Consider the following 288,358-nt stretch of genomic DNA (forward strand, 5'->3'; position numbering starts at 1 on the left):
ATAATCTAATCGCCGAAGAAATTGTATAGATCGGATGACTATGACATGTAGCTGCCATATTAACTGAACGATCGGAGTAAAGTGCTTGCATGGAAAATTTTTTTATTTGACGAGTTATCTTCACGAAATTAGACATGAGTTCTTGCTTAAGGCAACAAATTATTCTCCACAGAAATTGGTCTGATCAGATCACTATGTCATATAGCTGCCATACAAATTGAACATTCGGAATCAAGTTCATGTAAGGGGCCTTTGTATTTGTGAAGGGTATTATAGCTTGGTGCAACCGAAGTTAACGTTTTTTCATGTTATCATTGTATTCAGTAATGTTGACAATTTCATCATGGAAAGATATACGCAAGAATAACGTTTACAAATTATTCAAATTTATTTTCAAAATAACTTGAAAACGATAACGATTTCTTTAAGAAAATCATCTCCTCTGATTAGGCTCATTTTCATCTGAGTGGTGCCCTTGTGAAGGGTATTATAGCTTAGTGCAACCGAAGTTAACGTTTTTTCATGTTATCATTGTATTCAGTAATGTTGACAATTTCATCATGGAAAGATATACGCAAGAATAACGTTTACAAATTATTCAAATTTATTTTCAAAATAACTTGAAAACGATAACGATTTCTTTAAGAAAATCATCTCCTCTGATGAAGCTCATTTTCATCTGAGTGGTGCCTTAAATAAACAAAACTGTCAATTCCACAAATTATTCATGAACAACGATGACATTCACCTAAATTGACAATTTGGTGTGGTTTTTGATCTGGTGGAATCATTGGTCCGTACTTCTATCGAAATGAAGCTGGAATGAACCGTTATTGCCGATGGAGGGCGATATAGATCGATGATAACCAACTTTCCATGGCCACAATTGGAAGAAAATGATCTTGATAACATCTGGTTACAACAAGACGGAGCCACGTGCCACACAGCAAATGCAACAACCGAATTATTGCGAGAAATATTTGAAGATTCGATAATTTCAAGAAATTTTGACATTGAATGTCCTCCAAGAAGCTGAAATTTAACACCATAAGACTATTTCTTGTCGAGTTATGTGAAGTCATTGCTTTTTAGCAATAAACCAGACTCTGTTCAAGCTTTAGAAGTCAATATTGAACGTGTTATTCATGAGGTACGACCTGATTTAGTGGAAAAAGTACTAGATTGGGTTCATCGAATTCATTCCTACAAAAGAAGCCGTGGGTCCCTTTTAAATGATGTTATATTCAGAACTGAATTGTACCGACTGCTCTTTACATTAAATAAAAAACATTTGCATTTCCTTAACAAATAGTTTTTTTATACCCTGAACAGGGTATATTAAGTTTGCCAGGAAGTTTGTAACACCTAGAAGGAAACGTCGGAGACCTTATAAAATATATATATAAATGATCAGCATGATGCGCTGAGTTGATTTAGCCATGTCCGTCTGCCCGTCCGTCCGTCCGTCCGTCTGTATATATGCAAACTAGGTCCTCAGTTTTCAAGCTATCAATCTGAAATTTTGTACCTGTCCTTTTCTCACTAAGAAGCTGCTCATTTGTCGGAACGGCCGATATCGGACCACTATAGTATATAGCTGCCATACAAACTGAACAATCGGAAGCAAGTGCTTGTGTGAGAAACTTTTTTATTTGACGTAATATCTTCAAGAAATTTGGCATGAGTTATTTTCTAAAGTAACAATGTAATTCCCGAAGAAATTGTTTTGATCGGATGACTATAGCCTATAGCTGCCATACAAACTCAACGATCGGAATCAAGTGCTTGTATGGAAAACAACAACGTAATCTTCGAAAACCTTGAACAGGTCGGATGAATATAACATATAGCTGCCATATTAACTGAACAACCGAGTAAAATCCTTGTAATGAAAAATCTTTCATTTGAAAAGGTATCTTACCGAAATTTTGCATGGATTATTATTTAAAGCAACAATGAAATGTTCGAAGAAATTGTATAGATCGGATGACTATAGCATACAGCTGCCATACAAACTAAACGATCGAAATCAAGTCTTTGTATGGAAAACTCTTTCATTTGACGAGGTATCTTGACGAAATTTGGCATGAATTATTTTCTAAGGCAAGAATATAATCTACGAAAAAATTATTTAGATCGGATCGCTATGTCAAACTGCTATCATATAAACTGCACGATCAGAGTAAAATGCCTGCATGGAAAAAATTTTATTTTTTGTTGCCGATTCACGAAATTAGATCTGAATTAAGTTATTGTAAGGAACTTTTGCATCTGTAAAGGGTATTATAGTTTCGGTGCAACCGAAGTTAACGTTTTTTCTTGTTTTTTTTGTTTTTTGAAAAAAATCATACTCTTATTGGGGGAAAACTTTAGTTTAGCATCCCACGATTTCAGGGTTAAGAGGGGTATGGTTGGATAGAGGAGATTCTCCAAATCACGAATATATATAATTATTGCTGCCTATTGAAACTTATAGTTTTCGAGATATTTGCATTTTAAGTTGAAAATTTCACAAATTTCATTTTACAATTTCTCGTTTTATGGTTATCTTTTCTTTTATATTATGCACTTATTACACACTAACACTTCACTACAATGTTTCTACATATTTATTTTATATTAAATATTTATACTCTCGCAACCTGTTGCTACAGAGTATGATAGTTTTGTTCACCTAACGGTTGTTTGTATCACCTAAAATTAATCGAGTTAGATATAGGGTTATATATATATAAATGATCAGGATGAAGAGACGAGTTGAAATCCGGGTAACTGTCTGTCCGTCCGTCCGTCTGTCCGTCCGTCCGTGCAAGCTCTAACTTGAGTAAAAATTGAGATATCTTTATGAAACTTGGTAGACATGTTTCATGGTACCATGAGACGGTTGGTATTGCAGAAGGGCGTAATCGGACCACTGCCACGCCCACAAAACGCCATTAATCAAAAACAAATAACTTGCCATAACTAAGCTCCGCAATAAGATACAAGACTGTTATTTGGTACACAGGATCACATTAGGGAGGGGCATCTGCAGTTAAAATTTTTTTTTAAAAAGTGGGCGTGGTCCCGCCTCTAATAGGTTTAATGTGCATATCTCCTAAGCCGCTAATGCTATAATAACAAAATTCACTGGAAGCAAATGTTTTTAGCACTTCTATTGACGGTGTGAAAATAGTTGAAATCGGGTGGCAACTCCGCCCACTCCCCATATAACGGTACTGTTAAAAACTACTAAAAGCGCGATAAATCAAGCACTAAACACGCCAGAGACATTAAATTTTATCTCTGAGATGGTATAAGATGACTTTATAGGAACCGCGTTCAAAATTAGACAGTGGGCGTGGCACAACCCACTTTTAGGTGAAAACCCATATCTTGAGATCTGCTTAACCGATTTCAACCAAATTCGGTGCGTAACGTTCTTTTCATGTTTCTATGTCATAGTGCGAAAATGGGCGTAATCGGACTACAATCACGCTTACTTCCCATGTAAAACCATTTTCAATTCCATCTGATTCTTTCACTTTCCACTATGCAAATCAGGTAACAATGATTATATCGGGGTAAAACTTTGCGTGAATAATGCAATTAAAGTATGCCACCTTGCGGCCGAAAATTGTCTAAATCGAATTAAAACTGTTCAAACCCCTAAGTACTAAATATGTGGACCACAGTGCCTATAATTGACCTTCTACCGAAAATATCAGTCAATCCACAAAGAAATCTCAAACGAGTATACCATTTGACTTTGCGAGAGTATAAAATGTTCGGTTACACCCGAACTTAGCCCTTCCTTACTTGTTTTGTTAAGATTTCTTATTTGCACTGGCGGCCTTCGGCCGCGCTTCAAAAAATTAACCCTGGTCGGTCCAACACCGGGGTGTTCATAATTTAATCGCGTCAAACTTCTTTCCGCACTGGCGGCCTTCGGACGCGCTTTAAAAAAATAACCCTGGCCAATCCAATACCATAATTTATCAATAGAAGGGAATGAACAAAATTATAGTTCATGTATTTGGGGTATAATCCTCTTTTATTGTTCATTTTAATTCGCTTTCAAAATATAATATATATATTTATATATATATATATATAATAGATATGGCAACACTTGTTAGTTGTCAACATGGAACCCATTTGTTATTGTTCATATAACGAAAATTGTGTAAAAATTAAATGCTTATTTTCAGCAAATACTTAAATATTTAATATAAAATAAATATGTAGAAACATTGAAGTGAAGTGTTAGTGTGTAATAAGTGCATAATATAAAAGAAAAGATAACCATAAAACGAGAAATTGTAAAATGAAATTTGTGAAATTTTCAACTTAAAATGCAAATATCTCGAAAACTATAAGTTTCCGGCGGCATATATTCGTGATCTGGAGAATCTCCTCTATCCAACCATACCCCTCTTAACCCTGAAATCGTGGGATGCTAAACTAAAGCCCACCCCTTATTGGAAAATCCTGTACTTGTTTCAGTTCAATGTCTCTCTAAGCAAATCATCATGTTGACAACAATACGACTAAACCAAAAGTTCAGTAATTTGCTTGGGTTTTTATGTGCAGAAGAAGGTTAACAGTTTAGTATTAAAGCGATGGAACATCAATTATTTACATTCTTTCTTCATACTACTATTTTTTTATACCCTCAACAGTGTATATTAAGTTTGCCACGGAGTTTGTAACACCCTGAATATACGTAAACCAATCCCTCTTTTTTTAAAATATAACTCCCAAATTTTTCACACGTCCTTTTCTCCCTAGAAGCCTTATTTGTCGGCCGATATCGGACTACCATATAACTACAATAGCTGCATATAGCTATCATACAAACTGAACTATCAAAATCAAGTTCTTGTATGGAAAACTTTTTATTTGGCAAAATATCTTCACGAAAATTGGTGTGAATTATTATCCAAGGCAATGCTACAATATCCGAACCATTTGTTCAGATCGAAACACCTCTTTTTTTGTGAAGAGTATTATAACTTCGGTGCAACCTTGATTCATGTTTAAACTGTAAATCAGCTATAAAATAGCTCTCAACCAATGCGATTATGGTCTTTAAGTCGTATTAGAATAATAACTTTACAATTGTCTATTAAACTTTATTGAATGAATCCTATTTACTCTACGTTCCGCTGGCTGATCGGCTTCGTGTGATTTGTATCTTCTATGCTTTGTGCTCACTCCCATCCGGCTACCGAGGTGAAAATGCTACGGTGTTGGCAATGGATATGTACTCGTATTCGCGCTAGACAGCGTGCTGAGTTACTTGCCACAGCGTTTGCACCAAAAACTTTTGATGGGAAAAGTTTGCGCGCATTCCGCGTCCGGGAACAACAAAGACTACTTCCTTACTGATTTCCCATCCTCTAATAATACGAAGTCGGAGCTAAAAGAAATTTGATGCGTGCATGTTGCTGCCAACATAGCGGCTGGCAAACGCCGGTACTCATTGGCCGGCTTTGGTGTCGTCCGTCAACCTGAGACCAGGGGTGAGGCCACTGCACGCGTATGCATGTAAAAGTGCTTTTAAAGATTTATGAGACGGAAACTATAAGATTAAAGTGAAATATTGAGAAGCTGCTAGAGCAAAAGTAATTTTTTCACTGCAAAAAGTGCGCGACTAGACAACAACAAAAATTGCCACTATGAGGATTGAAAGCTGTTGTTTTTTTTTTATAGAGTTAAGTTTAGTTATGAAGACGTGAAGCTAGAAATTATGTTTGTAAGTGAAAGATTTTTCGCATAGATATAAACCATAATTTATGGATGAAGTTTGTTTAATTAGTGGAGTCTTCACTTTCACTTTGACTCGCAACAGTTTCTTCTAACTATGCCACGTGCTAAAATATTTATTACTAATTCGTTCGCACTTTATCAACCCATTACTACTAGCGGCAGTATTATTTACAGTTGCTAAATCGCGCTGCCAAATGTGTTAATGAAAAGTTCACGACACAGTCGGTGTCCTAGTTTAAGGGTTAAGCTTAATGAAATCATTTTGACAACAGCATTTAGACCATAAATTTGGTTTGAATCAGTTGCAAAAGGCTTAGGAGCACATGGACCGCGCAATATTGACACACCCAAAACATGGGATGATGTCAACAATTTGTTATTGTGAATATACTAATTTTTAATTAGACCTTAAAGACCAAATTTATGAACGTAGTATATTTATCAATATCTCCTTACTTAATGCTCAATCACAAGTTCCCCAGTCGTCTTTTTTCTAAGCGATATTTGTCAAACTATCATATCTTTGTCAAGATATTATTATGACCGAGGTAAACGTTCACTATGTGTTTAGAAGTTTTACAAATAAACTAAAATAAAAACAAGTAAGGAAGTTCTAAGTTCGGGTGTAACCGAACATTTTATATTCTCGCAACTTGCAAGGGAAACTACTTCAGGTGTTGGCAATATTTTTTACTAAAGGAAGTATTGATCGGATTCAACCCATTTTTGACACAAAAACAAACTATCATCGAGAGTTTCGTTTATTTATTTTATTATATGAAATTCAAATATATATATATCACACATTGACCGATATTTTCGGCAAAAAGTCAACTATAGGCACTGGGGTCCACATATTCAGTACCTAGGGGCTTGAAAAGTTTTGTTCGATTTAGACAATTTTTGATCTCAAGGTGGTATACTTTAAACGCGAATTCGGCCCTATTATGGGGCGGGTCCACGCCCACTTTAAAAAAATTTAACTGAAGATGCAACCAATATGTGATCCTGTATACCAAATAATAGTCTTATATATTATATTATTGTGGAGCTTAGTTAGGGCAATTTACTTTCTTTGATTAATGGCATTTTGTGAGCGTGGAAGTGCCCGATTACGCTCATCTGCAATACCAACTGTCTTCTGGTACCAAGAAGCATGTGTACCAAGTTTCATAAAGATATCTCAATTTTTACTCAAGTTACAGTTCACAGATGGACGGACGGACGGACAGACAGTCACCCGGATTTCAACTCGTCTCTTTATCCTGATCATTTATATATACATATATGATAATTTATATACATTCAATATATTATATAACCTTATATCTAACTCAATTAGTTTTAGGAGATACAAACAACTGTTAAGTGAACAAAACTGTTATACTCTGTGGCAACATGTTGCGAGAGTATAATAAATGGCGCAAGAGGTCTTTAAGAGACATGGCCTGCTGTACATGTGACTTCCAATCCTCACCGTCACTTGCGATTTTTCCTTAATTTTTAAATGAAGCTTTTTTATATTTTCCTCACATTCATCGCTCCGTCTTAATTTTGGCCCCTCCTTTGTTTTAGTGTTGAACGCTTTGGTCTCTAATAACAGATTTGCAGTTTCACTTTGTACTTTTTAAGCAGCGTCTTTGATTCCGCAGCATAAAACTGGTCGAAGGATAGTTTTTACATAGCAAGTTATTTGTGTTCTCTCATCGATAGTAAGGCTTGATGAATTTGAAACTTTAGTATAAAGGTCTTTATAGTTTCAAATAAATACTGATTATTTTTATACTCTGGCAACATGTTGCTACAGAGTATAATAGTTCCGTTCGCCTAACGGTTGTTTGTAATACCTAAAAATAATCGAGATAGATATAGAGTTATATATATATAAAAGATCAGGATGAAGAGACGAGTTGAATTCCGAGTGACTGTCTGTCTGTCCGTCCGTCAGTCTGTGCAAGCGATAACCTCAGTAAAAATGTATATATCAGATGAAACTTGATACACGTGTTCCTCGGCAAAAAAGGAGGACGAGTTCGTAGATGGGCGTAATCGGCCATTAGATAAAAACATTAAATTGCCGTAACTAAGTAGCAAATTAAGATATAGAACTGTAATTTGGCGCAGGGGATCGCAGTAGCAAGGGGCATTTATGGGCTAAAAATAAAAATAAAAGGCGTGGTCCCACCCTCTAAAAGGTTTCATGTACATAAGTATCTCCCAAAGCGTTCAAGCTAAAGTATCGAATTCGCTCAAGACAAATTCTTTAAGCACCCCAACTGACAGTGCGAAAATGGATGAAATCTAATGATAGCCCCGTCACTTCCCATATAACTGTACTGCTAAAAACTACTTAAAGCGCGAAAAATCAACAACTAAATTCACCATAGACATTAAAGCCTCAGTCTAAATTGAACGATGGCCGTGGCTCCGCCCACTTTTAAGTGAAATCACATATCCCAAATTTGGTGTGTGAGGTTATCCAATTATTAGTATTGTACACTATGGTAATGGGTAAAATCGGTTGACAACCGCGCCTGCTTCCTATATGACAGACTTTCATATTTATTATGTTTCTTTCATTTACAGACATTAATAAAGTTATTAGAGTAAGACTTTGCCCAAAAAGTGTCCTTAAGGTATTTAATCTTATGCTCAAAAACTATCGAAATCGGACAATAACTTTTCAAGGACACAGACACCAAATATGTAGACACCAGTGAATATGACTGATTTTTTGCTAAACATATCGGTCAGTCTGTAAGTTCTAGTATTGAAATTCGGGGATAATATTTTTGTGACAACAGCATGCCCGTTGATTTTACACCACTCCGGTTGGCTTTACACCGCATCTATCGGTCAATATGCAAGAAAACTTATTGAAATTCTGAAATAATCTCTTTCTAAAAATCGGGTATCTACTTACCTGTGATTGTAAATAATATATTCTACACTGTCTACTTTTAATTAAAAATACACGAAATTTAAGTATATCAGTTTACCTTGTGATAATATAAAATGTTCGGTTACACCAGAACATAGCTCATCCTTACTTGTTATACATAATTTACGTTTTCGATGTAACGGGGAGAGTTATTTTTGAACTTGTTAATAATTTTATTTTACAATAAAAATTTAAGCGATTTTTTCGCCAAAAATCCTGTTTTTCCTTCTAAATGTTCCAAAAATGTTAAAAATGTATATTTCTGTCTGTATATACCCAAACTAGTCCCACAGTCTTTCAGTTATTGTACTGAAATATTGTCTACGTCCTTTTCTCCTTAAGAAGGTGTTTATTTGTTGGATCCGCCTACATCGGTCTACTCTATCATATAGCTTCCATACCAACTGAACAATCAAAATTAAGTTCTTATATTAAAAACTTTTTTATATGAAAAACTTTATATTTGTTGGTTAATAACAGATGTCCATAACAAATTGAATGAGAAAGCCATTCTTCCATCAATCAAGTTGACAAATCCTTACAATTTAATTTTTAATGTTAAACAATGATTTTTTTCATTCGCCTAATAGATAGATAGATAAATGAAATCGCCTTGAAATTTATGCATTTCTGTATCTTAATTTACATAGATAGGTAGGTCAACGAAGATTGTAGCCATTTAATTGGCTGTTAATATGCAGGTCTGTCCGGCAAGTTCGTTATTGAATTTGAAAAGCAAATCTTAAATTACCTCGTTTGCATAAAATGCCAAATTGCTCGAACTGAAATGTCAAAAATGGCAGAAATAGCACGCTCAACCAAAATGCACAAAATTATTGCGCTCCGGGCCAAAATTTGTTGTGCTTAATTTCAATAAAATATTTTAAACTTTTGTATACATGTGTTCGCAACATGTATTTGCAACATGTTTACATAAGCACAGCTAAGACAAACACAAAATTAAAGCGATTAAAAAGCCAACCATGTGATGATGGCCAAGTGATAAAATGACAAAATCCTTCTTCGCCTCTTCGTGCGTGACCTCGGCTGTGAGTGTGCAACTGTAAATATTTGCCATCATTCTGGATATTTCACAGTTACATGTTCTGCTATTTACAATACACCATTGTAGGTGTGTGTGCGCGTTCTAATTCTATTTAATAAATAAATTTAAAGCTGCATCTGCACAAATAAAGACTATGCACTCACCTGCCACAAAACAAAATAAAACCAAATACGAAAACCAAAAATAAAGTTAAGTGAATGAAGACAACGAAACGAAACAAAAGTCAACGAAGCGTACGTAAAGACTTTCTTATTTATGCATTTGTGAACACGTGATATGTATGAACGCTTGTAAATACGATTACTCGGTAGGAGAGCTCGATCGCAGAACGGACCTGGCTTCGACCGGACAAGGACCGACAACTCAGCAGCATACCTCAAATATTAAGAACTCTTTCTCTAGGAATAGAAAGACACACATTGTTAAGAATTCGAGGACTACGGCGACTACGTGAAACCGTGCACAAACGAAGTCAAACATCTGAGTTTTAGTCGTAAAACAGTACTCAGAAATTACATCAGTAATTTGGAAGCGGATAGAAAACTTTATATAGCTTGCATTCCTAGATATTCAGGATCACGCTTAAGAAAACGCTCCAAATTAAAAAAGCGACAAGGAATCATCCTAAGATAACAAATATTTTATTAATTTTACTAAGTAAACGTATGTAGATCCTTCATTACGAAGTAGAAATATCTCAACTCCAAGCAACGCTAAATCCCATGAGCCAAACACATTATTTTCCTGCAGGGAACGTTTTCTGAAAATTTAGTGAACATAACATTCACTACTTACATTTGCCATGCATATGTCTTATGCAGATGTTAAGCTCCTATCAACAACGAAGCATACAAGTATATATAAACAATTTCAACATAATGTCGTTCAAAGGATATGCAGACTTATATATAGGGTGCTTTTTAAGAGTATTAGAAATTTTTATTTCAAATAAAACACGAATAAATCAGTATAAAACTTGTGGATATATGTTCACCGAGGCTGTATTTAATGAAAGCATATATGTTGATATCCAACAGATCGATAGTTGCTGGCTTATCGTCATAGATTAACTTAATATACATATCTGCAAAGTAAGCGATGTCAAATAACATGAGCTGAATATAATTTAGTCCAAAAGTTCGTCCTAATAAAATTATTGCTTAAGGTTCTGTTTGGTTAATAACATCGTCCTTCTGGAATCCGTTGACCGTAAAACTGACACCATCTCTTGTTTTGGGAAAGTATACAGCAAACAGCGGCTTTTTCTAGGTGAAAAAGACCCTGGAGAGTCCTTTCAGAATTGTTCGCAATCCAAAGAGAGCAGTGCTGATCACCGCTGAACACAATTTGACGGTAAGTTACAAATATAGCATGTAAGGCAGGGCCAAGTGCGGGTGTAACTGAACATTTTATACTTTTGCAACTTGCCAGGATAAAAGGCGGGAAAATACCTTCAAATGTTGGCGACACTTTATTTTAAAAATGTTACGAAAGAAATATACATTCATTGTTCGATCGTGAATAAATTACAATGACAATTGTATCTTATTAACTTATAGAAGTGTAATGGGTCATATTCTAAATTAGTTTTATAACTATGTTTTACTTCCCGTCAGCGAAAGTTATATTAAAATAATCCTGAAATGTGACATATCTGGCATAAGCTCAATTGAAGAGGCTAAATTTAATATATTGAGATCAAGGCCTAAACAAATTTTAATCATACTTAGCGCTAAATCACATAACTTTTAATAAAGCTTTTCCACTTAATTTCAATAAAATATCACATATTTGACCCACCTGCAAAGTCGAAAATCACTTTATTGAGTATATTAAGAGGAGAAAAGGTCTGGGCCGACAACACAACCTTTTTGCATTAGTCAGGTATACTCGAGAACAGTTTTCGAGTTTTATAAATACAGGGTGGTTCACAAATCGTGATACAAAAACAAACCGTAATAACTTTTGTTTTAATCAATGCATTACATTTTTTTTATTGTATAGCAATTTTTATTTTTTTTTATATACTTGTAGTTATTTATTATGAAAACTTATAGACCGTAAATGACCTCCATGCTCAACCACGCAATTGCGACAGCTAATTAGAAAATTATTGATTACGGCCTGAAGGGTTGATGTCGGGATGCTCTCAATTATCATTTTAATGGACTGCTTCAATTCAGTCAGATTTCTGGGTTTTGTTTTGAACACCTTTTGCTTGACGCAACCCCATAAAAAAGTCTGTTGCAGTCAGGTCAGGTGACCTTGGGAGCCAACGGAAAGTGGAGTTTCTTGATATTTAAAGGTTTTCAACTTTTCTTTGGAGCTCCGAAATAACCGGTCTGGCTATGAGTGCAGTTGCTCCATTTTGCTAGTCAAGTACTCACACGGAAAAAAGTGATTACGGTTTGTTTTTGTAGCACGATTCGTCCGCCACCCAGCATAGGGTTTGTTGTCGGTCGTGGAGCGATTTCCACATTTAAAGTGAAATTCCAATTTCACCAATAAACTATAGTATATCCAATATTATACGTTCAGTATAATATATATGTATATAATAACTCCCACATTGGCCGATATATGTGGTATAAAGTGAACTGGAAGTTTAAAAATACACAAAGGTATATTATTATCAAAGAAATATGTTTTCAATAATATTTCTCACAGTTTGGCCATTATTTTCGGGAAACAGTCAGCATTACCCACTGGGGTGAACATATTCGGTATCTGCGTGCTTAAAAAGTTGTAGTTCGATTTTGATAGTTTTTTTTTTTGGACATCGTCACTATTCGTACAAAGTTTTGTTCCGATACATTCACTGGTGGTTGACTTGTATACTGGAAAGTGAAAGAATCAGATGGAATTTAAATTTGTATTATATGAGAAGTAGGCATAGATTTGGTCCGATTTCGCACTGTAATATAGGAATATCAGAAGAATGTTACGTTATGAAATCGTATTAAAGCCTTCTCGTACCATTTCGGGTGTAAAATTATATGTCTCTGGCGCATTTGTTTATAGATTTATCGCAATTTTTAATAGTTTGTAACGAAACCGTTATATGAAAGTGGGCGGGGTTATAATTCAAATTCACCCATTAACACAGGACAGGTAGGGATGCCAAAAAAATTTGCCCTGAGCGAATTTGGTTATTATAGCTTGACTGGTTTAGGAGATATGTACATTCAACTTACTAGAAGGCGGAGCCACGCCCATTTTTTAAATTGTTTTCAGAGAGCCCTTGCTTATGCAATTCGTTGTACAGCTTTGTATCCTATTGTGGAGTTTAGTTATGGCACTTCATAGTTTTTCGATTAATGGCGTTTTGTGGGCGTGGAAATTGTCTGTTTTCATCCATCTGCAAAACCAGCCCTCCTTGGGTGCCAAGGAACATATGTACCAAGTTTCATCAAGATATCTAAATTTTTACTTAAGTCATCGTTTGCACGGCGGATAGACGGACGGTCACTCGGAACTCAACTCGTCTCGTCATCCTGATCATTTATATACATACATATATTTCCATATACATCTCAATTTGTTTTAGGTGATACAAACAACCATTAGGTGAACCAAACTGGTTAACTTCGTATCAATATTTTACAAGAGTATACCATATTAAATTCTTCTCAGAACCTTGTTTTAAAAAGTAATTTGCTGCTATTTAAAATATCATTTTTCAAATATGAATTAAATGAAAAAAAACTCAAAAATATATTCATATTTTGACAGATGATCCTTCTAAGAAGCTAACATCCAAAAAGACCCTTTACATACACATATTGTAGAAGAAGACGACGATATGGGGTTCGGTCTCTTCGACTTAACAGCTCAGCATTCGAGTATGTAGAAATATGTGACACTTTTTGTTAGAGATGTAAATGTTGGTACCGTATCATTTCTCCGCTTTGCAGACAAAAATAATATGTAAAATATTTTCTATTATTGTTTCATATAAACGTTAATCAACAGGTCCGAAACACATGTAGAAGTAATAACAAAACACAGGTGTACATTCGATAACATGGATTCGATAACTCTATAAGAAGTCTTATGTATCTGCATTGCTTGACATATTTTTAACCTTTTGATTTAACCTCGTATTAGATTCATTTTCTATACTTAGATGGAAACTTTCTCATATATATATAAATCAAGTCCTTCTATATCCACACTGTCGATCAACAAGCGATACTCGTACAGGTTGGTTGAAAAGTTTCTGCACTCGAAATGTAAAAATACTGTTCTTGGTACGAAATATATTTCTTTTATTCAATATAACCTCCCTTAACTTCAACACACTTATTCCAATGATCCTCCAATAATTTTATGCCATTTCAAGTCAAGTCATTAGGCGGAAGTTCTGCAAAATATCCGGCTACGGATGTAATAGCATCTTCATTCGACGAAAAACGGTTTCTACGAAGGAATTGTTTCAGGTTTCTGTACTCCCAGCATCTGTTTCAGGTAGTAGATGCTGGGAGCCAAGTCTAGTGAATACGGTGGCCGCTCCAGCAATTCGTACTTTAATTCGTTAAATTGTGAGGGGTGAAACCGAAGTTAACGTTTTTTCTTGTTTAAATGAAATTTGCTTTCACAAAACGTAGACCGATTTTATCGAATTTACTGAAAGATCTCACTTAGGTTTTAGAGACATTTCATCATAGATATTATATTGTATATTTTATATATTTGAATATAATTAAACATAAAAATTAATAAAGTTTTGATTGATAGTTGTCCAGATAAATCCTTAAATAATGATGGTTACATGACTACCATCCCTAGCGCACTTGCGATAACACATATACCTACAATACATATGTCTATGCTAAGTAGCTCAATGAAAAATATTGTGCGGAATTCTCTTAACAAACCTTATATATGTATGTGCCGCCGCAAAGCATCACACATCAACTCTCTTCTTCCGGCAATCACCCTTGCAACAAAACTTATCTTTTTCGACTGTTTACCGGCTTAAACTTTTCACTGGATATATGTGTGTGTTACATTATTATATTACTGAGATTGAAATACCCGCATTTACGTTAACGCACTTCAACGCCGACATTCTACATCAGCTATTTGCAACAACCTCGCTCTTCCGAAACTAGCAAATGTACAGTGTGACTATTGCCTCTGGTTCTGGAAGTGATTCCATAGCTCCTTTCTTACTTCAGTTTCTTTAGGGCAAAACTGACAACGGTGCAAAAATTTTCCGGCGAGCACCTTCAAGTGTCAGAAGAAAGAAAAACACAAAACAAGCGTAGAAAAATTGGGACAAGAAATATTGCTCTGAAAAAAACGAAAAACGTAAGCAGCATCCATGAATCATACATGTTTAGGCATACATACATATATGTATGCGTACAGTCTATTGCAGAAAAATGGTTTTAGTTGTGAATAAATTTTTATAACACGTTTTTGTGACCTATTTTCGGAGATTGTGGCCGAAAATAAAGTTTCAAAACAAGAATCTACTTATAAATTTTCAAATGTGAGTATAGTGAGTATAGTCGTGATGGTAGGGATGTATGGCTTTATACATCGTTCCCCGTTCTTGGAATTAATATCTAACTAAAAACTTATTAATATTGTGATCGCAGGGTGATTTTTGTCATTCAGGGATTATAACAAGAGGGCTTGGATAATGATATTGAATTCTTTTTCTTCTTAATTGATTATGTCTATGTCGACTATGTCTTTACATTGCAGGGAGGGTCTTTAACATTATATGCATCAGAATTGACTATTTTCAAAGCTGAAGAGTCTGAATTCATTCCATATCAAAGCCGTCTTCTTCAAGTTTTCAAAGTATTTCTCACATGACAAAGGATCGCCCTATCTGTAACTTTGATTTCAAACTCGTCTGAGCGCTCTTTTTCTATTCTACCTTAGCTAGTGGTATAGTACAATATTCTTCTAATCCGTATAATTATTTTATTAATTCCTCCGCACCATTTTGAGTAGCTCAGCCATTAATTCATCGGCTCCAGAGGCTGTGTTGTTTAATAGTCGTGCTAGTGTTAAGTTTCTAAAAAAAGAAGCGTCAATTCCGCCGTCTTCAATTGGAAGCCCAAAATTTTTTGAAACGTTTCACTGCTCTCTTTTTTCATTTTCAGACTTTTTAAAAGTACAATATTTTTTGGGATTTTGGCAAACGCGATAGATATATATGTATGTATAGACAAAACTGTTTCAGTAAAATGCAATGAAAGTCTTTTTAAAGAACTATAAACCTCAGGAATCTTTAGCAACAGTTACTTTGATTTCATATTAAAAATGGTGAAGGATTTTTAATGGCATTAAAAAATTAAATTACAAGTGCAAACTATACATAGGTATTGCTTAAGACCCATTTTCTCAAAGTTTAGCTGCATAACATATATATTTAGTGTATGATAAGTTTTAGTAACATATTAGTCAAAATTCTTAAGGACTGGCATCACTTGAGTTTTAAAAGAGCAATCGGTCAAATTTTCTTCGACTTTCCGCTGTGAATGCGTATATATTATATGTATAAAAGTGTACGTTGAGATATCGGTCCTTCTTCGCTTTTAAAAACTAAAGTAATAAATTGTGTTGAAGTACATTATAACATAAAACAGTACCACCTTTTCAACGCCAACTGTAGCGACCAGAAATGCTCACCTTTGTAAAAATGAAGAGACAAGTCAAACATCAAGAGAACAGATACAGTTTCTTGCTGTCCCCCCAATCCAAATTCAAACTTCTTCTTCCACTTTTCAAATTATTGCACTACATGATGCCATAGCAAGCAGAATTGAATTGAAAGGAATGAACACCACACGAAGGTGTATCGAAGTGTGTGCATTCATTCTTCGGTTGCAGAGCATTGGCATAAATTTAAATATATAATTTAGTGTGCTTAAAGTTAGCCCACAAAAGTTGGATTGAACCACTTTAAGTGCCCGACAAACGATACTCGTATATGTGTATTGTATATGTATGCATCTGATGCATACTTTCTCATATTTCCTCTTTCACACGATAGCTTTGCTCAGTTGCCTTGTCGACTTAATGGCCGCTTAAGTTGTTGCAGATATATCATTAAATTTGCATAAACACAGATAATTTAGTGTCACCCTTATATGTTTAGGTTAGAATAGAGCGGTCTGTGAATACTTAAACGAATTCTGAATTTTAGTTTTAAATTTTAAACTTTTTTTTCTAAGCGGACTTTAAAGGCCTTACTTTAGATGTAGTCAAATTAAATTGAGTGCTACAAACTTTTTTGATGAATATGCGCTTTTTATGATGAAACTTTTGGCATAAAGCTCAAAAAAATAATTTTCTTTAACTAATAGCAGCTGCTTAAACATAAATAACGATTTACAGCACATTGTTGGAGATAGTACACGTACTCGTATAGTTGATCTTAGAAATTTTTGAAACAGCATTAATTAATCGAAATGAGAATAGATAATGTACAATAATATCCAAAAGGAACTGGAAAATGAATTGGTATATTAATTGTGTTCATATTCTTTGAGATTCAGCTTTAACAATGAATAGATACCTTCAATTCATCAAACCTTTTAAAGTGGCGAATGGAACAAACAACTGGTATAAATAATATATACTAGTATAAACAAATGCAGATAAAATAAAAAGCGCTGGTGGGCTATTCACTTATATAATATATAGAGAAGAGCTGATATTGACTAAATGCAAATTGAAAACAGTTGCGATAAATATGCAGCTGAGAGATAGAAATCTATTGTAATACAGAACCTAACTCGCTTAAATGGTTAAGCGAGTTTTGAGCCTTACTTTGAGAATCAATTCAACGAGTAAGAAAAAAGGAATCGAAATTCTCTCTCTCAGACTTTATTTTACGTGTATTTATTTATTTGGGTGCACAAAAACAAATTATAATGATAGAAATGGCGCCTACTCGGACGTTAAAGGCTACGGTGATTCAAGGTGATTAAATGACCACTCAATCCCCCCTTACCGTAAGACACTGCCACACTACACCAATTCACATCCACATCACCACATCTACTTACCATACATTCCATATCACTACACCATGCATCAACACGCACACAAATACAACTTAACACCGATCACACCACCATGAAGACATCAGCAGATATATAAGGGACTAAAAGAAGGATCCCGCCCGCTTTTTAGCATTTCGATTCGGTTACAACCACATCGCTTTATTTCGAGCACCTGCCTCTGCACTTCGCTTTATTTGTACGAACGGTGAGTGACATCAAAATTAATTTACTACTTATATAAATACTACGAATACGTGCTTTCTTACAAAATAAAAACTGGATCTTAACTTGCTAGTAAAATACATATACGCGCAAAAAAAGTGATGATAATCCACAAGCCATTGTTGAGCCGCCGTTACATCGTCTAAAAGTCACTGTTTGGTGCGCTCTATGGGCAGAGAGAATTATTGGTTCATATTTCTTCAAACATTAAGCCGGCGATAATATTACAGTCAATGAGGAACGTTGTAGGGCCATGATTAATGACTTTCTGTGCCTCTATTGAAGGATGTTGATATGGGCGATCTTTGGTTTCAACAAGACGACATGCCATACAGCCAACGAAACAATCAATTTATTGAAGGAAACTTTTGGTGAGCGTATTACCTCGCGTCGAGAGCCTGTGGCGTAGCTTCCAAAATCCTGTGATGTAACATCGCTGGACTATTTTGTGTGGTTTTCTTGAAAAACACATGTATAAAAAAATACATTTGCATCGAAGAGGCATCTGAGTAGACCTTACTTGTGTAAAAATATATATTGATTATCTTTATGTCTGCCACTTAAGCATGTTTTGAGCCGATTATAAATTATAAGCAATGTACAGTTATATAGTCATATTGTATATAATGCATATGTTAAAATATTTTGTCACTTTGTAAAGCCACTAACTGTCTCAATCATTGCCAATGTTGCTCTTGGGTAATTACAAAAACACGCTAATCATCAGTGTGCCGCTTCGTGGAATAGCGCAGCGTAAATATTTTCATATGTAAATTAACTGCGATATGCCGGCACAGCCCGACATTTCTAAATACCACTACAAATCAGCAGTCAAAGCAGGGGTGAAATATGCGAGGGTCTAAGATTTACAACCAAAAATGAGGGTATAGTATATACATACATATATAGTATAATTTAGTGCCGGTCAGGTTCACAATGTTTTTGCATGAGTGCGAGATGTTTTCATGCTAAAACTGCATAGCCGCTCCTGAATTAATTCAAATTACACATAAATTAGTGGGAGTCAGCAAGCTTAGTGTGCCTCCACAATGATCATGGCATTTTCCGCTATGTCCCGTATGTAAATGCAGTCAACGTTGGTTAATTGAAGCGAACAGTGAGCGGGTTCCTCTAAGTTGGTAGTCGGCAAAAGGCTAATGTCCTCAAAATGTGAAATTTACAACTTAAATGCCTGAGCTTGAATTTTAAACATTAAATGGGTCACAAGTTGAACATCATTTCATTGCTGCCACCACGCTTTTTTATTCCACGCAAAAATGTCGGCAGATAAGAAGTGTGTCGGCGTGTCGGCGTGGTACCACAACTCAATTTCGGCGCAATTATTTCCTCTATAAAATTTAGGTTGAATTTGAATCGAAATTGTTTGCTTTAATTGAGCAGCTACTTCCGTTGCTTGGCTCACCATATACGCATAAAATAAATGCCGAGTTGCCACACGCGCTCGGTGCTACGCAATATGTATGTATGTCGCGGCTTTTGGTGCTTTTCTGTTTTGGTAACGCGCTCGCTGAGTATTTCATTTTTGCTGCGACAATTTCAACTACGGCAACGACTGTTGCTTTAAATAAATTAAACTTAAAACTTTTGCAGCAAAAATTATTATTATTATTAGTAACGAGCTCAAATATACGTGTGTGCCGCAATAATAATCCACATTAGACGTGCCAAGCTCTCTTTCGCACGCCACCACAGACAGGTCGTGCCACATACGCGCAGTCACATCTCCGCACACTTATCGCACGCAGTCAAAACACGCGGCAACCCGTACGCCCACACTTTGGAAACTCACCTTTACGCTTAGTCGCTTTTAATTTACAGTACGTCTGAGCCTTTTCTAACAATCAGGCCGTCGTTTGCATTCACCGCATCGCAACGTCCGTGTTTGTGCTCCAAAAAAAGCCTTTGTGTCGGCAGCCTCAAAAACTTGTGAAATAAGCACAGTTGGCAACACTCTTTTGCCCTCAAGCATTTGCGATTAAAATTTTAATGATTTCAGTTACGCTTGCCACGTACTTGCCAACTTGCAAACTCGCACAGCAACAACAATATTAGCAAGCAGTAGAAACAATTGTACGTATCTGCGCAGAGACAACGCAGTAGACGACTTAGATAATCTCCAGTATAATGATTATTGTTTGTTACTGATGGTTATGATGCCGTTGATGATGCTGCTGTATCAATGGTGGCCCCTTAGACTCCCTATGTTGCTGTCATTGCTGCTGTTGGTGGTTTTGTTGTTGTCGCTTTCGGCATTGCAAATGAATTAAATATGTACTTGCTCGATAAGTTTGCACCTTGGAAAAGTTTTAAGCGCAAAGTTAACGCAAGTGAGTTACATAAAAGAAGCATTTCTAGTTATCATAATAGTTTGTCTAAACTGAATGAGTAGACGATGCAAGGGGTGAGTACATTTTTGGAATTGGCAGTATTGAAATTTGGAAATTTCGCAGAACTATGTATAGGTGCCATTAGTGTTTTGTTGTTGACAAGGATTGAGTTTGAAATTTAACTTTATCTTCACATTACCATTTTCCAGTAAGCAGCGTTTCTTCGTTATTATTGGAGCTTCTTTATAATAAATATATCTCAAATTTTTGAAGTCAAGAGTTTAACCTTTTTTCATCCGTACTTACTGTCCGTATTAATCAAAATTTGTCAAAAGTTATTCGCGTAGCGGCAAGGTGGAAACCAATTGTTCTCTTTTGTTTTCATTTCACCAATGTTTCCATTGCTCAATTTGTATACATAATTTTGCATAGATTTAGGTTTTTAGTTATAATTTTTCATATTGTAAGAGCTCAAAACTAGAATTCAACCCCAAAAAAATAGTCTACCTATTAAAAATAAATGTATTCGACTGTGATTTTGAGTACAAAATATTGAGACTGACAACCCTACGTTGCAAGAGATCAGCTGACTCGTTTCTACAGGAGAAATCCAATTTTAGGACAGTAAAAGCGGTGGCGGGTGTTTATTTACATTGCACTCTCATAAGTTAGGTCGTATCAGCTGATTCGGTCTACGGTTTTACGTCGGTGACTGTTTCCAGCATTAAGGAGATTAAAACACCGTTTGCTCTTAAGTCATCAGTGTAACTACGATCTCTATCTATATATCTCTCCTTCTAGCTCTTTTTTATATCTCTCTCTATATATATCGCTCACTTTATATATCTATTTATTTTTTCAAGATTATTTGTAACTCAGAGTCTATATCTTAGACCCTCTTAGAATAAGTTGCTCAATAGTTACATTTCCTTAATACTTATTATTACCCCTTAGTAAATTTCACGATATAAAACCAAAACCTTCTACTGTGAGAAACTAGAAAACTATATCAAATGCATTTGGAGCAGTACCTCTTATTACCATTTGTTAGAAATGATTTATATTATAGGTATACCAAAACCATGTTTAACGCGTGATAAGTGAGGATGCAAACAAAATAAAACGTTAGCTTCGGTTGCACCGAAGCTATAATACCCTTCACAAATACAGAAGATTCCTAACAAGAACTTTGATTGGTCAGTTTGTATGGCAGCTATATACCATAACATAGTGCCGCGATCTGGAGATATTTCGTCAAATGAAAAACTTTCCATACAACCACTTTTTTCTGATCGTTAAGTTTGTATGATTTAGTGGTCCGATAAAGGTCATTTAAACAAAAGAGCGGCTACGTGGTGAGAAACGGATGGGTGCAAAATTTCAGATCAATATCTTCAAAACTGAGGGACTAACATAGTTCGTATATATTCGAACGAACAGACAGACGGACATGGCTAAAACGACTCAGCTCGTCACGCTTATCATTTATATACATATGTATATGGTATAAAATAATAGGGTCTCTTTTGGATGTTATAAACATCGTCGCAAACTTAATATTCCCTGCTCAGCCTACCCTGCTAAAACCTTTAACCCTTTCTGGCTTTCTGAACACTCCAATTACCACTTCAACTGTAAATTTCGATCTACATTGGATATCAAAGTACCGTTCTGTAGTTATGTTACAAGTGTGTTTTCTTAATACAGAATTTTATTGAATATATTGCTTTAATTCTACCAGGCACTTTAATTATTTGTCTCGTCACAAAACTTTTCTACCATTGTTCGTTTTGTACATTGTATTAGAGTCCGAGCTGTTAATGGATTTTACGAAATTCCCTCCAGAGCGGTAAACACTATTCGAAAAAACTTCTTCGGTTGGTCAAAGAATAGGATCTCAATCATATTTTGGTGAACTTAGAGGAACCTAAACGCTTTAAGCTGACTCTGAACAGCCGATTGAATTCAAAAGAAACTTTTCGACGCAAAAATGTGCAGCGGGGTTGAAAATTTCTATTCAAAGATTTTTATAATAGTTATAAATATGATAGGATCCAGCCAATGCATAGTGCATACATCTAATCATTTTACATTTGAACAGAATTGAGTTAATATTCGAGCATTTTCCAACCTCTTGTAACATATACCCTTACACCCTCTAACTCAAACAATGCATATACATAACTCAGGATATACATTACACAAGAATAATTTATACTTTGACGTATCTCGATATTTTGTTAGCTTTTTATCACATCTTTGATTCCACCCATTTACGCATTATGAATCTAATTTGCATAGCCTCTATTAGCATTTTTATATGCGTTGTTTATTTCTTTAAATGACAGCATGCTCGCTGGGTTGTTCTTCAGCTGCAGAGTTTAGCACACCTTCTGGTTCGCTTTTAGCCCTAGACTGGCTACTTAAGAGCGAGAGAATCGATTTACATAAATTTACACTTTTCCCAGCTTAAACGAGAAATCACTAAAACTCATTTAAAAATTCAATTTTAACACAAGCAAAACTTAAAGTACACAACAACAACAACAAAAACCAAAACAAAAGCAAAAACAAGGACTGTCATAACAGTAACCAGTGGCAAAATAAGGACAAGCAACAAATGTTGACTGTCGTCTTACCTTGCAGACCCTTCCTATCCTTCCATGACCTGTGCCAAATTTATTAAGCCAGCAAAATGGCCACAACCGGCAAGCAGTGAGTTAACCAAATAGCAGCTAGCAAAGTAGGAAAGGCAAGTAATTTAACAGAGTACAAGAGAAATTTAACTTTACTAAAGTGCACTCAATGGACGTGAGAGTGATAAACTTGAAGTATAAAAGGAAATTGAATGAAAAATGAAGGGCATTCTACCGGAGGAGAGCAGCCGGTGAATGAAGTTAGAAGTGTGAAAATATACGGTGCTCAGTTGTCCACCGCTTGGACTTCTAATTTAATTTAAGACATCTACAAATCTTTACAACCAACTGTTAAATTTATTCATGGTGTCACACTGGATGCATTCGTCAATAAGTATATTGGAAATGTATTTGTTGAAAATTAAACTGATTCAGAGTTTTGATTAAGTACGACAATTTTGTTTAGTATGAGAAAACACATAATTACCTGACTGGCCGTTTCTAGCAACTCAACCTCATAAAGATACAAACTCACTGAGGAATTTTTTATTTCATTACTTTGATAACAGAGTGTGATTAGGCCTGGTCATAGGTAAAAATTTATATGACAGAACCACCATACTCACTTTACACCAAACATATATACCCAGAGTCCTGTCCACAAAGATCTTCCGCCAAAAAGAAACCTGAAAGATGATCCCTAGTTTTTATATTGAGTTTAATTACAATATATTGAACATAAATTGAGAAAGACAAATACAGAACATTACAGTTTTTTTCTATTTATCTGTTTTATTATTTCAAATGATAAGTTCCAAGAATATATGCGAGGCACTGCTTACCTTGAGTTATCTGAAGGTATTAATTGATTGCCAAAATCGGTCCCTTAATCAAAATAATCGGATGTGTCAGCCACTCAATTGCCCTTATATACATTAGTATTGTATTAAATTTTTCATGCCTGAGATATAGAATATGGGTAAGTCCTTCAATTTTTCCACAGGTAGACGTTATAGGTATTTTATGTTAAATGCTTCGCTTAAGCACACCTAATCTTATTTAGATATTTTCAATTTGCAGTCAACCGAAGGAATGGGATAAATTTATCAAGTATGGGGACAATGTGGTCAAATTTTATGCAGTTTCGGAAATGAATTTGACATAAATTTCACATAACTTTGGTTTCAATATTTTTATCGATGATTGAGATTTGTCAGTTAATAAAAGGCCCAATATTTTCAATTTTGGTGAGACGGCTCTAGTCGCTTATAATATACTAAATTTGTTAGGGGCACGACTACAACTTTTTATACCCTCGCAAACTGTTACTACAGAGTATAATATTTGGTTCACCTAACGGTTGTTTGTTTTATCATAAACTTATCGACATAATTAAGGAGTTATAGTATATAACATATGCATATAAATGATCAGCATGAAGAGACGAGTTGAAATCCGACCATCTACCAGTCTGTCCACGCAAGCGATAACTTAAATAAAAATTGAAATATATTAATGAAACTGTATGTCCCTTGGCACCCATGGAAGGATGGTAGTGCACATGGGCGGAAATAGAACACTGCCACGTCCACATACACGAAAACCTATAAAGTGTCATAACTAAGCACTAAATTAAAATACAAAACTATAATTTGGTACGGGGAATTGCCGTGGCGAGGGGCACCTGTCTAATAAACATTGTTTAAAATGGGCGTGGCCCCGCCCCTAAATGAGAACAAATTTATTTTAGCACTTGTTCACACTTTGAAAATGAGTTAAATTCGGATAATATACACACCCACTCCCCATATAACGGTTGTGTTGAAAACTAGTAAAAGTGCGATAACGTAGTACTTTATAGGGGTAGGTGTAAAAATTGGTGGAGAATGGGCGTGGCACCGCCCATATTTAAGTGAATTCCTATACCTTAGAAAGAAATTGCACAATTTCAACTAAATTTGGTGTGTGAAGTTACCCAAACATTGCTAGCATACACTGTGAAAATGGGCCAAAAGACACCTACTTCTCATATAACAAACTTTTAAATTTCATTTGATTTTTTAACTATACAAATTAAACATCAATGAAGTTATTAAAATATTTAATCTTACGCCCAAAAATTGTCGAAATCGGAATATAACTTTTCAAGTACCTAGACACCAAAATGTGGAATACGGTGCATATGGCTAATTTTCTGCTGAACATATCGGTCAGTCTGTGAGTTCTAGTATTGAAATTCGGGAATAATATTTTTGTGACAACAGCTTGCCCCATTGCCAAAAATTGATAAAATCGGTTAAATACTTCCCTTAGCCTCCATACAATAATGACGCATGACCTTATCGGCCGAAATTTAAGAAATCTCAGTGAAATTCTGAAATAATCTGTTTCTAATAACTGTGTATTTACTTGCCTAAAATGGATGAAATCAGGGCAATACTTTCACTAGTCACCGTATACCAAATATAATATATGGATTTGAGCTTATACCTTATACATATATTGGTCAATCTGTAGAGTTTCTTAGTGAAATTCAGAAAGCCTCTATTTCTGGTAATGATATACAAATAGTGGATAAAACTGGGTCAAAATATTTCCCAGTTACATATACATAATATGAGATTTTCAAACTTCCGGTTATCTTTCTACCGTATATATTGGTCAATGTGTAAGATATCTTAGCAAAATTAACTGAACGTGTGATGTACATAAATTAATAAGACACCAAAGTTGATTGTAATCCATTCTGTTTATTCAAATATTGCATGTTGAATTATTTCGCAACATTTAATATAAAGTTTTCTCAACCCCTGAAAATACTTAGCCGGCTTTAATCCTTGCAAGTTGCAAGAGTTTAAAATGTTCGATTACACTCGATCTTAGCCCTTCCTTACTAGTTTAATTTAAAAAAAATATCTGAATGAATCGTACTTTATTAAAATGGAAGCGAACTATAAGGTTTAGTTTTGGAGATTTTATCAAAATGGGTTAAATCCCTGAAACTGAAGAGATGAAACATTATAATATAAGAGATCGTTGGAGAAGTATTTGAGCTGAAAGTTAGCAAAGTCCCCATCTATTTATAGACATAAGGATATTATGCACACATAGAGAGCAGTAAAACGGTTATAATATACGCCCCAATATTCTTGTTTTTGTTTGAAAAATGCATTAATGCTTAAGTTATAATAAATTCCATAAAGAACAGCATAACATAGTTTGAAAATATATAATATAACCTTTGCATACTCTGGGTCTTGGTTCCTACTAATGTGTCCTGATGCACGAAGGGTGGGAACGCACGACAAGTAATTTCACCACAAAGTAAACCAAGCGAAATTAATTAATGCAATTGAACATTACTGCATAAGTACTGTAACGGCCGCATTGGTATGTGCAAGGGGAGCGGTGTGTCGTACTCTCTTGAGTTGGTGCGAATTGTGCCATCAGGTAAATTACCTGCAAAGTGAATTCAAATAGATAGAGTCGTGAGCGCTGAGCAAAAACGTGCAGTGGGAGTGATAAAAACAAACAATAACATTTTTGAGATCTTCCGCTAGTTGCCAAGTAACAAAACAAACACTGAACCGCAGCAACAACACAAACAATAGCGCTGCCTTGGCAAATAAACTCCATTGCATTGAGCGCCACAATTGCAACAGGGCATACCATTTGCAGGTAAGAACACCAACAACAAAAACAAAAATTAGTTAACAAATGAAAAGTCAAAAGAAGATGGGATTGGAAGGAAAAAAGTTGAGAATTAATTAAGTGCAACCGTTGGAAACTTCAACTTGCCAATGAAGTGCATTAAGAGCGCATAAAGACACAGGCAAAAACAAAACGAGCGCACAGACAGACAAACCCAACTTATATATATATACATTGCAGATGCACTAAGCCACAAACACAACTGTAAATCCACTAATAACAAAGTGCACACACACACAAACTAACGAGGATTAAGTGGAACAGCTGGCAACCGCAGACGCAACTGCATCACAATTAACCGACGCCGCGTACGGACTCTTCGCTCCAGCGCAGCCCGTGTGTGCTTATAAGTTAACGGTTAGTCGAAGAAACCCGGAAGAAGGGTAGGCGCCGCTTGACACGCCGTGAGGGCTGAAGCAGCCATGCAGCACTGATTGCGGTTCGGATTCCTTATTAGGAGGAATTAGCTGCGGATATGGCTGCAGACACCGTTATGTGTGCGGGGCAACGCTTTATTATGCTGCATACACGCACAGCATACAGACAGCACTTGAGGAGCGGCAAATATCAAAGATAGGAGCCGGCACGCACTGACCAAGTAATTGTATGCTGCTTATGGAGATCTCGATAAACGAATCCAAATACGTGTACAGTCGGAAGGTGCGAAAATTGAGACTTCAACTAGGTAATTTGCATATTGGGCGATTTAAAGCTGTGAACTTGAGATTTTGAAAAATTTTGTAAGAAATTGCATCATAGCTCATTGCATACATTTCAATAAAAGAAACAAAAGCAGTAGCATATTCAGGTAAATAATACACTTCACAAATGCTTTTCGTATAGCATAAAAAGGTATTAAAAGATCTTTATCTTTCGATCGGTTAGTTTGTATAGCAGATATGCTATAGTGATCCGATATGAACAATATATTCGGAGATTCGGAACGCTACGTTGCTTTGGACAATAATCTGTTTCAAATTTCGTGGTGTTTTTCTTACAAATAAAACAGTTTTCCTTACAAGAATGTCAGCTATAATCTATAGTGGTCCGATATCGGTCTCCAACGATTCCTTCTGGGTGTTACAAACTTCGTAGCAAACTTAATATACCCTGTTCAGGGTAAAATTGACAGACAGTCAAGTGCGCAGTTTGAAACCTTTTAACGAAAATTTTATTTTATTTTGACAAAGCTCGATTTTGTTACTTCTCAATACTCAACGTCCAGTCAGTAGCCCCATTTCTCAAACCCCCTGAAGGTATTGGTTTCTTACCGAAAATAGTCTAAACTTATGCAATTCATTATAGCCCTCTACGCTTTAACGAAAGGCTCTCCAATACGAATTTTTGGCCTTCCTTCTCAGACTTATATATATATATATATGCCTATATAGTCTCGCCTTAAACAATGTCTAATCAGCGCTTGAAAAGTCTTCTCTTGAGGTTTTAGAGACAGGACCTTTCAATGGGGGACACTCATGCTGAACTGAAGACGGCAGATAGCTCATAGCTCCGCCCAGGCGCTATCGGGAAAGCTAGTTCAAGCTTACTAAAATAAAATTCCCGTCCCTTGTTTCTATGGGACTTATTAACCGGACCCGCTCTGTCCTACCTATGATCAGAAAATGAATGTTCATTGAAAACCCTATTTTCAGAGATCAGAGGTGCAATTTCCCTTGCCCCCTGTCCGCAGTTACGAAAGTAAGAGAGTTTCTCCAGTTCCATATAAATTGGTCTTCGCTACCAATAAAATCAAAAAGCGACTCATCTCTAGCATTTAAGTCCGAGCTTTCCCAGACCATATGCGCCAAATTCATTATTATATGATTAGTACGACCGTTTAGAACCGAAATTGATACAAAACATTATCTTGATGCTTACTTAATAAGGCCTTAAGTGAAAAGATCTGACCATTAATCACGCCTGCCCGTTCATCCTCCATTATTTCCACTTTACTTTAGCCAAATTTTAGCACATACAAATAAAGTGTAATGCTTTCAACATGTGGCAACTACATTTCGAAAATATCTTCTCTAAATGGAATGTAATTCGTATAGTTTGACATACTTACGCCTAAACCCCATATACTACGAGTAAAAATATGAATTTCCTCCCATCCCCTTAATGTTAAAGCTTAGATAAAGGTCTGTATAAGAGATGCCGCAGTAAAATTTTCAGGTGCAAATTTCAAATGCCGTGTCGTATACGCAACAAATATTCGTTGAGGTGGTGCTGCCAACTAATGTGCAAGCGGAAAAGCTTGGAAAGCTTTACGAACAAGCATAGACAGCCACCACTCAATAACAGCAAAACACTAAGCTTACGAGGAACCACTGCGAGTATACGTGGAAGATGAAACTTTGAAGAAAAATATTGCTTTTAGTATGAATATTAAGTATATAGCACGAATAATGCTCGTAGAAATAATGGGTGGTGACAATAGACAATAGACCAGAAATTACTTTGTTTATATTTACGAGGACACAATTTCTTTGCATGTCATTCACTAATATAATATATAATAAATGTAGGGTAGTATATAGTAGTTTTAAAAAATCTGCCAGGCAAAGCCAAGAAAAGAAACAACATTGCTCACTTCGGAGATAGATTGATTTGTAGGCACCCGAAGTGGCAGCAACCCCTACGTACGACAACAAACACAGTGCGATAGCAATAATAACAATTGTAGCCAACACAGACAGCCGCTCTTTTATGCCATTATTACTACGAATAAAGACGGCTACAAAAAAGCAGCAACAACAATAACAGCAACATTGCAGACATTTTGCAGAGCGCTTACTATCTTATCGTTTTGTGGAGGGGAGGGTCAGTCAGCCAGCTAAATTCGTGCAGGAACCGAACTGCGTTGAGTTGATAGCTTCAATTCGTTGTAAATTTTCCGGCACAACAGACGCAACTTTCCGCACAACGCGTACGAAATTATTGGAATCGCTTGCAAACAAGCGCTGCAAAAGCAAATAAAACGCTCCTTATTAGCGGTGCGTATGTGTTTTGTTGTTAATATTTTCCTCTCTTGCGGCTTTAAATTAATTGTGCAGTGTTTGCGTAATGTGGCACCAATATTAGTGGCAAGTGGTGCTGCGTAGCACCGAAAAATCACACACACGTTACAAGTGTATCGATCGGGCAATGAAAATTGTTTGTTTTTAAAAATAAATTTGTGCTAGTTAGTGTAACATGCCGTTAAATTGAAGCGAACCATAATCGCTTCCAACTGAAAATGCGTTACTTAATTGCGGAAAATTTGATATTCGATACACATACATACATATATATTTTTTACGCTTCGAATAGCACAAACAGATACATTTTCCAACGCTTCTTGCGCTACTTATATTCAGTAGTGCTCGTGCATTTACAGTTACTCACATATGACGCAGAGATACGCTCGTCGTGGCGCTGCATTTGATTGTGGTGGCATTAGCTCGCAGTAAACACTGGCCACTGCTGGCCACCTGTGCGCCCAGCTGCCCACTTCAATCGCACCGGATACACATTTCAGCTGCCATTCACTCGGCCAGTGCTTCCACCCACCGCAACCGCACATCAACGCGCATACACACGTGCATATGTATTTATGAATGTGCCTCGAAAAATCGTAGTAAAATTACTTGAGATATGCTGTTCAAAAAAGTCTCGAACGAACGCAGCCGAAGCAAATGTGTATTTATGTAAACACGAATTTGTTCAAGTAATTTAATGTACCGGCTTTTTTACGAGCTCGAGCCAATGGCAATGTTGGTATTGTAGTGAAAATGTTAGAAAGCACATTAATTAATTACTATGATTTAATATTGCTTACGAGATATTAATATATGAACTTATACAATTAAATTCAACTTTTAATTTATATATTATATATATGTACAATACATACATATGTATATTTGGCCAATTTGAGGCTTATATAAACTTTAATTGCTCGAGCTGCCATATGATCGCTCGTTATATAATGGGTCATAGTTGCCGGTTTTATCATACTTATATATTATATTGATTGACGACCAGTAAATCAGCATTAGGATCGTAATCTCTGTCAAAGCGATAATAATGTTATTTGCCAGCGAGCGCCTTGGTGTAATTATTAGAGCTGTGTTATTCAAATGAGACTTGGTTTTCATATTACGAATATATAGCACCGTTTTCATAGAGTACTTGTTCTTTCGTATAAAATGTAACATTTACTTAATTTTCCCTAAATTAAAATTTAAAAAAATACTTTTGCATTATTTATAAGCTGAAAACATGCTTTTGTGCACTGTGCTATCGAAGCAGGTATAAAAGCTTCGTTGAATCCTTGGAATCACGTGAGCTTGGCAACCTCTGGTCGCCGTCTAACACTTGCGCACTCGCATGGTCATTCTCATCCGAGGTAAATCGGGTATTTCCTTAATTGTAGGAATTTTAACTGAGCGTTGTTCGATCGTAATTTTAAAAATCGGATTCTACCGATCGAAGTTTTTGGAAAGAACCCGAAGAAAAATCATTCGCACAATCAAGTAGTCAGCATTTAAAGCTTAAAAGTAAACTACGGATATTTCTTACAAGAACTTGATTTTGATTGCTCAGTTTTTATGGCAGCTATATGCTAAAGTGTATCAATCTGAAAATTTTTTCGGAGTTTGCACCATTGCCTTAGACAAAAACCCTTGCCAAATTATTGAAGATATCTCGTCAAATCAAAAAAAAACTTTCCACTAAGTATTTCAGGGTATAAAATTTATTAGTTAAAAATATACATATGTACATATACGTAAATATACTAAAGACAGGTTGTTGTATTGTTTTCCAAAAATAAACATTATTAAAATTTGGCGCCGAATTTTGTTCGATATTAGTAGACATTCGATTTTTAATATTTAGCTAAACGCGTCTTCATACTATTACACACTTTCTACACAAAATCAGGTGATATTAAGTACTACTTTGCTTAACATTGCTCCTAAAAATCCAATTCTCGTCTTAAGCGACTGCCCAATTGGATTAAGCTACACACTTATAATTTGGATCTCGACTAGACGGAACATGTTCAGACTATTTTACGACCTTAGCTCTGATTCATAATACCCTATATTTTAACCGCAGAAATTCTAAATGGTATGGTATATAAAGGTTGTCAAATATCTCCCTTCCGCTTTTTTGTCTTTTGAATTTCGCGGCTATGTACAAAGCCCTACAGAGCTCGTATCTGGCAACACTATACATAATTTGAAAGGTCTTGACATAACTACCATAACCTACAAAACAACGCTATGCATGATTAGTTTGGATATTGCGTTCAAAAGTTATAGACGTGTAAACACTAACGCCGAAATTCGCGCTATTTTAAAGTTTTCCTTCGTTAAAGGCAAATCCGCTAGAGAAACGTTCCGTGAGATTAATGGTGTTTTGGGGGATGGTACTCTATCACTTCGAACCGCGGAGGAATGGTTTCGACGATTCAGAGCCAGTGGAAACGACACCATGGATAAGCCAGCCGGCGGAAGACCTGTGACGACAAATACCGATCAAATCATGGAATACATCGAGTTAGACCGGCATATGGCATCTCGTGACATCGCCCAGGAGATGGGAGTTAGTCACCAAACCATTTTGAACCATCTGCAGAAGGCTGGATACAAAAAAAAGTTTGGTGTTTGGGTGCCGCATAATTTGACGCAAAAAAACCTTCTGGACCGAATCAACGCCTGCGATATGCTGCTGAAACGGAACGAACTCGTCCCATTCTTGAAGCGGATGGTGACTGGCGACGAAAAATGGATCACATACGAAAATATCAAGCGAAAACGGTCGTGGTCGAAGGCCGGTGAATCGTCCCAAACAGTGGCCAAGCCGGGATTGACGGCCAGGAAGGTTTTGCTGTGTGTTTGGTGGGATTGGAAGGGAATCATCCACTATGAGCTGCTCCCATATGGCCAGACGCTTAATTCTACCATCTACTGCGAACAACTGGACCGCTTGAAGCAGGCGATCGACCAGAAGCGTCCAGAATTGGCCAACAGGAAGGGTGTAGTGTTCCACCAGGAGAACGCCAGACCACACACTTCGTTGATGACTCGTCAGAAGCTACGGGAGCTCGGATGGGAGGTTTTATCGCATCCACCATATAGCCCGGACGTAGCGCCAAGTGATTACCACCTGTTCCTGTCCATGGCGAATGCCCTTGGTGGTGTGAAGTTGAACTCAAAAGAGGCTTGTGAAAAGTGGCTGTCCGAATTCTTCGCAAATAAGGAGGGGGGCTTCTACGAGGAAGGTATTATGAAGTTGCCGTCTAGATGGAAAGAGATCATCGAACAAAACGGCGCATATTTTAACTAAATCCGATCACTATAACACTTTTTATAAAGCATTGAATGAAGAGCAAAAAAGCGGAAGGGAGATATTTAGGTCCAAAAGTAGTCAAAATCGGACCTTAAATTAACAAGTCACCATATACCAAATATATGAACCTCAGTGTCTATCGCTATCAGTCAATCTGTGAGGTATCTTAATGAAATTCATACAGCATATTTTTCTAGAAATAATATATCGTGATGCGAAAAATGGATAACATCGATTCATTACTTCCCTGATCCCCCGAATACCTAATAGAAATATTTTCGAACTTGCTGTTGACTTTATACCGCATATACCGGTCAATATGTGAGATATCTTCAAGAAATTAAGGGAGACTGTCGGTTCTTGTGTCTGAAATGAATAAAATCAGGTCAATACTTCTTTGGCCCTCATATACTTAATATACCAGTTTACAACTTCCGGTTGAATTTATGGCGTACATATCGGTCAGTAGGTAGATAGGTAAAGTGGCTGTCTTTCGACCCACCTAGGCCTTTAGGAGGCCCATTGTGATACCACCGGGACTGTGGTCCCTTTACTCTATTGGCTCCTCTCTAAACCACCCCATACTTCTAATGAACTTCATCAGTGAGACAAGTTTTATAAAAGTCAGTATGTAAAAAGTCTTAGCAAAATTAAGTGAGTTAACACGTTCCGCAGATGCATATGCATTTTAAACTATTTAATAGTCTCTATCAACAGCTAAGTCCTTTATTAATATGCAATATTTCCTCTATTTATCCACGAAGTAATGTATGTATTTATGCACACATAAATATTTTTAAAGTTTCATAAGCTCATAAATAGATTTATTATGCCTTATTTGAAAATGAGATCATTGGACTATAAAAGTTTGTTTATTACCGCCATATTCATCATCATTATGATTCACTAAGCGTCTATTCCTCACACAATACTTTTAATATGCAACGAACTTTCCGCACATTTCGACGCAGCCACGATGGATGAGCGGGCGATTAGGCGATGGACACGGTGTATTTGTGGGTTACTCAAGATGATGGACGCGACAAGGCAAGGGGCGATTGTCTAGAATAAAACAGTGGCTTAAAGTGTGGTCCAACATAGTGAGCGCTCAACCGTACTCAGGCGCACAACTTCACTAAAAATAGACGTTGAAAAGTGTACGAACGTCAACTGCATTTTAAATAGCAACGACGATCTGGACTCACTAAACTCTTGTCACAATAAGAACGGGAATGCAGACGCACTTTATTATTATACAACGCATTGATAAACGGTGGAGTGATAACAATCTCTCCTTCAGTCACTGTTCGCAGTTGATGTTGCAACGGAGTTGCGGTATTTTTATCCGCAAGGCGATGATGCTGATTGCTACAAGCGAACGCCAAAAAACCTGATATGCCATAATTGAAGAATGCCAACAATACTTGTAAATCAGTAGAGGGGGACGGCAGACCGTAGAGCAGTGATTCCTCTAGTCGCAGTGCCCACAGGCCAGCAAGCGTAACAATCATTGTCGCACAAAGCCATCGTGAGTTGCGCTGTTATTTTGCGTTGATAAATGATAAAAATTTCCCTGTAAAACACCAATAAGTACTCCTATTCGACGACTATAAAATTTCAGGTGAATCGTACTCGTAGTTTAGTTTTGGCCGCATGTGAAAGATGAAATATCAATCGGCTGTTTCTTGCTTTGAAAGAGAATTGGCGTAGTGAAATCAAAGAGTCATTGGGTGCTGTATACGGCGAGCCCTCTTCTTCGATAGCTATTGCCAAAATTATTTCCTTAGCTTCGGTTTTTGAATAGCCACGACAATCACGGCGGGTAACGTGAGAAAAGTCTACGATCTCATATTAGCACAATGCCGATTAAAGGTAGGTGAGTTATCTGAGGTAGTAGTAGGTTTGAGAACAATCGCACCTCCCCAGACCAAGGAGCAGTTGAAATAGTGGTCTTCATCCAGCGAACCTGCTTCGAAGAAGGAGATGACTGTCCTATCGGCCGGAAACGACCAACTATCATCAATTCACAAAGTGTGATCTATATCAGCTACCTAAAGAAAAATAAAATAAATACAGGGCTCACTTGGTCTATAAAAAACATTATTTTTCAACATCATAACGCATCGACTCACACCTACGCCGTCAGCATTTAGATTTAGTCACCATAGTCGAATCAGGCTACGAACTGCTATCCCATCCACCGTAGTCTCTAGATTTAGAATGAGCAGATTCGTTTGTTTTTGTAAGCTAAGTACTTGTGGGATCGGCCGCGTAGACAAACAGACAGAGAGATCGACAGACAGACAAGCAGACGTGTTGACAGTCACTGGCGAACTTGCATAGAACTGCCACTTTTTTCGGTTACACAATTTCGCAAAGGCATAATCATGAATAATGAGCGCTTGGCCAGCGCTGCCACAACTTCAACGCCGCCGCCACCGCCAGAGTCCCATAGGCAAACTTGTAGCCACAAGTATCTACATACATATGTATGTATGTGTATAATTTTAAACGCACGGTAGCCGCCAGCCGTGAGCCGCAGCAATGGCAGCAAAACTGACGCGCCGCCAGTATAAATTGAGAATTTGTTGAGCGCGGACGACGAAAAAATCTGACGGCGGACACAAAACACAAACGAAAGCAGTGTTATTAAGTGAATTGAAGTGGAAGTGCAAGAAGAAGCAGAACTGAGGCGCAAGAAAAAGAAGCAGTGCAAATAGAATTCAATTGAACATTTAAATTGGATGTTGAATTGTGAAAGGCGAATTGAAATTAAAATTAAAATTGGGTGTAATTGGTGTAAAAAGGCGCACCACCTTCTGTCCGTTCGACAGTTGAATGGTTACTCCTCGTAGGTATGCCCAACGACGGGAGCGGGTGTGTGCAACTGTTGGTAGTTGGTTGGAAGAAGAAGTGAATTGCAGCGGCAAGCAGACTTTCGATTTGATTACTGAAACTGTAGGCAACGGACTGACCGTGATTTCAGTGGCAATTTACCGTTGCACATGCATCTTGCGGAAGTTAACGCGGTTCCCGAAAGCTTTAATTGTGCATGAAGTGAACTAAAGTGGAGTAAAATAAAACGGACGAATATTTCAAAAAACCTGTTGAAATCGAAAATTAACATCTATCTCGAAAAGTTCTCCGCGCTGCTAATTGCGGTTTTATCAAAATATTTACGCAGTCAATTTTATTGTGGCATCATCTTCAATTTAAATCCATTTAATTTATCGCTGTTCCGCTATAATCACAAGCACGAACAACTAGAGAACAAATATACATAAACATATTTATACAACTAAATAATACAGTACTTTGGTGCAGACTTTACTCACATAACAGCTCAAACACCCACACATATAAGTATATGCACATGACGCTCATACTAATCTACGCTCGAAAACTAACAGTATGTATGTGTGCCTCAAAAACATCCAGCACACACCTAACAAATAGACGACATGACCTGCGCTGCGGCGCTGGCCCAACTGTCCCCGAACAGCCTTGTATGCGATCAAATTTAAGTGGCCACTCAACCATTCTGCTCAACGTGACATCTGCCCGTGCAGCATCCATCTCCGACCCCACTTTTTGTACTTTGTCGTCCAGCATTGTGATTATTTGTTTATCTTGTAAAGTGTTTTGCTCTTCTTCTATTTACTATTCTCTTTCATTAATCTCGTTTGCATACTATTTTAGTTCTAGTTTTATGTGATCAAGCTCGTTGTATGTACTTTTATAGCTTTCATTGTTTGACGACTTAAGTTTCTTGCTGACGCATTCCCTAGCCAAAACGTAGACACTTGGTCAACATTTCCAAAAACGAGCGCTTACTGCAAGTATAGTTTTGTTAGGTGTTTGGCCGAGTTTTTGCTGAGTTCTACTGATCTACACTTTCAAGTAACGATGCAGCCAATTTCAACTAGCATTTAATGGAACTCTTAGTAGGAACGAATTATCCCTTCAAGGATTGCTTGGCACAATGGATGCTAGAGGAGCTCCTGTGTTTTTGGAACATTATCATCACAAGGTGGATCTCGACACTATTTTGAGGTGATGTGACAAATCAAAAGAGTTCTACTTAAGTAAAGAGGCATTTAAGTAACATGGTAAAAGCTCCATGAGATCTCAGCTGCAAAACCAGAAACAGAAGGCCGAGCATGAGATGAGGATAATGGAAAATTTACAATTCCCAATTGAGAGAGGATATATTCCATCGTGGGTTAAGGAATGTCATCAAATCCACCTAATTTTGGAGTGGTCCTAAATTGAACATGGCCCCAAAATTTACATTGTTACATTTGCAAAAGTAGCATAATTTCGCTCTCGAAATTGAAGAGATGTTAAAATTTATCACTCTTGAAACCTTACTTTCAACCAAAAACGACTGAATGAAAAACATGCTGAGAAGGAAAAAATATATTTATACCCAGAACAGTGTATATTAAGTTTGCCACGAAGTTTGAAACACCCAGAATAAAATACGTATGACGTATATCGATTTAGCCATGTTCGTCTGTTCGTCTGTATGTACGCGAACTAGTCCCTCAGTTTTTGAGATATCGATTTGAAATTCTGCGCCCGCCCTTTTCCCTTCAGAATCGCATGCTGAACAATCAAAATGAAATCCGTGTATTAAAAACTTTTTTACTTGACAAGATATTTTCACGAAACAATGGTAAAATCTTCTAACAGTTTCTTTAGATCGAATCACTATAACACATAGCTGTCATACAAAATGAACGATAAGAGTCAAGTGCTTGTATGGAAAACGTTTTGATTTTACAAGATATCTTCACTAAATTTTGCATGCGTTATTGTCTACGGCGATGATGCACTCTCCGAAGAAATTTCTTAGATCGGATCGCTATAACATATAGTTGCCATACAAACTGAACGATCGGAATCAAGTGCTTATATGGAAAACTTTTTCATTTAACGAGATATTTTCCCAAAATTTGGCACGGATTTTTCCCCATAGCGACGGTACATTCCGAAGAAATTTTTCAGATCGGACCACTATAGCATTTAGCTGCCATACAAACTGACTGATAAAAATCAATTTCTTGTAGGGAATCTTTTGAATTTGTGAAGGGTATTATATGGTAGTTTGGGTGCAAAAGAAGTTAATATATTTTCTCGTTTTTGATAAATCCGAACAACTGGAATCTGACCAAGAGAGGGGTCGTACAATCAGTAACATTACTGATATGGAAAAATATTCTTTAAGAGGCGGTTTGAAATTCATATCGATTTGGGACAAAATATGAAGATAAGCAAGTTAAGACGCTTCAAACCTCTTACATTCTGTATGCAATTTAGGATTATTATTATTGTATTGTAAACTTGTTGTCTCTTATTGCGTAACAGTTCTCTTACTACTTTGGGGCAAAATATTTTATATATGTTTAATATTACTAATCGCAAGAGATCATTCATGATATTTGATCCGTAACTTCTTACTACCTGTACATTTGAGTAGCTCGCTATTTACGCGCTCAAATATTGCATTTTTGCCTATTTATTGTAATTAACATTTATATATGTACGTGACTGACATAACAAATCGATTCGAATACTATTCGCGTGCGTCGGCGACAAGTCTTACACAACACATGAATGCTGCACAGAAAGACTTATGAACAAAATAGTACGTAGTAATTCAATAGCACTCTCTAGAGATAAACGTTATTGGTAATGAGTGAGTTGTACTTCTATTGCAAGTGCTCGCCGATCGACAGACAAAATGCCACAAAAGCCGAAACGACAACTTCGTTAATACTGGTAACGGCAACTTGGTCTAAAGTGGAAAAGCATACTGTGTGCCGAGTGCGCAATTTGGGAAAAGTTGACTAGACAAAAGCGAAAGACTACTAACTAAACCGGTTGCCGGCTGGCAAAAACTCCGGAAAATTTCCAGTAATTATTTTGTGCTGATTTTGTTGTTGTTTCGTGTTGTTGCGTCGTGTTGTTGCGTCGTGTGCCACTATACGAAATATTTTCTTGATGTGATCACAATAGTCTGCGATTTGAAAGTCGCTCGGTACAAAATATTTTCGGCTTCCCAACCGCGTGCCAGCACACCTGCGCCTGCGCGGCATACTAATACCCAATAACAACAGATGGTTTGATTTAAGTATTCTAGCGGGAACCGATGAATATATGCAGGTTTATTGCCTCATGAGCTAAAACGTTTGTCATTTTTTGTCTTCGTAGTGAATATAGCGATGTAAGGCGACAGAAGCGCGCGCCCATTCTTCAACTCAGCATTTGCAACGCCTGCGCAATAATGAGCAAAATAGTAGTGCCATAACAAGAGAATAACTGCAAAAACCAACAGCAACAACAAGTGTTTCCATTAACAATTTCGTTTGTCAAAACAATATATTAATATTATATAATAAAACAAGACATATAAATTCTAAATACGCACATATCGGTTGAGAAAATAATTCCAACGCGAGTGAATTATAGAAAATGAGGAATAATATTAAAGGCCGCCCGTTGGCGACGTATGTCGCTGTTGTGGCGCTGACCTGTGCAGCAGCGATTGGCGGCGTGTCTGCCGATGGTGCCGACGTCGGCCCTGCAGCACAATTGGATCCAGCATTGAAGAATATCAAATATATCGAGAACAAAGTTATACCAGATGTCAAGTCATTGGCCAATGAGCGTGCAAAAGTCGAGGGCATCGATGCGGAAAAATGGCAACAGGTACAGCGTTTCATGGAGGACGGTATGCCCGTACTGGAACTCTATGGTTACAAACCGAAAAGAGGTGAGCATGAAGTGAATATTTTTCTGATATTACCTACAGTTAGAATAATAAATAAAACTGTACTATATCGCACAGAAGAAAAAAAGAAAATTAGTTACAAAAAGATTAAAAAATATTACATTAATTGATCACTCAGATCTTCAAAGGCTAACACTTGAATAAAACTAATGTCCAAATAAATTCTAAAAGACCAGGTTAAGTAAAAGTATCTCATACCCAGATGTTTCAATATTTACATGAAAATATTTGGTTCAAAAACATTTTTAATACATTTTCGAAAATAGACCACACTTTGATTTTCACAAATTCCAGACTCTTTAAACTGTTTAAATGCTCTTGACTGTTGCAGGGTTCAAGATACATCTCCTCTACTATTTTCATATTTTTGTCTGGAGTTTCCTGTTATAGACATGAAATCTTCTATAGAGTTCTATTGGCATGTTCTTACTACAACTAGAATGATTAGACAGTTTCAGTCTATTTCTATTTGACAGGCCGTGTAATCAAATTAAGATTACTTTTAAAGTTCGACAGTTTATTTATTTTGCCTATTAAACTTTTGATCAATAATACAAGTATTATACTTTCGACACACAGACAAGACCAAAACCATTTCTATGATAAATCTGTACACCTCTAAGCGAAAAAAGGGTGTTCGCCTTTGTGTCAAAGAGGTCGGATCATGAAAACTATTGTAAATTTACTTTACGTGACGAACTCTTTCTAAGTTATTCCAAGTGCGGTAGCCATTTATGTGAAACAAGGCTTACAACGCCAATAACAATAACTGATGTATGGCAGCTTGTTCTAGAGACTCGGTTCGTCGAAACTTATTATTAAGTTCAATGCCGACTAGTATCAAAAAAAAATATTTCAAAACTAGTTAGGTTAGGTTAGGTTCAATGGCTGATTCAGAAATCGCACTTGGACTACTATAAGCAGTCCATTAAGAAGCCATAAAAATAGGACTCCTGTATGCGATCTTATAAATCAGTAAAGCACCTTTTATAAAACTAGTTACCACTCGTTTCGAGATCGCCACTCATCGCATTTAATAATTTTGGCAAATTTGATTTCTGATAATTTTATTCTACATCAAAGAAAACTTTAACCGGCGAAATTTTATACATGCATAAATGTGCTATTGGTTGATATCATTAACAATAATAGAGTAATTTTATAGTAAAAGTCAAGCGGTGATCGGCAAGGAGTAGTATTTAGCGGTGAGGATATATGCTTAGTAATATTTGGCGCAGCTTCCAGTTTGTAATAAAAGGTGTTACTATACCAAAGATGATCAAAAAGATGAATATTTAAACCCAAATTTTAATATATGCATTTTTCTATTAAATTAGTTTATTATTAAAAAAACCATAGTAATTTTTTGGTACACAAACGCTGCGGTCCTGATTCTAAATTTGTTCTCTTAATAACCCTCATACGAACTCATCTGCTCAACAGACACTCAGTTTACGATGATTATACCCAAAATCGATGTACGTACCATCGAAAAGCCGCGACTTAAAGAATTCATGATGGAGCATTTAGTGCCTGGAAAATTGTATGATAACTTTGCTGATGAAGATGTCTACGGCAATGGCAACGGTCATAAAATCCATTTGTATAAAGTGGAAAAGTCCCAAAATAGTTTGTGGTTACTAAATGGATATCCTGTTTTGTACAAAATCCGCTTGAATGATAACTTAATGGCTATTGCAATTGATGGCTACCTTGGTGACCGGAAATCGCCCTATTCCAAACGCAACATACAAGAATCGAATAGGTAAGAGCAAACTTTAATACGACTGCTTGAAAACGAAATACGAATTTTACTCAAATAAATTAAAAGTTCGCAAAACTTTTCTTACATACACACTTCACTTACAATCCGCAGTCGTTACAATGAACCGCAACGTTTGGAGATGCGCAACACCACCACAACGCATGCCAAAATCGAGCCTATACTAAAGGAGTCCAAATCCAGCCCACTGATGTCCTTCCTCAACAGCATGAAAAGTGGTACCAAAGTTTTTCAACATTTCCTATCCAAAAGCAATCTCACACAGATAATGGACGACGGTTCCTACACGATACTCATACCGTCCGACAACGCTTTTCAACGTTGGCATCCCATCGACTGGGGCTTCTACCCGTTCAGCGTGCATGAGTTCACCGAGAGTGTGTTGCGTAACCACTTCCTGCCCACACAACATCCGTTGCGCATGGCCGAAGTGAAGAACACCGACCAGATGTTGGTGCGAACTATGGGCGGTGAGAATGTGGTCTTCCGCGGACATCGTAAGTGCAACTATCCTGTTTGTATTCTTTCTTTTTTGGTTGTCAACAGTTTGCTGAAATGTAATATCTCTCGCTTCTCTTTCAGCTAGTCCAAGTGTGAACAATGTGTCTATTATGTCAGACTATGCACTGGTAAATGGCAATCAAGTGTTCCTAATCTCCGAGGTTTTATTTGTGTCAGAAGCTGTGGTTTCCAAATTACATCAGGTAAAGTAAAACCGCAAATTCGTCAAAATCGTGTGAGCGTGTACTAATTTACATATATATTCATGCAGATGCACAAGGACAAAGAAACACCACCACTTCTGGCCTTCCCATGGTTTGGCGCACAGTTTTTATCGCACTCTTTTTTGGCATTAGAGCGCGACCCCAGATTTACTCAAATCACAAGGTAATCCCGCAGTCGTTCTTTAATGATGAGCGTAGACGCAAATATTTAATTTGGACGTATATATGTATGTACATATGTTTAGCTACGATAGCTTGCGCCCCATAGTCCAAGATTATGAATGAACATCTAACTACTTTCTCAATGCGAACTGTTGAGAATTATCAATAATATAGTCAATGGTATGAAGAGTTTTTTAAATGTTCGAAAAGGAATCAGGCAATTTGAAATGTAATACGAAGATGGTATATGGGAACCACCAACCCACTGCACGCTTTTTTGTATCATAAACATAACCCTCTCACCAAGGTGCACAGCAGCTGTTTGAGTGTCAGAGGCACAGTGAGTGCAAATAAACAAGACTTCGCTTAATATAAAAAGTGGTGTCAGTCAACCGGAAGGAGAGATTCGGAAGATTCTCAATCGCATTTTTATCAACTCAACCCACCAACTTTGATTTGATTAGTAACACACACGAAGTTAAGCAAATCATTTTCTTAATCTCTGGCTATTAAAATAAGCGTACTGATAAGCTTTTTTATTAATTGTCGAGCGTAGGTTTTTTGCAAGAGCTTCCGATGCACCTTGTCCCGTCCGAACAATAAATAGTTGTTTCGTGCCAGAAGCGAAACTTTTTTTAGCTGAGGAACTTTTTAGAAAACTATCTTGATGGAATTTATCGATGGGCGAACGGCGTCTATGACCAATTTAATTGTATCCATCGAAAATTGTGAAGTGGAAGAATTTACTAAATAAATACTATACCTTTACCCTTAGAAACAACAGTTAAGGGAATGAAAGTATTCTGCTTATATTTCGTCTGCGTTTGTAGAAACCGTTGACTAATTACATCTTTTTTTACAGATACTTGAACAACGCCGAAATAGCACCACATGTCTCTGGCGCCAATTACACCTTCTTTGTGCCCGAGGACAGAGCTTTTGAACGACTTGGTTTCGACAGACTTTCTGATGATGTGATGGTAGGAATGAGTCAATTATCTTCTGTAACTATTGCCCCAATACTTTCTCCATAAATCCTAATAGGCCTCTTCACGTGGCATCAAGATGTTACTTAATCACTTTGTACGTGGACGTCTGTACGATCGTGATTTACGTGATAACGAGGTATTCGAAACTATTGGTGGTGGTCACATTAAGATCACACGCAATCCAGGAAGCAATGCAACTAGTGTTAATAATGCCAAGATTACCGAAAGCGAAGTATTCGTCTATAATTTAGGAACAATGTTCTATATCGACGACATACTTTACGCACATTTGTTACGTGAATATGTCTCGAAGCCAACGAAAACGAGATCTGACCCCAACGGTAGTGGCGGCGGTGGTGGACGTAAGTCTACAGTGTTAAAGAAGAAAGACCTTTATGAGATTAGTCTTCTTTCAATTTTCTTTTTTCCTGCAGAACGAAATGGTGACTACATTATTGGTGATCAGGATGATGAGTTCGATGACGAGATTATAACGCCGAAGGCACTACCCGTCCAGATTTTTGAACTTCCACAATAGATGCTAATATGAATGAAATTCAAATTATTTACCTTGGTTCAAACATATACAACATAAGGAATATCCCTATAATACGTAGTATTTGAGGTTATGTTTTCGAGAAGCAAATATGCATACATACATATTACTTGTGTAAATGTGGCTCCAAGCAGGATGAGAAGGAGCAGGCCACATCAACGCCACTGTGTATAGATTGATTTGTATTTTGTTAATTTTATGTTATCGCTCGAACCTTTCTTAATATAAGTTTGTAAATTTTCAATCGAAATCTTGTGAAGTGAAGGGAGTATTTAATTAAAACATGCTGGATAGAGAGAGATGCAAAGGAAAATTAACGAAGAATGAAATTTAAAAGTATACCACAACAGACTATATCAAAAGATATAATTCACGGTCCATAAATACATATATGAGGAAAAATAATAAGAATTTGATAGCATGAACTTGAAATTTTTAAACTCATAAGCAAACTAATCGTGTAAATCTAATAAGAAATAATCAATTAAAATCAATTAAAAATGAAGAAATCAGCTAAAAATTCATTCAGTAGTGTGGAAATTTTCCTTGTGCTTCACATTAGTGATTTAATGGATTTCTCTAATAGTACATACATATGTCCTAGCATAAACAACACGTGTTACATAACTATACTAGTAGTACCAGAGAGGTCATGAAGGCGAATCGATAGAAAACATTCAGATAAAAACTTTAGGCAACAACATTAACATATCGTCATATACATAAAATGAATGCAAAATTAGAACAAAAATTTTGAAAGTAAAAAATGGAAAATAAATAAAAAATACTCCAAAACTCAATTACGTTATATCTCGAACAAAAAATGTGCTGGCAATGTCAAATGGAAAACTGAAAATGTGCGACAGAGAGCATCTCTAATTGTGACATGAATTTATAACTGTAGCAATATTAAGTAAACAATTTTATATTAACACGAAATTCGATAGTTTGTTAACAATAAAACAAAACATAACATAAACAAAAAAACAATAAAGAAGATGAAACCAACGCTGATACTTGTTTTATAGAATGAAACTAGAAAGGACTTAATTAATATAATAATATACATATATAATAACCAAGATTCAATTACATATGTATATAAGGTCGCATTATTTGAAAGCATGCTGCTTCTTTCAAAAATATATTTTAATCTATAATTTCAAATTTCTTATGAAACTCTTGTTTACATTTTGATGATTTTGGGCGTTTTACAAAATGTTCCTATTCAGTTATGTCTCAAAACACACATTTTTATTGGTAAGAATGTTTGAAAACTAATTTTTAAAACACAAAACAAGAAAAAAAGATTAACGGGGTTGTAACAAAGCTATAATACCCTTAATAGTTGTATTTTTTATAGCATAAAAGGATATAACAATATCTTTATCTTAATTTTGATTGACCAGTTTGAATCACAGCCATATGCAATAGTAGTCCGATCTGAACAAATTAACACATATTGTACCGTTACTTTGAAGAACAAACTGCCAGGACTTGGGTTTGATCGATTAGTTTATATGGCAGCTATGTTATCTATAGGTCTGATATTGGCTGTTTCGGCAGATGAGCAGCTTCTTGAGAAGAAAAAGAAGTATACCAATTTTCAGAACGATATCTCAAAAATTGAGGGACTAATTCGCGTATATAGAGATAGACAAACAGACGAACATGGCTAAATCGACTCAGCTCGTCATACTGATAATTTATATATATTTTTTATAAGGTCTCCGACGTTTTCTTCTGGTTGTTACAAACTTAAATAAAAGCGACAGCGGCAAATTACTGTCAAAAATTCCTTATGCCCATAGATTTTGTATGGCGCAAACCTAAATAGCGGCGGCAACGCTGAGCGGTTGATAATTCGATTTGGACAGTGCGTTAAGAAGTAAAGTTGGTTGCTTCAGAAAACAATAAAATTGTAATTTTTTTCTTGACGTATGATGTTTAGTGCTAGTACAAATTGATGTAATTATTATTAATAAATTAATTCGTTTTGCATTTCATTTCTGTACTAATTTTAAAATTTAAGTGAGAATGTGAAGTAAAGTTGCCGCTTTATTAAGGAATGCCGGGTGGGCGTTAGGGCCCATTAACATACAACTTTGTGACACAACTAGATTTGTGTATGCATTACTTATTTTGCAATGTCATACGCATATATGTACATAAGTTTGTATGGATGTACATACATAAATTATTAATTTTGTAACAATTGAAATTAGAAAATTTTATATAAAAGTAAAATATATTTTTTTGCATCATCTTTTGTATTTTATCATGCCATATTTGTGCAAAAAAAATCATATTTTTTAATTTTTTATCATAAAAATCGTTTACAAAAAATAATCACGCATATGTGAAGTGGCATTTGTATTTTTTGTTCAAAGTATTTAATTTTTCTCTTTATTTTGGTAGATACATATTTCTGCCAGATAACCTTGTTATAAATTCTCATTTCTGTTAAATAGCAGCGAATGCCACAGAAAATTGTGAACTCCCTGCTCGGAATTTTTCAGCTCTGTTATCCGTTCAATCAAGCATCATACAAAATTCAATTAGCACCTTTAAGTTCATTTACATTCTCTGGTTAAGCCACAAGTGGTGTATTCAAAAAGCGTAAAAAAAAATAAAGTTGGCCAACATTTTGCTTGGCTTCGTGTCGAAAACTTATTTATGTGAACGTACTCGTTCAAAAGTGAACTTTTCTGTCAAAACAAATGTCTGACGCAAAGCGAAACAAAAGTTCTATGTGAACTGGCCATTAACGCTGCGCTATAAAAAAACGAGCCGCACAATGCTTTGATTTAGGTATGCCAGTTTGTATGCCCAGTTATTGATTAGGGTGTTCCCGGAGTTTAAGTTTGTATTTCATTCTGCTGTCCTCAACGTCTTTCTTTACCATAGGAATACCAAGATCTAAGGGATTTTGGCTGAAACCTCTGTATTATGGCAAAGTTAGTTGAACTGGTCGAACCCAACAGTTGAATAATAGACATCCGAATGGACTTCATTACTGCGTTCTATAACCAAACTTTGCTGTCAAGTCTATGTTAAGAATTTTTATGTAACAACTTGTTTAAATTTGCTGCTTTTATTGTAATGCTAGTTATTTTTCTGGATATGTGTATGTTTTCCCCTGAATTGGTGCGTTGGAATTATGTTATTTTCATAAAGGAAAGGAGACATCTTTGATAGGAACACTTTTTCAAATATTTTGAAAAGGCAGGGTAAGTATGTAAAGTCTTTCCCGGTTTTATCCATCATGATGAACAGATTTAACAAATTGTTGCTTTTGAGCTATCATCATCTTATATATTTGAATTATACTAATAAACAAATAGTTTCATATTGTAAAGGCTTTTTTTAAACATAAGAAATCTTGTAAAAGAATATAGAAAATCTTTTATGTTGCAAATTTCTTTAAACAGTTGTTACTAAACCGAACCACATATCAACATTTGATCTACAGTTTTCAGTATATTGAACTGATATAAAATGCATACATATTTGGTACATGATTTTTCTTTAATGAAAAAACCGGTTAAAAATACCCGTATGCAACTCATCAATAAGAATAATTAAATCAGCTGTGATTACTCTATCGTGAATGAACATTGTATTCAAGAGACACTGTTTATTTGTAAAATAAAGTGATAAATAATTTTTAAAAATATTTAAACTCTGTAATAAAACAAAATGCCGCACGGCCACTCGCACAACCACGGACAGGAATGTGGCCATGAAGCAACTGATGTCGATCATGCCTTAGAAATGGGTATCGAATATTCACTGTTCAAAAAAATTGATATGGACAATTTGGAGTGTCTGAACGAGGAACTCGAAGGCAGCGGAAAGAAAGTGTTCAAAGCTTATGAAAATCGATTGAATCATGCAGATGTAAGTATTTAAACCATTTACATAGATGGAATTAAAAGATCAAATCTATTATAATAAATCCAGTTCGTGCAAAGTGATGCTGATGAAGAATTGCTCTTCAACATACCATTTACCGGCAACATAAAGCTGAAAGGCATTATAATTGTCGGTGCTAATGACAATACACATCCGAACAAAGTGAGACTGTAAGTAAATAAAAATTATAATGTTCTATTGGCAAATAAGTACAACAAAATATGATATTAGGTTTAAAAATCGACCTAAAATGACATTTGATGATGCGCGTGCCAAGGCTGACCAAGAATTTGAACTAACAAGAGATCCCCGAGGAGAAATTGAATATTCACCAAAGTAAGTAGAGAGTACATATACATATATATATTATAGCTTCGGTGCAACGTTTTTTCTTGTTTTTTAATTGGGCTTACTTTTGACATAAATATATATAATAACCTTCACAAATACAAAAAATTCCTTACAAAAACTTGATTTTGATCGTACGGTAGTGGTGAAGTGAGGATATATCGACAAAAAAAAAATTTCCTACAAGGAGATGCTTTTAATGGTTTGATTTGTATGTCAAATAAGCAGCTTCTTACGGAGAAAATGACGGCAAAATTTCAGATCGATACCTCAAAAACTGAGGGACTAGTCGCGTATATACAAACAGACGGACATGGACTCAACTCATCTTGCTGATCATTTATATACGAGTATATACTTTATAGGGTCTTCGACGTTTCTTTTTGAGGGTAAGAAACTTCGTGATTAGGGTATAATTACGTAACTATATTTGGCATTAAAACATTGAAGGTGTACGATTTCGAATTATATTTATAAATACGTATAAAATTAAAAGCTCGTATGGAGATACCAAGTTTTCGCTTATTAAAGGGCGTTCATGAATTACGTGAGTTGTTTTTTTTTTTTAATTTTCTGTATTTCGTATTACGATTAAATCTTAAGTATATACAATCTGTATTACGGACCAAAATAGTATATTTTTTTTTGTTTCAATCAGAAAAAAATTGTGTGATATTTGCCGAGACCGCCCTCTCTCCAACTTAAGATTAGATGAGATTTGACTCGACCCCCTCCCCCATTAAACATCTTACGTAATTTATATTGTATTAATAGATGAGTGGTGTAGTTAAAAATATTACAATACTATTTCTTTTGATTTATTTTTTTCTATTACTCAGGGTGGTCACATTCTCGTCGGTGCATCATTTATCATTGCATTTTCCTTCCAATTTCGGCGAAGATGTGACACGAATTTACTATATTGGTCAGCACGTGAAAATAGATTGTAATTATAAAGACAAATTTTTTATGTTTCATATTTCTTTAATAAAGGTCTACGCGGTGAGTTCAATGAGTCACATTACCATGGTGTAACAATTTGTACCTATGAAGCACGACCAAATGTAAGCGACCACAAAAATGAGGCCTACGATGCGGTTAATCGCACAATACAGTGATAAAGTGCTTAAATTGATATTGCAAAAATATAAAACTAAATTATGTAACGTTATTTTGATACAGATGAAATTTATAATAAACTGTTATACATTGACATAGTGTTCCGTTTCTCTATTGACTTATTTAAAAGATGATTTACAAAATTATTAAATATAGTATTAAATTTGTAATATTTTTGTTTTTGTTAAAGTGGAATGGCCAATTCCATTCTGGTGGATATAATAAATACGATGCTTTTCCGATTGCAAATAATGCGAGAATTAATTTTGTATAGAGAACTTGCCGGCAAACTTACACATTGAAACGATTTATATGTTATCGATTTTTAATTCAGATTTTTGGAGTAAAAATTAAGTTTTCAATATTTACTACTAAAGAATAAAATTTGCAATTTTTAATCACCTAATATCAATCTCAACATCTTGGATTCAAAATTTTATTTTTAATTAGACATCGGAATTTTAAAACTTTAATTTTTCATCCAAAATGTTTAATTAAAAAATTCCCTGTGTAAAGCGCTGTCATGGAAACGGATTTTTATAGGTTTTTAGGAAAATGGAAAAGAAAATTAATAGTTGATTTCTATTAATTTAATAAGAAAGGTAAAGAATGAATGAAACATTTTCCCCCGACACAAAGCTACAAATGAAAGTCAAATCACCATTTTGTGAAATTCTTCGTTAATATTTTTAATAATTTTATTTTTAAGATAATCTATTCACTATTTTACTTCATTATCATTATTATCTTATTTTCTTCTTCGCTTATACATTGTGTTTTTTCGTTTCTCGTTTTTTTATTTTATTATTATTTTCTTGACTGTATGCCGTTTTATACGTTTTAGTGTATACATACTTCAATTTTAGATCTTTAAGATTTTACGTTTTGATCCAAAATTGGTTACTATTACATACTTAGCATGTTACTGACAAAGTGTTGTATGTATGCAATGGTTTTGTTAATTTCATTTCCGTTTAAATAGTTTTTTTGTTTTTACTAAATATTTACTGATGGTATGCGAACATTTGCCACGCGCACACTTCTTTTTCGTATGTGTGTAAGTACAAATAGCATAACCATATGAATGTACCAGTATGTATTATATTATTAACAAATGTGTGTGTAGGCATATGGATTCGTAGGATTCGGCAAAATCGAAATTTTCTTTATTAATGCTTGTATGTATGTATGTATTATTTTTATTTAAAATTCAATAATTTTTATTATTAATTCACTATGTTAATTATTTATTTTGTATTTATGTGATTATTCAAGCTTTTGTTTGCATACATACATATACGAGTATGTATGTATATATAGTACAAATGTTTTTTATATAAATGTGCTACACGCAAACGCATACCATCTGTATGCATGTTTGTAAGTATATTCGTGGACTTGGCGGTGTGCATAAGCGTGTTTCTGCAAAATGTTACTGTACATAAATTATTATTAGTTTTATTTACATTGTTACTATATATGTATGTTGTTATATACGTATATATATATATATATATATATACATATTTCTATTTAAATAATGCTTCTTAGATCCCCTTAACTTTTGGATGCACTTTGACTTTATTTTCTTTATATTTATAATTCCCATCGATTTGGATGTGTTTGAAAGCGGTGTATGTATGTATGTGTGTTGTTTGCATATGTGTGATGTGAGCTTCATATTTTTACATACGAGATTTGTATGTTAAAGTTTTGCTATTTAAAAAAAAATATTTATACACTTAACTTTGCCACGAAATATTCAAAAAAATCTTAATTTTATATAACTATAATTAACACATTTTTCTGTTATGGCGCCTTCTTTGAAATCACAATTTAATATAAGCCATTTGGCCGAACCAAATTTGAAGAAAGTTATATTAAATACTTGTATGTATGTAGGTATGTAAGTGACTTTTGCACTGAGCTGTCTTTTAAAATATTTGCCTAGATTATTTAAAATGTATCTTAATATGTTATATTTAGTATCTTTAGGTCGTTTTATTTTATATATAAGCATCTAAAACTGGGTAGTAATGATGTAATGTTAAATGATTGACGACTTTGTAAAATTTGTATTGATTTATATATTGTATTTAATAAATTTGTGCTTCCCTTTTACAATTAGGATTATTAATCACCCACACAGGCTCAAGCAAAAATGTTTAATCAAAAAATTATATTATAGGAATAGAAAAATGGTATTTTAGGTATATAATAGTGTTTATAAAATTGTAAATAATAACAAGACAAACGTTAACTTCGGTTGCACCGAAGCTAGAGTACCTTTCACAAATAAAGAAGTTTTTATACAGGAACTTGATTCTGATCTGCCAGTTTGTATGGCAGCTACATATATGCTATAGTAGTCCAATCTGAAATTTTTTTTTGCTGCCTTGGAAAATAATCCATGCCAAATTTCGTAAAAATATCTTGTCAAATAAAAAAGTTTTCCATAAAAGAACTTAATTTTGCTTGTTCAGTTTGTATGGCAGCTATATGCTATAGTGGTCCGATATCGGCAGTTCCGACGAATGAGCAGTTTCTTGAGGAGAAAATAACGTTTGCAGAATTCTGATCACTTACAAACTTCGTGACAAACTTCATATGCCCTGTTCAAAGTATAATAATGGTAAATATACAAATAAATTAAAATCATTATAATAAAGTACAATAAATAGTTTAAATTAATAATTTCTCAGTCGTTTTGTAAAGAACCTCTCGACATTATTACATTTTTATTTTACTTATTTTGTATTTTATTTATTATTATATGTATATATATATTTTTGCAATCACAAAGAATTTTCCTTGTTGAATAAATTCTGTTCATTGGCGCTGAAACCAGTGCTTACTTATTTTCACCGAATGTAAGTGGGCTTGTGATCGGTAATCGGAAATGTATTAATCATTGTAATATAGCAGATTCTTCAATAATCGGCTTGCAGCAAGTGTGGGTGTATATATATTATACATCTGTATATGTATTTTTCTTTTTTTATTTTTACGGTATGTTTTTTTTTTGTTATTCAAGTTTATTTTATTGTTTTTTCTTTGCGCTTTTAAATAATTTTTTTCAAATTTACAAATTTTTCGAAATAGCTCAAATATATGTAAATTGTATCAATTGGCAAAAATTATTTAAAATTCTGAAACTCAAAACTTCATTTTCGAAAAATACATACTGTATTGCCATTGTATATCAATTTAAAAAAATATATTTTTTAGTTGTCATTTCAATTATTTTATGTTGTTTTTTTTTTAACTAAGAAAAATTACATTACACAATTTTTTTTAATTGTTTAAGAGTTGATTTTTAAACGTCAAGTCATATTCTTGATTATTTAACGATTGCTATTTTTGAAATATTGAAAAGTTCGTTTTAGAAAATAATTTTTTAATCCCTTTTTTATGGATTAGAATGATTTATAAGTCTTCTGCCTTGTGTTGGTTTTCGGTTTTGGTCTCAATTTGTTTCATTTAATTTTAATAAGTATTCTTAAATGTATGTATGCAAGTGATATTGTATATATGTATGTATGTATACTCGTATAAGGTTTATCAAACATGCAAAAAGTCTTTACTGGTATGGTGATTAGCTTTGCTCCGTAATTAGTTGTATGTGTATATGTATGTAATAATTGTGTTTAACTTTTGGTGATTTGGATTTCATATATCCTTTTATAATGGCATATTTAGTACAGCGTAATCGCATTGCTACGGAATTTCGGTTTTCTTTCAAAATCGTGTCCAAGTAATGCTTTTTGATATATATATAATTATAATTTGTCTTTTATATTAATGTATCATTTAGCAAAAAGCGGGTTTTTTCTTCAAGCAGGTCAATTGTTTCTTGGCAGGATTACATTTTTAATTTAAGTTTTATTTCTTTAGTATTATTATGTTTTATTTAATTGTTACATTAAATATAGTACTTTGATTTTTATTAGCGTTAAAAACTTAGTTTATTTTAAAAAGATTGAAAATGCAAAAGAGTTTGGTAAGAAAATGCGCTTTTATTTATCAGCGGCGGTCGCTCCCTGTGCGTAAGTTTAAGTAGTTGCATTGGGGTATGAATGTGTGTGTGTGTGTTCGAATGGGTGGTTGCGCATGTGTATGAGCTTGTATACTTATATGTACATTATTTGTATGTGTGTGTGTGTGCATGTGTTAAGGCGTTGTACACAGTGGTATAAATGGGTGCTGCAGATATGAGAGCGCTATTGTTGTCGATGCAAACACTGCCACCAAGTTTTCATGAACAACATTTGCATCATGTTTTGTCATGAAATTTTCTTTAATTGCTTTATTCGTACTCAATCAAGATGATTAGTACGACAGCTAGTTTGGTTTGGTCATTATTTTATATATTTATTATGATTTAATATAGTAAAATACACAGTTAGGCGACATTTACTTAAGTGCTAAAATTTGTTATGCTGTTATTATTAGATATTACATTGATTTATTTAATGTATGTATGTATATATTTAAGTATAATGCGTATTTTTATTTTTTTTTTTTTACAAATTTCAACCATTGAAATTCTTTTAATTTACAAATTAACTATTTAACACTACACTACTGACAATGACATCGAATTAATGGTTAATTAAATTAATTAAAGCTTTTTTTTACTTTTTACACTTAATTTTTTAGTTGGTAGTGAATGTACAATTTTCTATTATGGAAATAAAAAAAACATTAGAAGTAGTAATATTCATAATAATCGAAAGGTAATTAAATTCATTAACAAACCCTCACAAATTTTATATTATATAATATATATTTTCAAGTTGACTTTTTTTTGCAAACGCCCCCTGAAGTTTCATTTTTACCTAAAAAAATTATCCAACGGAAAAATTGAAATTTAAATTTTTATTTTAGTAAATATAAAATGTCTAAATCATGTAACCTTTCCCATATACTTTATATGGGATTTTTTGCTATTTTGCAATAAATATTTTATCTTCACAGCAAATATACACTTACAACCTTGAAAATATATGATAATATTCGAATACAAAATTTTTCTATTCTAAAAATATTTCTTTCACAAAAACATTACATTAAAACTTATACGCTGCTAAAGTTAAGCATCGAATGTACTGTATTCATATAGTACACCATGTCGTATGAGCAACACGGAATGTATAAATCACTTGTACTTGTATGAATGCTCAGGTTATTAACTGCTTATAGCTTTTTAAGCTTTAATGAAAAAAGTCTTTAAGACCTCTTTTGTAGAGCGAAAAATTTTGTAATAAAATATTATTTTCACAAAGGTATAGATTTACATGCTTAAGGCAAAATATTAAAGAATCTCATGATATGTACATGGGAAAAAAATATGATTCAGGCACGGTTTAAATTGAAAATAGAGAGCTTGTTTACGTTGGATCCTTATTTTTAAGACAAAAACTGAAACTTTAGGGGGCGTTTGCAAAATCATAATCAAATTAGGAAATAACGGACACACTAATATACATATATAAAGAGTTAAATAGAATCCTTACACGAAGTATATAAGTAATCGATAATTCAATTATTTAACGTAATCATTACTTTTTATAGAACACAATAATACCTAATGCAGCAAAAATATATATGTACATATGTGTATTATTGTATAATTACATAGTATAATAACAGTTAACCTAAAAAGCAACGCTCTCTGCTTTAGAGCGATGGTTAAGGCCCTAACAAAAATATAACACCGCTTATTATTAATAAACATATGTAATATATTTACTAACTATATAAACTTATTAAACATATATAAAACTATAGACTGGAAAAAAATATGTCTTGCTTAAGTAAAAGTAAATTGCGTTTTTCACCAACAAAAACAATTGCTTGTATAAAATTTTGATATTATTTTTTTCTATGATTAAAAAAGTATTTACTAAAATAAGAAATTAAACTGCAACTTCACGCCCGATTTTTCAGACTTTTTGACTTTCAGCGTTTGAGGAAACTGATTCAGACTGCGATTTCAAAAATTTAGTTTTAAAAACTTATTCAGCTAATTAAATGCTTAAAAAGATTAAAGCGCCTAAAAAGCCTCTACTACTAAAAACGGCAGCTTCATAAATTTTGCATTTTTACAGTCAACTGCAGATAAAATGAGTCAAAAATTCCTAAAGGTCTGGCTTTTAAGATGGTTAGCGATCCAGCGCTTTTTAGCTTAAGAGAAAGGCAACTGAATTAGGTGCTGAAAGCCAAGCATCTCAGAAGCCCGGTAATCCATAAAGATTTTTCATGTGCAAAGCGCAGAGAGCTAAAGCGTCAGAAAAAGTTAGCACGGAGTTGCAATTTCAGTTTTCACACATATTCTATGCATCAAAGGTTATATAATATAATAATTTTTGTAAATCCATATAGTAACAAATAATCTGATATTTATAGGCTACTTATTTACTGTTTTATTGTTATGGTGGTAGTGTTTGTGTATACTTGTTTATAACTGTTGATGATGTACGTAAATATGTATGTATGTATGTAAAAGGCATTTGTTTGGTTTTAATTTAAATATATTTATTTTTTAATTAATTCACTACGTAGCATATAACGGCATTCAGCAACTTTCTTGCAACGTCATTTTACTGCTCTTAATAATACAATAAAATTTAGCTACTCGTTTTCATACAAGCATAATTTAAATTTCATATTCTTATGGTTTATTTTTTTAGCTTTTTTATTTTATTACAAATATAATATTAATATTCAACAAAGTGTATTTTTTATTATGATTTGGAAGAACTGTGTTGATGAATTGCTTAAAGTGATACGCATTGAAATCAAATTTTCAAGTGTATTCAATAAATTATAAAGTGTATGCATAAATGGACATGTACCGGGTATGCGTCCACTGTAAGAAGCTGCAATCGACGGATTAAAACGGAGATCCCTTACGTTTTTCCCCGCAATTACACTTGAAGTTGGGAAATTTTAAGCTGTGCTCGGCGTAAGTTTTTCCAATTTTCGAGAATTGTGAATTCTCCATATCTGCTGAATTGCACTTACCTCTATAAAATTAATCAAATTTAGCTGATATTCTGAAAATGTTAGTAATATATTAGTTCTACAGAAATAGAACAAAGTTGACGGTTAATTTTTAAAGGTAGCGTTATGTGCCGAGGATATGGCCTTATTCAGCGATTGTTCTCTCGAGCTGAATACACTTTCAAAGCTCCACGTTTGAAGTTGAACTTTTAAAAAATTATTTCGTTGCCGACGAGAAAAAAACAAAGAGCTTTGGCGAAAATACAAATATACGAAATAAATTTGTTCCGCAACTGTCGGAAATACATACGTAAATTTAACGGACGTGGATATAACCGGCCAAGCTCTGTGAGCTTGGTAGTCACTTGGGTCATGACTGTTGTAACTAACTAATGTTATTGTAAATGTATTTAAAAAATCAAGCAATAATATGAGTTCAAGAAATGGCCAAAAAGCTAAAAATAAACGAACTAAGTTAAAGTGACATTACGGGAAATATATGTACAATCACTTATTGAAACTTAACAGTAAAAAAGAAAATAATTGCATGAATTAAGAATATTTAAATTATTTGCTGGAAAACGTTGTCCCTCGATTAAGCTGTAATCAAATTAAACGTAATTAATTTGTCCAACTAGAGATCCATCGCAATAACTGTAGGTGTACTCAGCTGTCTGTGACCACCCATCCGCTTAATTAAAGTTAAATTACGAGGTTAAAAACGTAGTACGATGAGCAGCAAGCAGTTGCTCATGCTTGCTTAACCTTAAAAAATAGTTTAGTCCTTAAATACATGGAAAATTAGAAAACAGCGCTGTTGTTGATTATTTGTTTTTGTAATATTTTTTTATGTTTTATTGTGTATAATTTCTTCGCATTTTTCAATTGCCCATTTGTGAGTATATATATGTGTATGCGTGTTTTATTTGGTACTAGTGATAATATAAGAATAATTAATCCATAGAAGAGAATGCGTTATAATAATAAGAAAAAATTGTAAAAGTTCCCCAAATATCTCCACTTAAACGCCATAAGAAAAATGTTATTGTAGTACAATATAAGTATTTCATATATAATAATAATGTTCATAACAAAATTGACAAGTTTGCTTTTGATATATATTTATGTATATATATACTATATATTTGTATATATATATATGTTTTGCTTTGTGTTTGTATGTGTTAATGCTTGCATGTGTGTGTGTGTATGCGGCTTTGCGTATACAAATTGAATGTATGTATGTAAGTGTGTACAGCGTCGATAAGAATTGAAGTATAAGTTTTAGCAAACAAAAAAAAAAACATAGAATCAAGTGTAATTACAATGCTACTGTGCCAAGCTTAACAGTAATTTTTAATAGAACTTTGCTTCACTTCGAACTTTAGTGTTTTATTTTTAGTGATGCTTGGCGAAATTAAAACATTAAAGTAAGCAGAAGACGGCTTAACAATTTCTCGGAGTTAAAGTTTTTAAATATGATGTTTGTATGTATGTACGTATGTGCATAACCTGTTTTGCGCTCTGCGTGCGTACTTACATTCATTGCTTCATTGCTTCTTTGCTTTTTAAATGTACTATATGTAGGTATGTATGTATATAAAAATCAACGAACAAAATTAACAGCATCGTACGTAACATTTCAAGACTCGAATAATCAAAACCCAAACTTAACAACTGGTACTTGGATTAATTTATTATGCTATATGCAGAATTTAGACAAATTTTTTTTATATCCATTTTTTTAATTTTTTTTTTTTCAATTTATTTCAATGACTCCGTTAATGGTAACAGTTCCTGCACGCTTATTGCGCTGTCACATGACATGGTGTATTTTGTGTTTTTTTTTTGTTTTTTTCTTGCTTTGCTTTACTTCTTATTTGCTTGTATGTATAATTATATGAATTACCTATTAAGTTATTGCTAGAATGTTTTGAAAATTAAAAATTAGCGCTTAAAAATTTCACTTCTACGCTTTTTGTTTTTCTTTTTTTTTAATTTAAATTAATTTATTATTTCAATATATTTTTGTTTGCTGTCTTTTATTTTCCTTCTTCGATTTCACTCATTTACTATACAAGCTCTCTAATTAAATTATTTACTGGTATTTGATGCGCTTTTTATAGTTTATAGCATATATAGTTAATATCCATTGCATGTGGTATTGTGTTTTTTCTGTTTGGTTTTGGTTTATGTTCATATAGTTTCTATATTTTTAGCGTTTCAATGCATTAACAATATATTTTCTGCATTTTATTCACTTATTTTGCAAATGTTTATTTACCTTTTTGTTGTTGTATGCGTTTCTACTTTTATGTTTTACTTCTTTTGTGTTTTAGAAAAAGTTACTTATTTTTAGTATATGCATTCATTATAATTAATTATATTAAGACTAAACGCTCGCGTTACAGTTATTTTAATTTTGTAAAGTATTTTTCGTAAACATTCGTGAAATATGCTATGTGCTGCTGCTGCTTTATTTATTCTTTTGCAATTTTACCTACCGACGGCATTTGTTCTTTAAGGTTTTTTTTCATATATATTATATATTAAGCTATTATTATTTACGTTTTCATGCTTGCACTTCGTTATTTTATTAGGTTTAGGTTTACGCTTCTTCTATACAGCTTGGTGAAGCTCGCAAACAAAATTGTATGTGTATGCATGTATGTACGTATGTATGTTCCATGTGCGGTATTCGTTCAGTGTGCTGCAGTCACTTAAGTCGCTGTGTGAGTGTGTGTAGGCATTAAGATGACATTCGGTGTTCTTACAATAGGTGATTATTTAGATGCTCCTAATCAATTTAAAAACAAAAGCATTCGGAATTCACTACACTGCAATCGTTACACACTAATATCAAAAATAAGACAAAGCCAAGGTCGTAAAATTTGGTAATTGTAACTTTTAATTAAATTGAATCCAACTCAGTGAAATCCGGTAGTTTATAGGTGTAAAAAAAATCGACATCAAAAACATGACATACATGAAATTTTAAAATTACAAAACAAAAATTTCATAAAAAATACAAAAAGCAACATAAAAATATTTGAAAAAATACAACAAGAAAAATAAATAAGGAATAAATAAAATTTAAAAAAAAAAACCCAAAAAAATATAAAAGAAATTAATAAAAACAAGTAATAATAATTAAACCATGGTATGTATATGTTACTTGCAAATCGGTAATTTTCTTTTTTTTTAACTTGAATTTGTTTTTAAAAACTATAGCTACAATCTTTGGAATGCTTGAAAAGCAAATTTGTCTCTCGTGTTTCTTATTTTATGTGGATTGTTAAAGAACTTATTAGTCTAACATTAATTGATAACAAACAATTTAATTTAAAAGCACTTATTTTCAATGCAAATCTCTTGTTTAGTGCGGTGTATTTGTGGCTCTTTATTATCTTTGAGGTTAGCGTGTGTGGTTCCTAGTTTAACTGGTAACAGTTGACACTGGCACCGGACTGGTTTACTTCCTGCATGCATGCATACAACTAAAGGGCTTTTTAAAAAAGCTTTAACATTTAGAACACTTTTTAAGACTTCTATTTTATTCTTGACTACAATCGCCAATATTCAAAATCTCTTTCACTTTTTGCCACGCATTGACGCGCCTTCAATGCGCTGCAGAAAATAACTCTTTCTGCTTCTCCTCCTAGTTTATCATCTAAGTTTGCGCTTTTAAACAAATAATCTACTTGGAATATCTTCATGTATACAAAAGTATTTGCGTAAATATTCCAAGTATAATTTTGAAATAGAAATAATTGTTGATATCGCAAATAGACAGCGACGCTGATGGATTCTCAATTTGCATTGTTTTTTCTTTAAGTTCATGCTCACGCTCACGCCTACACACTCCAATGCGTACGCGAAATGTCAGACTGCATGCCCATTTTTGCCCGTATGTTGCTGTGCGACGTTGGCTTTACTAGCTCTGGCACTGGCGGTGGCGCCACCACGCTTGCTAACCGACGCTGTAGCTGCAGTGACACTTGACCGCTCACTTTGTCGACTCCCACGCTTTTGCGCTGCCGCCGCTGAATGTGCTGCGCTACGTTTTTCACGCCAACGATCTATGGGCGTGTAGCAGCACTTGAAGAATGGCGCACGCCGACGCTGCTCTTCGGAGCTAGCGGAACTACTGCTGCTTTTCGCCAGCGACGCCTCCGTTAGTGAGGTGGCGGTGAGTTCGGTTTGCACGCCGCTGCTAGTCAAACGCGCTTGCATACCGTAGCGTCTAGGCGTTGTCGGCACGTCGACGCCGCTTAAAGATGGTGTTGGTGTGGCAGGCGCTGGTGGCGGTGGTGCCTTACAGATGACGCTCGGCGGCTCGGTCTCGTGCAGCTCGAGGGATTGCTCCGATGAGACAGATGCTGCCGATGTGCCCGTTGTCGTCGTCGTCGATGGTCGGAACTCGTGTGAGCTGCTCTCAACCATGGCAGTGCGATAGTTGGCGGCAAAATAATTTGTCTCCAGATAGTGGCAGGACTGAAAAAGGTAGTCGTCGAATTGTTGCAGCAAATATTGCTGTTGATCGACGCTGTCGATCGCCTCATCGCTATCGAGCGGATATTGCGTGCACTGCTGTTGGTGCAGTGAGGCGTAGCGTCGTATGCCTTTGTGTGACAGTGACGATGGCGAGGTTATCACAAGCGATTGCGCTGTCGGTGAGTGTGCCTTGTCCACGCCGTGGCCCATATGCTGCTGTGTTAGCTGCTGTTGTTCGTCCAGCTGTCGCTGTCTTTGCTCCATATCAACAATTTCTATTTCTTCTATATCACTAAAACTATTTAATTGTTTCAACAAATAATGCACATCATTTCGTTTCATTTGATTATCGTCGTTTGATGGCGCTGTTGCAGCAGCTGCGGCCGTCAAAGTTGCCGCTTCCATTTCCGTCGCTATTTCCGCTCGCGTTGTACGCGAACGATCATGCGTTGCACCGGATTTTCCTTTCACTTTCGCTTTCGGTTTTGCTGTTTGTGCGGTTGTTGCTGCTGTCTTCGCTGTTGCCGCTGCTGCTGCTGTTGTGAAATTAATTTTTTTCGTTTGCGAATCGGTCGAGACAATGTCGGGATAGACGAGCGCTAAGCGCTGCTGTAGTGCGTCACTCAGCGTTGCTGGTGGTGCTGCACCGGCGCATATGGCATGTTGCATGCTTTCTTGCGCTTGCTTCTGTTGTTGCAAATGGTGCTGATAATAATTAGTTGCCGGCATTGTACTGTCGATGATTCGGTTAAATTTAGCTAATGCCGTTGATGATGAATTCAACAATGACGGTGATGATGATAGCGATGTCGCTACTCGTTTTGTTGCTGCTACTATTCCCACGTCTCCTCTAAATGTGGTTGTTGATGTTGTTGTTGTTGTAGTTGTAGACGACTGTCCCACTGCAATTGCTTCGATTTTGCTATATGCTTTTCTAAGTTTTTGTTGTTCTGCTTCTAGTATTTGTTGTTGATGTTGTTTTTGTTCGTGTGGTTGTAGTAGTAGTTGTTGTTGTTGTTGAGGCACTGTTGTGACGGTTTCTACATTAACACCATCCCATTTTAACTTAGATACGGCTACTGCTGCTGCTGCTGCTGCCGCTGCTTCCATCGAATCACTCGCATTACCATCATTATCAACATTCAATGTTTCCGTTACATTTAAATTTAAATGTAATTGGTTTTTCATGAACAATCTTCTACTATTACTTAATAACGCGTTCGTAGTTATATTAGTTAAATTAGTCGTATTTTTCGCACAAGTAGTAGTTGTAGTGCTCGCAGCTGCTGCGGCTGCTACAGCTGATGCCGCTGCCGCTGTTGTTGTTGTTGCCGTCGCACTGATTTTGGTATTAGCTAAATTTCTATTAAAAATTAATTTCCTCGACGAAATGATGTCATTATTGTCGCTCCCCCGCGATTACCGACTATCGCGGGTGGAGCGAGGCCTTCCCTAACTGGATGTCGAAGCGATTGGCGATACTGGCGACAGCGGACTGCGCGCTGTCTCACGCGGACACCCAGACAGTGTTATAACTAGCTTGCGTGAACCCGCTTGATCGCGATGCTCGCATAGCCAAACGCCCTGCCATGTACCAAGCGATAATTTACCATCAGTTATGGGGATTGTCAATGAGCTGCCGAGGAAGCAGGCTTTCACATGCGCCGGCTGCAAGCATGAAATCGAAATAAACACAATTATTAGAAGAATTAACGGTATAGCAATTAAGCAATTCAGCAATTTGTTTGTACCCACCATATCATCGGGTCCTTCGCACGAGTGCCTGTACGGTAGACCTTCGGGAACTATTTTATTTAACATCATTTCCATGTCGTCTCTATGTATCACATATATTAAGTTTAAATTAGCCAATTATAAAGAAATCGTTTTGCTGTAAACATAAGGAATGGAATAATTGCTTTTATATTACCTGACGTCTGGATCCCAACTCTCATTTAACGCCAAACTCGCGGATGTGTGAAGGACTGTAAGGAAAAAAAAAACTATTATTTTACAATACAGTCGCTTATTTCACTCTTTGTTTTTAGAAAACATTAGAAACCTATATATGTTCATATTATTGTTGTAATTGTTTTGTTCAACTAACCAATCTAGATAGATATAAAATTATGCATATCAATGTGATCAGGATGACGAAACAAATTGATATCAGACCATTTTCATGCCCACAAAATGTCGTCAACCGAAAAACTATAAAATGCCATAACAGAAATGAAGATACAAAACTCACGTTCCTTACAGGGGGGCCACAGTAGGGAAAGGGATCTTTGGTTAAAATATTTTTAAACAGGCATGTTCCCTGTTCATGCCCTCAGATTGGTTAAATGTTCAAAACTACTAGCATTAAATTTAAAAGTAAAGATAGCACGGAAGGGCTGCATGCGAATCTGTGTGAAGTTCCTACTTCCCATACATAATATGGAATTGAAAATTGTTTACTTTACCAGGTTAAGAACCCGGCATTTATTTTGTCGAGGCCCTCTTAAAAAAGCTGATTTCAAACATTGGCTCTATAGTCGTCAATTGTAACAAAATGTTAAAATAAATTAGGTTTAAAAACATTCGAATCCTCTATGTTGGGATCTGGAACTTAGATTTTTTTTTCGTTCGTAGACCGGAACAGAATGATTGTAATGTCGAAAATGTCGAGGTAATCGTCGTGACTGAGATCTATTTTACAGCAAATGACAAATCGTACTACGACATTTTTATCGTAAAGTTGAAAACCCTTTATAATAGGTGCATCGCCCTCATTGGCAAACTATGTTATGAGTAGAGTAGGGTTTTCGAAAAATTAAAAATATCTCTAGAGCGTTGTGTCTAAATTTCAAAACGATTGGATCAAAATTTACGAAATTATGGGTATTTTTAAACCTGTCTTATAAGCGATATACATCAGATTTCAAAACTTCAAAGTGTTTTCTTCACAGCTCAAGTTTTCAAAGCTGGTGCCCTTCATAACTTTAAAAATGCTGCACCGATTCGTCTGAAAATTTGAACGCGATTTACATAATTAACGAGGTAATGCCGGAGAGTTATTTTCAAACTTGTTAATCATTTTTATTTTACAATAACAAGTAAACCGGTTTTTCGTAAAAAATTGCGGTTTTCCTTCAAAGAGTACCAAAAAAAGTTGAAAATTGAACTTTCGAAAAACTTTATGAGAGTTATGAGGGGCTCGCAGCCCTCTTTTCTTCCGAGACACGTTCGAATTATTGCTGTCATTGCCGTATTTTTTAATATTTCTTCGAAAAATTTAGCATACTATAATGTACAAGTACCATTGGTTTTAATAATTTTAACTGTGTCGTCATAAAAAATTCACAAAAATTCATATGTTTTCGATTATGCTCACAATGTGAAAAAAGAAAATCAAGACAGGACAACACGGTTTTAGCCAGTAGTTTTAGGGATTCACATGGCATGGGCTTTCATGGACTTTCTCGAACAGAATAAAACAATATATACAAAATATTTCCGCACGTTATTAGATCTGTTGGATATCGAGGAAAAGTTAGACCAACACTTTTTAAACCACGTAGCACCTTGACCTTGTTAAATATTGTACTTGTACAATCGTATGAACAGCTGTTTTCAGATCTTCCGATTATTATTTGAAAAAAAAACCAGTCGATTCCTTTCAAAATAATTTGTCACTTTAAGCTTCTAATTCGAATCGAAACTTAAGCCGAATTCATACGTCTTTTCAACTTCTTGTTTTGCGTATTTTATTTTACGTATCAAGATTCTTTTAAAATCTCGCAATGCCAATTAATAACTAAATGGCATGTAACTACGATTTACACCGACGTAATGCTAGTAGAAGTGTTTATCATTTCAACCAAAATGAAGTTGCAACAACAACATGTATGTATGAATCTGATTTTTGAAAGAGTGAGTTGTACACCACACCTACCAGAAGGCAATACGATACATACAAACACATAAATATGTACCCCCATACATACGGCATATACTGAAATGCTTTTTAATTTATACAATTAATTGTTTAAACGGTGGAAACTTTAATTATAACGCACAGTTCATAAAGAATGTCAGACACACCGAGTGCGAGTCGCGTGGCTATGCGGCATGCCGCAGTAAGAAGCTACCGCAGTATGAATCTTCTCTAAATAGCCGAATGGGGGTATGTAAATGTTGGTGAAGCGCACAGAGCGATTGCGGCGTGTAAACGGAGAAGTAAAGGGGATACTGGCAAGCCGATGGGGTTGTGTGTAAAACATGAAAGAAGGAAATAAAATGACTTGTGTGAAAATATGCAAGAACTGAGACACAATGATGACGCCGGCGTTGTCGTCGACGACGAGCAACAGTAACAGCAGTACTAACAACAACACAAACATTAATAAGAGCTGCTATAATGGCAGAACAACAGCAATAGCGCTGCAAAAAGTGGAGAAAATATACTTGTAAATATGTAGAGACATAACCAGTCATGTGAAAAATAATATGGACATATTACAAATTCATATATTCTCATTTATTTTTAATTAAGTTTTATAATTGTATTTTGAAAATAGCTAATGTAGTTACTATCAAATAATAAAATATTTGGGTCGAATTATATTTACAAAGAAATAAAACTAATTCAATCGCCCATCTCATTTTACGCTTTAAAAAAATAGGGACATGCGCAAAAATTATTTAAGTTTTATTTAAAAAAAAGTTTAGGTATAAATTTTTAAAACATTATTTGATTGTTGAAGTATTTTGATTTCTATCTTAATATTTAGTTGTTAAGCCTTTATTATGTACAACGGCCCGACATCGACGACATATATGTACCATAGATTCAACCAATGTTTGGCATGTAGCTAGGGGAATAGCTTCACATGCTTCTTTTACCAGTGACCAAAGGGCATTTTTATTGGTTGCTTTCTTACCCCTCAAAGCTACTTTGAACTCTCGCCACAAGTTACCAATTGAATTTAAATCCGGCGATTGAGCAGGCCAGCTTACGGTGCTAATGTTGTTATGTGTTGTTATATGTGCTTCGGGTCATTGCCTTGCTGGAACACCCATCGAATCGGCATATTATCTTCAGCATAAGCTAAAATCTGGATACTGTAACGGTTTTTTGATTTTTGGAAATCGGAAATGGTAAGAAAATAAGTGTGTAATTTCTGACAATTGTTTTCTATTAAGACAGAGTAGGGTTTTGAAATATTTTAAGGGAGGTGTCCCTATTATTTTTCACATGACTGTATGTACATACATAAGTTACGTACTTACAGCAATGAATATGCATGAAAAACAAAAGCAAAAATAGCATAAGCAATAACAATCACGCCATAAGCAACTAAACAACCGTTAGATCCACTATTAACAGGTGTACCAACAACGCCAAAGGACATTAGCAAGGTAACTAAACCAAACCACGCTTACAACATACACACACACACACACACGACTTAGAAATACTCACATACACATGCACACATGCATAACAGTGCAAATGCAAGGGAGATATACCGCAACGAACATGGCAGCTTCCATTTTCTTTTTTTTTACTTTATAAATATGAAAGAAACAACGGAAACAACCTGCTAAATAAAAAGAACAAAAACATCAAACAAAAAAAGAATTCCCACATTTTTCACTATTGGTCAAACAAAGAAGTATAAAAAGAATATATGTATGTATGTATATAGATATGTATTGTGTGAGCAGAAACAGAAATAAATAACAACCTAACAATGGAATGTGATGACTTTAAAATGTGAAGTACATAATGGCGACTAAATTAAATTATGTGCTTTACAAATTAAAGATGGGCCAAGAAGCGAATTACGCGCACGAAGCACTCATCATAAAGCGAACTCAATGCATGCATACACATACACACACGCACACACACACACACACAAATACATATTGTATGTAAGTACAATAATATTCGTTTATGTTTGGCCTCGTGTGCGGCACGATATAGTTATATGGGGATGTAGAGGTTAACAAAGGTCCAATGTTGACAACAAAGGCGATGAAGTAACATTTTAAAGGAGACTGGCAACATATCGCTTCTTTGTTTCGCGAAATATTTATTTGGAAATGGAAGTTGGAATTAGAGTGGGGGTGAGAGCGGGCGTGCGACTCCAGTTGAAGCACTAATATTTGCTACAGGGGCAATGCATTAAATAATTAGGACGGAGTATTCATATACCACAACAAGAAAAAACGTTAACTTCGGCTGCACCTAAGCTATAAAATCCTCACATAACATATACAAAAAGTCCTTACAAGAACTTTGATCTGTCAGTTTGTATGGCAACTATATACTGTGGTGACTTGACCTGAACAATTTCTTCATAGATTGCACCGTTGCCTTAGACAATAACCCATGTCAGATTTGAAGAAGATATCTTGTCAAATGAAAAAGTTTTCTATACAACCACTTGATTCCGATCGTTAAGTTTGTATGCCAGCTATATGCTAACCTGATCCAATCTGAACAATTTCTTCGGAGATTGCTTTATGCTTTAGGCAATTACCAATGACAAATGTTATGAAGATATCTCGTCAAATGAAAAGAAGGGCGTGTACAAAATTTCAAATCGATATCTAAAAAACTGAAACTCGTATATACATATATACACAGACGGACGGACGGGCATGGCGTAATCGACTCAGCTCGTTACACTGATCATTTATACATGTATTTTATAGGGTCTCCGACTCTTTCTTTAGGGTGTTACAAACTCCGTGGCATAATATACCCTGTTCAGGGTATAAAAAGTGAATATGGTGAAATAATAGATGCTACTGCTCGATTAAAAATAATGTTTTAAATTTTAAACTACAATTCCGGGATTAAAAACTAAATTCTAATTCCGATTTTGGGATTAGAAATTGATAATTTAAAAAGGAAAAATTGAAAATTCTAAATCGTAAAAAAAAAATTTTATATTTTAATCATAAGCTTGGGACTAAAATTCAATCTGGGATCTGAGATTAAAAATTTATTTTTAATTTTTGGGATTACTTTTTATTCAATCCCGTATTTGGGATTAAAAATTTAACGATTATTTTTTATTAACATTTTAGGGATTACAAAAAAAAGCAAACAAAAAAATTGGTCAAATTGATAATTCAATTATTGATTTAATGTATTATTTGCAACCCTGTCTAAAAGTCCTTTATTGACATAATCAAAACTATATGGGATATAGATAAGCCAACATACAAGTGTTCTGTTCAACAAAAAGTGTTCATACGTAATTCGATTGCATCATAATTTTGACCGCCATATTGACGATAAATACGGTATTCAATCAAGCGGAGTAAATATGTTTATCCCGTCATAAAAAAACTGAAAGCATATAATTAACGACTCCAAAGGCAGAACTTTTACCTGCAGTTCGAAGCTAAATTCTTTTTCTTTCGAAGGGATATCCAATTTCTTATTATTAAGGACGAATATTAGTAGATAGAGTTATTTGAATAGGCACTAGATGCACATATAGGTCGACTTTACCTAATACCCCTATAGCCACCAACATGATGTATAGATATACATATGTACTCGTATATGGATATGTTATTCTCACGTGACACCATTTCCCCGTCGCATAATTGTGGTATTTATAATCATGCATGCATGTATTTATTACAGCGTTCTGTGTGCGATAGAAACGATTATGTAATTGTCAACGTCATACTTGTTACACTAACATTAAACGCATTAAAAATTAAAATAGAATACCCAAATGAAATTACTAATATATTCAAATTCGTACGACATTTGCAAATTGATTCAGTTGCACATAAACACAGTGCCTTCGCCTGCTGCCATATGCACGCACATAGACGCATACATACATACATGTGTAATGTGTGGGTTAGTTTGTACATAAACATGTCCTCCTAAATAGTTAAATATGTTATATGCTAAAGTGTTTGTAAATGCGACAGCAGACAAATGACACTGAGACTCAACAAAGGAAGTCCCATAAACCAAAGTATCGATTCCATAAACTGGTGGAAAGATTTACAGTAATATAATACCGAGGATAAATAGGGAATAAAGCTGATTTTTTATAACACACGTCACACGGTCAATTTTATAATCCTTTTTAATAATTTTTTTTTTTCATATAAAAAATTAAATATTTTATTCAAACTTTTTATTATTCTATACCTATTTTACAAAGATTTTCAAAGGAAAATATTTAAAACTTGGTCATTGGGACGTCATATCCGGCAGCCTCCAGCCAATTAGAAGGTCAACTATAGGCACTGGGGTCCACATATTTAGTACTTAGGGGCTTGAACAGTTTTGGTTCGATTTAGACAATTTTTGGTCACAAGGAGGCATACTTTAAACGTATTATTTACGCAAAGTTTTACGCCGATATAATCATTGTTGCTTGGTTTGCATACTGGAAAGTGAAAGAATCAAATGGAATTGAAAATGGTGTTATATGGGAAATAGGCGTGGTTGTAGTCTAATTCGCCCATTTTCGCATTATGTCATAGAAATATAAAAAGAACGTTATGCACCGAATTTGGTTGAAATCGGTTAAGCAGATCCCAAGATATGGGTTTCACCTAAAAGTGGGCGGTGCCACGCCCACTGTCTAATTTTGAACGCGGTTCCTATAAAGTCATCTCATACCATCCCAGAGATAATATTTAATCTCTCTGGCGTGTTTAGTGCTTCATTTATCGCGCTTTTAGTAGTTTTTAACAGTACGGTTATATGGGGAGTGGGCGGAGTTGCCACCCGATTTCAACTATTTTCACACTGTAGGTAGAGGTTCTAAAAACATTTGCTTCAAGTGAATTTTGTTATTATAGCATTAGCGGTTCAGGAGATATGTACATTAAATCTATTAGGGGCGGGACCACGCCTACTTTTAAAAAAAGTGCGGAGCTTAGTTATGGTAATTTATTTGTTTTTGATTAATGGCGTTTTGTGGGCGTGGCAGTAGGTTGGTTTTGGTAGATTTTTTGTTCTTTTGGGAGCATTTATTTAATGTTGCCATATAATGAAACCAAATTTTCATCGAGAAAAAAAAACACAATAAGATCAATAAATTAAGAAGTTATTAATAACAATTTTAAGTTAACTAGTTAAGAAAAGTAAATGCTGGATACTATGACGAAAGGCGCCTTTCTACATATAACAAGTTAGCTTGCGAGACCTTTTGAAATTTCACCAGACAACGTCCCCGTACGCAGTATTTAATTCAAACACTTGACGCATCTCCATCCACGGCTGAAATATCCAATTCAGTTTAAATGAGGAAGGTTATGTAATTTGTATCCAAAATAGCAGATATTACAATTTTTTTATTACAACACAGTACAAACAGTATTAGACGTAACGCCTTTGCGAATGTGGGTGTTAATCATCCAAATTAATGTAAAATTTTACGACTATGGCAAATGGTATCAGTCTTCATTAACTAGCTCAAATCTTTGTGTTTCAATCTGATCCATTTACATAAGTCTCTAGTTTTTTGATCGCTATACAAAACACAAGAGGATTTGCTTATTGTAGAAAGCGTTCACTAAATTCACATAACAAATTGACAAGGACTCTTGGAAAATATATCCCTAAGAAATTTGTTTTATAACATGACCTATTTCTGTTATGGCATAGAGATATGAAGTCTCTGTTGTCATTTTGACGTGAATATGAAAATAATGAATTGAATGTCAAATATGCAGACTCAAATAAACAATTCTTCACAAACGTTTTGGTAGCAACTGCCTACAGGGTTCAAAGTCTCGTACTCGTAAAACCCACTGCCATTTTAAACGTTTTATGTGACGAGCAGCAATGACGGACGTCACTGGCACGTCAAGTGAGCCAGGAATCGACAGCAACCGCATTAACTAGTTTTTCCGTAGATTTTTTTCTTGCATCATTAATGTTGACTCCATGAGTAGCAGAAATATTATACTTATAAACACCACCAATCATATATTGTACATATATAAAGATATACATATGTATATGCATAGATATGTGAGTGCGTTGCCCAATGTACGAATGAACTAGATACCAGTATATAGTGTGTAAGTGGTAGTTGCGTTTGTTGCATTTTGTTTCAACTGTAAGCATTGTCTATCGGTTATGGTTTAAATTTTATGTTGTTGCGCGGCCATTATTACTGCGGTTTATGATGTGTTGTCACTGGTGAAGTGAACAAGGCGGCGATACGGAAACGACTTTAAACGAGCATATGAATATGTTCTCATTAAAGGGTGTGTTTTTAGACGCAACAGGTGTATTTTTTATAACATAAAAAAATATATAAAAATATCACTAACTTGATTTTAATCGGTCAGTTAAAATAGCTGCTATATTCTTTAGTGGTCCAAACTAAACAATTTCTTCGGAGAATGGGGCAATGATCCATGAAAAATTTCGTGAAGATATTTCGGCTGGCAAACTTAATATACCCTGTTCAGGGTATAATGATTGCGGGCAAGTGACCGCCGCGGCTGGCTCGCTGAACATCGCTCGTTCAAGCACATTCACGGAACGTGCGACGGGCTTGATGGTCTTGAAGTCTGTTCATTATGAAATGGCAAACCCAATTGAGTATAAATCAAGTAACAGCTGTTAAAAAGACCAACTCCGAAAAAAGTACTGCCTTACTGAAAACCACAAATTTACTCTTGTCTCAACAGATAGATAGAGATAAACTCTTTCACGTTGTTAGTAGTATATCTGTAATTGCAATATAGTGACATCCGGTCCGGGGGCGGTTTTGCTTGTAGCAAGTTACCTCTTTATGCACTTAGGTGCGTTCGAAGTGTGCCGTTCTGACAGTTTAGTAGCTTGGTCAACTACTTTCTATTCATTTCGCAACCGAACTGGTATTGCATAGAATATACACAACCGATTAACATTGCCCATCTAATAAGGATCACTTTATATAAAAGGCTCTCGTAGTGATTTAGTCTGGTACAATTGCTTAGAGGCAATAATTTTTATAGATATAGAAAATGAAATAATTGTTGTACTATATACATATGTGATCTTCTAATATGATAATTAAAAATAAAACTGTACTTTGAACATATACACACATCGAAATTTATATGTATTACTTCCGTTAACATAATAACGTTACAGTAGAATTTCAGTAGTTGTTACATTATATTTTGCTTGATTTATTGGTTCACTTGAATAGAGGTGCTTAGTTTGTTTACACTCTTTGGAGTTCGGTCACAAATAACAAACTTGATAAGTGGAAACAATTTGTATTCATTGACGAAAAGAAATTGAATTCAGATGGATACAATTACAACTTTCATCATTTAAGAAAGGAAGAAATGTTCTTAAGTCGACATCAAAGCCGTGAAGGTTGTGTTATGGGTTATGTTTGGGCAATATCGTGTTATGGCTCAACCGAGTTGAAAATCGTAGATTCAAAAAAGACGGAAAACAGCTATAAAAAATGTTACAATCATCTTCTAAAATTTGTGAAATAATTGGACACTGCAAGAGGCAGTCTTCGATTAAGTCCCAAAAATATATTGAAATCTTAACATGACACTGTATTCTCCAGATCTTAATATAATGTAATTGAATATTTTTGGGACTCGTAAGGTTTATGAGAATGGAAAACAATTTGAAACTAAAGATAATTTAATTAGAAACATTAAAGCGGCCTGGTCAGAAATTAAATTAGGCTACCTTGAAAATTATAGAAATCCATTACTCAACAAATCTATGAAATAATTTATAACCAAGGTGGCAGCACAAAATATTAAATTTTTAAGAATAAATGATATATAAACTTTTTTCAGTATTTATTTATTTTTTCTTATTGGGCTATACAGTTACTGAAGTTTTATTATTACGAATAGCGTTAATTTGAATATTATTTCGATGTGTGTATATTTATACCCTGAACAGGATATATTAAGTTGGCCACGAAGTTTGTAACACCCAGAAGGAAACGTCGGAGACCCCATAAAATATATACATAAATGATCAGCATGATGAGCTGAGTTTATTTAGCCATGTCCGTCTGTCTGTCCGTCCGTCTGTATATACGCGAACCAGTCCCACAGTTTTCAAGCTATCGATCTGAAATTTTTCACTAAGAAGCTGCTCATTTGTCATTATTGGGTTGGCAACTAAGTTATCGGATTTCACTCATAGGTGGCTTCAGTTGAATTTTTAGGTTAGCTGGCGAAGTCCAAATGTAAAACACATTTTGTTGTTTGATAGTTGGCAATTCAGCTGTCAATTAGTTAAAAAAAGGTTTTTTGATCGGTTGCGTAGTTTTCGTTTGGCGTTCGTTGAAAAATGGAAATTCAAAAGGAACATTTTCGTCATATTTTGCTTTTTTATTTTCGCAAAGGGAAAAACGCATCGTAAGCTCACAAAAAGTTATGTGCTGTTTATGGCGACGAAGCCATAAAAGAACGGCAGTGTCAAAATTGGTTTGCCAAATTTTGTTCTGGTGATTTTTCTCTCAAAGATGAAAAACGCTCTGGTCGTCCAGTTGAAGTTGATGACGACCTAATCGAAGTAATAATCGATTCGGATCGTCACGGTACAACACGTGAGATTGCAGAGAAGCTTCAGGTATCACATACAGGCATTGAAAATCACTTAAAACAACTTGGCTATGTTCAAAAACTCGATATACGGGTTCCTCACGAACTGAGAGAAACGCATTTAATGCAACGCATTAACAGCTGCGATTTGCTAAAGAAATGTAATGAAAATTATCCATTTTTAAAACGAATGATAACTGCGATGAAAAATGGGTTGTTTACAACAATATCGAGCGGAAAAGATCGTGGAGCAGGCCAGGTGAACCAGCTCAAACAACATCAAAAGCTGCTATTCATTAAAAGAAGGTTTTGTTATCAGTTTGGTGGGATTATAAATGAATTGTCTACTTTGAACTTTTACGACCCAACCGAACGATCAATTCTGTTGTCTACATTGAACAACTAACGGAATTGAACAAAGTTGAAGAAAAGCGGCCCGAATTGATAAATCGAAAAGCTGTTGTATTCCATCATGACAATGCAAGGCCACACACATCTTTGGTCACTCGGCAAAACTTATTGGAGCTTGGTTGGGATGTTTTGCCACATCCACCATATAGTCCTGACCTTGCACCATCGGATTACTCTTTGTTTCGATCTTTACAAAACTCCTTGAATGGTAAAAATTTCAATAATGATGATGATGTCAAATCGTACCAGATTCAGTTTTTTGCTAATAAAACCCAGAAGTTTTATGACTGTGGGATTATGATGCTGCCTGAAATATGGCAAAAGGTCATTTATTAAAATGGGCAATACATTACAGAATAAGGTTATTTAGTTCTATGAAAAATTGTCTTTGGCCGCAATTACTTAGATGCCAACCCAATAAGTGCTTGTATGGGAAACTTTTTTAATTGACGAGGTATCTTCACGAAATTAGACATGGAATATTGCCTAAGTCAACAATGTAATCTCCGAAGAAATTGATCAGATCAGATTACTATATCGTATAGATGCCAAACAAACTGAACGATCGAATCAAGTGCTTGTATTGAAAACTCTTTAATTTGAAGAGGTATCTTCACGAAATTTGCCATGGATTATTATTTAAGTCAATAATGCAATCTCCGAAGAAATTGTATAGATCGGATGACTATAGCATATAGCTGCCATATTAACTGAACGATCGGAGCTTGCATGTAAAATTTTTTTATTTGACGAGGTGTCTTCACGAAATTAGATCGGAATCAAGTTATTGTATGGAACCTTTGTATCTGCGAAGGGTATTATAGCATCGGTGCAACCGAAGTTAACATTTTTTCTTGTTTTAAACAAAGTTTAGTTTTCTTTTGAATAATTATAAAATCATTTGTAACTAGATCACATATGTATTTATATGTAGATGTTGTAATCAGAATTATGTTTTATAAAATTCATTGCCTCTAATGAAGTGAACCCGACTGTATACTTATATATTATAAGCTTAAATATCCATCTATGGAAAACATCAATTTACATACAAATCTAAAATGAATCGCAGAGCTTGACATTTTAATTTAACCACCAATATTATATATGTTTAAACATGTCACCTAACAATATTACTCATTAACACATTTATAAATTAAATATGCACAAGAAGAATGCAAAGGTACTTATTACCACCTCACAATAAAACTTCCAGCTTATGCACTTTCAGAATGCCCAATGCTGCAGCGGCATTCCTTCATCCCCTTATATTCTTGGAGGGTGATGTGTAGTGTTTGTTGGCATTGTTTGCTTTGTGTGTAAATTTGTATAGACATGTGAGGCAATACATAATTCATTATTCTTTAAAATGACATTTTCCAGATTCATAAACACATTAGTGGTGACTTTACAAAGTAATTGTCTATTTACAGGCTGTCAGTCATGACATAAAATCTGAAGGGAGCATTACATCACACCAGTAAATGGAAATTTAAATAACAACATGTTGCGAAAGGTTTAATAGTTTCGTTCGTCTAACAGTTTTTGGTTACACCTAATGCTGAGCGAGAGAGATCTTGAGTTGAGCAAAGCGATCGGGATTATTTCCGGATGTCTATCCGTCCATAGTGCAACTGATAATTTGAATAAGAATTTAGTATATTGATACTTGTTAGATATCTACCTTGACATGGGTGGTATCGGATTAACCAATTCGACATAGGGAGTAACAGTGATTAGGAGCATGTGAGTTTTCAAAATTTTGGAAAAGTGGGCGTGATCTGCTTCCAAAAAATTTAAAGTGCATATCTCATAAACTACTTAAGCTATGCCAACCAAATACTCGTATGAGCATAGTATAGCATTGTCCTTTACAGTTTCATAATATAACACAAAGTGGCAGAATTCGGTTTATAACCTCATTCTCCCCCTATAGAATGGTTATCTTCGAAACTACAAAGAGTGCTTTAACTGTATATAAAACAACGACTGAAACTTTACAATATATTAAAGACAAGGTCGTCAATAAACCATAATATAATTAAAAATTTAATTAATTTTTTTATTTTAAAATCCCGAAAATCTTAATTGAAAATGATTTTAAAATTTTTAGTCCCACATACCTGATTGAAAAAAACTAAAATTAAAATATAGCGTGTTCTACCATTTTTAACTCGAGCTCATACAGAGCCAACATATTCAATACTGTTAGTGGTTAAAAATCAGAGTTATAAATATATATATAAATCAAACGTTTTAATGTGTAAGTTTGCATAGTTCCATAGAATTGGCTCTGTACGAAAATCGAAATGTTGGGTTAAAAATTGAAAATGCAATTTTTAATCCAAAATGGAATCTAACCCAACCCAGCGAGTGAATGGCGAAGTACCAGTCTTTGATAAGATATAACTAAATTCAATTGAAGTGCATCCGATCTAGGTGGCATGAGCGTCCCTAGCCCCCTAAAACCGAAAAATTTACTCTAAACTCCTTTTCCAGCTTCTTGCAAATTATTCTAAAAATGTAAATGCGGATATTTCTATGAAATAAGTACATGTAGATATATACAAGTAATGCAAGTCAAATGAAATGAAAAACATTTGATTCCACCAATATCCGTCATTAACAAAAGCCTAAACAACAAATAGAAAACTGCAACAATTATACTCACACTGTAAAAGAAAATCAAAAGTAAAGAAAGCATTGAAGGAACTGTTTCTGTCTTTACAACCGCATATATCCTAGCAAATTAGGTTATAGCGCACTGTGGACATGTGTTTTTGCATCGACAAACATAGTGTTGCGATGTTAATGTAGCAATATGACCCAAATTAAATCACCTTCGTTAGCATATTCGCAGTGAATTAAATAAATGTAATATAAAGAAGACGCAAGCACGCATCCGACACAGTAGAGAAAGGTAGCACGTCAGACAGAAGGGAAGCAAAGAGGTGAGTAGTCGGCGCATTATGAAATAGACAGGTGATAGGCTGAATGAGTCCATCGGTGGTTTTTGTCTCCTTACTATGCAATCATAACTGTAGTACAGAAAACAAACTACTTCCCTACTGGTTTGCTTGCAGTGCTCTTGGAGATCTTACTAGTTTGCAATTGATATCAGTATACTGTGTTTTTTAAAGAAATCTCAGGTGTACTCCAACTGTAGGAGTTCACAGAAGAAGTGAAATTCCAACAATACTAAGATTATTAAAACGCCGCTTAGAATATCGCACCCTGTATGCAAAGAGTTTCGTAGACTCAACCCTGAAAATGTGCCTTCAAACAGACTCATCTAATACACTTCTTCCTATAGTTCAACCCCTCGAAACAGCTTCTTTCCTGGACCATGCAACAGGGTTAGATCGCCGAAATAAAAACACTTATCTGTATAGAATCCGTGTCAACTCTGGTAACCTAGATTCATTCGCTCTTAGTAGAAAAAGAGCTCTAGTTTCCCTGTGAATCTATGAATTGTGTAGCAGGTTAAACTACCTATTCAGAATCGACCCAGACATACCTAATATATTTGCTGCATACAACGCGTCCTCGCATGGCTCTAACCAGCTCTTTGCAACTCATCTAACACTATTTTCTATGGTCTGTACGCAGTGAAAAAGCGCCTTTCGTGGACTTACCTACATATAATTTTGATGACAACTAACTTGCGCCCTGTTGCCGAATAAGGGTTTGGATAACCGGGAACAACAACAACACCATTAATAACTACTACAACATCATAGAGCACATAACCGTCTGAATTAATTTTGTAATATATTTAATTTCCACTTTTCACACGCTTTAATAGAGCCAACGAACTGGTCAATTGTTAACCGGTACGAATTCAGTGAATTAGTGAATTTCCTAGTCAAATAATTTCGCTGCGAGGGTTATAGAATTATATTATATATACATATATATTTACATACATATGTAGATGAGGAATGCATGAGGAATTGTCAAAACATAAAATACAGCATAAAGATGAACTATAAAAAACAAATTTTCAAACTATCTTCTACAGAAGTAAGTATATAGTATATTACATATGTACATACATACATAGGTATATGTATATACATACAAATATGTCTGCATATGAGCAGAAGTGCATAACACTTTGTTCACATCATTAAACACACATATCCATGCATGTTTATACACGTGTGTGCCTGATTTTACTATGCAAATGATGTTAACACGTTGATGCATTTTTATTGCTTGCAGTGCTTTGCATTTTTCAACCACAGTCAATTGAGGCCAAGACATATGAATATTGATTTCCATCCCCTCCGCAGTTTACCTTTCATTTCCTCTATTACCGGATTCAGCAATTGAGCTTTGAACAAGCCTCTCATTGGCACCTCTTTATTGAATATTAACTGCTGATCGTTTGACGGTGTAAAACCATTTCAAATTAGTGATTACATTTCAAACTACGCCAAACTGGGGAATTTTTGTTGGTAAATGCGGTTCTTTAACTGCTCACGATGTCATTTTTATATTATATTAATAACAATAATTATAATATTGTAGATATAGAGCTACACACGCACATATGTACATAGATAAAATGGTGGTTTCGTACGTACAGTTTGGGACTTCTTTACTTCAAAAAGTTAGATTAGTTGAAAAGAGTGCTAGAAAGATACCCTTAAGTGAACTCAATATACATATAGCAGGGGCCTAAATTTGCCAGTACGCACTTGGTTCGCTATATATTGAAGTAACATGCTTTGGTTGGATGAAATAAGATAATTCAGGATAATAATTTAACTCAAAATACACAAATACCAGAGTTAAGCACGGTAGTGGTTCAATTAGGATAGAAGGATGCTTTTCTTCATCTGGATAATAGACAGAAAGTCTGCAGTAAACTATTGAGACATTCTCAGAACGTTAGTCCCGAAATGTAGGACTTGCAAATGCATCATTTATTTCCTTTTTCAAATCTTTGAACGTTTTAAATGAATTTTTATGAGCGTAACGTACCAACATTTAGTTGAAAAGAGTTAAGGATTTGCTTTTCTCTCCTCTAGTTTTCATGTGTTGTAGGGCATTAAATGTCATATTCCTGGAGTAGTCTATGGTATTGAGTATTTTCCACCATAATTTTTTGTTCAAAAATGTTACAATGTACTTCGCGGCCCATATTTTAGTTTTTATCCTATCATTTTCAAATTACAAACCCAAGATTTTTATTCATTTATTTACCATTAATGTAAATTTTGTTATTATAGCATTAGCGGTTTAGGAGATATGCACATTAAACCTATTAGGGGCGGGACCACTTTAAAAAAAATTTAACTTCAGATGTCCCTCCCTAGTGTGATCCTGTGTAACAGTTGTATCTTATTGCGGAGCCTAGTTATGGCAATTTACTTGTTTTTGAATAATGGAGTTTTGTGGGCGTGGCAGTGGTCCGATTACGCCCATCTGCAATACCAACCGTCTTACGGTACCAAGAAACATGTCTACCAAGTTTCATAGAGATATCTCAGTTTTTACTCAAGTTAGAGCTTGCACGGACGGACAGACAGTCACCCGGATTTCAACTCGTCTCTTCATCCTGATCATTTATATATACATAACTTTATATCTAACTTTTTAGGTGATACAAACAACCGTTAGGTGAACAAAACTATTATACTCTGCAGCAAGAAGTTGCGAGAGTATAACAAGGAAGGGCTAAGTTCGGGTGTAACCGAACATTTTATACTCTTGCAACTGTCAAGGATCAAAGCCGGCTAGTAAGTTTAGGTAATTCGTGGACAAATTTCGCATATTTTTGGCATTAAATTATAGTATTTATAATATTATATGTCCAGTTAATTTTGCAAAGACATCTTACTTATGGACCAATATATAAGGTATAAAAACATGGGAGATAACGGTAGTGCGGGTTGATTTACTTTTGGCATTACTACATAGTATTTACAGAAAAAGACGTTCTGTGCTTCATTAAGGTACCTTACATACCATCACCAATATATATGGATTTTTGAAAATCCTGATATTGACCCGATTCAATACCGTTTTAACATACAGACATCATATTATCAGGAAAGAATTCCATCCGAATTCTAATTATATATTATATATATATATATATATATATATATATATATCATACATTGAACGATAATTTCGATAAAGCGACACTTGGGTCCACATCTTCAGTAAATGATTGCTTGAATAGTTATGACCTGATTGCACTCTGTTGCACAGTTTTATTTCAATATATTTATTAGTGCTTGATTTGTATACTGGAAAGTCAAAAAATCAATAAGAATTTAAATTTGTGTTATATGGGAAGTAGGTGTAGTTGTAATCCGATTTCGTCCATTTATGCACTGTAACATAGGGATGTCAGAATAATGCTACAAGTATGTACCAAAATCGCTTAAGTAAATCTCGAGATATGGGTTTTCAGTGCGGGGGGTTTTCACCTGATTTCACACAGTCGGTAAAAAGGTTAAAAACAAACAACCGAGTGAATTTAAAAATTGCTGTCTAAACGGTATATAATTCGGTTTATAAATTCTGTGAATAACATCCAAGACAATCAAAGTAAAATCGGTGCCAAACTTAACGCCTTATTTCAGGTTAACCGGGTGTACTCCCGTCACTCGAAATTTCGATGACATAACATTTGTACGAGTAACAAGTAAGGAAGGGCTAAGTTCGGATGTAACCGAACATTTTATAATCTCGCAAAGTCAAATGGTATACTCGTTTGAGATTTCTTTGTGGATTGACTGATATTTTCGGTAGAAAGTCAACTATAGGCACTGGGGTCCACATATTTAGTACTTAGGGGTTTGAACAGTTTTGGTTCGATTTAGACAATTTTTGGCCGCAAGGTGGCATACTTTAATTGCATTATTCACGCAAAGTTTTACCCCGATATAATCGTTGTTACCTGATTTGCATAGTGGAAAGTGAAAGAATCAGATGGAATTGAAAATGGTGTTACATGGGAAGTAAGCGTGGTTGTAGTCCAATTTCGCCCATTTTCGCACTATGACATAGAAACATGGAAAGAACATTATGCACCGAATTTGGTTGAAATCGGTTGAGCAGATCTCAAGATATGGGTTTTCACCTAAAAGTGGGCTATGCCACGCCCACTGACTAATTTTGAACGCGGTTCCTATAAAGTCAATTTATACCATCTCAGAGATAAAATTTAATGTCTCTGGCGTGTTTAGTGCTTGATTTATCGCGCTTTTAGTAGTTTTTAACAGTACCGTTATATGGGGAGTGGGCGGAGTTTCCACCCGATTTCAACTATTTTCACACCGTCAATAGAAATGCTAAAAACATTTGCTTCTAGTGAATTTTTTTATTATAGCATTAGCGGTTTAGGAGATATGCACATTAAACCTATTAGAGGCGGGACCACGCCCACTTTTTAAAAAAGGTTTTAACTGCAGATACCCCTTCCTAATGTGATCCTGTGTACCAAATAACAGTCTTGTATCTTATTGCGGAGCTTAGTTATGGCAAGTTATTTGTTTTTGATTAATGGCGTTTTGTGGGCGTGGCAGTGGTCCGATTACGTCCATCTGCAATACCAACCGTCTCATGGTACCAAGAAACATGTCTACCAAGTTTCATAAAGATATCTCAATTTTTACTCAAGTTAGAGCTTGCACGGACGGACGGACGGACAGACAGTCACCCGGATTTCAACTCGTCTCTTCATCCTGATCATTTATATATATATAACCCTATATCTAACTCGATTAGTTTTAGGTGATACAAACAACCGTTAGGTGAACAAAACTATTATACTCTGTAGCAACAGGTTGCGAGAGTATAAAAAGCAGACAACATTCAAAGATAAAAAAAAGATTTTGTGCCATATGCTGTATATTAGGTTGGAGCGAAAAAAAAATTTGTTTGCTTAGCCTGAGAGAAAAATCTGTAGATTTTAAAGTAAATTTTCGAGTTAAAATTTTTTTTTTGTTTTTGACTCAAATTTTATTTTAACGCTTAAGGAAAGCATGTTGTCGTTTAAGACTTTTTATTAAAACTTCAATATCGACCACAATAATTATTTTTAAGTTGATAACTTTTAATTGGCCCGAAAGAAATATTAACTCGAAAATTTACTTTAAAAGCGAGTGGGCTAGATGTTAAAAAAATTTTTTTTTGCCCAAAAATTTTCTTTTTTATAATCTAAAGATTTTACCTTCAGGCTTATCAAAAAAATTCTTTGGCATATTTCATTATCTGTTATGGGTATTTTCCTTCCTTACCATATCCCTAGAAGTAAAAATACTTTAAAATATAATACATAAATAGTTACTTATGTAAAAATCACGCTTATGTGTAATATAAATGTGGAAGCTTAGTTTTCCAGACAAATTAGTGCAATATTTTAAATGCGATATTTAGGGTATATAATTTAGGTGTAATATGTCAACTTTTTCAGATACAACTATGAGAATTAATGAGGTCATCCTAGTATGACTATGGAAGAAAGAAACGGCCATCACCCACTATCACTGATTGTTTACTGCTGCGAAAAACCGAGAGTATGGTATGATGAGTCACGGAAGTTAAATTGATAAAAAGTATAGTAAAGCCTATGAAATAAAAATGAATTATAACGTTGCTATATGAGTGTCATCCGTCTGCGAAGTAACCATTCGTAATAGGTTTTCCAAATTTCGATTCTTACACGATCACCGTACAATGAAGTAAATCGAGGTATGTGAACCTCTAAAGATTCAATATAACGTGTTAGGCATATCGTTTATAGATATTTTAATACGAATAACTATTGATTGTACATCGGAGTAAAATTATGGAGCCATTTTTCATGTATTGGTCGATATATATAAATATATATCCAGAGCGTGGAAGTGTGTAAGAGGTAGCATCCAAAGTTATATCGTTCCTTCATAAGAAAAGATCCTTATACAGCTTCAATAAAATGCAGACTAGAAAAAGTTTAACAGCAGGGAAGCAGATGAATTCGGTATCAAAAAATTAATTTCTTTAAAACCTGTCATGTTCGTTATTTTTACCATCTTGAGTATATGATTTATAATTTTGATATGTTTAATAAACTGAGAATTTTCCCGTTCTATTCCTAAGAATCACTTGCAGAACCAATTGAAATATTCATATACTACTCTCTTGTATTGATTCAACTGGATTACATTTAAATTTATGCTATTAAACTTTCGCTTTACTTTATACCGCATCTATCCGTCAATATGTAAGAAATCTTTGTGTATCCTCTTGTCTTAAATAGACGAAATCACGGCGATACTTTCCCTAGATTAATATAGTTTTGCCAACGCCTGAAGGTGTTTCCGCGGCTTTGAACCTTGAAAGTTGCGAGAGTATAAAATGTTCAGTTACAGCCGAACATAGTCCTTCTTTACATCTCTCTTAGTTACAAACTATCGTTATATTTCAAAATATTCTGATTTAACAGTTCATGGGGATAGTGTATATACATAGGTACTTCATATTCCATTATATAATATTTTAACAATTTATACGATTTTCGTAAATATTATAGTTTGAAAAATAATATTTGTTTTCATAGATAAGAGTATATTTATTTGAAATAAGTGAGAGTGTTACAACCACTCATTAGTTGAAAAAAGTAAAAGTAGCCTTGTGAGAAATGTGGAGTCTCAATTTAATAATACTTCAAACAACAATGCGAAAGAGATTGTAATAAAACAAAACAAAAAATCATATGAAAGGAAATCGAAAAGTTAATACATAAAAGCCATTTGAAAAGGCCTTGCCATATGCCTTTATCTCTTATACCAAGAGTTGTGCCACACTTCGCTCCACTGCAGCACAGCACACCACAATCCGTAACCAAGCTTGACCTCAATTTTTGTTTAGTCGGTAGAATTAAAGAGCAAATTAAAAAGGACTAAGCAACAGCAGCAATAACAATCCCATATATGCTGTAGATATTGACGAGGTGAGAGGGCAGAACTTGAAATAATATCGAAGCAACACGAAGGGCACAGGATGATAGACAACATATGAAAACCTCAATCTCATTCACTGCCGCGACCGAGTCGCACCGAATGGTTTTGGAATGGGTTGGGGGGGCAATTGTAATGAGCAAATAATATAAGTATGTACAAGTATAAACATATAAGCACTTACAATCATAGCAATACAAAAACATAACTAAATACAGTACTACGAGTATGTGAAGGCATGAATTTAGGGGTAAACGTCTGCACATAGGAACGAATATGTCAACACCGAAACAATCACAATCGATTAATAAAAACGGCGCTAAATTTCACATATATTTATGGACCTAGCGTGTTTTATGTACGGACAGATTGGTAAAAGCAATACGAAATCATATTTCGTACACAATTGAATATGATGACATGACGATGGGAAAACTTGCTGTCGGCTTTGTTCTGATGCCATGACTTGAATTTCCATACCCTTGGCGTCATGAGTGAGAGTAAATAGCTCGTAATATAAAAAAAAATCCGTTTATTTATTCTAAAGAACTTCGTTTTACCTACACAGAACCAAGAAAAAATCTATAAACTAGGAGCAATCAATGGATTGAAAAAACAATTGTATTTGACTGTCATTATAACGTGCTAATTTTGAACCACACTTCATATTATCCGACCAAGCATTACGCACCGCTCAAAAATTAATACCCATTTTCTTTTATATTACGATGACAAAAATGTTGGGGCCAAAACTCAAATCCATTCGAACTTCATAACAACAAGTAAGCCAAGGTCTTATTGACAATTAAATGGCTTTTAAATAATATTTATTGCAGATTCATAAGTTATTTATTTACAAAACCTGATTTTAAATATTATGAACACCATATTTGTGCGCTGTGGATAAAACACCAATGACTGAAAAGGAGCAAAAAAAACAAAAAAAGAATGGTAGATTGTATCTACTCTTTATGTTCAAAACACTTCCAGTGGTCCCTTATATTATTGTTTCCAAATTTTAGATTTTCTCGTCCAGTTTCGAGATTTTACTCTACAAGATCAACAAATTTTTTACCTTCTATTTATTTGTACATAATAACATAACTGATTAAAATATTTTAAAATTATATAATTAAATAGTTATTTCCACCCATTGTTTATTAATATTTTTCCTAAATAAATTCATTAATGTTTAACTACAACTGCTTGTTAGCAGTTGAAATTTTTTGATACTGTAGTCAACCTCACTGGCACAGAGTTGAAAACCGTAATACCAAAAAAAGTATTTGATAACAGTTCTTCCGAAATTTTTTTTGACGGTTTGATTTCAAAACTAAATTTCCAAACCTAAGCCCCAATGCATTTGGGTTGAAAACCATAATAGAGGCCTAAGTAAAAGAATGCACTCCGTAGAAAGTCACGAATTTTATGCAAGAGCATTTTCCGGCAGCAAAAATTATCCATCTCGAAAAGATGTGTTTCCAATGAGGAACGATAGTTTAGAAATTAAAGTAATTTTGTTTCATTTCTTTTTTGGATAGAAGACATTGGTTTGCTACATCATGAATAAAAAGGTGTGAGGCCTTTTTCTACAGTTTCAATGAATGTTTGACTGTTCGTTTCGTTTAAGACATTGCGTGTCACAACCTTGTCTCTATCATTTTTAGTTTCAATAGTAAATATAGAAAATATTATTAATTATTTTTTATTTTTAGCTCCATATGTTGAAAATTTGATTAATATTTAAACTTTGTTTTCCGTTGTTGCAATCCTCTATGCAGATTTGTGTTTCTCAGTACGATCGATTGTTGATGACTAATTTTCTTACCGGTTGAAAATATGGTACAATAGCAATATATTCAGCCCGCAAAAAAAGCCGTAAGCGCCAAAAATCAAAATTTACAAAAAAAACAGGTTTTTCTAGTATAGTTCATCGACGTTGATCGGCGGATTTCAATGAAACCCGCAATAAAGTATATATAACTCTCTCTTATTATTAAATTATATGTGCATATATGTATATATAATATTTTCTTGTAATTTTTTTCTCTAACTATTCACTGTACTACTATTATAGTAAATTGTTATTATACGGTACGTTTATTATTTACTGTTAGTCGACTCCTTCTTATTTTAATCGTAGTGGCGTTTTTGATTATTTCTTTCAAATATAGTATAGTAGTGCATATAATAAATACCTTTGAATCTAAAATTAATTAAATAATGTAAAGGAAAAATAAAAATCTGGTCAATATTTTGGGATTTGTAGTCAAATATGCGTGAAACAAACTAAACCCCTATAGAGATGCAATTAGTAATTTTCTCGAAAACCCTTCAAAGTATAGTACTAATCAGTGCAATGATAAAAATCCAAAATATACGCTCGATGACTTGTCAAATGATTTTCTCACAAATAAAGCGTAATTTTTGTTTAAATGTAACAAGAATGAGAATGTGTCAAATTATACATTCAAATCCTAGCAAAAAACACCTTTCTACGGTACCACAACTTTTTTTCTTATCTTTTTCCTAGACATACCATATATGTAAGTACTCGTTTAGCATTTGCAGATATGTACCAATTTTGTGACGAAGAGTGATGAAGCGTGATATTCTAGGATGAAAAAAGTTCGATTTCGACGGAGTACACAGTGGAGGTTGTATAATGGTGTGGGCTGCCTTTTGTTATGAAAGAAAATCTCTAACATGCTACATAACGACAAATATGAATGCACCAATGTATTTGGAGTTGCTAGATAGTGAATTAATAGAATTCGCAAGGCAACTTTACGAAGACAATTGGATTCTCCAGCAAGACAATGCCTCGATCCACAATGCAACTTTTACAAAAAAGGAGTGGCCAGAAAAAGGGCCGGATTTACACCCTATCGATGAGCTGTGGGGAATATTATCTGATTAAGCCAGTTTAATACGGCAAAATAATTAAAAATGGCAATACATTGAAAATGGGCTTTAATCGCGATGTCAAAGCTAAAACCTTTGGTTGAATCCATGCCATCTTGATTCAACCAAGTGCAAAATAATAAAGGAAAGCTATTTCTTATTGACAATCTTAATTCATCAATACATTTGAAGAAAATAACTGATTTCTTAACATGCACATATAAATATTTTCTTAGAGCATATGTTTATTTTTTAAATTTGTTGAATGAATTAAAGGAATCTGAGTTTATTTTTACCATGTGGTGTAATTATGAAAATAATAATAATTAAACAAAAACAAAAATTTGATAACGCCTTTTATACTAAAAATGTATTAGCTTGAGGTCGTGTGCACATATAATTTCTATAATAAGAAAAATGTACCTGATTTTATTTAGACTTGGCTGACTTTTGAGACATGGCTTTATGGCGGTTTAGCCTAGCGCAATTATCTCATTAAATATAAATTAGGCATTTTTGCTTTCGTCCAAAATAAACGCTTGACATCTTTTCAGACCATCTTTCCGTGAAATGCAATTGGACAATGAACTAACCATGTGTTCACCTACTATCTTCGTGCACCAGAATCATACCCATACGTTTTTCGATTTTTGATTCATATGTCTTATTTCTAGTTATTTTATTTTATGTTGCTTACGTTATTTTCCCAGGCTCGAAGAAGCTTGTTTGTCGCTCGCGTTATAATTGTTAAGTCGATAGCACAGTTATTATACTGACTTGGATTTTGAAAGTTTTTGCTTAGATATGATTGATAATTGTCAACATTGTATTAAAAAAAAACAAGAAAAAATGTTAACAGCGGTTCACAAATAAAAAAGATTCCACACCAGAACTTGATTTTGATATGTCAGTTTGAATGACAGCTATATGCTATAGTTGTCCAATCTGAACATACTTCTCCGGAGATTGTACAGTTGCTGTGGACAGTAATCAATGCCAAATTTCGTGAAGATATCTCGTCAAATAGAAAAAATGTCCATACAAGGACTTAATTCCGATCGTTCAGCTTTTTTGGCAGCCATATGTTAAAGTGTTTCGATATCGGCGGTTCTGATAAATGAGCAGCTTCTTTGGGAGTCAAGAACGTGTACAAAATTTCAATACGATGTCTCAAAAACTGAGGACTGGTTCACGTATAGACAGATAGACGGACGTGGGTAAATCGACCCATGATCATTTATATATATTTTTATAAGGTCTCCAAGGGTGTTACAAACTTCGTGGCAAACTTACCATAACCTTTTCCGGGTATAAAAACAAAAATTGACAAAATGTCGCTTACGTTATATTCTCGGAAAGGGCTTGATATAATATTATGTATGTTGGGCCTAGGAAAAACGATAATTTGTACTTGTGAAATATTTTTATACATTGAACAGTGTATATCAAGTTTGTCATGAAGTTTGTAACACCCAGAAGGAAACGCCGGAGACCCTATAAAATATATACTAAATTATCAGCATGATGAGCTGAGTTGATTAGCCATGTCCGTCTGTCTGTCCGTCTGTCCGTCCGTCTGTATATATGCAAACTTATCCCTCAGCTTTTAAGCTGTCGACCTGAAATTTTGCAACTTGTCCTTTCCTTACTAAGAAGCTGCTCATTTGTCGGAACGGCCGATATCCGACCACTATAGCATATAGCTGCCATACAAACTAAACGATCGGAATCAAGTACTTGTATGGGAAACTTTTTTATTTGACGTAATATCTTCACGAAATTTGACATGAGTTATTTTCTAAGTCAACAATGTAATCTCCGAAGAAATTTTTTGTATCGGATCACTATAGCATATGGCTGCCATACAAATTGAACGATCGGAATCAAGTTCTTGTAAGGAACCTTTGTATTTGGGAAGGGTATTATAGCTTCGGTGCAACCGAAATTAACGTTTTTTTTTCTTAATTAGAACAACGGTTATTTTATTTCTTTAATAAGCCCATAATCAACAATGATAAACATCGCAATGTACGAATTTTTCAAAATTATTGAACATTATATTTATTAATGATGTATTAATATTTCCATATTCTATATATTTCAATGGAACGTAAACAAAATTGTGTATCACAATTTATGTTAAATAAGCTGAAAAACTAGTTCTACTAGTTCCAGTTAACAGAGCATCACACTTCAAATGGTAATCCTTCCCAAACTTTTCTCTCCCTCTTTTCGCCACGAATCTCTCGAATTGGTTGGTTTTCATCCAGTAACACTTTTTTATATGGGTCCTGAGGTTTTTATGGGGTTGAAGTCAGTAGACTCAACAGACTGAGGCATAAACTCAACTTGCTGATATTAGGATCATAACCTTCATGATATACCCACCCATATAATACCAAATATGTAATTCAATTTGGGATTCATCTGACCGCAAAATTGTTTGCAATTTAGCCACGGGCCACAAGGCAAGCTTTTTCTTTTTGTTCATAAACAAACACCTACGAAAATTTTCAGTATTAAAGGGTTACATGGGTTTCGTCGAGCAAAAAACGCCCTATTTTCAAATTTTTATTCAATTTATTCAAATTTTTTATTATTCCGAAGATACATATTTGATAAAGATTTAGTGCTTCCGTGTTGACAGCAGAACTTCTCGACGTTTTTTTGTTTTAAATAATTGTAATTGAAAGAAGATAATTGTAATTGAATTCAAGACCATGTAAAGCTTTCTAGAGCAAGTTTTTAACTATGTTGATTTGGGAGTTAATATGGACCTTAAGCTTAATTTTAGTCTTCATATTGATACCATGGTCTTGAAAGCAAAAGCTGTCCTCAGTTTTGTTAAACGTTGGTCTAAAAAATTTAGAGATCCGTATATTACTAAAACACTTTATACAACTTTGGGTAGACCTATATTGGAATATGGCTCTGTTGTATGGAATCCGAGCTGCCAAATCCATTCTGACAAGTTAGAGTCGGTTCAAAAACAATTTTTACTTCTCGCCTTAGCGCATTTCCGGGATTCTAGGGTAAGTCTACCTCCATACACTAGTCGTTTAAAACTTATTAATCTACCTACACTTTCTAGTCGTAGGGAAATGCTTGGCATAATATTCTTAGTGAAAATTTTGAATGAAACAGTTTGCAGTTCTTTTCTCCTGTCTGAAATTAAATTAAATATCCCGGTTCGCCTTTCGAGCCAGTTTAGACCTTTACTGCTAAAATCCTGTAGATCAAGTTTTGAACTAAACGAGCCATTCCGCCGTATATGTCATGATTTTAATTCACATTCCAGCACATTTGACTTATCTGAATCACTTTTTAAAATTAAAAAGACTTTATTGTTTTCTCTTAATAAATGAAAATGTAACAATCTATTATATTGTAACTTTAGATCTTGGCTGTTGAAATTTTTGTTTCTGTAGCTGAGCAGTTTTAGATCTCAACACTTAAAAAACTCGCTTGCCTTTTCTGACTCGGCTAATTCCGCACGTATGCGGATTGCGCCCCTAGCGTCGGTTGGGCTGGAGGAGGGTAATCGTTGGGTTATTAATATTTAATATCTTGAAGACCTGTGTAAAATTTCATTAAGATCGGTTGAGTAGTTTGCGGGAAATCTTGACAACCGACTTTGAAAACACAGTTTCACGAAAAACGCGTTTAAAGTTTTAAGTGACTATATAAATGACCTCGAGCGCGCAACTTTTCAAAGTAGTACCTCCAAAAGCGTGAAATCCATGTAACCCCTTAACTGAAAAAATTTAGTCCATCACTGATGCTCCTGGCAGACGCAAAACCATTAATATTGGAGGAGTATCCTATATTGGGATCGTCTGGTTATTCATTTTTATCCTATAATTTAAGGCATTTGCTACCACTTGAGCAGAAAAATCCAATGATTAAATTCACAATAACTAATTCAAATTCCTGCTAGATTATAGAAATATACTTACTTTTCTAATTATGCGAATATTTTTTAGGTTAAAGATTATTTCAGAAAGGAAATGTCTAACAATTTTATTTTTTGTTGGAAAGCAATAACAAAGGTCTCCGAGAACTCGCAATGTTTAACGAAAATAACAATCATTTTGTAGACAACTGTATACCATATACATAATTACGAGGGTAAAATTTCACGATGCAAAATAAACGTAGGTATACTTGTCCTGGTATGGTTAAAGCAATAAGTTATTTTTTTTTTAAACAATACACATATGACGCTGCTTTTGCTTACATTGAAAAGCGCCTACACGTGTACACCTTGTAAGTGAGAACTAGTTTAGATTATTTGCTACTTGTTAAGTAAATACCTCAACGCAAGCAAATCAATAAAGTTGATTTTGGCTTTTAAAGAAACCTCATTACAATAAAGCATAAAATGCATTATTGCAAAGTTAAACTTACATATGTACGAGTATGTACATAAGTATATATTAAGCTGTGGGTCGAAGTGTGGTAGCTTATGAAAAAAAATCTTTTTAATATTCTTAACAATTTATACAATATTTTTTAATGAACAGCGTAAAACATTATAATATACATTTAACATTTCGCTACTTGCAAGAGTTTTTCTTTTAATAATCAAGAATTTACTTACTTTGCACGTGACACAATCCCACTGAAAACTGCCCTAATTCGGGCATCTGTCGGAGTATCTCTTCTGTGACTAAATGAACACCTCGATGCTGTGGTCGTAAATTGATTTTGCGTTGAAACCACGCCGAGCCAATTTGCAGGCCCGAACTACCGCCAACACCGCCACCACCTCCGCCACCACGGTGATTGGACGATGCCATTGTGCTATTGGACGAAGAACTGCGAATGTTGCTATTGCGGCTCGCACTAGTCTTAATATTGTGGCCGCTTCTGGTGTTGCTAATAGTGTGCTGCTGTTGCGGTATATTGCTGCTATGACTGCGTCGTCCACTGCGACTATGTACACCGCCGCCGCCGCCACCACCACTTGCACCACCTGTTCCTGTCGCCACACCAGCACCAGTGCCTGCACCACCACCTGATGACGATGGAATCGCCGTTGTTGTCGTCGTTGCCGTTGTTTTAGCAGCAGATGATGCTGCTGCCGCTGCCACTGTTACCACTTTGCTCGATCGGCGACCACTTGCTGTCGGGCCTGAAGCAGCAATAATTGCTGGTGATTTTTTGCTTGTATTTTTCGTCGACGTTTTGGCAGTAAAGTCGCTTGTAAATTATTACTAAATTTTTTTCACAACTCGTATACTTTTTTCTATCTTCCTATTAAAATCGCAACCAATCGAAAATTTCTTGAATTAATCGTTGCAATGCAACTTAGCTGGCACTACTCGTTGTCTGGCTTCAACTTTGGGGGAGTTTGCACATTCAATTCTAAGAACGGTTGTAAATTATTTCATCCAAATCTATAGCAGTGATGTATACTGCAGCACTCGTGTTTGGGTGCACGTGGTAGAAATCTCTTGTGGTTTCTCGATTTATATTTTTAAAGACACTAAGCCGCACACGTTTCCACTTGAAATTATTGCATTCTGGTTACTACGCTCAAATCTATTGGGAAAGCACCTGAAATTAAAGAAAAGCAAAAGAAATGACATTTAAACCTTTACATAAAGAATATATGTACATATGTATGTATAATATAATAAAGTTTGCGCAAATACATTCATGCAAAAGTAGCTATGACCAAAACTGAGTCCCCACTCTTTTATTTCTAATTACCTATTTATTCCTTTGAAAAAATCCAACAAAGGTTTACCAGAAATCTATGCAATTGAGCGCAAATGCAGAATTGTAACGGTTCTCCCCCATGACACATATTTCCTTATTTTATGTACAAACATGTATTTTATATAATAAATTTAATAAATATTTAAGAATAATCAACTAATAAATAGTCTTATTTATAAGCCTAAAGCATAAATCTATTGACGAGGAAGGCAAATCATAAGACCTTTAGAAATCAACTTATTTTATTGATTGACTAAATAAATAAATAACTGACTGCTATAATACATGCACATATATACAAGAATAAGAAAAAACGTTAACTTTGGTTGCACCGAAGTTGTAAAACCCTCACAACTAAAAGGTTTCCATAAGAGCCAGCTATTTGCTATAGTGGTCCGACCTGAACAGTTTTATTATTGTTGTTGTAAGGAGAATTCTGCCGAGTTGACAGTTCTTGGCCGGACAAAAATCCGGGTCCGTTCCGGTTACATAAACCCGACTGTCGTGGGAACAATTTTGTATTGTACCATTGCTTTAGACTATAATCCATTTCAAATTTCGTGAAAATATATTGGATCAAATAAAATAGTGTTCCGACAAACAGCCAGCTTTATGGGAAAAAAATTTCGTGTGCAAAATTGCATACCTATATCTCAAGAAGTGAGGTACTAGTGCATATATACACACGTACAGACAGACGCAAACTTAATATAGCCTGTTCAAAGTATAAAAATTGTGGAGTCTGATTTTCTTTACTCAATCTCTTTGTAAAGACGAAGAGTATGCTGCAACCTATATACATATGTCTTATACCATATATATATATGTACCATATAATGTTAAATTTGAACTCGTATTTTAAAATGTGAAATTTGTTTGTTTAAATAATATAGCGTTGAAGTATTTAATTGTATAATTAACCCCACCAACGCCGAGAAGCATGTCTCAAATTATAGCGTAAGAAAATGTTGAGTAAATTTGAGAAAACATTCCCCGAATTCGTGGTTAAAATGGGTACGTACGGATAGAGGAGGTTCTCCAGATTAAGAAAACATAGTAAGGTATGTGTACTTGAGATATTTGCATTTAAAGTTAATACTTTATAACTATACATATGTATATTAATATTTAATATATGTTCAATTCATTTTATAATGCTTTTATTACCTTCACCTGTATGTGAGTTTGTAACTGTTTGTCTGTGCAAGCGATAACTTTAATATAAATTAAGATATCTTGTTGAAATTTGCTACATATGTTTCTTGGCACCCAAGAGAGGTCGCTATTGCAGATGGGCGTAATCGGACCACTGCCACGCCCACAAAAAGCCATTAAAAAATGCATAAAGTGCTATAACTATGCACTAAATTAAGATACTACACAGGGGACACCTATTGGCTGAAATTTTTTATAGGTGGGCATAGCCTCGATGTAATATCATACATATCGAACTAATTTCAACCAAATTTGTTATAAGAGGTCCCCCAGCTATTTCTTCCAAATACTGTGAAAATGGGCGAAATCGTACAACGGCTATGGAACTATGTAGCTAAAAGCATTAACTATCCATCTTTGAAAAAAATGTTCCTAAAACTATGCATCTAAAAGCATAAACTATCTGTCATTTGAACAACAAATTTACTCAAACGCATCCTTAAATAAAGTGAACACACCACGTGTGACCAAATAATAAGTACGAGTTAAAATACAAAAAAATATGCTTTTAAAGTACATTTAACTAAAAAATTAAAAATAAATATAGTTTAAAACAGGAAAAAAACGTTAATATCGGTTGCACCGAAGCTATAATACCCTTCACATATATAAAGGTTCCTTACAAGAACTTAATTCCAATCTAATTTCGTGAAAATACCTCGTCAAATGAAATGGTTTTCCATGCAAGCACTTTACTCTGATCGTTTAGTTCATATGGCAGCTATATGCTAAAGTCATCCGATCTATACAATTTCTTCGGAGATTACATTGTTGCCTTAGAAAATAACTCATGCCAAATTTCGTGAAGATATTATGTCAAGTAAAAAAGTTTCCAATACAAGTACGATTGTTCAGTTTGTACGGCAGCTATATGCTATAGTGGTCCGATATCGGCCGTTCCGACAAATGAGCAGCTTCTTTGTGAGGAAAAAACTAAGGGACTAGTTCGTATATATACAAACAGAGGGACATGGCTAAATAAACTCAGCTCATCATGCTGATCATTTATGTACAGCTGTGTTCACAAAAATAGCAATAGCGAGAAATGCAATCAAGTAATGTTATTTTTTTTCAAGTTCCGTTACGATTATTCCAACGTCTACACATTGTTGTTGTAGAATGAAATGTGTATATGAAAGAAACGAAAAAATCCCGTTAGATTTGCAAGATTTAAGCAAATGAACAACTCTTTTTGCTAAAGCACCAGTCTTTGGCTGTTCATTAAAATAGCAGTGCGTATTAGGATAAGCCAAAAAAATTTTGTTAAGACGTTTAATTGATAAAAAGTAAGTGGTTTTGTGTTAGTGACTATTATTAACATTAGAAAACCCTAAAATAAATTTATATTTTTAACTTAGTGGACAGAGGCAAACATTGTCCTCCTGAAAAAAGAAATATTATAGTGCAACTAAGAAACCTGGGAAAAACATATAAAGACATCCAAGAAATATGTGGATGTTCTGCTAAAATGATTCATAATGCTTTAAACTTTAAAGAAATGCCCGAAAATCGTGGTATCCAACGTGAAACCACATCTCATGAGGACCGATCTATTGTGCGATATAGCAGGGCGCAGCCTTTTGCATCGTCCAGCAAGATAAAAAAAATGACTCAAAGCGTACCATCTACGAAAAGTTCCACTGTTAGCCACCAGACATGTCAAAGCACGTTTGGAGTTCGCCAAAATTCACCTTAATTGGCCCATTACAAAGTGGCGAAATATTTTATGGAGTGACGAAAGTAAAATTGTGTTATTCGGTGGAAAGGGCTCCAGACAATATGTCAGACGTCCACCTAACACAGAGTACGATCCTATGTACACTTTGAAGACAGTTAAACACGGCGGATTGAGTGTTATGGTTATATATATTTATGATTGATGGGATCATGGATCGATATGTATACCTATGTTAACATATTAGAAAATGTTATGTTTCCTTATGCCAATTGGGAAATGCCACTAAAATGGACGTTTCAACAAGATAACGACCCCAAACATACAAGCAAAGTAGTCAAAAGCTGGATGGCATCAAAGCGGATCGATCTTATGTCATGGCTTGCGCAGTCTCTGGATTTAAATCCAGTTGAAAACCTATGGGGAGATGTTAAACGATATGTTGCAAATGCAAATCCAACATCTCGATCACAGCTTTGGGAGGTTGTTCAAAAATCATGGGAGCGGATCCCTGTCAAGCGCTGCCAGGACTTGGTGGATTCTATGCCTCGCAGATGCCAGGCCGTAATAAAAAATAGTGGGTACACGACTATGTACTAACCCAAGCAAACAAATTAAAATAGTTTTTTGGAGTTCAACAATGTTTTTTTCATCTAATTCCACAGTTTTCATTACTCACTGCTATTTTTATGAACAGCTGTAAACAGCACTTTTTTGTTTAAATTAATAATGTAAAAAAAATTAACAACATTTTGAATAATAAATTGATTTTTTTTTTGCTTAAAATAATCACAAAGTTAAAACAAAATTAAATTTGTGAACATTCATTTACTTTTTGATATATAAAATTAAGTTTAAAGTTGCATCTCATGAGCACTGCTATTTTTATGAACACAGCTGTATATATTTTATAGGGTGTCCGACGCTTCCTTCTGAGTGTTACAAACTTCGTGGCAAACTTAATACGCTTATATAAAAGGGTTTCAGGATATAAAAACTAAAAAAACAAGCTTTTAAAGCACTTCAAACTAAAAATTTTAAATTTCGGCCAATATTTCTGTCAGTTTATTTAAGAAATTATTTTTCACTTGTTAGTTTTTTAAACTATATTTATTAATAACACAATAACAAAGGGGTTACATTCTAACAAATAATCAGTGTTACCTTATCTGCATATTTTGCAAACGAGCCAAAAGAAATTAAGAAAACAGATAATACATTAATGGCAGGAAATAAATAACACATTATTAGTATTTCATGTAGAATTACTTTCGGCATTGGCGGTCTTTGGCCGCACCTCATTAAAATAACCCTGGTCGATCCAACACCGGGATCTATCAAGAGAAAGGAAATTCTGAAAGATTTTGCGTAACTCATCACACGATTATAAATTTTGTAATGACGGTATATTCTTTCTTACACTCTTGCAACATGTTGGTACAAAGTATAGAAGTTTTGTTAACCAAACGGTGTTTGTATCACATACATATTACTAATCGACGTAGGTATGGAGTTATATATCTGTCTGTCCGTCCGTCCGTGCAAGCTGTAACTTGAGTTAAAATTCCGATATTGTAATGAAACTTGGTACACGTGTTCCTTGACAACAAAAACAGTAATTACGAGTTCGTAGATAGGCCTAATCGAACCACTGCTCCGTCCACAAAACGCCATTAAACAAAAACCTATAAAATGCCATTACTAGCACTAAATAAAAATATAAACTTGTTAATTGGTACAGTGCTTTGCAGTTGCAAGGTACACCTGAGGTCTAAAAATTTTGAAAAATTGGGCGGAACTACAATATCCAAATTCGCTTAGGACAAATCCGATAATAACCCTAGTCGGTATATAACATAATCCTGATGATCCTATGTTACATAATGAAAATGAGAGCAATCGGAACGATTGCCTACTTCCCATATAGAGCAATTTTGAATTCCAAATGATTTTTTTCACTTTCCAGACAACAAACCAAGCACCAATGAATATATTCAGATACATCATTTAAGTTAAAAATATAGGTGTAAAATTCATTATAAACACGTTCTTTAAATTGTTGAATTTTTTAAATATAAATGCAAATATCTCAAAACCCATAAGTCAACGGCAACTATACATACAATATATTTTCTTAATTTAAAGAACCTTTTCTATCCGCACGTACCCATTTTAACCCCGAATTTAAGGGATGCTATTCTAAAATATACCCATTTATTTTGTAAGTGTTATAGTCATAATCAACACAAAGGCATTTCCTTCCAGAGGAAAATAACACCAAAACAAAATTACACATTAATGAGAAATAATAGAAATTTTGTCAGCACAACATTGTACCCGATTTAAATACCTATACAGGAGTATTTTAAGTGAATGGGACCAAAGAATACAAACGGGATATGACACTCAGCCATTTAGAAAGGATCAGATATTTAATCATTTTTAAGTTTTTCTTCTAAAGTTAAGGTTCCTGAATTTGGAGAGAATCCCTTGATATGCATGTCCATATGTAATAACTATACCATTTATAAGAGTATTAAGAAAATATGCTAGGAAATTTTTAAACACATTATTTTCTAGTGTTTGTAATAAAGAGTCATTGCCCTTTGGCCCTTTCTTTATTTTAGAGCACAAAAACAACACAATCCGGGTACATATAAGAACACATGCGATAATGTATAACGAAGCCTCAGCAACTGTCTGTACTGAAGGAACTTAAATGCAAATTCGTGCTTTATCGTCCTAATTGCCACTTGGTGCTATATTATTTAAGTTATGTAGCGTTAGTTACTCAAGTACTAACAGACCGGCTCCTTGGAGGAGTTTCGATAAATATCTATACATATTCGTACATTTGGTTATGCACAAACATACATATACTTGCATGGAGTACGGCAATGACAGCAGACAAACACAACAGGCAAACTGTATAAAAAAAATCAATTTCTTCAAATGAATACTTTAAAATATGTTGTTCCTGGAATTTTCAATTTGAAATTTCGGAAAACAAGGAAAAACAAATACGTAAATATTCGAATTCTTTTATAAAAAAAATTTCTTCAAACCTTTCACTTTGAAATGGTACGAACAAGGCATCAAATGACAATTTTCAAGTATTCACCAAATATATGTAGCTCATTATAATAATACTATGCTCATAATTCTTTGATTTTTTTTAAATTATTGACATAACAGTACGCGGTCACCGCACGCCACGTACACACACCTGTACAAATCAACATACCGATATGCAGTCAACGATACTTGTTTGGCGTTTTAAGATTTTTTCGCTGTATTCAAAATAAATCGTTTGATGGAACCACTACCTCTCACTTGTACGTAATTCCCTCATATATAAAAGTGAATTTATTTTTCTTTTGCCAAATCGAGTGGAAAACTAGCACTTTAAGATTTTTTCTCGACCAAATGACATAGTATTTGACAGTTCTGAAAATTCGCAAGTTCTTTTTTACATGTTCTTCTTTGCTGTTATTTCTTGATACTCGTTGCGGAGTACGTCAACGATACTGTTCCAACGTGCACTTAACCAACGAGTAATTATGAAATTCGCTATAGTTGCTGATACAGTAATCTGCAATGAACGTGTACAATTCAAATTGGAAGTAATTTAGAATAAGTTTATTAACACGCACATTGATTTTACATGAACATGTGTACGAATCAATTAGATTTTTGAAATGATTCCCAATAACTAAGATATTTATCAATGACGATATTTTTTTTTTGTTAAATTCATTAAACATAACTAAAGGGTATTACCGACGTGGCACGCGTAACTGAATTCAGATTCAATTAAATTTGTATTAACAAAATATTTTAAAAATTTAGTCATTAAACATTGTGAATAAAAATTTTAAACTTAAAGCTTTTAATATACATATTCACAAATATATTATATATTAAATTATGTGTACATACTTATGTATCTACAAATCGAGATGTCTAGTGTCAAAATAGCTATTTAGTACCCAATTACATACATATGTATACATATATACATATATATCTGAATTAGGAAAGATTTTTGACGTGCACTATACAAATAGCATTTAAGTTTTAATGAATATGCAACTGTATGCAAGCAAACTATCACAGGTATTTAGACAAAAGTCAACAGGGTAATTACATGGTAGTAAATGAAGCAGCTAAATTTGTACCCATACTTTGTTGATGTGCTTCTACTTTATACTGGAAAACATTGAAACAAGTCAGTTTAATTCGTTAACTTCTCATTTTAGCTATTGGATCTTCTTTTTTGGTTTTACATTTTATGGTAAAGTAGAAAAAGATTTAAAATTCATATGTACATACATATTAGGTGGCCGTTATTTACCAAGTTGATTTTTTTTGCAAACGTCCCCTGAAGTTTCAGTTTTTGCCATAAAAATTTATCCAACGTTAACAAGCTATTTTTTCAATTTAAACAGTGCCTAAATCATTTTACTTTTCCCCTATACTATTAACGTGGAACATGACATGAAATCAAAACTTTAATGAGATGAGGAAAGTATATTTTAAGGTAGACAGTAAAGCCAATATGAAAATCCATTATAAGAATCAAAAAAAAATGTGTTTTCAATTACTTAAAAATTGCAGCTACTATGTGTCATGATATAATCTGCTTTTTTGTGTTTCCACAGTCTTCCGTGTCTTTATATTTGTGTTTGTGCAATCGCGCAGTGAAATATTTGTTTCAAGCACTAACCTCACACATCCGGGTGTGACATAACAAAATGTTGCGGTTTGCTCCACAACACTATCCATGCAAACATTAAAATCGAAATAAATGAAGACGAATTTAAGCCGACTACTACAAAGCCATATTAGGACACAAGGTTAGAGGCCACGAAATCACAATATGATAAAAAATATATAACAAAATATTGGGGATAGCACAGAATATTTGGTTACTACGAACATTGATTACTTTTTGTTCGAGGCTTTTTAAATTCTTGGACTTCAAGGCATTACTTTCCGCAGTTCTTTTACTAGCATAGGCATGCAAATCTTACTTTTTCCTCATTTTTTCAAACAGCGTAGTTTTAGATCACAAATTGCCTGAATTGGACGAAGTGAAAATGGGTGTAGGCGACGAGGACGAGTGGGTGGTGGTCGCTCCAGAGGGCTGTCGTATTGAGTGCTGTTGCTTGAGCTGCTCTGTTGAAATGATTGCCTGCATTTTGTAGCACACATTTGAATACTCCATCCTTGATATATGTACGTACGTTGTATTACATACGTTATTATTTGATGAAAAGCGAAACTCGAGCTTTAAACCACAATAAGACGAATTATTAATACCGAATAAATTGCATTTGTGCGAAAACTGTTCATGAGAAAATTAGCAGCATTTAACAATGCAGGATTGATTTGACTTTTGGTTAACGATTGGTTGATTAGTTGCTTGGTTTCACGTACAATATATTTATTCATATAAGTATGTAAGTATGTATGTAGTAGTAGCCGTGGCAGTGGCACATTAAAAAATTTTACTCGCTGACATGTAGTCCGTATTTTTGCACACACGCTTCTCAACTAAAACCACTACATTTGATTGTTGTTGTGAGTTCACAAAATGATTTGCAAAATTTTTTAACCGTTACAAATTTTGCTGTTTGCATTTTTTCTCGTCGTTTACATTTTGAAATTTTATTTTAATGCACTATTTATTGAAGAAGAAGAAAAAATAAATCACTTACTGGCCTCCTTTCGTTGTTTTCCACCTCCGCCGATTCTATCACGTTTCACTAGCCTTCTTTCTTCTCTTTTATGCTCTTACGACTTCGCTAATACTCTGACTCTGCACTCGTTCATGCTTTTTACATGCCACCGCGTTCACTTCACTGTCTTTCTTCTGTGGTACACTTTGCACTTTTCCGCTTTTGATGGCACACACACGACCCTACAATTCCACTCTGCCACCACGCTACAATGCCTAAAAGTGTGCTACTACACTAAACCAGAACGCTCCAATGGTACAAAGAACGCCACGGTACATTCGCACCCTGCACACCCCTCGCCTCGTATTGGCATGCGTGTTTGTAGCTACGTTTGTGTAGTTCGCGTCGTACTCGCGTTCGCTCATTCACGAACCTAAACCAAAGCAGCAGGCGCACTCATTGCCATGAAATTGAAAATTTTCATCACTAACTTTTTTGATGAATCCTTTACATATCTTAACATGCTTTCTTTAGGTAAACTTACTTAATCAGCATATTGATATTTTGTAAGCCCTTGTGCACATACTTTTATATGGTTTATCACTTATACACACACTTATTATTTATATATTATTTTTTCTATTAACCGATATATGGCGTTTATATACATACATAAACAGACTTTCAACTATATATTTGCACAGCATTATAATTGTTAGACCTGCGGTTGATTAAATTTATGTAAATTGGAAAATGCACAGTTTTTTTCTATATTTATTTAGTATTCCTGTGCCTTATTATGTGCTCGACAAAATTTTCTGCATTCTTTGGGACAGACAAACAGACACTCGCAAGCAGCAGTGAACCTTAACTTTTCGTGTTTCCACCTATTCGTTTCGTGGTGGAGTGCTGCATCGAGGGATATTTTGCGAAAAACTGGTTAAAAGTAGAAAGTACTCGCCATAAATGCAACTAAACTCAAATCGTCTCTCGTCATGCCCTAACTATTTGGCACGATGAATGAATGAAGGCGTGTTTGAATACACCACCTACCGCAAATCGTTGAGAATTCACCAAAATGAATCAAACTCACTTGCCGCTCAATGCCGCCACCATAAATAGTTTAAGGAAAATTATTTCAACAGCTTTATGAATGAATGCTCTTCTTGTTCTCAAATATTTATAAGGAAACCGATTCTTTGTTGTGGATGTAAATACTTCTCAGTGCGCAAAGGAACCGGAAACGGCTAAAGTTGAATTACGAATGCTATGAGGTGGCCAGGAAGGAAAGATTAAATTCAAGTTTCAAATGTTTACCCAAAACTTTCATTCGCAAAAATTGCTTGGGAGTTATGGTAAATTACTAAAAAAATATAATTACTTTGATATATGTATGTAAACATATTTATCAAAAATCATAAAAATAAGATTAATTATAAACAAAACTTTCTTTTGAAAGAACAAAAAGTAGCAGAACGAATCTTTGGTAATCTCAATTTTTATCATTCTTTATATATTTTTGTTCTTTTGAGGATATTGTCTAAGAGTTATATATTTACGCATTTTGCCCGAAATAGAAAGAATCCTATTAAATATAGAAACAACAGATAACAGTTGAGGGTCAAAAATACAAAAGGAATAATATTAAAGTGGACAAGTAAGGGAGTCTGGGATCAGGCGAATCAAGCGTTGAACTTTTCCAAATTCTAAAAATTTAAGTATAGAAAATATTTCATAACATTTAAAATATATATTATTAAAGCTAAAGTTAAATGAGTTACTCAGTATAATTCATTCAAATTTTCTTAAAGAACCTAAACCTAAACTTGTCTTACTAGATTTCTTCGTTAGAGAAATATTTTAATACTTGAACCAAAAGAGGTCAAAGTAAAACTCTGTCTACATCACGAAGCTTAGCCATCTCCGATTACGAAAAGTAATACATAGTTGGCCTAACAATTGATCCGGCTGAGCTGTTAAATGTTTGGTGTACACTGACCGAAGCGAATGACAAATATGGTATGAATTAACTGAATTTTCTAGTCAATTGGATGAACAGATATGCTTTGGACCGATTTTGAAATTACGTTATTACTAATTTTTTTTTAGGTGTGTACGGATACTACATACAGGGGATTACTTTAAAAGAACTGAAAATTATACTTAAATATCAACAAGGAAAGGCTAAGAACATGTTTAAATCGTTTTGTTTTATTTCCTGCTGTGAGAATGTAGCTACTTAATTTCATTAAAACATCATATTGATCTAAAATATAGTATAACGTCAACCGGAAAGTCGAAAATCACTATAGGAGTAGGAGCCTGGACTGATTGTATTTGTTTGGAATTCTACTGCAGTATGCTTGAAACCCCGTTTTCACTACCTGGAATAACAAAAATTATTATATAAATAGTATTATATGGGAAATGGTATAATTCATGGTTTGCTTTCATCTATTTTCAGCAGTATATCTTTTTGAAAAGAAGTACTGCACTAATTTCGATAACTGAAAGGGTCAAAAGATATAGATATCAGATGGAGTATAAAATTGTATTGTATGGATAATAGGCGTGAGTTTTGTCCGATTTCGCCCATTTTCTAATTTAAATATAAGAGTGTCCTAGAAATTCCAGTTGATATAGCTTTAGTAGGTTGCAAAACATATGTATATGTACATTATATCTATCATATATACCTTGATGATATATAAGTATAATATAGCATTTACGATTATATATATATTTTTATTTAATGGCATTTTGTGGTCGTGGCAATGCTCCGAATTTTCAAAAGCAACCTATTCAGAGTGCTCTAAGTTTTATTAATATATATACATTTTTACTTGCACGGAGAGACATACAGACAGACATCCGGAACTAAATTCGTCTCGACATTCCGATCACTTTGTGTCTATATACATATGTAATAACTCCATATCTATCTCCGTTGGTTTTTTAGATTGTTACATTTTAGATGTTACAAACAACCCTCAGGCGAACAAAATTAATAAACATGTTGCGAGACTATAAAAATCTGCTCAAGCGTTATATATCTCCTGTGTATTGAAAGATTTAAATAAATTATAACGGAATAATTAGTCATGGATTAGAGCAAAAACAAAAATGAGTTTGTGGTCAAATAAATGCAAAAATACTTGTTTACTTAAGCGTAAACCCACAAAAAGGCCATAGTTAGCAGTGGTCAAGCCAACGTGAATAGCAGACGCAACCGGTGAGCTGCACGCCAATAGATGAGCGACAACAACAATAACTATGTATACATGCTATAGTAAGTGTTCATCACGCAGTAAAGACGACGCTATGCGCTGGCCCTTTACCATAATCAACTTTTTTGCTTTGTTATCTTAAAGTTATGCCAACTATTTTCATAATTTTTACTTAACAAAATGTTTCTATACATGTGTTATATATTTTAGTACGTACTATGTGTATAGTTGCATATAAAAGTATCCACGTAATCGCACGTTTTTGATTCAGCATATCCGTCCGAGCAAAACAAAACAAATTAATACCATCAGCAGGGAGTGGCCCATTTTCAGCTGTGCTGCAAGTAATGACCTGCCACTGCACAGTGTATCACGTTACAACATATTCTGCACAAATATTTGTGTATGTATATGTGACTGGAGTAATTCAAATGAAGTAAAAAGTTGTTATTGTGCAAGTTCATTCAGATAAATTTAAAAATATGATAGGGAACAGGGAATTTTTTATTACATATGCAACAATAAAAAATGGCGGATTATTTATTAATAGAGTTCCCATTTAGCTCAATACACTTAACCCTGCAATGCTCCAACTTCTTTGACCCGTCTGTAAAATATGTATTCTGAAAGTGTGTCAAGTAAGCCTACTTGGCGGCGATAAACTACTCATTCCAATTGGGGTGAATACGATGGATGAGGCAACAGTTCCTAGATTACTTCGGCCAAATTAGCAGTGGCGAGCCGGTCCAACATAAAATCATAAAAAACTACGAATAACTTGAAATACGTTGACTCAACCAAAAAAAAGTTCAGGCCTTTTTTGTAGATCGGTAAATTTCCTATAAGAATATGTGTTATTTATATGGGAAATCGAAAATATCAATGAGGAAATATCTTAATATTAATATTAAGAGCTCAAACTTTACCAGAATTTTTTTTTCATCCTTTCGGATGAGATTTTTATGGTAACTAAGAAAAAAAAATTAAAAGTTTTTTTGGACCACCCTAATACCTGCCGATATTAAAGTCTTCGCCTTCTTCGTGTAGTCCACTGTTTAGACTGTTCCTTGGCCTCTGTTGTATACTAGTGGATTCATGTTTCATCAACGGTCACGAAAGGACGAAGAAGCTTTTACGGATTGTGAATAAATACAGCGATTAACATTACTGTGCAGTGCTTGGACAATTGCGTTTGTTAGGCGACACCATCAGACAGCTTTCTCATGTACAATATTCTTGCAGGACCCTTATGGGTCATCGGTCTTTTAAGTTGCCTATTGTTTCTCGCGCCTCTTCAATCGGCGGCCTGCCAATATAAATAAATATTTCTATTTCACTTTACAATTATTTTACTACTTTTTTGAATGCAACATCGCTCGAGGTTTTTTTTTTGCAGATATGGAATAGTTTTGATTTCTATTTCAAACCAGTTTCCGTCGTGCTCTTTTTCACGCATTCGCGGGCAGACATACTTGTAATAAAGTGACATCCATCGATATCAAGTTCTATCTACTATTTTGTTTAGCTTGAAAAATATGGGTCTAAAATTACTAAATTATATATATATACTATTTGTTCCCCAAATATGACAGAATGAAATAAATTTGACAGTATAACGATGAGTCAACACCACTAAGTAAAATTTTAATCAAATTTAAGTGTATTTCTTACCTGAAAAGTTGCAGGATAGAATCAGAATATAGTTATTTCATTGAAAACAGACTAGCCCAATGATTTTTTATGTTCTACAAATATATATTTCTGCTGAAGTAACAGTTCCTAATTATCTAAAGTTTAGTCCAAAGCTTCTAACCTTTGGTTCCTCGAAAGATCGTTTTCTATATTTCCCAGGCTTATATTTTTGATCCAATTTTGACAAACACTGGCGTTTCTCAATGCCGATAGTGAGATAAAGCTTAATATAGCGATATGAACTCATAAAAACAGGAAAAACAGAAAAGACAGTGTCTTTAGTCATAAGGAATCTTACATTTGAAAATTTATCTGTAGTATTAGACAACAATATGTGAAAATGTAATTGAATTCTCTTAGAACTATGTATTGTTAAAAAATATAGGAGTAGAGTATATGTATTAGGGGTAAACTGTATTCGCTATTATAAGTTACATTGATTTTGAGAATATTTTCATGAGTTAGCTTAAAACTTATTTAACAAGTAAATGATATTTTGGAAAAGATCTTTCGGCTGGTGTTATAATTTTAACTCGTCATTAGCTAATGTCCTTTTACTGTGTACCAACATTTATCGCGGCATTCACAGAGCGTTTATGTACAGAGAACAATAGAAGTGACGGGGAAGAGAGTGAATGGTCGCTGAGACACATATCAACAACGTACCGGCAGCCTCGCCTACATGCACACGTTTCAGGTCATCATCAGGCCGCCTACATAAGGTATGCAAAGTCAGCGCCACCGTGTCGTATTAAATAAAAAAATATTGAGAAAACAACAACAAGGGAAAGTGAAAGCTCAAGAATGGCGGTGAAAATAAATTCGCTTGCTGTGGCACTCCCAGTTCACAAATTCTAGTGTCACTTGCTGGCCTTTTTCTATTTTGCCACAACTTAGCATTCACCATCCTAACTTATGAGTGTACGAACACATAATAAACTGCTTCACATGCATACATATGTAGATCGACCGCTATATCATATCAATATCAACGCACTATGCTACCTGCTTTATGACCTGAAAGCGGTGGGTGTATACATGGTGATACGACATGTCACTTAGGTGAAAGTAGCTGTAGTAGTCTCCGATTCGAAGAGTGGCAAATCGAAAAAACTACTGCCCAGAGTCGAAAGGCAGGTATGATCAAATAGAAATAGAACATCAATAAGTTATATCACTTTAATGAGCATGAATACTCTGGTGTATAATTAAAGACGACGATATGACTTCCTTGTTGCTTTCACATGTAAATCTTTTAACAAGAGAGGAGAACTCAAACATAGCGAGCAAGATAAATGGAAAATCGAAGACAGTTAGCATTTTTTTAGAGTTACTCATACGTTCAATAATTAACGCAACTTAATATCACCACCCTGTATTTAATATACTGCACCCATACATGGAGCTCGGCAAAGTCTACCGTTAAGAATATTCGAAATTCAGTATTCCTTTAACTTTTGCACGTAGCGCTTCCTCCGAAGAATCTTAAAATTATTCTAAATCGTAAATATATACATGTAGATCGTAAAGTAGTATTTAAAACATTGAGTATCCAAATAAAATCGTGTACGTGTTTAAACCCTCGAAAATCAATACTTTGAGAAATATCACTAAAATCAGTCAAATCGACTCAATCTACTTGCATATATTGGAAATGAACGTGGAAGAAGATCCTGAACCTGTATGGCTGGAAACAGTTACTATTGGCGGCTTTCGTGTTTGGCACATAATTGCGATTTGTCTGGGAATATCATTAAGTATATGTAGGTGTTTAAGGCATCTCCATACATACATACATACTCGTATATCTACATAAATACAGTATGTATATTTTTATTTGTATGAGATGAGATGAGATGTAAACATAAAACGAATGGAAATTTAATAGTGGGTTTATTGAAATTTATAGGTACATAAGAAGGTATAATAGCTTTAAAACCGTGCTTTTAAATAATACAAAGAAATCAAGAATTCTCTAAAAATACAAACAGTTGGCAACGAATACTTAGGAATGCACTTACATTTTCTGACCCAAAAATAGATTACGAACTTCTTTACCCCTCTTGAAAATTAAATATTTTTGATACATTTACAGTAACAAATAAGATGTCTCAAAAAACCTTGTTTCCTATGATGAGTAAGCCACCGCAAGATATACAATAGTGGAAAACAGAAAATATTTCAGACTAACTTCACTCAGGGTGGACGTATTAAAACGCCGGCAGGTGCATGTCATAAAAGATAATGCTTGTAGAACCCAAGTTTCGTGTGAATAATCTAAAAAATTAATATAATCATCAAATTGAAACTTTTTTAGGGGATCGGAAGTAACGAAATTATGTAGCGCACCAGAGCCGGCTCGAGACAATTTAACGTCCTAGGCAAATATCAAATTTTGCGCCCCTTCTAAGCCTATTTTGCCTTAAAAACAAAATTTTTACTTTTGAAAACTATTCAGGTAATTTAAAAATAGAAAATACTCGTAAACCAAAGTTCTCAGATGATTTTTAAAGTATTAATATTAGTAGTAGTACAACAAATAAAGTCAATTATTTAAATATTTACGTGCCTTTAATTTGGGGAAAATCACACACAACTGTTTAATTGTTAAGAGTCTGTGCCATTTCATTTTCAATTGATAATGTTGCCAAACCTGCCAGTCTTTCTTGACACAATGTAGAGCGTTGATAGGTTTTGATAAAGTTCAATCAGAGAAACTGCGCTCTCCATTTGTATTGTCGAAAATAAATTTAGAGCGATATATATTAATTCGTTTGAACCAATATAATTTCAAATGTACATTGGTGAGCAATTTTTCTGCAAATGGCTTGTACTTCGTTGCATAATCTGTTGCCTGTGTGAAGATAATTTAGTATCAATAATGATAAAGTAGAAAATAATTTTAAAATTTTCTTAGCATCGCGAATTGGCTCATCTTCCTCCTCACAATTGAACTTTCTGTTTTTTCAAGCGAAGTGGTGCCGTTTCTGATTCGAATGTACATTAGGGTGAGTAAAAAAAAACGAATATGTTTCTTACTTGGTACTCTGAATAATAGGTTCTTAGACAAAATAGGTCCTGCTCCTTACAGCTTTCTATTTTTTCTTACTATCAGATAAAAAAATTCAAATTTCGCTTCCAACTACTTAAAAAATAGATCTGGTTTTATAGATTGTGTAGGAAATTGAATGCTCTGCAAAAAAAGTATCTACGTTAACCTAACCGTTAAACGAAAATTAACTGTTGAAATTTGGTTATTTCAAGGCAATTTTAAGGAGGACCTTCCAGTTACAATCAAGAGACTATTCCGTCACACTCGCAGTACACAGTGCGCCACCAAAAAGATGGCTTAATTGTTTTAAATATTTGAAATAATTGTTCAGTATAATACTCATATGATTTAAAATAACGATTTAATTTTGTTGCCACCTGTGTGATATTTACCGTAAATGAATGCAAGATAAAGGTCGTAAAGAAAGAAACCACAAAATGGAGAGGTCTAAGAAAATTTAGTGGCATTATAAAAGATTTGTAACATTAAATCAAATTTCCAAAATTTTAAAGACATCATGACCATCACGACCAACAACGTCGCATTACAATTCTACCAAAGAAATTTAGTTGAGTTTATGGTTTACGAGTAAATACTGAATATCAGCATTTAAAATAATTTTAGAAATTAAAGAACTAATATATCAATAACAGCCAAAAGTAATTTCTACTGACTCCCAGAACATACATAGTTGTAATGTGTAAACGTATCTTATATTTATGCCGGTTGGTTATGAGATGTAATAAAATAATTAATCATGCCAATATCTCTTCGAGCTCAAAAGTTTAATGGGAGTTTAATATAACACTATTTCCCAAATTTCTCAAAGACTAATCAATTTTGGTGATTTCTTTCGTTAACGATGTCTCGTTTTTAAATTTTTTGTTTTCGATATCTCGCAAGTAAATCAACCGATTTCGACCCGGTTTGCGGCAAACGATGTGTTTCTTCAAGGTTTAGAACTGATGGTTTTTGGTATCGATCGGTCAAGTCAAGAAATTTATTTTTACTTACACGAAATTCAAGTGTAATGAATGCCGTTTAGTTTGTTCAAATCGGTTGAGCGGTTTAAAAGTTATAAGAGGTTCACATACATCCACACACACACACACATACATCCACACATACCTACAGCCATACGGACATCATCGTAGAAATGTTCGGTGAAGCTTCCTCGAGCCTTAGAACGTCGAGATCTGTTGAGAACTCGATTTTTGCAAAATGGGGTGAAACCAATATCTTCCCGATTTTTAGAAAATTTTCAATTTTCTTAGCGGGATGTTAAAAAAAAATTGGAAGGGTTTTTAAACATGGAAATACATAAGGGAAGGAAGAGGGGCCATATAGAAGTAAATTTTCTAGAATTAGTTAGTTTATCGCTGTGCTCAAAATAATCCTCAACATAAAATTCATTTTGTTAAAATTTCTTACAAGAACTTTATTCCGATCGTTCAGTTTGTATGGCAGCTATATGCTATAGTGGTCCGATACCGGTGGTTCCTACAAATGAACAGCTTCTTTGGGAAGAAAGGATGTGTCCTAAATTTCAGATCGATATCTCAAAAACTGAGGGACTAGTTTGCGTATATACAGATAGGCGGATGGACAGATGGACATGGCTAAATCGATTAAGTTCGTCATGCTAACATTTCTACAAGGTGCAATTCAAAAGTTTCAGGACTTTTATTAAAAAACGAATATTATTTGTTGTTTTTTTGAAAAATGTATTGGTCGCCTTCAAAATAGTCTCCTTCCGCCTGAATACAACGTTTTGCACGTTCAAGAAGGTTATCGAATAACTTTTTTAGGTCATTTGTCGGTATAGCGTTGAGGATGGCGGTCGTCGCCTTTTGGATGGCATCAACGTCAGCATAGCGGTTTACTTTCATGGCCAAATGTAGTTTTCCGAAAGGGTAGAAGTCGCACGGTGCCATATCAGGTGAACACGGTTGATTGTTGAAATTTGATTTTTGGTCAAATAATCGGCCAACTTCCATCTTCGCGATATTCGGGCCGAATGCGACGAATACGTGCTACCAAACGCTTCAAAACTCCACGGTACCATACCGCATTAACATTTTGGACGGGTGGAACAAATTTTTTCTAGACAATACCCTTGGAATCATAAAAACAAATCAGCATTGTCTTCACTTTTGAATTCTCCAGGCGCGATTTTTTGGGTTTCGACTCATTTCTCATTTCATTTCGTTGGTTCAGAGAGGAGACGATAGAGAGAGGGAACATTAGTCCCGGTGGTATCACAGTGGGCCTCCTATAGGCCTAGGTGCGTCGTTGGACAGCCACTCTACCTACCTACCTAATGTTGGCTCTTTGTTCGATGCTCATTTTCCGACCGACACTACAAATGTAATGTCACATGTAGCGCAATACCTCAGCTGTTATATAAATTTTATATGAAAACACTGAAGAATACACAATTGAGGGATAACAATTTCAGACAGATGGCGCCACTAGAAGCCGCGTTGTTTAAAAAGTCCTGGAACTTTTGAATTGTACCTAGTATATATATATTATAAGCGCTCCGACGTTTCCTGTTTCTGTTGTTGTTCAGGGTATAATAATGCAGAAAATACTTTAATTAGTTTTATTTAATCATATCTAAAGTCATTAATCAAGGTTGTAGTATTTTGTACCTAAGTCATAGTATAGCTCAATAAATATAACATTTTTAATCATCGAAAGTACAATTTTAGAAATATGTAATTTATCTTGTTTTGTTGTACAAAAATTACATTTTACCTATATGAGAAATCGATTTTTATTTATATCTATACTAAGTCTAATTTATATCCATACAAATACTATTCAGAAATATTTTTTCAGATTATACCGAAATATATGAATATAGGGTTAGCAAGACTTGACAGTTAATAAGAAAAAAGAATCATCTCATTCAAACATTTATTTATCGATCTCATTCAAACATTTATTTATCGATCTAATTAATGAAATAATGATCATTTTGAGGCCTCTAGGCACAGTATAGCTTGTTCTGGAATCTTGCCCCGTGGCGAGCATGATTGATGAAAGTATTTGATCCTTGCTAAAGCACTAAACGAACGTTCACCACTTGAAACAAAAACGGGTAAAGTGCAAAACATTCTCAAAGCGATACAAATATTTGGGAAAAATCTTCCTAATTTTCGAGCATTGATGGCATTCAATAAGTTGTATGACAGACAGGTTCTAAAAATTTGCAACGTAAACATGTCTGAGGTCAATAGCTTCATTAGACAACATCGTCTCGACATTCTGGAAAATACGGGCCCTTTCGAGAACTCCACCGACTATTTGCTAGTCTTAAATAAAATCGCCGAATCTTAAACAAATAATATATTATTATTTTTTATTTGAAATGTTACTAAAATATAATGACGAGTATTCATTTATTACTTTTTTTAATATTTCACTTATATTGAACTCGAAAATATATAATAAATATATCTTTCATATCCATTTAGTAATTATGGTCTGCTGCTGTATTCGATTTCGAATACCACGCACCAAACAGGAAATAGAGGCGGACTATCAGCGTAAACAAATCACAAAGAAATTTCGTGAAAAACTTCAGCAAATCAAAAATTCTGACATGGACGAAATGGACCTGCAAAAAGGTAAATTTACACTTACATTTATTCAATGTTTTGTGCTTAGTAAAATATGTTATTTGATGTGAAAAACAGAAGCACCATAATATTTCAAATCAATAATTCGAATGTACTAAGAACCTCAGCAAAAAACATATTATTACTTACAACTGTTCCATTTATTAAATAAAAGAAAATTGCTATACGACTCTCTTTAGATTATGCCTGGTCCATAAACAATAATTTTAGGTAATCTCTGTACATATTATGCGACAGTGAGTTTCTTATTTTTTATTTAAACAAGAGTTGTAATAACTTTTAAAGTTTGGATATCTGTAAAATTTGAGTACCATAAACAAAGAAAAAATAACTATTACATTAAAAAACGATTACTATACCTTTTGTACTCGAAAAAATTAATTACTGAAATGATTGACGCACTCTGAAACGGGTTCATTTAAGACTTTTAACAAAATCAACAGACAGAACATATTTTGCAATAAACAATGGGATTTCGTATCAATATCAAACGCATGGAAAAGTCATTCTGTCAAAACCTAGATTACTGGAAGACCGAAAATAACTGGAACCAATTTCGATAATCCTCTATATATAATATATTTTGTCTAAACCATCAACATTAATGTAATATTATTAATTACTTACATTCAAACACTACGAATGTGGATCAATAATGACCATGCCATTAAAGTAAGAGAAATTTACTATACTCTAGTACATTTAGTACATTACTGTCAAAATTTCAGCAGAATCGAAGTCGTAGTTTTATTTTTGACCACTTATGGAAGAAATCCTGTCCGCGGAATTAAAAAATTTAAAAAGAGAATTATCGATCGGTGATTCCATTGTTTTTGTGGGAGGACATAAGCAATAAAATCAAAGAACGTTTGGATGCTGGGTTCGGTGATTATTTTCCTTCGATGCCGACTACCAACTAGTGTCAACGTAATCGCACGTCTGTTTTTGAAGAGCCACACAGAGGATAACGTGACAAGAGTCTAATATCTCATATAGCTAAGATAGTAGGTATCTCAAAAAAAATGCATTAGACATGATTCATGACAAAGCTGTAGATGTGATGAGCACCATATTTGTTCCTTCCGGACAACAAGAGCAGCCGTTAAATCATTTGACGCTGGTAAGTGTAATTCGAATGAGTTTTTGCTCCGTTTTGAGACTATCGAATCATGGAGTCACTGGTATATACCAAAGGCGAAGAAACATTCGAAATATTCGACTTCACCTGACGAAACCGCAGGTTTTGATGCCGTTCGGCTTCCCATTAATTCCGAAATTGTAAAATTCATCGCCGAAAACAGCCTCCAGAACTCATAATTTGTATAATCTCGCAACTTGTACAGAATATAATAGTTTTGTTGACCTAACGGTTTTTTGTATCACCTAAAACTAATCGAGTTAGATATAGGGTTATGAATATATAAATGATCAGGATGGAGAAACGAGTTGAAATCTGGGTGACTGTCTGTCCGTCCGTCCGTGCAAGCTGTAACTTGAGTAAAAATTGAGATATCTTTATGAAACTTGGTACACATGTCTCTTGGTACCGTAAGACGGTTGGTATACCAGATGGGCATAATCGGACCACTGCCCCGCCCACAAAACGTCATTAATCAAAAACAAATAAATTGCCATAACTAAGCTCCACAACAAAATACAAGACTCTTATTTGATATACAGGATCACATTGGAGAGGGGCATCTAAAGATAATTTTTTTTAAGTGGGCACGGTCCCGCCCCCTAATAAGTTGAATGTGCATATCTCCTATACCACTGAAGCTATAATAACCAAATTCAATGAGAACAAATTCTTTTAGCATCTATATCGACGGTGTGAAAATCGGGTGACAACCCCGGCCACTCCCCATATAACGGTACTGTTAAAAACTACTAAAAGCGTGATAAATCAATCACTAAACAAGCCAGAGACATTAAATTTTATCTCTGGGATGGTATGAGATGACTTTATAAGAACCGCGTTCAAAATTAGTCAGTGGGCGTGGCACCGCCCACTTTTAGGTAAAAACCCATATAAATATATTTCAACCGAATTCGGTGCATAACGTTCTTTTCAATGTGCGAAAATGTGCCAAATCGGACTACAACCACGCCTATTTTCCATATAACACCATTTTCAATTCCATTTGATTCTTTCACTTTCCACTATGCATATCAAGCAACAATGATTATATCGGCGTAAAACTTTGCGTGAATAATACGTTTAAAGTATGCCACCTTGTAACCAAAAATTATCTACATTGAACCAAAAATTGTCAAGCCCCTAAGTACTAAATATGTCGACCCCAGTGCCTATAGTTGACCTTCTAACGAAAATGTCAATCAATCAATCAAAACGAGTATACCATTTGACTTTGCGAGAGTATAAAATGTTCGGTTACATCCGAACTTAGCCCTTCCTTACTGGTTCCAATAGTGGTTAGTAGGTTTGAATATCGAATGTTATTAATAAGGTACACTTACAAGTATGTGGGTGCATATTAGAATTTTGGTAAATTAAGATTTCAATCCCATATTCACTATGGTGTCAATGAAAATTATTTTCAATTTTGCTATTTCGACACTTGGTGCAATAGAGAGCTGATAGTGCCTCGAAAAAACGTTCATAGGACACAATGGTATAAGAACCGTGACATTGGAACTCTTGCAACATGTTGCTACAAGTATAATAGTTTTGTTCACCTAACGGTTGTTTGTATCATATATATTTATATACATAATAATGATGTCGAGACGAATCTTATGTAACTTAAATAAAAATTCAGATATCGTAAAGAAACTTGGTACACAGGTTCCTTGACAAATAAAAGGACGAGTTATTAGACTGCTATGCTCCATAACGCCATTAAACGAAACCCTATAAAGAAAAATAACTAAACGGTATGAGAAGGCGTCATAGAAGCCAGTGTCAAATTTTTGATATGGGCGTGGCACCGCCCATATTTAGGTGAAAACCAACAGCGAAAGCGAAATCGAGCTATAACCACGCCTACTTCCTATATAACACAATATTAAATTCCATCTGATTCTCTCACTTTCCAGTTTGCAAATCACTCACCAATGAATGTATCGAGATAAGACTTTGCCCGAATAGTGCGCTTAAAATAGACCACCTTATCACTAAAACTTATCAAAATCAGACTACAACTGTTCAAGCCCCCAGATACCGAATATGTGGACCACAGTTGCTAAAGCGAACATTTTGCTGAAAATATCAGTCAATCTGGCCGTATGTCAAAATGGGTAGAACCGATCAATACTTCCTTTAGCTCCCCTTAGTGTTAATACAAAGTTTTGCCAACGCCTGAAAGTAAGTCCCCAACTTTTGTCCTTGTAAGTTGCAGGAGTATAAAATGTTCGGTTACACTCGAACTTATCTCTTCCTTACTTGAGTGATTAACCGATGTATATTTTGTATTCTCTGAACACTCAACCAGATTGAATTTTTTTCATACATATGGAATGTATTCCGTCAAATGCTCCGTCGAATTTGAGATCCAATAACTCGTCCTCAGTATTCGGTCCCATAAGAATTTCCAGGTGGAGTTTTTGTAATAGTATACCTAGATCAAACGAAGTAATGCATACTTGATAATAACTACCTAACTGAAGCTTATACACGTGTAAAAGGTAAGTGTGTCACCTGAAAATCCTTCAACATTGCCTTATGATATAGGGACGAGGACGATATTTGAATTCCTGTTGGTCAAGAAGACCTCTTTTTCTCCTTATGATTATTGATGTAAAACATAATTAACACTTACTACTTCATTGTACAATACATTAAGTGCAATACTTAAACACAACTATGTATGTGAACCTTACCCAATTTGAATTGGATATCTACTTCGAAATCATCCTCTTGTAAACAATTTGAGCAAAATCTTGAATCTGTGTCGTAAAAGTTAATCCACAGCTTTTTATAAATTTTAGTTTTTGGGAAATCTCAAAAAATTTATTGTATGAACTTATTTGAAGCAAAACAAAAAATTGAGTTTTCAGGTAGTTTAAATTTTTCATAAAAAATTGTTATATACAGGTAGGTTCTGTAATGCATTTTCGAATGAATTTCAAGCAAATCCTCTTTCAATCCGAAATTCAGTGTTCTATATTTCACTTTCACTATATAATTTACACACTTTTTTTTTAAATAATTCCGAGTGCAAATGAGTATTCTGAAAAGCGAATTCACAAGAAAATATTCGATTATTATTCAATTCAAATCAATTGTGTGAATTTGGTTCGCGCAAACATGAAAGTAAATGTAAGTGCTAAGTGGAAATTATTAAAGAGGAAAACATAAGAACGCAGAGTAGGATGCATTTATTATTTGATGGAAGCTTATAGAGACATGATCCGAATTTTGGTAAAGGGTGACATAAATAAAGTCGATGCGCTTCAGAAGTAATCGCTATATGTGAAGGGTGTTTTTTTAGACATGAGGTTTTCAAAAAGAAATAAAACGCTAATATAATTAATTGCCATTATATTTCAAAAATGATTTCGGGCAAGTGTCCGCCGCGGCTGGCTCGAATAAATTACAGCCGAGAGACCCAGTTTTCCACCACTTTTTTCAGCAATTCGGGTGATGGTCGTTCTGCTTCAATTCTTGCACGAATTGAATTTTGTAAGCCCGCAAACCAAAATTCTTCCATAAAGTGAATGGGCACAACTCCAATTGGATGAACTCATTCGGGTCTTCTTCGATACTCTGCTCCACAGAAACAAAAGCGTCTTCGTTACACACTGTACGGCGTCTCTGAGGATGCGTATTCTCCACTATAGTAAATGTGGTACGAAACCGATCTATGGTTGCCATTGCGAATTACCGACTTTGCTGGGCGATTATGTCGGCCGAATATTTGACGCGATAAGTCGCACCAATCCAACTATTAATATGGAAATAAATTTGCACAGTTTGCAAACGTTGTTTCAAGGTAAGTCTATTCATTATAAAATGGCAAACCAAACTAACCAGTATAAATCAAGTAACAACTGTTAAAAAGATTAATTCCGAAAAAAGTATTGCCTCATTGAAAACCACATGTTTAAAACAAGACACGTTACATGGCCCACATGGAAAATATATTTCCTGCTGGATAAAGGTAAAAACGAGTAATTTTGCTATTCTAAAGAATTTTCTTAGGCTAATTTTTCATCAGGTTTGGATGGGAAAAAAATGTCCACAACATTTCTGAAGATAGAGAATTTAATAAAAGTTAAAAAACGAGGCACTTTCACTCGGATTCCAGAACTTGTGTACAATTACCCACTGCACACTTCATAATCGTTTCGAATTTTAAACGTGATTTTTGAAAAGTTTCAGCCCTTACCACTTTGATTTTACGAATAAAATGTCTACAAATAGATTTTCATACTCATTTTTTAAACAATGCGCTCCCGCTATGAATTTACCAATTTTTTTTTAACGGTTTTGACTTATTTATATGTCATTCGTTGAAAGTGACATCAGGCAATTAAAGTATATGTATGTATATAAATTTTTTGTGAAAAAATAAAAAAAATTATTTGAAATTGAAATGCAAAACTTCTTCATTACATCTGTAACAAGTACAGTGATTTTTTACAATTAATATTTTAAGCTGTTTGAAGGATAAAATAACACAGACAAATTTAGAGAATTTAGCAACCAAAAAATTTGAACCAACTTCGTCATCAAACAAATGATTTCAAAGTTGTCGTAACCTTTTCGATATGAACGTTGGGTTGGTCTAGCTTATGTGGAACAGAGTTATTATGATCCATGGTGAAGGGCTATTGTGGGCGTGCCAATTTTCCGATTACGCCCACCTACAATACTCCCTTAAGTGCAAAGGAACATGTGTACCAAGTTTCATAAAGACATCTCAATTTTTACTCACAACACAGACGGACGCACCGTCAGACAGTCACTAGGAATAAAACTCGTCTCGCCATGCTGCTCTGTTGCAACATGTTACAAGAGTATAAAAATCAAGATATTCGTACTTACAATCTTTTAAAAGAAAAAAAACTTAAATTAACCATATACTTTTGTATGTATGTATATTTGTCGATTTGTAAATATATATGTATACAGATATGTAATTTACTCTATTGTCACTCACAATTAACATTTCTGCTTACTATCAGCACTTTTCATCTTGTTGAACAATCCTTGAAACTGCTTAATCCTACTTCTATAATTGCAAAACTAATTTTATCAACAAAAACAGCACTACATTCTATTAAATTGGAAGAGTTTGAAGTGCCATAACATCCCTACACATTCTCTACATCCGCCTGCATGTCTTTGCTTTGTGCTTCTTTATGTCGGTCCTTTCCATACATATATCAAGCGATTTTGAACGAAAATGTGAGTAATATATGCTAATAATTCATATATACATATATAAATAAAATTTAAATAAACTATTTAGATTTCTGGATTAAAAATAATAATCATTATTCTTCCAAATATGTTTACAGCCATCGCGCATATTCAGGCGGAGTATTTATCAGCACAAAACAGCTGTGGCACCAGTGACACAGACAATGCTACCAAAGACCCATATGGCAGTTTAAAATTTAAGAGTAACATACAAGTGCCTGCATAAATGAGCACTTATATACATATGAACATACTTACTTCCTTCATGGTTTAAATTAATTATATCAGAAATATAGTTAAATATCAAAAAGTACTGTTTTGATTATCAATATTGCATTTGTTTTATTAGTTTTGGATTCTATATCAAATTCTTTAATCGACAGCGTTGCATACTGACGAAGCTGTGTTATTTCATATTTCACATTATCAAGTATGTATTTTCAAATTTAATTTTTGTTTAATTATTTATTTCTTATTCCGCTTTTATACAGCGTCATTACATAACACGTTTACGCCGGTTTGGAACTTAATTGTACATATTTAGTTTAATTTCATTAGGGCTTTTACCAAATTAATAATCCTATTATGTCTCGAGGAATTATTTCTTGTATTGTGGTGTTTTTAGTTGATTAATTTAACTTTTAGTTTTTAATAATCTTAGCATTTTGTGTTTTGTATATGCCGACAGAATATATTCCCTGTCATGTTTTAAATCGCGCAAAATTCATTTATAATATAATTTTTTAATTTCACGGCTTTGAATACAACTTTTTTCATAAAGTTATAATTATTATATAAATATAAAACAACTAGACATTTTCGGTAAATCATTCCTTGCGAATAAATGTTCTCCCCCTGTAAACAAAAAATGTAATATGCTCATTTAAATGAAATCCAACAACTGAGGCATAATAAATACTTGATTAATTTTATTGAAAATTAACTTACGTAATGGTTTTCTTTTCCGTATTTTTAGTCTCCGGTCTAGCACGATTAAGCACTTTCAGAAAGTCGGACGTTTTTGCGCGCATTCTAGAATGAATGTACGCTTTTGAACACTGCCAATCACAAGCGGAAAAAAATTTAATCATTTTACAAAATACAATTGTAGGTATAAAGTTTAAACTTACCTTAATATGATAATGTAAATAATCTCGGAACATGTGTATTAGATTAATGGTGTTATCCCTGGTTTCCTTATTAGTATGTCGAGGGAACAACACTGCAAAAACCACAAGAAACAATTTAGCTAATAATCTTGTTTATTTATACATATGTAAGTTAATATTAAAAACAAGTAAGAAGGGCTTAAATTCGGGTGCAGTTGAAATGTATATATACTGTCGATTTAATTAATCTAAATTTCCATTTATACCAAACACAAGTCATCTGAGATAAAATGTGGTTTAATCAGGAAGCCGTTTGATCTATAATTTACTTTAGGAGTATTTGAGAGACACAAACTAAACAATAGTAAATATCCCACTTTTAGCTCCACCAATAATGTTCATTTATTTCTTGCTAGCTTTCTAATTAAGTTTCTATTTGTAATCGAACACAAGTCATCTGAGATAAAATGTGGTTTAATCAGGATGCCGTTTGATCTATAATTTAATTTAGGAGTATTTGAGAGACACAAACTAAACAATAGTAAATATCCCACTTTTAGCTCCACCAATCAATGTTCATTTATTTCTTGCTAGCTTTTTAACTATGTATCTATTTGTAATCAAACACAAGTCATCTGAGATAAATGTGGTTTAATCAGGATGCTGTTTGATCTATAATTTTATTTAGGAGTATTTGAGAGACACAAACCAAACGATAGTAAATATCCCACTTTTAGCTCCACCAATCAATGTTCATTTATTTCTTGCTAGCTTTCTAACTATGCTTCTATTTGTAATCGAACACAAGTCATCTGAGATAAAATGTGGTTTATTCAGGATGCCGTTTGATCTATAATTTAATTTAGGAGTAGTTGAGAGACACAAACTAAACAATAGTAAATATCCCACTTTTAGCTCCACCAATCAATGTTCATTTATTTCTTGCTAGCTTTTTAACTATGTATCTATTTGTAATCAAACACAAGTCATCTGAGATAAAATGTGGTTTAATCAGGATGCTGTTTGATCTATAATTTTATTTAGGAGTATTTGAGAGACACAAACCAAACGATAGTAAATATCCCACTTTTAGCTCCACCAATAATGTTCACCTATTTCTTGCTAGCTTTCTAACTAAGTTTCTATTTGTAATCGAACACAAGTCATCTGAGATAAAATGTGGTTTAATCAGGATGCCGTTTGATCTATAATTTAATTTAGGAGTATTTGAGAGACACAAACCAAACGATAGTAAATATCCCACTTTTAGCTCCACCAATAATGTTCACCTATTTCTTGCTAGCTTTCTAACTAAGTTTCTATTTGTAATCGAACACAAGTCATCTGAGATAAAATGTGGTTTAATCAGGATGCCGTTTGATCTATAATTTTATTTAGGAGTATTTGAGAGACACAAACCAAACGATGATAAATATCCCACTTTTAGCTCCACCAATAATGTTCACCTATTTCTTGCTAGCTTTCTAACTAAGCTTCTATTTGTAATCAAACACAAGTCATCTGAGATAAAATGTGGTTTAATCAGGATGCCGTTTGATCTATAATTTAATTTAGGAGTAGTTGAGAGACACAAACTAAACAATAGTAAATATCCCACTTTTAGCTCCACCAATCAATGTTCATTTATTTCTTGCTAGCTTTTTAACTAAGTTTTTATTTGTAATCAAACACAAGTCATCTGAGATAAAATGTGGTTTAATCAGGATGCCGTTTGATCTATAATTTAATTTAGGAGTATTTGAGAGACACAAACCAAACGATAGTAAATATCCCACTTTTAGCTCCACCAATAATGTTCACTTATTTCTTGCTAGCTTTCTAATTAAGTTTCTATTTGTAATCGAACACAAGTCATCTGAGATAAAATGTGGTTTAATCAGGATGCCGTTTGATCTATAATTTAATTTAAGAGTATTTGAGAGACACAAACTAAACAATAGTAAATATCCCACTTTTAGCTCCACCAATAATGTTCACTTATTTCTTGCTAGCTTTCTAATTAAGTTTCTATTTGTAATCGAACACAAGTCATCTGAGATAAAATGTGGTTTAATCAGGATGCCGTTTGATCTATAATTTAATTTAAGAGTATTTGAGAGACACAAACTAAACAATAGTAAATATCCCACTTTTAGCTCCACCAATAATGTTCACTTATTTCTTGCTAGCTTTCTAACTAAGTTTCTATTTGTAATCGAACACAAGTCATCTAAGATAAAATGTGGTTTAATCAGGATGCCGTTTGATCTATAATTTAATTAAGGAGTATTTGAGAGACACAAACTAAACAATAGTAAATATCCCACTTTTAGCTCCACCAATAATGTTCACTTATTTCTTGCTAGCTTTCTAATTAAGTTTCTATTTGTAATCGAACACAAGTCATCTGAGATAAAATGTGGTTTAATCAGGATGCCGTTTGATCTATAATTTAATTTAGGAGTATTTGAGAGACACAAACTAAACAATAGTAAATATCCCACTTTTAGCTCCACCAATAATGTTCACTTATTTCTTGCTAGCTTTCTAACTAAGTTTCTATTTGTAATCGAACACAAGTCATCTGAGATAAAATGTGGTTTAATCAGGATGCCGTTTGATCTATAATTTAATTTAGGAGTATTTGAGAGACACAAACTAAACAATAGTAAATATCCCACTTTTAGCTCCACCAATAATGTTCACTTATTTCTTGCTAGCTTTCTAACTAAGTTTCTATTTGTAATCGAACACAAGTCATCTGAGATAAAATGTGGTTTAATCAGGATGCCGTTTGATCTATAATTTAATTAAGGAGTATTTGAGAGACACAAACCAAACGATGATAAATATCCCACTTTTAGCTCCACCAATAATGTTCACCTATTTCTTGCTAGCTTTCTAACTAAGTTTTTATTTGTAATCGAACACAAGTCATCTGAGATAAAATGTGGTTTAATCAGGATGCCGTTTGATCTATAATTTAATTTAAGAGTATTTGAGAGACACAAACTAAACAATAGTAAATATCCCACTTTTAGCTCCACCAATAATGTTCACTTATTTCTTGCTAGCTTTCTAACTAAGTTTCTATTTGTAATCGAACACAAGTCATCTGAGATAAAATGTGGTTTAATCAGGATGCCGTTTGATCTATAATTTAATTTAGGAGTATTTGAGAGACACAAACCAAACGATGATAAATATCCCACTTTTAGCTCCACCAATAATGTTCACCTATTTCTTGCTAGCTTTCTAACTAAGTTTTTATTTGTAATCAAACACAAGTCATCTGAGATAAAATGTGGTTTAATCAGGATGCCGTTTGATCTATAATTTAATTTAGGAGTATTTGAGAGACACAAACCAAACGATGATAAATATCCCACTTTTAGCTCCACCAATAATGTTCACCTATTTCTTGCTAGCTTTCTAACTAAGTTTCTATTTGTAATCAAACACAAGTCATCTGAGATAAAATGTGGTTTAATCAGGATGCCGTTTGATCTATAATTTGATTTAGGAGTATTTGAGAGACACAAACTAAATAATAGTAAATATCCCACTTTTAGCTTCACCAATCAATGTTCATTTATTTCTTGCTAGCTTTTTACCTATGTATCTATTTGTAATCAAACACAAGTCATCTGAGATAAAATGTGGTTTAATCAGGATGCCGTTTGATCTATAATTTAATTTAGGAGTAGTTGAGAGACACAAACTAAACAATAGTAAATATCCCACTTTTAGCTCCACCAATAATGTTCACTTATTTCTTGCTAGCTTTCTAACTATGCTTCTATTTGTAATCGAACACAAGTCATCTGAGATAAAATGTGGTTTATTCAGGATGCCGTTTGATCTATAATTTAATTTAGGAGTATTTGAGAGACACAAACCAAACGATAGTAAATATCCCACTTTTAGCTCCACCAATCAATGTTCATTTATTTCTTGCTAGCTTTTTAACTATGTATATATTTGTAATCAAACACAAGTCATCTGAGATAAAATGTGGTTTAATCAGGATGGCGTTTGATCTATAATTTAATTTAGGAGTATTTGAGAGACACAAACTAAACAATAGTAAATATCCCACTTTTAGCTCCACCAATCAATGTTCATTTATTTCTTGCTAGCTTTTTAACTATGTATCTATTTGTAATCAAACACAAGTCATCTGAGATAAAATGTGGTTTAATCAGGATGCCGTTTGATCTATAATTTTATTTAGGAGTATTTGAGAGACACAAACCAAACGATAGTAAATATCCCACTTTTAGCTCCACCAATAATGTTCATTTATTTCTTGCTAGCTTTTTAACTATGTATCTATTTGTAATCAAACACAAGTCATCTGAGATAAAATGTGGTTTAATCAGGATGCCGTTTGATCTATAATTTGATTTAGGAGTATTTGAGAGACACAAACTAAATAATAGTAAATATCCCACTTTTAGCTTCACCAATCAATGTTCATTTATTTCTTGCTAGCTTTTTAACTATGTATCTATTTGTAATCAAACACAAGTCATCTGAGATAAAATGTGGTTTAATCAGGATGCCGTTTGATCTATAATTTAATTTAGGAGTATTTGAGAGACACAAACCAAACGATAGTAAATATCCCACTTTTAGCTCCACCAATAATGTTCACTTATTTCTTGCTAGCTTTCTAACTAAGTTTCTATTTGTAATCAAACACAAGTCATCTGAGATAAAATGTGGTTTAATCAGGATGCCGTTTGATCTATAATTTAATTTAGGAGTATTTGAGAGACACAAACCAAACGATGATAAATATCCCACTTTTAGCTCCACCAATAATGTTCACCTATTTCTTGCTAGCTTTCTAACTAAGTTTTTATTTGTAATCAAACACAAGTCATCTGAGATAAAATGTGGTTTAATCAGGATGCCGTTTGATCTATAATTTAATTTAGGAGTATTTGAGAGACACAAACCAAACGATAGTAAATATCCCACTTTTAGCTCCACCAATAATGTTCACTTATTTCTTGCTAGCTTTCTAATTAAGTTTCTATTTGTAATCGAACACAAGTCATCTGAGATAAAATGTGGTTTAATCAGGATGCCGTTTGATCTATAATTTAATTTAGGAGTATTTGAGAGACACAAACCAAACAATGATAAATATCCCACTTTTAGCTCCACCAATAATGTTCACCTATTTCTTGCTAGCTTTCTAACTAAGTTTCTATTTGTAATCAAACACAAGTCATCTGAGATAAAATGTGGTTTAATCAGGATGCCGTTTGATCTATAATTTAATTTAGGAGTATTTGAGAGACACAAACCAACCGATGATAAATATCCCACTTTTAGCTCCACCAATAATGTTCACCTATTTCTTGCTAGCTTTCTAACTAAGTTTCTATTTGTAATCAAACACAAGTCATCTGAGATAAAATGTGGTTTAATCAGGATGCCGTTTGATCTATAATTTAATTTAGGAGTATTTGAGAGACACAAACCAACCGATGATAAATATCCCACTTTTAGCTCCACCAATAATGTTCACCTATTTCTTGCTAGCTTTCTAACTAAGTTTCTATTTGTAATCAAACACAAGTCATCTGAGATAAAATGTGGTTTAATCAGGATGCCGTTTGATCTATAATTTAATTTAGGAGTATTTGAGAGACACAAACTAAATAATAGTAAATATCCCACTTTTAGCTCCACCAATCAATGTTCATTTATTTCTTGCTAGCACTATAAGGCAACTTTTGTATTTACTCTATTGTTAATTAATTCGACAGATTGATACTTTTGACATGTGATCAATTTTTACAAACTGCGAGAGTAAGTTATATTCAGCTGCACCCGAACAAAAATACATACATCGTTCCCTTGACAGTCGGGTCTAAGTAAACGGAACGGACCCGGATTTTTATCCGGCCAAGGACTGTCATCTCGGCACTATTCCTCAAAATTACTTTAGAAATGTTTTCTGCTACTACTTTAACAACATACCTTCTGCTTACTTGCTTATCATAAGTTTTACAACTTTATATATGCTCTACTTCTTACAATTGGGGAGAGTTTTGAAATAATTTCCTTTGGACAGAATGTTATTAAGTTTGCTACGAAGTTTGTAACACCCAGAACAAAACGTTGGACACACTCTAGAGCACTATATATAAATGATTAGAGTGGCGAGCTGTGTCTATTTAGCCATGTCCGTCTTTCCGTCAGTATTTAAATACGTGAATTAGTTTCTATCTATTACTAACTAACTTCTTCAACATTTAAACAAATGAACTACATGCATTCTTACTCACCAAAAGTAACGTATCCAATATTGTCGCCTACTCTTGCATCCGTTTTCGCCAATTCCAACGGTGGTTCACGATGTGAGAACAATACTTGTGGAGCTGTATGTGATGCTCGGCGACCTTCTCTCAATTCCTGCATAAATACTTTGCCAATAATCACGTCGTCCTCATCACGAAAAATCGTGCTAAATACAACAGTTACACGATCAGACTTTGCCTCAACATAACTAAATGAATTAAAACGTTTCAAATTTCCTAACTATGTATAAATTAACCAAAATTAAATATTTACAGAGTTTCATCGTTTCGGTAATTAATTACAGCACGCTTTTGGCCCTCTTCACCCTGTTCTTGAAAATCGAAGTATTTTTCAAAAACAGAAGCAAAGCAATTGCGTTTCAACAGGCCAATATTTTTAGCAACTGCCTCCCAGTCAGCAGGTATATTTTCTAGGTCAATAAGTACCGACACGTTGTAGCCTAAAAACACAAACTAATGAAATTAAACTTTAATAGATTTATTATTATTTATTACCATCTTCAGTGTCTGTTAATAAACCGCCATATTCACGCTTCAGCAATTCGTCAGCACCATGCTCCTGTAACTGCTTGTAGAACTTCAACGAAATGCTTGTCTATAATATAAGAAAAATTATTGCATTTATAGTATAAATTATATTGCTGATTAATGCTGACTTACCCTAACTTTAGTCTTATCGCCATTAACATTTGAAATGTGAAATAGCACGCCATCAAAGTCAGCAATTCGAACGTCAATAGATTCCGCTTTCACACTGTAATTTAAAAGATAGCGTGCGTATTAAAATAGGCGGTACAATATCGTAAAATTTAAATTAATAATTCTATTAAGTTTACAAATAACAATAAAGCATATAAGAATGTTGTTGTAGCCGAGTTGACAGTCCTTGGCCGGATAAAAATCCGGGTCCGTTCCGGTTACGTAGACCCGACTGTCGTGGGAACGAGAATTCTGTCCCTACAACAACAACAATCATATAAGAATGTTACATTTCAAAGAAACGCCCGAAAACCTTTAGTTTTCATTAGTCATTTGTATACTATAAATACTGTTTGCCATATATGTATATATGTACAAATGTACACACAATAAATAGCAATACTTTATCGACGAGTCTCGACCGAATTGTAGCATAATGGCTACGTTTGTTATCAAAGCTTGATAAGATTTAATAGAGCAGATATTTCAAATAATATGTAAGCACGAGTATGTATATATGTAAACTGAAAGATTTACAAAAATGTTTAATAAACATCATACATACTCGTCTTGCACAATCAAAATCAAACATAATTGAGACTTTGATTATTTATTTTATTCATTGGAATGATATTAGATGTTACAGAGCATGTTAAAAAATAAAAATTTGCTTCTTTGGAATTAAAAACACACCTCTCGTGCTACACCATAAGAGTGCATGACTCAATTACTGGTTTATTCGCATACATCTAATTTTCAGCTTTTGAGTGAAATTTATACTTTAATATATATATTCGACTGTTGCGCGGATGATGATTAATGCATATAAGTATATAGTTAGGTGTGCGGGGCGGGTGACAAGTCAGTGTTAATAGCATAACAATTGCAACCATATGGCAAACGCCGGATATATGGTACACATGCATATAAATCTGTACAAATATACACATATACAAAATGTTTTGTAATAAACATATCTAAACAATTACTCAACCCAGACTTTGATAAGGGCATTTTCGATAGTGGAAATAAATTTTAATATGTACATAATGCATGCTCATTTAAATTTAATATATTAACTTACCCAGCTAACGCATTACGAAATTTGACAAGAAGTGTCTCTTCGACGATGCGGTTATTGATTTCCAGTAAAATCATGTTATAACCTCAAAACAAATTTGTGACCAATACGCGTGAATGCAGTTCTTACAACTTCAAACTTTACCTCCACTTTCCTTTTCCGTTTGTCGGTGACAATTTTGATAAAAGTATTATTGATGTTAGCAATATGATACTTTCGGCAGTATATACACTGATTTCTTAATTTTTGGTATGTAGATAATATTTTTCCACCCACAGCCAGTAGATCAGCACAGCATATAGTAAAGTGGCAACTTGCATCCGTCTCCCGAATCTATTGAAATCAATCTAGATTTAGCCTGCCAACAATCGTAGTCAGTTTACACTTGGTGTTCACTGGCTATTCACTTGTTTAACATCACACAAAAAAACTTTGTACGTGTGCGTAAGCTGCGCCAACGCTTCACTGTGATACGCTAACTTTGATGACTGTCGTCACGATCGGTGTAAATTTCGACTGCACCAACACTTTAATTTCAGCTTCTACTCGTACGTTACAATCTTTTGGTTACCGTTCTTATAATAACATATGTATTTCTATATATTAGAGACAAATTTTAACAATAGTTATCCAAGTCGACTAAATAAAAAATTCCAACATTTAACACGATTGCCCATTTATAGTAAATATGATTTGCTTATACTTTACTTGTTTTTTTTTTATTGCCTTCTCAATATATTTATATTTCTTTCAAAATTCCATTAGAGAGCACGACCAATATATATTTAATTTACTTAAAACTACTTTCATAGGTTAGTAATTTTTAAATATTTTACTTAACGATAGCGAGTCCTCAACAATTTTTCACTAATATCGGCGCTCCCGCAATGAGAAATCGTATGGTATGTTTAGTCTAGTCAACAATTGTTACTGTATGTCAATGACAGCCGTCCTAATGGGAGTATGTTCAACAAAATAGTTAATTTTTATTGAACACTCGAGCGTAAAAGTTTGAATTATGATCAACTTGATTGATTGATATCCACACTTGTGCGAAAAATTATAGAACATAATGAGGACCAAATGATAGTATATACAAGTTTTTTAATTTACTCGTTTAATTTAATCGTGCTTGTAAACTTCTTTGAAAGGGTTTGACAAGAAAAAAATTAAAATATTAAATATTATCATTTCTAAGCAGAGTATGATTAACCGAAACGGACAGTCCAACCTCTATTGTCAAAAGGTTCAAGGTCGCCAGTGAAAGAAAATTTTATTTGTTGAAAATTTTTTTTTAGTACCCTCCATCACTTTTTCCTTATATTTCTTATCACAAATTGTAGTTCTGAAAGTAAATTTCTTTAAATCTTGTTTTATTTTATTCAAAATTTCAGAACTTTTAACTATTCTTTAATTTTATAAACCATCTTTATGTATAAATATATAACCACAATAGTAAACATTTAAATTAAAAGTTATTTAATTTTTATGTAATTAATAATCTTCTGTACCATCCACATCGTCTATATCCACATTGTTTAATGTCTTAATTTGACATTCACATAGAAATTGAACTATTCGACGTTCAGCTAGCGTTCGATTTGGCAAATTCAAACCATCCAGTAATATATGTACTTTTTGGATCATACTTACTTCGGCATTTATCGACAAACTCACGTCGGATTGTATTTGTTGTTTTTGTTGTTCTTTTTGTTTTTGTAATGATTTTAAACACTCCTGTGATTGTTCTAAAACTTGTTGCATTCCTGAAATTACAACCGAAAGTTTTTGTTCGGGTTCTTCTAAATTTGTTCCTTCAAAACTAGACTGTGAGGTATTTCCTGGCGGTGTTATTGATTCATCAACGACAATATCGTTATATGACTCGTCACTTTTGGGCATTATTATTAGTTCATCTAATGAGTTTGAATTAACTTCACTAAATGCAGTGTCAATATCATCTATATTTTCGTCTGGTGAATGATGTCCGTCTTTAACATATAGAAACGGACAATCTTCGACCCAAGTCTCCTCTGTGGATATTGCTGTTGTTGTTGCTGATTTCGCTTTCTTCCTTTGTCTAATGTCATCTACTGGGAGCGGAATTCTTAAAAGCAAAACACATTTTTAACAAATATACTTTTTAATAATATTGAAGTTTACCCTTTTCTATAATGATCTTTGAGAAACGACAAATCCTGAAAATATACCCACGTCACGGATCGCTCGGGATAAATTTTCTGGTGACGATATTCGCGTGCAAACCGGTCCCGTAATATTTTCCACCGTTTATAACATGTCTCTTCTGAAAAAGTATGAATTTATTATTTTATCTGTAAGAGTGGGATAATTTAATTTTTAATTACCCGATATGCCCATACTGTCTGAAATTTCATGCCATGCATCATTTTTCAGTGTCAAATTTTTCGAATCCCTGATTTTATACTTATCATACAGTACGGGATGTTCTTTTACTAATTCGATCAATTGTTGATTTTCAATTAACTCTTCAGGATCCACATCGTCGTCATCTCGCTCCGCCTTAAATGTTTCCGCTTCGCAATCTCTCCGGGGCTTTCGCCCCCGCTTTCTTTTTTTGGGTTCATATTTTATATTAACTAGTGATTCGTTATTTGCTTGCCTATAAACGAGATTCAAAGTTTTATCAGTCATCAGTCGCCAATATTTTTACAATACCCATGTTTGTAATGCTCCCGCAAAAAGAGTAGATGTTCAAACATGTCCCAGTTGACGACTTCCTCAGGATTTTCTTGTGCCCTACGCAATTCTTTTCCAAAGCGATCGCGAATACTTTTCCATCTTGTTATACAAGCTCGTTCTTGAGAAGATTAAAGAAAGTTAACATATATAACATTTCATACAACATTTTGTGTACTTACCTGAGCAGTTTAATTGCAAGGAAAACTTTTTCCAAATATCATCTTTCAAAGAAGAAGTTTTGGGCCCTCTTGCGAGATTTCTATCATACAAAATAGGATGCGATTGCACTAGTTTAATTAAACGAACATCGTCTAATTGTGTGACCATTGTATTATTTTGAAATAATAAACAAATATGATTCGAAGAAATACTACTTTTGTAAACAAACTAATAAATTGCATCTTATTTCTTCTTCTTATTCCGCACTGTTCACAATTAACTTTGACAATGCGTATTAAAATCTAACATTATCAACCCAGTTCAACTGCCAATTTTATTAAAACGAGTTTATTTCCTCATCTGCTACAGCTGTTGAACGATACTGACAATACACTTGTTTAAAATTAGTGAAAGTGTATGGACGTGTTGATTTCGTTAATTGGACTTTGAAGGTAGTGAAACAAAAATGTCTGCGAAATCGACCACAGTGAAATCAGCTTCTCAGCAACAGGGACCAGCGGTCAAAGGTTACCTTTTTGCATACAACGCTGCACAAGTGGTTGGGTGGAGTTACATCCTCTTTCAGTTAGTAAATTACTATTTGCTGCAAGGACCGGAATTCCGGGCTCGATTGGAACTTTGGGACTACACCCGCGTTGCCGTAATCGTTTTCCAAAATGCCGCGTTTGTTGAAATTTTCAATGCAGCTTTTGGCTTAGTAAAATCGAATCCTGTAATAACAACATTCCAAGTGCTGAGCCGAATGATAGTAGTCATTGGAGTCGTTATGGCTACACCAATGGGTAAAGTGTCGCCTGGATTACCAATAGCGCTTTTTGCGTGGGCAGTAACCGAAATCATAAGATATGGCTATTATGCTCTCAATATTATAAACTGTTTGCCATACATTGTGGTTTTTCTACGATACACAACATTTATAGCTCTTTATCCAATTGGCGTAACCGGTGAGCTACTATGTTTTTGGTGGGCACAAGGATATGCCAAATCAAATACAATTTGGTCATTGCAAATGCCAAATAAATGGAATGCCACGTTCTCATATTTTGCTCTGCTCTGGATTGTAATGCTCTTGTATATACCTCTATTCCCACAAATGTATCTCCATATGTTTGCACAACGCAAGAAGATTTTAGGTGGAAGCAGCAATAAAACCCAGCAGACGAAGAAAACTAATTAAGTAATATATAATATGTGCCAAATATGTTAATTTGCATTTTAATATACATGAATGTTCATAAACCAATATATTTTAGCTATGTATCTTGCAAAACAGTTTTTGGACTTTGCAAAACCTTTGGCGTATTATGCAAACATTATTAAGTTGCACTCAAAACACACTTAATACAAAATATATCGAATAATTTAAACGAAAGCTCATTAGTTATACGACCACCGCTGAATGGCTCTTCACCCTTCACATTTTCGAACGGTGCGGCTATAATTTAATATAGCTATTGTTTTTTAAGCCGCTGTGTTAATACATTTGTTGTTTGTACTATCTCGATCAAAGCGTTTACGATGACACCGTACACACAAATATGTACATATTGTTGTATTTATATTTAAACGACTTATATAACTGATTTTTGTAATGTCTTTAAGCAAATATAAAATGCAAATACATATTAAAACTGTGTATTTAACATGGGAAAGGTATAACTAATAATTACATGAATGGATCATATACAGACATGGGCACAACTGCGACTTGCCTTTAGATTTTCTGTAGTTACTAAAACAAAAGTTTACTTTTATAAAAATAAGGGGAGAAAGTGCTTATATCTAAACGACTTTCGTTTCTTTTTTGCATGTAATTTTTGGCTTAAAATGTTACCTGTTACTAATGTTTTTAAATAAATCAATTTATTTCTATGGAGTTTTTCAATTTAATTTAAGTATATTTAAACGGCTTGTTATTATATAATATTTGCGTGTACCTTTGACATGCGTTTAACTAATAGCTCTTTAATAATATCTAAGTATTACGAAAAATAGACCGTTATTCTTTAAGCAAAGCTTATCCTTTTTCAATGTAAAATCCTCATAAACACTCAAAATTGAAAATTTCCATAGCTTTTATAAAACGAAAACAGTTTCTTACTAACAATTGTAGGTACAATTCAATACAGTCCCTCCGACCCAATAGTTGCGGCAAACCAAATTAATGCTGTGACCACTGAATGTTTTTTAAATCAATGCCTTCTTGAACCATCTCCCACAGTGGAGACATTTCACGTAGGCGTTCCACATGTTTGATACATTTGTCAGCAGTGTAATCAACTTCTTCAATGGTTGTAAAACGACCAATACCAAATCTGAAAAGATTAATATAATGGTAAATGTCGTTAATTATGTATGATTACTTAAAAGTTGAAATTGCTAATATTAACCTTATTGAACTGTGGGCCAGATCCTCATCGGTACCTATGGCACGAAGCACATAGGAAGGTTCCAATGACGCAGAAGTACATGCTGAACCACTTGAAAGAGCGACATCTTTTAAAGCCATCAATAATGATTCGCCTTCTACGTAGGCAAAAGACAAATTTAAGCAACCGCTATAAGTCTGTTCAGGATCGCCGTTGCGGATTACATGTGTCAGGGTCTGTGTTATACGATCATACAAACGTTTTGATAGAAAATCTATCCATTTTTTATCATAATCCATTTCTTTCAAAGCAAGATCGCAAGCAACACCAAATCCTACCACCAGAGGTGCGGGGACAGTACCACTGCGAAGACCACGTTCTTGCCCACCTCCACTTTGAATTGGTTCAAGACGTACACGTGGCCTACGACGCACATAAAGTGCACCAACACCCTTTGGTCCGTATATTTTATGTCCTGACATTGACATTAAATCGATATTCATTTTGTTTACATCGATGGGAATTTTTCCTACTGCCTGGGCAGCATCCGTATGAAAAAACACTTTTCGTGAACGACAGAGTGCACCAATATCTGCTATCGGCTGTTTTACTCCTGTTTTCCGTATAAATAAATTTTCTTCCATAAGAGAAGTTTCATTTTGATTTTAAATATTCAAACCTACCAATTTCATTGTTTACAGTCATAATAGATACTAACGATGTTTCCGGAGTGATAGATTCCTCTAATTGCTTCATATCAATAATTCCATTTGACTTAACCGGCAAATAAGTCACCTTAAAGCCTTCATTCTCCAATGCACGGCATGAGTCTAACACGCATTTATGCTCTGTTTGAGTGGTAATAACATGTTTTTTCTTGCTCGCGTAAAACCTAGGAATAAGCAATGAAGCCATAAGTACAAATGTATTACTAATCCTAATAATTGCATGCCTGATTTATACCTAGCAACACCTTTGATAGAAATGTTATTACATTCTGTAGCTCCTGAAGTGAATATGATTTCTTTTGGCTCGGCGCCAATCAACATCGCCACCTGTTCTCTTGCAGTTTCTACCGCTTTTTCAGATTCCCAGCCATATGCGTGAGTACGAGAATGTGGGTTTCCATAGTAATTCGTCATATATGGCAACATTGCGTCTAATACGCGAGGATCCTTTAAATAAATTCGTTAAGAACATAGAAATGACAGGCAGAATTTTACAGATTAATTACCAGTGGAGTAGTTGCCTGAACGTCAAGATAGAGTGGTCTACCTTCAACATGCTCTGCTTTTATATTGAAGCGTATTTGCTTCTTTCTAAAATCTAAAATTCAATTTTTTTTAATAAAATATAAAAATGTCATAAAAATACATTAACAATTAACAAGTAAATATTTTTACCCTCAGATGTTAAAGCCGGCTTTGCTTCAGTAGAGTTAAATCTATTGTTCGGAAGAGCAAAATATACCGGAGCACTTACTGTCGGAGCTTTTTGGTTGACTGTTAGAACATTTGATGCAAGTACGTTCTTGGGAATTTTTCCAAGTAGCTGGAACATTTTGTTATATTTTATAAGATAATATATGCCCAAGTTATGCAGTAAATATTTTCTAACAACTTAAATTTCACAACTTTTTGCTGTTATCACACACGTCGTATGTCTATCAGCTGATGGAACGAAAATGCGCTGCAAAGAAATTAAGAGAAAAAACTCACTTATAGATGTCCCCTCATTATTTCCAATCAGAATTTGACTATTATTACAAAATTTAAAAAAAAATTAATTACTACAGCAGTATTTTCTATTATTAGATAATTATGGCTTAAAAATAAATTTTCAATAGCATCCACATATTTAACTTTTTTTGACACATTCAAATGTTTTATATGAATTTTATATGTTTTCTAAGAATGGCAATGCTATCTGTTTAGATAGTTAGAAATCTTTTTCTCGTCACATTCATTTCTCCAGGCGACGAAAGTATGGCATCAATCTTACGCACAGGAAAATTTCTTCGCTATTTCGCTGGTTTTACGCGAAATTTCGTTGTAGATTCAGTTAAACAAAGTGAAAATGGAAGCTGCCTGCTACAAAATTCACCAGGCATTGGCATACAGTTCCAGCAGTAAGTAAATAAACCCGGCCGGTGCCCTCCCTCATCATAACATTACGCAATATGAAAGTAGTACTTAAAAAAAAAAATAATTTTAAAATACGATCTCCTTAATACAATAAAGCTTTCTAATAATTGTTGAAATGTAGTTGTATCTGTCTTTAAGAAAATTGTTTTTCTTAGTTAAAAATAATGTTTTTAATATAATCATATGTTTGTGATCTTAACCTAAAAACTGTAATACTCATGTTTGCACATTTCTAGTGGGTTCACTAGCAGTCCAGCAGCAAAGTCAGATCTTAACTTAGAAAAACAAATACGCCGGCTAGACCAGGATGTTCGACGCGTTGGCAGAATTTCACGTCGCGACATTGAGGACGTTCTTGAAGAAATACGAACTCAGCGATCAGCAACTAGTTCACAATCACTGCTCGTAATACGTTGCTGTGGTAATTTAGTGCCGGAAGAAATGCCTGAAGTAAGAACAGCGCTAGTGCAGGAAATTTGGAAAACGCTGAACGCTTTAAATGTGCCAATGGATATATCCCATTACAATGCACTGCTGCGTGTGTACTTAGAAAATGAACACCATTTCTCGCCAACAGATTTTCTTGCAGAGATCGAGTCCAAGAATATTGAACCAAATCGAGTGACATATCAGCGTTTAATAGCGAGATATTGTCAGCAGGGTGACATTGACGGAGCTACTCGTATATTAGAGTTTATGCGTTCTAAAAATCTTCCGGTTAACGAAAATGTTTTCAATTCCCTTATACTGGGTCATTCACAGGTATGTTAGTGGCATAGAAAATTATATTTCGATTTTTAAAAAAATATACTTAATCCATCTCTGATATAGGCAAACGATTTGGAATCAGCCAAAGGAATTCTGTCTGTAATGAAACAGGCTAACTTGGAACCCAGCGCTGATACCTACTCCACCCTCTTATGTTGCTATGCACGTCATGGTGATATTGACGCAATACTACGTACATTGGATGAATGTGAAAAAACAGAAATAATTTTGTTAGACAAAGATCTTCTTGATATCGTTTACACACTAAGTGTTAACGGTCACCCCGATAAAGTAGACCCATTACTGGCAAGGTTGCGTATATCGACCGGATTCAATCAAGATGCTGTGAACGTTATATTACGTTTGGTAAATAAAGGCTACGAGGATGTAGGTCTACAAATTTTGCGAACAATGCCACGTGCCACACGACCTGATGGCCAACTCGTAGATACTGGTAACTTTTTCATAAAACAACTTGTTAAAGTAAACCGTCCTGTAGAAAAGATCTTAAGCATATGCAAAGTTCTACAAGATGAAGGTAGGAAAATAATATATTATTTTAAATTTGTCCAATATACATTAAAATACATGTTTATTTCTCAGGTCTGAATCCTAAAGCTCTCTTAATCGCTACCGAAACAGGTCTAAGTAATGGTGTGATTTCAAATGCACTTCCACTTCTTCGCGAATTAAAGAAAGCGGGTTTACCTATACGACAACATTATTTCTGGCCGTTGATTTGCTCTGCTGAGTCCAACCAAATCATCAGTATTATACGACACATGCAAGATGAGTTCAGTATAAATCCCAGTTCAGAAACTCTACGTGATTACGTTATTCCAAATTTAAAGGAGAAGAACTGGGATAAAATCGTGACAATTTTACGTGATGCAGGTATATCGAGTGCTAATGCAGCGGCTTCTGTTGCTTATGCGGCTTTAGCAACAAATCAACTGAAGTCCACCGCCAACATTATGGAGTCATATCGCGCATTTTATTCACCGCAGTTATTCAGACAGCCCTTGATTCATGCGCTATCTGCAACGGATGATTACGCCTCTTTTGTTCGTGTGATCAGACTGCTTTACGAGAGCACTCAAAGCCGCCAAACAGGTGCTCAACGAGCGGAACAGGAGGAAAGTGCTGAAATTCAAACAACGGGTGAAGTGGTCGAAAATGAAGTATCTAACCGAAATTATGATATTGTCGGTGTTATTTTAAATGACGTTTCCATATATTTCCGCCGCAATACCGTAGACATATTGAGTAACATTCTTCCTAAACTGGTAAAGGAAGGATTTACAATAAGCAATAAAAATGCTTCGCGAATTTCCGAACGTTTAGGTTCAGAAATGACAACTGAGATTTCTGAAAACTTGGGTAAACTCAGTTCTGGTGAACTAGAATTATCTCCATTGAAAACTGCAGAACCGCGTAAGCGTAGTCTGGATTCATTAACTGTTGATGGTAAAAAAATACATATATTATATTTATGAATTGATATCTCTAAAATTACATTATATCCTTTCAGAGCTTGAACGATTCATCGCTAATGTCGAAACTAAAGGCGAGAATGCTAACAATTTGAAGCGCCAATTATTGAATGTGTGCTTCCGTGCCGGCAATCTGGAGAAGACCTTGCAAGTTATTTCGAAATTGGAAGCAGAAAATTTCACTATACCAACTGGTATATGGGCACAACTGATAGATTTGTATGCGATTGAGGGTAAAACAGCGGAAGCGCTGGTGCAATATGAGAAAATGAAAATAAAAGATCCCGAATTCATATTAGACAATCTCAAAACAGTGCACATCGTTAAGTTATTGATTAATGAGGAACGCTTCGATGAGGCCATTAAATTTCTAGAATGTAATAAGAAAGTGGAATTGGTTTCAGATACCGAACTCTCTTTCAGTTACACATCTACGGTATGGCGTTTATTAAATACACTTGCTGAAGCTGGTAGCAGTGATAAGCTGCAGCAACTGTTTGACACATTAGTGAGTGGCAATTATATATATCCCACTAATGTGCTTTTGGGACCTTTGATAAAGGTATCTTTGTGTTCAGTTTTCTATGGCATAGTGGATATTAATTTATATATTTCTTAATAATTAATTAAGGTACATCTAACAAATGACGACATCACAAAGGCCATGGAGACATTTGAGCAGATCTGTGAAAAGTATAAGTCCACACCGTGGAAAAATGAACTTGCATGCCGACTTATACAAAAGGAGGATGCTGCAAATTTGCAGAAGCTTACTGATTTAAGTACGAATATCCATGGTGAAGTTAACAGTTTGTATGATTTAGTATTTTCATTCGTTGAATGTGGGCGTATACGTCAAGCGAGAAAGATTTTAGAGACACCTGGACTTCGCACTCGTCCACAACGTATCAACCATGCATGTGAACGTTATAAAAACGAAGGCATGGTAGAAACTCTAGAAGGCTTGGTAGAAGCGACAAAGGACCTTAATCATATAGATCGTAACAAAATCTACTATAATTTATTGTTGAGCTACTGCAAGTCATCAGATGCAGAAAAGGCTTTAGGCTTATGGACTAAAATGCAGGAAGAAAATGTAGCACCCACTGATATTTTCCTAATTAAATTAGCAGAGCTATTGAACACGCAAAACATTAAGGTGCCATTTGTAGTACCAAAACCAGAAGGAGTTTCTCAAACTAAAAATATCGAATCGGTTGGTAATCCTAAGAAAATAGTCGCCAAACCTACAAATAATATATCCCTTCTTCGGAAAGCTATTAACGCGGGTGACATTGATTCCGCACTTAACTATAAAAATCAGTTGCATTCAAGTGAAACCCTGAGCGTCACTGATCTTTCTCATCTCATCGAACATTTAGTGCGTGCTGACCGTCTAACGGAAGCGACGAAATTTGTAAATGAATTGTTGACGGGAAACCGTTACCCCATTCCAAAAATTTTCAAATTTTATTTAAATAAAATCGCTGCAGCTGGTGATGTGCAAACATTGGAGAAAATTGGAGAGCAATTATCCGACGATGGAAAAAAGATTGTTTCCTTCGATAACCGTTTTTGTCATGCTAACATTGTAGCTGGTAAAACGGACTACTATTTGAATTCGCTATATGAGCAGATTTCTGCAGTAAACACCACCGAAGAGGCTGCGAAACTTGCTGAAAAGTTTCCACGTGGTGGTGCTCTTGGTATTTTGCAACAAAAGCCTGAAGCATTGCCGTTATGTGAGTAACAATTGTATATATAGATTTTGAAATATCCTTAAAAATTTCGTTTTCTTTCAGTCCAAAAAATCGCTGAAAAATATGCTGAATACAATCAGTTGGGTCCAGTGAATGTACTTTGGATGCATTTACTTTCTCTAGGTGATGAGACTGCATCAAAAGCATTATGGGATAAACATCTTTCGAATGCACCTCGCCTTATGTTCCAGCGAGTTTTGCAAACAGCCCGCGAGCAAAAAGACGAAAAACTCGCTCTAACGGTTATAAATCAATTGCGTGATTCAAAGATTTCGGAAGGAGCTATTGGTAATGCCTACTCTTGCTTGATTGACATTCATACTACCGGCAAAAACTTAGATAAAGCTTTGGACACGCTGAAAACCGCCATCAAAGATATATGCTTAGAGAATATAAATCGTAGTGCTCTCTTGCGGCTTAAAACTGCTCTACAAGAAGAAAATAAGGAATTCCCATATGAAATTCCAGAAAAAAAGTCACAAAAAGACAGCAGTAGCAGTTCACAATCATCGGATGATGATGTTACTCCGAAGCGACCTGAAACAAGACCAATCACTCGACCAACTAAGTAATAGAAATATTTAAATATGTTTGTAGCTCCTAATATTACCGCATAATTTTTGCTTTTTATTTTATTTTAAATAAATGCTAAGTATCCCATGTTGATATATATGTTATTTCATTTTAAATAAAATGTATTACATCTATAGATCCTATCTATAAAAATGATATATATATATATATATTATATTTTGCATATATTGGTCAAGTAAAAAGTTCGGTTTTTTTTTAATGATTTTTCAAAAGATGATAACTTTGTGTACTTTTGTCCGATTTAAGTCAAATATGCGCCGTTTTGTTTGTAAACTTGTTGCCAACGAAATGTCAACTTTATTATACCCCTCTCGTCTGTACCCCTCGGCTGCGTCTCTATTGGCAAAAAACTCGAAGAGCCAATTTTCACAGGCCTCTCTTGAGGCCACCATCTCACCATTGAGCGCGTTCGCCATGGACAGGAAAAGATAGTAATCACTTGGTACCAGGTCCGGACTATAAGGTGGATGCATTAGGACCTCCCATCGGAGCTCCCGCAGCTTCTAACGCGTCACCAAAGACGTATGTGGCCTGGCGTTGTCCTGATGGAACACAATTCGGCCTCTGTTGATCAAAGATGGCCTCTTCTGGATGAGTGCTGCCTTCAAGCGGTCCGCTTTTTGGCAATAGAGGGAAGAATTTGGCCATAGGGAAGCAGCTCGTAGTAGATGATTCCTTGCCAATCCCACCAAACACACAGCAAAACCTTCCTAACCACCGTCTGGGCCGCTTCCCCGAGCTTTGATCACGACCGTTTGCGTTCGATGTTGTCGTAAGTGACCCGTTTTCATCGCCAGTCACAATCCGCTTCAGAAACGGGTCGATTTTGTTGCGATTCAGCAGCCATTCGCAGATGGAAATGCGGTCCATCATGTTTTTTTGCGTTAGTTCGTGTGGCACCCAAACATCGAGCATAACCTTTTTGAATCCAAGGTTATGCAAATGATTCGAAACGGGTTTCTGGCTTATCTTTCAGTATTTCCATGATTTTATCGCAATTTTCGATGACAGACCCCCCGACGCGTGGTGCATCTTTGACATCGAAATTACCTGAACGGAACCTAGCAAACCACTTTTGTGCTATACGTTCGTTTACAGTACCGGGCCCATACTCTAAATTAGTTTTTTCAGCCGCTTTGGCTGCTTTTTCGCCTTGATCGAAGAAAAATTGTAAAATATAGCGAATTTTTTCTTTGCTGGTATCCATCTTTGACGAGCGCTGTTGTTGTTGTAACGGTTACCTAGTCCCCGATATATTCCAGATTGATTGTCGTCGAGGTCATCTAACGGGAGGCCCAGAAAACGAGCTGTTTCGACTAGGTCGGACCATAGGGAAAAGGGTGTTAGATGAGTGGGGTTCGTTGGGCATGCACAGAGGTGGTTAGTGTCATGCGGAGACCCTGCACGCAGGACATGTGTTTGGTATGTCGGGGTCTATTCTGGATAAGTAGGAGTTTAACTTGCTACAATATCCAGAACGAAGTTGCGCGAGGGTCACTCTGGTTTCGCGAGGCAATTCGAGCTCTACGTCTGCTATTGGTGGTGGTTTGAATTGTAATACGCCATTCACTGAGAGGAAGTCGGTGAAGGTGTTGATGGCTCCACTGTAAATGGCGGTCAGTGCCTGTCTGAAGCTCGTTGCGTCCGAAGTCCGGTCGGCGTACTGTCTAATGTCGTCGCCGTAGTCAAGGAAAGACCTCTTGATGTTCCTAGGAAGCGGCTCCGCTACAGTCGTTTTCGTAGAAACCACCCCAGTAGAAACTGCTTGGAGAGGAGTTCGTTGTGTTCCTTAACCGGAAGCATACGGGCCTCACTATGTAAGTGTTCGATTGGAGACATCAAGAGGCATCCCGTGATAGTTCGGAGTGCAGTGTTCTGACAGGTCTGAAGCTTCTTCTTCTGCGTGTCACTGCATCCAGGCGACCATATTGGGGCTGCGTAATTTAGGACCGGCCGGCCGATTGCCTTGTATGTTGATTGATTAATTTTGAGATATGCACCGCGACCTACGGTCTATTGTGCCCTCCCCTAAGTCATATCGTGTCATCTAGGCCCATCATATTGATAAATTCCAAAATTCTGCTGTGAGCTAGTGAGGCGATACAATCCCTGTGTGGAAACATGGATCCCAGGGCCTTGATTCTGCGTCTGCAGACTGCTGTGCAGTTCATCAGCAGATGTTCGGGGGTTTCCGGCTCTATGTCGCAGAACCGGCAGTTTGCAGAAGAGGCTATGCCCATGTTAAAGAGATGCTTCTTGAGCCTGCAGTGGCCGGTGTAGAACGCTACCAGAAGCCGGAATTTGTTTCTTGGGAGATTAATTATGGCATTGAACCGCTTGAGGTCGTAACCCCCCATTAGCCCTGGAGTTGTTGCCAGTGTATCTCCCTGTCTGCTCTTTTCTCCCTGCGGAGGAGCTCTTTGATGGTATGTGGACCAACCGCTAAGTATGGTTCCGGCCCTACCATTCTTGTAGAGGCTGCAGAGCGATCTAACTCGTCGGCTAGTTCGTTCCCAGCTATACCCCTATGGCCAAGCACCCAAATAAGGTGCACTCGGTTGTGCTCAGATAGGCTGTTCAGCCGTTCTATACACTCCATCACTAGGAGAGATCTGACCTCATAGGCAGAGATCGCTCTTAGTCCCGACTGACTATCGCTGAGTATAGCGATACTTTTATTGCGATAGTTGCGCTGGAGATTTATTCCTACACACCGACTTATAGCATAGACCTCGGCTTGGAAAATGCTAGGGAAACTTCCCATGGGAATGGAGAGTTTGGTGCTTGGCCCAGCGCCCCTGCACCAATCCCCTCCTCCGTTTTCGACCCGTCGGTGTACCACTTGATGGTGCAACCCTTTAGCAGCAGGTCTAGTGAATAGTCCTTCCACTCAGATTTGCTGCCAAGGGTTACTTGGAACTTCCTGCTGAAGTTTACTACTTTGGTAATGCTATCCCTTGGGAGAAGGGCTAGTGGTATTACCTCACTTAGCTCTTTCATCTGCTGGGATGAGATTACCTTCCCTTTGCCAGCTCCTTCTGCTGTCATTTGGAGCAGAGTTCGTTTGGCTGTCTGTTTGATTACCAGGTGTAGCGGTGAAAGTTCTAGCATGACCTCCAGTGCTGCGGTCGGACACGTTCGCATTGCTCCCGACGCGCAGATGCAGACAAGTCTTTGCAGCTTCGACAGTTTAAGTCCTACCGAAGTCTGCGATGCTTTCAAACCCCACGATACCACTCCATACGTGATAATCGGTCTCACAATCATGGTGTACATCCACCTGATAGTCCTTGGGGAGCACCCCCAGGATTTTCCAGCAAGTCGGTTGCACACCATGAGTGCTTTTGTAGCTTTGGTTAGGGTCTGGTCCACGTGCTGATTCCATCGCAGTGTGGAATCCAGCGTGAGTCCCAGATACTTGACCGTGCTGGACATCTCAACCACTCTGCCGTCCAGGGATATATTCCTGAGGCCCGGCAGTGACCTCCGTCTGGTGAAGGGAATGATTGTAGTTTTAGCGGGGTTGATGTTTAAGCCAACCCCCCTACACCACCCCTTTGCCAGTCCCAATTCCCTCTGAACGATATCGCAGAGTGTGTCTTCAAATTTCCCCCTAGCTAAGATAACAATGTCATCCGCATATCCCTGACAGCGGATTCCATTGCTAGTCAGCCGCTCAAGGAGGTCGTCTACAACTAGGCTCCAAAGTAGGGGGGATAGCACTCCGCCCTGTGGGCAACCTCTTGTTGTTCCCAGACGAATTTTAGTTTCTGCTCTTGACACGCTCTCGTGAGACGTGTTGTCAAAAGCACCTTCTATGTCGAGGAAGGCGCATAGCGTCACCTCGCCCCCATCTAACGAATTCTGGATCTCTGAGGTTAGCTGGTACAGAGCAGTGTTAGTTGATCTACCTGCTCTGTAAGCATATTGCTTCTCATGAAGCGGTGAAGCTTTCAGCACCTTCGATCGTAATTCGTGGTCTATGATCTTTTCCATACTTTTGAGTAGGAAGGAAGTAAGACTTATTGGCCTGAACGATTTCGCCAATGAGTAGTTTTTCCTCCCTACTTTGGGTATGAAGATCACCTTTGCGGTGCGCCATGGTTCTGGGATATATGCCAGCGCTGGGCTATCCCTCATCAGCCGAACAAGGTGGGGCAGTAGCACCTGCTCCCCCTGTTGCAGAAAAGCTGGAAGGATACCATCCGCACCCGGTGACTTGTATTTTTCAAAAGAGGCCAGAGCCCACTTGATGGAGTCTGCAGTGAAGAGCTGTTTTGCGACTGTCCAGTCCAAGCGTGACGGCCTTCGTTCGACCATAGGTCGAATCTGGTCTGCCTTTTATGTTGCCAACAACGTTTCTTTGTCTTTTCCCCAAGACCTGCCGGCAAGCGACTTGAGGATTTTGTTGTGGCTCTGTACTTTGGCAGTTATCGCGGTCGTGTGAGGAGTGAAAGAGCACAGACTGTCGAAAGTGACGCCTATAATTTTAGGATTATTTACTGTCGGAATTTTTGTGCCATCGACTGAAATATTCAGGTCCAGTCTGTACTCCTTCGTCCAATTTGTGAAGATGGTCGCTGTGGATTTAGTGGGAGAGAGTGTTAGGCTCCTTGCAGAGAAGAAGCGAGAAAAATCAGAGAGATAGCTGTTTACTTTCGAGCACATGCCATCAATTCCATTGCCCGACGTCAACATCGTGCAGTCATCAGTGGAACCCCCTGTTTAATTCTTCTCAGTTTGGAGTTTTGACCTCGAAACAGTACGGATGATTGCCGAACGCTCAGGTAGTTCATGGTCCACCGCTTCAGCCCTGGAGGGAGCGTAGATTGTTCGATGTCCTCAAGTTGCGTTGTGTTGTTGACTGTGTCGAAGGCTTTCGACAAGTCTAACGCTACGAGGATCGTCCTCTCGCAGGGTGGCTTCTGGTTTATGCCATGAACTATCCGGGCGTTTATGACGCTAAGTGCTGTGGTGGTGCTGTGCACTTTCCAGAAACCATGCTGATGTTCTGCTAGGCTAAGGTGGTGAGTGAACGTCGGGAGTAACAAGGCCTCAAGTGTCTTCACTACTGGGGAAAGGAGAGTTCGGGCGATAAGACTCTCCTTTTGTTGGCGGGTTTCCCAGGCTTCAGTAGTGAGACCTCTCTTCCGACTTTCCACACATCGGGTATTTGAAGAGTGGCCATCGACAGGTTAAGGATCTTGGTGAGGTAGTTTATTCCCGTCGAGCCTAGATGTTTTAGTATCAGCATGCTTATTCCGTCAGGGCCAATGGATTTGGCCTTTGTGATGGCACTCTGGACACTCACAACTATCTCTGCTCACAACGTACTGAGTCAATCAATCGAAAAACTGTCAAAGACAAACTTTTAGCGCGAACAAACACGTTTTCAGCGCCGTATAGTATGACACCGGGATCAGGGATAATGCTATGAATAATATGACATGATCATTGCTTTTGTATTATATAGGCATATAGAAGATATGTAGTATGTCATAGTTGAAAAAATATGTTTTCGAATGTTAGGTGAACAAACTGACATGCAAAGATAGTGCGTGATACTGCGTTACTAGCAAGTAAATAATAGTATATTCGGGACAAAGTATGACTATAATTATAATGATAATCTGGCCACCTCAAAAATAAATTTTTATATCGATAACAATTTTTTTTGCCATATCAGTGTTTAATTAAATCGATATATCTTGATCATATAGACTTGTTTTGTATTGAAATTGTAAAATTCAAAGCAATTTAAAGGCGTGCATTTTTGTGAAATATTTTCATTTCGTAAAAGATGGCGGACAGTGATACCGATAGTAGCTCCTCCAGCAGTGAGAGTGGAAGTGTAACTTCAAGTTCGTCAAGTTCATCGTTTTCTGCTGATTCGGCTCCAAGTCTAAAAGAATCATCTGCTCAAAAAGGTTTTGATACTACAGAGAATGAAAAGGATTGTAAATCTTTATCACTACCCTTGTTACAAGAAAAAAATTCGTTAACACCAAGTAAAGATTGCTCACCTGAGGAAGTTAGTGTAAAGAGCTGTGAAAAGAGGGAAGAAAATGATGAAGTAAGGTTAACTAACACATCAGATTCAGCAAGTCCTGAAAGAAATAAAGTGTTAAGCGATTTCACCGTTGCCGATAAATGTGAATCAATGAAAAATAAAGCTCCGGGGGAACTTGAAGAAGGCGAACTATGTAATAATGTAGCAAATACCCAATCAGTGGACGATAAGGAGAGAGAATCGGGAGGATTTGACGGTCCGAATGGTAATTCGGAGAGAGACACTACTGGTGAAAGATCTGAGGAAAACTTTGTCGATGTAGGCGAAAGCAAGGTTTGATTTTTTATGCTTTGTAAGTTATTAAAACCATACTTTAAATTATTTTTAACAGAACCAACCTACCGAAAAAAAATTGATATCAACTTTCGCAAAAAAATTTGACGAGAATAATAAAAAGCAGAAAACAAAAGATATCCGAAGTACAAACAAATCACGTCGACGCTCACGATCTAGTTCTCGAGAGCAAACAAAATCATCTAGACGCAGTCGTTCACGAAACCGTTCTATTTCTAGGCAACGCTCACGAACTCGTTCTCGTAAACGTTCCCGTCGGTCAGTATCCCTAGAAAGACGACAAGAGGAACGTAAAAGACGTCATGCTGAACGTGAGCGCTGCGAAAATGAAGATCGCAAGAAAAAAAGAAGAGAGGAAGGAAAAAGTTTTAGTGAGGAAAAATCGCCCAAACGTAACAAATTGTCTCCAACGCGTAAAGAAAAAGAGGAAAGTAAAAATGATGAAAATGATAATGCTACGGTTACTGATCCAAAGGCAAAAATTACTGATCGCCAGCGACGAACTGTAGACCTATTAACGTCACGTACTGGCGGTGCGTATATTCCACCAGCTAAGTTACGTATTATGCAAGCTGAAATAACCGATAAAGCTTCAGCTGCATATCAGCGTATCGCATGGGAAGCATTGAAAAAATCAATTCATGGTTATATCAACAAAGTGAATGTAGATAACATAGCGATTATAACGCGTGAGTTACTGAAGGAGAATATTGTACGTGGTCGTGGTCTACTTTGTCGTTCCATAATACAAGCCCAAGCAGCATCACCAACATTCACACACGTCTATGCTGCTTTAGTCTCTATAATAAATTCAAAATTTCCTAATATTGGTGAATTATTACTTAAGCGCTTGGTGATACAATTCAAACGCGCCTTTCGTCGAAATGATAAAGCGGTTTGTTTATCTTCGTCACGTTTCGTTGCCCATTTGGTGAATCAGCGTGTGGCACATGAAATTCTCGCATTGGAGATACTAACTTTGTTAGTAGAAACACCTACAGACGACTCAGTGGAGGTGGCTATTGCCTTTCTGAAAGAATGCGGCATGAAGTTGACTGAGGTGTCATCAAAAGGAATAGGTGCCATTTTTGAAATGCTTAAGAATATACTGCACGAAGGTAAATTGGATAAACGCGTACAGTATATGATTGAAGTGGTATTTCAGGTGCGAAAAGACGGTTTTAAAGATCATCAGTCAATTATTGAGTCCCTAGAGCTGGTGGAAGAAGATGATCAATTTACCCATCTGCTAATGTTGGATGAGGCCACAAATCCAGAAGAGGTTTTAAGTGAGTAACATTGAAAATTGAACATCCAAGTAAATTTTTTATATGTATTTATATAGTTGTATCATTTATAATTTTCGTAAGACTAAGAAGACCTTTATTTTCTTTTTTAGATGTTTTCAAATTCGATGACCAGTATGAAAATAATGAGGAAAAATACAAAGGTCTTTGTAAAGAGATATTGGGAAGTGACGCTAGTGGTAGTGGCAGTGGTTCCGGCTCCAGCAGCGATTCTGAAAGTGGCTCTGGTGATTCGGATTCAGAAAATGAAGGAGAAGACGGGGGCCAGAAAACGGCCGGTGACATCATCGACAACACCGAAACCAATCTAATTGCTTTACGACGTACAATTTATCTTACAATAAACTCGAGTTTGGATTATGAGGAATGCGCTCATAAGTTGATGAAGATGCAGTTGAAACCTGGACAAGAGATCGAACTATGTCACATGTTCCTTGATTGTTGTGCAGAACAGCGCACATACGAAAAATTTTATGGATTACTAGCGCAACGATTTTGTGCTATTAACAAAATCTATATTGAACCATTTGAAGAGATATTCAAAGATACATACCAAACAACTCATCGTTTAGATACAAATCGCTTACGGAATGTAAGTAAATTTTTTGCCCACTTACTATTTACGGATGCCATCGGTTGGGATGTGCTGGAGTGTATTAAGCTAAATGAAGATGACACGACCTCTTCAAGCCGAATTTTTATAAAAATTCTCTTCCAAGAGTTAGCCGAATATATGGGATTAGGTAAATTGAATACTAAACTTAAGAACGAAGTTTTATCAGAAAGTTTGGCTGGCTTATTTCCTAAGGATAATCCTAGGAATACGCGCTTCGCAATTAATTTTTTTACGTCGATTGGCTTGGGAGGTTTAACTGATGAATTAAGACAATTTTTGAAAAATGCACCGAAATCAGTGCCGGCTATCAATGTTGAAATATTGTCAGTTAAGCCAGAAGAAAGCAGCTCTTCAAGTTCGTCCTCATCTTCTTCGAGCTCATCCAGTTCATCAGAAAGTAGTTCCTCGACTAGTGATACGACAGACTCTAGTGATTCAGAAGACGAAAAACGCAAGAAGAAAAAGCGCAGTAAAACAAAAAAAACTAATAAAGAGAAAGGCAGCAACCGGGATACGAAGAAGGAGAAGTTAAAGCGAAAGGCTCATTCCAGAAAAATTAAAACAAAGAAAATCAGCGAAAATGATAGTAGCAGTGATTCTGACGATTCATCAGACTCCAACAGCAAAACAAGCGATGATGAAAGCAGTAGCGGAAGTAGAAGTAGCACTGACGATAATACGCGTAATCGGAACCGTAACAGCAGTTCTAAAAAATTCAAAGATTCTTCCACCAAGTCAAAGAAAAAGTCGAGTAGAGTAAAAGAAGATAAACTGGATAAAATGCAACGACATCATCAACGTAATGATGATGAGGAAAATAAAAAATTAAGCAAAGCAAAAAGGGATAAACGAGACAAATCGGAACGAAATGGGCGTAATGTTGACGAGAAGAGTTGGAACAATAACCGATATTCTGACAGGCATATGGAAAACAGATGGCAAAGAGATAAGTCACCTGCTGACAGAAAGCGAGAAGATAAAGAACAAATACGTGAGCGAAAGGAACGTCCCAAAGAACATGTTCGTTATTCTGACGAAGAACGACGAAAGGATCGTGAGAGCAGACGGCAACGCAGTCGTAGCCGTAGTCGCAGCCGAGATCGCAATCGTAAAGACCGTAATTATTATGACAAACGTAGTGTGCGATCAACGCGAAATGGTTCGAAAGAACGTGGATAATCGTTGCAGTTAATATGACAATAGACTTAAATAGGCTTTAGAGCTTTTGTGGATTTTTTTATGTTAAAGAACCGATATTGTACATGTCAGATATATTTTGAAAAAAGTATATTCACTAAACTTTATCAGGATAAGAGCTATAATTTTTACTTACACATAAATTTCTACATTCATAAATGTTTGTATTTTAAATCGTACACAAAAAAAATTTTAATTAATCAAAAATCGTTTAAGGTTCAAAAGTATCTACAAACATTGTCGTTTAATAGATTTTAAATGAAATTTAAATACTTGGTATTAGTCTGATTTGCACCTTCCAATTTACAATATTAATCTTTATGACTATTCATAGTCTGTCGTAGTTCATCTACTGATATCAATTCGTTTGAACGTTTTAATTTATTTTGCGCAGTTTCCCAGATAATATCGAATTTTTCCGCATCCAATAAACGTTTAAATACCCGTCGCAGTTCCTCTTTGGGGCGCAGTTTTGCGAAATCACTTGGGGCTAGCCCAAAATGCATTGGAATATCAGGAGATATGACATCTTTGATAGTTGTTGGTTCTTCTGCATTCTCCGGATCGAAGGGTTTCGATGGTATGGCTTCAACGGGGGGTTTGCTTCGATCTTGACAAAGTAATCGGTAGGTGGTTTCTTTGTTATAAATATTTGGTGGCATTTTCGATATATTGCCAGTTTTTGGTATTGGGTATTGTACATGTATTAGTTTCCATAGCTCTTCATATTTGACACCTTCTGTTGGTAGACCCTCGTTTTCAATCAATTTGAAATGACGTAGGGCTGTAGTTATCTTTTCCGAATTACAATAAACGCCTTCTCGCCTCAATATCTCAAATAATTCCTTCAATGTTAATAGTCCTGTTTTTTTAATGTCATGATTCTCCAAAGCCAATTTTAAATCTTGCATGTGAAAATTGTGGCGTTCAAATAGCTTCTGTCGTACTTTATTTAAATGTCCCAAAGCAGTTATAAGAGGACTCGTTCGTTCACACTGATCTTGTATTTCCATTAGTGCTTTCACATTACATTCATCTGCGCCAGAGGGTGCACCGAAAGACATTTCGGGTGTTAAATAACGATTTTCTCTAATAATAAAAGAAACCAAGAAAAAACATTAACTTTGGCTGCACCAAAGCTGTAATACTCTTTACAGTTGCATTTTTTATAGCATAAATGGTTTTAAAAGATTTTTATATTTACATATATAAATTGTATTTATCTCGATTTAAATCGGTTTGTATGACACCTATATGCTATAGTTGTCCGATCTGAACAATTTTTTCGGAGATTGTAGCGATGCCTTGGAAAATGATCTATTTCATAAAAATATTTCGTCAAATAATAATGTTTGTCATACAAAGACTTGATTTCGATCAGTCGGTTTCTATGTAAGATCCTATAAAGGTACGATATCGGCGTTTCTGACAAATGAGCAGCTTCTTGGTGAGAAAAGAACGTGTTTTAGATCGATATCTCAAAAACTTAGGGGCTAGTTGACGTATATACAGACGGGGATGACTAAATCGACTCAGCTCCTCACGCTGATTATTTATATATATATATACTTTACAGGATCTTCGACGTTTCCTTTTTGGTGTTACAAACATCGTGGCAAACTTAAAATTCCCTGTTCAGGCTATTAATAGTTTAATAGTTTTTCAACTTTTATGCAATAGTAGGTACTTATGAAAGTAAAGCTACAAAAGTCGGGCCGAGACACAACAAAGTTTTTGAATGTACTCCCATTTAAATACTAAGAGTATTTAAAATAGTATAGCGAATAGAATATATACAAATATAATATTCTAGTCTAGAGCTCAAATTTAAGATCAAGGATGCAATGACGAGTTTCCTTTACCTATAAATACTGCGTCCCAAACGGCCCAAAGTCCTTTCAAGGAATTGCTTTTGCGCTTTACTTATGACAATAAGATTATCACATTGTTGAATTGCCCTTTTAACATATTTTCCATTGAAGTCCACATCGTAAATTATACCGAAGTGGTTGTGCTTGTCGAACGGCTTTTTATAACTAAGAATTTAAATTTTGTTTTTAGTCCTAAATAGTTGTATGAATCTAGTAAAATACTTCTTACTGGCGACTTATTTGCTCTGAAGGTAAATAATGACCATGGCTGATAATATACTTTTCATGCCAACGAATATAATCGCGGTTCACTTCATCTGGAGACTTCCGCGGTAATATGAGATCATATAATGATTCGGATCGCATTGTAGAGTCCCCAAAGGTCGTATTATCGTTGGTAATATTTTGTGGTTTCGAGTCCAATGGAAATACTTTACCGAGTTCAGCTTTCTTAAAATACATATTTTCGGCAAATTTTTCGCGAAATACAACAAATCTACTCTTTTTCAATTCAGGACTAAGTAATTCCTTTATGTTTTCCTCTGGTATATATCGCTGAAAGGGTAAGACATCATTGTTTACTTTCTTGTTACTGAGGCGACATTTGGTGAGCAATATATTTTCCGCTGCTTCTTCCGTGGAGAAGATTTGCAGCGCGTCTTCCGCTTTCTCTTTCGAGACAAAACATTTTCCTGCTGCCCGCAAAGTCGGATTGCGATCAACGTATTTACCGCAATTGCTCATGTTAATATATAAAAAATAAATTACGCGATTTGGCGATTGCTATCTTCAATGAAAATTGTAATACAATTTATCTATTGTCAGGAAGAAATTCTAATATTGTTATTTTATTTAACAGTGAGGTAGTTGGTGATGTAAAAAAAGAAAATGTTATTGTTGAGTAGAATATAAAAATTAGCATACGATATTTAAAAATACGCAGTGACTATTAGTCCTGTACTGTACGAATAATTTATAATTAGTCAATAATTTATAATTAGTCATCCGGTCAAATTCGTTTTTTTATTTATATTTTTTTTAAAGAATGAACCGGATAATTAGCTGGAGGCCCAGAAAACGAGCTGTTTCGACGGGGACGGACCATAGGGAAAAGGGTGTTAGATGAGTGGGGTTCGTTGGACATGCAAAGAGGTGGTTAGTGTCATGCGGAGACTCATTGCACGCAGGACATGTGTTTGGTATGTCGGGGTCTATTCTGGATAAGTAGGAGTTTAACCTGCTACAATATCCAGAACGAAGTTGCGCGAGGGTCACTCTGGTTTCGCGAGGCAACTCGAGCTCTACGTCTTCTATGGGTGGTGGTTTGACTCGTAGTACGCCATTCACTGAGAGGGAGTCGGTGAAGGTGTTCATGGCTCCACTGTGAATGGCGGTCAGTGCCTCTCTGAAGTTCGTTGCGTCCTAAGTAGGGACATCAAGAGGCATCCCGTGATAGTCCGGAGTGCAGTGTTCTGACAGGTCTGGAGCTTCTTCGTCTGCGTAGCACTACATTCAGGCGACCATATTGGGGCTGCATAGTTTAGGACCGGCCGGCCGATTGCCTTGTATGTCGCCAGCAACGTTTCTTATTGTAACCGGATAAATAATTACAAATTATTCGTACGGCAAGCGGATAAATAAATAAAAATTATTCGTACAGTAACCGGATGAATAGAGTCAGCCTTAAAAATAATTGTTGGAGCTCAAAAAAGACGGAAACTACAATAAAAGGTTGAAGCCTGAAGTCTAAGGGTTAATCCAAAAATTTATTAAAATTTTGAAAGACGAAATCCAAAATTGAGGGTTTTTTCACATGGAAATCACAATTTTGTGGGTATTGGTTGAGTCGTACCCATTCGTAATATCAACCCCTTCAGGGTATCATTGGGAACCGTTTAAAGTAAACGGGAGAGAATAAGATTACACGATGTGTGGAAAGTCGGAAGAGTATTCCCTCTACTGAAATCTACGATATCCGCTAACCTAGGAGAGTTCCGCAAGGTGGTATATTCTCTCCGCTACTGCATAGCTTCTATATTTCGAAACTACCGCAACCACCAGAGGGAATTTCCATAACCTCATTTTCAAATATAAGTAGATGGTACGATATTGACATCAGGCAATGAAACTGATTTCTTGTGCTCAAAAGTAAACAGCTTTCTCTCCCATTTTTCTCGCTTCTTCTCTACAACAATTTTCCATACTAAATGCACAGCGACCATATTCACGAAATGGACGAGTAGTAAAGACTTCAATGAGTCCCCGCAAACCATATTTTTGCATGCCCAAGGCACGTTTCCAGGGCCTCCTATAAGATGAGTTTGTTGGCAACCAAATTGAACGTTTCCATCCAAGCGGAGATTAGATAACCCATACAACAAAAACAACTAATATTACCATAATCGTTAGAAAGGGCTATGGAATATATAAAATTAATTTTGTGTTTGTTTCAATAGTTTGCTCTGGTTCGAATAACAGATTATTGACTGACATATGTATTTACTGGTAGCGCCTATCTTTTATAAGATAATTAACATATTTTTTTCTATTTAAGTGATAATGGTACGAAAAACCTAACACAGATACATGTGAATAATGTAGATTTAAACATCGATACGTCGATATTGTCCGATATTAAATAATCGTTAATTTTTTATTAGCAGAGTTTTCACCACATCCCTATTCCATAGTTTGTTTATATTTCCAAACGTTTTGACATATTTAGGAATATCAGATAAGACAAATATTCGATTTGAAAGCATATTTCTATTATAATTACAACGTTTTATTATAACATGCGTCGCAAAAGAAATAGAAAAGGATTACCCATAAATTTGTTGCGACAATCTCAACGTGAGCGACGTCATTTGACGTTCGGAGATAAAACGCCGCGTAGGAAAACGCGTATTCCTAAATTTGATGCTGAAAGGAGGGATCATGAGCTGCTTGTTCGGGCCACTGAACTTAAGCTGCAACAACTTTTAGAATCTGATGAGGTACTCTCAGATATTCCATGTGATATAACGCCAGAAGAACTTCAGGGTGAGGTAATTATATTTATTTGAAATAATAAATTTGTGTATTGTTAAGGGGGGAGTAGGATTAAATCGCGTAAAACAAGGGCAATTTTTGTTATTGTTTTAAGAAACAGCTAAAAAATAACGGCTAAATTTACAACATTTTTTATTGCAAATTTTTGTACATGATGTTGACATTATATACACATATCTATGTACGTGTAACAAGAAAAAAAATATACTGTTGTTGTTGTAGCGGCAGAGTTCTACCGAGTTGACAGTCCTTGGCCGGAATAAATCCCGGTCCGTTCCGGTTACGTAGACCCGACTGTCGTGGGAACGGACGTTTGCCCATTGGCTCAGTTGGTTAGAGCGTCCTGCTAATAACGTTTACGCCATCGAAGTCAACGGCAAAAAGATGAACGAACACATTAAAGCCGCACATCTGGCCACTGATGACATATTAGGGCACCTCGACCAAAGATGAGCGATCAGTAAACTTCGTCATGTCTATCTTCAAACAACGGTACCAGTAAATAAATTCGACACTGCGGGCACTCCCACAAAGTCTCATTTAGAGGAGGGTAGTGTGGGAACACCCAATGACCACATCTGGCAACCCGATTTAATATGTCATTATTAATCTAAAAAATATTTTCAATTATCCCAAGCAAAACCATTCCAGAAGATATCCTCCAGTCAACAACAAGCGTCATTGTAATGGTTTCTTAATAAATTTACGTTAGTCGCTACAGTATGAATAAATGTATTTAAGCAAACAAACAAAATTGATTTAGAGTTATTTTTACACTTTTAAGTACAAAACAAATGTGTAGAAAAGAATTAGCGAAGTGTAAATGGATAAAAGTTAATATATAGGTGAGCAAGATCACATTAAGTGGACTCCTCATTGTCAACTTGATCTTAAAAATTAATTTTCTCGGGAAAGGTATGAACTTTCTTTTCATCAGTTATTAAACTAATTTTAAGATTCCGTAAGAAACTTTCAAAGGCTCGCAATTAGTTTAAACAATATGAATTTATTTCTCACAGTGTTCCGAGCGTCAAGCGTTTATTTTATTAAAAAAATATATCGCTCGTTCGATTTTCAATAGTTATTTTCGTCTCCTTGAAAATAACAAAATCATATTAAAAGTAATTTGAATTTCTTCGTTAAATAAGTTCATTTGTTAATATTATTTTTATTTATATTAATAATAACTTTTATGCTTTAAAGTAGGAGGAGTAATAAGTGTTGCAATCTGTTAAATAAAAGAGTCATAAAAACGTTACTAAAAATTTAATTTTAATAACATCGAATCAAGCTCGCAATTTTAAAGAATTTATCAGATGTAACACGTGTATTATTGTGAGAGAGCAATTTATCAAGGCCGTAAACCTGAGAAGACCAAAAATGGTAAGAATGTGACACTAGATAATCAATAAAAAATTGATTTCGTTAATAAATTACTATTGGATCGAGGTGAACCGCCTATAAAATTGTGACGATTGTCGAGGTTATCGGCGTTATTCTAACTAGCTACTGATATTAATCATAACACTCCAAATGACGTTCTTTTGAGTAATTGTAAGTGTGCTTTTAACCAAACAAATATTAAAACCGAAAGAAACCAAGTCCTGAATACTCTTTCGTTGGATTGGCCAATATGATGTAACAAAGTCTCGAAAAGAATGGTACAAGCTGTCAAAGATATTAGAGGATGATCAGAATTTGCGCCACAGCTGGATAAAAGAGAGACAATTCTAGTAAAAACAAATTTATTTGTCTGATGATATTACCGGTGTCATGCCTGCAACTTACTTAATTTTTATGATAAAATGGACAATAACGTGATCCACTTAACGTGATCTTGCTCAGGTGTAAAATTCATTATAAAACGAAGAAACACTTATTTTCAATTGTTGCATTTTAGAACTTTAAACGCAAATATCTCAAAAATATAAGTCAGCGGCAACTAAATATATATTTTCTTAATCTGGAGGACTTCCTCTATTCATCCATAACCGTTCTAAACCCGAATTCGGAGGATAGTATTCAAAATCCCAGCCAAAAAAAAAAACAATTTAAAACCCCTACTTCCCCCAAAGTAAAGCATCTTAACAATAATATGTGTCTACATGTAAGTTTGTCTGTCTTCCCATAACTTTATACTTCTCTGTTATAAATTACGAATATGGTCGATCTCAACTGGGAAATTTCGTTCGTGGATTTTCAATGCCATAAGAAAACCTTCTCAGGGATCTTGGGGTTTCTTATTATCTTATTCTTATAAATGCACTACATTAGGTAGGAATAAGCTGTTTCTAATTTTATAAGTTTTAAAACACATTTATTGTACATAAATAGTCATATTTTGACTTAAAATCATATTGTAATTTGCTCTTACTTTTTCAGATAGGGATTGCGAATGGTTATGCAACTACTCTTTATATTGAACGTGATGGCTTATCGACACTAACAATAATTGTAAGTAGCAGCATATTCAAAAAAGATAACGATAGAAATTGTTGTTGTTGTAGAGGCCAAGTTGGCAGTCCGGGTTTGTTATGGTTATATAGACTGACTCTCGTGAGAATGGTAATAGAAGTAGTATGCTTTATGGTTTACCCAAATGTTATGTTTTTTGTTTTTTTTTTTGAGGAAATAATACCTTCAACATTGTATATTACAAGTTCATTTGCTTCTGTCTAAAATTTGATAATTACTAGTTCTTCCAGAATCCAATTATGTAATGCAGAAGGTGGTTTTAATGTGGTTTGTAACATCAATATAATCGATATATATATAAATTGATTCCCGATTTTGAGGGAGTTAAACTTTTTTCTATAATTTCAAATTTTAATTTAAGAAGTAAAGAGGTTCTATTATTAAATTACTGTCAAATTATGTTTATACCCTGAGTAGAATATATTAAGTTTGCCACAAAAGTTGAAACGCCCCAAAGGAAAAGTCTGAGGCTCTTTAAAATGTGTATAGAACTGATCAGCTTTAAGTTCTAAATCGATTTAGCCATATTTGTTTGTCTGTCCGCCCATGTGTGTGTATACACGTGAACTAGTCCTCCCTCCCTCAGTTTTTAAAATATCGGTCTGAAATTTTGCACACGACCGTTTCTCTCCAAGAAGCCGCTCACTTGTCCACTGTGTGTTGGACCACTATAGCATATATTATATAATACATACATAGCTGCCATACAAACTGAACAATCAAACGCAAGTCCCAGTATGGAAATTTTTTTTTTTGCAAGGTATCTTCGCGAAATTTGGCATAAAATATTTTCCACAGCTGTCATACAAACTGAACGATTAAAATTAAGTTTTTGAATGGACGACTTTTTTTTGGCAATATATCTTTCGAATTTTTTAAAGTTATAAAAATTTATATTTGGGGATATGGATAGTTTCAGACGTAACAAGTCTCTAAAAATATTAGTTAAATCGATCAAGTAAATGCTGAGAAATTGGCATCGTTTTGAAAAACGCGTTTATAGTTTCACGTATACCTATATCTCCGACTACCTATGTACATAGATATATCTCCCAAAATAATTCGAATTTCGAAATATCTTCTTGTCGACATATTCTTGAATAGTTAAACTTTGAAAATATAAAAAAAAACGATTCTATTTTATTTTTAAACTAGAATACCCCTTAAGACTGCCAAGTTGTTCATTTCTTAAGTTGTTTACGCCAGCAGTTCTCTTCCGGTTTAATCGAATTGAAATCTGATAGTTTAATTTGCAATGATATTATAAAGAATAAAATGTATATGAAACATAAACAATTTAAAAACAATAGCAATTATCAATATAAAACTTAATATCACTTAAAATCACTTAAGACTTAAGTCTTAAATCACTTAAAATAAAACTATACTACTACTTCTTGCTGTATGTTGTTGTTTTGATTCCCAGAACAATTTAAATTTTGCTATTGGATTATTATACGCTAACTGTTTGAGCAAATAAACATAATCACTTAGCAGGTTACTTTTGAATCTGGGTCATTATGACAAAGATTTTGTAGTGAGAAGAAAATAATTTATTGTAGAAATAATAATTGATCTAAGCAAATTCAAACGTACTTGTACATAAATATGTAGTCACAACATTGAGTAGCTACAAACTATAATTGGGGATCGTATTCCCCAGCAAATGAACTGGAAATGCTTACAAATGAATATACATATATAATATTATATATAAATATACCAAAAGGAGTAACGATTCTCTTTTAATAAGAATTTAAATATTCCCTTAATGGCGCCATATTCTCAGTCTTCAGACTGAAGGGGTTACATGTGTTTCGTCGAGCAAAAAACGGTCTATTTTATATAAAACATAAATTATTTTATTCAAACTTTTTATTATTCAAAAGATACATATTTTACAAGGATTTTGTGAAATTTTCAAAACAAAAAAAAATATTCAAAACTCGGCCATTACGACGTCTTTTCCGGCAGTCCCTCGGAAAAAAGGGTGCCTCCGCGTTGACAGCAAAACTTCTTACAGGAATCAAATTGTAGTTTTGGCAGACGTTTTTACAGATAAAATGCTATTATCGACGTTTTGGTTTATTTTAATAGTTGTAATTAAACAAAAAGAAAATACTTCGTTCAAGACGTAAATTATATCTTGATGACCTGTGTAAAATTTCATAAGATCGGTTGATTAGTTTGCGATGAATGTTGACAACCGACTTTGAAAACACAGTTTAAAGTTTAAAGTGACTATATAGCTGACCTCGAGCGCGTAACTTTTCAAGGCTGTATTTTTTAAAACTATAACTCGGGTCAACTTGAGAACTTAGGACAATATTCTAGAAATGTTATAGAATTAAAGAAGACAATGAAAAAAAAATAAACTTTTTTTGAAGCCGTGAAACCCCTTAAATGGAATTCCTTTCCCCGTTTTATTAATATATCTTACTGAAGTTATCGAAAATTAATTCCTATATATTTTGATATACATAACTACATATATATGCATCAGTCTCGATTAGTTTAAGGGATATACACAAAACACAAAACTACTCTACTCTGTGCTACATGTTGCTACAGTATAAACAACAGTGACAGCGATGGTGACAAGGAAGACACAAATAAAATCTATGCTTAAATGAATGTTTGTGATTTAAATTTATTATAATGTTTTTTTATAAATGAAAGTTTGCAGCTTAATTAACATCACGTAATATTTAGCATCTTAAGTGGTTGCTGCCTATTCAAATTGTGCATTATTTCTTGATGATTTATGCTTCAAGTTCAAGGTCGTGAGCCATTTGCGTCAATAGTAGTGATATTTCGTCATTTATGTATATGTATATTATCATATTTGTTGTTATCTTTATGTTATAAATGCTTTTAAGCGGCAATAAATACAGTGGTCCTCCTGAATGCTGTCGTTAGATAATATATATAATCTATACAGACGGTAGACACAGTTTTTCTAATGTTTTGTTAGTTATAGCAAACTGAATCATTTGCATTTAATTAACATTAATGGCGATTTAAATTATACCTATATAGTACAAACATACACCAGGTAGAAAAAGCCTCCGCTCACCGCTCTGATTGGCGAACTTATTGGGGCTACGTGGTTGATGACCGGTAGACCGATTGCCATGTACGTATAAGTTGCTAATAACGTCTCTTTGTTCTTGCCCCAAGGATGGCTAGCTACTTGAGTCTCTTGTTGCGGTTCTGTAACTTGGTACACATCTACCTTGACAAGTTGAAGAGGTTGGTATTGCAGATAGGTAAAATCGGATCCCTGTGATGATCAAAAAAATGTAAAATGATATACCAAGCCACCATATGATCATTGTAAAGAGGGACATCTGTGGTTTTCAGGCTATATAAACCAAGCTTGTTGAATCATTTGTTAAATCGCTATATAAAAACGGGAGAGCAATAAATTTTTCAATAAACAAGTAAGGAAGTTCTAAGTTCGGGTGTAACCCAACATTTTATACTCTCGCAGCTTGCAAGGGAAATTACGTCAGGTGTTGGCAAAATTGTATATTGAAGGAAGTATTGATCCGATTCAACCCATTTTTGGCACAAAAAACATACTATTATCGATTTTTTAAGTTATTAATTTTATTATATAAATTTCAATTATATACAAGTATCTTACACATTGACCGTCTTTTTCGGTAAAAAGTCAACTATAGGGGTCCACATATTCAGTACGTAGGGGCGTGAACAGTTTTCGTTCGATTTAGACAATTTTTGGTCACAAGGTGGCTTACCTTAAACGCATTATTCACTCCAAGGTTTACCCCGATACAATCATTGTTGCTTGATTTGCATAGGGAAAAGTGAAAGAATCAGATGAAATTTAAAACAGTGTTATATGGGAAATAGGCGTGGTTGTAATTCGATTTAGCCCATTTTCGCACTATAACATGCAAGGTGCGTTCCAAAGTAAACAGTAAAAAAGTAACAAAGTAAACTCTAGTGGCGCCATCTATATGTCTAGTGCGTTAGAATCTGCTATCCTTTATCGATTTCCAGTAAAAATTTCATGACATTTCATCTATTGGAAGTGAAGTTATTGCGTTTTAAGTGTCAGTATGTTTTTGTCATCGGTGCGAAAATGAGCTTCGAACAAAGAGCCAACATAAAATTTTGTTTTAAAATTGGTAAAACTTTTACCGAAACGTTTCAATTGATGAAACAAGTTTATGGCGATGATTGCTTATCCCGTAGCAGAGTGCACGAGTGGTTTCAAAGTTTTCAAAGTGGTCGTGAGGACATAAATGAGAAATGAGCCGAAACCAAAAAAATCGCGCCTTGACCACTCCCCGTATTCACCTGATATGGCACCGTGCGACTTCTACCTTTTCGGAAAAATGCATTTGCCGATAAAAGGAAAGCGTTATGCAGACGTGAAGGCCATTCAAAAGGCTTGCACCGGCATACTGGCGGCTATACCGGGCAACGAGCGAAAACACTCGCTCGACATGCTTTTGGACCGTGCGAAAAGCTGTATTAAAGCAGAAGGAGACTATTTTGAATAAAATTAATTGATTTTGCCAATAAAACCATTTGTTCTGTCTTTTTTTTTTAAGTCCTGTTAACTTTGGAAAGCACCTTGTAGATCTATGAGAAGAATGTTATGTACCGAATTTGGTTGAAATCGGTTAAGCAGATCCCAAGGTTTTGAACGCGGTTCCTATTAAGTCATCTCATATCATCCCAGAGATCAAATTTAATGACTCTGGCGTGTTTGGTGCTTGATTTATCGCACTTTTAGTAGTTTTTAACAGTACCGATTTATGGGGAGTGGGCGGTCTTGTCACCCGATTTCATCCATTTTCACAATGTCGATAGGTTTTTTTTTAAGGCTTTAGAGGTTTAGGAGATATATAATATAAAAAAAAATTTTAATGTGCAGATGCCCCTCCCTAATGTGATTCTGTAAACCAAATAACAGTCTCGTATCTTATTGTGGTGCTTAGTTATGGCAATTTATTTGTATTTTGATTAATGGCGTTTTGTGGGCGTGGCAGTGGTCCGATTATGCCCAACTGGTATACCAACCGTCTTATGGTACCAAGAAACATGTGTACCATGTTTCATAAAGATATCTCAATTTTCACTCAAGTTACAGCTTGCACAGGCGGACGGACGGACAGACAGTCACCCGGATTTCAACTCGTCTCTTCATCCTGATCATTTATATATACATAACCATATATCTAACTCGATTAGTTTTAGGTGATACAAACAACCGTTAGGTAAACAAAATTATTATACTCTGCAGCAACATGTTGCGAGGGTATAAAAAGACCCCTCCCTGTGAGTCGGTGTGAAAAATGAGCGATGGGAGTAGCGCCACTCATTTTTACGTGAAATGACAAAGCCCAGGAACTACGGTCAAGAGTGGGTAAAATCGGGTGAATGCATATTATCGGCCCATATATACTTAATATAAGAATTTTGAAAGTTTCGATTGACTTTATATTATATATATCGATCACTCCGAGAACATTTTTTTTCTGATAATAGTTTGGCATGATGCCAAAAATTGATCCAAGAATTACCCAAGCTCCTACATTTTATATACAATATAATGGTTTTCGTTTTTCTAGAAGTGTCGAATATGTCGGTCAGTATGTGAGTCATAATGTGGTTTAGCGTTGAATATGAATATCAATATATATTAAAATATCCCCTTTGATTGAGTTTATATCACATTAAATATTTCGCACACGAAGCAAATTGTAGTAATTAAACTAAGTGAGTCCACGACCTAGCACTATTCTTGCAAAGTTTCATCCCGTTATATACATTGGTGTCATATTTGTATACTGGAAAGTGAAAGAATCAGATGAAATTTAAAATTGTGTTATATGGGAAGTATGCGTGGTTGTAGTCCATTTTGTCCCGTTGTCATACTGTAACATATAATAGAAATGCCAGTATACCATAATGTTACATGCCGAACTTGGTAAAAATCGGTCGAGCAGGTCTTGAGATATGGGCGTTCACCTAAATATCAGCGAGCCATGCCCATCGTCCAATTTTGGCAGCGGCGCCTATAAAGCCATCTACTGTCATCTCGTCTATAAAATTTTATGTCTCTGGCGCATTTATTTATAGATTTATCGCACTTTAAATGTTTTTTTAACAAAACCGTTATATGGGGGTTATCATTTCATTTTCACACAGTAGGGGTGCTAAAAAGATTTGTCCTGAGTGAATTTGGTTGTTATAGCTTTAGCGGTTTAGGAGACATGTACATTAAACCTATTAGAGAGCGGTGTCCCCCCAATTTTATAAACTGCGGATGCGCCTCCCTAATGCGATCCCTTATACCAATACCTTAAGTTATGCCCCGTCTTTGACCTTTGAAAATTGTGAGAATATAAAATGTTTAGTTACACCCGAACTTAATCCTTCCTTACTTGATTATAATATGTTAGAGGATTACAGATTTTTTTAAAATAAATTATAACAAGTAATGGCTAAGTTCGGATGTAACCGAACATTTTATACTCTCGCAAAGTCAAATGGTATACTCGTTTTGATTGATTGATTGACATTTTCGTTAGAAGGTCAACTATAGGCACTGGGGTCGACATATTTAGTACTTAGGGGCTTGACAATTTTTGGTCACAAGGTGGCATACTTTAAACGCATTATTCACACAAAGTTTTACCCCGATACAATCATTCTTGCTTGATTTGCATACTGGAAAGTGAAAGAATCAGATGGAATTTAAAATGGTGTTATATGGGAAATAGGCGTGGTGTAATCCGATTTTCGCACTATAACATAGAAATAAGAGAAGAATGTTATGTACCGAATTTGGTTGAAATCGGTTAAGCAGATCTCAATATATGGGTTTTCACCCAAAAGTGGGCGGTGCCACGCCCACTGACTAATTTTGAAGGCGTTCCTATAAAGTCATCTCATACCATCCTAGAGATAAAATTTAATGTTTTTGGCGTGTTTAGTGCTTGATTTATCGCGCTTTTAGTAGTTTTTAACAGTACCCTTATAAGGGGAGTGGGCGGAGTTGCGACCCGATTTCAACTATTATCACACTGTATGTAGAGGTTCTAAAAACATTTGCTTCCAGTGAATTTTGTTATTATAGCATTAGCGGTTTAGGAGATATGCACATTAAACCTATTAAAAGCGGGACTACGCCCACTTAAAAAAAAATTTAACTGCAGATGCCCCTCCCTAATGTGATCCTGTGTACCAAATAACAATCTTGTATCTTATTGTGGAGCGTAGTTATGGCAATTTATTTGTTTTTGATTAATGGCGTTTTGTGGGCGTGGCAGTGGTCCGATTACGCCCATATGCGATACCAGCCGTCTCACGGTACCAAGAAACATGTCTACCGAGTTTCATAAAGATATCTAAATTTTTACTCAAGTTAGAGCTTGCACGAACGGACGGACAGACAGTCACACGGCTTTTAACTCGTCTCTTCATCCTGATCATTTATATATATATATAACCCTTTATCTAACTCGATTAGTTTTAGGTGATACAAACAGCCGTTAGGTGAACAAAACTATTATACTCTGTAGCAACAGGTTGCGAGAGTATAAAAATACTGATATATACTACCGGATGTAGAGCGTTATTTTATTCATGGGGTTCGAAAAAAATTGGATCAGATATCTGAAGATTGGTATGAGTATTATATACGCTATGTTTGAAAGTGTTGCCTTCCGAACCAAGTTTGGTTTTGAGGGTATACCCGTATGTGCATGTATACTTATAAATTGTAATTGTTGCCTTAAAAAAATACAAAAACCGGTTAACGGTTATTGCTTGTACCACAAGTTACCACAATTATGTTTTTCCTACAGTGGCATTTATGAAATACGAAAACATAAGAGCGCTCACCTATTACAACTTGTCTGAGCCAAGCCCGATTTTTATTTGTCTTATATTGCTTATATATACCTATACATACATATATATGAAAAAGTGCTAAGGTGTCAGCTAGTATGTCAATTTATGGTGGCGTGACTTTTAATTTGGCTAATTCTTACACCTTTCTAGACACAGCTATTTATCTAATAAACTTCACAGTTTTTACGATTTCTGATGTTAAATAAAAACTTAAAAGTTGCAACTGTAATCATTATAAACTTACATTTTACGTTAATTACTTACAAATTTTATTTGTCTATTTTATTGCTGCTCTAAAGTTCAATCAAGCAATCAAGTTATTTAAGAATTTCGTATATGTATGTGCATATGTGTGTAAAAGTTGTTCTAAACCTTTCATGGCCTACGGAGGCTTTAATCTAAGTTTTTTGTTTTCTTTTTTCCATTAGTTGCCTCAGGCACATCCAACAATAGCTAATTTAAAGAGAGCAATCGAATCAACTGCACGTGTACAACATAAAAGAGAGTTGCGTGAGCGATACGAGAGCCGACGACGCAGACTACGTATGTCCGAAGAAACTGAAAATGCGAGCAATAGCAACGATAACTCCGACCATATGGACAACAGAATGGAAGCATATCAGCAACGTCAACATCAGGTTGAAACTAATGCCGCTTGGTTGGCGGCCAACAGAAGCACCGGAGAATTCGTTTACTCCACAACGCGCTGCGGTCATCCACATCGAACGACGGTTTCATGGCGTTTTTTATGGCGCGCCTACATGTTGATCGACGCTCATACCAAAACGCCGCTTTTCGACCACGACGGACGTAAATTGTTGAGTGAATGTGGCATAGAAAACGGTTTAACATTACGCTTTTGCAAACGTGAAATATACTACAAACGTCGCCGAAAATAACCAGTGCAACCATTATATCCATAATAATACCAAAAAATGCATTTTCTCGTTTAAAATAAATTCGAAATATAAAAAAATAAAAATAAAGAATAACAAGCAAGTTGAAAGTGTTAAGCAGTGCAAACCAAACGATATTGTATAAAGCAAAGTGTGCGTGTATAAGCCTCCGGAATTCAAATGTTAAAACTTTTCAAGATTTCCATGTCTCACATCATTTCGCCACCACTACTATCACCGCGTCGCACAAAAAGTAAGAAGTCAAAATCACGAAATCTTTACCAAACCCCTTACACATATAACCGTATCGTGGTATTGTGTCGCAACGACGCATGTATGCCAGCCGCCAGCCTAAGAATACAAAGATGATGATGCCGTCAACGGAGGCGAATTCAATTTGCTGCCGTCAGTCCTTGTTCATTACTTTGTTCGCGCTTATTTTTATATGTATGCTGCAATTTGACCTCATCCGCGCTGCATTTGAGGAAGGCAACAATAACAATGTAAAAATTGCCGAACACAGCCTGGAACTAACACAGACCATTAATATACAGCGACAGGAATATTTGCAGAAACAATGTGAAACGTTGGGTTATAGCGCTCTCACCCTGGATGATCTAACGGATAAGCAAATGGGTCATATGATTGTGGATAAGGAGCACAAGTTTCTTTACTGCTATGTGCCTAAGGTGAGAGTTTTTAAACAAAACGTTTGGCGGACTAATCAATCTGTGTAATGGAAGTGGATAATGTAGAATTAGCAATAAAACTAAAATCAGTTGTATTGGTAAATTTTGTTCGTTTCGTTTTAAAGGCAGACTCATACTTGTACTTGTACTGGTACTGCATGCAGCTGCTGCAGCGATATTTTAGGCTTCTTGCTGTTTTGTTTAAGTTTCGTTTTTTACTTTTATAGAAAGAGTAAAAATTATACATTTTAAGCAATTCAAATACGTTTCACTTTATCATAATCCGATTCCCCACTGTGACTAATACCTTAGGAATTATTTTTATACTCTCGCAACCTGTTGCTACAGAGTATAATAGTTTTGTACACCTAACGGTTGTTTGTATCACCTAAAAATAATCGAGTTAGATATAGGGTTATATATATATATATAAATGATTAGGATGAAGAGACGAGTTGAAATCCGTGTGACTGTCTGTCCGTCCGTCCGTCCGTCCGTGCAAGCTCTAACTTGAGTAAAAATTGAGATATCTTTATGAAACTTGGTAGACATGTTTCTTGGTACCGTGAGACGGTTGGTATTGCAGATGGGCGTAATCGGACCACTGCCACGCCCACAAAACGCCATAAATCAAAAACAAATAAATTGCCATAACTACGATCCACAATAAGATACAAGATTGTTATTTGGTACACAGGATCACATTAGGGAGGGGCATCTGCAGTTAAATTTTTTTTTAAGTGGGCGTAGTCCCGCTTTTAATAGGTTTAATGTGCATATCTCCTAAACCGCTAATGCTATAATAACAAAATTCACTGGAAGCAAATATTTTTAGAACCTCTACCTACAGTGTGAAAATAGTTGAAATCGGGTTGCAACTCAGCCCACTCCCCATATAACGGTATCGTTAAAAGCTACTAAAAGCGCGATAAATCAAGCACTAAACACGCCAGAGACATTAAATTTTATCTCTGGGATGGTATGAGATAACTTTGTAGGAATCGCGTTCAAAATTAGACAGTGGGCGTGGCACATCCCACTTTTAGGTGAAAACCCATATCTTGGGATCTGCTTAACCGATTTCAACCAAATTTGGTGCATGACGTTCTTCTCTTATCTCTATGTTATAGTGCGGATTACAATCACGCCTATTTCCCATATAACACCATTTTAAATTCCATCTGATTCTTTCACTTTCCAGTATGCAAATCAAGCAAGAATGATTGTATCGGGGTAAAACTTTGTGTGAATAATGCGTTTAAAGTATGCCCCCTTGTGATCAAAAATTGTCTAAATCGAACCAAAACTGTTCAAGCCCCTAAGTACTAAATATGTGGACCACAGTGCCTATAGTTGACCTTTTAACGAAAATATCAGTCAATCCACAAAGAAATCTCAAACGAGTATACCATTTGACTTTGCGAGAGTATAAAACGTTCGGTTACATCCGAACTTAGCCCTTCCTTACTTGTTAAGTTTTGTATCCAAACACAACCACCTCATGTTGTTCCTTTTTCATTTGAGGTGTTAATAAACTGCCAAATCTAGGCTACAAGTCAGCGAAATGAGGTCAGTAAGTAAAAGTTTAAAATTTAAACATGTAGTTTTGAACGAGGTTCTTAATTTCAGTGAGTAGAAAATAGATTTTTTTCGAATAATTTTTTATGTGGATATATCCAAATTTACATATGTGGGTTTTATCGGTATCATTATTGTGAAATTTGTACCATGTCATTAACATTGGAAAGCCAATATTAACTGCTTGTATATACAAAATAAGGGCACGAATTATTTTGATATTCGAAGCCTAAAATGTTTCAAAATGCCGATTAAATGTATGTGCGATAATGCACTTGTATGCAAAATAACAATTTGCACACATTTAAAATTTACATTTGTTACTGAGTATCTAATTACACCGAAAGACGATGAAGTAAGCAAAATATGAGTTTCGAAAAAAGAGAATAATTAATATGAGTACAGATATATTACATGTTCATACATACTATTATCTAAATTATAACAATGCAAGCATCTGTAAATAGTATATATTCCATATTTTCATATAAAATGATTTCTTTCTTTAAGCGCCACAAGATATTTAGTATTTATATTGTATATGTATGATATTTGTTTTGCTTTTGAGGATTGGTATCTATATTTTTGAAAAAATTTTGTTCGAACAATAGCAAAGAGCTTTTCTGCACCCCCTCTGTCTCATAAATAATATTGTCCAATTCAACTGCCTAATATGCAGAATTGTTGTGGTTTGTATTGTTATTATGTATATATTTAATGCAATAAAAGTTATGCAAAGACAGTGAAGGCAAGTGAATTGTGTGCGTTACTGGCAGTTGGTAGTAAGTTGTCTGGGTTTCGAAAGTCCCAACAACTACAATTATAGATACTTTTTTTTGAGGAGTGGCTTTTTTCAATAAAAATAAACTCGAAGTGTAGGTTAAATAAATCAAATAAAATTCGTATGTATTTTTAAAAGTTAAAAGGTTAATATTTAAATTAGTGCCATTAATATATCTTAAGTGGCTGTCGTATGTACAAGTAATACACCTATGTGCAGCTACATAATATGGTATATACTATATTTACTTAGAAACTTATTGTTTATAAAATTATGCACTTGTACACAAACAATTTTAAAATAAATGTTTGCATGTATGTATATAGGTAAACAACTTACTTTTATAATTTATTTAGTTTTTAATTAACTTTTAATTTATTCGTTCAAACCTATAATTAAAACTAGCATGTATTAAAAGTTATTTATTCAGCCATTACTGAACATTGAATTACAGCGATTAGAGCTTACATGATATTTATTATAAATACACAAATACATTCACGTACGACGTATCTATACCTACATGAATATGTGTTTGTATTTCTAGCTGGAAAGTTTAAAGTTCAATGTGTCTATGTTGATTAGAACAAACTATATGAGTGTGATTGCATTTTGGTTTTTGTTCTAACTACTGATATCAAATTATATTCATACAACTAATTTGAAAGTACATTTATGAAAGCATAACGAGAACTATTTGTTTCTAGTTAATTCATATAACTTGAAGTAAAAAGTATCCGTGTGGTTTTCTAACACGAAAATTAAATAAGATATTCATTTTTAAATCTAAAATCCTTATTTTTAGGTTATGTTTAGAAATTGCTTTAACTTATAATGTCTTTCTTTACAAATGAAGAGAAGAAAACACATTTTTAAAACTTTAAAATATTGAAAATAGTTCCAAATAGGTCCAAAAGCATGTCGAACAAGTGTTTTCGCTCGTTGCTCGGTATAGCCGCCAGTATGCCGGTGCAAGCCTTTTGAATGGCCTTCACGTCTGCATAACGCTTTCCTTTTATCGGCAAATGCATTTTTCCGAAAAGGTAGAAGTCGCACGGTGCCATATAAGGTAAATACGGGGAGTGGTTGATTGTTAAAATGTAATTTTTATACAAATAATCGGCCAAAAGCGTCGATCGATGAGACGGCGCATTATCGTGCAACAAACACCAACTTCCATCTTCGCGATACGCGAACACGTCGAATACGGCGCACCAAATGGTTCAAAAGCCGGGTGGAACAAATTTTTTGTGGACAATACCCATGGAATCATAAAAACAAATCAGCATTGTCTTCACTTTTGACTTCTCCAGGCGCGATTTTTTTGGTTTCGGCTCATTTTTCATTTATGTCCTCACGACCACTTTAAAAATGTTGAAGTTTATATTCCCTTCAGAGGTCATATTTAGACATAAAAAGCCAAATAGTATACCAATAAAAAGAATAAGAGAATAGGAATGGCCGAAACTAATGCTTGGTTTAATGCTTCTCTCAAGTTCTCGAAGTAACAGACTATTTATGCTCTATTAAGCACTTAACAAGCCTCCATACATAGTTATTACATTCCTTTTAAAATTCATAGCTGTCATACTGAGTTACTTTCAGTTAGTTGGTTAGTTTTCTGACCGATAGTTTGTTGGTGTCTTTATTCAAACGTGAAATTTTTTTAATAACTTAAATTTCAAACTATCGAAGAGCATAATGTCCCTTGTTAGACATACAACTAAATTGTTGAAGGCTTTTAACTCAACTTTGAAAATTATTTAACCTGAGGACTATTGTCGAGTATGAATTTGTTCTAACAGTGGTTTATAGTTTTAGATGGATATACAATAATATACAGTGAAACCTCCCACATCCGGACACTGACGGTTCCCCATTTTTTGTCCGCTTATGAGTGGTGTCCACTTATAGGAGTGGACAAATAAAAATTTTACTAAAATATATATACACTTAAATAAATTATATTTCTTGGTAATTTAATTTACATATTTCTTGAGATGTATCATAGCTATAAAAATTCGTTTGTGTACATACTATGCTTGATTTATGCTTGATTTTTCAAAAATTCTCATACCGTAGTTTTGAAAAATCCTTGATTCTGTGCTATTAAACAGTTTCCAGTAACGTCGTCACTAACTAATTTTTTAATGCGGCGAAGTTGTTCTAGTGCTTCAGCACATGATTTAATTTGACCGGCATCCTGGACACATACTTCATTTAGGTCATAGGTTTCTCTACAACAATATTATTGTCTACTGTGTTAACAATTTCGTCGAGTAACAAAAAGTCGTCCGAATGCTAAAAGCTTTATCAACACCGATAACGTCAATATGGTAATATCGTCCTCTGCATAGAAGTCAGAGATTTCACTCACACTTTTTTGAAAACGAGTTTTCGAAAAACAGTTTTTAATGGTGAAATGGTTCAACTTCATTGTTCGACGAAATCGTGAATACATTCCAATCAAATGTGGTATTATATTAACTTATTTTGAAGGTCATAGGCTTTTGACACGATGCGGAAAACGGTATTAGGGATATGAGGTTTATGCCAAGGTTTACACCAAATTCTAACATATTCTGCGCTAAATCATTAATATAATTATATGTATAATTTTTAAGAAAACCTGGTCACTTAATTTCATTAAAATGTCACACATTATACAGGGTATATTGAGAGCATATAATGGTCTGGGTTTGTTGCATTAACCTTTGACATTGTTAAGGTATACTTCAGAACATATTCTCAAGCAATTTTATAAATAAATAACTCACAATATAACAAAAATCATTTATAGACCCGATTTGATCTATTTTTGGCATTACTACATATTGCTAACGGGAAAAATTCTCTCTAAGTTTCATTCAGCTACCTCACATACCATCACCAAAATATACAGAGTACAGTCAACCGGATGTTTGAAAATCCTAATACTATTTATATGGGGGCTAGGGCAAGTTTTCACCCGATTTTGACAATTTTTCGATTTGAAACGGCTTAATTTGTAGGCACTCTTTTTGCAAGCTTTTATTTCACTATATTCATTAGAGCTTGACTTGTATAATGGAAAGTCAAAGAATAAGATAGAATTTAAAATTGTGTTATATGGAAAGTAGGCTTTGTTTTTATCCGATTTCGCCTATCCCAAGTACTAAGAGATATGTGGTTTCGCCTAAATGTGGGCGATGACACTTCCATCATCCAATTTTGACACCTGCTTCTATATAGCCCTCTTGTGCCATCTTGGATGTAAAATTAATGTCTCTGACGCATTTAGTTATTGATTTATCGCACTTTTAGTAGTTTTTAACAAAACCGTTATATAGGGAGTAGACATGGTTATGATCCGATTTCACCTACTTTCTCGCTGTCGTAAGAGCTGTCGAAATGTGCAGAATTGGGTCATATAGCTTAAATGGTTTAGGAGATATATACATTGCGGCTTAGTTATGCTAATTTATAGTTTTCAATTAATGACGTTTTTTTGGGCGTGGCTGTGGTCCGATTACGCCTATCTATGAACTCGTCCTTCAATTCAAGGAATACATGTACAAAGTTTCATGACAATCAGGGAATTAGGGGTGTTGTGGAATCCAAGACAGATTTGCGTAGTTGTCAGAATTGCAAACCAAATCTGATTTTCAATGGTGTCACAGAATCTGATTGGATTTTCGTCTTTTCGAACATATGCAAAACCAATATTCGAATCAGCTGTTTACTAATGTGACAAAACTTGCTAATGAATAAATTAGGAACCGTTTGATAAATTTAAACTACTGAATAAATCTACTAAAGTTTATAATGAGTTGCGCTATTTTGGCTTTTATTTTATTGAAAAAAAAACAACGAAAAAATTAAAAGGATGAAATTAAGAGATCACAGTAATCCACTTGAGGCACCAGGGGAATTGCAAGTGAAATTTGGCTTGAATTTACTTGTTTGTTTGTATACATGCTTATTTTACAGATTTATATCACATTATCGACGGAATAAAGACGAATTTGGGTGTTTTGTAAATCCTCTTAAAATATCTTAATTTTTTCCATAAATTCAATAATTATGACATTTTTTGTTTTATTTTTATGTTTTGCCCTATATAAATAACGATAAATTAAGTCGTAAAATAATATTTATATTTTCTTTACTTATATATTTATTTCTTTCTGCAAAAAAATCTGTAAAGCGTTTGAAACATACATATATAAATATTTAATATGTACATACAAAAATGGTTTTCTTTTTAACTAAAATAAATAATAATAAAAATGTAATTCAATGCAGTTCTTCAGCACACACATATCGTCAAACTTGGTATTATTACCCTGAATTTTCATTTATTTCGAACTAGTGACATTGAAGATCTGCATAGTAATTCGCGTTAAGTAACTGATTGACGGAATGCACATACCCAGCATTTGCCTAACATTTCCCCAATCTAAGCTGATTTTATTCTAATTATAGTTAGAAAATAATAGTAATTTTTCCGCGGATCATTCGCAATAGTTAAGTTTTTTCACTTAATAACATTTGGATTCAAAGGTTATTAGTTGTTTTGTTGCTTGACTTGTGATTCGCACTCAATGTTTTTACAGGAAGAAAACAATTGGAAAACTCTCAAACCAATCTAAAATTTTTTTCATAAAGTAGTAAGCCTTAGTGAACCAGTATAATTTGTTTTTTCCTGGCAGTGTATAGTAAGTGCCAAGTAATTATGTCAATTTAATTACAGCCACAACATTAATGGAAATGTTAAAAATTATAGCGATTATGAGCTCGTCTATTTCCTTGCGCAACAGATTTAGCGGCCACAATAGTTCGTGTAAAGTGTTAAAATATTGAGGCTACGTAATAGGCAGCTGATTATACTGTAGGCACTAAAATGTATAAGTACAGTTATGTTCATAAAAATTGCAGTGCTTATATAGGAATGAGAAAAAGTGGTAGGTTTTCTAAAAAAACTTGTTTTTAGATACTAGTATATTGGCGAATACCAGCACATGTCGCTATACAAGGTGCTTTCCAAAGTAAACAGGACTTTAAAAAAAAAGACGGTGCAAGCCTTTTGAATGGCCTCCACGTCTGCATAACGCTTTCGTTTCATCGGCAAATGCATTTTTCCGAAAAGGTAGAAGTCGCACGGTGCCATATAAGGTGAATACAGGGAGTGGTTGATTGTTAAAATGTGACTTTTGGTCAAATAATCGGCCACAAGCGTAGATCGATGAGACGGCGCATTATCGTGCAACAAACGCCAACTTCCATCTTCGCGATATTCGGGCCGAACACGTCGAATACGGCGCACCAAACGCTTCAAAACTCCAAGGTAGAATACCGCATTAACGTTTTGGTCGGGTGGAACAAATTCTTTGTGGACAATACCCTGGAATCATAAAAACAAATCAGCATTGTCTTCACATTTGACTTCTCCAAGCGCGATTTTTTGGGTTTCGGCTCATTTCTCATTTATGTCCTCACGACCACTTTGAAAACGTTGAAACCACTCGTGCACTCTGCTACGGGATAAGCAATCATCGCCATAAACTTGATGCATCAATTAAAACATTTCGGTAAAAGTTTTACCAATTTTAAAACAAAATTTAAATCTTTGTTCGAAGCTCATTTTCGCACCGATGACAAAAACATACTGACACTTAAAACGCAATAACTTCACTTCCAATAGATGAAATTCTTCACTTCAAATCATGAAATTTCTACTGGAAGTCGATAAAGCATAGCAGATTCTAACGCACTAGTCGACATATAGAGTTTACTTTGTTATTTTTTTACTGTTTACTTTGGAAAGCACCTTGTATATATAAATTACCTTATATTTCTTTACGTACTTTCGACAAAGTTTAAATATATTAATGGTAGGTGAAATGTGTGTTCATAAAAAGAGCAGTGAAACTACAAAAGCCTCAGAATTCATTAAAAAACCAAAAATTTCAATTATTAATTTAAATAGTATAATAATTCAACTAATATTTAGTCATTGTTTTGCACATCCTCGCAGCATGGCGTCCATTAATCCCATGCACCTATTATCCTGACAGATTATTGCTATACATTCCATAAGAAGTTTCTATTTGTCCATATTTTTCCTGAAACATATTACATGATATCTTCTCCCACATTATCGACGGTGTTCAAGTCATGAAGTTAGTTTTGCCACACCCGTTCGTCAATATTGTTGCCTTTAACATAATACTTTGCAGACCTCCTAGTATGCTTCGACTCATTCGTTTTGTTAAAAGACCAATTCATGCGAAATTTTTCCCCTAATATACTGAAGCATACCTACTCTATTAGCTGCAACTATTTGCGCTGGCATAATGCCTTAAATTCTATATATAGGTCATCCATCACTGTTTGAAAAGCTGCGTCAAAAAATTAAATAAAATACTGAGATATATTAGATCAGTTTTAATGATTAGAGCTTATTGCTGACCACATTTTATACTAAATAGTACCACTTTACCTTCATCTGTTCATGAAATATGTCGCTATTTTGGCACTTTATATGGTACGGACATATTATATGGCAAAAACAAATCTCTTTTTGTAGCGTCACATATTTAAAATTGGTAAATTTGTTTGAGTTGCTGGGTTTAAAAATGGGATCTAACACATTTCTTTGGAATGTCCCTGTACTCACCTTTCGGTTGAAGTCATACTTAACTTTCTAAGAGCTTATATTTGGGTGCATTCAAACTAATTCATTCAATGATTTTGCGGACAGTTTATTTGTCTGCCTATTCTTTCGGGCTTTCCTTAGTTTATTTCTAAATTTTAGACAACTTTACACTGCTTTCGTCGAGCACCTATTATTTTTTGTATATCTTTGCTGTTTTTCTTTAAAATTTTTAATTTTTTTTAATTTAATATATGGTTCCTTCGGCCAAGAGCTTTGAAAGAACATTTTTGTTTTCAAAAATTTTAATTTAGTTGTTTTAACAGTGTGATATCCTTTAAGCCCGAGATATACCATATATTAATTTTGACAAATAATAAAATTAAGGACAGCACTGCTATGTTTATGAAAAATTCAAACAGAGCGATCAGCTAAAATGGGCTCATAAATAGAATTACGCCAACTTTAACCAAATCTAAAATTACAGTGATTTTCCATATCGTTATGTTTATTTGAAATCACAATTATAATTAAAATTGCTATTGCAAATAAATTCATTTTTTCAGTGAAGCATATCTCAACTTGCACTGCTATTACTATGAACATAACTGTACATTAGTGCACTAAGGTTTCAGTTTTTAAATATTAAGAAATTCAAATTCCGTGTTTGTCTAGTGCGAAGGTCAGTGAATAAAAAAAAATTGTTTATGCTCTAAAATACTCGAGATTGTATTTAGTATATGTACAAATATTAAAATCGTAGGTGTTCCAAATTTAAGGTTTATTTCATGTTGAATTTATAAAAATTATAACAATGTTAAATTCATAAAATTTCATGCTTATTGGAATTTTCGATACTACTTTCTCATTCGAAAATGGTTAAATATTTTGGGACCATCTCTTTGTGTTCAAATTTCAAGCTTCAACAGCAGTTATGTATTTAATAGCCTTGCTTAAAGTTTCTAATTCATGAGTTAGTATTTATTGTTGCACTGTTGCAACGAAATTTTTAATATGGATTTTGGTTTGCCTAGATTTATAGATGTTGTACGTTTTATAAAATTTCAACAATAAACAGTTCGCATCATACAAATACATGTGTTTGTACATTCTTATACAATATACTTGTAAGTTCTTCTCCACATTTTCCGCTATATGTTTTGCAGGCAGTCGTAAATCTCCACGTGTCACCTGAGTATAACAAATCTCGCCATTGCCCTTGCTCGGACATACATATGTAAATATGTACATATTTATTAATGTATGTGTTAATATTTTTGTTTTTTCGGGTATGTAAGAAACTAATGCGACCCGAGCATTCATCATCAGATTCATCAAAGAAATTAAAGTATAAACTATAATGTATTTTTGTAATACATTGTATATTTGCTTAAAAAATAGCAGCACTAGCATAACAGCTTCTTAAATTGCATGAAAATAATGTCGCTGGAGAAACTTAAGAAGTTCTTACAATTTTTTTATGCGAGGTATTAATTTGAATAAAAATATTAACCAGCTAATGGCTTCTATGAATATTCCTTTTTTTTCATAGGCGAGACAGATGACGAAATTGCAAGTCATCATTTCCTCCCAACTCATCTGATGTTAATACCCTTTTATTCTTGAGGGAGTTTTAGAAGTGCTTTTTCTATGAGAATGCCTTTGAATAATCAATTCATGATGTTCATATGTATCCACGATTTCATTTAATTCTAACCCAGATGGAACACTGCAGAAGCATTACTTTTAAAGTATTATTTTTTTTTTTTGATATCCATATATATAAAAATAATGTTGAATAAAAATCTCATATGCGTATTTAGTATTAGTTCTAATTGATATCCTTTGAATTTATTCATTTCATATATTGAACAACCAAATAACTTGGCTTTAATACTCCTATACTGCCATTTTAAAGAGCTGTTTCTTCAATTCATATAGTTTTCTAAAATTTGATCGAGAGTTTTCATTCATTTTATATTTGTATGACATTACACACTACATTTTGAGTAATTTTATTGATTTTATTTTTTTTTCGAAATACTAAATTGAACTGTATAAGTTTTAGTGTAAGTTGAGCGAATAAATTTTCAGTGACAAAGCAATTAAAAAAAACAAAAAAAAAACAGTCAAATGCTTATTATAAGATTCTATAGAGGACATACAGACAAACATTTATATTTTTATATATCTATAATATTAGGTACATGTGTTATTTACTTTATCACCACTGTAGTCAGATGTACATGTTAAAATTCACTTATGGCATGCATCGATCAACGATCGGTAAAAATTGTGTATAGATCATGTGCGCATTAGAAACGACGTCCAGTCGTAAATCAATTGAAGAATTGCCGCCCGATGAAGCGTTTTTGTTGTGTCAAAAGCCAACGTGCTGAGTTGTAATGATTTGTATGCGGATTTTTATTATATTTATTCAATTATAGGAATTTAGCTACTACCCAAAAAAATAATAAATAAATTACCATATGCTAAATTCAAAATTCATTCATTCATTTCATACACGTAAACATTCAGGAAGTGAAAAATTATTAAAGTAGTATTTTTGACGGGATCCTAAAAACCGCATTGTAACATACTACGTATTGAATTATTATCTAAATTTATTATAATTTATCACATAAACGTACATACATACATATGTAGATATTAGATAGATTTGCATGCAATTAATAGTTCAGATATGTAGGTATATACGAGTATTTGTTTGAAGTTCTTTTCCGATTATTAAGTACCTACTGCACAAGACATTTTAATACTTGTACTACCGATATACATACCTACATACTATGTTATCTTATCGAATCTTTTATTAGTGTGTATGCAAACCATTAATAGTTTCTTAACATAATATAAAGCACTAATCAATTTTTGAAACAAAAGTGGCTTTTCACTTAAAGCGTTTAATTTATAATGTATTAAGATTTGAGTAAGTCATTTGCCTAATAAAAATGGATTTACCATAAGATAATACGCTAAATTCACGGGAAAGATTTATTTTCACATATTTTGCTAATCAAGTTTGACATGAGATTTAGCAGGCAAGAATTCATTGCCAATTGACCGCGGAAATACCACATTTATTAGTATGCATAAATCATTTTTAAAATCATTCGCATTGCCATATATAAGTATAGTAGTATTTTTGAACATTAATAAGTGATAAATAGTTCAGGCCTTTGGGCTGTAAATGGTTTACATAATAAACAAAATTAAAAATTATTATAAATTGCTTAACAAGTATTCTGAATATACATATGTATGTACATAAGTAAATGTATTTGTAATTGTTCTTAATTCTCGCTGCAGGGAGTTAAAAATATATCCTTTACTAACAAGCGGGGTAGGGTCCAGAAGCACCTGACCAATATGGGTACTACAGCCTCTTGTTCAAACTGCTGGTTTTGAGACATGGAGCCGGCAACTCCTGACCATCTGATTCTAGATTGCGCAGCAATCTGTGAAAGCAGGCTTAATGCCCTTGGATACATACTTGTATATCTGGATAGGGATTACATCATCTCAATAGCGCCCAGCAAGGGAATCAGTCAGAGTGCTGGGCCTTTGTGAGTACGTGTGATGTTGGGGAGGACACAATTAGGCCAGTGTAAATAATTTTTGAAAACAAAAAAATCTTAGCTGGATGAAACTCATCGGAAAAGAAAGATAAAATAAAAATTAAAGAAACAAGTAGGGAAGTTCTAAGTTCGGGTGTAACCGAACATTTTATACTCTCGCAACGTGCAAGGATCCACGCCCGGGAAATTACTTTAGATGTTGACACAATTGTATATTAAAGGAAGTATTGAGCGAATTCAACCCATTTTTGACACAAATACATTCTATTATCGAGAGTTTCATTTATTTATTTTATTGTATGAATTTCAATTATGTGTAAGATATACATTGACCGATATTTTCGGTAAAAAGTCAACTATAGGCACTGGTCTCCACATATTCAGTATCTAGGGACTTGAACAGTTTTGGTTCGATTTAGAATTTTTGGTCACAAGGTGGCATACTTTTAACGCATTATTCGTTTTACCCCGATACAATCATTTTTGCTTGATTTGCATACTGGAAAGTGAAAAAATCAGATGGAATTTAAAATGGTGTTATATGGGAAATAGGCGTGGTTGTAATTCGATTTCGCCTATTTTCGCACTATAACATAAAAATATGAGAAGAATGTTATGTACCGAATTTGGTTCAAATCAGTTGGACAGATCCCAAGATATGGGTTTTCACCTCAAAGTGGGCGGTACCACGCTCACTGTCTAATTTTGAACGCGGTTCCCATAAAGTCATCTCATACCATCCTAGAAATAAAATTTAATGTCTCTGCCGTGTTTAGGGCTTGATTTATCGCGCTTTTAGTAGTTTTTCAGAGTACCGTTATATGAGTAGTGGGCGGGGTTGTCATCCGTTTTCACACTGCCGATAGGGAAGCTAAAAATATTTGTTCCCAGTGAATTTTGTTGTTATAGCTTTAACGCATAAGCAGATATGCAAATTAAACATATCAGGGGGCGAGACCACGTCCACTTTAAAAAAGATTTTAAACTGCAAATGCCCCTGCCTAATGTGATGCTGTATACCAACAGTATACAACAGTCTTGTATCTTCTTGTGGAGCTTAGTTATGACAATTTATTTGTTTTTGATTAATGTCGTTTTGTGGGCGTGGCAGTGGTCCAATTACGCCCATCTGCAATACCAACCGTCTTACGGTACCAAGAAACATGTCTACCAAGTTTTATAAAGATATCTCAATTTTTACTCAAGTTACAGCTTGGACAGACGGACGGCCAGACAAACACCCGGATTTCAACTCGTCTCTTCATCCTAATCATTTATATATATATATAACCCTATATCTAACTCGATTAGTTTTAGGAGATACAAACAACCGTTAGGTGAACAAAACTATTATACTCTGTAGCAACAGGTTGCGATAATATAAAAATCTCATGTAAAAATTTCAGACTGTTTTAAAAAGGCTTCCTTCCTTATTATTATAAAAATCCCTACTTTCTGATGTTATAAAACATCTATACATTAAGTTTTCTTAGAAAATGCAAAAAGAGACCCCACACATAATATGATAAGGTACAAACTAAGCGATCTAAACTATAAAAGTCCTTGTATGGAAAACTTTTTAATTTGACAAGATATCATGAATCTTAGCATGGATTGTTGTTCCAGGCAACGGTACAATCTGCGAACACATTGTTCGGATCGGATCTCTATAGCATATAGTTGCCATACAAATTTACCGATCAAAATCAAGTTCTTGTATGGAAATTGTTTTATTTGTGACGTGTATTATATTATAGCTTCGGTGCAACCGTTAATAGCTTGTAAAGCGTTATAGAAAATAGTTTCGTGCATTCAAAGGTGGAATGTTGAGAGTAAACTAAAAAAAGGCATTTTTTTATGTTTTTAATAAAGTATTGAGACGATTATTATTTGTTGTAGCCAATTAAGTAACTGTCTAGTCCAGGGCCCTAAGAGTAGTTATTTATTATTTATTTAGGACCTATAATGTACTTTAAGCCAAAAAATTTAAATATTTTTAATGCTAGATTGTAAATAGTACAATAGATCCATTTTTGGCAGCACAAAAATATTGCAAGATTTGAAGCCTTGTCATAACAAGTTTTAATAATTGAACATAATTACATATGTAGATCATGAATAAGTATGAATGTGTATAAATATTTTTTCAATATGCCACGTTCCATTCAATTCCAAATGATAAGTGAAAATTTCAAGGCAAAAAACAAGATAAGAAATTGATGTGTAATAAATGCATAGCAGCAGCTAGACATGAACAAGCTGCGCGTGCGCAAATATGCAGCAATGTGATTATAGCAGTGCGATCTGATAGGTAGATCAGATGGTGCACTGTGTTTATACGCAGTATGTACATACTTATACATACATATGTATGTATATGTATTTCACGGAGATAAACTGCACTACGTGAAGGTGAAAGCTTTTTTAAAAACTGGAATAAAAATGTGGCGCTGCAATTAACAGAAATGACGCAAAGATGCAACGTTGACGAAACGGATATGAACATGCAAAATGCTTTATAGTGTTTAAATAGGGTAAACAAATATGCACACACATTAATTTATCTGTATATACCATATCTACTTAGTTATGTAAATGTTGCTACAAATTGGTGAGAAATGATGACATCAAAATTACTAGAAAAGACAAATACACCTACTTTTCTTACCTCATCTATGATAAACAACCCGATAGTGGACACCTTTTATTCGGTGAAAAATGCATGATTCATGAAGAACACATTTTTTTCATTCACATGTGCATATAACAAATATACATTGTATCGAACTACTTGCATAAACACATGGCAAATCATTAAACAATATCAAATTATTATTTTTAACTTATCAATATCATCCATTTATCTATAACCATTTAATATGAAATCTATATATAATATATAAAAATGAGACCCGTTTCCCGTTGTTACGCCATAACTTGAGAACGGCTAGACCGATTTGGCTGTTGTTTCTTTTTGTAGTTTTCTAATACTCTGTAGAAGGGTCTTACGGAAAAAATATAAAGATAATGTCTCAGAAAGATTCAAAAAATACCTTTAATTTTGCATATTTTAAAAAACGCGCGTAACGAATGTCATCGTCATTCACAGCCATAGACTATATTGAAAGAGCATCGTTTGTTCGGAAATGTGGTTACTTAATTAAATTCTATCGTACTACAATTAAATGTACCGACTTTGACAGTAATAAATCACACATAAATCAAATATTTAATCTCACTCTCACCTACACAATAATTAACCATTTCTTCAATATATTTTGTACAGGTGGCATGTACAAATTGGAAACGTGTATTAATGATCCTCACTGGAAATTGGCAGAATGGCACGGATCCGTTACAAATACCTGGTTCTCTGGCGCATTCAGTGGGCATGTTCCAGAAGCTCAATTCGCTCAGCCATGAGGAGCGCGCTCAGGTGCTCTCCGAGTATACACGATTCATATTGGTGCGGCATCCATTAGAACGTTTGCTATCCGCGTATCGCAACAAGTTGGAGGGTGATGCGCCGAGCGCACGCTATTTTCAGTCGCGTGTTGGCCGGCAGATAATAAAGGCTTTTCGTGCCGGCGCTAACAATCACTCACTGGAGAATGGCGACGATGTCAGCTTTGCCGAGTTTGTGCAATACTTGCTTACGCCAGATGTGAGCCGCACTAATCAGTCGTATAATGAGCATTGGGAACCTATCGCGAATCTATGCAATCCATGTGTAATGAAGTACAATGTAATAGGTGAGCATTTTTAAAGTTATAACACAATATGTACATATAAATTGTAAATTAACATTTTCTTTATTTTATAGGCAAATATGAAACGCTGTTAGATGATTCTTCTCTTGCATTGTACTTAGCTGGTGCAGACAATCTGACATTCCCCACTGGTCACAAGCCATCCAGAACCCGTGCACATTTGCGTTCGTACTTCGATCCGTTACCCATAAATGCAATACGACGGCTTTATGAGATTTATATGGAAGATTTTCGATTCTTTGAATATGGCTTGGAAGATGTACTAGGTTTTGAGTTTGGATGACTCAGTATACGTTCTTCGTATATGTACATATATGGTATTTCAATATCAGTTACTCAGATGGATTTTTCACCATGTGAAAAAACAGTTATTCAACAATGACGCTTTATTTTTAATACTTGTGATGATGAATGAATGCATTTTGCAATAACGTTTACGATTTTAGTGGTTGTTTTAGTTAAGTTTAGAAATTATGTGTATAAATAAATATGTACATATATGTAAATTTCATCTGAAAGAATTCGTAGGTTTTGCTTATTGTTCAAAACTGACCATATTGATGACACATCTATAAAAAGATATTAATAACAAAATTACTGATTTTAGTGTCCTATTTTAATTTGAAAATTATGTTGCTTGAATGATTTTGATTAACAGTGAACCCTATGGAAAACGGTATTGGACATTTTCCGTTAGACTGCGAAACAGTTTACATTAGCAGTTCTCGGTACCCTGATTTCTTAGGCAGGAGTTTTTAATAAGCGCAGAAAGTTTGAGATTTCAATAAGGTTATGCATAATGCAAGGGGGTCTGGAACGATTTAAGGTTGCTTATGGACGTGGTGAAGTAAATATGTTTTAACAACATGAAGCAAACGCTCGGATTCATCTACATTTTAGCAAAATCTGGTCACCTCAAAAGCCGATGGTATGTACATACATATATATATACTACGTTCCCTTTTGTCCGGAATATGCTTCTAGATCACACAGCTACTAGCTTAATAAACTTCGGATTAACTGTAAAATTCAACTTGAAACAAATTAAGAAACCTCGAAAAATATAATTTTCCAATAGTACATATATTGTTCACAAATAAATAATCAGTTTTATATACCTAGATTTAAGAGTAAAAGTTATCAGTAATTATCGAAAATGATAACTGGCTAAATATGTAGCATCCCTTACATACATATGAAAATATGTAAGGTATTATCAATTGCAATTTATTTCCTGCAAAATTATCCTCGTTTAAGCCAGTTCAAAATGGTATATATATACAAGTACTTCATATGTACATATATATATATTAGCAAGAACTTTAAATTTTGGCCTAGGCTTTTAAGAAAGATTTTGACATTGACAAATAAGGTGGTGGGCATAAACTATATGTTACTAGCAGTAAACATTCGCATATTGTCAGATATCTATGAATCTACACGAGTATTAACATTTATTAATAGGTTTTCCAATACTGAATATATGGCGAAAAATTAATTTTTATTTTACGATGTTCAACATCCTATTTTTTGATAACACATTACGTTACATTAACAAACAAAAAACATTTCAGACTTAGTTATTGTATCAATTTCATCGTCTATTCTTGGGTATATTCGATTAGTCATAGTATCGCTGTTTCAATGCTCTATATTTCTTTAAGGAATAGAGCGCCTCCACTTCCTTGGCTACGTAACGTCCATGTGCTACTAGAGCCATAATCTTTTTTGGATCCGTCTCATCTTTATGCTTGAGAAAAGCATCGCGTATTTGTTGTCGGAACTTTTGTGGTCCATTCGGGCCAGGGTACTCCCTGCCCAAGTACTGCAGCTGCACAAGAAATGTTTACACATTAACAAATAAATGACTGTGATCCACAAAAGATAATAAAAACTCATTATTTACATGCTTATAGAGTCCAATTACTTTCGATCTTATCTCCGATGACATTACCAATAAGGAATTGCCGCTTCTTACAAAAATTTTATTATTTAGATTGTTTCACAAAAATATATCGAAGGATTGATTAATTTCTACCAAGTAGAGCGATTAGAAATCAGTGTTGCCACATCTTAAACCAATGTAATAAAAGTATTTAGAGTTATTGTTAACTTATTTTTTAGTAATTAATTAATCTTTATTTATTTCATCATGTATAAATTTTTTTGGGGAAAACTTTAGTATACCGTCCCAGGCTTTCGGGGATAAAATGGGTATGGGTGGATAGAGGAGATCCTCCAGATCAAGAATATTAATTTAATTAATATTTAATTTAATAATTATAGTTTTCGAGATATTTACGTTTAAAGTTGAAAATTTCAACTATTTAAAGTACGCATTTTTTCGATTTCAAATGAATTATATACTTATATTTTCCACTTTTATATCCACTAACACTTCACTAATTCGTTTGTACACATTTTTTTATATTATATAGTGCAAAAATAGTTTAATTCAATAATTAAATTATTGTTAAATTCTATTAATTCTGACAATAACAAAAGGGTTGCAAAATGTCAAATAACCAGTGTTACCTTATCGACATCTTTTGGATTTGAATGGAAAGAAATTAAAACATATAATACCCCAAATACAGGAATCCAAAACCTAGAGAAATATACTATTACGGTTGGTCCAACACCAGGGTGTATCAAAATATTTTTCGCGCAGAACTCCTTTTTGCGTTGGCGGCTTCAAAAAAATAACACTGGTCGGTCCAACACCGAGGTGTACCAAGATTTTTACGCGCAGAAATTATTTTTGCGTTGTTTCCGGTATCTAGGGTATAATCTCTCTGTTTATTTTATTTTTCTTCGTTTACAAAATATATATGTATGGCAACACTGGTGTGTCAAAATTAATAAAATTGAAGAATGATTTAAATATTGAAATAAAGCTATTTTTGCAGCATCTAATATAAAAAAAAATTATAAAAACGAATTAGTCAAGTGTTAGGGGATATAAAGGTGAAAAATAAGCGTATAATTCATTTTAAACCGCAAGAATCTGTACTATATATAGTTGAAGTTTTCAACTTTAAACGTAAATATCTCGAAAACTATAAGTTTCCCGCGGCTATATCTATATATATTCTTGATCTGGAGGATCTCCTCTATCCCATACCCATTTTATCCCCGAAAGCCTGGGACGGTATACTAAAGCCGACCCTTTTTTTACTTCCACTACACCGCCAGCGCAATTGGGCACATTTCTACATTTTTAACTATAAATAAAATACGTGGCAGCAATATGTTTCAATAAGTCTTATGACCAATTTCGATAAGAAGTTATCGATAAGAGTGTGGTGGAATTTCACAATATTCAACATATTGTGGCGAACACGAGTACCAGAACAAATCAGAATTGACGATAAACTGCCAGAATCAACTAGACAGCGAATTCGTAGTTGCCAGATGGGCAAAGTTCACGAGCTCTGATGATTGTTCCAAAAGTAAGAATTCCTGAAGTTCTCAACGAGCTGCACAACGGTCCAAGTGGAGGACACAAGGGTGTCACTAAAACCTTGGAGAAATTAAAACAAAGATTTTATTGGGTTGGTTGTCGTCAATCAGTTACGGAGTGGATCGCCAATTGCGTCGAGTGCATTGCTACTAAAGGGCCGCGGTCCATGAGTCATGGTCAGATGAAGCAGTACAATTTAGGTGCGAGTTTGAACGAGTAACCATGGATGTAGCTGGTCCATTTCCTATTAGTAAATTAGCAAACAGACATGTTTTGGTAGCCATCGACTACTTCAGCAAATGGCCAGAGGTATGCACCATTCCTAACCAAGAGGCAGGAACAGTAGCGGATATATTCATCAACAATTGGGTATCGAGATATGGTGTTTCAATAGAATTACATTCTGACCAAGGGAGAAATTTTGAATCAGCTCTAATACAGGAGATATGCCAGAAGCTGGGTATCCGGAAAACAAGTACAACTGCACTACATCCGCAGTCCGATGGCATGGTAGAACGATTCAATCGAACTTTGGAAGAACATTTGAGGAAAGTTGTGGACAAGTATCAAAAAGATTGGGATACCCATATATCCTTGTTCCTGATGGCTTATCGGTCTGCTGTACATGAAAAAACGGGGCAGACTCCAGCAAGGGTAATTTTTGGTAATGATCTTCGACTACCGATTGATTTAAAATTTGGAATTAACGCCAACGGAGGAAGGCATACTAAGGAATTCAATAGCATCCTAGAAGACGAGATGAGGGATATACATGCTATGGTAAGACAGCGCACCAAAAGTATGAGCGATAAGATGAAAGAAAAATACGACAAGGCAATAAACTCTGAGGGTTTTATTGAAGGCGATTGGGTGTTGTTATATAACCCACAACGAAAGAAAGGGCTGTCTCCTAAATTACAGTGTAATTGGGAAGAATCATACCAGGTTATTAAACGACTCAATGATGTAGTGTATCGCATACAGACCATTGGAAGACCAAGGAATAAAATGAAGGTGGTTCATCTGAAACGGCTTGCAGCGTTTGGTACCGCAAATATGTCTAATCGGGACGATCAGACTTAGGTAGATTGTAGTGTGGCGAACACAAGTACCAGAACAAATCAGAATTGACGATAAACTGCCAGAAGCAACTAGACAGCGATTGTTAAAAATTTACTATATAAGGGCTGCCGGATTGTGCAGCAGACACAGTTCTAATTAGAGTATTGTCGTGTAAAGAGCAATTAAGCTATAAGCAATAAGTTGTAAGTTCGAATAGCGAGCAATAAGTGTTAAGTTGTTGGAATTGGAAATAAAGATATGTGTATAGCATTAAATTGGGACTTTAATTTAACAATCCAGTGACCGAGCTCAAGAGTGAGTTATAGTTAGACGATTTATCGAGAAATCCGTTACAATATATACCTTTTAGAACTAAATGAAAATGTACTACGTTCCAATTGTGTACTATTAAATATAGTCTTAATTATAATTATAATTCGCAATTGTGTACTATTAAATATAATCTTAATAAGGGGTTAGAAAAAGAATGCGCTAATAATGGAGGTTCTCCTCACGATTAACAATATATAGTTTTTAGCTGCCATAGACTTACATTTCTATTCAGTGAACTTATCTTGCTAATTTCGCAAGATTGACAATTTCTCAAAGTTTTTCTATTCTGTGCCATAAATAAAAGGTCTTTTAAATTGTCAAAAAGTCAAAAGCTCTAACAGCATTTTACAAACAATTTTTTATCAAACTTATTAAGGAAGAGAAAAATTGCGAAAATACGGATAAAGTTTTGGTTATGACACAGTTAAAATTACTTACTAAAACTAATGGTACAATATCGCCGTGAGCGGAAAGTGATTTTTATCATTAATTTATATACAAATATATTTAACGCACTTTGCACATATTTTTCAAGTCACTTAGTTTTTGTTGTTGTTGTAGCGGCAAAACTCTGCAGAACTCAGATAACTTAGCTGTAATTACAAGTAAGCGACTTAAACATTTTCTTGTGAAAAAAAATACTGAGAAATGTAATAGTCACATTTTCTTTTGCGCCGCGATCTGATGGCATTGGCGGCCTTCGGCCTCGCTTCAAAAAAATAACCCTGGTCGTCCAACACCGAGGTGTTTATAATTCAATCGCGTCAAATTCCTTTCTGCACTGGCGTCCTTCCTCGCGCTTCAAAAAAATAAGTGGTCGGTCTAACACCAGGGTGTCCATAGTTCTGCTGTAACCAACTCCTTTCAGCAGCGTATAAAATAAAAGAAATAATTTAAATGTCTCACAATTTTTTATTTTTAATGCATTATTATTAAAAAAATGAAAAAAACCTTTTTTTTTTTGAAAAATTTAAAAAAAATATATAACTAATGACAAAATTCACTTTCCACTCAAGGATTTCTAATATTCGCGTTAAAATAAGACGATTTAAAAAATAAAATTTCATTTTTGAGGCCTTAGTTGGGGGACCTAAACTATACATTTACTAATGAAAATTATTAACAAATTCGAAAATCTTCGGCGTTACTTCGTAAATTATATACAGAAATAATGTTCAAAATTTCAAACGAATCGGTGCAGTAGTTCTGAAGTTAGGAGGGGGACCGACTTTGTCGGGAGTTTTGGGGAAAACGCTTCAAAGTTTTGAAATCTGATATAAGACGTTCGAAAGACAGGTATTAAAATGCTCGTAACTTGGTAAATTTTGGTCTAATCGACATGCAATTTTGACACAATATTCTTTAATTAAAAAATAAAAATAACACAATAAAAATAAATCTTAAACCAATTATTTTTGGAGAACATAAAAAGTAAGCTATTAAAAATTTTTGTTCAGTTCTAATACAAACCAAGTTAATAAATTTCTGGAAGTAATTAAAATGTGTGAACTAAAAAGTTAAATTTTTTTAAAATTATTTTATTCTGACCCGTTATGAAGGTTTTGTTTCAGTACATTAAGAAATTCAGCAACAGTATTAGTTAGGCCTTGGATAGCCTGAATTATCTCCCTGTGTTCCTGCCGCCTTTCGCTTTCAGTGCGTTGCCTTTCCGCCTGTGTAACAGTATTATTCAGGCCTTGGATGGCTTGCATTATCTCCCGATGTTCCTGCCGCCTTTCGCTTTGAATGCGTTGCCTTTCCTCTTCAACAACAGTATTAGTCAGGTCTTGGATCGCCTGCATCATTTCCCGGTGTTCCGGTCGTCTTTCACTTTCAATTCGTTGCCTTTCTTCCTCAGCAGCATTCCTTTTTACTATATCACCTATCAATGTGCTAAGAAGTTTTTTGCGATTACCTCGTGTGAGAGCACCCTTCAAAAGAATAAAAAGTAATTAAAAATGCACAAAAACATATGTATATGTAAGTATATGTTGTAAAACTAGAAAACGGACCTAATTTTCCAAGCTTTGCGACTTGCATGGAGATAATGCAGGCTTTACTGATGGTTCTGGGCTTGCCGGTTGCTCGTGGTTAAACGGTAGTAGTGGCGGGCTGCATGATGGCAGGCGACTACCAGAGGACGATGCAGTTTCAGTAGGTGTTGTTGAGCAATCAACTGTTAAAGGCTCATTTGACATCAACCCAAAGCTCTTTGTCCCATTAACAGTAAGCAAATCAAACGTCGTTAACGCCTTGTTTTCGAAATCGCCTAGCGGTTTGGAACTTGGTCCTCCACTAGTTAGCCTCTGGCTCATTTTCCAACGCTTTCCCCGTATGTGCAGTTGGCTCTTCCACACACTCAAAGTCTACATACATATAAAACAATGAGCAAGCCAAATATAACATAAACTAGTATTAAGCAAGTTACTTCTTTCCATTTTGCTACACTACGTGTTGGCCCTCTATATGAATTTAACTCCTCTGCTAGCTGCTTCCATAACTCCTGTATTTCCTGAGGCGACTTTGTTGAGTTTTTTCTATTGCCAATTTCTGGATGTGCCTGACAAAATGCTACATATAGCTCAAGCTGCTCATGGGTAGCCCCGTCATGCTTTGATTTTCTTTCAATATTAAATTACAAATTACTGTAAAATAATATGTTTAATTTATGTGAAAACTTACGTTGTTGAAGAATCCATTTCGTTAATAATGTAATGTAAGCATAAATACTCGTTATCTGTGTACATTGTTTAGTCACCACACGTGTGGGGAAAAGTACTGTGTCTGTATCTTTATATTTTAACAAGGTTGTCAAAAAAATATAGAAAATCATACTCAATAAAATCTTGATAAATTATCAATATTGAGCTTATTTGGCAAAAACAAGTAATAGAGGAATTAATATAAGTATTTTATAACTTTCCTTGATTTCTTAACAATTGTTTTGTATGACAATAATGAGAAAAAAAATCTGTTCGAATTAAGAGTAGAATTATTTATAAGTAAATAGGTGTATTTTTGATTATGAACATGGTTGCAGAAATGCCCTCGAAGAAAAAAATGTGTAACACCCTTTACAAATAAAAAAGTTTCCCTACAAGAACTTGACTTTGATCAGCCAGTTTGTGTGGCAGCTATATGCTATAGTGATCCGATCTGAAAAATATGTTCTGAGATTGTGCATTGCCTTGGACAAAAATCTTGATTTCGGTTCTGACAATGCAGTTTCTGGGAGTGTAAGAGACGAGTGCGAAATTTCGTCTCAATATCTTACGTTCACATATATACTACCGGACACACTCAGCTCAACACGATTATAATTTTTATATACTTTATGGGGTGTCCGACGTTTTCTTCTGAGTGGCACAAAGCTTGTGGCAAACTTAATATACCTTGTTCAGAGTATAAAAACAAAATCCATGAAAATAAACATAATGCATAATGGAAAAATGTATTTTTCTCTCATAAATAAATATACTTCCAGCATATATGCCTTGCTGGCCAAAGATACTTAACAGTTTTAATTCATCTTATTTATTACCGAAAATTAAAAAACTGGTTGTTTTAATATATTATATCATAAAATCACCATAAAAATTAAAAAACGTCAATTTATAATGATTTTTAATCGGAATAAATGCCGGTTTTAATTTAAATACTGATTTTTTTGATCTGGCTACAGTGCAAAATGCTATAAAAAAGTTTGAAATTTTTATATTATGTTAGGTATATGAGCCCAGTATTGACTCGATTTTACCCACAATTATTTTAACGATATATTACTATATGTATATATATATATATATATATATATATATATGGGAACTTAAGGAAGGATTCACCCGAAGTCAACTAGAATTGACTCGATATCTCTATACGATATCTACTGTGTATATATACATATGTACATATATTTACGATTTTAGTATTTAAAATTTAGCACACTGAGCCCAATTTGATTCAACTTAACAGGATGGATAGTTTATATCTCAATTATATTAAAAGTAAAAGAGTTCATTAAAAAAATAAATATATTTCTAATCATAAGCATGTTTTCAAAATTAAAAAAAAAAAAAAGTTTATACAATTTTCGGAAAAATGCAAAATGTATTAATTTTTTCATTGACAAATATTTGTATGAATCATTTTCAAAATTAAATTTCAAGTACAAACCATTGGGTTCTTATACCGGCATTGGTTGTTTCTAATGAATAAGCCGGTCGTTTTTTCTTGGACGCACTATGTGAAACCGCTAAGACTTAGAGTTCAATCCTTAGGATGCTTATAACGGAAATTACGTTATCGTTTTTATTTGTATATAATATTTCCATGTATTAAGGACCACGCGTGTAGCATACCAGAATAACATATGAAATACATAAGTACATAGGTTATTATAATAATATTTCATCTATACCCAGGGCCCTAGAGAGTAAACCAGAGCTCGGAGGGATATATAGGGACTCTCACTCTGATCCAAAAATTTATTGAAATTATATTTTATTTATTTTGAAAAAAAATTAATTTCATTTTACTATATGTACATTTTTGTTTTTTTTGTTGATGTTACATGTGCTCGAATACATATGTATATGGTAACTCGGTAAATCATCCTGAAGAAACATTGACCCCGATATTCACCCCTCTCTTATGTACTCTGTATACCATAGCCACAGTAACCACCAGATCTTCTATGGTATAAAGTCAACCGAAAGTTCGAAAATCTTTAAACTAGTTAAGTGGAGCTAAGGGAATTATTGTCTCGATTTTACATATTTTTGACACAAGGGCACATTATTATCGGGGGAATATTATATCTGAATTCCAATAATACCTATATTTGATAAAATGACATATGACCATAGGCACAGAGGTCCACATATTTGGTATTTTAAGGCTTGAAAAGTTATAGGCACTATTTCTGCAAAGTTTAATTCCGATAACTTTACTAGTGCTGGATTTATATACTGTAAAGTGAACAAGTAAGGAAGGGCTAAGTTCGGATGTAACCGAACATTTTATACTCTCGCAAAGTTAAATGGTATATTCGTTTGAGACTTCTTTATGTATTTTAATAATTAGAAGTAGGAACTGTTGCTTAGTTATTTACTTTTCACCGAAAATAATTAGAGCAATTTGTAAACTAAATTTACTCAAATTATAAGAAATCGTTCTTGTGCTTTTTGTATACGCTTATAATTGATTTTATATAGAATGCATTACAACTGTATTGAGAAGTATGAAAAGAAATCGTTTTTGGACAATGAATAACATTTTTTATTTATTATATCGATATTATTATACATGTTTAGCTTAAAAATAATAAATATTAACAACTTTAAAAATGATATAATATTATTATATTAATTTGTATATAGTATTTACAATATTAAATAAATTTGTAGAGATTCTTATACATATATCCAAATTATATTTCTTTTTTCCTTATACTATTTTATTTCTATCATATATTTATACAATAATGTCATATATAATAACAAATTATATATATAATTTAAATTTTTTTAATTAGATTATTTACATATTTTTCTTAAAATTGTCTTAAAAATTACTGTCAAAATTCCTATACCATTCCAATTCGATTATATTTGGAAAAAAAAATGAAGAACTATTGTACTAAGTCTGAAAACTTTATTTCGAAATAGAGACACAAATACTGTCATGATAGCTGTGTACTGTCTCAAAAGTAATTGCATTTACACGGGAAGGATCCATGTTTGAAAATGCCCAATCAATTTGTGTACCGGCAGGTGTAGTTGAATATTCTGCACCAAGCAGAGAACTAAAGTTTTTTTCTTGGAGCAGATTTCTTATTGCAGTCCCTGTAGACATTAAACAAATGTTAAAATCTCCAACAATTAGCACATTTTGATTGCCTAACTCAGAAGTAAGGACTTCCAGAAGTTCTACAATTAATTGTCTGACAGAGAAAGCTGTATTTCTATATAGAACCAGAATATTGAATATATATATTTAAACAAAACCGCTTCTAAAACTTTGCGGCCTGAATGAATTTTCTTTACAGCCTTTGATTCTATAGAGCAAGCAATACTATGCTTTGCATATATTATAATGCCCCGTTTATTTCTGTTGGTTGTTTCCGTGCTATCTATCCTCAGCTCGTTAATTGGAGTAAATCCTGGTATATCAAAACTTTCGCAAGGATAACTCCAAGTTTCTACAAAACATAAAATATCTGAAGATAGCATCAAACAGTCGCTTTTTATATCATTAATGTGAGCGTGAAGACTCTGAACATTATGGAATAAAATTTGATGTTCGGGAAATCATAAAATTGAAAATTGTTGTCAAAGCTTTATTTGTTCAATTCCCTCAGTTCCCTAAATACGGGATCCGATTCAGAAAATTTGTTAGGAGGAATAAAATTTCCTATGATGAATAGACCTTCTGCAGAAGTAGCTCGACTACAAGCGACATATATTGAAGCTCTAGGCATTCTGGGTCGAGTATGAACTACAAATTTATTATATGTGGCACCCTGACTTTTATGAATAGTTATTCCTTCAGCCGGAACAACTGGAAACTGATTTCTTTCAATTGAAATTTGTTCATTTCTTTTATATTGAAAAGATTTTAGAACTTTTTCAATTGGTGTCCAAGAACTTTCTAAAGGATGAGGCTTTTTTGATCGTGCTATCAAACCAACAGAAGGTTCCAAAAATTTAATCCACAGAATTGTTGGAAAAGAACAATGGAAATCAATTTGCATAAGTTGTCCAGCTGCCCCATTAACCAAGCCATCACACGTGTTTATATTCACTGTAATCATATATTTGGCGGAGGTTTTTAGTGTCAATTCATAGGGCAGTCCCTGCGTTTCAGAAGTTTTGAAAAGTTTAACTCATTCCAAAATATTATCATTTTCACTTATACCAATTCCTTTAACTGAGTCTTTTGCAGTTGAAAGGAAAGCTTCTGTTGGAATTCGACTGAGCTTAAGAGCATAGAAATTATTTGTCTCTTCATTGGACCAAAATAAATGTATGGCATCATCTGGAACTTCTTCGAAATTAACTACTCGAGTTTCAATGAGTGATATGTCCTCATTTGTCATAGTACCAGATGCCATATGATTTAATGCAATTGCAAAGGCCTGATCCTCCCGGTTTCTCATTATCTCTGTTAATTCAAAGTATTTAAATAACTCCCACTAAGGGGAACCAACTAAAGTGCTGTATGCATCATTGGAATTAGGAGAGAATATCCACCTATCTCCAACAGGTGAGAGTTGCTTCAAATCACCAAACACTATGATCGGTATACCACCGAAGGGGCTGTCTGTTTTGAAAATTTGTTGTAATCTCGCATCAACAGAGCTAAACATACGAGCACCTACCATCAATATTTCATCAATTAAAATTAATTTTAAATCGATAAGTCTGGAATACAATGAATTAACTGTGTCATTGCTAAGTGGCCTCAACTCTCTATTCAACTGATTAACAGGTAAAGAGAATATTGAATAAAGGGTCATTCCACCTATTCCGAATGCTGCTTTACCCGTAGGTGCGCAAAGAAGAACTTTTAAGGAACTTGAATTGGATCTAGGTGTAGAATTGTAACGATGGTTAAGAGCTTGATATATTGCAGATATCAAACGACTCTTTCCTACACCTGCACCGCCGCCAATGAACTCATAAAATGGGAGATTTGTTTTTAGGTGGTGCATCAAATGTGTCAAATAGGTTCTTTGCTTAGTATTTAGACTTTGAACTAAAGAAAATAATAATCCTCAACTGGAATTAAAAGGGGTAGTTTAATAAGTCTAATATTGCAATCAAATTTAGTGCCATTATCTGTTGAATCTTCGCCATGCAAGTCCAGCAAATTTATATTTGGGTTTATTTCTGGAAGTGCCAACACTCTGAACTTATTTTCCACGATAGGTAGTTCATTTTGAGCACCTTTGTCCAAGTATATTTCATTATAAAGACTTTCTAGAACATTTTCAAGTTCTCTTTGCTCAAAAACATCATATTTTCTTTAATTTTCCACAAATGTAATACGATGTGTTATGCAAGTCTGCTCATTATTGTTTTCAATGAGATCTTGCTGTTCATTCCGCCAAGGATAGTAAAGCATTAATATTTCGCGGAAATACTCAACTTTGGCCAAATCTGGGTCAAACCTTCTATACCGAATAATACAAGGTTTGGTACGTTTTTTCACAAAACCACTACCGTCTTTAAGAGGCATGACAACCCCGCTTTCTGGTAAATTATCGTCTTCCCTTTCTTCTTCTTCATGATCACTATCTTGTGCTCTTCTACTAGATTTAAAATATTTATACCTAGATGCAAAACGAGCTAAACGAAGAGTTTCTAACTGATCGGATCTTTGAACATAACGGTCTAAAATACCGGCTACGAATATTTCAGTCGAACCTGAAGGAAGGTTCTGAAGTTCCGCTCTAGGTTTTACTATTCGAACACGTTCCTCAGGTCGAGAGGTATTTATAAATATTTCTGCATTACTTTCTTCCGAAAGATGGAACCCGATGCAGCAATATATATATTCTGTGCCTGATATAAATTTTTGACCGATATGTTTAAGTTTTTGCTTAATAGTATAATTTCCAGCATTTACCTCTGATATAGCTTCATTTAAGGGCCTAGAAATTCCCCTGTTAGACTTGTTAATATAATTCATTATATATGAACAGCAAGCATATGCATCCAGTATATATTGGATATCCATATTTGCTCTATGGAGTTCCAAAATCAGAGGATTATAAGCGTTTATAAAACAATCTTGTAATTTTCTTTTTAAAAAAATTTTGGGTTTTGTTAAACTTGACCTAAGGGCTAACAAATAATCATCAAAAGACATATTTATTCTACTATCAGACAGGAAGTGTTCAATATCGTTTAAATTAGAAATGTCTTCTGTAGGGTTTCATGATTCTTGATCCCCGGACAAAATATCCCCGACATAAAATACTGATTATTAAAATTATTTGATTGATTCATCATGTTAAATTGACCCACATGTCAATTGTCAATTTTTATTAGTTTCATTGTTCTTTGTGTTTAATAATTTGTTGTCATTTGCATTGGTCTGTATTTATTAACACGTGATTTTCTTTTTGCTGTTAGTTGATATTAATTATTATTAAAGCAATGCCGTTGACATTTGTTACGCCTCAAAAGGGCAATAAAATGTCCATTAAGGTTTTTTGTATACAAAAAAAAAGGTTAATAAAAATTATATTTCTTGGGGTTGTGCTAGTAACGCTAAATGTAACTTGATAATCCACACTAATACTGATCTGCGCACAGGTAAATATCATAGGTTATTCCTTATATTTTATTTAATGTATTAAAAATATTCTATTTAATATAACTATATACATATTTGACATTGATTTGTAGTTTTTTATTATACTCTCGCAACCTGTTGCTACAGAGTATAATAGTTTTGTTCACCTAACGGTTGTTTGTATCACCTAAAACTAATCGAGTTAGATATAGGGTTATATATATATAAATGATCAGGATGAAGAGACGAGTTGAAATCCGGGTGACTGTCTGTCCGTCCGTCCGTCCGTGCAAGCTCTAACTTGAGTAAAAATTGAGATATCTTTATGAAACTTGGTAGACATGTTTTAGGGTACCGTGAGACGGTTGGTATTGCAGATGGGCGTAATCGGACCACTGCCACGCCCACAAAACGCCATTAATCAAAAACAAATAACTTGCCATAACTAAGCTCCGCAATAAGATACAAGACTGTTATTTGGTACACAGGATCACATTAGGGAGGGGCATCTGTAGTTAAAAATTTTTTTTTAAAAGTGGGCGTGGTCCCGCCTCTAATAGGTGTAATGTGCATATCTCCTAAACCGCTAATGCTATAATAACAAAATTCACTAGAAGCAAATGTTTTTAGCACTTCTATTGACGGTGTGAAAATAGTTGAAATCGGGTGGCAACTCCGCCCACTCCCCATATAACGGTACTGTTAAAAACTTCTAAAAGCGCGATAAATCAAGCACTAAACACGCCAGAGACATTAAATTTTATCTCTGAGATGGTATAAGATGACCTTATAGGAACCGCGTTCAAAATTAGACAGTGGGCGTGGCACAGCCCACTTTTAGGTGAAAACCCATATCTTGAGATCTGCTTAACCGATTTCAACCAAATTCGGTGCGTAACGTTCTTTTCATGTTTCTATGTCATAGTGCGAAAATGGGCGAAATCGGATTACAACCACGCCTATTTTCCATATGGCGTAAAACTTTGCGTGAATAATACGTTTAAAGTATTCCACCTTGTGACCAAAAATTTTCTAAATCGAACTAAAACTGTTCAAGCCCCTAGGTACTGAATTTGTGGACCCCAGTACCTATAGTTGACCTTCTACCGAAAATATCAGTCAATCCACAAAGAAATCTCAAACGAGTATACCATTTGACTTTGCGAGAGTATAAAATGTTCGGTTACATCCGAACTTAGCTCTTCCTTACTTGTTCTAATTCTTTTTGTTATTTAGGTGATATTTTTGGTGATATTCCAATCCATGAGCATCCTGGAGCTGCTGCTGGCGTTCAAGCAAAAATAGTAAAAAATAAAATTCTCAAACGTGCTAGGAAGACCGATGAGAAACCGGCTAAAATTATATCACGTTCCTTGCGAGGGATATCGTCTTCTTTTGTCGCTTTATTACCAAAGCCTGAGTCGATGTCACGTTCAATTAATCGGAGTCGGGTCGCTAATATTCCATATACTGTTAATGTTGCATCACGTGCTGATCTAGTGGTGCCTGAGGAATTGAAACACACTCATGGTGGCGAACTCTTTTTAATGCACGATAGCGGTGGTGATAAAAAGCGTTTCTTAATATTTACCACTCAAACAAATCTGAATTACTTGTCGACATGTGAACAGTGGTTGGCAGACGGACGGATTGAAAAATGGTAAAACATTGCCTTTAATTTATATTTTGGCTCCCAATAAAACTCAACGTTTATATGAAAGCGTACTGGAAATAGTTCGTGCTGCTTTACCGAATTATAAACCTGTTCGAATGATGATTGATTTTGAGGATGCCTTTATGATTGCTTTTAAAATTAAATATTCAAGCGTATTATTATCAGGGTGTTTTTATCACTTTTCTCAGTGTGTATGGCGTCACATACAATCGTGTGGATTACAGAAACTCTACAACACGGATATTATTGTTGCTGTTAACTTGAGGCTTCTGACTGCGTTAGCTTTTGTACCAGCAGCAGATGTAATTAAGTGTTATGAATTAATTGTTGCAACGGATTTTTATGAGGCACATGAGGGAGAACTTGATGAGTTTTTGCTGTACTTTCAAAGTAATTGGATCGGCAAACCACGCCACAACAAAAAAAAACGAGAAAAGCCTCGATTTGATATATCAGTATGGAATAGTTACAATGCTGTTGTTAATGATTGGCTTCGGACCAACAACTCTACTGAGGGATGGCATAATCGATTGAATCGTGGTGTTTCTGTACACCATGCTACTGTTGGTGTTTTTTTAATGCCTTGAGAGATGAGCAAGTGCATACGGAGCTTTGTATGACGCAAATTAATACCGGTATTAATGTTAATAACCGTCGTAAAGAGTATCGTGATTACGATGAGCGTTTAAAACGCGTTGTTCTTAATTACGATTCATTTGATATGTTGGGATATGTAAAGAATGTAGCACAAATAATTTCTTTTAATTAGTCACAGTAAATTTGATTATTAATCTTGTTTTAATTGATCGTTCAGCAACATTTGCTTTTTTTTTTTGACTATTCTTTAGTGTTTCATTAACTATATAATTATGTGTTGCCATTTGGCGCAATTCAATAATCTTTAATAAATGTTTTTTCACAAAATTATCAACAAAAGTTTAATTTTTTAATAATTAGTATTACTATAAGAACGATTGAAATAATATGAATAATTAATGTGTAACCCTGGTCGGTCCAACACCGGGGTGCTCATAATTCAATCGCGTCAAACTTCTTTCCGCACTGTGTGTGGGACATTTTGTCCGGGGATCAAAACGCCTGATACCCTTCTGTAGTCATATTTGAATTTAAAACGTTTTGAATTTTGAAAAAGTTTTCCTTGTGTCTTTCTGAATTTTGACTTGCTTCTGTAAGAGGTAACAGTATTTGCGTTAAAGGCATTGGTGGATATGGTATACCAAGACGACAAAACTGTTGTCCTCTTATTACCCTAGTACAAGACCGACTGTGGTTATGATTTTGATAACCCAAATAATTTTCTAAGTGGCTGATCGAACCATCGGTAGAAATATAATTGTCAATAAAACTAATGACATCAGGGAATGTCTGAGGATCTTGAAGGTTGATCCTGGGAGCATTATTAATCCAATACATGCCATGTACATGCGGGGAACCTCTCTGTTGAAACTCCACTCTCCAGTAGAAATTTGTAACAAAATGCTCTCCAAAAATGCCGGCGTTATCTTTAAAAAGCTTAAGAATTTGTCGATAGCGGTAGTCAAAATATCTAGCACAAGTAACCGCGTCTGACCGAATTAAGCGACATCTATCTTGGGTTGTTAAACTGTTGGCTTCCTCTTCCGAAATATCTTTAGAATCAACAGTTTTAGAGAGGATGACCAAAAGCTCAACCCACTGAGATTCTGCAGTCGATAAAGGGATAAAGAAGGTTGGAAGCCCAAATTGGCGAATCATAGCGATTGCCTTTTTCTTCTCAGCTTCCCAGTGTGCAGGTGAGGATCTAAAGCCTTTCAAAACCTTGTAACCATCATCGTGTTGAATCAAGTTTTGAACAAAGTTTTCGTTTAATAGATTTTGGGCCGTAACTCGGTTGCGATCTGAAAACTTTCTAAGGCAAATGGATGTACTATTCTTAATTTGTAGCAGTTCTAATTTTTTGTAATCATAGAACAACTTTGGAATGGTACACGCTCTTCTGTCAAAACGGCGAGTTTCAGAATGTATTATTTTACTATATGTTTCAGAGCATGTACGCTTCTGCCCAACGTATATTGTTCCAAATGACAACTCTTCGGATTTATTATCTTGAATTATGTCAATTGGTCTTTGTCCTTCACCTGGCGCTATAACTAAACGGTTATAGTCTAAGTTTTCTACATGAATATTGTCCAAAACAGTTTCTTGACCGCCTGGATTTAGCTCTCAAGGTAAAAGACCCGTGGGAATATTATTACCTGAGGGATTATCATGAGAAGTTTGTGCCGCATGAAAAGATTGAACCAATCGGGAATCCTCTGCAGATGCAACAAACGGAACTTCTTCTTGGTTATTAAATTCTGAAATCCAGTTTTCATTAATATGTATATTGTGCTCACGATACAGAGGGGTATTCACTAAGAACTGCAAAGCTTCCATAATCTTTGCGGGGCGTATGCTATCGATCATGTAATGATGATTGTATTCCAAACTTCTTAAGTGAATTTGTATAACATGAGCCTCATCAAAGGACCTTGGTAGAGATGTTGACGGATTGTCATAAAAGGCAATCTAGGCATTATGAGACGTTCTTCAATTGGCGTCAATTGGTCGCATTTTTGCAAGTAGCACAAAAATTGTAATTTCCATCTTCTGAAGGAAATTTTTGCATTAAAAAGAAGGAGGATGCAGCATTCGGGTGACCTTACGCAATAGTTTCGAAATTTAATTTGCGAACTTGGTGTGAAAACCATAAGCTGCCGCAGCAAATACATATTTCAGTAGGGCCCTTATTTATATTTATTTTGGAAATAAATGTTTTTAAAATCTGTTAAATTGCAACATTATTTTCTCTCGTTAATCGGATTCGTTGGGACTGCCTTTGATTTTCAATTTGTCTATTGAGTGGGTTATCTCTACGAAGGCGAACTTGACCTTGTCTAAGACGTCTCTGATTCAAAATTTCTTTCCTCATACCCCTCCTACTAAGCTGTCGACGTTGTGTTTCTCTATCACGCTCCTCTCTCCTTATTTCAGGATTTCTTCTTGCATGTTCCTTTTGCATTTGATCACGAATGCGCTCTAAATTCCTATACTCAGGATTTCTTGCGCGAAGTTCTCTATGATCCCTAGTGTTCCTACTTTGTTCATCATAACGTACCTCAGGATTTTCTCGATGAGATCAATGACCTCGAGTATTTCTTATTTGCTCTTCAGAGCGAATATGTGGATCTTGCCGCCTTGTTCTATGTTGAACAGTATTTGCAACTTGCTCAACAGATCGAACCTCGACCTATGACCTCGAGTATCTCTTATTTGCTCTTCAGAGCGAATTTGCGGATCTTGCCGCCTTGTTCTATGTTGAACAGTATTTACAACTTGCTCAACAGATCGAACCTCGGGGTCTTCACGCCGAGACCTATGACCTCGAGTATCTCTTATTTGCTCTTCAGAGCGAATTTGCGGATCTTGCCGCCATGTTCTATGTTGAACAGTATTTAAATTTTGTTCAAAAGACCGCACCTCGAGATTTTCTCGCCTGGTTCTATGTTGATTTGTATTGATAATTTGTTCGGACAGACGTACATCGGAATCTAATCTACGATTAGCGTGACTTACAGTATTTTGTGACTGCTCACTATCTCTATATAAAGAGGTTGCACGAAGAATTCTCATTCGTCTTCTATTCTGAAGACGACTTAGTAATATAGATTTTCTACTTAATCTAGGCATAATTAATTAATAATAAATGGATTAATATATAAAATACTTGTAGATAATACTTATATAATTCAGTCCGTCCGGGTGTTAAAAGTTGGATCCTAGGTGCTGCTCTCTTTCACTGTAATTCCTTGTAAGTCCTTGCTATGACTCCTTTCCTGTTCCGTGTATAGGTACTATGGTATACTGGTGCACATATGTATATGTGTTTGCTCGCCACTTATTTAATACGGTTTTGCTCGTCACTGTATATAATAATACTTTAAACACTATATAACTAATACACTAAAATTAGTTTGAATAAAGCACTTTGCTGGTAAAGACATCTAGTGAAACTGAAACTACAAACACAGTGTACTGATATTTATTATACTCTTGCAACATGTTGGTACAGCTTACGTACTTTTGTATACCTATATATTACTTAGCTATTCACTAACATAATAATACATAATATTTAGTTATATTTATATTTTAGAAATTAGTAGTTTATTTCATTGTATTGAAATTAAGTTCTCGGAAAACCCCTCCGTAAATTACTTTTGTTAAACGCTTTCTAAAACAGGGGGATCTATGGTACCTATTTTGAAGGGTCTACCCATGAAGGCTAAATTAACAATAACTTACATATAATTAAGTATGGTATACACATATGTAGAGCAGGTATGTATGTAGATTTTCTTCTTTCTGTCTTAATATCTAAACCTTTCATAAGTTGCCAACGGCGCTAGGTAAAAATGTAATTTTCTTGAGTTTACAGTTCACCACATGACCTTCATATTAAAATGTGTCGCAAAACTGAAATAATAGACAGTAGCATGTAAACCGATGGGGTCGCAGTTTATCTATAACCACATAAAAAGGGTCTTTAGCCCTTTTGATACTACATTACTAATATTTATTTCATGCAATTTTTTCTAGAAAGATTTTTTTGCTCTTTACAAAGTCCAGCACTCTAAGAAACTTTTTTAGCATTGTTGTCTGGTATATTTTATAAAGTTTTATTTACTCGATTATTATTTGGTATCTTATTAACTTATGTTATTGATCATAGATTTATTTTGTGTCAATACTATTTTTTTCTCCGAAATGTTAACTTTTATAAAAAGAAGCTATTGAACTCAAACATGGTATATGTGATATAAACTGAACCAAAGGGATTAGATTTAAATGTGGGGTATATGAGGTTGCTGTTGTACCAGAGGAGCGGGAATCAGCATATTAGGGTTATAGGGTTAAAACAAATTCTAGACCAATTTCATTCATATGCAGCGATATACATTATTTTTAAGAAAAACTGTCCATTTAATTTCATTAAATTATCCAATTGACGAAAAAAATTATATCATAAGTAGTACATATGAGCTGGGAAAATCAAAGACCAGAAAATTCCTCCAAACCGTATATTAAAAAATGTTGAATTAAACATCCATTATTAAATGATATCGTGATTAAATTACAATCAAATTTGGTATCTTCTTGACTTATATTAAAGGCCATAAACTTAGTCTCAGTTGTATTGCTTGAAGTGAGATATACATAAGTATGAATGTGATATTAACTCCACCAAAGTGGCTAAATTTTATATTATAAGCTTAGGTGGCAAACGTCAACCAGAGAATCGGAATTCATTATATGAAGGTGTGAGGTTTAGACTTAGTATATACTAATTTTATTCTACTTCAGCGTCAAACCACATAATTTTTAAGAAATCTTTTCCACTTAATTTCGTTAAAATATCACGTTGATCAACCGGAACGGTGTAAAGTCAGGTGGAAAGACGGAAATCATATATATATTGCGGATAGAGAAATATATTAATTTTGACATTGCTCAGCTATACTCGAGGACATATGTTGAAGCAATTTTATACATAAAAAAAATATTAATACTCACTGACCGACATATTCGGCATAAAACTGGTTAGAATAACGAAAAGCATTATAAGTAGTATATGGAATTTGAGGGTAGTATTAACCCGATTTTATTAATTTTTTTCAATACCTACTAACATGCCACAGACTAATAAAATGCTCCCACTGTTTCATTAAGGTACCTCACATACCATCACCAATCAAATGGAGTAAAGTCAGACGAATGTTCGAAAATCCTGATATTAGTTACATGGGGGCTAAGGTAAATTTTCACCCGATTTGATCTTGTTATGAGTAAAACACGCTCTCTCATTTTCATTGAGATAACTCACATATGCGGTATAAAGTCACGCGGAAGTTCAAAAATATTTATATTAGATATATGAGGGCTACAAGAACTATTGATCCGATTCAACCCATTTTTGAAACAAAGACATACTATTATCGATAGTTTCATTTATTTATTCTATTATATGAATTTCAATTATATATCTTACACAATGGCCGATATATGAGGTAAAAAGTCAACTATAGGTACTGGGGTCCACATATTCAGTACCTAGGGGCTTGAACAGTTGTGGTTCGATTTAGAGAATTTTTGGTCACAAGGTGGCATACTTTAAACGTATTATTCAAGCAAAGTTTTACGCCGATATAATCATTGTTGCTTGATTTGCATAGTGGAAAGTAAAAGAATCAAGTGGAATTTAAAATGGTGTCATATGGAAAATAGGCGTGGTTGTTATCCGATTTCCCATATGCCCATTTTCGCACCATAACATAGAAATATAAAAAGAATGTTATGTACCAAATTTGGTTGAAATCGGTTAAAAAGATCCCAAGATCTCATACCATCTCTGAGACAAAATTTAATGTCTCTGGCGTGTTTAGTGCTTGATTTATCGCGCTTTTAGTAGTTTGAACAGTACCATAACATGGGGAGTGGGCGGGGTTGTCACCTGATTTCACTCATTTTTACACCGTAGGTAGAGGTGCTAAAAACATTTGCTTCCAGTGAATTTTGTTATTATAGCTTTAGTAGTTTAGGAAATATGCACATTAAACCATTAGGGGCGGGACCACGCCCACTTAAAGAAAACAATTTTAACTGCAGATGCCCCTCTCTAATGTGATCACGTGTACCAAATAACAGTCTTGTATCTTATTGCGGAGCTTAGTTATGACAATTTATTTGTTTTTGATTAATGGCGTTTTGTGGGCGTGGCAGTGGTCCGATTACGCCCATCTGCAATACCAACCGTCTTACTGTACCAGGAAACATGTGTACCAAGTTTCATAAAGATATCTCAATTTTTACTCAAGTTAGAGCTTGCACGGACGGACAGACAGTCACCCGGATTTCAACTCGTCTCTTCATCCTGATCATTTATATATACATAACCCTATATCTAACTCGATTAGTTTTAGGTGATACAAACAACCGTTAGGTGAACAAAACTATTATACTCTGTAGCAACATGTTGCGAGAGTTTAAAAATTGAGATGAAATTTGATTCTGATATGTATATGGAGTGTAATCGTCCGATCGCCCATTGACACAGTGTTACGTTTAAATTTGGTTGAAATTGGTCGAGTAGCTGAGATATAGGATTTCACTTAAAGGTGAGCGGTAACACGACCATTGTCCAATGTTGACATCGATTTCTAAGAAAGCCTAAGCATCCTTTTGGCTGTGAAATTTAATGCTTCTGAAGTATTTATTTGAAGCCTTATCGCACTTTTAGCAGTCTTCAACATAACCGTTATGGGAGTGGGTAAGGTTATCAGCTGATTTCGCTCATTTTCACAGTGTAGAAAGAACTAGCAGGACATGCTAGCAGTACATGCTTGGTTGATTCAAACTTACTATTTTTTGACACATACATACGTGTACATTTAACTTATTAAGAGGACGGCCACGAACACTTTTTAAAAATAGTCAAACATTTACATCCCATTTGGTAAAGCAAATTATAAAAATAAAACTAGAGAAATAATGATACCTATTAGTACACAGATATAAATATACCATATATTATATGTAATGGTGTTCTTGATGAATTTTTTTAATATTAAAAAGAAAACATCAACTAATATTTTATGGTTTTGAACATTTTTATTTTAACTTATATAAATTTTGTATTTATTTAACTACAGATGTTGTTCTTTTGTGTTATTACACTTCAGTTTTTCTTTTGTTTCAATACATTTTTAATACTTAAATTCATAATAATATCTGCACATAGGTCATTGCATTTAAATAAAATTCTTTTTTTAAATACAGTTACGTTGAACTTGAATAAACATTATTCCTGCTCACTGCCGCATTACAACGCCAGTGATCAACAACTTCGTTATAAGTCATAATAATTATTTTTATAATAATAATATTAAATTGTTTACACTTAAATTTATCATATACATAAATATTTATACATTGAATTGGTATGTAAAATTTGCGAATGAGGCTGTGTCTGTTTTGTGGATGATAAGCTGTCTGAAATATTGTGCCTAAGAGGTCAAATATAATTCACGATTTTTGGGCGTTTATCTTTTACATAAAAAAGGGGTTTCCAAACTAATTTAAAAACTCTTGTACTGAGTGGGTGATAAATTTGTTATGTAATAATGTAAGGAGGCTCTGGCGTATCATCGCGCAGGAAATAAAATATTAGCTGAATATAAAAATAAGAGTAAACAAACTTTGAGAAAATTTTTACTCAGAGTGCCGGTGCCAGTGTTTCCCGAATCTTCCTTTTAATCGCACTAAAATAGTTATGTATGAATATTTAAACGTTCAATACTCTACTTTTTCAGCCACCACCTATCATTGCTCCTTTACATACATCATTTTATTACCTTATTTTTATATTTTGCTTCAAACTTTTATTCTACTGAAACTTTGTGCATTCCGGTACGTATGTGTACAACTATGGTATTTCATATCTATGCCAGTATATTTGTATGTATATCAATTGTATTTAGCTGATTAATTCATACTATGCGGTGCTGATGATTATGTATAGATGATTATTTGTATGCCATTTCCATTTGCTAGTATATTTTATATCAAGTTTTTCTTGTTTTTATTTATTAATTCTTTCATTCTTTCTGCATTTGCTTATGATATATTTTCGCATTCTTTCAGTGATTTTGAATTTTTTTTATCTTGAATTTTATATAAAATATAAAATTGATATTCTATAGATTTATAAAAATTTTCGACAAATGGTTCAATGCGCGGTGCGGCAAAAGTTTCTCGGTTTATCGTCAGTCCCTCTCTTTGCAATAACTATGATCTCTCATTAAAGCTTTCAAAGTGTCTACAACGAAGTCATCTACATTTGTTATGATTAAAATTAATGGAAAATTAAAGATAAAAAAATTACAAAATTGTTTTGAGCAGGGAATTTGAGTCTGCAGCTTCGGTTGGTTATTAGAAAAATAAATTCTGTTTCTATGAAAGAGAGGGAATTGGTAGTGCTGTAGCAAATCTGCTGCCTTTAAAATAACTTGTCAGATCTGTACCAATGTATCGGCTATTAAAAATGAAAACTAGTTTGAGATTTTTTATTAGATTTTTAACTTATTTAGTTTGATTACTTTTCATTCGTTTATTTTTGCCTAGATGAGCAGTTTCATGGTTGTAAGTGTGTACACATATTTAATGTGTATATGTATATATATATATATTTATATATGTATATATAAATTTTAAATGGTTTACAAATGACTACTTATGTATGCAAGTAGAAGTTCTTGCTCTAAACTCTGCTAATCGTTTAACTCATAGGTATGGTACCCAAATCATTGCGCGGGTACTTGATTCTTTCGTTCTTTCAAAAAGAGAGAGTGAGAGAGAGGTACTTAAGTTCTTTCGTAGAGATGGAAGTTCAACCTAGCGATTTCGATAATTTAGTAATATACATACAAATGTCAGAGATTGATATCGTTTTGTAATAAATATAAAATGTGGTGTTGTTCATGTGTCAGTGTTATTTATATGTCTTAATGTATGTAAATAAAACCAAATAAATCTTTTATTTTCATTTGCAGTTTTTATTATACTCGTATTTATGTATGTAATTGTTAATAATATGTATGCCTCATTGTAATCAAAATTAACAATATTCTTTTATTATTATTAATTAGTGTTTTTCTGGTATATAGGTATTGTTTATATATATATTTGTATATATATTTATCTCTAATTTTTATTATTTAATATGTATAATATATGTTTGTATAGTGCAACTATGTGTAATCTAATTTTATTTAGTTAAACTTTCCATAGCAATTTATTTTTTATTTTTACAGCGTCTACAGTTGTTTCGCGCATATTATCATCCCTACCATGCTATTCGACAAACGGTGTATAGAAGGGTACAGCCGTTATAAATATTCGAACTTTGCCATGCGAAATTAAAGTTATCTTAAAATTTGCAATAACAATAGATTGACGTTTTATATGTATGTCAGTGTAACTGCTTTTTAGTGTTTCATTAGTTGTGTTTGTTGCAATGTAACAGTATGTTTAGTTTCGGTACTAGTTTGTGTGTTGACCTTAACTATATTTTTACAAGACATAAACATATACATATCTTCATTAATAAGTTCTATTAAGTTTAAAAATCAATAGTGGTACCTTTTTCATAACAATGATATTTTTTGTTGCATTTATTTTTGTCACTTAAAATAAGTTTGGTTATGTTCGTTTTTATTTTTTGCTTTCTTACCATTGAAATAACATATATTTTTTGTTTAATTCTCTGCATGCTGAATTGTCTGCCTTAACCATTTATTCTTAATATAGTATAAATTAGCAGTAATAACTATTATTGTTCTTAATATGTCTTTAAATATTTTAATTGTAGTATTAAATATGAGTTTTCAAATTCTAAATATCTATTATTATTTGTATATACATATATATATATATATATATAATATATAATATATAATATATAATTTATATATATATATGCGTATATATATATTAAATATAAACTCCAACGATTTATACATAAGTAAATAAAAGCAGCATGCCACAAAAGCACATCTTTCAAGTATCGATTAACGAGTCAGTGTGGTGAAAAGGTGAAATTGATAAGTCATTAATGAAATTAATAAATTAAAAGCAAATCAACCAAAAGCAAAAAATAGAAAATTAAATAAAGTATATTTAAAAATAAGGTCTACATACAGTAAAAAAAAATATTTATATACATTTTAAGATATTCATAAAATATTAAAAAAAAAAATTTACGTAAAATTAGTTACAAACAATGTCTTAACTCATAAGCGACTTATAATTTTTTTATGTAATTACAAATTGGAAAAGTTATATACGGAATTCAAGTGGTGACATACAATACATAAAAATATTAATGTGCATTAGAATGTAATTACTAATATTATGCCTTCTCAATATATATGTATTTAAATTATTGTTTTGGTGGCTTCCAAGAACCGATGATATTTGCTTTTTGCAATCACGCGTGAAGTTAAACTTTCTATAATTTATTTATTTAACCATGATTTATTAAATATTTCTTTTAATCTAATAATTATTAGTAATTAGTAATCTCTCCGTAAAGATTACACTCACATAGGCATACAAACATATGCGAAATGCAATCATGCTATGCACGCACATACATATGTAAGTGTGTTGATGAATTGAAAGTAAATTGATACTTGATAATGGTAAAAATGTTATTTTATTTTTGTGTGTTTTATGAAAAACAAATTAAAATATAAGTAAATAATGATTATGGGTTTTCAGCTGGAAAATATTATTTTTACCATTTATACGAATTTCTGGGGCACTGAATTTAAATTTGTTATACGCAATATGCTGCGTAACATTTTGGAAATTATTATTTGTAGTATAACCCTCTTTAAAGAGGGTGTGACTACTCTACTACTTTTGTGAGTACTCATAACTGTAATGGAAGTAAAAATGATAAGAATTGCTTTATTTTAGGAACCAAATCTCAGTAGTTTACGTATTGGCCAAAGAAGGTAAGAAAAAAACACTACTCAGTTTGGTTTGTAGTTGAAACTGGAAACAACTGCACAAATGAGATGTGTAAAAAATATTGTCAGATTTCTTTTGGATTTTCTAATTTTATACAAAGCGTTATGTTGCGAAGCTTTTGTCAGTATGAAGGAGACCTCACAATTGTTAGGAAGGTCGCAAAAGTGTGCTAAAATTAGAAAGTTGCTATAATGTTCAAAGATTCAGTTCAAAAACTCTGTGAAACACGTGTTTTATTTTTGTGTTGGTGTAATAGTAGTAGAATTTCCACTCTACTTAAAAAGAATTTAGCTAGCAGAAAACCCATTTATGTACGCAAGTTTTTATTTTTTGTATTCTACAATGAGAGTTTTTTGAGTGTTATATTACACGAAAAGTATTATAGCATCCCATGCGACGGTGTTTATTTTTTATTATTTTTGCTGCGTAAATATTAGTTTTAGTATTTTTAATCGATTTGAATTGAAAAATTCATAATTTTCTTATGGCGTAAGTTTTCAACAACTTTATTATTTAATTAAAATTTAAATACAATTTACATTACAATTGGAATAGTGACAAAAATTGCAAACAGTATTAGAAATTGAAAATTTTTTATTTAGTTTTTGCACCTTTGAATTAATACTCTTTTTGTTTTGGGTTTAAAGGTTTCATTTTCATTACTTTCTTAAATTTTTAATTAGCATTTTTTGCTAAATTTAGTTTAAACCTTTGAAACATCGCTTTCAACACTAAATACGTACAAATTATGAAACAAATATAATAGTGTGAAAAACTAATTTCTAAAAAATCGAGCTGAAAGCAGAAAACAAACAATTTTGGAAAGAGCATATGTAGATACAATAGAGGCATCTCAATATCTATATATATGTATATATGTATATAGAATTATGTATATAGTACAATACGGTCACAATATATACTAGACGATGCAATATAGTAGAGTACAACACAATGCATCTTAATTCATTGCATATGATTTTATATAAACATTTTAACAGGAAGTCAACAGTTACAGAGTTTTGGTTTTTCATATGCATAACTACACACATACATATTTCTGTATATATGTATGCGTGTGATTTTCGTAATTATTTAAATATTTGTCTAAGAGTAGTTTTTGTGATTTTTCTATTTTCATAACTGACTCGCCTCGCCGCGGCCAAAGCTGCATTTGACAGCGAATATGCGATTCATTTTTTTCATATAATTTTTTCAAAATTTCTCTAGTTTGTTTTATCGCGGTGTGTTTGATTGTTGTTTTCGAGGTCGGAGTCGAGGACTAACAAATATTTAAATTATTTTTGTTTATGTATTGTACATAAATATATATATATATATAGGATGTATGTATGTATTTTTTTATGCGAATAAGACGTTTCTTCTTCAAAGATTTATACTTTTTCTATGTGGAACTAATGATGAGCGGTTTGCCTTTTGTTGTTGTTCGGTACTTTGTTGTCTATGTGTTTGATTTATTTTGTTTTTGTTGTTATTGTTTTTCTTGTTGTTGACGGCATATTAATTTATTTTTTGTTGTGTTAGACTATCATCTCTAGCATTCATTTTCGGTACGGTACGATAGGGTAACTATTACATAGTGAGCATGTAAATATGTTAGTTGATTTATTTTGCGTTTACTAGATGGATTCATTGTATTGATGAACAACTGTTAAAAATGTTTAATCAACAATCTTAATGTTAGAAATACATTTTTAAATACAGACCTACAAGTTATGTATTAATGGTAGTTAGTGAAAGCACCACGGTATATTTATATATAGCTTGTTACCTTGATCTTCAAGTCTCACATTCTTCACACCTTCTACTTAGTACTTTCTACATAAACTGCCCGTCACTTTACTTCATATTCTTCAGTATTTCATCGGTTTCCTCGGGATCCTTCAATGTATGCCATTGGGCAATCGGCCGTCTTGGTGAGGCCAACATATCGGACCAATGTCGCAATTCGGTGCCGGTAGCCATACAGCCGAGTATACAGCGTCCAATCGGCTCAGATGTACCGATACGATCGTAATCCACAACAGTAACGACGAGACAGATTTTCTGAGGTAGTATCCAGTAAAATAATGACATCAAAATGGCAGCAAAATGGCAGCAAAATGGTTGAGTTTTTGTAGAGAATAAAATAGATTAGTAAGATATGTATAATATTTTATAGCAAATTTCCTGCATTTGTTGCGGTCACAGTTTTTTATGTTTCTTGTTCTTTTGTTTTTAATATAAATATTTTATTTATCTTAATAAAAAAAACTTTAATTAAAATTATTTATTTTAATTTTCTTTTGACTTTGTTTTTGTTTTATAGTTTGTTGAAGAAGAAGAGTTTTTGTTTGTAGTTGTTAAAATAGGATCTTTCGCATGATAATCTGAGTGAGCAGAGAAGTGGGGGGAGTTGTGCACCACGAACAACTAGTGTAACGCTAGGTTTGTGCAATTTTGCGGGTTGGTTGAAGGAGTTGGATGGTGATTGTCTCAATATAGGCATACTTAAATGTAATTAAACTCTAACTACAATTACCAATAACGACGAGAACAAATTTTGTATGTATAATAATATCAAGTGTATTATATATGAGCAAAACAGGGAAATGTTCTAAGACTAAATTGCAAAATTGCAATTATACTAATTAAAAAATCGTTAAGTTTTCCAAATATAATGTGTGTATTCTTTTTCTATACTGACTTGATAATAGCATAGACTCAGTCTTCTTAAAGTTTCACTTTTGTGACAATCTTTGTTTCCTAGGCTAAAAAAACTTCTTAATTTAAGTTTACTTCTTATAAATAGAAATTATTCTTTTCAAATTTTATTAGAGGTTAGGAGTATTGTAGGCGGTAAATTCAATAATTAATACTTTTGATCACTTTTTATTGTTTAAAATATTTAGGGATATAATAATTGGATTCAAACATTAAATAAACTATTGGAAAATACTTTGTCAAGTCAATGATAAGCCTTTTGTGAAATTTCAAGAGAAAAAAGTGTATTCTAAATTAAAATCACTGAAAAAGTACTTGGGGACGGTAGCGTTTAGCTCTCTTCATATGAGATCATTTCATTTAGCTTATCATTTAAATAACTTTGTGAAACTGTAAAGAATCTAACTTTACCTTTGATTCTATAAGTAGTAAAGCAGAGCATTTTGAGCATTTGCAAAAGGATGCTATGGAGACTCTTTCTTTATACTTTGGTTAGGATTGAAATGCTTTTCACTTTTTATATATTTTCAAATGGCCTAATAAAAGAAAGCATAAATTTTGCTCATTTCGCTACTATATATGCAATTATAAAAACATGAGTTTTACAAGCTAATAAGCTAAGTATGTAATTTGAAAGTTGAGCAAGCTGATTTAAAAGCTACAAAAATGGAAGCTTTAACGTAAAATAGCTTACTGTTAGGCTAGTAAACGCCAAGTATTGATCACTTAAGCGGCGAATTGTATTATTAAACACATGCAAAAAAAAGAAATATCAGCAGTAACGGTATTTTCTAGCCTAACTAGATATTTGGTCTAATCTAAAACTATAATTGCAGTAAGTATGTATGTATATTCTAATTTCGATATGTAATATGTACGATTATGTGGTTACATTCAGCATTTTTGGTGGTTTTGAGGCAGTGCTTGTTGATCGCTTATCAGCTTATCACAAAGTTAGCATACATAAGCTTTGTATGTGGTAAATAAGTATGTAAGAGCGACTAGAATGGCCGTAGTGCCACCCATACATAAGTATAACGGTGCGATTATGTCAAACAGTGTCAATGGATATGAGATATTGCTGTAATAGTTATATTATTTTTTGGTGATATTTAAATGAACATTTTCTTTACGAACACATGGCTACTCGGCGTCTGGGTTGACGTCTTCACCAAAGAATAATGTTCATTAAATACTGGTAAACGAAAATGTATAATATTCAATCCCATTTTTGCGAAGTTTGTTTTTTTGCTGTGTGTGTTTTGGTATTGGTTTAAAGTCCAGCGTTCAGGGACTATGGAGTATCACAGTTAGGGGGCGTGAGAGCGGTCAGCATGACTGACTCGAAACAACTCGGCTACATTCTTTTTGGGTCTAGCTGACGCTCGGAACATTACTACTATTTTAACTACATACATTGTAAATTTGTAATTTGCAAGAGAATTGAATAAAATATATGTATGTACATGTGAGTATCAACCAGTGTATTTCAAAAATTATAATTAATTTCAAAAAACTAATAATTTTCATCACTGGACCACAAAAAAAAGTTTTGACGACTTGTAAATTTAGTCCTCTCTTTTTTCACTTCTCAATTGTTATTATTGTTTTATTCTTTAGTTTTCTTTTAGTTTACTCCTTTCAGCTACTTGCGCCGTTAGCATTTGTTAATATTCTTTGTTGGTTTTTCTTGTTGTGCAGTGTTCTTGTAGTTGTAGTTCTAGTGCTTGTTGTAGTTGTTGTTGTTTTGCGATTTGTTATTGCTGTTGTAATATCGTATCAAATCAGAAGACAGTGTCAAAACAACGAACCCATAGCGGTCGTCGTTATTGACGCCGACAATATTCATATGTACATATGTATAGTATATAATATTTATATGTATGTACATTGACTATTTCACGCTGCAACTCCTTGGGAGCTGATCAGTAGCGAAGCTTTGTATTACCAAGTGTTAGTTAGTTAGAAAATAAATAGGAGTTGAAGGAGTTGTAAGAAGTACCCACCCCTTATGGTGGTGAGTACATAAAATGTATCGTGGTGATATTCACTCCAGGGACGAAGTAAGGAAAGATCATACGAAGAAGAAGGTTCAGAAAGAGCTGTCTTTGCTAGATGTGATGTACTGCATTAGAACCAACCACCAACATACCAGAATCAAGATGTTATGTGGAATTTAGGATGTTAAGAGATCCAAATTAGTACACATGGTACAGTGTACAGTTTCCATACGAGCAGAATGTAGAGTGAAGGAGTCTCTTGAAAACGTCCTTAATATGGAAGGTGTATATCAATGGGTATTGTAATTTAAAAAAAACTATTTGAATTTTGTTCGAATTAGATATAAACAAAACGCCTAACACTTTTCCAGAGATATTATGTCGACCATCTTCCCATTTGAGGCAAGCCCCTGATGTCCATCGGCAACCGATCTGAGAACTTACTAGTTTCAAATCTACCGTCATCGTCTGATGATTTTTGGAATAAGCTTTTTCATGGAACCGCTATCGGTTAAATAACTTTCGAAAGCTTGTTGAGTTTACTTTCTGAGGTAAGGAAGTGCACACTTCTATCCAATACTCTATTTTGGTAGGCAGCTAAATTACTGAATTATTAAAACACTCTTCTCGGGTATCTTTTTATTTAGAAGGTAGCTGCAATCTTTTTTGTACGATAAAGTAGATAAGCTAATGGAAGAAGAAGCTTCACTGCGCAAGGACGTACAATGGGGCAATCTATGGACTTTTAGAGATCACTCAGTGGGCATAATCTGTTGCTGAGAGTAATAGCTGATAAAAGAACCAGGTGTGCAGTGGGCACAACGCGAAATCATTGTGGGTCAGAGCGCAATCGGTGCATTGATGACCTCAGACCGGTCACCTCGTCTACCTCTTTCGTAATAGTGACCTAGGTTTCGTAGTATCGCGTACTAAATTGACTGCAATATAAACTATATAACTTAGGTTTTAGGAAACCGCGATAAGAGGTCTTCCAATGTTAAGTTATGGACTGGAGAATTCTACTTGATGAGGTCGGTTTCGAAAACTATTTTCCTTGTCAACTCCAACAATCCCAAGAAGTTATCATTGTAAACTTTTTTTTATTGAAAGAGATGTTTTTTTTAACTAATGCATCTTTCAATAAAATTCCGCTGGACAATCTTACTTACTTTCACTGTAAAAGTTACACAGTAAAAGAGTAAAAGGAAGCTCTGGAAGCTACCTAAAACTGTCAGTTTGAGGTAGTTCAGCTCATAGCATACTGTTATGAACCGGGATACCGGAAGTGTAACCAATTTTGAAGTAAAAAGTTCTTACTGCGCATGGCAAACAAAGAAAAGCAATTTTCTGAAACAAAAGATTTTGTTCAAGTGGAGTTAAATTATTGAAGTGTTTGAGAATAATTATATTTGCTTGTACCTTCGCTGAATCCCTTACCCCCCGCAGTGGATATCACCTGCATTCATACGATTAATTATATTGGTTTGAGTTGTGTTTGAGTGTTGAGAGTGTCAAGTCGAAAGCGTTTTCGATTAGTGAATCAACAAAAAAAACTTGAGTCAGAAACTCCAAATTACAAAGATGCAGAGTCTCTCTCCATGCACATATACAATTGTCGGGTTTTTGAGCTCCTCACAGCTGCCGTCAGCTGACTTTTACTCATCGTGATTAACGAATGAGGTACTTCGGTGTATTTTGAAAGTTTGCATTGAATTCGCGTGCAGACCACACTTTGCAATCTACGCCGCCATACTTTTGTTAGTAATACTTATGTACATATGTACACATGTGTTTGTGTATAAAGCCGTTAATTAAGTATTTCGCTACGAAAGCCTAAACTAGGTAGAAATTGGTTAAGGACTAATCGTGCACAGTCCTACGTGCTACCACCGTTCAATGTAATTTTTTGTTTTTGTTTTAATTTTATAATAATTAATTTGCTTAAATTTTTGGTTCTAATATAAAAATAATTTAAAAATAAAATAAAGTTTTGTTTTAATATTTGCTTTTGTTAAATAATAAAAAAATTTAACTTAAATAACTCAAATACTTATTCATTAACACATTTATGTAAGCTACACAAAAATTTGCCACTTTTTAAATAACAGTTAAGCCAAAAACAAAGTACGCACGCATGTGTATATCGCTGTCAAAGCAAAAATAAAGCAGTGATGTATGTACCATATATGTATACACACAGCGGTACTCTTGCCGAGTGAAAATGTAGCAGCAGTTTGCTTTGCGTATTTACAACAACAAATTTTTGAATAATTTTCTTCAACAAAAATCATAATAATAGTAACTAAGCGGCCGACTTTTCCATAGAAAAAATCAAAAACTGCGAAAATGAAGCCTTCTTGGTTAAAATATTGAGCGAACACCGATTACAAATAATCATTATTACTTAAGAGTGGTACTTGGTCTAAATTAAATGGTACGTAGTAACTTGTTTGTTTGTTTTGCTGTTGGCGTCTGTACGAATACTTTAGTGTGGCAGATATGTGGTATATAACGGTTATTCAAACTCAATCGGTACTTAGTATGTACAAAACATTGAATGTAGACTTTCAAAATATGTAGTGGATTAGTTCGCTATGTAGGGATTTATAATATTCTTGCGGTATATTTTTTCTGTTTCAAAAAACATCGATAACTTTGCAAGTACAAGGCAGGTGAGTGGGAGCGGGGAGAACATTTAATATAACGTTGATTGGGTGGTAGTAGTGGGGTTAATAGTAGTAGTAGTATTTGTTGTTGTAGTAATAAGAGTAATTTTAGTAGGTATTTTGTTTTAGCAGTTGTGATTGTAGTAGTTTTCAAGTAGTTAGTAGTAGAAGTAGCAGTAGTAGTTGTAGTAGTAGTAGTATTAGTAGTAGTGGTAGTAATAGTAGTAGTTTTTAAGTAGTTAGTAGTAGGATAGTATAATACATTCTCGCATACTTGTATTTGTTCAAATGGTACTTCAAATGAGAACGACTCATTATAGTAAGGGTTGAGGGTGCATTTTTTGATACTTGTCTTCTTCTTTTTCAAACGTTTTCCATTTTGCATGATTGCAATTTTCACATATGGATCTATAAAAATAGAAAGAGAAAGTGAGAAAATCAAAAGTAAATACAAAATTTCAATTGCCATTAAATTTAATTTGTTTACTTTGTTTAATTTGCTTCAAGTTTCATTAAATTTTGGTTGAACTAATTTCTGTTTGTGGCTTGGGTTGTTTTTTTTTGGTTTTTGGTAATTCATTTCAAATATGTATAGTCCATTTATATATATGTAACTTGGTTATAAAATTTTCAAATTTAATAGAAAATTGCTTTACATATATATGTATAAATATATACTATAATTCGTAATTTTCTCAAACCAACTTTGTAAACATTTAATAGGGGAATAACTTAAAGTACGGCTCAAAAAAAAAAAAACAAATAAAAAAATAAATAAAAAAATAAAAATAAATAACTCAACAATATTTGTTACAAATTTAAAAGCAATTTATGCACAGCAAACGGTGCACTGAATCTTCCAAACTGTTTATTAACTATCTATAATATATTATTAGTGCTTCTGTTGATAACTTGATACCATAATTGAAAAGTATTTTATAGTTTTGATAAACAATAATCAACTACTGCAATTGTTTTGTAATAGTGATAAAGCAGAAAGCCCACTAAACAAAACTCCACTAAGAAAGCACATCGCATAGGTGTGATGTGATTTTAAGAGCAAAGAGTGCACACTATAAAACTGGAGTCGGTTATTGTGCGACTATTAGACTTAAGTGGACATAGACTAGGTTAGGTTAAGTTCTAAGGCTGATCCCCAAGATGAGGATCAATTAGGTATGTTGAACAGAGTTCTTTGAGAAGCAAGAAAGCTATATACCATAGTTGAATCTGCTTTATTGACAACAGCGCTTAGGTCGTTTATTTGTACCGTTGCCTTCGAAAATAATCCATGCCAAATTTCGGGACAAAAATTGGATTTTGATCGATCACTTTTTATGGCAGCTATGTGTTATGTTGTAGTGGTCCGATTTAAGCAATTTCTTCAGACGTTGTATCGTTGCTTTAGACAATCATTTGAGCCGAATTTCAAATAAAAATGCATTCTATGAAGGACTGGATTTTGATCGTTCAGTTTGGTTGGTAGCTATATGTTTTAGTGATCCAATATCAGCGGTTCCAACAAATGAACACCTTCTTAAGGAGAAAAGGACGTGTGTAAAATTTCAGATCAATTGAGTGATTTATAAGTGTTATAGAGGGATTTTTAATTAATTCACTGTCTGTTGATTGGGGTAGATGAACATAACCGTACATCCATGTTTCTTTTATTGTATAAATAATCGCCTAAAACTAAACTGTTTCCACGTCCCTGAAGACTCAGTGGCACCGGCATATCCAAGAGTTTGGCTAAATATATGCATTTGTGGAAGACTAAATAAAATATATAGTTCGATTACTTATGAAAATAAGATAACACCTAACTAATAAACATTTAATAACATTTTTTTTAACAATTATATAATCAACTGATTTAAGATTATTTAACGGTAATTTAAACGCTCATCAATTCATATGTTTGTAAAAGCCTAGAAGAACTGGATTTGATATTTTCAGAGGCAACACCGTTGGACGTGGGAGGGCGCATTAGGACGAAACAGTACGAGTTGAAAACGAAAGTGAGCGGATAAGGTAGCAAAGATGTACAGATCAAAACGTGCGAGCTCTTTATAGCTTAAAATATACATACATTTATATATTTGGTTTTAATTTTTTACACTAGAGTTCGTTTGAGAATCCTTGGTAGATTTTATAGCAGCTTTGTAGCATTTACAAATAAATTATTTTTTTATATTTAAATACACAAGTATAAACTAGCATATGTTATATAAAAATTTATGCAAAAATATTATTTTATTTTTAATCGTAAGAGTAAAGTAAAACAAGTAGGAAATTATGAAAGGCGCCGCACCGTGTTGCCATTTGAAAATATCGATGACTTTTAATGAAGGAGTGGTGAAATTGGTAATCTTTTAGTAAGAGAAGCGTAAAATCGAAATCGAAAGTTAGATATAAAACATAATTTAGAAATCTACGACAAAGAGCAAATGAGAATGGACGATTTTAGGCAACTAAAAAATTTTATATGAAAAAAAGTTAATAAAACATTGCATGGATTGACTTTCGAAAGCTAATTTTTGCAAGCAATTGAAAAATATATATAAACATAGCGTACATAAAAATGCCCACTTGCTAAATTGGATTAGTAAAAGAGATAGCAACAAAATCTCAAGCAATTTTAAGAGTTTAAATTAATTATTTAAGTTGTTTCTATTAAAAAATAATTGAGTAATTTTGGCATGCATTAACCTCCGAGAAAAAGCTAGTAAATATACCTACATGTACTAAATACAACATAACTACATCAACACTTATTGGACACAACATTTAGTGTGTAACGATTTTGCAAAAGTCCGATGCAAGGACGACAGTTTCACGTAGTGAAATACAAACTTGCAAGTTTTATAACTTTTTCGATTTTTCTCGATGCTTATCGTAAGCAATTATAAAACCCGATTGCATTCAACGAAAAAGAAAAATTTGAAAAACTGTCGAACTCCTTGCATCGCATTGGCGCCACAATTTATTACCAGACAATCCGCCGACGTCCATTTTTTTCAAGTTCTTTGCCTCCAAGATGACCACAGTTAGCTTGCCAGCAGTTGGAACATAACGCAGTGAGAAGCAGATGTCGCCAAGCTTTTCCTATATACATATATATTTTTACATGTCATATAATCGAATGCGAAAATGTGTAAAGATAAGAGAAGGAAAGAGAAAAGATACAAAAATAGTATTTTTCATTTGCTTAAAATTTTATTTATGCACATATGTACATATAATACAATATATATTTCACACAATTGAAACATTAATAATATTTAAGCACACAACATATCACTTGAGCTACATACATTATATATTTGAGTATTCAGTTGGGTACATACATACATACATACATCGTACAAACATCATATAAATCAATATGGCGCGTATTGGGTATGGGTATACATATTTATACCTTATTATTACAAAAACATATATAAGTTTATTATATAATTATTATTAAAGTAATTGATTACACATCGAAAACTCTAAATTACACAAGTAAATACATCTGCACATATATTGAGGGTTCGTACTGGAGAATTTTTTGGTTAGATTTTAGAAATTATGTACTTCAGAGAGCACAATAATTCATAAGTTTCCTTTCGCAATATCGATTTTTTGTTCAAAATGCTTATGAGTTTGCCTGTTCTTATGAAAAAACTCTTAAATTTCGATAATTGATATTTTTTTCAAAATTGATAGCAAACTGTTAGTTGAAGTTAAAGTGAAAATTTCAGAAAAGGAGAAGAAGGAGAGGTAAATCATATAGAAGAAATTAAAAGCCTTAAAGCTTCCATTATCACTAGTAATGAAATCAAAAGCTAAAAATTTATAAGCACTTCTCTGGCTTTGGTCATCTTTCAATTCGCGAAAATTATTATCATCATTTGAGATGGAGGTCACAAGACTAATTTCTGGCAGCTCGATGTCCCTGAGTCATTTCTGGTGAAACCATTAATCACAGCTTTTTTGAGAATAAATTATATCAGAGAGAATTCACCACATGTGTACATACCTATGGTAAAAGTCTAAAGTGAAACAGATAAATCACTGAAAAACTGAAGGATTGTGCATGATTGATTGTTGAAGTGTCGGCACTAAACAAAGTTATTGAGAACCCATGCTTTTTCAAATGATCGAGCGTTCGACTATTTAAAATATGGTGGAAGAGGGTTCGCTGTTTTGTAAATGAATTTTAAATATCCTATACGATGAAACTGGTATATAAAGAAATTACTTTAATCCATTTCAAATTACTAAATAGTTGATTGAAAGTTGTGCTTTTAAAATTTAAATTGAAAAAGAGTAACGAAGGAAATGATCAAGAGTTAATTGTGTAAGTAAAAACATATATATACAAAGTACTTTCTTTTTGCTTTCTATATTTTGTTAGAGAGAGAAACTAGAGACTGTCGAAATTATACTCAGTTATGACGACTTGTTGAATTGTCTGTGAGGAATTATAAGCGTTAAATTTGTGCTGAGATAATTCAGCTTAAGGTGTGGGTATGCGTATTCTTATTCTTAACCTCTAACTCGAGTATTTTATCCTCAACACTTTTCACACAATTACTTAACCCAAGTTAAACTACAACCCAGCTGTAAATTCCTTAAGGATTATTTATCTGACTTCAAATAAGGAGATTCGAGTAGGCGTTTCGTTGAATTCGATCAAAATACATTAATTTTAAAGCAAATTAAGTTGAATATCACCAAATTATATTTACCATAAATATAAATAATTGACCAGTTTCAAGAATTCAAAACAAGTATTAGAATACAACACAACAACGATTTCTCACAAACATCGATTTCAACACATACTTATATATATATATATATATGTATAATTTGGTATATAATTGCATAAAAACAGTAATTTAGCGCAAATTTACAACTCAATTTTAAATAAATGAATTAATCTTGAAAAGAAAGAACAGAACTTATATAGAGGTAACATAAAAATTTTGAAATTTCTTAATAGAGCTTCGATTTGGTATTAGGAAGAAGTAAGTGAATAAACTTAAGTTTAAAAATTTTCAATGTTTTTCAATAGTTTTCTGCGTTTATCCTTTTGTGGTGTGCTAAGATTTGTTCTGATTAAAGTGTAATGAGTAACCCTCGGTATGTTATTCATGACAACTGTAGATGGTTGTTGATCACTTTTTGTTACTCTTTTACAACCGAGTTTAGATAATGTGCATATAACCTAGATTTTGAATGCTAAAATAAAATTTAATAAGATATGTATAATACAAATGAATGATAACAGCCATTTTAGACATTCCCTTAATTAAGTCAATTAGTTATGTGTTCTCATAGGTCATAAAGTAGACCGTTTACTCTAGCTACACATTGTTCAAATAGATCTAATTGCTGAGGTAATAGAGTGAATTTACCAGCTGAAAACGCCTATGAGTATTAGTTTGAAGTGAAATAATTGATAAAAATTTATATATATATATTTATACTGTGTTCAATCAGATATATATTATGAACGGGTTACACCCGAACTTAGCTCTTCCCTACTTGTTTCCTCATAAGAAGTTTAATAAAATCATTTAAAGCAAATTTAAAAATTAAATTTAAGGATTGCTTAAGTGGAAACACTAAGATTTTGAAATTGTACGCATTTAATGCCGATAAAACCACGAAGAGAGTAGTTCCAACGAAATTTGTAACAAAACTTGTCAACGGTATTTGCCAGCATATTATATAATATTTATGAAAACGTATTGTGCGACAGGCTAGGCTTTATTATTACCTTATAGTTTAAAATTGAATTTTATTGAACAAACTAATCGAGTTCTATTTAAGAATTTTCTTGAAGACAACACCCTTAGGAGAATCTGGTAAAGTAATCGATTCTTAAAATTTATTAAAATCCATCATCTTGATCTCTGTATTTTGTTTACTGATATTAGTTATCACGACCTTCGCCTTTACAATCAGACGTCGAACAGAGATTCGGACACTCCTGCAATTAATTACTTATTTACACTCATTTAATTTTATGCTTAATTTGTCATAATTAAGCTAGATGCATAGACAGTTGAACAATAAAATTTTAATAAGTTGCTTATGCTTAAAACTCTATCAATAATATGAAAGATAATAAAAATAATAAGAAAATAAAAATGAAATAAAAAGTTTTTTTACACATGTAAATTTTGTTTTGCTTTTCATATTGCATTTGTTTCGAAACTAAAATTTTATAACTAACTTTGTCATTTACACCCAGTTGAAAACGCTTTACACAGATGTTATCATGTCACTGTATAATATGTAATTGAAAAGCATATTGTATAACTAAAATAACCTGAATAATGGAGTAACCGTATTGTTTATTTACAAAAAACTGGGCTTCCATAAAACCATCACTCATATAACGAGTCACAGTGTAAATTGTAGATATTAGTCGGCATCAAATTTTTAGTTCACATTTGAATATGTTTATGTGTATGTGTGCGTTTAAAGCCTTATAATGATAAATAGAATTGAAAAATGCATACAAAATATGAAAAGTGAAAATTACAAATTTGCTTTAAGTTCAAAATACTTAATTATATTTAGTCACCAAAAGAAACACTATTAATTAGTATGGTAATTATTATTGGCATTCAAAAACTACTTTACATATAATATATATATGTAGTATATAGAGGTGACATACATAGAGAAAAAATGTAAAGTAAGACTTTGGTTCATTCTTTAATAAATATATGCATATAAAGAGTTAATAAAATAGCTACTTTTATGCCAATTTCTGTATTTATTTTACAAGTTCTGCACCAATATCGTACAATTTTGCAATTTTTGTTTGCACATCTCTTCAAAATTTACTAGCGAAAAAGTAAGTTCAGCTTTTACATAGAAAATAAGTAGGATGCTATAGGTTTACCACTTACCTAAATGGTTCAGTTTTAACGTCTTTTTGTTGCTGTCTTTTTACTGTCTCTTATTTTTTATGACTTGAATATGTGTGTTTACAGTAATTATTTGAAAAATACAGTTGTTGAGATGGTAAAATAATATTTTATTGAATCTAAAATAATTATAGGTGAATAAAAAAATAATTTGAAAATAATATTATAAATGTGGTTTTTACGAAATTTTGGATGTCTGTTGGGTATATCTTTGTTGTTTGCTGTTTGTGTCGAAGCTCTTTATATTGAAACTTAAGATATAAATTTAAAACATATAAATAAATATCTTAATGTTTATACAATATATGATAATCAATAGAGCCAACAGAAGAGTTCAGATACCACGTCAATGAAAGAGAGAAAATTTTACAAAACTTCACCAATTCATAAATTGTATCAAATCCTTTAGGGAAGTGCCAACTATACGTTCAGGTTATTGCTAAAGTTTTGAAAGGAGGTCGGTTATAAATGAAGTCTGGAAACTGGTTTTGCAAAGTATTGAATATTAAAAAAAAACAGAGTTTTTCGATTTGGATACTTTTTGGCATACAGTACTTTTCATAGTATAAAGTATTTGCTTCCGGTTTTGACTGAGAATAATCGAGCTTCTTCAGTTCTTCATATTTTATGGATCGGATACTGTCGATAGTATTATCAATATGCTGCTATCTATCATCAGACCATCAGATCAGGTGCTTTGGATCAAAAAGTTGTTTCAGAAAGTTTTTTTTAACGCAATCATGATTTACAATTATAGTTGATTTTCCAGATTGGTAGGACCAAAAGGTGAAAATTTAAAAAATATTCAACTTCTTACAAAGAAATTACTAAGTTACTTTCAAATATCCCCATTTCTACTATTAATTTTTGGCGAATTAAGTTTTTACAACTGGCATAAGTACAATATAATGAGATACAGCTAGAATAGCAAGTAGTTACACGAGATTAGATTCCATATACTCTCGGGTATAACATTTAACTCAATTACTTTGCTGTTGCTTCCTATGTAAATGTTTTGATAAGGGGTAGAATTCATAGCGAGCAGGGATGTCTTTGAATTGTTAGAAAAAACTGGCTTAATGTTTTATATTTTAAGTAAATGCTGAGATATCAAGTACAGATATGTTAAGAACTCTGAGAATAATTAACGACAGCTGTTTACTAACCTTTAAATTGGTATACAAATTATCTTTTGATGTAAAAATCGCAAGAAAATAAGGTAAAACATCAAATAAACAAATGCACGGCGACGAAAAACTTACGAATTCCACATGAAAAATTATTAAAAATATAGTAAATATTAATAAAATAATAATTTTTGGTAAATTGAAAAGTGCAAATAGAATTTCTACTCGCATGAGGTAGTCCATTTATTTCGTTACAAAAATATCAAAGGAATATGCTTAACATTCGGGATGTACACCAATACATAGAAATACGAATATATATGTAAAAAAGTAAATAATTGTTTATATGCACATTGATTATCACTAATAGCAATACCAATTGGAAAACAACTAAAATACGATTATAAATACTTTGTTAATGAGACAACAACGAAACAAAACAATGAGTACTTTGGAGAAAATCCGTTTGATGAGTACTTACGTGTGAGTGGCCATTGCGTTAACCAAGTTTTATAACGTTGAAGTTGAGCGAATATACGTAAGAGATTTTAACAGATCGAGGTGGTTGTGGTTGTGGTTGGTAGACGGTTTTGCGATGGAGTGTGGTTTGAAGTTTTTGATTTTGGTTTTCGACCAATAGCATTTTTGCATAATTCAAAATTCGCATTGTTTTGATTTGAAAAATGATATGATAGTTCGAATTGAAATGAGTTGTTTTTACAATTCGTTTTCATATTTGTTTTTGGTTTTTGGTTTTTGGTTATTTCGTTTTCGTTTTTTTTTTTTTTTTGTTTTTTTTTTTTTTGTTTTTTTTGTTTGACAGATCGAATCATTTTGGCAATAGATTGAATTGTAACAGTACAACATTACGGGTGGGTTTGATTGGTCGATTTGCATTTTAGCGATACGAACGGAAGTAATGTAACGTGTTATAAAAGATAAAAGTAATTAAGAAGAAAAAATTCAGAGAAGATTAAATATTTTCAATATTAATTTAATGTTTATATTTTTATTTTTGAATAGCAAAAATTTTATAAAATTTATATAAGTTATATAATTTTAAATAATTTCTTTGCGTATGGGTTGAAAAAAGCAATGCGGTTTCAGAACAATATGTATTAACTTGTTTTCTTCATACAAATAATGTAGAGCAACAGAAAAGTTCAAATATTTTACGCATCATAATGATTAGTCTAGATAAATTGGAAATAATTTATGTAAGCAAAGCATGCAGGTAATGGCAGCAAAATTTTGCTAATATATTGTACTTTGTGAAAAGATAATAATTTTATAAATGTTTTCGTATATTTTTGTTGATCTAACTAAGTAATTTACATTGAAAAGATAAAAAAAAATTTAAATTGTATTTATATTTGGAAATTGTAACGCATAAAAACGAGCTCGCACACTTGCTTCGTGTTTCAGACTCATTCGCATGCCAGGCTTTTGAGATAATTTAATTTCAATATTTTCAAAGTTAATCTGTGGCATTTTTCAATGTAAATAATAATAATTTCGATATTGAGTGTAATTTGCTATGTATTTAGTAATGCTTGAGTAATTTCGCGGTGTGCCATGTGTATTAAATGTGTGCATGAGTTATTTTGTGTGGTGAGTGTGCGTATGTACTGGAATTTATTGTATGGTAAATTTTGTTGTGGAAAAGTGTTTTATGTTAGAAAGCTGTAGTTTCCCGATTCATACGTACGATTGTAATGATACAACCTTCAATAAAATTAGTGTCTCGAGTGCGTCAAATTTTGTTTTTTTATGTTGTGCTGCTATGCTACAGGAAATGAGTTCAGTGCAAAGGATGACCTCTTCAAATAGTGTATAAATTGTATTAGAAACACTTTGAGGTAAATTTCAATGTGCCCGGTTTTTTAATTTAAAAACATTAAATGTAAAATTGTTTGTTGTGGCAATTTTGCATGGTACATCAGCCAAGGGAACCGCTTATACTGTTAACATTTACTTATCTCTAATCTTTAGCTCCATCAAATAACATTTAAAACTTGTACTCAAAAACGGACAGTACCACAAAGCCTTAATATTAATGTATACAATGTGCTTTCGTAAAATGTTTACAGATGCATCCATGCTGGTATTAAAGGATCTTAAAACATTAAATGATAACGTTGTTGGAGTAAAAGTAAGATTTCTCTTACTAAACCTGTTTTTATTATTACATACAAAGTCTCTTCAAGTAATTCAGGCCAATATGACGCATTTTATGGGGGAAAAAAAAAAATTACGTTTTAAATATTACTGAGTTACTGATAATTTCAATCAACAAATGAAATTTCCTTCATTTGGTTTCCCAAAAACAAGATTACCTCGGCTATCAACAGCCTCAGCCTCGTTGGATACTTTCTAACATTCATACGGCTATTAAGTTTGGATCAGGGCTGTCCCAAAATCTGCTGATCATACAATTTCCGTAGCTGTGTTGTGTTAAATATATAGGCCGTTACGAAATCATAAGTATATAAATTAGTCTCCACTATCAAAAGGTGAATATCATTCGAAAATTGGTTCGATATGAATGGCAATTAACACCTATAGAAACCCACATACAAAATATCTGCAACAACACTGTCTATTCTAAATAAAAACTGCTCTTTGAAAATTTTTAAAGTTTTGTTTTCTCTGATAAAGTTTGATCAGAAAAAAAGCTAAAAACGCATATTATTTGAAAGATTTTTGAATATTTTAGTTTTGTTAAAACTTACACCATGTTTACATTATCTCAAATTAGAGCTAGTTGTTTTTCGTTTTTATGATTTCAGTCGGAAATTTTGAATTCTATATGCTATAATACCGATGTCCGATCTAAGCAATTTGTTCGGAAATTGTAGCGTGGTCTTGGACAATAATCTATGTTAAATTTCGGGAAGATATCTTGTCAAATAAAAAGCACTACAAGAACTTGATTTTGATCGATCACAATTTGCTCTCCTAAAGCTATGCTGAATTTGAAATAAAAAAAAGGTATATACTTTAAAGGGTCTCCGTTTCCTTCTGGATGTTATAAGCTTCATGACAAACTCAATATACTTTTAGAGTATAAAATCCTCAAATATACCTATGCATATGGGCTAAAAGGTAAACAAAATTACTAATCTAGATGCTTTCAATTCAATACTATCAAATTAAGAATTACAAATATGAACACTACTGAGATATTTTGGTATTTGGCGTAGGAGTGTGAAAATAACATACTTTACGAGTAACTTCTTGAAGCAAAATTCAAAAATTGCATCTAGAACATATTTCGCTTAAAACGCTTAAACTCTTTTTACAGAATAATACAAATTTCATAAAATATTGGCTTTATTTGCTTTATATTCATTGGTGATTTTCCAACAACGTTGTCATTTTCAAATATTTGTTAATATAATATTTCATTCTCGTATAATAAAAGCCGGAGGGGTTTGCTCTGCAATTCATCTGAGTTTCTCAACAAAATAATATTGTAGCATAAATGATTGTGTTTTTAATTTATAAATAATTAAAAAATGCCTACAAATCTTATACTAGATTTTATTGTATTGTTTTGCGCTGGTTTCTCGTTTTAATTCTATGGTGAAACTGTACATTTTTATATGTAATAAGTTGAATACTCAAAAAATTTTTGCGACAAAATTAAAACACAAAAATTTAACTACAATATTAACAATGTGAGAAAAATGCAGAAAATATTTGTTTTTAGAATTCGAAAAAAATTTATTTTGCATAAAAGTGAGGTGGTAATTAAAAGATATTAGTAGTAGTACAAAGAGTAATATTCAAATGATTTTTTGTTGTTGTTTTGTATGTATTTATTTACCTTCTACGAAAGGTCGGAATCAAATCAATTTTATTTTATTTTTATATTTTTTTGAGTTTGAGTAGTGAGTACGAGTAGTAGTAGTACATAGTAGTAGTAGTAGAGGTAGTAGTAGTGGTTGTAGTAAATAGAGGGGGAGTGGAAAAGAAAAACTTGTTTAGAGTTTGATTTAAATGCTTTGTTCATTGCAAATGTTGTCTTATTTTAATTTTAAGTTTGTTGCTATAAAAATTTGTTCAAGACCTTGAATGGAACTTGATAAGTAAAAATGAGGTTAAACTTTCATAGAAAAATATTATAATAAAATTGCTTGTTGTGCTGTTGAAATAACTAGAAAACTCATAAAATTATTTGAGAACCAAATAACCTCTAAAATATATAATTTATAATAGTAAAATTTCTTTTTGCTAGGATAATAAAGGTTGGCTGTTAAGCTTTTTATTTTACTCTTATTAATTTTTTTGATAATGGGTTGTTGTTAAAGTGGAAACTTAAAATTTATTTTTCGTTTATTTAATACATTTTGAACTGGGTGTGTTGAGCTAAACGGGTTGGTTTTTGCGTTGTTTCATATTAATGTTGCCAGTGGTTCCTGTAAATTTCTTTATGTACTGAGGTTTGTGCATTTGTCTGCAGCTTTGTGTGTCGTTATGTAACACAATTAACTGACACACACTGTTGCTTGGAAAAAATTCCAACTATTCACACACACAAAATATACTCATAACACGCGAGTTAACTGTTTATAGCAATGTAGTACCTCTAGTAATAATAAATTATGTTCAAAAATTGTATAACTGCACTTTAAGCTTTTAGTTGCTTTAAAAAGCTAGCACTTGAGTTAAAAACTCAAACCCGTTAAATTATTTTTGCAGTTCTATGAAATTTATGTTTATACGTAGGGACTTAGAAATCTATTTAATTTTTTTGTTGTTGTTTTTTGTTTTGTACTTTACTCATTACGTTTACATTAAGAAGAAAAAAATCATAAATTAGTAGAAGTACAACGTTTTTGTTAATTGAAAATAAAGTGAAAACGAAAAAATTAACACTTAACAGCTGGCAACGCTGCACGCGAGCACAGCCAGTATCACATACCTGTCCGCCTTCACCTTCAACGCTGACCAAATCTCGCCATTCCTCGATAGTTTGCGCCAAGTCAATAGTGCAGAGTGGCACCTTCACCTCGCCGATTTGGTCATGTTTGGAGAAACGATCGAAATCGAATATGGCAAATACGAGCGTCTTGTTCATGGCATCGGCATACGGCAAGCTCTAGCAGTTTATGAAGAAGATACACATTTTCTCATTAGCAAATTGTGGTATAAGGAAAATAAGCATAAACAGGTATATTACCTTAAATGTGAAGGTTTCATTGAAGACCGGGTTCAACGTTTTGCGGTGCACTTTGGTTTCGAATTTCTTCTTCTTGTCGGGTAGCAAATATACTTTAACATAAGGATCCGATGTGCCGCCCATATCAAGCGCGGGCAATTCTTCGGCTTGTATAACGGTGACCGCTAAGCTGTTCGAGTTGAAGTCATATTCGAGCTATTAAAAGGAAGAGCAAAGTGACGCACAGAGAAAAATGGATAAAAAAGAGTAAAAAAACAGAGAAAATAAGAGAAAAAAAGCAAGTGAAGAGTAGTGAAGCAGATTCACGCAATCCAGCCATTTGCGGAGCGGCGAGGTTAGAAAAAATTATACTTATTAGTTAATTTGTAAATATTTCTTCTATTTGATAATTAAATGAGGTTAGGCATAATGTGTGTAACATTATAGTTTATTACTAAGTGAATTAGTTTGTGCACTTGTGACTTGATATGGTAGTATATAATACGGAGCTATGTGGTCTATACTAGTGTGTGGGAAATAAAATTTACTGACAACATATTTTTTGAATCACAAAATTTAAAAATTTAATTGTTGTTGGAGTGTCGATGACGCAAAGTAGTTAGAAATGTAGAGACTACGAAAAAGATGTGTATAATATTGGTTTAATAGGCCGAAGGTCCGTTAATTACTTATAAAAATTAAAGACATAAAATGGTAATCTCGAATTGCGAGAAAAAGAAGTTTTAGGGTCGATTTGTGACCGTCGAAACATGAACCCATTGATACACACCAGATACCAAAGAATTAAGACTCGAAACAATGACTTCAGCCGGCGAACCTGCTCTAAAGAAGACAAATACTGTTCTATCGACCGGAAAGGTTAAGACCGCTGGGGATTCACAAGGGATGATCTACATCAACTAACTGGAGAAGGACAAAAGGACCACAGGGCTCTATTTTGTCCTATTTTGGGTCGATTCGACGTTCAGTACCAGAAAAATTGCCACATTTGATAAAGAAAAAAACGGTAATCCGTAGTTATTATAATAAATATTTTCGTTTTTCTCTTGTAGGCTAAGTACTTATAGGGCCGCCTTTGTAATAGCTTAAATTCATTATAAAATCCAATCTCTTGAAAATCGAATTGATTTGACCAGTTATTTTTGCCAAATTCTTGTTTTTAGTTCCCATTTTATCACCTTTCCAGTAGCCCTTTCCTTAAGCTTTGTTCCCAGCGTCGGCTATGGGCGCTCTCAACATGTAGAAAAGAAGATTTTAGTAACATATAATATTATCTATGGACGATGAGTAGGCGGGAAATGTTATTCCCTCTTACCCTAGAAACTCGCCGAGGAGTTCTTTCGAATTAAATTCAGAGTTAGTAAATTTGGGAACTGGAAATTTTGTTTCATTTCATTTTCCATTTTTTACTTGAACATTAAGATATCCTTATTGAATGTTATCTCGACAGCAGCACCGTAGGGCAGTGATGGAATTTAGAAATCTAAAAGTAATTCCGAAAATTTAATGAAAGTTTCACAGTGGCAAATATGAATACACATAATCCCTAGGAAGTTCGGACATACTTCATATTGTTTTGTAAACAAACTCTTTTACTGTGACCATAATATTACAAGTGGATTTTTGAAAATACGTGTAGAAACATACGGAAGCTCAGTTTTCCATCTGTTTATAAGGTGAAATATATTCCTAGTACTGATCCCAGCTAGAAAGCTTTCATGGAGGCCAAATATTGAGGATATACGGTGGAGGGCGCACGAAAAGGTTACACTTGCTAAGAAGTTTGAACGGGCCAAAGAACGGTTATTATCGGCATATCCTTTGCTCTGCGGACTACACGGACAATAGCGCCCGTGGACATTGCCGCCTGGTGTATTGCTGTGAAGTGCGCTCTAAAGCTCGGGAAGTTGGGCATTTGAAGGAGTCAAAACAAGGACACACCGAAATTCCATCCACCTTCAACTGCATTCCTGAACTTAGATAACTCTGTTCTAGAGGTTATTCGTGGTGGCTATTTCTCTGTTCACATACCGACGAGCTTTTTCACGGATGGGTCGAAGCTAGGAGGGAAGGTTTGGAGGGGCAGTTTTCTGTAATGAGCTCTACGTCGATCGTAATTTTATGCTACCGCACCACTTTAGTGTTTTTTCAGGCAGAAGTAGCTGCTATTAAGGTGGCGGTAGACGTACTGCTACGAAGTGCAGCCTCTTTCAGGGAGATGAGCATTTACTTCAATTCCGGCGTTAAAAGCCTCTTTCAGGGAGATGAGCATTTACTTCAATTCCGGCGTTAAAAGCTATTCAAGAAGGATCTGTCCTCACTAGAAATAGCATCAAGCTACTTCATCATCAGATTCGTTTTGATGCTTGGTGACAGGGGAATCTCTGGCAACTGCAAAGCCGACGCGTTAGTCAGAGAGGCACCCTTGCCCAGCTCATGTTGGAAAGGGACCGAGTTTAGCAGGCGCTGTTCGATAATTCGCTCCTGTGCGACTGTAGGATCCTTTTGAGCCGTCTCAACAAACTTGAGATAGACGCAAAGCGCTTTGTCAATTTGTAAGGGTCTTATGATCTATTATATAAGAGTTTAATAGAACACAACGGACCGGCGTTCTAAAGTGTCCAAGTGAGTCCCTGTTAGAATCGATCAACTCCAACAACACCGGAAAATTTCACCATATTTAAAAATTATTATTGGTTTATTTTAATGGAATCAAGAGGAAAGGAGCTTAATATACATGAGTCCATAAGGTATTTTACCACTGGAAAAATGAATGCAAATTTTATGTGCAACAACAAATTGGTGGCATTTTAATTTAAAATTATGTAATTAAACTTTACATTTAAGACAAGATGTATTAACAAATTATTTGATATAAAAAGTTGAATATTATAAAAAGATGTTTGAAAGAACCGTTGCAACTTTTTTAAATACTTTTCGCTAACGTTTGCTGTTTACTTTGTTCCTTGTGTGCCTTGACAACACGTTTGGCGTTGTCACTAGAGTGTGGACTTTTGTACAACGCCAAGATGCTAGAGTGCTCACAGTAAGCTTACCTTAAAATTCAGTCTTCCTAATTTTTGCTCGCTTTGTTTATCCTCCTCATCGCCTTCTTCAGCATTTTCGGTGAGTTCCTCCATATCAGGCTGAACCTATGACATACCAGAACCCAATAACTACTAAGAAATGATAGCGTTGTTGATACTTACTTTCTCTTTATACGCCGATCCTAATAATTGTACCGATTTCATATCGACACCCTTCTTACCCTTACCATCTTTGGTTCGTCGCTTCTTTAAGAAACGACGTACACAAAAGAAGAGTATACCAAAGACGACGAGGAATACCAGTATGATAGTTGCCACCACGCCCCATGTGGGCAGACCAGTTTTCTCGGCAATCACTTCGGTGACGACTTCGCCGGCATGTCCGATTTTCTGGATGGTAGACGCAGTTGTTGTGGTGGGTTCCTCTACAAAATGGTTTAGGCGAAAAAATATAGTAGTACACATGTATGTAAGTACAGCATATCTGAAAATTGGTCTTACCTTCGGCCTCTGTTGTGGTTTTGGGTGTCAAAGTGGTGAACATTTTTTGACTTTCCGATTGCTGTTGTTCCGCTTGTTTTTGCGCTAGCTCACGGAACACCTCACGCTGCGTGGTCTCTTCTACTTTTTGATCGGCCGGTTCCAGACTTTGCGTCGAATCTTCTGGCAGCTGCTCTTCGGTGTTCGTATTCGTGTTTGGCGGCATTTTGTGCTACTGGAAATGAAGGAAGATGAAGAGATATTAAATAAATTTAGTATAATAAAGTATCAGGGCAGAAGAAGTTGTAGAGAATTACTCATTCTTAATTAGTTAGTTATAAAATTACATTAAACTGGTGGCATTAAACATGGCACTGCCTTATGCTAGTACTGTCTTCTAATGAGCAAAAGGGGTATATGTAGCTCACGTTCACTCGGTATATAACGGCGTAAACGGCTACCCAGTAATGCGAGCTATACCCCATTTTAGCCAAATAGGATTCTAAGTTTTGTTTTGAATGTGTGAGTAAGAGGGCGGCTTAGGAGATATAGTTAATATCAGTTGGTAATTAGATTCTTGATTTTAGGAAGCTGTTAAATCAAACAGCGCTTGTTTGCTGATACCATGATTGCCTTCGATGGCAATCAATATAAATCGTTTTAACGGGTTCGAAGGTAGTCGCCCGCTACGTCTAGGTGCTCTGAAAATGGCTACTCCGGAGGATAATGTTTGAAAAGTTCACGACCTCGTATTAGCAGATGGAATGTGAGCAAAATAACGGAGCGTCGGCATCTCAAAAGACTGCGTGTGTCATATCCTTTATGAAATATCAGCGCGTTGGCTGCCGCATTTGATCACTCATAGTAATTGCTTCGAATAATGTAAGAAAGTGATATTTCTGAAGCTTCATAAATAATTGTAAAGGCTTTTATATAACTACAAATCATCTTCAGGAAATTTATAATTTTTGAGAGAAGCCCTGCATGCATGCTCAAGTATGTATTCACAGTTGCAGTGAATGAACTTTTGTTGATAATATGCACCGAAACACTACAAATGCTGTTTCAATTAACGCCAATTCCTCTAACTGCTTTATTTAATGAATTTCTTTGCAAGAAAATGTGTGGGTATGTGCTTATATCGTTTAGGATGTGCTCACTTATGAGCCACTCACTCACAACAACAAATATGGTACTTTTGAATTGACCACGCAATTAAAAATATAAAAATCAAATCTTTTTGTGTGGATGGAAGCATTTACCTTAAAAATATAATTCATATTTCCTTATTTCATTCGATTATCTGATTATTGAAACTATGGTAAGAATGAAAATCAAATTAGCCAATAATGACGCAGTTACTGGAAACTGCCAGCTTATTTTTATCGTAAGTTATCTAAAGGGTTTACCCCTTGCAAGTCGGTAAAAAACGTAGTTTTTTATACATTCACAAAAAAATTTTTTTGGATGAAATTCTTAAGCAAGTAACCTGAACATGGTTATAGCTAACGATACCATTCATAGCTGAATAAACCTCGAACTTGGTGTTGATTGGGTTGACAAAATATTTCGGATACATGGTAAAATCTTTTGTATGCGTTGGAATAGTTTAGATAAAGAAAATTAACATAGCAACATTAAATAAACTGTTATAAACTCTTAATAAGATATTGAGAAGAAATATGTGGCAAAATTTATACGAGGTAATTTTTATGAAATATAAATGTAATTTCCTTGTACACGTCTGAATACTCTGAACAGTCAATCAAAGTTGGTGGTGGTATATAAGCAACTTGCTCATTACCGCATAAGTGAAATGCACGTAAAACCATTTATGGCCAATTAGTTACTGTTTTTTTATGGCTTAACTGTCGTTGCAGAAAGTTTAATGGTTAACTTAAGCAGCGATTTTTAAGAGTACCTAGTGGCGAAGCGAAATTACATGGGATTGCAGTGAATCGCAGAGTGATATGGGAGTTAATAGGAAAAAACCAAATTGCAAGCAAAACTATTGGTTCACGGTTTCGTGATTTAATAACTCTGTAAGTATGTGCATAAGTTGGTTTATTTACAACTAGTATTTCAGTATGAAAATACCTTTATTTCAATTAACATAAACTAAACTTCGTTAATATGTAATGCAGAAATAATACTCTATAAGTTTTTAGTATATTTGGAGCTTTTGCTGTATTGTAAATAAAATGCTGAGTGAAACCTATTTTCTGAAATACTATGCTGATTACCTCTATACAATTTCTTTCTGATTAGCCTTTATCTGTAGCAGATCTACAGTGGAGAATACATATGTAACCAAGCCAAGCAGTCTGTTATTCTTAACTTACTTAAAGCACTCGTTACGAATCGAAATACGATATCAAATACTAAATATTTATATGTACAACCGACTTCGCACATTTGCCAAAGCTACGTATTCTTAAGCTTGGTTTTCTTTGTTTTCGATATTATATTTTGATAATTGATATATTTCTACCTATATATTGTAACATACGAAAGAGTAATGGCAAAAATACTTCCCCGTAGCCACTTGTGCGCTGTTTTGCTCTTGTCTTTTGTACTTGTCTGTCTATACGTCTGTCCGTCCGTTTGTATATATGCGAACAAGTACCCCATTTTTAGAGATATCTGTATGAAACTTTTTCTTTTCTCACCTAAAAGCTGCTCGTTTGTCGGAACCGCCGATATCGGACCACTATAGCATATAACTGCCATACAAACTGAATGATCGAAATAACGTACTTGTATAGAATGCTTTTTCATTTAACGAGAATTCTTCGAATTTGACATGTCTAAAGCAATGGTGTAATCTCCGAAGAAATTGTTCAAAATGAGTTACATTGTATATGAGTATTGTATAGCTATATGCTATGGCTGGTATACAAACTGACAAATCAGAACTTTTGCCATGGACTAAATATTTATTTTATATTTTCCTGTCTTAAAAGATGCTTTAATAAAATATAAAACCATTAAATTTAGAAAATAATACAATGTTCGATTCCCGGTATTGAACTAAACCAATTTTTTCGAGAGATTGAACCATATGTAAAACATTAATTTTTCCGTTTTTCGAAATTAGACCCCAAAGTCGAATTATTGGACTTCGGATTTTGAAATTGAACGTATTTAATAAAACAAAATATGGGCCTCATTCACGTTGTTTGGCAAGCTCATAGGACAGAGAGACACAAGGTTCCAATTTCGGACAAATTTTTGAAATATACAATTTTTCTTTTTTTCGAAGATCCGATTTCTATAATACTTACTAAAAAGGATATTTTATTAGTTAATATTTTTTGGCTCCAATTACAATAAATTTTGTAAATCCTTTTAGTTCAAGTGGTCAAATTCAAAGTATTAGTTGCTCATAAAAATGAAATATCGATTTTTGCTCTCAATTTCCAATATTACTTATTATTAATAAGTACTTTGCTGAATACAACTTCTGCTTCATACTCCTTTTACTCTTTGCTCTCGAAATATTTTTCCGAATTCAAGGCCATTTATTTTGACTTCTTTTAATTAGGAAAGCTGGGATTCACTACTTTTATGAATAATAATATATAATCAAACTAAGCTTTGTGGTCTCGTTCGCTTTAAGTGATATGTTTGCAATTCTTCGATATTAATATCAGAAACTTTCGGGTTAATATGTTTTTTAGTTTTTGAGTATCCTCAAAAAATTCCTTCTTTAAATACTTACATTTTGTCTGATTATATTATATATATATGGCGCTGCTGAGTTTAATATAAAAGATTGCAACAAATTAAATATCAGAACCGCTTACACAGTACATACTTGTATGTATTGGTTTTGAAAATATTGCACGTGTGTGTAACTAATTTAATTTAACTAACTTTATTTCACAAAGATGCAACTATGGAAGGCGTATTTGTAGCCTAACGGTAAAACAAGGCAATTCATTAGCGTGCCTGAAATAAGATTTTGCAGAACTCTGCTTAGCATTCAACTTATCGTTTCATATTTTTTATTGCCACACTATTCCATTTTGTTATTCATTGTAAGCATTTTAAAATTTAATATAACATTTTACTGGTAATTTCAACGGAAAACTATGCAAAAGCACTACTCATTAACAGTAAGTCTATACTTGAAACATTTTTTTTACTCGCACTTTCAATACGAATTGTGGTCATGTCAAACTCAGCCCAGTTCCGAGGAAATGCGGGCAACCTCAGGGTTGATGTTAAAATTGGCATTAAGTCCACAGCTCCATAGCTTATTACTTAGTAAAAATGAGCTATGTTTCTGAGGTGGCTGTGAATGTTCTATTTATATATATATATATGTATAAATATATAGCTTATATACAAATAGATATATTTATATACGAATAGAAGTGCCGAAGTATGCAGTGAGTCGTAGGGTAAATGACGTCAGTTGGAAAGGCTTTGGTGCTGGGCTGGCAGCTATTGATGGCGCCTTAGCTTCGCCACGGTAGACGAACACAGACCCTGCCAGAGCAATTTTTCATGTCAAAAACGGGAAAAAACATATCCATATATACATGTATAATAGGAAGGTAATGTAATCTAAATAAGCTTGCTTGTATGTGTAAGTGCGGGCTGCTAAACTTTATGGCGTAAATTTAAGGTCTGCATCACTCACATTAAAGTAAAATGTTCAATATATTAGCGGTGACTTGTAAGGCTTTTATGTAAAATGTACATAGATATCTCAGCATATATGTGTATTAAACAGGTAACAGCTGCATGCTAGTGCTTCAGTTTTCATTTCGATGACGGCCACCTTTAGTTTGCTAAAGATTGTCAAAAATTTCAGGTTATTCGATGAAATTTGGATTTATGCTTATGTACGAAGCTTTATTTATAGTTAACTGTGTGTGCGTTATTTAATTATTTATTACATTTATTTAATTTTAGCCAAAAAGAAAATGACAACTCGGGTTAGCTAAATTTTAGAGCTTAATCGATGGATTTATTTATAGGTTAGTTTACCTATTATATTCTGCTGTGTAATAAATTCTTGACCGCGAAAAATAAGCATCTAGAGCCCTAAAATGGCCCAACTTTGACAATTTAAAGAAAGATAAAAATAATTTAATATCTCTTTTTCTCACGCTTTGTTAAATATGTATTTGAGTGTGTGAAAATAATTTTATATTTCTATCGTGCTACCTAAACCAAAATAAAAAGCTGCATCTTATTGTTCATACGATTTGTCTGCAATTATAAGGAAAAACGTTGTAATTACTAGATAAAGTTACTGTGAAGCAACAGTACCATCGTCGCCAGATTAGAAAAATGCAGTTGCGAGAAAAACGCTTTTAAATCTTTATGTACTGAGCTAACTCGAAATTATCGCCTCGACTTTACTGTGGTCTAGACAAGAAAACACTTAAGCCAAAAAGAAATCCTTGAATGGCTTAACCATTTAATCTGAAGAAAACTCAAAGAATTTCAATCAGTTTCCGAAGAGGAGATAATTTGAAGTCTTGGCGCTTAATAAAACCACTTATTTGTGTATATTTGACCCTTCTCAAGTTAAATTTTTTATAAAAGACAATCAGAAAGTCTAAAGGAATTGTATTTTAAACCATGATCGAGTTTCTAAATATACCCATTATGCATATTCATAAGTATTGTATACGAACAATAATACTGAAGCACACACATCGAGAGTTTGAGGTGTTCCTTAAGAAAGTGAGCAAGTCACTTACTAAGTTTTGAAATACTACAAATTAATGTTATGAACTGACTTATTTACGTAAAAATAAATAATTTGTTTGTGTTTTTTGTGGGCACAAAAACACAAAATGGAATATATGTATTTTTTACCTTTGCTCATATGTAAGTGTGTGTGTTTGTATGTTTAAGTGTTTTTAAGAAGAGCTTTTCCGCTGTCGCAATATGCAAACATCTTTTCTTAGACAAGACTTTCCTTAGCTCGTGGCAAGAAAAATGCAATTTTTAACGCTGGCTGACATGTGTGTGTAAGTACAAGTGGACAGTCATTTTCTGTACGTTGTAATGCTGTTGTAATGCAGTATGTACTAAAGCACTCGTGTATGCTGATGGCTTTAATTTGATATGGACGCATGCAGATAGACATTTGCTTGAACAAAATAGACGTTCTAAGCCCACTTTTTAAATTTTTCATGTCACTCTGCGCTCAACGAACTTTTATATTAAATGTTACGTATACCACATGCTGGCTCGTACGAGGTGTACATGAAAGTTGCGTATACGCAGTGGTGGTGATTTAGCGAAATTTATATCATAGGTATACATATCATACAAAATTAATGCAGTGAAATAGTGAAAAAGTTTGTTTGCAAAGCATTTCTATTTAATTATCAGAAAATTAATTGTGATTTAATATAAACAAGATTTTTGTTTACTCTGTTGGCTTACTTGACAGCGGTTTATTTGTCATTTTATGTGTCAGGCCGGTTCGTTTTATTTGATTGTCAATTTGCTATTTACTGTGCAAACACACGATTTCTGCGAAGCTATACAGTTAGGTTATTAGTGCGCTAGCAATGATTCTTGATCCGCATACGTAACTCCCACTTTATACTCAACTCAAATGCTGCCGGCAGTTTGAAGTACTAACTACAAATTTTTGTTTTCTTTATCAGAAATCATTTGCTTTGAACGCCAACTCTCATTAAACGTTTTTTTACTATTCACTTTTCTTAGCAGATTTCTTGGAATGTGCAACAAATATTATAATATAAAATTGCAAATTGCTGTTCTTATAAAATTTTCCTTTACTTCGAAATTTGGTGCAGTGTCCAAGCGCATAACAAATATTTATTGAGGCAAAGGCGGCACTACAAGTGAGTAAACACTTTCATGCAAATTAAATGTGGGTCGAAGCGTAAACGTCTGTGGGACGGCAGAGCATTTTCCTGCGCACTTTTACTATTTATAGAAATTTCTATGCTCACATAATTGACGAGTGTGTGGAAAAAATAAAAAATATATATTATATTAAAACAAGTAAAAACGTTTCGGTTGTCCCGAAGCTATAATATCCATAAAATAGATTTCTTACAAGAACAGTGATCGGTCACTTTGTGTGACAGCTATATGCAATAATGACTCGATCTTAACAATTTCTTCGTAGATTGCATCGTTGCCTTGAGCAATAACGCAATGCAATGAGTAGGCTTCTTGATGAAAAAAGGACGGGTGCAAGATTTCAGATCGTTATCTCAAAAACTGAGAGACTAGTTCGCATGTATACAGAAAGACGGACAGGCAGATGGACATGGCTAAATCCACTCAGCTCGTCACGATGAACATTTATGGTATATATATATTTTATAGGGTCTCTAACGCTTCCTTTTGGGTGTTACAAACGTTGTTAAAAATGCGACTTAAGCTACGGTTTTCTTAACACATTTTTAAAGATACTTTTATTTTTGCTTAAAATGTAATATTCATTTTTTTTTAATTTTGAATAAATCTTTCTTAAGCCTTTTTAGTTTGGCACCTATTTTCTATAACAATTAAATAGTCTAGCTAGCTATTCTTTTAAATAGGTAATATTTGATTGCTGCAACGGTTCTCAGAAATATATTCAACTGTAAGCCTTCAACACTCTCTTAGGTTTATTCTCCATATTGTAAAAATCGTTTTTTGTTTCTCGCATTTATTGAATTAAAATTTTACACTTGCCACCTGTGTCAACTCCAAAAAATTTTTTAAATTCAATATATTTTAAACCTCTTTACTTTAGAGCCATATTAATTTTTTTTCCATGTTGAAAAAATCGTTTGTATTTTTATACTCTCGCAATCTGTTGCTACAGAGCATAATAGTTTTGTTCACCTAACGGTTTTTACTCAAGTTTGAGCTTGCACGGACGGACGGACGGACGGACAGACAGTCACCCGGTTTTCAACTCGTCTCTTCATCCTGATCATTTATATATATATAACCCTATATCTAACTCGATTAGTTTTAGGTGATACAAACAACCGTTAGGTGAACAAAACTATTATACTCTGTAGCAACAGGTTGCGAGAGTATAACAAGTAAGGAAGGGCTAAGTTCGGATGTAACCGAACATTTTATACTCTCGCAAAGTCAAATGGTATACTCGTTTGAGATTTCTTTGTGGATTGACTGATATTTTCGGTAGAAGGTCAACTATAGGCACTGGGGTCCACATATTTAGTACTTAGGGGTTTGAACAGTTTTGGTTCGATTTAGACAATTTTTGGCCGCAAGGTGGCATACTTTAATTGCATTATTCACGCAAAGTTTTATAAAGCCAATTTATACCATCTCAGAGATAAAATTTAATGTCTCTGACGTATTTAGTGCTATAATAACAAAATTCACTAGAAGAAAATCTTTTTAGCACTTCTATTGACGATGTGAAAATAGTTGAAATCGGGTGGCAACTCCGCCTACTCCCCATATAACGGTACTGTTAAAAACTACTAAAAGCGCGATAAATCAAGCACTAAATACGTCAGAGACATTAAATTTTATCTCTGAGATGGTATAAATTGGCTTTATAGGAACGGCGTTCAAAATTAGTCAGTGGGCGTGGCACAGCCCACTTTTATGTGAAAACCCATATCTTGAGATCTGCTCAACCGATTTCAACCAAATTCGGTGTATAACGTTCTTTTCATGTTTCTATGTCATAGTGCGATTCTTTCACTTTCCACTATGGAAATCAGGTAACAATGATTATATCGGGGTAAAACTTTGCGTGAATAATGCAATTAAAGTATGCCACCTTGCGGCCAAAAATTGTCTAAATCGAACCAAAACTGTTCAAACCCCTAAGTACTAAATATGTGGACCCCAGTGCCTATAGTTGACCTTCTACCGAAAATATCAGTCAATCCACAAAGAAATCTCAAACGAGTATACCATTTGACTTTGCGAGAGTATAAAATGTTCGGTTACATCCTAACTTAGCCCTTCCTTACTTGTTTTATATTGTATTTATAGAATTAAAATATCTTATAGATGTCAGCCCAACTTCTAATTAATCTTTGATTGTATGATGCCTTAAACCGTTTAGTCTAATAACCATAATTTAAAGATTTTTGGCATATACATACATATATTTGTTTTTAAGTTATAAAATGGATTTGTAATTACTTTAAAAAAATATTATTATTATAAACCTGTTTAGTTGGAAAGCATGATATATGATTTTTAAACTAGAAGTTTTATTAAAGCTCTCATTTTAATTCAAAACATGTGTCAGCCTTGGTATTTTTCGGCTGTTTTTGTTCATAACAAAATTTCGGTGTATTTGATCTATTAGATGACCATGATTAAATCAGTTTCACTACTAAAAAAACCGCTACTCATTTTCAAAAACTCTAGAATCTACTCTAAAACGGTTTTCATGTGGTTGCGAAGTATTTAGGTTCAGATATATGCTTTAGATGGGATATCTACTTTTGTTATTTTTTTTTAAATAAAAGTTTTTAAATTTGCTTTTTTTTAAATATATTCATTTCTCCATCTTTGTATGAGATCTAAACTGCATTCTCTATTCATTAATTATACTGCTTAGCAAAGAAGGTTTTTGATAAATCGCACCCGATCACATTAGCGTGTTTATTTAATTAAAAAAATTTTGGATCAAAATAAATCCCCGAAACAAGAGCTGTTCTTATTCTATAAAAACTTTGCGTATAAAATAAAGTATATAATTAAGCACCCGTGAATATTCAATTCTACCAGAATTTATGCACATAAATGTAGTCCCATTAATTAATATTCAATTCTACCAGAATTTATGCACATAAATGTAGTCCCATTAATTAATTATGTCTAACATAATAACTAAATACATTTGTAAGTGTTATTTCCTCTTTTCATATTTGTTTCCAATTGATCGCTACTGGTGGTGCATAATAATTAATCCTTCTTATCCTACATATCTAGGTATGTCTGTTTTTATACCGGTCTAGAAACTATTGACTTGCTCGAGCTTTAACGCTCATTGCTTGCCTTGAACACCCATTTGCTGTGAATATTAATTAAATAAATAGCAGCAAGCTGCTTGGCGAATACACACGAGAATAGACGCAAGTAGCAGCTTTGGTAGAAAAGTACAGGAAAAATTATAAAAAGTGGTGAAGAAGGAAGAAGTACTAAGAAAGAAGCACTTCAGTGTGTGTATATTGACGCAGTAGACACTTGACTGATAGATAATTACAAGTGGCAGCTGTGGAGATTGCCAGTTTGCTTCGCTCGTATTGTGCGTCAAGTACAGTGGATGTAGAAAATGTGTTGACATGCACAGAATACAAGCGCACGTTGTATAGATGTAATATTATGAATGTGTGTGGACATGAAATATGAATTACCTTTTCTTTAACCGTTTTTCATTAAACTATTTTAACTCAGCTGATTAAATTTTTAGGTCTAGGTCTACTCGCACGATTTTAAATAAAAAAGTGAAATTGTTGCCATCAAATTTAATATAATGAGTTGATGTCAATTCATTATATTAGGGATATAAGGTTTGAACCAAAGTCTAGTATATAGTATAGTACAAGTATCACTTGTCAGATAGGCTGATTTTTTCGGAATTAAACTATAGCGTATCCAATATTAATTAGTTAATTTTGCTAAGACATTTTACATATTAACTGATACATATGGCAAAAGGTCAAGCGGAAGTTTGAAAATCTTATGTTAGGTATATGAGAGATAGGGGTAGTATTGACTCGATTTTATCTATTTTTGGCAATACAACATAGTATTAACAGAATAAAATGTTTTCTGACTTTCATTAAGATAGCTTATTCATTTTAGACACAACAATGCAATATTATAAGTAAAATACATCCACTTAATTTTGATAAAATAGTTTACATATTGGCCGATATATGTTTTATAAAGTAAACCAGAATTTGGAAAATATTTTGATAATGTATATGGGGGTTAAGGGAAGTATTGACTCGGTTCAATCCATTTTTTACATAGAGGCATACCATTATTAAAAAAGACTCTCTTCGAATTGCAATACTATATCTCACAGATTGAGCGTTATTTCCGGTAAAAAGTTAGCATCAGACACTGGTTTTCCCATATTCGGTAACTGGGGACTTGAACAGTTATGGTCCGATTTTTACAATTTTTAGACTTGTGATGGTATACCTCAAATGCACTATTTGTGCAAAGTTTTGTACCGATATATACTTTCGTGCTTGATTTGTATACTGGAAAGTATAAGAATTACATGCAATTTAAAATTGTGTTATATGGGAATAGGAGTGGTTGTAGTTTGACTTCGCCCATTTTCACACTGTGACATTGAATCTTAAAACTATCCCACGTATCAAATTTGGTTGAAATTGGTCGAGTAGTTCCGAAGCTATGTGGTTTCACCTAAATGTTGTCGTTTCTACACCCATCGCCAAATTTTTACATCGGCTCCCATAAAACTCCCTTGTACCATTGTCTCAGTGGTCCGATTACACCCATATACAATACCAAACCAGGTAATATGTGTATTAAATTTCATCAAGATATCCTAATTTTTACTCAAGTTACACCTTGCGTCGAACGGACGGACAGACAATCACCCGGATTTCAACTCGTCCCATCATCCTGATAATTTATTTATATAACCCTATATCTATCTCGTTCGTTCGAAATCCTGAATGGATTACATTCAATTTTGTATCTTATTATCTTATATTGATGGTCATATATTCGCTAAGCTTTATTGTTATATTTTTCTTCTCGTTAGACAAAATTATAATAAAGTCATCTTCAAATGAAATATATGGGATATAAACTCAACTGAAAAGGGTAAATTTTGTGCAAAACGTCAACCAAAACAACAACGGAAGTGATTATATTAGGAATATGTGGTTTGGACCAAGGTTTAAGCCAATTCCATTCATATTTCGCGATATACCAGATAATTTGTAAGAAAGCTTGTCCATTTGATTTCATTGAAATATTAAACATTTTGACTAATCTAAAGGGTTTAAAGTCAGGTGGAATGTCGGGAATCAAAAAATAGGTCTAGGCTGATTGCATTAACTTTTGAAATTGTTCAGGTAAACTCGAGAATATATTCTCAAGCAATTTTATAAATATATAACTCGACAAATTCGGCATTATGTGTGTTAGAGTAGCAAAAATCATTATGTATTGTATATAGGAGTCTTGGTAATTCATAGTATTATACGCTCAAGTAGTTTGAAAATCTTATTTATGGTGTATGGAAGATAAGGATAGATTGAACCGATTTTATCTATTTTTGGCATTACAACATATTGTCAACATAAAAAGTAGCCCTCTGAAGCCCATTTAGGTACCTCAACATCACCAATATTTGGCAGCTCGTGCCGGCCATGGTTGTTTACGGATTTGGGTCAAATTTTGTCAGTGTATTTAGTACGGTTTGCCATTTCATCATGTCAAGTTTCATTTTGGTACAACGCCTGGAAATTGTTCAAGACAATTATGCAGATTCACTTTCTCCGGAAAATCCGGAAATCCGAAAAAGTCATCTTCACAGATGAGGCCCATTTCTGGCTTAATGGTTTGGTCAACAAACAAAATTGTCACTATTGTGATGTCCTCTTGTGTCGTTTGGTGTGGATTGTGAAACCAGCTTTATTTATTTCGAAATAAAAAAGAAAATGTCGTTGCCATCAATAGTAAGCAATAAAACACGATGATCACCGACTTTTTTCCCGGAATTTGAAGAAATCGTCTCGCACGTTCCCTATTTCCAACAAGACGGTGCGCCGCTTCATGTTTCACGTCTAAACATGGACATATTGCGTGCATTTGGCGACTTGTCAATTTCGAGAAATGTAAAAGTAAAATGACCGCCAAGATCTTGCGAATTAACCCCTCTAGATTAATTTCTATGGGGATATGTTAAATCAAAGGTTTACTCCAATCAACCAGCAAGGCTCGAGGAGCTCGAAGACAACAATCGGCGAACTACAGCTGAAATTTCAGCCGAAATGCCGCACCGGGTCATCGAAAATTGGCGTAAACGGAAGGAGATATGCAAACGGAGCCGTGGTGGCTATTTGGCCGACATTTTATTCAAATCATAAAAAAAAACAGATGGAATTAAAAATTTGTTTATATTGCATGTAGGTGTGGTTGTTGTCCCATTTCACACTGTAACATAGGACTGTCAGGATAATGTTATGTACCGAATTTGGTGGAAATTGGTCGAGTAGCTCCGAAAATATGTGTTTTCACCAAGATGTAGGCGGTGCCAACCCATATTAAATTTTGACACCGGCTCCTATAAAGCCATCTGTAGTGTGAAATTTATTGTCTCCGACATGTACAGTTATTAATTTATCGCACTTTTATGAATGAAATATTAAAATGAGTTTAAATAAATATGCTAAACGAAATTCATTCATTGAACGAAGAGATGGTCATTGTTGCCATCTGTTTTAAAGTTTTAATTGGAATCGGTAAAATAATGGCAATAATATAAATTTAGTAATAAATAAAATATGCACGTTTCTTCCAATTAGATTTCTTTGTAACTATTTTTGAATAAGCAAATTTTCAAGTATAATTTTTTTTATAGACAATATTAATAATACAATAGAGATAGTAAATCTATCGCCTTATAAAATTCACTTCGATCACGGCGACAAAAACGTTCTTATTATTTTTTTTTTTGGTAAAATGTAAACTTTAATCACAGCTCCCACAAGATTTGTTTACACTGGAGCGATTTCCCGAACTTACTTGAAATATCATGTAATGCATACAATTTATTGCGGATAAATTGAGATGGAGGATACACCTTCAACTATAAAAAATCTAAATATTATCCAAGATTCAAAATCCATTATTTTATTCTATTCATTCCAGATATAAAAAACCTAAATAAAGCCAAAACTCCAAATTCACTTTTTTCATATTCTTAACCTAATCTACTTTCTGCAGAAATGAACTTAACTAACGCATGATGGTGGCGAACTTTTAAGCTCGTGTGCAAAAGTAAAATATCTATGTGTGTTTCAGATGACTTCATCGATAAGCTGCTTTCGTATAAAACCGGACAAAGAAAAAGGGTATAAAAGCGAATGTGGAAACTATAAAATGAGAAAATATAACTGAGAGACAAGAAAAAATTTATTGCAAAACTTTTTTTCTGCTCAGCGCTTTTTGATGTCACGAATTAATAAGTAAATTGATGTTGTGTATATGGTCTCTGAAGAATGAGCTTAGAAAATATCAAGAAAATAAATTCACTTGAGAAACCATTTATGTGATAGACGTCTGCCATTTTTTCTGGAATTATATGAAGAATTGAATTATTGTGTGTTTTATTGTGGTTAGGAATTCTTTGGTTTTGCTGTCTTGGCAATAATTTTAATTTACTTTATTTAATATCGTCGCTATTTCTTTGCATTCAAAACAAAATACCGTAGTTTTCGCAAAACTGCCTTTTCCAGTATCTATTCAATATTTGTTTGCATATGTTTATTGTACTGAAATTTATTAAATAGCTCAGTGCTTCTAGATTCGGCCAGTTTATTTGACCTACTTGTATAACGTGTTCGAATCACCGATTTCTTTCGCTTGTCGAATCGAAGGCAGCTAATGTTTCAATGAGAGCAGAAATACAATTTTGAGCACATATATTGCTCTTTTAGTCAGAGATTCCAGTTAAAAATTTTTATTTACTCGGATTTTTTCAACGAAATATGTCAAAAAAAAAATACTTCTAGGTTTGCCTACATATTGTACTAGGTTTCCATACAAAACGTATTTTGTAGATTTAGGTTACTAAATTATTTAGAAATGTTTGCCTTCGAGATTTACTAGGTTTGACCATTTTCCATTACTTTATGAGGAGGAATTGAAAACTCTTCAAAAAAATCCATCATTAAAAACATTTCAACGCAAATTAAATAAGTTTAAGCTAGGAATTCTAGCACTTTATAAAACATTAACACAAGGTCTTATTTGTAAAAATTTCTAACGAATTGGTCCGATATGGCCATTGGAAAGTTAAAAGCAAGTAATAAATTAATTATATCCGTTATTCGATTTCACAAATTTTTAATAGCAAATATATCAAAAAAGTAGCATACACAACATGTTTTACTATGACACCTCCTCTGTGGCTCGAACTATCAAGAGCTAACTATATGAATATCAGCCAGTGTAGTCATTATATGTATAGGAGATACAACTGAAAGTTTCCATTTTTTCGGTATCAAACGCCTTTATTTAATCGTTAAATTTTCAAGCTTTATAAAGATAATAATAATATAAAATATAATAAATTTCAAAAGTTTTGGTTCCTTATATAAAAGTTAACCGGTATAAAAAGTTTTCTGCCTACATGCTTTTTTTAAAGCTTGATTTCATTAGAGCAGAGGAAAGGATTCAAAAAGATGTTGCGTGGCAAATGGCCCGGCTTATACGATAAAATTTCATAAGAAATTCAAGAAATCAGTGTGATCGGCTGGTGTAACTTCATGGTGCCAAATTTAATTTTCTGAACGTCCTGAGGTATATAATACAAACTCTATGTATATAACTCTATGGTAGGCTAACCTAATCACTAGTTCGACCACAGTTAGTAACCCTTTTACTCTCACTAATTTAATATCCCTCATTTTATCATCCTGGCCATGTGTCCTCTAGGCGGCACGTACTGCTTGTTTATTTCCTCGCAAGTTCCCTTTGTGGGCGTAGTGAGAACATTCATTCATAAACCTAAGTAAGTGGCTTTTTCGCCGGCTAATTGAGTTGCATTAACTCGGTTAGCTCCTTCCATTTTAAGCTGTTCGACGCTGTTGAGCTCATTACAATAGCCACACAGCTGTCTCTGATATTACCGGTTCTATTACTGCCGCTCTAACGGTATTGTATTGCATAGTCATCAACATATACGGCTTAATAGCTTCGCGTATACAACAACAACTATATTTCTTCTATCGTCGCTATTGTGCAGTTTTTAATTGCTGCTAAGTAGAACCTACAAAGTGGATATCAGAATAGTTACACAAACGAATACTCGTAGATTTATTTTGGATATTCGAATATGTGGTTGTTCTCAGTTATAGTTGGTGTCGTGGCAAACTTAATATACTCTTTTCAAGACATAAAAAAATCGTACAAAAATACACTATGATTGCTAATTAAACTTATTTTTGTATATATATAATTTCATTTATTTCCCCAATATTCAGAACTACCCTATTAATGGTGTTCTTTCAGTAGAAATGTGTGTATTATCTGCTTTTGCTAATGGATTTGTATTTCTATTCACGATTACTTTTGAGATGACTAGTATAAATGCTGCTTACAATTAGTTGACTAAGAAATTAGTAATATATTATATTAGTTGGTGGCTTGTTTTCGTCTGGTGATTCTTTTGATGCTAAATGTTCTGCAAGTGACTTTGGTACTTTCAACGGAAGCATTGATATATATAATAATGCAGCTAAACGTCAAATACCTTGTATCTCAATATGCCAAAATAACTGCTTGAAAAAGCATTTAAGGTTTTTGTGGTAATCATGTACGTACAAAAAATACTTCCTGCAATCTAAAAAATAAGTATACAAGTTAAATAATACAAAGTTTCTCATTTCCGGATAATTTGCTAAGTGGGGCGGTAGACCTTTTATATTCTAGTAGTGACAATTTAGGTTATATATAGTGCCAGCAGGATGTCTTTCAGCAAAATAATATACAAAGAGACAACGAACATACTTTTAATCAGGACTTCAGTGAATGTTATTTCTTAACCCAAAACTGCCCAAAATAGCTCAGCACTTTTATGTGGGACACTTTAGGACAGTGTGGATGGTAGATTAACCAAAAACCGACCACTTTTTGATAAAAGAGACTACGGGGTTATGATCTAAAAACGACTTTTATCTCTGAAATCTAAGAACACGTATGTTCCCCACTGAAGTTTTTTTTTTTTATGGACTTCCCATATTTATAAGTGATACTGATCTGAGTTACCCTTCGTATATCATATCGATCTGAAATTTTGTACACGTCCTTTTCTCACGAAACGGTCGATATTGGACCACTATAGCATATAACTGCCATACAAACTGAAATATCGGAATTAAGTGCTTGTATGAACAACTTTTTCATTTGACTAGATATCTTTACTAAATTTTGGCATTGAACTGTTCATTTGTATTTTTGAAGGGTATTGTAGCTGCGATGTAACCGAAATTAACGTTTTTTTTTTTTGTTTTAATTATTAAACGTAAATTTGTAACTCGTGACCATCACTGATAAGATGCCTATTAATAAACCTTTTAATACATTGAAAATTTTCATAATATTCTCTTCAAGTTGAGTTATTAAAGCTTTATTTTACAGCTTCCAACCGCGTGCGTGAACATTCACTGAGAAAGAAAACACTTTCATTGAAATCGTTTAACATATTTTTTGGTTTATTTATTTGTTGGCGCTGTAAATGCGACGACGCGTGTTCTTTTTCTGGAAGCGTGCAATCTCGGCTTTTGGCTTTGCTCCAACAACCTTGACCTGGCACCGAGCACACTCTGTCTGCTGCCAACTTTGGCTAAGGTAAAGAAATGAAAATAAATTGTAACATCTTCAATACTGAAAAACATTTGGCATTGTTCAGCATCCTTGCAATGGTGGAAACGCGTTAAGAAACCCACGGAAGCACATCATAATAAGTGGCACACGATAGAGATTTATGTAGTTTAAAAAAAAATATTTTTTATATTTTCTTAAACTAATGCAGGGTAATTTTGTAAGCGTAAATGTGTGATAGTTTAAGGTATAAGTTGTTGAGCGTTGACACTTGGTGCTGCATACAAGTATTTATTGTTATTTAGCATCGTTCCACCTAAAATTAAAGGTAGTTCAAAATGTTAGAGAAACGAACACTCAATGCTACTTGGTGGTATAAATCAAATATAGAAACAATAAAAAGTTGTTATGTCACTCTTATGAGGTATGACTTTGTTATTGCTTTCAAATATACATTTCTTTGCATGAATACAAAATTCAAGTAGAACGAGCAGGGGGGAAAATGTGTGTAAATAGGTATATGGGAAAACTTCTAGGTTTGAAATATTTATGTAATGAAATATTAGCAATTAAAACAAGAAAAAACATTAACTTCGACTGCACCGCAGCTGTAATATCTTTCACAAACAAAAAAATTTCCTTACAACAACTTGTTTTTCATGTCAGTTTTGTATGGCAACTATATGCTATTGTAACTCGATGACAATTTTGATGACGATATCTCCTCAAATAAAAAAGCTTTTCATACAAGCACGTATTTCGATCGTTCAGTTTGTATAGCAGCTATATGCTACAGTGGTCCGATATCGGCGGTGCCGATAAATGTGTATTGGTAAGAAAAGAACGTGTGCAAAATTCCCGACCAATATCTCAAAAACTGAAGGACATATATACAGACATATGGTCATTGCTAAATCGAATTAGCTGGTCGCGCTGTTCATTTATGTACCTACCAATATATTTTTTATAGGGTCTCCGACGTTTCCTACTGGTTGTTACAAACTTTGTGGCAAACTTAATATACCCTGTTCAGGGTATAAAAATTGAAATTATTAAAAAATTAATTTAAATTAAAATGTTTGAATATTAGGATTATTAGATGTTATATATATACTTGTTAATATTGTTTTCTTTTTTGAGAAAAAACCACTGCTCACTCTATGAGTTTATATCAAACCGCACATTGAAAACAAGTAAGGAAGAGCTAAGTTCGGGTATAACCGGATATTTCATACTCTTGCAACTTGCTAGAATCAAAACCAGGGAAATACCTTCAGGTGCATACGATTTGTTAGAACAAAGAAAATCAATATATGTAGCATATGAAAGTTTCGGTAATTTGTGAACCAATTTAACATATTTTCGGCATTAAATTATAGTATATCTCTAACTAATAGTATATTTCATAAAGATATCTCAATTTTTACTCAAGTTACAGTTTGCACGTACAGACGGACAGTCCCCGGATTTCAACTCGTCCTGACCATTTATATATATATAACCCTATATAAACTATTATACTCTGTAGCAACATGTTGCAAGAGTATAAAAAGTTGCATTGGGCCCAAAAGTTAGCTGTGATTGGATATTTACAGATAAGCTTACTTTTGTATTTTTCAACCGCTTGAGACGTGTTTACTTAAGAAAAATACAAAAATTGATTCAAAGGGGTGCTAAGCACCCCCTAAATGTACACGTTTATGGATACTTCTCTGCTCATGGATTTGGTATTTTGAGATGCTTCACAGAAAACGAGAACGTTGCTACAATGATGAAATTGTAAAAAAAGGGTTTACTGAAGTCAGTTGAAATGCTTTACCTACGAGCCGAGTCTGTACTTAATGATACAAGAAAACCATAGCAATATTTTTCATTAGCCATCACATTCACCAGACGATAATCCAATTGAGAATGTTTAGGGTTTAATGAAAGCCAAAAAATCACAAAAACATTTAACGTCAATTCAAATTTCATTCGGCTACTCCAACACACCCGGAGGTCGCTTCCTGTTTAATATGCGAAAATTTTAGTTGCAAGTTGCCATCAAAGATGTCAGGCTATAATAGCAAACGCTACAGATTGGAGCAATTATTGAACAAACGTCAGATGTAACAAAACGTATAATAAAATAATTTAAAAAAAATTATTCTCTATAATTCCAACATTTTTCCCAACAAACGCTAACTACACTTCGGAAAACGAAAACGTTATGTTTTGAATGTACTGTGTATAGTAAAGGGAGATGTTATGGAACAAGAAAAATAAAAAACAAAGATTCAATTTGTAAAACTATGCAATAACTTTATATGGCATACTAAATACTTACTTCTTACGTATCAAATCGTTGGTAAATTCGGGGAGTAAGTACAAAACCGATAGTAACAAACAACTAGTAAAAAAGCAAGAAAAATGATTGAAATGTATTCCACACAAAAGCTATTCCGCTTGCCAAGCAAAAGCTGTCTGGAACCTAATATTATATATGTAGATATATAAATATGTATATATATACATTTAGTTTTTTTAAAGGAAAATGTGTCACTTGGCTAGCATCAGACCATTTACCGCAGTAAAATCCATATTTTATATTTCACAAGTTAATGGAAATTGAAATCACAAGTTTGTGGCTAGAGCTTGTTTGCAACATTTTGCTTTATTTTTCAACTTTTTCTGCACATTTCGTTGAAAAAAATTACATATTTTGGGTTTTGCGGTTGCAGCCCGCTGGCAATGCCACACGGAGCCACTCGAAGTACTTAACAAACGGCCGTCGCTTGCGTTGTTCGTATTTTCTTGTTGGTGGCTGCTGAGAAGTATTCGGTATAAATACCTATTCTTCCACATTTCTATGTATGTATATATTATATGTGTAGATGTTTTTGTTGGCTGAGTGTTTCTGGCATTCTCTGCTGCCTGGCAGCACATTTCCAGCGTAGACAAGTGGTCTCCAGCTCAATTGGAGCATGTGCGAGTGTGGGTGCTAGTACGAGTTTTTATACACCAGCCCACATTTATGAACATAAACTAACTTTGCTATTTTTGTGTAAAATATTCACTGGTCCACATGGAAAGGTATGTATAGACATTTATGTGTTTGTGTGTCTTCGTGTTTCTTTGCACTTAAATTGGTGTGTGCGTGTGTTACGTATGTAAAGTATGTGTATACATTTATGTGTTTGTGTGCTTGAATGTTTGTTCACACCTAAATTTATGTGTGTATTTTATGTTTGTGTAACGGTACACGGGTTCTTGTCAAGAGCTCTAGATATGAAGGAAATTTATTGTACATGTTTTATTTGTTTTATATGCTTGTAAGCACCTACCTACCTATAGGGAACAAAATAAGCTCGATGCAATACCCACAAGCCAACAATGAAGGCGAAATACAAAGGCACAAATCTCAAAAATGACAATGTATGTACATATATGTGTGTGCATATAAATTCTTATGTAGGTACATTCGAGAAAAATTATAGCAAATGGCAGTTGATAACTAACTAAAGACGTCTTAAGCCGAAAGTAAGCATTCTTGGACCAGTTGAAATATTAGTTGTATTGAAATTATTTTTATGTCCTTCATATTTTAATATAATAATTACAATAAAAAATATATATATTATTTTGTGCACTCATTAAAAAGATATGTGTTTTTGAATAAATTCCATTAAATAATTTTTTGGTCCATTTCAAACTGGTTTGAGTCTAGTATAGTTCCTTGCAAAAAGTACCAATCATTGTCTAACAAAAAATTTTTGAGTTGTCCAGTTAAGCTTGAAAATCAAACTAGTTTTCAGTTGCGCCGTAACGGGTACAATTCACTACTGGTTGCACACTCACAAATACATACACATTTGTAGATCTACACGGGAAGTGTTGGCAAAAATTGCTGCACTTGCTGGATTTTTCTATATTTTCTTGTATTTGTGGAGTGCTTTTTGTTACAGTTACACAAAAACAATCCTAGCTGTACATTTCTCTATCTATAATCACATTTACGACTATATTATATTATAAATGTATGTACAAATACATGCTATTTTTGTTGTACATAACTGAGCGTTCGTTGCTTTTAACAACACTAACAAATGGCTGTTTCTAATACAACAAAAGTTCTGTTATATTTGTGCGCGTGTGCGTGTATGCAAGTTTGGCAGCGAAAAGTGTTTTGACGGTGTGAGCATATTACAATTTTTGTAATAACTGTAATTTCGCCACCAACATTTATAAAGTCCTACTTTCATTTTCAACTCGCTTCGTTGCTGCTTTAATATTTCACTCACAAAAGCTTTTATTTTTGCATGTGAGCTGTATTTCGCACTGCAGGTACTTAGTTTTTGACTTCTGTAGCACGTGGGTACAATAATTTCACACCAGCAGCGCACTTATCATTCGTTTGCCAAGCGCAAATTTACATTCAGAAGCGTTTACTACTCATTCATTATGCATGTGTGGAGAAAATTAAAACTGAATTCAATTATGGGGCGGTTAGAAAGCGAATGTTTTTGCCTCGCTGTATTTGCGGGTACTTCGTTTAATTTATTTAAAGCACTGTTATGCGTGCGAGCATGTATGCGTAATTTATATTACACTGCTTCCCGTTTGGCTTGTGTCTTTGTGACTTTCGTTTACTTATCTACACCGGAAAAGTTATTCATTGAATATTTCCCGAGTACCGTATGAGACATGCGCAGAAATGCTCGCTGATAAAATTATTGTTTGAATACGTGTATACATTTGTATATATGTTGAATTTCAATTATAAATTGAAATTGGCTTTCCTTATCAGTGTGAGTTTCAAATTTTTGCTAATAAATTTAATTCAATGATTTTCAAGCCAGATTTTGTCAGGAGTAATTTTCATCTAAATGATTATGAAGTGGCTGTTTTATAAGAAAGTCTTCCAGTATGCCGTGATTTATTGCTTTGCACTCTTCTAAGATGAAGTCATTCAAAATAATGATAACTTAACATACCTTGTTCAGGCTATAAATAAGGTGTTTAGGTGACGTGATTATATTTTTCCCTATTTTGATATTTTGTCGCTAGCAATGTTATAATTATTTTATTTATATATATTTATCTTATATGGTATTCAACATATTTTAGTTATATACCAGTTACTTATCTATTACATTGTTTTCCACCAGCCAATGAATAATTCATATTCCTGTGTTATTTTGAGACATTTCAACTTGCTTTCAACAGTTGTTGCGGAACCACGACTGCGAAGTTGATGTTTGGGTACTAAAGTGAAATACATTGCGGCAGAATCATTCTTAGTGTCTTGATTGGTGGCGTTGAAGAATTTTTATATTTGATTTGGAAGCTGTGCCCACCAGTTGTATGTCATATGTCCACACTTACTTCAAAATCACTTTGTATAAACGAATTTTATTCTGAAGACTTTAGACTGAAGACCAAGAAGCCAATACTTTCTGTTCTGTCTTAATCTTAAGTTGCTACAACTTTCAAAATATAATAATCTAATACAAAATGTACCAGGCTAAACAAAGGTCTAAATTATTTGAATGATAAAAACATTCTTTTAAAAATTTAAACGCAGCTAAAATTATGCATCAAATGTACTGTAATCATATATGTAGTACGCCATATCGTATGAGCACTATGAGAACTACAATATATTGTATAAATCACTTGTATGAATGCTATGGTCTTTTCACGTATAACTTTAACGGCGTATAAATAATAAAATATTGGAGATCTTTATTGTAGTGCGGACAATTTTGAATTAGAATATCATTTTTTCAACGTTATAGAATTGCTTGCTTAATGCGAAATATCCAAAAATTTCATGTTATATATAATATATGTAAGTACATGCAAAAAGATTTAGATATGTTTTAAATTGAAAATAAAGAGCTTGTTTACATTGGATCCTTATCTTTAGAGCAGTAACCGACGTTTATATTGATGAAGTGTGTCATTAAACGTTCTTATGATCCCTGGGGATAACAGAAGTTATATATACTTTTGGAAAATGTGAAATGTGATATAATTTATCTACGAAGGAAAATATTTTCAACGAAGACAAAATTTTATATTGTATATAAAGTCTTTCGATATGTGCGGGTATTCCTTGCTCTAAACAGTTACATCAATTCACTAATTCAATGCAAATATTTTTTTATGGAACCATTTCGATCGTTGTATATTTCGCTGCAGAATATGGTTAGAAATGTTATAATTTATTTTTAAGTATTTAGGTATGCATGCTAAATGAAATGAAATTATCTTCTTTTATTTATATGTATTGATATATATACACAAATTAAAAAGTACTATTGGAAAAGCTGTATGCGAAACTGTTCTTTTCATAACAATATATACATTTTCCTAATGTAGTATTTATTGCAACCGTAATGACAATTACTTTGGTTTTTTAGTGCTGATTTCGGTATTTTTGATTATTTCACTTCAGCAAGATTAGCTATGGTGTTATCTGGTGAATCATCTTATTGTCAACTTTTTAAGTAGATACCACAATAGACGCATATGCTGTAACTGTCCTCGAACATTTCGATATCGGTTCGATAGTGTGAAGCTATGAGGCTTTCAAAATATAACTCAAAATATATGCTCAAGAGAAAATGGGGTTCAGAGTCTAGTTCCTTTAATTTTTTGGTTTTATTACATCCTTTTGAATTTGTCAACAACATTAGTACTCATTTAAAATTATACGAAGAAGTTAAGTGAGTTGGGTGGGAGGAGAGTAACAGTTGGGTCGTTATTATTAAAAAAAGGATAGCAATTTTTGTATCACGATCTGACAGTGAAGCTAAAGATTTTATTTTCTCTTATTACAGATATTTTGAAATAGAGTTAACTAGAGATTATATTTTATGTTCGTGTATTTTATGTTAAATTGACTAATTACTGTTTTAGTGTCGCGTTTATCGTACATTATTTTAAGTATAGCTACTTACGTTACTAAGGATAAATTTATTAATGATATTGATAAAGCCTTATTTCGTATATTAAGAATACTGAACTAAATTGCTTGCGAATGGCTTAATCTAATTTTATAATAAAGAACAAGTAAGGAAGGCTAAGTTCGTGTATAAATAAACATTTTATACTCTCGCAATTTTTCGAAGGTCAAAGCCGTGGCGTATTTGCAGAACTTGCCAAATCTTTTTGTCAAGAAATGCTATTAAAAAATTCAATATTCATTATTCGATGAAATTATGAATGGATCACAGTCATATTGGCATCCAACTCTAAGCTCTAAGTTATATAATCACCTAGTCCGTTTATATTTATATTAAAGAAACACCGTAACACCAAACACATTACCGTCATCAATGCATCATCGGAACAAAAGGCATAATAGCCACCGCAGCATATTAAGAAGAATAGAAGAAAGTGGACCACGAAAAGCAAAAGTGCAATAACAGAGCAGCAACATTAAGAAAATTTATAATCACAAAGCGTTGTAAATATGGGAATATGTTGGTTATTTCAATACGCCCACCTGCGGTGAGCCAGAAAATTCTTTCAGTTGAGGAAAACAAAAGAAATGTTATAACGCCATTTTAAGTGCCAACGTTAGGATATTTTAGCATAAAGTAAAAACGAAATATGTGTTGAAAGGTCACATTTAAAAAGTAAGTGCCTCTATGATATGCATATTTAACTCTGCAGTGGTCTCAATAAAACCTAATTTAATTAGTCAGAATATAAGAGTGAAGTTACATAATTTCCAACAAGCTGAAAGTTAGTGATTATGTTGAAAACATGATTGAAAATAACATACTAAAACGATGAGGAATCGGTAAGTGAAGTTTTCGATTCGCTAATTATTGGAAAGTAGCCAATCGAACAAACTATACGAGATGTTCAAACAAACAGGTAGCACTGGTGGTGTATTGCTGTGCTAGCAAATCGTTTGACGCATTCTTAATTATCCTACGACTCTTTCATGGTAGTTTACTTTGACTTATCTTTTCAGCTATTCACAATAGTAAAACTGATATAAAAAATTCAAAACAAAATTTGCTAGCATTGAAGATAGCTTGAACCGCTTTAATGAGGTTTTTGAAAACTCTCTAGTACGAATTCAATTCGATAACTTTGTTTTTGTTTTTACAAGTAATTTTTTTGACAAGACAGCTGTGCGCAAAGATAGCGAGCAGCGAAATGGCAAACCTGAATGTCTATGTCCACCGGATTGTATGTATATTTTCAATTTAAAACTGTATCAAGTTGTCGAATCTTTTTTTATATAAAGCTATGGCCTAGAATGGCCTTTAAAGATCGAAGCGTTCGTGCCTTTTTCATTCTTTCGGGCTGGAACTCTAATCTCATTCTAACTGCTGAAGTCGTCTTAAAGAAACTGAGGTGGAATTGACTCGCCACTTCCTTATTAAATGATAGTAACAATATTCTTTATTAATAGATGTCTAACAGATATACTTATATATATACTTAATATATATATACTTAAAAGTTGAGGTAGGTTAGATCTATATTTTTTAAAATAAATTTCAAACTCTCATTGCTATTGATCTAAAAGACTCACCTTTTAGCCTTAGAAAAACATAAATGCTTTCCTCAATAAGTCCGTATTAAAGCTTCGATGCTTATCAAAACGTCTTGGAATAAATAAGTCTACTTCTTATGAATTGAACCAATATATTATATGTAAATAATTTCATTTTATATATGAACATACAGTATGTTCTATAAGTAACAAAACAAATAAGATGATAGAATTCAAGAATAATTCATATAGGAGGTAGCCATGGAGATCCTTCGAAAAATGAAGAAAGTTTACTAAGTTTAAAACTTGTAACTATATATTTACGAATATTTCGAAACAAAAAAATTATTTATTTGACGTGGAATCTTTGGCTTGCGTTCAAAATGGTGTTAAACCTCTATGATCATTGCTACGATAAATATGCATATATAGGTTAAAGACCCTTCCAAATACAAATTTAGAAAGTATGAAGCCTTTCGCTAATAGTTTATCATATGCCAGAAGTGAATTATCTGAAAATATTTTTTTGTTTTACTAATAAAAGAGCGTAGGCTGTAAAAAATTCTTAATATCACATGTGTTACAACTAATTTACAGATAAATATGTTTCCATTTTATTCACATACCTATGAATAAAGAATTTTAAAGTTCGCCGACCTTTTTCAGAGATAATTACAATGAAGAGCCTTCTGGCTTAAGATATCCAGATTCAGAATCCCAAAAATGGTTACCCCTGTTTACTCTGATTTCATGTTTGAGGTTCAGCGGAAATATTATTCTATCTGATAGGGTACAAAAACATGTATTCTTTTCTTTTCTGACAGCTGTTTTAGATGAACAATTGTACAATTCGCAGAGTCGCGGCGCTGAAAAAATTCCTAATAACATAAAAAGGACTTATAGTTTATTATGAGACGACTTTTGTGTTTGATGTACGACTGCATATAGGCAATCTTGTAAGAATAACAGGAATAACTGTGTAATACAGGTATAGCCGAATAAATAGCCAATTTCTAATTTTGTCCATTTGCCTTTGTATACTGAACACTAAAATATTTTCTGCTTGACTGCGGGAGTTATTTCTTTTTGATAGTGAATAATAAATTTGATAAATTTCAAATTCTGTGGAGATATAATTAAATGGGTTTGAGGAAAAATCACTCTATATAAGCTTTGTTGCGTGATTTGCGTTAATTTATTACGAAATATTGAGAGAAAACAAGGATTAAGTGGGTTGAAGCTCAGATTAATATTCAAGACGATAAGATTGAACCAAAATTTATAGATTATAAACTAATATTTAATATATTTATGCAATAGTATTAAAAAGTAATCAAATATTATATACGGAGAGTAGTTTTACTTTTTCTGTCAGGGTTAAGAACAGCAATTACTTTAACTTAAGGGGGTTCCGCAAGAAGAGGATATTACATTGCAGACAAAATGGTTAATATAGTAAATGCAAAATAAAAGCTTAACCTTTTCGGAACACTATATAAAGATATTTAGTGCATTAACTTATGCATGAAAGCAGCTAGGTATTTCGAAAAAGAAGGACGGATACAATCATAGTGAGAATAAAAAGGACGTAATAAAAGCGAGAGAGCATGGCGTAAGGAGAGAGTACTTATAAAAGCAAGTCGTCGTAGTAAGAGAAAGACACGCTCTCTGTGAACTGACACTTCAAGTCTGAGAAATTCGAATTTCCCAAGGCGTTTTGTGAAAGAAGCTCACATCAGTACACACAAAAACCCTCATGAGCGTGAATATATGCGGTTTGTGGGAATTATTGTGGGCCAGTAGTTATGGAAGACGTGATAAGCCTTTTTGTCGCATTTCGTAACAAATAAAGAATGAAAGTTCTAGTATGAATCGGTTTGAGGCAAAATAAAAAAAGCAAGACGCGTGGTAAAGAGCGGGGAGCACAAGCTTCAATATGCCACGCATAGTAAATCTGTATGTATGTATTTCAGTACTATTGATTACTATGCGAGCGCAGAGCGTTTTCACAAAGGCACTCGGTAATGCATTCAGGCCGCGCGCAATAACATAAAGCGTTAAACAGCAACAAAAATTACAACTACAACGACATAAATATGTAGATGGCGGGCGCTCCGCTGGTTGGCTGGCTGGATGCGTGTGGTGCGCCTCCTTGCGACCTGCTTCTTTGGCCTCTAATATACATTATTGGGATACTATTTCTTGTGGCTGCGACGAGCTACGCGACTCACACAGCGCTAATGTTATCAATATTGCTCAGGATCTTGTGTGTAGACACCATGTTGGCTTTGTCTAAGCAAGGAGAGAGAGGGCCACTGCGGTTTTGGCAACATTATGTGTGCGGAAAATATGTATTTCCATGTGTTGGTTTACATATACTATACAATTGTGTCAGTATGTTGGATGCCTTGACGCCTTTGGTTTGGTTTGTTGCTGAAAAATGGAAAATTTCCCTTTAAAGGTCTTGGCACGTTTCAATGCTATCGTTAAGCGTGGAGTGGTCCGTGACGCAATGCTCACGAAACAAATAAGCAAATAACGCGACAAATTGGCGTATGCAAATTTTGTTTTCAATTTAATTTCCTTTTTTGCGTTTACTCGCTGTTATTTGACCCTATTGGATGGCTCTGCCTGTCTGCATTTTAGGAATCCTAATCAAAATTTTTTTATCTTAGTTACAGCAGTCACACAATCACACAGAATTCGTGAAAGCACTGATAAAATTTTCAAAAAAGAGAAAAAATTAAAATTAACGTGAAAGGCCTATAGAAATTAAGCTGAGTAGTTGTTTAAAAAAGGATGTTATGCAATCAAGGATGTTACCCTTATAAAAATTGAAAGTGTCTTTTCGTTGAGTCAGAATAAAAAACGTCTTATAAATGAGGCACTAGTGTGAATTTGACACATTACCAGTAAAAGGTTTTACGAGTTGCATGTGTCATTCTTCTACAGACAGTGCCGAAAATAGCTTCTTCGTAGGTTCACACATTCTATTCGCTGTTTAATACTTTCGAAAAAATAACTTGAGCTTTTACTTTTACTGCACTGAATAATGGTTTCACAAAGACCGATGAAAATCTTTCTACTCAGAGTTTTAATTTTTTTGTTTGTTCAAATTTATCGATTTTTTTTGTTTTAATTTTTACGCCTAAACAGATTTGTAATAGTTCAACTCGCTTTGTATAGATATAATATTTAAATACAAGATTTCTTCTGGATTCATAAAGGACTGCGCTAATCAGTCCAAGTGTGATTCCAATTTTTGACCATCAGACATAGAACCTACCCAACCTAACCTTTGGAAAGTTTTTTTTATTAATTTCATAACATCTCACAAAAACATATGTAAGTTTGTCTGTTCTGCGATTTGGCTTTGTATTTAGTAATGATAGTTCAGCGAATATAGATTTTCGAGATAATGAAGGCTCTATTATGTATAGACATATTTGTTATTGGCTCGTATACTTTTGTTAAGCAGTTGACCGAGTTTCTACTTCTTTTAGTGGTATTCCAAACTTAAATTTAGAGTCCACATTTTGCAACTACCGGTAAAGGGGTATTATGCCAGAAAAGAGCAAGAGTATAATAAAATTGCATCGAGATATTACCCTTCTTAATGTACTCAGAAAATGATGGAAGCATCGCTACAATTCAAGGAGTGTTACAGTAAATCCACCAATACTGAGTGTGACAAAAAATTACCTTCGGGTATCTACACTACTCCATACAGACTAACATGTTCTAAAAGTAAATAAAAGTAAAAGCTGGTTAATATGGTAAGTTGTCATCACAGTGCACATATTTTCGAAATCTCAGTTTCAGAAACTAGATAAGGTGGAATCGGCAAGATGAAGAGCAAGCGCTAAGGATGATGAAACCTTGGAGTATAATCTATGTGAATGCCTAACTTTCAACCGATTGAAGCGGAATAATTTAAACAACTCCTAATGTTCGAAATTAAAACAAATTGGGTAACACGGACCAACAAATTGAAAACCATGCGGTAATACCATGATTCCTCGTTCCTTATTTAAAAAAAACCAACCAACCAATACACCAAGAAAGAAAAAACTAGATTGGGAAAACTTTTGGACCAACTCGTATGCTTTTTTATTGCTCCATATATCTTTTGTACCACAGAGGCAGGACTGTTCACTGTGTTGCTCACTAAAAGTATTTTGATTACATCCTCATAGTGGACAAAAATATTTGTTTGTACTTTTAGTTCTCATTCAACTTTTTGCTTTAGTCATAATGAAGTTTTGTGAATGCGTCTAAATGTAGGCAACAATTTTGCACTTTCTATTGATTTATGGTATAAATGATCAGATTTTCAAAACAATGTTTATGTCGTCCGTAAAGAAATGTTAATATATATTACTATGTAGCCTTTTCTCTGCTTAAGTGAATACAAATTCCGAAAACTGAATTAAACGCTTGAATTAGTGACTTTCCTATTATGTAAGATATTTCCAATCGGACTATTGTAGAATTTGCGGTTTATAGACACTGAGTGTATATTCATATATTCATGATGTAAATTCGAGCTTGGAATTCATGCTTTTACTCACCTTTTATTTGTTTAACGGGTCTGTTTAGTATCAGCAGAATGACAGCGAAAGTCGCGTCTTTAAATTGTTGTTTTCTGTTTTATCTTTTGAATTACAGTCTCGATTTCCGTTTCTACGCCACGCTTTTTCCCGACTCAGCTGATGATTGCTATTCGTTGTTGTTACTTTTGTCTCTCAAAAAACACGAGAGTGAAACTTTAGTTTTTGTATTGAGAGCACTTTTCTACTGCATTAGTATTGGTAGTTGTTTTTGTTGTAGCATTATTATATTAATTATAACTTTCTAGTTATGCGCTTCCTTTGTTTTATTTGTATTTCTGTGTACTTTTCGTTTAGCAAACAACCTTAAATCAATACGAAGCACTCGAACAATTTTGCACGCATCGGTGTCGGTTCGTAAAGCTGGAGAGCAGAGAGGCAAGCAGTGTAAAGCGTTATTACTGCTGCTGACGATGCGTTTATGTTGGTTCGATTGTTTCTGTATTGTTCTTGGCTGCAGTTCGGTATTGTTTCTTTGCCGTGACGATGATGCCGTTAGCACTGAGGTAACGAGTGGTTGAACGTATTGCCAGCGGGAAGTAGGCGAAGACGAAGAAATAAAATGTGTATTTGTATCAGTGTATTTGATAAGAAAAGGATTTCATTCAATTGTGTGGAAATGCGAGTGCGCGAGGGAAAAAATTATGAATAATCGAAAAGTATGTTAAAAGTTCAATGTTGTGTGTGTGCGTGTGCTTAATCAGCGTGGCCTAGTGGACCTGTGTGTTGGTTGTGAGTATTTATGTCTCAATGGGTGTGTTGGTCGGTGTCTTAATGTCAAAATGGACCGAAGACACATAAAAAAGTCGCAATTTGATGGTCGACACTTAGGCGCATCAGTGATATGTGCGTGTAAATGGGAGAGAATGAGAGAGAAAAGAGTATAAAAAGAAATAAAAACAACAACTGCCATACACTGCAGAGCTGACAGTTCTCTACAAGTACTAATGTTAGCCAGAGTGCTTAAGTTATGCTCTCTTTTTCCCCGTAGACAGAGCGATTGTGTGTGTGTAAGTGTAACGTAAGCTTTTCGGTTAGCGCCTATGGGGCGACTTTCGGGATAGAGATTTTTTCTTACTATGACAGACACTGCTGATGGACCGATTTGATGTGGCTGCTCGTATTTTCAGCAAGTTTCACGCTGTAATGCTTTTCTGCTCTTCTCTAATAGATGTCCTGCAACTTAGCTGCGAAACAGTTATTCAACGAAAATTATTTAATTATTTCGCTTTTTGCTGTTTACGCTAGTAGAACTACGTTGTTTTGTTGTAATTGCGACAACATTTTTCCCAATTCAGCTTCTCTCAGGCGAACCGTGTTTGACTTTAGTTGGAGGAGCTGACGAAAAAAACTGTGAGCTGCCTCCGATTACACAACAAATGATATGGAGAAATTTCACACTCGCTCGAAAATTGCGCAGAAATTTCTTGATATCAGCAAAGAAACATATTTGAAATAAAACTAGAGAAAGAAATTATAACAGTAATTGCGTGCCATGCATATTATTTCAATGCTGCCCCTGCAGAAAATCAATAAATTCATATTTCATTGACCGTTCGCTATTTTCGAGGTCCGCTGACCGAGTTTTGCTGATGAGTTTTGTTTTTTAATTTTCTCTAAGATTTTATTAAATTGAATTGAAGTTTGCTTTCGTTAATAGTTTTAGCACTCTTATTTGACACTTGAACTTAATCGCCAACCATATAAAATATATGCGTGTATATATAATATATATATGTACGTATAGCAATAAATTACTTTCTCCTCCGCACTCCCACACTTTTTTCACTATCGACACAATGATTATTTTTCGTTCTCTACCACCAACGAAAGTTGCTTGTAAAGACTCAGCCTTCAATCGCGTTGGCTTAGCCTATCCATTAACGGAATTTTAATGTATTCACTAGCTGTAAACAGTTTTCACATTAAGGCTTATATTAATATGAATATTTTCGAATTCTTAGTAAGCTCTTAAATAGAATTTCAAATAAAAGATTGGGTTTTTCTTCTCTCTATATATGTTCACCTTTAGCGCTGCAATTATTCCTCGTCAACGTTCACGGTCGATGCTCATTCGCGTTTTGAGGTATTACAGTATAGAAAATCCTATGGAAAGCGCACATCGGCGAGCATTTCCTCATAGGTTGGAGTGTGACAAACGATACGAAATCGATTTTTTACCCAAATTACACGAATGACAGGCAATCACGCAAACAGTCGGAAACACTGGTGGAACTTTGAAAGCTCGAAAACCGTTAATGCAAATTCAATGCTGGTTATGCCGAGTATAGCGCTTATAGCCACAAATTGCCGAGGTTAAGGCTTTTAAAAATACAAATAAACGGTATTATGAAATATATAACAAATTTTATATAACAATACCAGAGTTGCTTTACCAAAAGGGGTTTACAAAATATTTCGCATTGGCAAGCCTTTCAATTTCGAATTCCCTTACAGCTTTCACTGCTCTTAAAAATAATTTGTATTCGATTCATTCATTCCCACTCTTTTTTGCTTTCGTAAAAAAACTCTCGTAAAAAATAAGCTCTTATTTCATCCTTTATTTCAGTAGGCACTTGTGGTTAATGTTGCCATATAAAATTTTATGTTAATTATATTTTCCCTTTAATTTTTGAAGATGAAACTATTAACAAAGGACTCGTAATTAACAGCAAGTTGTTGGCAATATAACCAACATACTTAGAGATTAGTTAATTAACTTAGCGCCTATACCTTAAGTCCTAGTTAATTTTTTAGACTAGTGGTTATGAACTAAAGATTTGATTTTAAAGCGAATACATAAATATAGAAAATATAGAATATAGAGTTATACTTAGACCTCGTTTTCTTGATTTTGATTTCTAAGTAAGTGACGACAACATATATTACAGGGTCTACCTTTAATATGGGGAGAAAAAGAGGTATAATAGAGAGGAACGTAAAATAACTGAATGAGTATAGACGGAGCGAGCTTTTAAAGCCAACCTCTCGCAAAGCTTTTACTCTCTGCTAAGATTGTGGGTTCAAGAGTACGCAATATAGGTTTTGTTGTAGGCAAATGTATACAAAAACCAACAATGTCTTATTATGTCTACATACATATGTACAATATATACAGTTGGTAAGCGATACTGTGATAAGAGGGCGACTTTTTTCAATGACACAACATTACTGACGCATGTCGGGGTGGAAAAGTGGTAGTAAGCAAGCTGATGATGTTTTATAAATGAGGGAATGTGTCAAAAGAAGTGAGTAAAAAATAAGGAAGATTTATATATTATATTACCACTACTATGTTTTCTATTTAATTAAACAGGTTTGCTAAAAGCTTTTTAAACCACTTATCTTTATACTTCAAATTTGCAAGTTCTTAAAGGTTTTTAGAAGTTTGAGGTTTCTTAAAAGATAAATAAGCTGAAACATCTAAAAATTAGTACCCAGTACCGGTCCTGCTTCCAAATTTGCAATATTTCGTCACAATTATAGCAAAAACTAGCAAGTTTTCGTCAATTATGGGGAAAAAAGATTCGTATTATCGTTAGCAGTACAAAGCACTTGACGTCAAGACTTTAAGAAGTACTACTAAAGTGTAGTTTAATAATGTGTTCATAATATCTATAATTACAAAGCTCGCTGAGCTTTGGGTTTACTAACATAAAAGCTTTTGTGCAGGCCTATAAAATCTTAAAAGCTTTAACTGTGTTTAAAATATGTAAATGTTAGTAGTTGAAATTTACCAATAGATGTCGGTGCTGACAAATTAACGGGATGTCTTATTAATGGTTTATTACAATGTAAAATATAAAAGAATCATTGTTCAATCTAATGCAGCTTGTTAAGTTAACTAAGAATTACTTTCTTTCGTAATAAGAGATGCTTCACTGATTTTATAAAACGTTAAGAATATTACCTAAAAGTTTAATAGCTAGAGAATAATCATAACCTGCAAGTTTAGACCCATTAGTGCCTTTGACATTATGTTACGTCATAAACTTAATTTACAATCACTACGAAAATTTGCCAATTTTCTAAGTTGTTTATTCCCATTCTTTCTCGGATCGTGGCGATCATGAAGACTCGTTGTGATCGTTTGTAGTATAATGGTAAGTAAAGTGTATGGACTTTTGAAATGTAACATTATTTTGGTATATCTTCAATACATATTCCTGTATTCCATTTTGTCATCTTATATTTGAACCTTCCCAATGTGTTGAGAACTGTATCAGAGAGTGAACAAAAGATATTATTAGGACATCTTTGCCTACCCCTGTGCTTAAACAATATTCCGTAACATCTAAGAAAATGTCAGAATATTTCCTTTTTTCTTCTTATATTGCCGATTTTCTAGTTCTATAGATTCATATTATCCCATAACCTTTAGTATATAAAGCTAACATTACTTTATCTAATTTAGAGAGTTTGCTGGCGTCTGACTTGTAGGTGATTTTGACCTTCGTTAATCCATAGTTGATCTCCCCGCCACTTTTGCGGGGTCTACTGTTACGGGGTCCTCGAAGGTCCATTAATCTCCACCCCTCAGTTGGCAGATTTGAGTTGCAGACTCTGATTAGCTGCATTATCTGCTCCAACTGCGATGGTGTAGCCGGGATCTAGATCCTTGTCCCTGACCTGAATGAGATGTTTTCTTTGTCGACCGCTACCAGTCTAGCTCCGGATTATACCTCTACAACCTTGGCTAGCGCGGCCTTATATATTTGAATCCATCCCTTGTCGTCGCACGAAATCATTTTGATCTAGTGCTTGAGCGGTGCATGACTAGCGCCACTCTTGTCAGCGCAGTTTTCACTCACTTCCACTTGGCTCTTGGAATTTTTCCTTTGGGATCATCCTCGTCCAGCACATCAATGTAATTCGATTTCGGGCTACTTCACCAAACGATTTAGTAGAAGTTTTTGTCTTCGGCCTTTTTGCTGACGGCTTAGCATCTTCAGCTGATCTCTGTCTGATCTGTCTTTTAGCTGCCGCTGCTGATGGTCCAAGCCTTATATTTGGCAGAACTGCTTTCGTGCAATCAATAGATTCCCGAAACTCATTTGTAAGCTTCTTATTGGTTTATGGTTGCAGCTGCACCCTTCTGAGCATTTACAGGACAAATATTTCGATTTTGGAGGCCAACTTCGAAAATCGGGGAAATTACTTTTTTACTTGTCATTCAGTCCCTCGAAAAAATTTTGTTGGTCCAATACACAGAAAAAAGTCGTTTTTGCTTTTTAGCGTTACTAAAATAATCATATCTAATACTTAATTAGTTTAGTAAACCAATTAAAAATGGACTTGCTGTTGGAAGAAACAGCCATATTGGTGTATAAATGTTTACTTTTCATTGTTTTTATCGATTTGGTCCTTATTTCATAACTGAAAAATGCCTTTTTGCATAATTTTAGAATCTATTATGTAGGCAATTTATTTTAATAAAAACGCTTTTATGTGAGTATATAAGTATATGGGATGTCCATAATTCGAGGTCGAATTAGATACTATGAGCTAAATACCATACATACATTAAGGGCAATGAATTGCATTTAAATCGATTACTGCAACAACAAATTCGATTGATGTACGCACAAAGCATTCGGCCTTTGAAGCTAATTTACGAAGAACAGCTTGTGGACATGCATGCCTACATACTTGTACATACTACATACCATATGTACGGTTATCAAAGACAGCAGTAACAGTATGTCAATGGCATTCCGGTTGATGTGATTATGCTGTTGCCTACCAATGTTGTTATGTTGTAGTCGCAACAACAGCATTTGAGTTATTCGCTTTTCATTAGAATTTCGACTTACCACTACAGAAACACATTGTCTTGCAAGTAATCAGTGTCCGTGTGTGTGTATTTGCGTGTGTGTGTGTGGGTGCATGCAATTGGAGTTGCCACTGTTGTAAGATGTGCCAATTAATTCATGTCATTTAAATAATTCAACTGTACCTAATTGCATGTAATGAGCGCAATAGCTTAGGAGTTGCAGGGAGTTTCAATTGTCATTTGTGGCAATTATGACACATTCATTTCGCTCTCAGTGAACTCAAAGTTTACGGGAGTTTTAAGATACAACTGGGAATTCAGCTAAGGGGCTAATCAATTTGTGCGTGTGTATGTTTGAAGTTGTTATAAACTCTTGTTGGCGATTCGAAAAAATCCAATTTTTATACTGAAGTAAATATGTAAATACGTATAACAATATATTGTAGCGTTCAATTGCAGATACCTATCGAAAGCTCATTGAATATTAATTCACAACGCTTACCTTTTAATACAGCTTTCAACATATTGTCAATGTGGCTCTCTTAACATCGATACCCGCTGTGTTTTAATAATTAAATTATGTTGATTTTTTGTTTTGTTCGCGATACTATTATTTCATTAAAAGGATTTTATGTTGACATGCCTGTAATGTTGAATTAAATACCGTTGAAAGTGTTGAAGTATTTTGATATGTTAACTAGGGTGGAGCGAAAAAAAATTTTTTTTTTTCTTAGCCTGAGCGTAAAATCTGTAGATTATAAAAAAAGAAAATTTTTGGACAAAAAAAAATCACTCAGTTTTAAGGTAAATTTTCGGGTTAAAATTTTTATTTCGTAAACATTTTTTGATAAGTGTTCTAGAAGCTGCGGAGAGTCCTCTTTCTAGCCAATTAAAAGTTATCAACTTAAAAAATTTTTTTGCGGTCATTATTGGAGTTTAAAAAAAGTCTTAAACGACAACATGCTTTCCTTAAGTGTTAAAATAAATTTTGAGGCAAAAACCATCACATTCGGTTATTTTAATATAAATGTAAAGCGTTTAAACCAAAAATAATTTTTTCTCGTCCACAAAAAATTTAAATCGAAATTTACTTTAAAACTGCCTCTAGATGTTAAACAGTTTTTTTGTCCAAAAATTTTATTTTTTTATAGTCCACAGATTTTACCCTCAGGCTAAGCAAAAAAATTTTTTTTCGCTCCACCCTAATCTTCACTTGTTCGTTACGACTTTTGTCACGGCGTGAGGACAACCAATTTTCCTTGTCTCAGTATTAGGATAATGAATACGAGTAATTTTAAATATTTAGCCAACCCGAACTATCACCAATCCAGACAGTTGCAAACTATGAAGTGTTGCTGAAAATCTAGTATATTCCATTTTAGGATCCATTTAAGTGTTTTAGCTGAGCGATTCTGTTCATGCGGCGTTGTCTTAAGTTTAATACAAAATTGTGTATTACTGACCTTGAGAAATTAAATGTACAATAGTCCAGATGGATGAGTCGTTCCCTTTTAAGACATCATTAGCAAAGCTTCAAAGGTTAAATTTTGGGCATATACTTCTTGAGCGTCTGATATTTAAGGCTAAACATTTCTTTGCCAATTTGGCTGATGTTGTTTGAAGGACAAAAACGAATATAAGTACATAAAAATACTACTGCTTAAGAGTTTTTGTGAATGGCGCAAAATCCGATTCTGCGACGTCGACTACAACGGTCAATGCAGGAAAGTGTACTTCGTGATGGACTTAAGATGGGTGAAAGACTTGATTAACTTAATACTCGTAGTTCAAATTTTATGGAGCTTTATGGAAGGGCTTAGGGAGAGAGCTTAAAATTATGAAGATAAGAAGGTAAGAAAGAGCTAAGTTTCGAGGTAAGTTTCTTAAAAGCTTTAGCAATTTGATACCATTTCACATTATACCAGGTCTAGTTAAAAAAATAAATAAATTAAATCTGTATCTCTCGCTGTATAAGTCTGATTTGATTACGCAATATTGCATTAGATAAGATAAGACATCCAAACAAGATATCTCAGACAGTTCTGTGATTGCTCTACCCAGTATTGCTTGAACATACAACAGGAAATACGCCATAATTTACAGTTTTTCTACGATAATGGCGAAAACGCAAGCCTGGCAATTAAATATTGTAATTGTGTTTATGGTCCTGATACTGTAATAGCCAATCACAAGTAATTTTGATTTTATTGAATCCGCTCAATCGTCAAAAATATTGATAAGCCAATGGAACACGTCGAGTCCGATCTTCATGTAAGAACTGTTTTGATTAGCCAGAAGCTAAACATTGCATAAAAAAACCGTTTGTAGCCATTTAAATAAGTTTTAACAAATTAACGGCAGGTGAATCATCTTAAAATTATAAATCATGTTTAAAATGCCATAATTCAGTAAATACTTTTGAAACTTATGAAGTAGATTTATGGATTTTATCGACATAATGCAATTTAATCTGCATGAGTAGTCATCGGTACTTTTAATTGCTTATTAAAATCGAGTTTTTGTTGTTGCTTGACAAGTCGCTAACAAGTGTTCTTTTGCGATGCTTTTAGAAAAGAATGCGACTAATGTGTGCTGAACGTAGTTTAATTGCCGTTGCTTTTTACAATATAAGCAAATACATTTTCAGGAAATCATTGCCTTTGTCCTCATCTTCAAAGCATTCTGAGCCGGCCTTTTAGCGAAATCGTTTATTCCTTTAAGCGAGTCATGTTTTGTGAAAGCGGATGCGGTCGTGCGTACTGTGGTATATGAATGATTTCGTCATAAAACACCTACATATATACAGCAATAGTAAATATAAACATCCATACGAATATATGAATAAACTTGAGCATCAAATCATATTTATTTGCAAGCGTTTGTGGGAGCACATGTCCTTTGGTGGCGTCTTCACATGCCAAGACAATCTGTGTCAGTGTCACGTACGATTGACTGTGTTTTGTTTCGGCATTTTTGTTTACCGAGTTTCGATGACAATCCTGTCTCGTCTTGCAGCAATGCAAATACAAGCCTAACAGCCTAGGCGCGTATAGCGGTTCATATGTATGTAGAGCATTTCGTCGGAAATGGAAGTGTCGCTAAAACGAAAGTGAATTTGAAAACAAAAATGATTACCAAGAATTGAATTGCAAGTATGAAATTCCGATGTCAGCGGTTGGGGTAGTGTCAGCATTTGAATGTCTTTCCAGCAGCCTGATTGCGCGCTTCAGCACGTACGGAATGGCGTACTTAGCATTGTACGAACACAAACATGCAATAGTCGATATGTACCCTGTAGGAAATAAGTTGAGTGAAACATCACTACGGATCTTGGTATAGCTTTTCCACAATGCGGAATTAGTGCGAAATTAAAAAAAAAACTTTAATCATGTATGTATAGAATATCAGCCGAGAGGCCCAGTTTTCGACCACTTTTTGCAACAATTGTCAGCTTATGTCAGCAATAACGCGCCGATTAATCTCTTTTAAGGCGTCAATCGTCGCGGACTTATCTGTATAGACAGGCGACATCACTTAACGCCACAAAAATTAATCCAGCGGTGTTAAATTGCACGATCTTGGAGGCCACGTTACAGGCTCACGACGCGAGAAATTGCTCTCACCAAGAGTCTCCTTCAATAATTTGATTGATTCATTGCATGTATGGCTTGTAACCAAAGGTCGTCTACCTCCGATTCAGGTATGAATAATACTACTAGTTCTACACTATTCGCCATTGACTGTAACATTATCGCCGGCTTCAGTTTTGAAGAAATATGTTTCTCTCTGACCTATAGAACATACCCAAAAGTGATTTCTGAGGATGTAACGGCGTCTCAACAATCGCTTATGGATTATCATCACTCCAAACTCGACAATTTTCTTTATTAACGTACCCATTCAACCAAAAGTAAGCTTCATCACTGAACAAAATTTTCTTGTGAATGACCACGGGATGGTCATTCAGCTTCAATTCTTGCACAAGTTGGATTTTGTAAGCCCGCAAACCAAGATTTCCGCAAGAGAGATTTCAGCACGCTTGTTTTCTTGTTGCTCCACCGCAGCAATAGCGTCTTCGGAACGTACTATACGTGGTTCGAAACCGAATTAACGACTCTGCTGGGCGATTATGTCGCCCGAATATTAAACGCAGCCATTATTGTAGTAATAAATTTGCACGATTTGCAAACGTTTTTTCGGTATGAGCCTATATATTATGAAATGATAAACAAAACTGTGTATAAAATTGTTTTGAGTAGACCTAACCTTCAAAAGAGAGATATTTTTTGGAACTAAAAAGTTAGAGACTCTGTCTCAATCGTAGCAACCATTTGAAGGTAATTTACCGAATAAAATGGAGGTCTAGAGCAATGTTTGGAACGAATAAATTATATTGAGTTTTGGGGAGATCCTTCAAAGTCCATATCTCTGATAAACCGCATTATTTTAAGAAGAAGGAAGTCATCAAGACATGAATCTTGTCATAAATTAATTAAAGACTATAGCAAAATTGAATGCATTGTGCTTCGAATTGCCTCCGCATCTATAGTATGTCTATTTCGGACCTAGGCCACAGTACATTTTTGTTCTCAGATTGCAAGAGAATGATTGTTCGAAAGAAATCTAATCGCCAAGGCTTACGCCAGGGATTACGAAAATAAACTCTCGTGTAATTTTTCAAAGCTAAGGAGAACTGGAGAGTTTGGCAGAGAATGTTTTCCCACAGGGTTAGTGCTTGCGTAACGTTGTTTTAGTACTTGTGACAATGATGCTGATAGTGTGAGACATTTGTATCTGATTGATTCACTATTTCCTTAGCTCATCTCCGTTAGCAATAAAAGTGACTTGGTGGCAAATGTTTTCGATTTACGGAGACTGCTGCTGCTGCTGCCGCTGCTCTTGCTGTTTTAATCCGCTTTCAAATACACGCTTCTGCCTATTTACAAGCGAAGTTCATTTGCAAACAAAATTACGGGGCCTATAATGTCGCTTCGCGTAACATATTCCGCGCAATGGCAACTCTGTCATGCGTGCCTTTACGCAAGCATCCTGCTTGTTTTATTCTGCGCCGAAAATGTCAGCCTTAAAGAAGTCAGCATTTTCATTTTCCTCCGTTCAATTTTAGTGCGTACGCTGAAGATACAAATTTTCATTGTTGCTGTTGCTGCTGTTGTTGTATTTGGTGATCTGTTGTGTATGCACAATTGATGAATTTATCGTTGACAGTGATTGAAATTATTGTTGCAGTCAAGAGGAGAGTGGCGAGCGCTTGGTGCTGTTGTTGCTTTCAGTGTTTATGTCGAAAATTTCATTTCGCTGTTTGAGTCAAGCATTTTAAGCCGCAATCCAACCTATCATTACAACCCCTGCTCTCTGCCGCTTATGTGTGGCGTCAGCTGGCTCATCGTCATCTCGACGTCGTTGCGGCTGTCAAGTGTTTCCTGGCGATAAGTTTTGATGAAGGCATTTCCGTGGCATTTGGCGACATGGCGTATTGACGTCTGACCATTTTCCAGCTATGCAAGCACTCATCCACACTCCCTCCCGCGGATATGTTTGTTTTCGTGATGGAAATTCAATCAAACAAAATTACTTGCACCATTTTTAGTGAACGGTTTAAAAGATTGCTCAGCGTTACGAAAAAATTGAAACATTTTGTTTTGGAGCCAGCGTGAAGTGTCGATATAAGAGATTTTTTTAACCTTTGACTTGATATCTGTGTGAGGTATTTTCACAAAAGTATATAAATTTTGTTACAATATGATACTCTATAATGTATATTTAATCAGAAGGACTAACGATACTAAACCCCTTGATCTGCTTCGTCTTCCTACCGACTAGCGTGGCATTTCGTTTTTCTAAGTGATCCAATAGTATGCGTAGTAGATCATTTACCATGGAGTAAAATTACTTAATATGATGGAATTCTCCGCAATTTCCTTTCTTTTATGATTTAAACCAATGGAAGCCTTATACTTTCTTTTTTTTTTAAAGCTTATTGATACACGTCTTAAAGTAACTGAAGCGTATTTACCATAAAATTAAATCTCATTTATGGGTTACATGGGTTTTCTCAAAAAAAAAACGGTCTATTTAATATATATATATAATATTATATACAAAATAAAATATTTTATTCTCACGTTTAATTATTCCAAAGTCACATATTTTACAAAGAATTTGTGAAATTTTCAAAAGAAAACATTCAAAACTCGGTCAATACAACGCCATTTTTGGCAGTCCGTAGGAAACAAAGAAATCTGAAGTAAAAAAACGTGTTTGAATTAAGATCGTAAACTTGGTATTAGATGAAGGAAAAAAGCGATAATTGTATTTTTGGTAGACGTTTTTACAAAAACATTTTAATTTTGTAATCAGGGTTGCAAATAATGCATTAAAAAATTATTAAACTAACACTTGAATTAAATATTTTTTAAGGTTTTAATCATAAAAATGGGATACAAACCGGATTAAAAAATAAAAATTAAAAACTTTATGTCCCAAATATATTTTTAAGAATTTTAAACAGAAATGGTTTTAAATTAAAATATTTTCGCGTTTGCTTACTTAATTAAATATACAAAATAAATTTAAATTTTTAACTCCAAATACGTTCGATTAAAAATTAAAAATCGGTATTAAAAAATGAAAATTTTATTTTAAATCTAAAATTAGTGAATTAAAAAGTTCGCAACCCTGGTTGTAATAAAAATTAAATCCTTCGTTCAAGACCTTTTTAATTATACAAGTATTCCGAAGGCCTGTGTAAAATTTCATTTAGATCGATTGAGTAGTTCGCGGTAAATCTTGACAACCGACTTTGAAAACACAGTTGTTACAAGTGACTATATAGCGAGCGCGCAACTTTCAAGGCAAAAACTATTACTCGGATCAACTTAAGCATTCAGGACAATATTTTTGAAATATTATAAATTTAAATAATAAAATTAAAAAATCGAAATTCTAAGGCCGTGAAACCTATGTAACTCCTTAATTATGAAAATATTAATAATCAGTAAATGGGTGTATGTATATTCTGTTGGAAGAGAAGAAGCTGCTTATGTATGTATATCTATGGCTGAGTGGAATAAAATAGTCTCGCCGTCTCTTAGTTAGCAAATTCGCTTGTTATGACTTTTTTCCGATATATTGTATATGCAAGTATTGCTGTACAAATTCTCGATACGATACCGGTTGTCCTAAAAATTGCTCTTTGTAGTGTTTTTAGATAGGAAATTGGTTTTACGCTTTTTTACGAATATTTTCTCTTTTCTTTTTTACGCTTAACCATCTAGAATTCGGATCAATGATGAGATGAATTGGTTTACGAATGATGGCCTGTCCGACTGTCTGTCTAGTCAGTTTATTCGTGCAAGTGTAATTTGAGGAAAAATAAAGATATTTTGCTGCAACTTATATACTATGATATATCATACATGCTCCATAGAACTCTGAGAAGATCGGTGTTCAATTTTTTTTTTATACTCTTGCAACATGTTGCTACAGTTTTGTTCACCTAATGGTTGTTTGTATCATCTAAAAATAATCGAGTTAGATAAATGGTTATACTTGTAGATATATATAAATAATGAGGCTGATGAGACGAGTTGAAATCCGAGTGGCTGTCTGTCTGTCCGTCAGTCCGTCCGTTCATCCGTGCAAGCGATAACTTGAGTAGAAAATGAGATATCTCAATAAGGCCGGGTACATAAATTCTTTGGCAAACATGTGAAGACGAGTTCGTAGATGGGCGTTATCGGATCACTGCCACGCCTACAAAACAAATAATGATACAAAATAGTAATTTGGTACAACGAATCGCAATAGTTATGGTGCCTGTGGATTGAAATTTTTTAAAAGTGGACGTGGCCCCGGCTCTTAAAAGTTTAATGTTAATATCTCCCAAACTATTCAAGCTATATCACCCAAATTTGCACAGAACATATCGTTTCGACACCCCTTGCGACAATATAAAAGCAGGTGAAGCCTAGATACCGGAATTGTAGACTCCAGAGCCTATGGCGGACTTTTTGTCGAAAATATTGATCAATCTGTGAGGAATATTATTGAAATTGCGTCAAAAATGGGTTGAATCGGATCAGTACTTTCCAAGTTCTCAAGTATACCTGAACAATGTCAATAATAATGCAAACCTCCCTTTTATTGCTATACCCCCAATGAGTTTAGCATAATTTTTGCTGACGGAAAGTAAAATATAGTAATAAAGTGAGTCTATAACCTTCAAAATAAGTTGATTTCGTCGAAAAATTAAGTTGAACCTTTTCGCTACATTTCTTAATATTAAGTTTTGCCCACACCTGAAGGTATTTTCCCGGCTTTGATCCTTGCAAGTTGCAAGGGTATAAAATATTCGGTTATACCCGAACGTACTTCCTTACTTGTTTAACTGAATGATTCATCATGATATCCTATATCTCTCGCTGGAATATAGGCTCTCATTAATGCATTTCAATTTGCGCTTCGATTTCTTTTTGTAAGGATCTCCTCTACGTGGTCTTAGGATGGCCTCTCTTACGACTTCCTTGGGGACTCCGATACAGAGCTTTTTAGCAAACTTCTGTAGCATCGTCCCAGTGTCTGCAATAACCAAGTTCTGAATCTTTAAAGTAAGTTGTTCGGTTACAAGTCAGTTTTTACATCCGTAAACCAGTAAAGATAGCGTGGAATTTAAAGTCCTTTTTTGGTTTCGAAGGATACTTGAGTCTTCGACATTATCAATTTGTAGTATGAAATAATCGTTGCTTTTAGTGTTTATTTTCATTGAGTTCGTTTTGTCGATGATTTTTAAACCAATCTACCTTGGTCGTAATTCAGAGAAGATTAATTCCGCGGTAGTTTTTACATTGAGAAGTGTCCGAGGACTGGCTGCATCTACCCAAATTGAGCTGGAAATTGGAGCATTAGTTTCGCCCTCAGCCTGGACTCTGTCATTTTGTTTTAACTTGTTGATTTCTAAGAAATTAATTGTTAAAATATCTTGCAGCGATGGTGGTGCAGAGCTTATTAAGTTTTATGATCGTACTTAACCTGTTTGTGGTATAACTTTTTCGAACGTTTCAGTGTGGAAAGAATTTACTATTTACATAAAATGCTCTCTGAATCTATTGATCTGTTAATTCCTTTCGTTAATAGGGTTCCGTCATTTGATCTTATCAAACTTAAAGTATTACTACCTTTATCGATAATTTTGCCCAGCCGTCGTACAGTGCTTCCATGTTCTTTTGTTCGGCAGCTAGGATATCCGTCCAATTACGCTTGTCTCGTCTACACATCATTTTGACCTCTTTTATAATCTTGTTGAATCGCTTTGCTGCAACGTTGCGAAACTCAGATGTTATTGCTTAGTCTTTAACACGTTTTGTCCACCTTCGGCCTTGGATTACTTTCCAGGTTTTTCACTGAACCAATTTTTCTTTATTGATGGGTAACCCATTATGGTTTCGGACGCACCGTGAAGTCGCGTTTTGAAAAGCTTCCATTGCTGTTCTAAACCGTCCTGAGACTCGGCTTCAAATGATATGAGTTTCTAATTATAATGCTGAATATCGGCGAGATCATTAACTGTCATTTAAAATTAGCCCCTTGATGTTATCCGATAAAGGAAGGGTACAGATTTTAGGGCTCCGAAAAACTAATAGTATTAATTAAAAAGTATTAATGTGTAATTTTTTTGTCAGAAATTTGAAGTAGGGTTTAATTCTATATCGCATAAAATATGTTTCACTTGATATCTTAAAGGATGTTAGGCATTGCAATTAGATATGGATATCTTGAAATAACTTAAAGTCAGAGGCAATTTATTCGTATACGTAGTCACATTTCTAGCCACCGACTACAAGTTCCCATTTAATTTTGACATTGCTAATGTCTCGCATATATTTTCATTTCTTATGCAATCTATGTTTGTTTGTGAGCTTATCCTTCCCCAAACATCACTTCTGCGGTAGTACAAGTATTAATGCACATTTCCATGCGTGCGTGTATTTGCGTGTACGTGAACCTGAATAGCAGTCAGGCAACCAGGCGAATCAATGCGGCAAAATCACACTGCGTGTCTGCCATTGACACAGCCACGAGCAATTTATCCTTCCTTTCCTTTTCAATCGCATCCTCCAAACGAACGCGACGCTTGTGATTCAGCGGATTAACATCGGCTTAAGCGCATCTTGGCCTTCAGAGAATACTATCAAGTGAGTGCATGCTACGTAAGTAGACCTGTAGTAGGATGAAGGCACATACCTACATATACCGCATGCCAGTCATGCTAGTAGATCCAAATACATGGATATACGAGTATATTGAACAAGTGTACTTTTGCATCCTAGTCAACATGCGTCAACAGACTGAGATTATAGAAGCGAGGCGAGTAGGTTTGGTTTTTCTTTTAACTCAAGGTAAGACTATGTCACTTCGAGAAAATATTGATTTTTTTGACAAATCCCAGAGCAGCGAGATGGTGACAAACAGTCTTAACATTCACAGTATTATATAGTATATATTGTTTATTATTCATACTGTGTTCATAATATATTTTCCAAAAATTAAAGAAAACAAGTAAAAACGTTAACTCCAGTTGCGCTATAATACCCTTTACAAATACAAAGCACCCTTACAAGAACTTGATTCCGAACGTTCAATTTGTATAGCAGCTATATGATATAGTGATCTGACCTGACCAATTTCTGTGGAGAATAGTTTTTTGCCTTAAGCAATAACTCGTGCCTAATTTCGTGAAGATACCTCGTCAAAAAAAAAAAAATTTCCATGCAAGCACTTTACTCCAATCGTTCAGTTAATATGGCAGCTATATGCTATAGTCATCCGATCTATACAATTTCTTCGGAGATTAGATGAATGCTTTAAATAATAATACATGCCAAATTTCGTGAATATACCTCGTCAAATGAAAGAGTTTTCCATACAAGTACTTGATTCCGATTGTTCCGATATCGGCCGTTCCGACAAATGAGCAGCTTCTTTGTTAGAAAAGGACAGGTGCAAAATTTCAGATCGATAGCATAAAAACTGAGGTTTTAGTTTGTATATATACAGACGGACAGACGGACATGGCTAAATCAACTCAGCTCATCATGCTGATCATTTATGTATATATTTTATAGGTCTCCGACGTTTCCTTCTGGGTGTTACAAACTTCGTGGCTAACTTAATTTACCTTGTTCAGGGTATAATAATTACGAGTCGAGTATACAGAATACCAACACAATAACCTTCATTAAAAATTGCTCCACACCCTAGGAACCCTAATTCCGATGTTTCTTGATAGTTAGCCCGATGCTGTTTCGTTGTTTACCACCGATCAAACACTTAACTCAGAGTACGGGAGAATATTTCGTGGTTTACGTACAGGAATAGATCTCCATAGAATGTATCCCATGACAATATTAATATATTGGCAGAGTAAAATGTTTGTAAATTGATTTAAGTCAGATATGCGCCGTTTTGTTCGTAAACTCGTTGCCAACGAGATCCTAAGTTCATTATACTCCTCTCGTAGAAGGCTGCGTCCTTACTGGCAAAAAACTCGGAGAGCCAATTTTCAAAGGCTTCCCTTGAGGCCAACTTCTCACCATTAGGCGTGTTTGCCAAGGACAGGAAAAGATGGTAATCATTGGTGTCAGGTCCGGACTATAAGGTGGGTGCATTGGGACCTCCCATCCGAGCTCCCGGAGCTTCTAGCGCGTCACCATAGACGTGTGTGGCCTGGCGTTGTCCTGATGGAACACAATTAGGCCTCTGTTGAGATGGCCTTTTCTGGAAGAGTCCTGCCTTCAAGCGGTCCAGTTGTTGGCAGTAGAGGGCCGAATTGAGCGTTTGGCCATAGGGGAGCAGCTCGTAGTAGATGATTCCTTGCCAATCCCACCAAACACACAGCAAAACCTCCTGGCCGTCAATCCGGTCTTGGCCACCGTCTAGGTCGCTTCCCGAGCTTTGACCACGCCCGTTTGTGCTCGATGTTGTCGTAAGTGACCCATTTTTCATCGCCAGTCACAATCCGCTTCAGAAACGGGTCGATTTTGTTGCGATTCAGCAGCGGTTCGCAGATGGAAATTCGGTCCATCATGTTTTTTTTCGGTAGTTCGTATGACACCCAAACATCGAGCTTCTTTTTGAATCCAAGGTTATCCAAATGGTTCGAAACGGTTTTCTGGCTTATCTTTAGTTCCTCAGCAATTAAATAAGTGCTCACGTGACGGTCTGTTTCCACTGTTTCCATTATAATATCGCAATTTTCGACGACAGGCCTCCCGACGCGTGGTGCATCTTTGACATCGAAATTACCGGAATGGAACCTAGCAAACCACTTTTGTGCTACACGTTCGTTTACAGTATTGGGCCCTTAAACTAAATAAATTTTTTGAGTCGCTTTGGCTGCTTTTCGCCTTGATCGATGAAAAATTGTAAAATATAGCGAATTTTCTCTTTGCTGGTGTCCATCTTTGACAAGCGCTCACAACGTACTGAGTCAATTAATCAAAAACTGTCAAAGACAAACTTTAGCGCCAATAAACACGTTTTCAACGCCGTATAGTATGACATGAGGCGACACGTAACACTAGTACTATGTAAAATAACGCCATCCCTTACCGAACCGAACTTTTTACTTGGCCCATACAATTAATAATACTATACAATTTAATAATTTTTTCAAAGTTTTCCTTTAACTAGCTAAACATTTGGAGTATTCAATTTATTCTGCTTAATTAATTTTACTACGCTTTACGGTAATCTTCGTTCAATGGAAATCATCGCCTATGTGAAATTCATTTATTCAGTCATTAGTTACTTCTCACATAACTTTAATTTTCGCACCTTTTATCAAACAATGACTGCTGGCTAATTTACTCGTTTCATCTTCCTTTTCCGACAACTCTTTGCGGAATTAAAGATTTATGAGTTTTCTTGATTTATGAGTTTCGCTTTATTGAGGTGAAATATTGAGTTTGCAAATATGTACTTAACCCAAGCATACCTAATCCACGCGAGTAGACATAACGTCAAATCGAGATATGTATATTAGGCATATAAATCCCAGTGTGAAGAAAACAAAAAAGATGTGTGAATACATTTACATACAAAGCTACATCTATTAAATGGTGTCATTCTTACAGTACGAGGCGTGTTCAGAAAATAACGGGAATTTTAAAATTCCGTGGGTATATAATATTTGCCAGATATGGCTCCGTGTGACATTTACCTTTATCTAAAAATAAAGAGAGCCTTTAATGGCCGTCGTTTTACAAGATAGATGAAAATCGTTAAAAGAGTTAAAGGCGATTCTAAAAAGAGTTTGAGCAGTGTTTCGACGATTGACGGATGCGCAGTGCACAGTATTGAATGGGGATTATTAAAGGCGATAACATTAATGTAATGAATAAATATTTTTTTCAATAAATTAAAATTCCCGATGAACCCAATGACAAAATGATACTGCGATAATGAACTTCGTGATACAAATTTGTATATATTATATTTGCATTAAGCCATACATTATATAATATTTGATTTTCTGTAAACCAGTGCAAAATGAAGACAAGAACTTTTCAAGGACAAGGACTAACGAAGCGGGTATTTATCATTGATGATCGATGCGTGAAAATATAATAGGATAAGGTCAGTTTATATAGAACAAACTGTATCTTCAAAATAATATATGTACATCATATTTTTTTACTCTGAATACGATGTATTAAATTTGCCACGAAGTTTGTAACACCCAGAAGGAAACGTCGGCGACCTTTTAAAATATATACCTCGTATATACTTGTAAATGAGCAGGAACTACCGATATCTGACCACTATAAGATATAACTGTGAACAATATCTCTCAGCTTCTTGCCATGTGTTTGGCTTAGTGTCAGCATATTTTTTATCAATTAGTGTCAGGGCAAGAAATGGTAAAGGCAGTATTAAAGACAAGAAAAAACGTTAACTTCGGTTGCGCCGAAGCTATAATACCCTTCACAAATACAAAGAACTTGATTCCGAACGTTCAATTTGTATGGCAGCTATATGATATAGTGATCTGATCTGACCAATTTCTGTGGAGAATAATTTGTTGCCTTAAGCAATAACGCGTGCCTAATATCGTGAAGATACCTCGTCAAAAAAAATTTTTTCCATGCAAGCACTTTACTCCAATCGTTCAGTTAATATGGCAGCTATATGCTATAGTCATTCGATCTATACAATTTCTTCGGAAATTAGATTAATACTTTAAATAATAATACATGCCAAATTTCGTGAAGATACCTCGGCAAATGAAAGAGTTTTCCATACAAGCACTTCATTCCGATTGTTCAATTTGTATGGTAGCTATATGCTATAGTCATCCGATCTATACAATTTCTTCGAAGACTAGATTTATGCTTTAAATAATAATCTGTGCCAAATTTCATGAAGATACCTCGTCAAATGAAAGAGTTTTCCATACAAACACTTGATTCCGATTGTTCAGTTTGTATGGCAGCTATATGCTATAGTGGTCCGATATCGGCCGTTCCGACAAATGAGCAGTTTCTTGATAAGAAAAAGAGTTGTTCAAAATTTCAGATCGATATCTCAAAAACTGAGGTACTGGTTCGCGTATATACAGACGGACGGACGGACGGACAGACGGACATGGCTAAATCAACTCCGCTCGTCACGGTGATCATTTATATATATACTTTATATGGTCTCCGCCGTTTCCTTCTGGGTGTTACAAACTTCGTGGCAAACTTAATATACCCTGTTCAGGGTACAAATATATATGTATATTTGTAATTTGTGTACATGTGCCAATAAAAAGTAGAGAAATTCTTTATAAATATTAGTTTCAATTCGAAACCCATCCTCATAATTAAGATTAATATAAATAGGGAGGCTTAAAACTTGTTCCGTTATTATTTTAGCTCCATTTAATCTAATTAAATTTTTAAAGTTTTGATTACCATTCATACTGAAAGAAGTTAGTGAATTCTATTTGCCTTCTTCATATACATTATAGCATTAAGCTGTCAAGTCGCCAAAACCAATTTCAGCGCTTATCGGCCGACAACAACAACAACCCTGTAAATGAGTAAATAGTGGTCGATATGTAGATATATACTAGAACATTTTCAGTACAAATACTCGAAGAGTCAGTCATCAGCACACTGATCTACTCACCAGATGCTGGCGGGTGCTTGCATTAAATTCATTGCTGGTAAAGTATTGTGATATAATGTGTGACGTGTTTATTGCAATATACCCTCTAGGAAAATAGACATATAGTGATGAACATATAGTAATATTTGAACTATAAACTAGATTTTATTCTTTTCTTAAATTAAAAATATTTATCCAATCTATTTTAAGCAATATGTGTGTAACGTTAAAACATTTCAACTAAAATCTTTCCTAGAGTCACACAGCGGTCTTATGAACTAAAGCTGCAAATTACGTGAATACGAGAATGCTCTCATTTGATAGTGATCGTCAAAAATTAGTTAAATTAATTTCAGCGCATGTCGATGTTGGTTTTTTATGTTCTTAGGTTTATAATGCCTTCCCCCGGAACTACTTGAAAGAAGATTAAACTTCATAATTTTCAGATACTGATAATTGCGGGTGCTTAATTTCCTACTAAGCATTTACAAAGCTTGATAGTAGATTTAATTTATTTAATAGATATTTTGAGAATTGGCCAAGACCGGTGTTTGAAAGAACCCGCCAAGAAGTTAGTTTTTATTGACAGCCAAACAGACTTGTTCCACACGGTGTTGCCGGTATATTCTTTGAGAAAGTGGTTAGTACTCTTCTAACAGCGCACCGCTACGTGATAAGAAAGAGTGCAATACTACCTTATTGAGGAATTGTGGCTTTTTAGAAAAAAACTTATTGAACGACAAAGACGAAATCCGCGTCATCAATAGATCTTCTATCTGAACACTTTCAGTTGTAACTTTTTCGGTATTTTAGACTTTGTCTAACAATATAGAATTATAAGCATGTCCACATTTTCTTACTAGTCAAGTCCTTTTGTAGATAATCTCATACACATATATACCATACATATATGTATGTATGACCGTGTAAATAATTTTGAGCTGTGTGTTTTTGTATTTTGAAACGTGATGTCGTTGTATGCAGCACCTGACTGCCATGCCTCATGCGATTGCCCGAATAAATTTTGTGCACCTATCTCTTACTCCCACACACACACATTTGCACCTTCTCTAGTTATGTATGCACTTCAGACCCTAAAGCATAAAAACAGCACTCCCAGCTCTGGCTGACAAAGTGACCAACTTACAAAACGGGAATGCAACAAATAATTCAACGCTGTTGCTATGCTGCTGTTGGCTGCGGCTACCACACTGGTATATGCGCAGCATTGGCTGTGACTGCGGCAAGGCCACGCGTACCAGCTGTTTCCTATAAACTGCAGCATGCGGTTGAGATTTTTTATCGTCACTGCTGAAGCGTTCGGTGCAAACAACAACGCTTAAAAAATGCCACCAATTTCTGCTACAATAACAACATTGCCCTAGGGTAGTCGTGTTTGCTTCGTTTGTGGCACTTGTGGCCCTAAGCGGTTGGTAGCGGTGAATTTCAACCCACCAGCCAATGTGCGGGGTCATCGGAACACGAAAGTATGTGGGTGGCTTCCAGTACCTATTGTGTGCTTGGTTGTTTACCAGTTAGACGCTTGTTGGCGCGTGTGCTGGTAATAAATCAGTGGCACATCCTGCCCGAAGTGCATCTGTTGATCTCGTTGGTCGCAGATGTTACCTCATTTCGATTTGAAATCGATTCTCAGTATCACTTTTTCTGTCGTGACTTGGAGTTTTTTTGTGAAATATATTGGTAGCAGTATCTATGTAGTATATAATGGTAGTCACATTTTGTGCAAGGGCCAATCAGTATTTTTGGTTGCGTCCTTCAGTGGATGCGTGCGTGAGTTTGGTCGGGTTGGAATTACTTACTTACACCAACATACTTATTCACGAATTCGGTTCGTTGGAGAATTGGATGAATTCAAGCGATGTCACGGTACATCAAAAAAAAGTTTAGCAATGTTGGTGAGACATTTAAATTGGAATTGACAATTTTGTACTTTTTCAGTTCAAGGACGAAAATAATTTTGAACTGTTTTTATACAAGTATTATGTTCTGGAACAACAATTTTGGACAAATTTTATTCAAATAAATTAAATATGACTGATGGTTGTAAATATGTAAA

The 288,358-nt window shown here is 34.2% G+C and overlaps 17 protein-coding genes and 4 long non-coding RNA genes across 41 annotated transcripts; 8 read left to right on the forward strand and 13 right to left on the reverse strand.

The window, feature by feature from the left end:
* The first annotated feature begins 29,582 nt into the window (after nt 1–29,582).
* On the forward strand, nt 29,583–45,063 carry LOC106627652 (uncharacterized). Of its 5 annotated transcripts, XM_036374655.2 has the most exons (9): nt 35,605–35,899; nt 39,261–39,822; nt 41,284–41,605; nt 41,717–42,120; nt 42,206–42,327; nt 42,396–42,511; nt 43,373–43,490; nt 43,555–43,861; nt 43,934–45,063. In XM_036374655.2, the coding sequence occupies exons 2-9, from the start codon at nt 39,522–39,524 to the stop codon at nt 44,035–44,037; spliced, it is 1,794 nt and encodes a 597-aa protein (XP_036230548.2). In that variant the 5' UTR covers nt 35,605–35,899; nt 39,261–39,521; the 3' UTR covers nt 44,038–45,063. The 5 variants fall into 5 exon arrangements, with proteins under 5 accessions (XP_036230507.2, XP_014103314.3, XP_014103311.3 ...); XM_036374614.2 differs by lacking the exon at nt 35,605–35,899 and adding an exon at nt 29,583–29,701 and having other exon boundaries at nt 43,555–45,063; XM_014247839.3 differs by having other exon boundaries at nt 35,604–35,899; nt 43,555–45,063.
* A 2,582-nt stretch (nt 45,064–47,645) lies between these two features.
* Nucleotides 47,646–49,531, forward strand: LOC106627633 (PITH domain-containing protein GA19395). The gene is made up of 5 exons (XM_014247812.3): nt 47,646–47,955; nt 48,019–48,140; nt 48,202–48,306; nt 49,158–49,243; nt 49,312–49,531. Exons 1-5 carry the CDS (start codon nt 47,755–47,757, stop codon nt 49,434–49,436), a joined length of 639 nt encoding a protein of 212 aa, XP_014103287.1. The 5' UTR covers nt 47,646–47,754; the 3' UTR covers nt 49,437–49,531.
* A 569-nt stretch (nt 49,532–50,100) lies between these two features.
* On the reverse strand, nt 50,101–52,610 carry LOC138855951 (uncharacterized). The gene is made up of 2 exons (XR_011395085.1): nt 52,172–52,610; nt 50,101–52,049 (listed from the first exon to the last, which is right to left on the reverse strand). It is a non-coding gene; the product is annotated as an uncharacterized lncRNA (long non-coding RNA).
* Nucleotides 52,611–57,259: 4,649 nt separating this feature from the next.
* LOC138855625 (uncharacterized) lies at nt 57,260–62,124 on the reverse strand. Its single transcript, XM_070106320.1, has one exon. It carries the CDS (start codon nt 62,122–62,124, stop codon nt 60,325–60,327), a length of 1,800 nt encoding a protein of 599 aa, XP_069962421.1. The 3' UTR covers nt 57,260–60,324.
* On the reverse strand, nt 59,328–98,880 carry LOC106627657 (UPF0047 protein YjbQ). Its single transcript, XM_014247845.3, has 5 exons — nt 98,642–98,880; nt 91,384–92,342; nt 62,867–62,921; nt 62,692–62,773; nt 59,328–62,604 (listed from the first exon to the last, which is right to left on the reverse strand). The coding sequence occupies exons 2-5, from the start codon at nt 91,580–91,582 to the stop codon at nt 62,389–62,391; spliced, it is 552 nt and encodes a 183-aa protein (XP_014103320.1). The 5' UTR covers nt 91,583–92,342; nt 98,642–98,880; the 3' UTR covers nt 59,328–62,388.
* A 4,393-nt stretch (nt 98,881–103,273) lies between these two features.
* LOC106627632 (uncharacterized) lies at nt 103,274–105,871 on the reverse strand. The gene is made up of 2 exons (XR_011395088.1): nt 105,318–105,871; nt 103,274–103,462 (listed from the first exon to the last, which is right to left on the reverse strand). It is a non-coding gene; the product is annotated as an uncharacterized lncRNA (long non-coding RNA).
* Nucleotides 105,872–107,465: 1,594 nt separating this feature from the next.
* Nucleotides 107,466–120,133, forward strand: LOC106627631 (transmembrane inner ear expressed protein). Of its 2 annotated transcripts, XR_004979027.2 has the most exons (4): nt 107,466–107,760; nt 112,532–112,684; nt 118,930–119,069; nt 119,183–119,310. XR_004979027.2 is itself a non-coding variant. In XM_036374768.2 (3 exons), the coding sequence occupies exons 1-3, from the start codon at nt 107,652–107,654 to the stop codon at nt 119,308–119,310; spliced, it is 390 nt and encodes a 129-aa protein (XP_036230661.1). In that variant the 5' UTR covers nt 107,466–107,651; the 3' UTR covers nt 119,311–120,133. The 2 variants fall into 2 exon arrangements, 1 of the variants encoding a protein (XP_036230661.1); XM_036374768.2 differs by lacking the exon at nt 118,930–119,069 and having other exon boundaries at nt 119,183–120,133.
* Nucleotides 111,958–116,864, reverse strand: LOC118683158 (uncharacterized). Of its 2 annotated transcripts, XR_011395086.1 has the most exons (6): nt 116,540–116,864; nt 116,358–116,441; nt 116,103–116,277; nt 112,826–112,990; nt 112,464–112,674; nt 111,958–112,389 (listed from the first exon to the last, which is right to left on the reverse strand). It is a non-coding gene; the product is annotated as an uncharacterized lncRNA (long non-coding RNA). The 2 variants fall into 2 exon arrangements; XR_004979028.2 differs by lacking the exon at nt 112,826–112,990 and having other exon boundaries at nt 116,540–116,833.
* On the reverse strand, nt 117,023–117,904 carry LOC138855952 (uncharacterized). Its single transcript, XR_011395087.1, has 2 exons — nt 117,690–117,904; nt 117,023–117,603 (listed from the first exon to the last, which is right to left on the reverse strand). It is a non-coding gene; the product is annotated as an uncharacterized lncRNA (long non-coding RNA).
* On the reverse strand, nt 119,401–129,258 carry Arpc2 (Actin-related protein 2/3 complex, subunit 2). 2 transcript variants are annotated; one of them, XM_070106322.1, is made up of 9 exons: nt 129,148–129,258; nt 128,315–128,907; nt 127,192–127,285; nt 127,027–127,126; nt 126,785–126,971; nt 126,499–126,719; nt 120,215–120,306; nt 120,033–120,142; nt 119,401–119,939 (listed from the first exon to the last, which is right to left on the reverse strand). In XM_070106322.1, exons 2-9 carry the CDS (start codon nt 128,386–128,388, stop codon nt 119,912–119,914), a joined length of 906 nt encoding a protein of 301 aa, XP_069962423.1. In that variant the 5' UTR covers nt 128,389–128,907; nt 129,148–129,258; the 3' UTR covers nt 119,401–119,911. The 2 variants fall into 2 exon arrangements, with proteins under 2 accessions (XP_069962423.1, XP_069962422.1); XM_070106321.1 differs by having other exon boundaries at nt 128,315–129,217.
* Nucleotides 129,259–129,766: 508 nt separating this feature from the next.
* LOC106627627 (uncharacterized) lies at nt 129,767–131,460 on the reverse strand. The gene is made up of 5 exons (XM_014247808.3): nt 131,212–131,460; nt 131,009–131,150; nt 130,678–130,952; nt 130,475–130,616; nt 129,767–130,418 (listed from the first exon to the last, which is right to left on the reverse strand). Exons 1-5 carry the CDS (start codon nt 131,357–131,359, stop codon nt 129,806–129,808), a joined length of 1,320 nt encoding a protein of 439 aa, XP_014103283.2. The 5' UTR covers nt 131,360–131,460; the 3' UTR covers nt 129,767–129,805.
* A 62-nt stretch (nt 131,461–131,522) lies between these two features.
* Nucleotides 131,523–132,843, forward strand: Hacd1 (3-hydroxyacyl-CoA dehydratase 1). The gene has a single exon (XM_036358677.2). It carries the CDS (start codon nt 131,658–131,660, stop codon nt 132,387–132,389), a length of 732 nt encoding a protein of 243 aa, XP_036214570.1. The 5' UTR covers nt 131,523–131,657; the 3' UTR covers nt 132,390–132,843.
* A 426-nt stretch (nt 132,844–133,269) lies between these two features.
* Nucleotides 133,270–135,250, reverse strand: Nfs1 (Nfs1 cysteine desulfurase). Its single transcript, XM_014247806.3, has 6 exons — nt 134,985–135,250; nt 134,816–134,907; nt 134,545–134,756; nt 134,265–134,473; nt 133,603–134,194; nt 133,270–133,527 (listed from the first exon to the last, which is right to left on the reverse strand). Exons 1-6 carry the CDS (start codon nt 135,139–135,141, stop codon nt 133,374–133,376), a joined length of 1,416 nt encoding a protein of 471 aa, XP_014103281.2. The 5' UTR covers nt 135,142–135,250; the 3' UTR covers nt 133,270–133,373.
* Nucleotides 135,251–135,523: 273 nt separating this feature from the next.
* Nucleotides 135,524–140,412, forward strand: bsf (bicoid stability factor). The gene is made up of 7 exons (XM_014247828.3): nt 135,524–135,709; nt 135,962–136,487; nt 136,557–137,031; nt 137,097–137,960; nt 138,025–138,548; nt 138,618–139,728; nt 139,789–140,412. Exons 1-7 carry the CDS (start codon nt 135,567–135,569, stop codon nt 140,316–140,318), a joined length of 4,173 nt encoding a protein of 1,390 aa, XP_014103303.2. The 5' UTR covers nt 135,524–135,566; the 3' UTR covers nt 140,319–140,412.
* A 5,636-nt stretch (nt 140,413–146,048) lies between these two features.
* ncm (pre-mRNA-splicing factor nucampholin) lies at nt 146,049–149,983 on the forward strand. Of its 2 annotated transcripts, none has more exons than XM_014247825.3 (3): nt 146,049–146,683; nt 146,742–147,993; nt 148,104–149,983. In XM_014247825.3, the coding sequence occupies exons 1-3, from the start codon at nt 146,141–146,143 to the stop codon at nt 149,804–149,806; spliced, it is 3,498 nt and encodes a 1,165-aa protein (XP_014103300.2). In that variant the 5' UTR covers nt 146,049–146,140; the 3' UTR covers nt 149,807–149,983. The 2 variants fall into 2 exon arrangements, with proteins under 2 accessions (XP_014103300.2, XP_014103301.2); XM_014247826.3 differs by having other exon boundaries at nt 146,049–146,668.
* Nucleotides 149,417–152,552, reverse strand: LOC106627645 (EF-hand domain-containing family member B). The gene is made up of 3 exons (XM_014247827.3): nt 151,925–152,552; nt 151,687–151,860; nt 149,417–150,913 (listed from the first exon to the last, which is right to left on the reverse strand). The coding sequence occupies exons 1-3, from the start codon at nt 152,437–152,439 to the stop codon at nt 150,136–150,138; spliced, it is 1,467 nt and encodes a 488-aa protein (XP_014103302.1). The 5' UTR covers nt 152,440–152,552; the 3' UTR covers nt 149,417–150,135.
* A 1,825-nt stretch (nt 152,553–154,377) lies between these two features.
* On the forward strand, nt 154,378–166,386 carry LOC106627648 (uncharacterized). Its single transcript, XM_070106323.1, has 3 exons — nt 154,378–154,742; nt 157,129–157,200; nt 165,546–166,386. The coding sequence occupies exons 1-3, from the start codon at nt 154,491–154,493 to the stop codon at nt 166,014–166,016; spliced, it is 795 nt and encodes a 264-aa protein (XP_069962424.1). The 5' UTR covers nt 154,378–154,490; the 3' UTR covers nt 166,017–166,386.
* Nucleotides 166,346–183,661, forward strand: LOC106627647 (carbohydrate sulfotransferase 11). Its single transcript, XM_014247830.3, has 3 exons — nt 166,346–166,702; nt 182,581–183,046; nt 183,118–183,661. Exons 1-3 carry the CDS (start codon nt 166,346–166,348, stop codon nt 183,345–183,347), a joined length of 1,053 nt encoding a protein of 350 aa, XP_014103305.1. The 3' UTR covers nt 183,348–183,661.
* An 850-nt stretch (nt 183,662–184,511) lies between these two features.
* On the reverse strand, nt 184,512–185,375 carry osi (electron transfer flavoprotein regulatory factor orsai). The gene is made up of 2 exons (XM_014247833.3): nt 184,971–185,375; nt 184,512–184,895 (listed from the first exon to the last, which is right to left on the reverse strand). The coding sequence occupies exons 1-2, from the start codon at nt 185,013–185,015 to the stop codon at nt 184,686–184,688; spliced, it is 255 nt and encodes an 84-aa protein (XP_014103308.1). The 5' UTR covers nt 185,016–185,375; the 3' UTR covers nt 184,512–184,685.
* A 4,064-nt stretch (nt 185,376–189,439) lies between these two features.
* LOC118683168 (uncharacterized) lies at nt 189,440–190,671 on the reverse strand. Its single transcript, XM_070106243.1, has 4 exons — nt 190,605–190,671; nt 190,351–190,543; nt 189,938–190,288; nt 189,440–189,868 (listed from the first exon to the last, which is right to left on the reverse strand). Exons 1-4 carry the CDS (start codon nt 190,667–190,669, stop codon nt 189,461–189,463), a joined length of 1,017 nt encoding a protein of 338 aa, XP_069962344.1. The 5' UTR covers nt 190,670–190,671; the 3' UTR covers nt 189,440–189,460.
* An 18,027-nt stretch (nt 190,672–208,698) lies between these two features.
* On the reverse strand, nt 208,699–267,476 carry Syt1 (Synaptotagmin 1). Of its 13 annotated transcripts, XM_070106324.1 has the most exons (13): nt 267,367–267,449; nt 267,099–267,247; nt 266,419–266,678; nt 265,302–265,841; nt 234,714–234,927; nt 234,375–234,637; nt 234,222–234,317; nt 231,166–231,360; nt 230,908–231,084; nt 220,909–221,023; nt 218,193–218,326; nt 212,321–212,595; nt 208,699–212,197 (listed from the first exon to the last, which is right to left on the reverse strand). In XM_070106324.1, the coding sequence occupies exons 5-12, from the start codon at nt 234,916–234,918 to the stop codon at nt 212,389–212,391; spliced, it is 1,392 nt and encodes a 463-aa protein (XP_069962425.1). In that variant the 5' UTR covers nt 234,919–234,927; nt 265,302–265,841; nt 266,419–266,678; nt 267,099–267,247; nt 267,367–267,449; the 3' UTR covers nt 208,699–212,197; nt 212,321–212,388. The 13 variants fall into 13 exon arrangements, with proteins under 13 accessions (XP_069962425.1, XP_069962428.1, XP_036230843.2 ...); XM_070106327.1 differs by lacking the exon at nt 266,419–266,678; XM_036374950.2 differs by lacking the exon at nt 267,099–267,247 and having other exon boundaries at nt 220,909–221,017; nt 267,367–267,445.
* Between the last annotated feature and the right edge of the window lie 20,882 nt (nt 267,477–288,358).

Source organism: Bactrocera oleae, chromosome 3, assembly GCF_042242935.1.
Source record: "Bactrocera oleae isolate idBacOlea1 chromosome 3, idBacOlea1, whole genome shotgun sequence".
In the NCBI taxonomy this organism is placed as follows: Eukaryota; Metazoa; Arthropoda; class Insecta; order Diptera; family Tephritidae; genus Bactrocera; species Bactrocera oleae.

What these genes read in the sequence shown, in the direction of transcription:
- LOC138855625 (XM_070106320.1), bottom strand. Translation starts at nt 62,124, where the DNA reads ATGAAAAACCAATTACATTTAAATTTAAATGTAACGGAAACATTGAAT.
- LOC106627631 (XM_036374768.2), top strand. Translation starts at nt 107,652, where the DNA reads ATGAACGTGGAAGAAGATCCTGAACCTGTATGGCTGGAAACAGTTACT. An exon ending in GGGAATATCATTAAGTATAT is followed by an intron (nt 107,761 to 112,531) that starts GTAGGTGTTTAA and finishes ATATCCATTTAG; the next exon opens with TAATTATGGTCTGCTGCTGT. An exon ending in CGAAATGGACCTGCAAAAAG is followed by an intron (nt 112,685 to 119,182) that starts GTAAATTTACAC and finishes ATATGTTTACAG; the next exon opens with CCATCGCGCATATTCAGGCG.
- LOC106627633 (XM_014247812.3), top strand. Translation starts at nt 47,755, where the DNA reads ATGCCGCACGGCCACTCGCACAACCACGGACAGGAATGTGGCCATGAA. An exon ending in ATCGATTGAATCATGCAGAT is followed by an intron (nt 47,956 to 48,018) that starts GTAAGTATTTAA and finishes TAATAAATCCAG; the next exon opens with TTCGTGCAAAGTGATGCTGA. An exon ending in GAAATTGAATATTCACCAAA is followed by an intron (nt 48,307 to 49,157) that starts GTAAGTAGAGAG and finishes TCTATTACTCAG; the next exon opens with GGTGGTCACATTCTCGTCGG.
- LOC106627648 (XM_070106323.1), top strand. Translation starts at nt 154,491, where the DNA reads ATGCGTCGCAAAAGAAATAGAAAAGGATTACCCATAAATTTGTTGCGA. An exon ending in CAGAAGAACTTCAGGGTGAG is followed by an intron (nt 154,743 to 157,128) that starts GTAATTATATTT and finishes TTACTTTTTCAG; the next exon opens with ATAGGGATTGCGAATGGTTA. An exon ending in TATCGACACTAACAATAATT is followed by an intron (nt 157,201 to 165,545) that starts GTAAGTAGCAGC and finishes TTTTTCCATTAG; the next exon opens with TTGCCTCAGGCACATCCAAC.
- LOC106627645 (XM_014247827.3), bottom strand. Translation starts at nt 152,439, where the DNA reads ATGAGCAATTGCGGTAAATACGTTGATCGCAATCCGACTTTGCGGGCA. An exon ending in TCAGAGCAAATAAGTCGCCA is followed by an intron (nt 151,861 to 151,924) that starts GTAAGAAGTATT and finishes TTAAATTCTTAG; the next exon opens with TTATAAAAAGCCGTTCGACA. An exon ending in TTGGGACGCAGTATTTATAG is followed by an intron (nt 150,914 to 151,686) that starts GTAAAGGAAACT and finishes TTTTATTATTAG; the next exon opens with AGAAAATCGTTATTTAACAC.
- LOC106627647 (XM_014247830.3), top strand. Translation starts at nt 166,346, where the DNA reads ATGTATGCCAGCCGCCAGCCTAAGAATACAAAGATGATGATGCCGTCA. An exon ending in TTTACTGCTATGTGCCTAAG is followed by an intron (nt 166,703 to 182,580) that starts GTGAGAGTTTTT and finishes TATTTTGTACAG; the next exon opens with GTGGCATGTACAAATTGGAA. An exon ending in AATGAAGTACAATGTAATAG is followed by an intron (nt 183,047 to 183,117) that starts GTGAGCATTTTT and finishes TTTATTTTATAG; the next exon opens with GCAAATATGAAACGCTGTTA.
- Nfs1 (XM_014247806.3), bottom strand. Translation starts at nt 135,141, where the DNA reads ATGTTCCAGCTACTTGGAAAAATTCCCAAGAACGTACTTGCATCAAAT. An exon ending in GACTGTAAACAATGAAATTG is followed by an intron (nt 134,195 to 134,264) that starts GTAGGTTTGAAT and finishes TACGGAAAACAG; the next exon opens with GAGTAAAACAGCCGATAGCA. An exon ending in CTGGCCCACAGTTCAATAAG is followed by an intron (nt 133,528 to 133,602) that starts GTTAATATTAGC and finishes TAATCTTTTCAG; the next exon opens with ATTTGGTATTGGTCGTTTTA.
- Arpc2 (XM_070106322.1), bottom strand. Translation starts at nt 128,388, where the DNA reads ATGATTTTACTGGAAATCAATAACCGCATCGTCGAAGAGACACTTCTT. An exon ending in ATTAACAGACACTGAAGATG is followed by an intron (nt 126,972 to 127,026) that starts GTAATAAATAAT and finishes TTGTGTTTTTAG; the next exon opens with GCTACAACGTGTCGGTACTT. An exon ending in TATTGGATACGTTACTTTTG is followed by an intron (nt 120,307 to 126,498) that starts GTGAGTAAGAAT and finishes TGGTTTTTGCAG; the next exon opens with TGTTGTTCCCTCGACATACT.
- LOC106627657 (XM_014247845.3), bottom strand. Translation starts at nt 91,582, where the DNA reads ATGGCATCGTCCAATCACCGTGGTGGCGGAGGTGGTGGCGGTGTTGGC. An exon ending in GGGATTGTGTCACGTGCAAA is followed by an intron (nt 62,922 to 91,383) that starts GTAAGTAAATTC and finishes TTTTCCTTACAG; the next exon opens with TCCTTCACACATCCGCGAGT. An exon ending in AGTTGGGATCCAGACGTCAG is followed by an intron (nt 62,774 to 62,866) that starts GTAATATAAAAG and finishes TGTGATACATAG; the next exon opens with AGACGACATGGAAATGATGT.
- Syt1 (XM_070106326.1), bottom strand. Translation starts at nt 234,918, where the DNA reads ATGCCGCCAAACACGAATACGAACACCGAAGAGCAGCTGCCAGAAGAT. An exon ending in GATCGGCGTATAAAGAGAAA is followed by an intron (nt 234,318 to 234,374) that starts GTAAGTATCAAC and finishes GGTATGTCATAG; the next exon opens with GTTCAGCCTGATATGGAGGA. An exon ending in GGACGTCGGCGGATTGTCTG is followed by an intron (nt 218,327 to 220,908) that starts GTAATAAATTGT and finishes CTATTTTTATAG; the next exon opens with ATCCATATGTGAAAATTGCA.
- LOC106627652 (XM_036374614.2), top strand. Translation starts at nt 39,522, where the DNA reads ATGAGGAATAATATTAAAGGCCGCCCGTTGGCGACGTATGTCGCTGTT. An exon ending in AACATACAAGAATCGAATAG is followed by an intron (nt 41,606 to 41,716) that starts GTAAGAGCAAAC and finishes TACAATCCGCAG; the next exon opens with TCGTTACAATGAACCGCAAC. An exon ending in AGATTTACTCAAATCACAAG is followed by an intron (nt 42,512 to 43,372) that starts GTAATCCCGCAG and finishes CTTTTTTTACAG; the next exon opens with ATACTTGAACAACGCCGAAA.
- bsf (XM_014247828.3), top strand. Translation starts at nt 135,567, where the DNA reads ATGGCATCAATCTTACGCACAGGAAAATTTCTTCGCTATTTCGCTGGT. An exon ending in ATTGGCATACAGTTCCAGCA is followed by an intron (nt 135,710 to 135,961) that starts GTAAGTAAATAA and finishes GCACATTTCTAG; the next exon opens with TGGGTTCACTAGCAGTCCAG. An exon ending in TTATACTGGGTCATTCACAG is followed by an intron (nt 136,488 to 136,556) that starts GTATGTTAGTGG and finishes TCTCTGATATAG; the next exon opens with GCAAACGATTTGGAATCAGC.
- LOC106627627 (XM_014247808.3), bottom strand. Translation starts at nt 131,359, where the DNA reads ATGGTCACACAATTAGACGATGTTCGTTTAATTAAACTAGTGCAATCG. An exon ending in CGGGAGCATTACAAACATGG is followed by an intron (nt 130,953 to 131,008) that starts GTATTGTAAAAA and finishes TCTCGTTTATAG; the next exon opens with GCAAGCAAATAACGAATCAC. An exon ending in AGACAGTATGGGCATATCGG is followed by an intron (nt 130,617 to 130,677) that starts GTAATTAAAAAT and finishes ATACTTTTTCAG; the next exon opens with AAGAGACATGTTATAAACGG.
- osi (XM_014247833.3), bottom strand. Translation starts at nt 185,015, where the DNA reads ATGTCATCGGAGATAAGATCGAAAGTAATTGGACTCTATAAGCAT. An exon ending in TAATTGGACTCTATAAGCAT is followed by an intron (nt 184,896 to 184,970) that starts GTAAATAATGAG and finishes TTTCTTGTGCAG; the next exon opens with CTGCAGTACTTGGGCAGGGA.
- ncm (XM_014247825.3), top strand. Translation starts at nt 146,141, where the DNA reads ATGGCGGACAGTGATACCGATAGTAGCTCCTCCAGCAGTGAGAGTGGA. An exon ending in TCGATGTAGGCGAAAGCAAG is followed by an intron (nt 146,684 to 146,741) that starts GTTTGATTTTTT and finishes TATTTTTAACAG; the next exon opens with AACCAACCTACCGAAAAAAA. An exon ending in AAATCCAGAAGAGGTTTTAA is followed by an intron (nt 147,994 to 148,103) that starts GTGAGTAACATT and finishes TTTCTTTTTTAG; the next exon opens with ATGTTTTCAAATTCGATGAC.
- Hacd1 (XM_036358677.2), top strand. Translation starts at nt 131,658, where the DNA reads ATGTCTGCGAAATCGACCACAGTGAAATCAGCTTCTCAGCAACAGGGA.
- LOC118683168 (XM_070106243.1), bottom strand. Translation starts at nt 190,669, where the DNA reads ATGTACACAGATAACGAGTATTTATGCTTACATTACATTATTAACGAA. An exon ending in GTGTAGCAAAATGGAAAGAA is followed by an intron (nt 190,289 to 190,350) that starts GTAACTTGCTTA and finishes ATATGTATGTAG; the next exon opens with ACTTTGAGTGTGTGGAAGAG. An exon ending in AGTCGCAAAGCTTGGAAAAT is followed by an intron (nt 189,869 to 189,937) that starts TAGGTCCGTTTT and finishes TTTTAATTACTT; the next exon opens with TTTATTCTTTTGAAGGGTGC.